Raw genomic sequence first — 225,313 nt, forward strand, 5'->3', positions numbered from 1 at the left:
ATCCAAAAAATAAAGTAGCTAGGGGAAAGCCTTAACAAAGAATAAAAGACCTCTATAGTAGAAAATTTTAAATACTAAAGAAATTGAAGAAGACCCTGAAAAAAGACTTTCCACACTCAAGGCTAGTCAAAATTAATATAGTGGAAATGGCTACATTACCAAAAAGCAACCCACTTATTCTTTTTTTTTATTAGTTACATTTTATTAACTCTATATCCCAGCTGTATCCCGCTCCCTTTTTCCTTCCCAATCCCACCCTCCCTCCCTCAGCTTCTCCCTGCCCCTTTCCAAGTCCACTGATTGGGGAGGACCTCCTCCTCTTTCATCTGACCCTCTTTCATCAGGTATCTTCAAAACTGGCTGCAAAGTCTTCCTCTGTGCCCTAGCAGGACTGCTCCTCCCTTTGGGGGGTGGGGAGGTCAAAGAGCCTGCCATTGAGTTCCTGTCAGAAATAGTCCCTGTTCCCCTTACTATGGGAAACCAATTGGTTACTGAGCTACCACGGGCTAATCCGCGCAGAGGTTCTAGGCAACCCACTTATTCAATGTAACCACCATCAAAACCCTAATGACAATATTTACATATATGAATATGTCCTATATGTGATACATGCACATATATAAATATATCGATACACACATATATCTTAAAACTCAGATAAAAAAAAAACACAAAAATCCCTGGAGAAACAATGCAATCTTGAGAAGAGACCAAAACTAGACCCAGATTATTGTGGTTGTAGTTTCAGAACCACGTTTACAGGGACAGCGCAGTGCTGGGACAGAAGCAGACACATAAGTCAGCAAAACAGAGGATCCAGCACATAAGCCCACCCATTGCAGCCACCAGACTATTTGTGAAGATGCCAAAACATGCATTTAGTCAAAGGCAGTCTATTCAACTGGTTGTTCTGGAACTGATGTCCACGTGTGGAAATAAAAAAGCTAGGTCCCTATCTCCGATCCTGCACAAAATAGATTCCAAACATATCTAGGACCTAGACCTCTCAAGCTGCTAGGAAACATTTCCACTCATAGCTGTAGGGAAGAACTACCTGAAAAGGATCCAGTGGCCAAAGAATTAATGCCGATGCTTGACAAATGGGATTGCATGACATTAAAAACTTTCCAGCAGGCAAAATAATAATAATAATAATGATGATGATGATGATGATGATAATTAAATAAAGAGGCAGACTACAGTATCTGAGAAAAAGCTTTATTAGCAATACAACCATCACAACCTTAACATCTAGCATATAAAGAACTCAAAAGGCTAAATACCAAGAAAAACCAAGAAGCTGATCAATAGATGAGCTAATGAACAGACCTCAAAAGATGTAGGTGTAAGTTAGTCAAACCATAATGGAAAACAACATGGAGATTCTTCAAAAAAACTGTGGACAGATCTACCATTTGGCCCTGCTATGACACTTCTGGGTCATAGCAGGATCTGGACCCAAAGGATGCTTAGTCATCATATCACAGAGCTGCTTGAGCACCCTTGCTCACTGCAGTCCTAACAACCAAGTCATGAGTCAGCTGAGGTGTCCATCAGCAAAGAATGGATAAAAAAACTACCACAGATGTACATGTGAACATACATATAGAACGGAGTTCTTCTCAACCATGAAGATGGGAATTATGCTATTTGTCAGAAAATGGGTTTGACTTGAGATTATCATATTAAGTAAAGTAAGGGAAAACAAATATCACATGCTTTTTCTCATTTGTAGATACTAGATTTTATAAAGACACATAAGCCCGTTTATGGATATATGGCATGAAAGCAGAGGGAGGCTGGGGTGAAGAAAAAGAAAGTAAGGAGAGGGAGAAAAGGGAAGAAGGGAAAGGGAAGACTATGGGGTTAAAATTTGGTCAAAAAGCCTATTGTACTCGAAAGGATTCTTTATGAAGTCCAGTACCATGTGTAATAAGCATTTGCCAATAAAAAAAAATTCTAGAGAATAGCAAGACTTTTTTTCACACTCACTTCCTAAGGAATGTCTCCTCTGGGGTCTATGTTTCAGGCATTATATAGCACAGGCTCCTTACTCCCACTTCCATTGAGTTTGTTAATCTCTGCTTCAGGCTCAAAAGATTGAGTGATAATTCTACCTCGTTCCATTTTGATGTTAACCGAGGTATTTGATGACTCTGTGAACCAGTTTCCCCAGACAGAGGCCGAATGTTAAGTCATTCTGCCAGCCAATTATCATCACTCCTCTTTATAAATGTAAGTTGCCTCTGACAGAATTTACGGAAAAAGAATGACTGTTGTGTGGATAGGAAGAAAAAAGAAAAAAGCACTGTCTGATCAGCCATTCTGACTCCTTTAAGATTTCCACACCTGACTTGCTTGAATCTGAAATTTCCAGGGTGGAAGAATGCTGTGGGCTGAATGTTCGGATCCTTCCAAAAGCCCTATGTGGAAATCTCATTTCCGGTGTGAATGTTTTGAGGCCTTTGGAAGGCAATTATGTCATGAGGGGAGACCCTCTTTCATAGGACCTGCGGCCCAGGGAAGACCAAGGAAAAAAGACAGCTAGAGGGCATAGAAGAGTGGTAAAAAACGATCAAAGCATGGTGTGTATATGTGTGGAAATACCCCAGTGACATTTATTAACCTGTACAAGTTATCTTGTCAACTTGATAAGAGTTAGGATCACTGTAAACACAAACCTTCAGTCTTACCTATATTAATAGTGATTGGGTTAATTGAGACAGGAAATCTGGTGTAAATGAGGGTGGAACCATTCCATGGGCTGACATTCATGTCTCTCCACTTCCTGACTGTGGACGAAATGCGACCAGCTGTCTCTTCCTCCTGTCATGGCTTCCCCACCATGAGGGACTATACTCTTCAGCTGTAAGACAGAAAAAAAAACCTTCCTTCCTTGAGTTGCATGCAGGTATTTTGTCCTATCAACAAGTAAAGTAACTAATACTATTAGTATGTCTGAATAATTATAATAAAGAAGAAAGAAAATGGCAAGACTATTTCACCCTCCTCCCCCCCAAAAAAAGACCTCAGAAAATCGCCTCACCCCTTCTGCCTTATGAATTTACACCCAGAAGACTATCTTGGAACAGGCCCCTGACATGGCTGCTGGGCAACATGGCCCATACAAATTTCTGTTGTGTATAAGCCACCAGTTAATGGGTATATATATATATATATATATATATACAAAATAACTCAGACTAAGATAAGAGAACACCCCAATGTCCTCATCCATCCAGCTCCACAAGCAAGACAGGCAGAAACACTGCCATGCCTACTCTACAAGGAAAACCCTGACCACAGAGTAATTGAGAGGGAACAGGAACAAGGAAGGGTGGCATTCTTATGCTAATAATAAGTGCTTTAAAGACAAGCCAGACTGAGTCTTTCTCCTTGGTATAGGGGATGGGAAGCTGAAAGAGCCAAGAGTTGCAGGAAAGTCGGGGACACGAGGTCCTTCCTCACACATGAAGTGAGTGAAACAGCATCCTTCACACTCTCTCAAAAAAACAAAACAAAACAAACAAAAAAAAACCCACAAAGCTGTATGAGGGTTTAAATTGGGAAGACCCCCATTCTAGTAGCCTTCAACCCTGTTCCCAGGAGGCAACCATCATTTCTTATTAACTGATCCATCCAACATGTTTCTACTGAGCGCCCCTTATACACCAGACTGACGTCATCGCAGCACGAATTCATGAACAGTGTAGCAGGGGAAGGTGTGGGCCATGATGATTGCATGCTAGACACTTTCCAGAAATGGTCCGCGCACATTCAAATCTGCAGCTCTTTTTTAATCGCCGTGTAAAAGCAGAGCTAGCTGGATCTCCTAATCCGTTGCCCTCGGGTGTGTTTTATAGGCCTGCGGCTGAGTGAATGGAGGTGGCTGGTTATCTTAGCTCTTCTGTTTCTGCCTTAACAAACGCACCACAAAGTTAAAGCCAAGTCCAGTCTCCCACCCTTTGAAAAAAATAACCGTTTAATAGCAAGAGTCCTACAAAACAGTTCTGAGAGCTTATTTTAGAGTTTCTAGCATTTCGAAGGGCCATAAACTTGTTTCAGCAGTGTCGCCACTGCCTGAAATATTTCTGGAACTCTTCTGAGATTGCCTTTGGAGTCAATTCATGTATGACGCTGCCCCCTGAAACTCAGTTATTTACTTATGACCAAAGATAATACCAGCCTTGACGACAAAAAGTCCTTTCTCAAATGAAAAGTGTGAGCCCTCTAGGCTGAGGGGAAGCTTATGGGGCCCCTGCTATTGGAGTCTACAAGTGGTCATTGCCAATGCATTGGCCAGATGACTCTGTCATCTTGTTAGCCAGATGCAAGTCACAGAGGTCAAACCACTATAAAAAGCTGTTCTGAATAAATTCACTGGGAAAAATTAGGTCAATGCTTTCTACAGATTTTTCCCTTTTTCCTTCTTAACTTGTGTGTGTGTGTGTGTGTGTGTGTGTGTGTGTGTGTGTGTGTGTAAACCAGAAGTTAGCTTAAAATGTCATTCCTCAAGAGCCATTCCTCCTTGTTTGTTTGTTTGTTTGTTTGTTTTAATACAGTGTCTCTCATTGGCTTAGAACTCTCCAATTACACTAGGCAAATTAGCCAGAGAGCTCCAGGAGTCAGGAAACTCCACCCTCCCCAGCACTGGGATTATAAGTACATGCCACCATGTCTGGCTTCAGTTTTTTGGGGTTTGTTTGCTTGTTTGTTTGTTTGTTTTTTGTTTTTGTTTTTTGTTTTGTTTTGTTCTGTTTGCTTGTTTGTTTGTTTTTTTCACATAAGTCATGGCAGGCCCTTAACTGAGCCAACTCTCCAGGCCCCAGACTTTTCTAATCAGTGCCATCGTTTTACTGGATAAAATCATAATCTGATGCCCACTATGCAAAATAAAGAAAAACGGAGGAGACACTGACTGCTGTGAGAAAGAGAGAAAACCTAGATAGTCAATTACTCACACACATGTCCTATCTCTGCCTCCTTTGTAAGAGCCACTGTACCAGGGCTGAAACTGAGCAGAACTGCACATTCTAGAGTGGAAGCCATCTTGCTTTCCCCTATCTCAATGGCCACAGCTGTAAACCACAGAGAGTTTCCCAAACTAGGGAAGGAGTGCTTGGCTACTTGTGTTGGAGCATGGCCACTAAAGAACTTGGCTTTTTTAGAAGTCTACTACAGATAAAAGGAGAGACAAAGACCATAGTCGGTTACCAAATATGGCCAGTATCTGCAAGAATTCTTCCTTGGAGACTGAAATCAAGAGCAACCTGGGCATTAGGACAACCTGAAGGAAGCAGAGGGACTGCCTACAGCCTCGGGGCATGAGCATTAATAGCTGATGACAAAGAAAGTGACAGGCACTTGGGATTCATCTTGTTCCCTTCTTCTTCAACAAAGAACATATTATATTTTGAAAGCAGTCCAAGGGTTGGAGTGATAGGCTGGAGTGGTTAAGAGCTCTTGCACTGATCAGGGTTTAAAATCCCTAACACCCACGTTGAGTTGCAACTGCAGGCTTTTCCACCCATGCCCCGGTTCCTGAAATTATGACCCTGGGACTTTATTATTTATGAATAAATGCCTAAGCCATAAGCTTTGGCTGATCCCAAACTAGATCATTTTACTCACTTATTCTATTCTATGTGTGTCACACGGCTGGATACCTCTCCTCAGTTTCATGTGTCTGTCTTCCTCAGTGTTCAGGGAGAATCTCCCCTCTGACTCTATCCCAGAACTCCCACCTCCTCTTTCCTGCCTCAGCTGCAGGCCATCAGCTTTTTACCGACAGCTGATGCTTCCACACAGTACACAAGAGATTCTCTCTACATCAGGTGGCTCACAGCCACCTTAACTTTACCTAACACCCTCTTCTGGCTTCCACAAGCAGCTACATGTACATGCACATACAAACACATACATGAATTAACAAAAAAAAATCTCTAAAACTAGCCGAGTAACACATATGTATTGCCAAGTGCTCATGGGAAGCACGCCCAAGGCAGGCACAATAATCCAAGGAGTTCCATGGACAAAGTGACCAGAAGTGAAACAGAGTCCAAGATGGGATGTGGAGGGCCTGGGCTCACCATCCACCTTCCCTGGGCACTGGCTCAATCAATGGGAAGCACAGTTAGTTGGCCTCTATTTGCAGCTTGGGAGCAAGTGTTGCTTGAAATGTTTTCAGTTTTTCATCAAATCCCCTCAATAGAACTGTGAAGCAGGTTCTGTTAGTTCACCCCTTTTAAAGAAGAGAAACTGGGGTTCAACAAGGATTGGAAATTTTTAAAACTGACACAGCAACACATGGACAGTCCAAGATCCGAATCAAGTCATTTTGATTTCAGGGATGGTGTGTGTGTGTGCATGAGTGTGTGTGTGTGTGTGTGTGTCTGTGTGTGTGTGTCTGTGTGTGTCTGTGTGTGTCTGTGTGTGTCTGTGTGTGTGTGTGGTGTCTGTGTCTGTGTGTGTGTGGTGTCTGTGTCTGTGTGTGTGTGGTGTCTGTGTCTGTGTGTGTCTGTGTGTATCTGTGTGTCTGTGTGTGTGTCTGTGTGTCTGTGTGTGTGTGTCTGTGTGTCTGTGTCTGTGTGTGTCTGTGTGTGCTTGCCCATGTGAGCATATATGGAAAGGCAGAAATTAAAGTTCAGATGTCCTCCTCAACCATTTCTATAACTTATTCTTTTTTGAGACAGGGTCTCTCCTTGGACCTAGATCTCTGTTTTGGCTAGACTGGCTGGCCAGCGTGGCCCCAGGATAGACCTGTCTACATCTCCCTGGGATTAGACAAGCACACACTCTCTTGGCTCATTTTTACTCATCATTTACTCACTCATTTTTGCTTGGACTCGGGCCCTTGTGGTTATGCAGCACACGCTCTATCCACCAACCCACCTACTCGACCCCTCAGAAAACCAAAACCTTAACCATAACTTTTGGGAAGTAGCCGTGGTGTTATTTCAGGAAGACTCAAGTTGAAGGATGAGGCTTACATCGGCGGGGCAAATGAGCCTTTTGAGGGCCTTCCCTGTAAACAGTGCAGCTCTAGGGGACATGAAGTAGGAGAGGCTAGGGGTCTCTGCTATCTGCTAAGGGAAAGGCTGCTGCTCCCGAGGAGAGGGGCTGGAGTCTTGGAGCTGAATCTGCCAGGTTATTGTTTTTCCAGGTGCACTGATCAGATCAAACTATTCCTAAATGAGACACAAAAGGAAAAGTAGGGAGGGTTGCACCTTTAACACAGACTCACAGGAGGTGGGGACAAGCCAAAGTAGCAGAAGGGGCCAAGAGAAATCCAGCGCGGTACACAGAACCAATTTATAGCACAACAAAGAGGCTGAAGTGCCACACTCTAAAACCAAGAGACACCTGAGATGGGGGAGATGGCCAAAGAAGAGACGAGGCCCAGCAGAGGCAGCAAGCAGGACACTTGTGAGGTGGCTGTAACCGCTTTTCTGAACCCGGCCCTTAACCCACCCTGTCTGTGTGCACCAGCCATCTGTGACAGGGGCAGAGACCCGAGGCGATCAACAAGAAGGAGGAAGAATTTGTTTGGGCTCGAGGTTGCAGTGCCTGGTCTTTTATCCACGTCACTTTGGGCTTGCCACAGTGAAAACGACACAGTGGAAGCATCTGAAAGGCCACTCACTGTGCGGAGACCAGAAACCAAAGAGAAAGCAGGGACGGAAGTCCTTCTACCCGATTCACAAACATGTCCCCAGTGACATCACTTCCTACAATTAGTCCCATCTCTCCTTTTTCAATTTTACTATGTTCCTATTTATTTACTTTGTGTATATGTGTTGGGGGGGGAGCATGTAAGTCACGGCATGTGGATGGAGGTCAGAGGAAAACTTGTGGGAGTCAGCGCCCTCCTTTTACCATGTGAGTCTCGGGGACCAAACTCGGGTCATCAGATTGGAGGCAGGTGTCTACCAGCTGAGCCATCTCACTCACCCCTCCTCACGTACATGGTTATAGCAGCTTCTGCCTCTTCCACTCAGGATCATGGCCTGAGGCCTGTTGACATATGTGCCTTGGAAGGATATTTCAGACCCCAACTAGCCTCTGTCTAATGTCTCCTCCGCCAGCTTTTCAAGTCTATATTGTGTTCCTTTCACAGGTGAGGAGACCGAGGCACGTTCCCAGAAAGCATTGTCATTTGCCAGAGTTGTGTATCCTCTCCCCATCCCACAGCCTAACTTCTTAGCAGAGAAGAAAAGAAGCTCATTGATACGAGAACGGTGCCCCACAACTTTTCAGATTCTCTGCTCTGTTAAACAAAGCTCTAAATAAAACGTTTGGTGTGCTTGCTCTCTGAAGTCCTGCCATTTTCCGTACCTCATAATATTCAACACTGGGGCTCGTGGTCTTAGGACGTGACAGCATATTTAGAGCTGAGGCATCCCCAGACACATGATTGCCATGGCTATGCTAGTCCCCAGTTCCCAAGTAAGCCCACATCAGCAACATGCTCTCAGATGTTTGATTCCCAGAATACACCCAGCGACATTAAATAGACTCCAAACTATTGCCATGGTTCTAGGAGTGAGCAGACTCCATCTGACTTACTCACTATCCAATGAGAAAGCCAAGGGGACACTCAGCCCGGTGTCCAGGCTTTTGCAGCTACCTCTGGACTTCCAGCCAGAAGACTCTTTGAAGACTCAGTATTGAAACCCATGATAGTAAATATTGCTTCCAGGGGAAAAAAAAATCTCAAGAACTAAGTGCAGTTAACACTCTTTTAATTGCTGCAAAGTGAGCAGCCAGGGTTAATAGCACTGCTTGATGCTACTGAGTGCTGGCTGGAGGGCCCATTTAATCCTCACTTGTTCCTCACACAAAAGATGTGAGGGATCCTGGCATGTTATAATAAATGTTAACTATGAGAAGAGAGGAACTGTCCTCCCCAGCTTGGTATTCTACAGACAGTCAGGAGCATGGGAGGTGTGGGAAAGATGCATGTCTGTGCCCAGAACATAGGTCCTCATGTCTTCACAGTGCACCGACAGCTTTGGGGTCGAAGAGAGGGTACTAGGACAAAGCAAGGCAAACGAGAGCCTCATGTCTCAGGGGCAAGATTCCCGCACACCTCTCTGTGCTGAAACGCTCTGAGAAATACTCAGTTCCTGAGGGAAGAAAATTACCCTGATGGACAAGCCACGCTCCACGGTTGGCTTGGGGTTAAGCTAGCTGAGAAGATAACTCATTCCTCAACACTCATGTAAAGACGCCCCTATGGTGGGGTTATGCTTGTAATCCCAGCACTGGGGGGTGCAGAGATAGGAGGATTCCTGGGGTTCATTAGCTGGCTGGTCTGGCAAAAGCAGTGAGCTCCAGGCCAGGGAGAGACCCTGCCTCAAAGGAGGCGGAAGGCATTTATGAGGACAGCCCCCAAGGTTGTCCTCTGGCCTCTACAACTCCTCCCACACACAGGAGCATGCACTCATACACATTAAAAATAATGATGGTGGTAACAATAATTTTGTATTTTGAAGGAAAAAGTTTTCTGAGCATCACCTTTCATGGTGCTTCGCTTTGGACTGCGGACAGTGCAACCAGCCAACCTCAAGCTCCTGCCACAATGATGGGCTGTATCTTTGGACTGTGACCAAAATAAGCCCCTTCTCCACTAAGTTGCTTTTGTCAAGAAATTTTATCACAGCATCAGGCAAGTAACTGATACAGAAAATACAAGACAAGCAGCCAATACCCAACGTGGGCCGGACATGTGAGCCCGAGAGGAAACGGTCCCTCAGCTCTACCCCTCCTTTCCCTTTAAATCTGGAGTTCAGTTTAGTACATGTTGTAAGGTTAAAGCCTGTTTTTTTGTTTTGTTTTGTTTTGTTTTTTGGTAACCATCTGATTATTCCAGCAAATTCCACCAGCAACTCTCTGGTCCCAGCTTCTATGAATCCACATGGAGTAGATGAGGTAGGTGTTGATCTTCAGACCTCTTACAGATGCCTTTCCCTTTAGCCACAGAGATCCCTAAATTAAACCTTATCATGATGTCACCATAAGTACCAAGTGAAGAAGCTTCGTGTATTTCCTGTTTCTGATTGTACACGGTTGACTCATCCATCTACACTCAACAGATAAATGAATTCAGCGCATTCCAAATATAAAATAGCTCCTTGTCACATAAAATTTCATGGGTTTTTTGGGGGAGGGGTGGCTATCTGTATTGTGTGGAGATATTCCCAGTCCACACACATGTAGAAGCTAGAGGTACCTTCTCTATCATTTTTCACTTTATTTTTCAAGACAGAAACCGTGGGTGGTCCTGGGTGAGCGTCGGCAAGCTAGGCTGGGTGACCGCAAGCCTCCCGGACCTGCCTGTCTCCGCCTCCTAGTTCTGGGGTTGCAGGTGTGTATCACCATGCCATCTTTTACACGGAGGCTGAGGATCCAGACTCGGGTCTTCATGCTTGCACAGCAGGCACCCTATCCTCTCAGTCATGTCTGCTGTGTCCTAGAATCTCCTATCTCACAGTCACCTTCCTAACAATGCAGGGCTCCAGTCACGTAGGGAGAAGGAGCACGGCAAAACTCATCTCCAGACAACCTAGGACAAGTCCTACCATGTGGCGGCTGGAATGAGATGTCGCACACCCCACCCCCAGACACCCTTTCTGTCAGGCATTGGAACACTTGGTCTCCAGCCGGTTGTGCTGTCTGTCTGTCTGTCTGGTGAGACTTAGGAGTTGTAACCTCGATAGAGGAAGTATCTAACTGAGGACAGGCTTTGATGTTTCAAAACCCATGTGCCATTCCCAGGCCTGTCTTGGTCTATCTGGGTCTGTCTCGCTGTCTCTGTCTGTTTGTCTCTCTCTGTCTCTGTCTGTCTGTCTCTCTCTGTCTCTCTCTCCCTCTCCTTGCTGCTTATGGTTTGTGGTGTGAGTTCTCTTCTATTCCTGCTGCCTTACCCATATGCTGTTAGGCTCCCCACAGCTACCATACAAGGATCCATGGGAGGCAAGAAGGTACTTCGGTTCGACACGACTAAGTGGCCAGTGTTGATTCAAACTTTGGGACTTGGACTCTGAGGCAGTTGATTTTATGCATATTTAAGCATGGCACATTTTGGCGAAAACTTTTCTGATAATAAATACAGTCCCGTGTGCACAAAAAAGTGTACACACAAATCTCCTTGAGGAACAATGGACGCTAAATAAAGATCAGACGTGACTACATCAAAACTCTTTGTAAAGTACATGTGACATGCTCCTTAAAATTAGGCTCTATAGTCAAGCTCATGACAAGGGTCTGGGGGGTGGGGGTGGTGGATCTGGTATGGTCTTGGCCACACAGATAGTGCAAAGGTCACCGGGGCTATTAACCAGATCTCCTTCCAGCCTTCTAGGTAGAATACGGGTTATGCGTCCCTTCATTTGAAGGAACAACTGTGTGCCTGACATTCCAGGTTCCCAGAGCTTTCCTTTGAGCACAAGGACCGCTCCTTCTGTAGTAGTGATGGACTCTGATCCCGCCGGAACCATAAGCTTCAAATAAATCTTGCTTCGTATAAGTTGCCTTAAAATGAACTAATACATGCTTCCCAATGCCTCCAAATCCCTTGATATGCCAAGGCTCCTCCCTACAGAGGACGCTCTAGGTGCCTGGGTCTGGAGCCTGCTTTCTCCAGAGCCAGGCAATTACCCTCTAAGACTGTACCTCACTAGCCCCACTCGCTCTATCTGTCCGCGAGTCACACTTTTCCAGATGTCCACGCTCCCTCTGGCCTCAGAGTTTTACAAAGGCAGTTTCAGGAATAAAGAAAGGACAGACACACATACAGAGTAGCTGGGGTACCACTTGGGGTACCTCTTGATGGAGTGGTACCAACAGTGGAACAGCCTGGCACCTTAGAGCATTTGTTTTGGGGGAGTGGGTAGCTCATCCTGCTGGGGGCGCTAGGAGGATCTCTGTAGGAGAGCAGTCTCAGGCGGTCTACATCCTGAGAAAGAAGCGGCAGTTGCTAGATTTTGTGCACGCTGGTCAACTGTTTGTAAACACTCACCCTTGGACCAAAGGAAGGTTTTGCCTTTCTAAGCCTGACCTGAAGAAGATTTCCAATGCATCTGAAGCCTTAGTCTCTGACACACCCAGCTAAGGTCAAACAAGACATACTCGTTTCTAACTTCACTCCCTCCCTACAGGGATCTATCACCTAGGGAGAGTAATGTGTCTCTCATAAAGAGACATTGAAAAAAGTCACAATTACTTATGACTTGTAGTCATGCAAACTGTAGTTTTCCTAGTTTGTGGGCCATGTGTGGGGATGCCTTATTCTGTCTTTTCTAAATAACAAAATATGTTAAAACTCCCACTTCAATCTTTATCCTTCTCTTGACTCCTGGGTCATTGGCTCATGGCTTCAGTCCATGGTCAGCTGGACCTGTTGCTTCCGGCCTGAGGTGAGAGAGAATATCATGGCAGTAGGAGAATGTGGCAGAGGCTGCTTGCTTCACGGCAACCAAGAAGCAGAAAGAAGTGGCGGGAATGAGTTAGGACCAATATTTACCCTTTAAAGATACACACGGGCACACGGGCACACACGCACCCACGCACTCCCGTTCGCACTCTTCCTCCAACCAGATCCTGCGTTTCACATTTTGCCGGCTACCAATAGTCTGTTCAAATGCTTCAGCCATCCACGGCCTGAAACACAAGTTATGTGAGCACCCCCTCCTCCTTGATCTAATCATCTTTAGAGAGCCCTCACAGGCACACCCAGGAGTGTGCTTTACAAATCTCCTAAGGCATCTCTCAATCCAATCAGGTTGACATTCAAGAGAAACCATCATGCCGCTTAAACCTATTCTTCTGGAGCACCATCTGTCAGCTGGGTTAAGGAGTGGGATGAAAAGGGAATAAAAAGACAGTGATAAATGCTGCAGGGCTCTTTATTTGAGCCATGTCTGGTGGGGCTCTTGAATTGGATTTCTCTCCTGCACTTGGAACCCGCTCTGCCTGCTTCTCTGGGGAGAGTGCACACAGACAAGCCATTTGCCTGACTGACACTGATTAGGTCCTCAAATTGATGGCTCATCTCCAGTGGCACCTGATCTTTCTTTGAGAACATCTTCTACTGAAAACACCTCGTCTCTTCTGATGAGAATTTATCAAACACTAAAGGATTCAGTGACCTGCTGGTCAGGCACCCGTCACAGACCCCTGGGTAGGCATTTCCTACATCCAGCAGACGTCAACTGCGCTTCATGAGAAGGGGGGTGGCCAACATCTAGGAACCCCATGCTCTATTTTGTCCACAGATGTTCCTGGAGGGGGGGGGTGTCGCTAAGCCATTTAAACAAAAAGGACAAAACTAAGCAATTACAGTGATGTCATGTTCTCTGAGCACAACTCCATCTTCACTAAGCCCTCGGCTGGACTCCCTCTGCCCTCTCCAACCACTGCCTCTGTTTCTTGAACCACGCCTCCTGCCAGCCGGGAAATTTCCTCCATCTCTCCAGCCTCTTTCTACTCATCCTCAGGTCTCACATGAAACATCGTCTCTCCCTCCCAGACGCCAAGGCTAGGTCAGCTCTTCGGTGGGCCATTCGGATAGCATGCCACACTTCCCAGAAGCACTTACGAGATTGTATGGAAAGAAGCAATTGGCAAACATATCTCTGTGTCTGTGAGGGATTGGCTCTATGACTCTGTCATCCTGGGTATAGCAAAACCCATGGAGGCTCAAGGCCCTTCTCTAAAACAGCATAGCATTTGTGAATTAGTTATGCACATGCTCTCATACACATCAACTCATCTCTGCATCACTTGCAACACCAAGTACAATGCAGTGTGACATAAATTACTGTTATGATCTGCTGCGATGGGTTTTGTCGCAGACTTCCTAACGCTGTGACTGCTCGTGTTGTGGTGGCTCCCCAACCTTAAAATTATTTTGTTGCTGCTTCATGCCTGTAATTCTGCTACTGTTGTGAATCATATCACTCTCTGCCTTATTTGTTTGGCTGAACCTGGAGTTCACCATCTTAGATAGCGAGGCCTGCCACCAAGCCCCTGGGATTTGCCTGCCTCTGTTCTACCAGCGCTGAGGTGACAGACACATACCACCGCATCTGGATTTTACATGGTACTTGGGATCTGAACTCAGGTCCTTAGGATTCTGCAGCAAGTGTCTCACTCACCCAGCCATCTCTCCAGACCTTTCTCCGAATATGTCTTAATCCACAGTTGGTCAGAACCAGAGGTGAAGGACCCATGGATTTTGAGGGCTGGCTGAATTTAGCTAGTATGTCTAGATAGAACATGAGCTCCATTTGGTCCGGTGGGAACCGTATCTGTAAGAATTTATGTTTGTCTTCTCCTCTAATACAATGCCTGATGCACAGAAAAAGCTCAAAAATATCTATTGACTGTGTGATGAGTTCAGTGGGCTCTAATACTAAAGAAAAACTCACAATTCCCTGCCCATCCTGGCTTTGCGTTTTTCTCTTCTTGTAAATGTCAGCCTCATCCTACGTGACTTAACAATGCTCTTCAGCCACGCCTAGCCAGGGCTCACACAAACAAACACTGAGTACATTCAGACAAGCCTCATTACTTTAGATCCTCATTCTCATCCAATTGCCACTTTTTCTATGCCTCTCCCGATAAATCAAGCTCTCCCTCTCTTCCCGGGAGCCATCAGCCTCAACTTTTGAAATGCTATTTTTCCTGGAAAACTCTTTGCTCTTAAAAGAAAAATGAAAGCTATTAAACACTCCTTGTACTGTCCCACCTTTTCCTTTGCAACAACTAATGTGTTAGAGAAAAATCTTTACTGGCGTTCCCTGGATCTGAGTCTCGTTTATGACTGCAGTGTGTATGCTTATGCAATCAAAGCTCACCCTTAGAGGTAGCAGTTCTGACACCAAACTCCACAATTTTGACTACATGGGTTACATGGGGGGGAGGGGGAGGTATCATCAAGATTTCGCTAAGGATTTGGCGTCAGACTTGGATTTCCTATTCGAGAGCTCCCTTTACCAACTGTGAGACCCCACACAGTTTATTAATCTCCCAAAGCTTAGGTGTTTCTCTTTGTACTATAGATACATGCATGGGTGGCAAAACACAGCATCACTGGGAATAAAATAAAGTGATGTTTATAAAGTTTAAAAATCCCTAGACCTCCAAAAATTAGCTGTTGCAGATATAGATTGCCTGTGTTACCTTCAATTGTAGGGTCCAATTCCCTGTCCCACTCCACAAAGTATCCTTCACAGCTCACCGGGAAGGAGGCCAGACAATTCTTCCAAAATGATCACTCAGGCCACACCAAAAATAAGAAGGGAACAAAATACCCAGTGTTTAGGGCACGTCCTTAAGGACTAATCCAAGAAGGAAATAGCCTCGCTAAATTTAATTTTTTTTTAATGTAGAAACTCTTCCAGCTGGGATTTAGAATTCAATATGCCTAAAATTCTGACCTATTTAAAATGTTTTTCTTCAACCAGTAATGTTCATCATAGTCCGTTTTCTGTTGCTATATCCTGATACCAGAGACTGGGCGGTTTATAAAGAAGAAAGGTATAATTGACTCGTGGTTGGACAGGTTGGGAGATCCCCAGCGGTGGCGGGGTTTTTTTGTTTGTTTGTTTGTTTTGTTTTGTTTTTTTTTTTGTGTGTGTGTGTGTGTGTTTTTTTTTTTGCCAATGACATAGCGGATACAGCGGTGAGAGGGGTGAATACAAGTTGCAGAATCACACTTGCTCTTATAACCAACCGTTCTACTATTCAGATAATGTATTAACTCACTCATCCATCAACTCTGTCCTATGACCTCCTCACTCCTGAAGGTCTCACTGCTTTTTCTTAAATAATGTTGTATTTACCGTTTGAGAATCTCACATAGGTACATAGCATAGACAGATATATACTCTACTTGGCCGTATTTACCCCTATTCCCTGTCCCATTCCCTCTGAACCCTTTCTGCGTCTCCCCTTCGCAGGCTCCCCTTTCCTGTTTTCATGGCTTTTTTATGATCCACTGAGTTTAATTAGGGCTTCTGGCAGGAACATGAGTAGCTTGTTCTTTCCTCGTACGGGGGCAACTCATCAGTGGCTACGACCCTGAGAAAAAGGACTTCCTTCCCAAGAAGGTAGAGCCTTCTTCAGCCAAGGGTGGGGCCTCATCAGCTGGCACCCTGATGGGCTAGATCTTGCGCAGGGCACCACAGCTGCTGTGAGTTTGTGAGTGCGACGGCCATGCCATGGCTAGAAGGCAGTGTCTCACAGCACCCCTCCCAGCCCCTCACTCTTCCTTCTGTTCCACCTCCTCTCCTGCGATTTTCCTCGAGCACGGAAGCAAGTGGGACTGATCCATAAAACCCATTGGTGGCTGGGTCTCACAAAGGGAATTAAGCTTCAGCATAAGCCTCAATGGGTGTTGAAACAGGAACAGCCTCCCTATCTTGTCATAGGCGCGCAAGAGAAATCAACGCAGAGAAACGCCGCCCTCCTTGCTTCACAAAGTAGAACTCGGAGAACTAATGGGGTGGGGGGAAGGGAAATGACTTAGATTGCCACAACTTCCCACAATGAACTAGCTGCCCCGTCTCCACATTCCTTGCCCTAAATAATCTATCTACACACCCCAATATGTTAGCTTCCTGAGATTTCTGTGAGAAAAATACCGCACACTTGACAGCTTAAAGCAACAGACGTACACGCTGTCGTGGTTTTGGAGACTCGGTGTCTGAGATCTGTGTGAGCAGAGTGGCGCTTGTGAAGTCCCAGCAGCTGTGGCGGTCTGAATACCACCTGTGGGAGACTGATGGCGGGTGGGAAAGGGAAGGGAAGGGAAGTCCCTTCTGTGCCCCTGCCTTATTCTGACTTGGGCCAGCAACCCTCACATTCCTTGGCTTGTAGCTGAATCGTGCCAATCTTGTTTCTGTCCCTGTTTCTGTTTGTGTCTTGTTTTACTTACAAGGGCACCTAATTTAGGATAGGCTCCACTCAAGATCTTAGCAACCACAAAGGCTCTTCTAAATATGGTCATATTCTAAAACCCTGGATGGACACATTTCTGAGGGGGGAAATACCCATGAGGCCACTCTACTCGCTGCTTGGTTTATCTTTCTCATCTCTGTGATGAAATACCTGAGAAAGGCCACTTGAAGCAGGGGACCTTTACTTCAGCTTCAACCCAGCGCACTGTGGGGAAACTGGGCACCTGTTGGCAGAAACACGGGGCAGACTCTTGACTTCCTGGTGGATCAGGGAATGGAGACAAGGCTGACAGCGGGGTCAGGCTGACCCCTGAAAGCCCCACCTCCAATGATCCTCCTCTGCCTCTGAGGTCCCATAACCTCCCCAAGCCACAAAACCAGCTGAGGATCAGCTGTTCAAATACACGAGCCCATGGGGGACGCTTCACAGGCCAAGCCTAACACACACCTGGTTAATTTGTCCAGTATCTGGAAAGCAAGTCTCCGGTATGGACGCACAGCCTCTAAACATCATCGCTGGCTCCTGAGCCTGTTTGTTGTGGCCCCCGCAATCACCTCAGCCACATTTCAATCTTCAAGCCTTACTTCTTTTCCCCTCCGTTGAATCAATGGCCCTGCTAGAATGTTCTACCACCTACCAATGCAGTATGGATAGCTTCTCTCCCATGTCTTCCTTTAGGATATTTTCTCTCAGGCTTCTTCATCTTTCGTGAGATCATTTAAATCCCAGCTTCTCCAAAAAGGCCTCTTTGATTTGCATGAAGAATAAACACCTTGAACCTTCTACTTGAGAGGCACTTTCCTATTTATTACTCACCCCAAGACCACAGTCTGCGGTATGGTGGTGACACACGAATTTAGGGTGGATCTTTTCACTCAACCCCATCTGAAAAATGTGCACTCAGTCGTGCCCAAGGGTTTGTCTCTACAGCTGACATTAAAGCTCATCAAGATTGCTTCACACCAGGCCCTGACTACAAACTAATGCCGCTATGTTGACGCTCCGGAAGAATGCAGCGGGGGAATTTTCCAGAGTGAGCAAATTAACTCACAAAGTGCACGACTTCATGTTGATCTCACGTAAACAAAGTAACTCATCATTGAAGTGTGTACGAAGTGTCATAGAGCCCTTTGTTTCTGCTCTAACTTCATTTTTGTGCCTGTAAAAGAACAAAACAAACAAACAAAACAACATTGACCAAAAGCATCAGAGAAGAGGAAAGAGTCTGTTCAGCTTAGCATTCCAGGATATAGTCCTCACTGAGGGCCATCAGGACAGGAACTAGAAGCCGGGGTTGAAGGTACCCCCACATTCTGTCCCACACATTATTACATCTAACCAAGGAGCTCGCTTCACAGCTCAGAAGTACAGCAGGAGCCATAGAAGCTGCTGCTCTCTGGCTGGCTTTTAGGCTCTGCGGTCCTCAGCTACCCTTCTCATGTACTGCAGGATCCTCCGTCCAGGGATAGCACTGCCCACGGCAGGCTGGCCTCTCCTATGTCAATCAGCAATCAATATAATCCCTCACAGACACACATGGCCACAGGCCAACTTGACCTGGACAATCCCTCAACAGAGGCCCTCCTCTCAGAGGATTTGAGGCTATGTGGAGTTAACAGCCGTGCTCATCAGGACAGTCTCTCACTTAGGGTTCCTCGCTAAATTCCATGAGGCCACATGCCGTAAAACATCCCAGGCTAGGTTCCGTGAAACGGTAACAGACCAAGTTCTTAGCTTACAGAGGAGGGCATAAATAAAACTCCACACTTGACCTTGGACAGTCCAAATCTCCAAGCCACCCCAGCCCTCCATATCTGATCTTGAGAGAAACAAGCAATGAAAACTCCTAAAGCTAAGGAAGCAGTACCCTCCTGATTCCCCATCACCCAGTTCTCTTAGAGCGAGGAGCCTGCCAGGTAAGCTCGCCCACAGCCTACAGCCCAAAGGGTCCAGACTCTCCAGGAGAGCAACACCGCAAAGGTCTAGAAACCCTGAGTGCATTCATTTGCTTGCTCTTCACTGCTGATAATGGTTGCTGGGTCGTGGTTCAGATCCTTTAGTCTGGCTGCTCCCTCAAGATCACAGTAGTGAGCCGATCATTTACTGTGGCTCCAAGGACAGTCGATATATCTTAATTGAGCTCAGCATGTGCCAGACAGAGCAAGACCCAGCTGACAAGAGCTCTTGCTTGAAGCAGCAGAAGCCACACCTTGCTAACTTGAAATTTATCAAGAGTCCATTGGCAAGCTCGGAGAACTGGCAGGAAAGTGAAGGATGGCGGTAGGGTCTGGCAGATGGGCCCGGGAAGGAACACAGCTGAAACCATAGCACATACATCAGATGAGGACACCATTTCTAGCTCTCGTTCCTCTGCTGCCACCACAGCAATTGAACAACCATCGCCCTGGGCAGTGTGCTGAATCACTCTGCAAATTCAGTGTTCCAGGATGACTAAGCTTAGATTGTGACTGCGTCTTTATCTGCCAGGCTTGAGGACAAGGAGGCTGGTTCCTGAATCTTTCTCTGCCTTCACTGAGGTCTTGCCCTCTGTCCACACTCATGTAATGGAGTTTTCCCCCAAATAAAAAGGGAATTGATCCAGTGACTGGATAGTAAAATACAACAAATAGTCACTGTAAAGAGAAGTTTTTTGTTTTTGTTTTTAAGCATGACATGAATCTTCCTCTAAAGTAATTTAGCTCACATACACATAACAACCAAAAAACTACCCAGCTGGAGAGGTGATTCAGTTCTTAAGGGCATGTGCTGCTCATCCTGAGGACCTGAATCCCATTCATAGCACCTACATTGGGCAGTTCACACTGCCTGGAGCTCCAGCTCCATGCAGGTGGGGATCTGATGCCCTCTCCTGGCCTCTGTAGGCACTATGCACATACAGGAGCATGCCTGTACACACGCATGCACACACACATAACACAAAAAAATGAAATAAATATTTTTTAAAAAAATTATAACCTAGTCCTTATAGAATTAGGTAAAAAAATTAAACAAATTACAAAATAAATTACTTTTCGTCTGAGATGGGTTTACTAACCACTAAGCAAGGGAGGCAATTTCAGGGGCAAATTCATATCCCTGTACCCTCAAAGTTTCTTTTCCTTTATTTTCAACTAAAACTTCATAGTGCTGGCTGAACACGCACAGAGGTACTCCTGTCCATCACTTTAATATTTCAAATATGTGCCTTATGACCCTAAACTGTCAGTGCACCGCATGGGAATGCACTCATTAACTGGGCATGATCAGGTATGAGGACCCGAGTTCAATTCCCAGCACCCACATGGAAAAAAAAAAAACATGGTGGTGCATGTTTGCAATCGAAGCACTGGGGAAGGGCAGAGGGATCCCTGGGGTTCACTGGTCAGCAAACTTACCTGGTCAGTGAGCTTACCTGGCAGGCTCCTCGCTCTAATTAGTGCATGTTTGCAATCGAAGCACTGGGGAAGGGCAGAGGGATCCCTGGGGTTCACTGGTCAGCAAACTTACCTGGTCAGCGAGCTTACCTGGCAGGCTCCTCGCTCTAAGAGAACTGGGTGATGGGGAATCAGGAGGGTACTGCTTCCTATCCTACACTGCTCAGCAAACTTCAGAGGAATAATGCCTGAGGTCGGCCTCCAGGCTTCACACAAATGCACACACGTGGGTGTAAATAGGCCTGCATACAATGAGATAAGAGAGAGAGGCCAGACATCAGAAACTATTCCTTTCCTCTCTGCTTTGGTACTTTCTCAGTCCTAAACCACTGCCATCCCTGGTCATGGAGGGTGGCAGCAGCTCCTGCTTCTTCATAAGCATGGGCTCAGACCTCAGAGAACACGAGCAACACCAGAGGGCTGGCTGCTGAAGTGGGCATGCAACTGACCGGGGACTATACTGAGACGGTCAGAAGCCGAGCCACAGAGAAGACCTCTGGCTCAGGGGGAGCGTGTGCCTGGCCAGCGCAAAACCAATCCAGCTGATTCCGGGTTCTGATTAACAACCCAGCACCCAGTGTTCGTCTGTGATGAAAACTGGAAAGCGAATGGATTAAAAGTCATGGCATCTGAGCCACTGTCCAAATGAAATGTACATAGGAGAGGGAGAGAGAGAGAGAGAGAGAGAGGGAGGGAGGGAGGGAGGGAGGGAGGGAGGGAGGGAGGGAGGGAGGAAAAAAAACGAAAAGAAATTTGGTTTCCTAATGAAGTAACCCACTTTGACACCAAATAAAAAATTTCAGGACAGGGAGTTAGGATCATTCTAGAGTCCTGGAAACCAAAATATTACTCCCAAGTTTTCAATGGGACAATGTCCATTCCCATCCATAAGCTAGCATCCCGGGACATGACGGACACTTCTGCAGCCTCAGGTCTGCAGTTGGGCTATTTTTAAGAGAGCCCAGAACCATAGCATAACTACATTTCTAAATGTATTCAGTAAACTAGAGAGAGACCATTAAACTATAGACTGCAGTTTGACTTTCCCATTTCTGGCCTCCTGGCATTACCTGCGGAGGCACCGGCTTCCATCAGAGCACACTACAGAGCTCATCCACACAATCTGTTCATGGCCAGTGGGCATGGATGCATTCTGGGACCTCCACGCCCACAGCTGCATTCATGGACCGTGGACCCAGATGCATTCTGGGGCCTGCAGCCCAGCTACTCTCCACCAGCTTCCAGCAGTTTCAGTGCTCTTCCTGGTGCAAGGGGCAGGACAGCGAGAAGAAGTCCATTAAGAAGATGAAGAGGGGACAAATGAGAATAGAAGGACAATCCTGCCTTCAAAGGCAGCTCATAAAAGGGGGATAAGGCTGTCCCTTTCCAGGGAAATCTTCCCAAATCCTCTGACACAAGGAATGCTGCAAAGATCCTCAGGGTTTGACCTCCGGGCTTTCTGAGGTTCTCTCTTGGTGGCCTAACTCCTAGCCCCTTCTCAGTACCCCAGCATTGAGATAGTCGGAGTTCAGCAAAGGCCCCGGAACTGTAGAGGCTTCTCCTCTGCCTGCAGCCCTCTTTCTTCCTGGAGACATCTGGCAATAATCATTTCACTCATTTGCACTGAATGAATGGTGTCTTATTTCCTCCCTGTGCACAAAGCCTCAAGTATGGCCATTAGAGGCTCTCGCGTGTCATCAGATGTTATGTTTTGCCAAGAAAGCCCTGTTCCCTGTTTTTAAGCTCTTAGAACAATCCCATTTTAGGATATCTTCTATCTGGACTGGCTGCTCAACGGTTTGCAGCACGTGCTGTTTTAAAAGATGACTTATCCTCTTTCCACATGGGGTGCCTCTCTGGGCCTCCTTTTGGAATGTCCTTGTGTCGCTATCCAACGTCCCTTCTCATTCAGTCAAAAAGGCAACAGTCCTCATACCTACTGAGGCATAAACTGCAGTGGCCAACTCTATGAAAATCTTCAGGGAGTTGGAATTGTTCTGTATATTGTCTGTGATGGGTATCGCAAAAGTATAAAGGTAGGAGGAAACAAGAGAGCAGTGGGGAGAAAGAGAAATCTTGCATGGTTTCTCTTAAGTAGAATCCAGTGTATGTGTGCATGATCAAGCACATACGTGTCTGTGTGTGTGTGTGTGTGTGTGTGTGTGTGTGTGTAACATGGTTAACACAGTATGGTAATGGTATGATGTGGAATAACATGGGATGTCAGGGGATGGGATAAAAGTAGAAGGGGGGGTGCTGGAGAGATGGCTCAGAGGTTAAGAGCACTGCTTGCTCTTCCAAAGGTCCTGAGTTCAATTCCCAGTAACCATCTATAATGAGATCTGGTGCCCTCTTCTGGAGCTCAGGTATATATGCAGGCAGAACACTGTATACATAATAAAATAAATAAATCTTAAATGATAAAAGAAAAAGAAAGCCACACTTAATTTTTCAAAAAAAAATAGGTAGAAGGGAGATTAATTGTGGGAGAGAAAAAGACAAGCAGGAAAAGGGAGCAGAGAGAGTTAGTAACATGGGGATGGCGAACATGACCCAAGTACAGTGACATACATGTCAAAATAGAAGAGGTGCATGGGGTATATTCTACTTTAAATCCCAGGGCCCAAGTCCTATCCAAACTAGTCAATTCACAATTTCTGGGTAGATACAAGATATCTGTATTTTTTTTTCAAGTTCCCCTAAGGTTTCCAGAGTGAAGTCAAGGCCAAGATCATGACTGTGAGTAATGTTTGTTTTACATAAAATGTTGTTTTGTCAGCAGCTCAGTGTCCATTTCCCAGAGGCAGATTCTGTCAGTCAGGACCCATCTGTCCCAGCTAGGGCAAGGGACTGCTTGTCTTCTCCAAATGACTACCTTAAACATTGTGGTTTATATCACTGAGGCCCCACTTGGGAACCCGGAAGTAGTCCCGGGAAACACGGAATAGACAAGGACCATATGTTTCCAAATTCACTGTGGGCCCCTCCACCTGCACAGTCAAGACTGATGATTTAAAAACAAGCAAACGCTCGTTGTTTTAAAGACATGGGAAGCCTTCCTAGTCAGGTGGCTTGTTCTTTTACTCATAGCACTCAGGACCCTGGGGCAGGAAGACTGCCATACCCACCGTGTGTTTTGAAACAGTCTGAATGAACTGTTTAACAAGCCTATCTTAAAAGTGAAAAAGAAAATTCGCAGATGATTAGGAAATGCAGGAGTCAACCTTAATTTCGTCAATTTGGCCTGCCCTCAGGGTGCCCTAGCATCACTTTGGGTAAAGGTGTTTGGGGAGGGAGGTCACATGAGTGGGCCTCACCCCACCAGTTGAAGACCTAAACAGACAAAACAGCCACTGACAGACAGGGAGCTTTTCTTGCCCGTGTGACTAAAGGCTGAAACCTCAGCTTCTTCCTGTCTGCAGCCTATAGCTAGAACTTTTGTGAATGGATCTGCAAGGGCTTGCACACTTACCAGGCAGATCTTGGGGTCCTCAGTTGGTTAAACTAATCCCATGAAGAAAATAAACTCTCTCTCTCTCTCTCTCTCTCTCTCTCTCTCTCTCCCTCCCCCTCCCCCTCCCTCTCCCCCTCCCCACCTCTCTACTTCTCTGGTGAGTTCTGACTAATGCATACATCTTTATTTGCGGGGAAGGGGACATTTTACTGTGTGGAGGGGCAGGGGCATGCATGTATCATTGACATTCACGTAACAGCTCACAGAAACTGGCTCAGGTCATCAGGCTTGGTGGCAAGTGCTGAGCCATCTAGCTCTTCTGTGCTCTTCCAGAAAGTCTTGAGAAACTAATACACTGTTACAGGCAGAATATTAACACTGATCTGGCTAAGATACAGAAAAATGCCAGCATGGTCACTGCCCTCTCTCCTCTGCCTCTTCCCTAACTCCTGGCTGTGTTTCCTCCATTTCTAAAATTTTGTAGTTTCAAAACTTATATAAATGACATCACACAAGAGGCTACTTTTTACCACTAAGATATACCATTTTAAAAAATAACAAAAAGCCACTTCTCTGGACCTCTCTAAAACTAGGAAGACTGTGGTTAGGCTCACAGCCCCTTCTGACATGCTCTGAGACACACTTTTCTTCATAGTAGCCATCTCACACAAACACACAGGAACCCAAACACACAGACACCACTGAGAAAGACACATACACACACACACACACACACACACACTCTCTCTCTCTCTCAAGAGCACTAAAGAGAGAGAGGGAAGCTTTCTGGGCATTTTCCCAGAACTCAGTGATCACATTTCATTCTAGAACAAACTTTGGAGACCTGTTCAATCAGGACTTTCACTGGTTCCAGTGCTGCTTGAGTCCATGTGAAAATGGCAGGCTGTCCTCCCTCTCCTAGGTTGGGCTTCCCCTCCATAGGGGATGGTTCCACCCCAGTGTACTACTGCTTTTCTGTCTACCCATCAGTTCCTGCCTGCGGATCCACAGCATTTCTTTAATTACTTTGTAACTTCAGCACATTAAAAAGTGAGTCTGTTTTGTACCTATGTATCAATGAACTAGAGTCTGTTTTGTACACATGTATCAATGTACTTTGTTTCTTCTCCTTTCTCTTTACATTCCCTCATTCTCCAGCCATCCTCTTGCTGAACCCTTTGTTGCTCCGCCCTCCCCAGTATCCCATTTTTGCTCTCCCTCCCTCTTAGGATCTTGCCATCCCTCCCTCTCATGGTCCCTTTTTTTACATTGAAGCTGCTGCCTCTGTAACTGCTTTGCTATGGTGCCTCCTTAATCTGACTCCCATCCTCTTTCTCCATTGTAGCACATTCTCTCCTTTTAATTTTCTGACCCTCTGTGCCTGAAACAAGGAAATGACCCTTTCAATGTCCTTCTGCCTCCACCTGGGCTGGTGTGTCCTCCAGATGAACCTAAACAATTCACCTGTCACCGTTTCTGGCGTGGGACCACATAAGCCCCAGAGGGAAACGTTTTCTGTTGACTGATTCCATAAAGATACCTATCTAGACTCCTTGTTTACTACAGTTCAAGGTTTGTAGACTGCCCTTGGCCCCGAACGCTCTCCGCTACAGTGCTGGTTGAATTTCTATTCCTAACTTGCAGCTGGAGAGGAGCTGATGGATTCAGCAACAGGATCAATTTCCATGTCTAGTAAAGCTTTTGTCTAATGTGATTCTGTGAAGCTAAAGCGAAATCAATTTTGGTTTCCAGGACCTGGCTCTCTGCTACTTGGACTAGATAAGACACACACAAAATCCAGTCCACAAAATGTGAGGCCACGGGGATTTAGTCTCTGACCTTCTGCAGAGAGAGCATAATTTAGGGGTCAACAGCAGAGATGGGTTAAATGGCTTCCCATGAAAATTTGCCCTATCCAACTCCTTCCTACTTTTTTCCCATGGACAGAGACGGAACCCAGGTACAGGTGGCAAAGGGAGCCAGATCAGCCCTTGCCAACCGAGCCTGGGTGCCTTGGTTGCTCAGTGTTTCATAGTCTTTCATGGGGTATTTCTGAGACATCTTTTCTCTGGGTGTCTTCTCACAGTAAATCTATAGTAAACTCCCCCTTGAGGGCGTCCCATGCCCCCAGGTAGAGAGTTCAGGAGAAGCCATGAAAATGAAGTGTTAAGGTGTAAATGCTAAGAAAAAGCAGAGGAGATGGGAAGCACCCAGGGAGCTGAGTGATCTAGGGGAGGCATCTTACAAACGGATTTTTCATAACTGTTTCCTACACGATAAATATGACACACAAGTTCAATGCGTGCAGCAGAAGGTGTAGCTTCCATGGGGCACTCCGCTCCTCCCCGGGAAACCTCAGATCCTATCACAGAACCTAGGGCTCTGTGGAACACAAGAAATGGCTCACAGGAGCCCGTGGTTCTTACTGCTTTCAACATTATAGTGGTGGTCAATATTTAGCCTTTAAGAGTGGGTTTGGCTTCCGGAAACACGTTGCTATCTCTCAGAATAATTCTGATTCCTAAAGTGAGTGAACGACCTGAGACTTGCGTTTGGAAGCCCGAAAACAAAGTGAGAAAGTTAAATGTGACTATGTTTCGCTATGAGAATGAGATTTGCAAATCGTCATAACTGTGAGGGGCAACTGGAAATTAGCCAAACAAATGACCTCTGCTTCGGAATAAAGAAATATCCAAAATGAACCCTTGCAAAGAGGCCCGGATCTCCATCAGTGATTTCCAGCGTGTTTAGTTTTCGTTAAGGCTCAGATCCCAGGGAGGAAGTAGTATTTTGCGGTCAAGAGAAAGGAAATATTTTATGTTCAAACAGACCTGAGATGGAAGCCCAGGACACCGTGTGATGCCCGCATGACCTCAGACAAGGTAACTGACCTCTCTGAATGTGAGTCCTCTTCTGTAGAGAGATGAGTACACCCAGAACCAACGAACATGGGGAAAGGGTAGCACACTTAACATCATTGTGTTCCGGGAAATGTAAAGCCAGTTCGCCACAGACCATCATTTCGTACCAAGCAAGAAGACGGTCTAGAAAAGTCAGGTGACATTTAGTGCGTGGGAACATTGACTCTCTTGCAGATGGTTTGGGGAAACTAGACTGAAAAGCAATAAGGCCCTTAACATACACCCTGGGAGTCAGGAGAGACATGGGCATCTATTTGTACCCATTTCCCTTTATGCCAGAGTAGCTGAGGACTTTTCTGCCTCTAACTACAGTGGCACAAGTTGCTCATCAGATTCATTAGTACGGGTCAAAGTTCACAGACAGTAAGCCACAAAAGAAACTAAAGATGAGCCATTACAGGGGACTGTGATGGCTTGGGTGCCATTGTGTAAAAAGAGGGTAGCGCGCCTCTCTCACTCTCTCTTTTCTCTTTTCTCCTCCCTTCCCTCTTCACTCTCAGATGTGGAGGTCAGAGGATGTCCTATAGACTGTCTTTCTATGGAGTACCTTAACAAAATCTAGAAGAGCACTGGAGGGCATTTTGGGTCACTAGTCAATTGCTTGTCCTCCGTCTTAGTTGCATGGATATTCACATAAATATATTTAATAATTTAGCTTGTAGTCACTAATCTCTGTGTGTATTTTATTCATTTAAAAAATGCTACTTTCTAACTAGCCCTAAGACATTCACGAATGAAATTCAAATGAGGTGTCTTGAACTGGAATCCTGGCAAGTCTCCACAAAATATCCAAATGTCAAAATGTCCTTCTGTCACGTCTCTTCCCAGTGAGTTATCGAGAGCTCCTCACACTCTCTAGAAGCCTGGCTCCTCGTGAACATCCTCATCAGTCTATTGAGGACTTGGTTTTACTTTCTCATGACCCTCAGTTAGACCCTAAGCCTCCCCCCAAAGGGGGAATTTACCTCTTTCATTTGGTGGATCACAACATAGAACTGTGATAGGGAGGATTTCTTAGTAATTAGCCAGTTAAGTAAGAAAGAATACCTTTCTGAAGACCGATCCTCCCCTTGAGACCTGTACATGGTTCAAGATAAAGAGGACATGGAGGAGATTAGATGGCAGTTATTGAACAATGAGGAGAGAGGAAAGTGAGACATGTCTTGGGCTCTGAAGGAGAGGAGAATTTTGGTAGGAAGACCTATGGACAAGCATTCTCTTTACAGCTTATTAGGACATTTGTATCCAAGGCGTGGAGAGAGAGGGCTCATAGAACCATGGACACAGCTCCAGAGCAGGGAAAAGCTGAGCTGAAAATCAGCCAAACATCTGAATAAAGAAAAAGAAAAGTCCATCCTGTTTGTCTGAGTGAAGATTGACCATCTTACCCAGGGTCCTCCTTCTTGCTTAGCTTCTTTAGGTGTACAGATTTTAGTATGTTTATCCTATATTATATGTCTAATATCCACTTATAAGTGAGTATATGCTGTGTGTGTCTCTCTGCTTCTGGGATACCTCACTCAGAATGATCTTTTCTAGATCCCACCATTTGTCTGCAAATTTCATGATTTCCTTGTTTTTAATTGCCGAGTAGTGTTCCATTGTGTAAATGTACCACAATTTCTGTATCCATTCCTCCATTGAGGGACATCTGGATTGTTTCCAGGTTCTAGTTATTACGAATAAAGCTGCTATGAATATGGTTGAGCAAATGCCTGTGTGTACTTGAGCATACTTTGGATATATGCCTAGGAGTGGTATAGCTGGACCTTGAGGAAGTGCTATTCCTAATTGTCTGAGAAAGTGCCAGATTGATTTCCAAAGTGCTTGTACAAGTTTACATTCCCACCAGCAATGGAGGAGGATTACCCTTTCTCCATATCCTCTCCAGCATGCATTGTCACTTGAGTTTTTTATCTTAGACATTCTGATGGGTGTAAGGTAAAATCTCAGGGTTGTTTTGATTTGCATTTCCCTGATGACTAAGGACATTGAGCATTTCTTACGTGTTTCTCTGCCATTCTGTATCCCTCTACATAGAATTTTCTGCTTAACTCTGTACCTCATTTTTTAATTGGATTACTTGATTTGTTGCTTTTTTTACTTCTTTAGTTATATAATCTGGATATTAGACCTCTGTCAGATATAGGGTTGGTGAAGATCCTTTCCCAATCTGTAGGCTGTCATTTTGTTCTGATGTCAGTGTCCTTTTCTTTGCAGAAGCTTTTCAGTTTCATGAGGTCCCATTTATTGATTGTTGATCTTAGAACCTGTGCTGTTGGTGTTCTGTTCGGGAAGTTGTCTCCTGTGCCAATGAGTTCTAGGCTCTTCCCCACTTTTTCTTCTAACAGGTTTAGTGTGTCTGGTTTTATGTTGAGGTCTTTGATCCACTTGGACTTCAGTTTTGTACATGGTGATAAATATGGATCTATTTGCATTTTTCTACATGTAGACATCCAGTTAGACCAGCACCATTTGTTGAAGATGCTGTCTTTTTTCTGTGGTATGGTTTTGTCAAAAATCAAGTATCAGTAGATATGCGGGTTTATTTCTGGGTCTTTTATTCTATTCCATTGATCTACCATTCTGTTTTTATGTTAGTACCATGCAGTTTCTGGACATTGGAAGGAGAAAACAGGAAACAGGACAGGAGCCTACCACAGAGAGACTCTGAAATACTCTACCCAGCAGTGTATCAAAGCAGATGCTGAGACTCATAACCAAACTTTGGGCAGAGTTCAGGGAATCTTATGAAAGAAGGGGGAGTTAATAAGACATGGAGAGGACAGGAGCTCCACAAAGGACCAAATATATCTGGGCACAGAGGTCTTTTCTGAGACAGATACTCCAACCAAGAACCATGCATGGAGATAACTTAGAACCCCTGCTCAGACGTAGCCCATGGCAGCTCAGTGTCCAAGTGGGTGCCTTAGTAAGGGGAACAGGGACTGTCTCTGACATGAACTCAGTATCTGGCTCTTTGATCACCTGCCCCTGATGGGGGAGCAGCCTTGCCAGACCACAGAGGAGGACAATGCAGCCAGTCCTGATGAGACCTGATAGGCTAAGGTCAGATGGAAAGGGAGGAAGACCTCCCCTATCAATGGACTTGGAGAGGAGCATGGGAAGAGGTGAGGAAGGGAAAGTGGGATTGCGAGGGAATGAAGGAGGGGGCTATAGCTGGGATGCAAAACGAATAAACTGAATTAATATTAAAAAATAAAATTTAAATTTAAAAAATGAAAAAGAAAATGTTAGTGGATCCAGCTTCTGAAACACAGAGGAATCCATGAGGATCTCCTGATCCTCTGTGCAAGACCAGCTTCCAAAAAGGGCTCCAGTTCTTCATGTCTGGAAATCAAGTTTCACACAGGACTGTTCCCAAGATGCTGACTATAGAGTGGGCTCGGACTTCCACCGTCTTTGGTCTTCCAGCCAGAAAGAAGCTCAGTTGTCATCAAGCCCTCTCTATCTGCCATAACATGGGGATGATCCTCTTAGGAAAATGCCTTTGATTCCCATCCAGAAAGCACAGGCACAGCCAAGTTCTGACACAGAGTTCCTTAACACGGGAGGTAAAAGGATGACACCCCTGCAGTGATTAGATTCAGTGTGGTCCACACAGCTGGGTTACATCATCCGGGGATGTACATACATCTTTATCTTTGACCATTAATAAGTTAGACTGTCACTTTCTGTGCTGAGTTCGCGTGCTTTCGTGTCTAGGGAAATTTATAACCTCTATGGCAATGCCAGTCACACCGGCCCATGGAGAATATGTTGACCCCTCGCTCAGCCGTTGCTCTGTACTATTTCTCCTTGAAAATCCCCCAGTTGCTTCTCTTTTTCTTCAGTGCAACTTCCCTACCTCTGTAGAATTTTCTTTTAGCTTTTTTTTTCTTTTAAGATACAATCTTACTAACACCCAGGCTGTATTGGAACACACAGTATCTCTCAAGCATGCCTTAAATTCACAGCATGCCTCAGCCTCTGAAGTGCTAGGATTCTGGATACTTTGTGCCATATCCAGTTACTCTATAGCTTTTATTTCTTTAAGTTTATTACATTTATAAAGGGGGCATAGAGCATCACTCCAGAACTGAATTTAATTTTTTTTAAATGATGGAATTAAGAAGAAGCAGAGAAAAGAGAAACAGAGAGCTTGTTGGAGCAAAGAGTTGATTCATGCCTCTCTTAATTGTTAATTCCCAGTGGCCTCTTCTGCTTGTCCTTTAATGGGAGAGAAGATGATCTATGCTTTGACCTAGAATGAACTTGGGGTGATGGATGGCTTGGCCATTTGATAATTACATTCTGTGTGTGTGAAGGGAGCTTCCCTGCCTGTACTGATGAAAGCTAAGCTTGGTTGATTCCCAATTCCCATAAAGGCCAGAGGCAGCACTCCATGTGGCTTTAAATGCCAGCGCCTTTTCTCCTGCTTTAAAGGATGCTGTGTTTGGGAAACTCTTTGTCCTGGAATTCACAGAGAATGTTTCCTACCTCGATGCAGAACACACATTTGGAAGTAATTACCCGACTTCGTTAGCTGTTTTTGTTTAGTGGCATGTGTTCCTCGGACATCAAAGTAAATTTTCCTTTGAAAACAAAATACAAGAAGGCCAAAGAAAATATACCTTCTTTCCTACCAAAAATAAACAACCATCTGTAATTTGTCTCCCTACACTCTTCCAGCACCTTGTATGTGAAAGAGCTAAGATGAATCAGCTGCCCCTCTTCAGTCGGCGTATGGAAGCCTTTCTCTCAGTACGATGGTGTTGGGAGGTATCAGACCTAGACGAGGCTGAGGCCCTCAACACAGAATGAGTGCCCTCGTGTGAGGACGAGCCCGGAGCTCATGCTCTGAATGTCAAATGCGCACTGCAGGCTTGTGCGCTTGAATACCTGGCCCTCAGCTGGTGACTCTGTTTTGAGAGGTCAGGGAGCTTCCGAGGGATGGGATGTTGCTGGAGGAAGTAGGTTACTAGAAGCAAGGGGGGAACCTTGAGGTGTACAGCCCCGACCCACTTCAGATATTTCTGGGCTAGAAGTGTGGGTAGGGTGAGCAGTTTCGCACTCCTACCTCCAGCCCCTCAAACCATGAGGCCCTCAAATCATGAGCCAAAAAACTGTTGGCCAATGACCTATTTTTGCTTTAAAATGAATAAATAAATCGAGACCTCCAAATCACTAGCTAGGCTTTCATGTTGGTTAAAATAGCTGATCTTAAATGAAAAGATCGACTTCAAATGTAAAAATATCAATGATAGTCATTAATTTTCTTAAAATCTCCAGGCCTCTCTTCATCTCCCTGCTTACTGAAAAGGACATAGCTCCTCTGATACACTCAAGACCACCTAGGAAAATGTTTAATGAAGTTTTTATTATATTAGCACATCCAAAGGGAAAGAATCCACCTTCGAGGAATTAGAAGAACACAGCAGGCTGGGGAGACGGTTCAACAGTTAAAAAAAAAAGAGCCTCTTGCAAAGGCCCTGAGTTGAGATCCCATTTGCCTTACAACTGCTGGTAACTCTATCTCCAGGCATTCTGACACCCTCTTCTAGTCTCTGCGGGTGGTGTGTGTGTGTGTGTGTGTGTGTGTGTGTGTGTGTATGCATGCATGTATGTATGTAAATAAAAATAAGTAATAAAAAAGAAGAAGCCAAGTAAATACCCCAGAGTAAGTAAAGGCAGAAGGGCTCGTGCTGATCTCTTCATTTTACCTGCTCCATGGTGGGGTTCACCAACTTATTTGCTGGAATCCTCCCTATACTTTAAATGTATATCCACAAGTCCATGTACTCTGATGCCATTTGGAGGTGGGGCCCTCGGAACGTGATTAAGGTCAGACGGGGTCTTGAGGACATTTGTGTCTTTATTAGACAGAGGATAAAGTGAGCAAACTCGCCCTGTTTCTGTTTGATTCCCTCCCCCACCCCCACTGTGTCAGGATTCCGAATGAGGCCTTCACTTAGCAGCCCTGCCCAGGGACTTCCCAGTCCCATAACCATCAGCCAGCAAAACCTCTATTCTTTCTAAACTGGGTATGTTAGTTTAAGCAAGAGAGGACAGACTGAGACTGTTGTGGATAGCTGGGATGGAGTCCTTGACATCACAAAACTAACCCCCAAATGCAAGACAATGATGGATCTTGGCTTTACTTAGATATGCTGACAAGCTGATGGCCAAAAATGTGAGGTCTTCTTAAGGAATGGAGGTGACAACTCAGGAGCTGATAGACACCTCAGCACCTCTCTGACAGATGAGAAGGAAATGGTTGTGGGGCAGAGTTCGTGCGCTTTGAACTAAGAATGTCATAGGCTCTAGAGCAGGAAGGGAAAATGGGGCAGGAAACCAGTGTTAACAAAAGGTCTCTGTAGGTCAAACCCCCGTGCACACACCACGCTTACCACAAAGCAGGTAGGACCACTACAACTGCATCCCACAGATGCTATGTGAAAAGGGAAAAGAAACAAACTGAGTGGACTGTGGGGTGCTCTTTTTAAAACTGGAGCTGTGTGCTTTACCTACCCCATGATAAACTTGGTGGGAAACGCTTGTGACAACTCACCCTCTCACCTCCCACGCCTCATATTCGGATACAAACAAGCAATGAAAGTTAAGACGTCTGACGAAAGCCTACACTGTGACACAGAGATGATTAAAAAGCGAAAGTACATTCCAGGGGCTGGAAGAGGGAAAGCAGAAGCTGCACAGGCGTGAGGATAGGAGTTAGGATCCCCAGGACTCCTCCGGGTGCAGCCGTGCACCTAGCAAGGTGGAGGCAGAGATAGGATATCCCAGGCATGCTAATTTGGTTAGACCAGCATTATAAAGGTTTGGCTTCCAGCGAGAGACTCTGCCTCAATGTATATAGTGGAGAGTGATCTAGGAAAACATCTGTCTTCAGTCTCTGGCTTCTACAAGCTCAAGTGCATATGGGCATGCACATTTGTGTGCACATACATGCTCACAGAAGGCACACACACATGTACACACTTACACTTATATTCCAAGGGTTCAGGTTGCAATCTGAGGAGATGGGAGCCCTAATGAGTTTGGCAGAACCAATGCCCCCACCCTCCAAACATTCAGTTGTCAGTATCTCAGCAAGCACAAGTCTGTTTGCAAATCCCCAGTGGCTGCCAGTGCTGTTCCTAAGTCACACAGCTAACAGCTAAGCCTGGCTGGGATTTAAATGAGCTCCACTAGCAGTGGCCCACCACCCTTGGCAGCCCCTACAAAGGTGGGCATCTGAGATGCTTCCTATAATGGGTGCACATCACCCATTATCACCAGAGTGCTACTCTCCAGATGTTTGCAAGAGCCATATTCACGCGAAGAGGTGCCACTCAGGCTTTGAGGAGGAGGGCGGTAAATGTTCTTATTCAGAAGGCCTCAGAAGACAAGAATAGTGTTTGATTGTGCCCATGGTTCCTTGCTGTTACCAATACTAAAGCTGTTACATGAATTATGGTCTCAGTGTTAAGTACCCTCTCACAGGCTCAAGTACTTGAACACTTGTGGTGCTGCCTTCAGAGTTTACAGAATCTTTGTGACATGGGGCCTCATTGGCAGATATGAGCCTAAGGGGACTAGCTAGGGAATTAGAGCATCCCTAGTTTTTTGTTGGTTTTTTTTTTTGTTTGTTTGTTTGTTTGTTTTAAGGGAGGGGGAGTCTACCTGCTTTCATAATGTTGCATGCAGGTCATACCAACCTCCAGTGAGGACCCGGCTGCCATGTCTTACCTGCCATGACACTATGAGGGAAAATATATTCTTCCCCGAAGTTGCTTCCACTGAATATTTTACCCCAAAGATGAGAAAATTAATGAATGCCCAAGGCAAACCTTTCCTTTTCCTCTTCCTCAGCTCTCTGGATGCAACAGATTTAGTCTCCTGAAAGAACGTGGAGAAGATGTGAGTGAAGATTCCTCTAAGGTCTCAGGATAACCAAGACCACATCCGCTCGACTAAATAAGCATAGTGGACTCTGATAGCGAGTGCTGGGCTGGGTTAGCAAAACCCACTGTTTGAGTGAAACCAGAAAATGTCATTCTATTGACCCTTTTGGATTCTTTTCTTCCTACCGCTCTACTGTCTCCTGAAAAACGGAGCTTTGAAGCATGTAGCTGGTTTGATCCCTTGACATCTTACAAGAAACCACTGCAAACAGGCTCTTAAAGTGCAGCACTGGACTCTTCAGAGGTCTCTGCTGGGCTTGCAACAGCTGCCGCTGAATTGCCTGCCACCGAATAGTGACTTCTTCGTTGGGGTGCCTGCAAATCTCACAATCAGGATCCTAATTTGTTTACGGGAAGTAGATTTGAATCAATTCGAATGAGTTCTCAGAAAGAAGAAAGGAAAACCAAGACAGTGTTCAGTGTTCGAATCTTAGAACGCTGTCACCATTGGCACGCTGCTCAACGTCCCAATCAGAGAAAAATGCAGCCGAGAGCCACTGCCGCTCGCTCTCAGAATATGAGACTGTAGCGTGTAGTGAGGGGCCTGATGAAAGAAATACAAAAGTTAACTGAGGGCTGGGGTGGGGGCTCCGTCACTAAAGCGCCTACTGTGCAAACATGACGCCTTGCATTCAGGTGCCCAGCACGCACATGAATTTAAAAAAAAAAAAAAAAAAAAAAAAAAAAAGTCAGGTGTGGTGAGACACATCTGTGACCTCAGCTGCGGTGCTGGGAGTGGGAAGACGGGCAGATCTACAGAGTTCACGGCCCAGCCAGCACAGCTAAGGGGCTGAACTCCGTGGTCAGTGAGAGACACTGCCTCCAAGGAGCAGGTGGGGAATGGGATGTGGCGCTGCACAGCTGGAATCCCAACACTCTTCCAGGGGGGGCTGGAGGTGGAGGCAGCAGGATCAGCCATAAAGGTTTCTCTCTGAGTATATACTGACTTCCAAGCTAGCCTGAGATATATTGACCCCTGAACTCCATAGGGTACATGCAGACACATGCATGCACCTACCTACACATTCATACTCCCGCAGAAAGAGGTACATACTCCATACACAAATACACACACAAAATCATTTCAAAACATAAAAATAAATAAAGCTAAATGTCCCCTGTGTCTGGGCCTCTATGACGGAAAAAGGTCATAGGCATCTCCATCACGGTCTAGAAACACCGTGCCTGTGTCTTTTAGTGTGAATGCCACAGGATTCGCACTAGATCCTCTTTGGACACTGCAGAGAAGCAGTCTGTAATGTAGCCATTTCCTCTGGGTTGGACATGACCATCACCATCTAGAACCAAATAACTGAGGACCCAGGTCAGGCCCTAACAGCATTAGGCCTATTGACTATTTATGCTCCCATACAGGGGATTGGGAGAGTGAGGAGTGTGAACAAGGCCTTCCTAAAAGCTTCTTGGGACCCTCCCCAGGAGTCCGATACCCAACAGCCTATGGTGGGACTTCTCATGGTGAAGCTCCCCAGAAGCCACCCAGGGGACTTTCTGGTGGCATATCTCTCTGTGGGCAGCCCCAGTAGACTCATTGGTTCACCAAGCTGAACTTGAATGGAATCCTTTGCTCTGTTGGTGTCCTTGCTGTCTGGGCTGAATGGCTATCTCTTTACATCTTTGGAAACCCCGCACAACACAGCCCAAGAGCAAATATGGGTCAGTCTATGCACTTGGCTCTAATCAACTCTAATTTTGGTGAGAGGCACTAAGATAAGATTCAGTTTTTTTTCTCTTTCATATTAGCTTTTGTTGGCATATAAAATAATAGATGGGTTCCACCATGACATCATCATACATGGACATTGTTGCACAGTGCTTACATTCAACCTCTGCTTGTCCCTCCTTTCCTACCTGCTTGTTCCCTTCTTGTCTCTAAGTAGTTCTGTGACACACAGGTCTGTATAAATAAATCTAGGTGTCACATATGAAAACAAACATGATCTTCAGGTAATCTTCCTCCATTACCCTCTCTCGTTTTCTGCTCCTCTCAGACCCCTCTCTCCTTCCTAATAGTGCCCTGTCCACTTTCATGTCACGTGTGTTTGTGTCAGTCTAGATTTTGATGCCTGCAAGTGAAAACGTGCAACATTTGTCTTTCTGGATTTGCTTTATTCACTTGACAGGATAGTCTCCGATTTCTTCTGTCTTCCTGCAAATGGCATCATTTCACTCTAATTCAAAGCTCATAAAACCCCACCACGTGCTTGCACCGCATTTCCTTCATCCATTCACCTATTGGCGGGCATCGAGGCTGGTTACAATTCTCCTCAGAAGCATATGAGTCCAAGAATGAGGTGAGGCTACACACACCCCTTTACCCTATGTAACAATGTATCCAAATGTTGATGTCACAAACGCTCCTCCAATTGTGGGGATGAGTGAGGCAGAGGCTTGCAAATGAGAGAGGGGAGCTGGTTGCATATCCAAACTGGAAGAACTCTGACATCCTGGCTTGCTCAAGTCCTTACAAGAGCTTACAGATAAAGCTGTTTCCTAGAACCAAACATTGAGTCCCACCTGAGAGTTCACAAATAGCAAATAGCTCACCTGCAGCTGTTTGGCCTTTCCAGTACCCCAACCTTAGCCACTAGGCAGATGGATCCACTGTGGTCAGAGCTGGGATGCTCAGCCATCACAGAGGCGTCCAGATAAGAAGTCACATCACCCAGGAACAGGACCAAAGCTTCAACCCTTTGCACTCTCCCTTTCTGATGCCAAGAGATTTGCATAACTCTTTGTGCTTCAAAGTAAGCCTTCAAAGTGGCAAGGCTATCTGGCAGAAAATTAAAATCCATCCTACCACATGCAGTATTGGAAATGTCTTCATGACATTGCATCCAACCTAGATGGACATGCTCTGTGTGTTCAGTGAGAAAACCTGGATAATTATATGGTGTATTGAATGCAAGGGGGTAGAGCACATTCTCCAACAAACATTTAGAGACTTCTAAGGAAGAGGAGGGGAACATGAGCTCTAGAGTTATACAATTTGTTTCTCTTGGGATTGGGGGAACTCAGTCCAACTTGTAACTGCAACTCTTCTCATAAACCATCTGGGGTTTGCAAAAGTCGCCCCAAGCCTTCATGCAACAGTGCTGCAAGCAGTGGGCTATCTCCATTCACCTCAACACTGAAGAGGACCTGACCTTTACCCTCAGAGAGTCTATTTCCACAAACAAACAGGAAGCAACACTATGTATGTAGCAAGAAAAATGTCCTTACATCATTAGGATACATGGATACGTGGTTAGATACATAGATACACCGATAGGAGTTTGCAACTGTCACCATCATTGTCTAAAGACTGCACTCAAAGCATTGACATTGGTGACTCTATTTTTACCACAGTCAAAATTTGCTGTAATTTTGCTTCCCATGAGCCAAGGGGCATTTTCTGCTTTTGTTTTGATCCCATGGCAGATGTAAAGAGGCCAGTCACAGTGCTGGACAATCAGCATCCCAAGATGCGGCCACGTGCTGTTGTCTTCCATTCCACAGAGGCAGCTTCAAAGCTCTGAGTTAACATTCAGGCCTTGGAAAGTAGCCTTCCTCTACGTCATTCAAATCTTCTTTAAAGCATCCCATCTTCCAGGACTGAGAAGATGGCTCAGGAGGGAAAGCACTTGCCACAGAAGCATGAAGACTCTAGTTCTGATTCCCAGAACCTCCATAAAGGCAGGCATGGTCACACATACCCATCATCCCAGGGCTACTAGAGCAAGATGGAAGGTAGAGCCAGGAGCATGCCCAGAAACTCACAGACCAATCAGCTTGGCATCAACACCGCTGAACAAGAGACCCTGTGTTTAAAAGGGTAGAAGGCAAGGCTACCATAGAAAGATTGTCTTCTGACCTCTACATGTATGCCATGCGTGCGCATGTGCACACACACAAACACACACCTTCCAGTTTCTGTGGTTTCTCAGATGAAGACATTGGCACCTTTTCTTTACCCACCAGCCTTAGCAAAAGGGCATCCCCAGAGATGCCTCAGATGTGCTGTGGGAAGAGACAGCTCAAGCATAGGAGGTTGCTTGCTAGTCCTCAGAGGTCACCATAGGAAGGAGTCCCTCATCCCAGAAGGCTACTGCTGGAAATCAAAGCAGAAAGGCCACGTGCCTGGTACAGTAGAACAGAAGTACGTGTGTGCCATCTGATTAACCGTCGGCCACTAGGCTGGCAGATTCCAGCCAAGGCACCCAAGCACTGCTGTCTCCACCGCAGGATAGATTTTGTACTCAAATGCTTAACACTCAGGAACCCTCAAATACCCATTAACCCCTGCTGGTTCCCGCTGTGAACAAGCAGAATTACTGGAAGTCTTTGTGGCTCTAGGCTCCATTCCTGGGATGGAGTGGTTGGTGTGGCATGAGAAGGATTACTGGGGACAATGGAGAGAGAGTCAGAGCACAAACACCAAAACTGCAGTTCCGGGGAATCCAGAGCCCTCTTCTGGCCTCTCCGGGCACTCCATGCTTGTGGTATACATACATGCATACCTTTGGAAGAGGAATCTTGGTTGTGGTGTTGGCAAAGAGTGGCAGTGGTGGCAGCCATAACAACAGGACAGGTGAGCCAATAGCACGAAGTGAAACTAAGCAAAGCAGCAAAGCTTTCTTCCTTGAGTTCCTTTATGTCTGGGCTGCTGTCAGAAGGTGCCACCTACTCCAGAGAAAGGGCTTCCCACAGTCAGTCCACTCTGGGAATGACCCCACAGCCCCACCCACCTGGAGGCATGTCTCTTAGTTGATTTCAAATCCCCTCAACTTGAGAATGAGACCAACCATCTCTATGAGGAAAGGAGATTGCCTGGACCTCTCGGGAATTATGTGATACTACCACAGAATTAATCTGATTCCTAAAGGCCCACGTCATCTTGGCGACCTAATAGCCATCACAGGGGAGGGGAGTGCTATGACAACCGACAGACAAACAGAGTTTCCACTCAAGTCCAAATTGCAGCGAGCCATCAGGTGCAAGGGTAAAGACCACCCGTTTCTCCAGTATCCGAACGAACAATGAGCATGTTCCCGCTCGTCAATGACAGAATTCTGCGCTGGCTCTCTGACACCCAGGACAAGAGCTTCTGCTGTGGGGAAGACTGAGCCCAACATCCTTGCTCTGATAGGACAGTGAACCTCAAACTACACCGTGACCCAAAAAGAACAATGCAGAGGTCATCCTCAGTGTCACAGCACATTCAAGGCCAGTTTGAGATGCTTGATATTCTGTCTCAAATAATTTTTAAAAAAAATTGCAGTTCTGACTCATTTACTCGCCTAAGTGGGGATTGGGGATAAGGAAGTGACTGTGGCAAGCTAGGGCCCCAAAGCAAACTGCTCTGTCAGTTGGGCCTTATGACCCAGAATATTCATGATGCATGAAATCACCATGGAAACCAGCAGGGCTGTGTAAAGCCTCTGTTGCGCTTCAGTGGAAGCAGATTCCTGCAGGGCTGGGAGGTTTCAGAGCAGAGTACTGTCCACAGTGTCAGCCAAACATTCTCCACCGCTGAAAAGGCTCCCAGCTCCCAGCTGGGCGTGCTAAAGATGGCGCTCCTGACAGTGGCACCTCCCCTGGTTGGGTGGCCTGAGCTGCCGTTTTGAATGGGGTGTGGCAGGGACAGAGTGGGCCCCAGGGCCAGGAATTACAAGGCCTGAGAGGTACGTTTATGGGTACTAACGGTATACTGAATCCAAGCTGAGCGGCTTCACGAACACAGTAACACACTCATGAATATACCTCAGGCTCCCCAATACCCAGCCCTCCTCTTTGCATTCCCTGCCTCAGGTCAACCTCTGAAACTTGCCTAGCCTATTTTCTATTGTCCTGAGACACGCCATGAGTTTATTTGCTCTTACAGCTTATAGTCCATCGCTGAGGGAAATCAGGCAGGAACTCAGGACAGTAACCTGGAGACAGGAACTAAAGCAAAGGTCATAGAGGAGTGCTGTTTGCTGGCTTGTTCCTTGCAGTTGACTCAGATTTCTTTTTTTTTTTTTTTAAATATGCAACCCAGGACCACCTGCCCAAGAGTAGCACTGACTAGGGTGGCCTGGACCCTTGCACATCAATTATTAATCAATAAAACACCCCCTGACAGACTTGCCTACAGGCCAGTCTGATGGAGGCAACTTCTTAGCTGAAGCTCCTTCTTGCTGGGGGTCTTTAGTTTGTTTCAAGTAGAGAAATACAAACCAGCACAGCCACCTGGTAGGGATCACTCACTGACCGAAAGGAGAAAAAGACGATGGCCTTGCTGATGGATGCTTCCAAGCAATACAGAGACAGGAAGCGGACTGCTAGTAGCCCACTTGGTGATACTCCAAAAGACAGGAGAACTTTAACCAACACACTGTCTTCTGGGGAAAGGTAGAGTCAGGGTCACAGACTTTAGCTGATTCTAGAGGAGATAATGTCACAGCCATTGGTCAGGGACCTGGAGAGACTCGGGAGATTGATGACTGGATCTGAGGGTGGATATGAGAACACAAATAGGTTTGGAGACACACATGTGTATATATGACTGGGTGGTTAGGTGGGCATGAGCAGCCTCTTGCTCAGCTGCCTAGCATGTACAAGAAACGTCAGTAATGGGGGCTTCTTTCTACTGAGGCTGGTCTCTGGTGGTGACAGAGACCACCCCAGCTGCCCAGAAGAATCTCAGATCTACTGGAAGAGACACTCTCCAACAGATGGAGCTGCTTGAGGACTATGCAGTGTGCCCCAGATCCCCAGCATCGTGAGCTGTCACATGCTGGGGGTGGAGTTTTGGCGACGTAGCTGTTCTTGAGCCATTACTGCTCCTATAAGGAACCTGCCGTTCGTATTCCTGTGAGTCCAATAAGCTCACTAGTTCACCCCGAAGTGGGCTTTCCTGGTACCTTTAGTGTGTCCTTGGTTCCCTACCCAGGCTGAGTGTACACATTTGAGCACAGCTTACCAGGAATGGTGTCACAGAGCAGCACAGGGATGCCTCAGTCCCAGCACCCGAGAGGCAAGGACAAGCAGATTTCTGCGTGCTCCAGCTATTTATTTCAGCTTCTTTGTCCCTTATGGCGAGAGTCTGAGGCTCCTTACTCATGTGAAGATGGTAGTGTCTGAACAGAGCAAAGCACGCAGTGACTACTGAGGCCCTTCACAAGTGTGTGTGTACGTTGAGGGAAAGGTATCCTATGGCGTTACGCTCTCATCTCTTATCTCCGAAGCCTGGCTTCTAACCTGGGCTCTACGGTGTAAGGACTGGACTCCCGCACGTGCTTTTTCTGCTTGGTCGGTGGACTCGCTGCTTGCTTCTGGCAGGAGAAGGCAGTAGAGGGGGGATCAGCTGGAGGATTCTGCTCCCTCTTGCTTGCTTGGGTTCCTGCCAGCCCTGTGCAGCAATGACCCTTCACCAAATTAGCAGCCGTTACTTCTGCTGTGAGCCTCTTTCCAAACTTCCAGAGGCAGCATTTCACTACGTCACATGCTATTACGTCACATACCATTACATCACACGCCACATCAGAGACACCAGCTGCCGTGGATGGGGTCAACCCCAGAGAGCCTCCTCCAAGCTGCCAGTTCCTGACCCCCTCACCCTCTTCTCTCCACGGCCTTTTGCTTTTACAGTTTCGTGCGCAGCCTGCTCTCTACGTGAAATCATTGCCCACACACACTGTTTTCTTGCTTGGTCCTCACAGATACAGACGTAAAATACATAAGCATGCAACTAAGAAATGGCAAGCCCTCTCCAACCGAAAGCAGTTGCTCCAGTGGGGCAGGCTCACGGGGGCTTCTTTCTCTGTCCTCCAGTATGTCTGAAGTCCTGCCACGACAGGATTTCATAAGCCTCTGTCCTTTGTGGAGGACAGTATGTACCCAGGGCAAGCTACTTCCCACATGCAATGATAGGTAAGGAGACCAATTTATGTAACTTGTCAGTGGTAATTGCCAGGTGGGTGGAGACAGAGTGTGAATTGCTGGAAGAAAGAGTAAACAGAATGCCGAGAGAGATAGTATCTAGGGAGAAATGTTTTCTGGAAACAGAAAAGGCCATTCGCAGGGTTCAAAGGCAGCAGACAGATTTCACTACATTAAAAGCTCCCGCATGGAGAAAGCGGAGTGGGTGACTCAGTCAAGTACTTGCCAGGCCCACCTGGGTCTGGATCCCAGGCACCCAGGTAAAGGATGGCTATAGCTCTTATCCATAACCTGTAGTGAGAATTTCGGTGTAGTTATGTTACATAAAAATGTTTCTGTTTTAATCCCATGCGTCGGGTACAGGGCTGCTTCAGACTGTCCACAGCGACAGCCTATTTGCCTCATGCAATAGGAGGGGCATGATCTTTGCCAGCTGCAGGTGGTTTAATTCTGGAGACTCTGGAGGGGGAATCAGTGCCAGAGCGCTGAGAGAGAAGGGCCGCTCGACAGAAAAAACGGGTGGCGGCCTTCCCCCTGTTGCTCCTGGTTGCCATTTGCCAAGTGTTCGTAAGCAAAGAACAAAGAGATGAGGAGAAGAAGTTGGCCATATCCTGACTACGAAGACTGGACTTGCCCCAAGGAACCCGTGACCCTAATCAGCAGGAAGAAGGAAGTAGCCTAAAGAGACTTACAGCCCCTTTCCCTGCTAAACTTCTTTCTCTCCTACCTGGTATTGAGGTGCTGGAAGCGACTGGGGTGGGGAAGGGTGGTAGATATACATACATTTATATATTTTGTATATAAATGTATGTATATATATATATCTGTACACACACACATACTCTCACTCTCCATACTAGAGTCGAGGGAGAGGCAGGGGACCCCACCCCACCCCAACCCCACCCCACAATCTCTGGCTAGCCAGCCTAACCTAATCTGCGAGGTGCAGGTTCAGTGAGGGACTAGGTTTCAAACAATCAGGTGGAGAGCCATTAAGGAAGGCGCACAGCCTAAACCTCTGGCCTGTACGCACGTGTGCCCACATGCCTGCTCACACACACAACACACGCACGCAAACATCCTGACTTTTTATTTCTTACCGTTCGTTTTAAAAAAAAAAGGGGGGGCGGGGTACATGGAGAAACTTGGGTATGCATAAGAGAAATGAGCTGGGCTTCCAGAAGCTTTCTCCGAGACAGAAGTGCCGGTCTGACTCAGTCTCAGCAGCTTGAAGGCAGGCATCAGCGCCCTCTGCTGGTAAGGATGAAGAGGACACCACAGACCCCTCAAAATAGCTTTAAGCTGAACCAACCAAAATTTCCCTTGATGACCCAACTCCCATCCAACTGTGGCTACCATACGCTAAAATGAGACTCTGAGATGGGCCTAATCTAATATGACCAGTGTCCTTAGAGAATGGAGCAGTCAGGACACAGGCATAGACAGAAGAAACACCACTAAAGGCACAGGGAGACTCAAAAGGACCAGCCAGGGCCTCAGTGTCAGGCTGGACCCTCCAGAAATGTGATAAAACAATTCCCTGTGAATTTCCATTCTGTGTTTATTTATTGTTGTAGGAAGGGCTGTGTGGAGGCCACGGAGCAAGCTTCTGAAGGTGGTCCTCTCATTCTAACATGCGGATCCCAGGGATCAAACCCAGGTCATTGGACTTGGGGACAAGTGTTTTTACCCCCTGAGCCACTTTTTTTTTTGGCCCAAGTAAAAACTTGGGCCAAAGTTCTTTACCCTAGTCTGTGGTGTTTTAGGATAGAGGCTTCATCAAACTGATAGTCTGAGTACTTTGGCCACAGCCAATCCAGAAGAATATTTTTCTACACAGAACTGGGACCCAGGTCCTTACCAGGTCTTCTGCCCCGAGTGGACTGAGAAAGACAAAGAACCCCCTGGAAGAAACATGTGTCCTTACAGCTTCCTCCTCCATAAAATACGGCCAATACTCACCCACTCCAAAGCCATGCTCCAAAATGCTCTCGTGAGGTACACCTTCACACAGCAGTACAGGCTAGACTGTGACTCGATATATAGCCCAGACTGGCCTGGAATTCACAGCCATCCTCCTGTCTCAGACTCACTTCTTCAAAACTGTTGAGTTGAAATCCTAACTCCCAGGTAGTTGTATTTCGAGATGGTCTATCTGAAGAAGTAGTTAAGATTGTGTGAATCCATCACGGAACTCTCTAACCTGACAGGATTCTTAGGGAAGAAAAAAACAAGGACAGCAAAAAGGCTCCATGGGTAAGATGCCTGATACCAAGCCTGGTGTCCTGAGTTCAGATACCCTGGTCCTCATGATGAAAGGAAACACTGGCTGGGACAAACCATCCTCTGACTTCCATATGTGCATTGTACACACACGGGCGCACGCGCGCACACACACACACACACACACACACACAAACCAATTCATAAATATGATAGGCAAAAATAAGTCAACTTTTTAAAAGTAGAAACACCAAAAATGTGTGCCCAGGAAAAGTCTATAGGAGAACACAGATAGCCACATACACACTAGGAAGAGCGTCCTCACCAGAATCGGATATTGACCTTGAACGTCTAGCCTGCAGACACTGAGAAGATCTAAAGGCAACCCCACCAAGTCATTGGGACTTTGTTATGCTCATCCGAACTGACAGCACACCATAGAGACTTTTACCTTCCTGACTAAGGGAAAAGGGAACAGCGAAACCAGGGGTTCGCAGCCTGTGGGTCACAACCCCTTTAGCAAAACCCTCTCTCCAACAATGTTCGCATTACGATTCATGACAGTAGCAAAACTACAGTTACGAAGTAACAACAGAAATAATTTCATGGTTGGGGGTCACCACAACGTGAGGAACTGTGTTAAAGAGAGGAAGGATGAGAACCACTGAGCTAAACAGCCTCAGTTAGTTCTGCTTGGCCGAACGTATTCCTGGACCCAGCCTCGTGTGAGCCTTTGGAACACCCCGCTTAGTCTGTTATTTTGAGGTTCCCCTCTTACCTATCCCCATCACTCTTCATTCACGTTTCCACCTGGAGTCATCTTCTTCCTGGCTAAGGGCTTCGCTTTGACGCTTCTGCAGTGCAAGAGTATTGTCAATACATCCTCCCAGCATTTCATGTCTGAAGAATTCTGCATATGCATTTTAGTTTTTGTTTTCAAAAATGCCTGTACTTGTAATAATAATAATAATAATAATAATAATAATAATAATACATCTCTACCTAGAATTTTTCCCTTTGGGCCTCCTTCTACTGGCTTTTGACTTATAATGCCCCTGATATGAAGTCTGCCAAAATCTTCACATTTGTTCTTTGCTCACATATATATATTTGCTCACTTATTATATATGATAAGTCTAATATATCTATTAAGTATATATATGTATATATACTTATGTCATTAATATATAAAGTATAATATATATAATATATATATATTAGACTTATTATATATAATAGACTTTGCTTTCAAGCAGTTTTAAGTTGGAGGGAAAAGTAAGCAAGGATTACAAAAGATGTCTTCTCCCTCCTTCCCTGTTTCCCATTATTCACACCATGCATTAGCATGGTGCATTTGTTTTGGTGGATGAATCAATATTAGTGTATCAATGTCACTAACGCCCATCACCTAAGTCAGACTTTGACCCAAGTCTTATAGTTCTATGATTTTTTTCCAAACACGGGTTGTCATTTGTTCCCCATGACAGAGTCATCTTTCCAGTTTAGCGTTCCTTTCCTTGGCTTCTCCTTCCGTCCCTGGCCGTCACTGGTCCTTTCATGGCCTTTGTTGATGTGTTTCCTCAGCTGCTTTTCACTCACTGCAGTGGAATCTATCAGACTAGGAGTTTCCACTGTAACCGTTTCTAAGTGTACAATTCACCAGCATTAAGTGCATTCACAATTTTGTGCAGCCGAATCCACTCTCCCTTCCCCAAAAAGAAAGCTGAGCTGAGGGTTCTGTGAATGGGAACCCCAAGCCAAAGAACAAAGGATGTCCGTGCTTTCTTATAATTGTCAGGGAGCTTTATTATTCTAAGAAGGACATGCCCAACTTTTAACTTGCTTTTTTTTAACTCTTCATATATGAAATAAATCAAATGTTCATTTAATTGGACATATTTATAACTGGTAACAGCTCCAGGCTCTGACAGTTTTATGGGTGAATCCATTTAAACTTTCAAACAGACAGTTTTCTGCTGTGTAAGTAAATCGTTCTGCAGCACAGAGTGTATGGAGAGATGCCCCAACTGATTTAACAGGCTGCTATATAGACACAAAACCAACGTACACGTCGGAAGATGCCTAGAGCTGGGCCAGGTGGAAACACTGATCTAAATGAAAATCTCAAAAAGGTATCAACTTTGTGTCTCCAAAGAATGATATGTTGATGCAGTGCTCTGGTTTGCTTCTCTGTTATTGTACTCAACACTGGCCAAAGCAACAACAACAAAAAAAAATATATATATATATATATATATATATATATATATATATATATATATGGAAGAGGAAAAGGTTTATTTGGCTTACAAGGCAGGAACGTAAGCAGAGATTGTGGAAGACACTGCTAACCAGCTTGCTGCCCATGGCTTGCTCAGCTTGCTTTTCTTATCCAACCCAGGACCACATTCTCAGGGGTGGCGCTGCCCACAGTGGCCTCTGCCTTCTCACATCAAATATTAATTAAGAAAATGCACCCGCAGTCTTACTTATTGGCCAGTCTGCTAGAGACAGTTCCTCAGCTGAGGGTCCCTCTTGCCAGCTGACTGTGTTTGCGTCACGGTCAACAACGACCAAGCAGCTCTTGCAGTGATGGGTTGCCTCGTTCACTAGATAGCTGCTCCAGTCAGATTTATTGAAATTAAGCATCTCTTCTTTCCTAGAAAGCACGTACTGACATTCTCACATTTACTAAAATTGTTCCATTTTCTTTCCCCATGTATTTTAGGGGTGGGCACTCATGCCAGGCAGGTGTGGAGGTCGGAGGACAACTTACGTGAGCTGTGTCTCTCCTTCAGCCATGTGGACTGTCGGGATCAAACTCGGGTTTTCATCAGGCGTGGCAGCAAGTGACGATACTCACTGGACCATCCTGCCAGCTCAAATTATTCTGTCTTAAAATGATAATATCCTTGTGAACCTAAGAGCCAGTATTAGATCTACTTTTCGTTTCTGAAAGCATATTCCAAATAGTTTTATTTCTGAATTTTATTAGTAAGGACTATGTAAGGAACAAGCAATTAAGCAAATTAATTAAGCAAATGAAACAACTGTATGCACTATTGTGCATTGAAACGCCAATGTGTTCCCCGTCCATCTGACATACAGGACAACGTTTCCATAAGATGACCCGCCAGAAAGCACTTTGCTGAAATCTCCTTTGGGGGTGTTGCAGTGATGGACTCCCAGCAACAGAGAGAAGGAGGAAAGATTTCCACCAGCCCCTTTCTGATACTGTCCTAACATTCCAGACAAAATAGCTCTCAGCTAACACAGTAGACTAGCTTGATATAACAGGATTCAGGTGGTCACCGTGGACTTCAGGAGGTTTGAATTACTGACAGCAACATTCCATCCACCAAGACAGACAGACATCTCTTCTCGGGAGCACGGGGAACACAATCCAAGATGGAGGCTTAAGTCAGAGTAAGTATGGTCTCTAACCATACAGAAATCACGCAGGAAAGATCTGTGGACCTTCCCCGCATCGGGAGCTAAGAAGAATACTTGGGACGAAGGCAATAACCAGGGTGAAATTTCTAGAAAAGAAAAATGCCACAGAGTGCATGTTAGGAAAGTAGATCTATGACTCACAGTCATACATACATGCACACATGTATGCATACATACTCATACACATACATACATACATACATACATACATACACACACGTGCATACATACATTTTATTTGTAAAATTTTTCTGCTTTGAAAGACAATTCTTTGTAAAAACCCTTCCCACAAACTGAAGTCCAGGTGTGAATAGCCTCGGTGGCGAATTGACACAGGTAGAGAAGAAAGCACACCAAGTCCGCACATGCCATTTCAAAAGCTGGGAAGGAAAAGCTGATAGTCAGATAGGCCGTGATGTCAACACTACATTGACACACAACTGAGATCTATGCTCCTCATGAACAGGTGCAAAAAAATTCTAAAAATAAGGTTAGCAGCTCAAACCAAATAATGTGAGAGAAGGATAATAAATTATAAAAATTATCTCATAGAGAAATAAAAAGCATTGAATAAATCCAAAATATATTACCAACTTTTTTTTTTTAATTCTCAGAAAACAACAAATGGAAGGAAACTCTCGTCTTTGTTTTTTTGTTGTTGTTATTGTTGTTTTGTTGTTTTGGTTTTTTGTTTGTTTGTTTGTTTGTTTTGGATTTTTGTTGTTGTTGTTGTTTTGGGGGTTTCTTTTTTCTCTGTGTATCCTTGGCTGTCCTGGACTCACTTTGTAGTCCAGGCTAGCCTCGAACTCACAGAGGTACGCCTGCCTCTGCCTCAGGGAGTGCTGGGGTTATAGACATTCATCACTACGCCCAGCTGAAACTCCCATCTTTGTAAAGCATAGTTGTCTACAAAAGATACAGTGACTCCACACTCTAAAGAGTGGTCTACAAAAGATACAATGAATCTACACACAGTGAAGCACAGTCTACAAAAGATGCGATGAATCCACACACTCTGGCTGCTTTGCCCATAAGCTCTCAGTCACTTCTGAGCAAAGCTGTTCTAGAATAGGCAGTCAGTGTAATAAGGCATGAAAATGGCACCTTTGTGGGAAAGAAAGAAGGAAAAGTATCTTCATTTGCAGACAACCTGATGGTCTACATGCAATTCCAGGAGGGTTTGCCAATGCTTCCACTAGAGGGCTATAAGATCAGTATGCAGAGATAATTTACAGGCCTGGAGAGATGGCTCGGCACGGAAAGGTGCTACCGTCAGGCCTGACGACCTGAATTCCACTCCCGGAACCTATGCGGAAGAAGGAGAAAAACAACTTTGAAGGTTATCCTCTGACCTCCACATGTGCACAGCCCATACACACCCAAAACACTCAGCAGATCGCCATGAGTTCAAGGGCAGCCTGGTCTACAGAGCAAGCTCCAGGACAGCCAGGACAACACAGAGACATCCTGTCTCAAAAACAAACAGACAAGCAAGCAAAACAAGAGTGTTTGCTTCTCTCGTAGAGGATCTGGGTTTGGTTCCCAGCACCAAAATGGCAGCTCACAGCTGCCATAACTTCAGTTCAGGGGAACCGACTCCCTCTTCTGGCCTTCACAGGTACTACATGTATGTGCTGCACATAAAAACGCAGGCAAAAGATTCATACACATAGAATAAAAATCTATCTTAACATAAAATGTAAACAAAATTAAAAATTAAATACCACTATGTTCTAAGCACTAGGCCATAAGACTATCTATACAATGTAATTTAGAATACCATTAAAATATAAAATATGGGTAAATGTGAAAAGACATTCAGTATCAGTGCATCGAAATGTATATGGTCTACTCTCAAAGACACTAAAGCCTCCCTACCCTCGTTTCAAGCATATTGTCAAAGAAATAACAAACAGTAATTTTATTAAAAACACCTGAAAACGCCTTCCCCGGCTAGGTGACCAAGAAAAAGGAAGGAAGAGATGGCTCCTTGGCTAATCATTTGCCACGGAAGCATGAGGATCCAATTCAGGGCCACAGAACCGGAAAAATACTGGGAGGGAAGAGGAGGAAGGGAGATGGAGAAGAAGACTGAGAAGGGAGGGAGGGGAAAAGAAGGAGGAAGAGGAAGGGGCGGTGGAGTGGCCCTACAGGCATCTTCAAGGCAGAAGCTAGAGAAAACGACTAAGAAAGGAGGAGAGGGAGGGGAGATTGGGGAGGGAACTTGGAGGAGGAGAGTAAGAGAAATGGAGGCGGGGAGAGGAGAAATGGATGGAAGGAGGGAGGGGAGAGAAAGCATCTGGCTACAGGACATCTCCAGTTCTTAACACTTTTTTGGACATTTAGCAATTTTTACTTAACGTTTTCCCTCCTTCCGAAATCTCCCCAACTGCCTACACTGCGTTCTTAGCAACAATGCAGGCACCCTGTTGCAGGACAGCCCATCACTCTCCGAAGACGATCTGAGGCTCCGGGCCAACAGCTCGACTTACCCAATGACGTCCTAGCTGTACAGCCCACTTCCGGCTCGCACACTGCCCCTGACCTCCGGGATTTTTTGACCCCACACCAGAAAGGCAGCAAGCTGGCGCCTTGAGCTCTCTGGCACGTGCTCTGCCGCCATCTAGGGGCAAACTGCGCTCACTGCACAGCCAAGGGCCGATCATTCTGAATGATGATCTCCCTTCTATCCACCAGGTCCATGTAAAAGTGAAGTTAAGACCACCAGGCAAAGGACTATTGTTTTCATAATGACCCCGAGAGCTAGGATGCTCCTTCTGGAAACGTCAGAAGTGCCAGTGTTTCTGTCTCTTCAATACCACCCTGTCTGCCTGTTTTATAAGGCAGACCCACGGGCACTTAGCACCTGTTTGTGGAAGAAGCAAGTGCTATGGGCAAGGAATAAAGCACACCTCTGCCCTTAAGGATCTGATAACCACATATAAAATGGAGTCCTGTTACTGCTGACACCCATGAGACCTGGAGAGCAAAGGCTAATGGTACCTCTGCAAACTTCCTGTGCCTGGCCTGGGTCCTGGTCCATTTTACATACCAACTCCTCTGGACCCCATACGAGCTCCCACGAATATTCTGCACACACAGCTCAGAGTTAGGCATTCTGTGAGCAGGCACACAGACCTGCTTTCGCTACAAAGCATTGACTCCCCACTAGGTAACCAAATACAGGGTGCAAGCCGGCGTCTCTTTCTTCAGTTTGGGTCTGTCCCCTTAACTTTGGGCCACCTGCTTAGCTCAGATATGTGAATCGCTTAAGGAGTGTCTGTCTAGCCCCATTCCATCCCCCTTTGAGCCTAAAAACACAGAGATAAGTTATCACCCTAAACCTTCAGCCACCTTGACCCTCTCAGGACAGACTGCCCCTTACGACTTCCCAGAAGACAGCCATCCAGGATGGTGAGTCTTCATCCAAGAACAAGGATCTCCTAAGAGCCAGATTGGTTCCCCTAAGTGATGATAAACATCAAGACTTCTTCCAGCTGTTCTGCAGAACCGGAATTGAAACCATGGTGAGCCAGACCACGCCTTGACAGGGACTCTTAAACCATGCATACCTTTTGCCCCACTGCCCTAGTTCAACTTCTAGTTAAGCCTAAACTTCATGTCAGAACCTTGAAGAGAGACTTGGGTCAACACTGACCTCCTGTCTGTGTTCCTCTTCCCACAATGACCATGGGAATAGATCTCCCCCTCCGGATTTCACCATTGTACATCTCTCTAATTGGCATATCGTATAGCAAGTGACTCAGCCCAGCTTCTCGGGGTTGCTGAGGACCAGAATTTGTCCTAAAAGTCCAGTTACAAACACACATCCATGCTTGGCCACAGAGCTCATGCTCCTCTGTCCCAACCTCCTTGTTGTCTCATGACTAGCAAAAACAGCCCAAAACAGGACACACACATTTCAAACTTTGTCATTTACTGGGAATATGAGACTTGAGTTGGGGCGGTGGTTCTGCACTTAATAGACTTCATTGCCCTTGCAGAGGACCTGAGCTCGGCTTCCAGAACCCACACTGGGTGGCTTATAGCCACTTGTAACTTCTGACATCATCTTCCGACCTCTTTGGGCACCGGCACACATGGAGTATTCATACATACATGCAGGCACTCACACATGTACGGAAAAATAATTTTAAAAACATTCTTTGACTTTTTTAATAGCTTGTTTTCAAATCCATAACTGGAGATCACAGTGTCTGCCTTTCTTCACAGTGTTGATATCAGTAGGACAAGTGTCATTATCAGCCCCAGTGTTAACAGTACTGGTACTGGTATAATCATCAGCTACGGCCAGCAGCTGCCTCTAGCAGATGCAGAGAGCCACAGCCAAACACTAGACAGAGCCAGGGGAGCCCTGCAGAAGAAGGCGAGGAAGGATTGTAAGAGGCAGCAGGGTCAAGGACACCAGGAGAACATGGCTCACAGAATCAACTAAGAAGAGCTCAGAGGTCTCGAAGAGACTGAAGCAAAAGTCACAGAGCCTGAATGGGTTTGAGCCAGGCCCTCTGCATACATGTTATGGTCACGTAGCGCTGTGTTTTTGTGGGACTCCTAACAGTAGGAGAGGGTTCTCTGACTCTATTGGCTGCTCCTGGGACCCTTTTCCTCCTATTGGTTTGCCTTACCCAACCCTGATAGAAGGGTTTGTGCTGAGTCTTATTGTAACTTGTTATGGCCTAAACCTTCAGCCACCTTGAACCTCTCAAGACAGACTGCCCCTTACAACTTCCCAGAAGACAGCCATCCAGGATAGCTGATATCATTGGAAGGCCTGCTCTTTTTTTTTTTTTTTTAAGGTATAACTACCATTAATAATTTTATTGCAATTAAGTTTTAAAATGATCTGCATTCATTTTGGAAATTATTGAAAGCCAAAGTATAACTTTCCAGAATAACAACATCTAAGATTTTTTTTGGATTACATCATGTTTGACATGGGTATAGGATTATACTAAATTTCTTAATTTTTATTGTTATTTAGTAGGATAAGCAAAAATCCTCAATTTTATATGGCTATAATCTCCTAACTGGTTTCTTGGATACTGAAAAAAGCAATCAAGCCATTACAAAGCTTTTAAATAAGAAAATCAAAAGATTCACATCAGAAATAAAATACATTTGGTAAATAATCAGTATAACCATTGCCACTGTGAAGTATAAAGTCTGTTGGTATTTTAAAATGAAACTGTATAGCTGTCTGAAAAACAATATTTTTTTAAATATACATTTTCCTTTTCTTTTAAAAAGTGAGTAAGTAATGCTTTGACATAAATACAATTTATCCTATACATTCAGAGAACATGTAGGTTAATTAGTTTTTCTCATATATATAATATATATACATATATATGTATATATACATATATATATACATATACATATAACTGCTCAATATTGTCTTTTCCTTGGCTTATAAAATTTGATTAAGCTGTTCTAACAAAATAAGATATATGACAAGAACTCTTTTGAAATTTCTTCATATTAGCAATTGGACCACAATAAACTCTTGTTAATCCATTCTGAAAGTATACATCTTACAATTACAAAACACGTCTGCATTATTCTTTATTCTTTTTTTTTTTTTCAATGCAGTTTATTCAGGAACATTGAACAATCCTCGGACCCCGGGGAAAGCCAGCCCACAGCTTAAATAGCCTCTGGGTAGCCAACCCAGGCATGCCACGGAGGCAATGCAGATAGGTCCACATACATGGAAGCAAGCCAGATCCTCGGCCTTAGCCAAATGTGGAGTTGTTCCTGACAGAGAGCACTCACCATCGGGAAGGTGGAAGGCGGAAACCAGCTCCATCTTTAAGGCATAGCATTCTGCAGCTCTCTACAGTTCCCCCTTTTTGTTTTAGACGCATCAGGCAAGAGTAGAGGTCTGATCTCTGATATTAGAAACAAATTGGGACTTTGTACAGATGTTCATTTAGGTGTCATCCACCCGAAGAGCATCGGACCCGTCCGATACCTTTTTCTCAGAGGCGGGACCTGGGGCATCAACCCGCATGCAATCAGACATGCTCTTCTCTGGGTCCAAAGCGGCTGACCCTGAGTGCAGTGCTTAGCCTCGCATCCTGAGCATATCATTTTAGCTTTTTATGGTATCCAACCATGCTTGGGGAGAATGTCTTGCTTCAATGGCTGTAAAGGCCTGAATGATCATGGCTGCATCACACTGTTGTGAGACTCTAATCTTGCATATATACCACAGGCAAACCAAGGAGACCAACACCAGAAGGCCTGCTAACACTCCCATGCCCGCCCATTCCTTCAGATGATTCATGGCTGCAGCAATCCATGTTGATAATCCTGTGGCTAGTCCTGCGTCCACTCCGGTAGAATTTACTGTGACAATGGCCACTCTCAGCTGCTCCATCGTAGTATCGAATTCTCCAGTCCAATTACCTAAAATATAGCTCGACAATTGTTTAGACAGATTTGCAGTGCAGGAAAAATTCTCATGTTGTATGCTAGTGACACAAAGTCCAGCATACTTTCATTGACAGCCAGGTTGAGCGATTTGCCATAGGGTATCAATTTGCTCCTGCAAGAGGTCAATCCTCTGATTGAACACCATCAAGCTTCCTTTTAGTTGAGCATTAATTCCTTTATGTACAACTAAGGCATGAGCTACATTGGCTAAATGATTATTCAGGGTCTGAGCAGTCTGCCCAGTATGACTCATGGCTAATGCCCTGGTGGTAGCTCCAACAGCCGTCAATGAGATGGTAGTAACAATGGTGGCTGTAGTTCCAAGATCCCTTTTCTGTCTGAAGAGAGTCATAGCGTGAGGGGCATCAATGGGCATAGGCACCCAGTGAGGCATGCGAGTAACCAGGGCATACCTAACTTTACTAGCATTGGGGTTTAAAAAAAAGCGAGTATCATTACCACAATTACTTGGCTCTATCTGGCTAATAATGAATAAAAATGGGGGATATAGACAAACAGGTGTGGGCTTATAGGAAATATTATGAGAAGCCTTAACCCCTCGTTGGAACATCCTGCGTCAGTTCTAGAACTAGCAGTGGTGGTGTCCGAGGTCTGAGTAGGTTCAGGAGACCATTGTCCCCAGGGGCGAGACGTGCTCCATGCCAATTGACTAACTCCATGTTTTCCTCCAATTTTGAAAGTCATTTAAGGTTCTTAAATTATTTTTTCCCTTTTTTTCTTAAATTTTTCATCAATTACACTTTATTCATTCTGCATCCCCCTATAAGCCCCTCCCTCCTCCCATCCCAATCCCACCCTCCCTCCTCCCTCTGCTTGCATGCCACTCCCCAAGTCCACTAATAGGGGAGGTTCTCCTCTCCTTTCTGATCTTAGTCTGTCAGTTCACATCAAAAGTGGCTGTATTGTCCTCTACTGTGGCCTGGTAAGGCTGCACCCCCCCCCCCAGAGGGAGGTGATCAAAGGGCCTGCTCTTTTTTTTTTATTTTTATTTTTTTAAGGGAAATAGAGGAGGAGTAGATAGGGAGAGAGGAAGTGGGAGTGGGACAGGGAGTAGAAGAGAGAGAAGAAACTGTGGTCGGAATTTGATATATGTGAGAAGGGAAAAAAATCAAACAGAAGAATAGAGGAGAGCGTTTCAAGCAGTCAATCTGGGGTAGAAATACACAGAGATCCCCATAGGTCTCAGAATAGCTCACCTCACTGAGGCAGCAAGTGTTAACACCACTGGCACAAATGTTTCTTGATTTTTCTCTTAGGTGCGTTTCCATCAATGGAGGTATTTCTTTTTTCCTCCTGAAGTCCCTAGCCTGAGGCTCTCCCTGCTCTCTTCTACCTTCTAACTTCAGGGTGTTGGCCTCACTCTGCCAAGCTCCATATGCTTGAGCTAGCTAGCAAATCACGTTGAACATGCTCATTTGCCTGTCATTTGAGGTGTAGCTCTCTATTCAGAGCAAAACACCTACAAAATAAGAGAATACATATATCATCTCCGGGTGGGTCGCTTCTCATGGCATAAACCACAGCGTTAATTTGCCAAAAGATACCTTTAACTGGGCAGAAGATGGTGTCTTAGTTTCTTCATCTGTGATAAAAGGCCCTAACAACAGCAAATTAAGGAAAGTGGATACATTTAGACTAGCAGTTTAATGTGCAATTCATACGGGGGGGGAGGGGGAATCAAGGCAGCAAGGGCTTGAAGCCGTTAGCCGCACTGTATCCATGATTAGAAAGCAAGGAGCTTGAAAGTGTAGTCTCATCTCCGAGAGACGTCTCCTTTCATAGGACTCCAAACCTGGGGATTGGAGCTGCCTGCTTTTAGGCTGGGTCCTCCCGCACCAGTTAACGTGACAAACGTAATCCTTTGTAGGCGTGGCCGGAGACCATAATCTCCAGAATAACTCTAGGTTCTGTGGAGTGGACAATCAACACCAAATACCACAGATGGAGTAGAACAAAGCAAGTGACGGCTTCCCTTAGGTCTCAGGACACAGTGAAGCTAAGTTGGAACTGAGCCGCCTACTTTTCCGAGGTGCCAGGATGTTCCTTCTATGGCGGCCACGGGGGTGGAATTGTCATTAACAGTTTTTCTCAGCTGCGGATTTGGGGCGCTGTCTTGTTGACCTGCCAGGCGAGATGTGCCCACTAGCGCGACCGTGTCGTGGCTGTTTTGAGAGTGACCAACTACTTTAGAGTTGTATTTGTGATCTGTTACACAGGGATTCATATGTGGCACCATAAACCTGGCCCAAAGCCCGTAACTAGGCTTTCATGGAGAAACAACTGCTGTGTTTATTGCTAAACGGACATGGTGTACCCGTCAAATTATCTTCTAAATATCTATCCTTAAGCCCGTAAATTAGCGTTGCTCTGCTTTGGCAGTGGGAGGTGGCTCCTGCAGAGACCCATAACTGGTCAAAGTGCTAAAAGTCAGTAGACTGATGAGTGTTCAACAATAAATGGAACTCTGAGGTGCCCTGCTCCATGGCTAGGCAAAATTGTGGAAGAAAGGGTAGAAACAGTATAAGAGCAAAGAGACAGGGCAGAGTTGTGAGAATCTGTCCTTACTACATAACGCAGCTTTTGTGCTCTTGAACAACCATCAGCTGTGATTACCTACAGAAAACCCACACAAGATTTGGTCAGTTGGGGCTAGAGAGATGGCTCAGAGGTTAAGAGCACTGGCTGCTCTTCCAAAGGTCCTGAGTTCAATTCCCAGGCAACCACATGGTGGCTCACAACCATCTATAAAGAGACCTAGTGCAGGCAGAACACTGTATATGTAATAAGTAAAATAAATCTTGGAAAAAAAAAGACTATTAAAAATTTTTTTAAAAAATGAAAAAAAAAAAGATTGGGTCAGTGACCTTTCTGTTATGGAAGGGGGTGTGGCTCATGAAGCCACACTTCCCTGAGGGTCTATTGGCAATTAGTGGTTGCCTGGTGAAGGAAGGACACTTTTTTTTTCTTCAATTAATGTATTTATTTGGGGGAAAGGGAAAATGGCTACAAGACACAGGCGTGTAGGTCAGAGGACAACTCTGTAGTATCAGTTCTCTGTTTCCACCTTTCTGTTGGTTCAGGGGATGAAACTCAGATTGCCCGGTTTGTACAGCATGTACCTTTTAACTGCGTAGGTATCTCGCCAAACAGGAGATGATTTCTTCCATTGTCTAGACACCCCATGATTCTTTAAGCAACCCTAATGATACTCATCAAGTTTGGAGGAAAAAGAAAATTCAGTATTCCACAATGAGAAAAATTGGTCTCTGGTGTATCTCAGGCTTACATGAAATTGTTGTGAAATGTTTATGCTCAAATCTTTGTCCACTCTTTACCCATCCCTTGGAGACCCTATCTTCTTCTTTACATCCTTCATCTGATAACAAGAGCTGCCTCAAAAGTTTTCTAGAGCCAGTTGAGATAAATGTCATAACCCTTCGCACTAATTGTCAAGATGTAGGTCTATCGACTGAGGAAGAGACGGGGAGTTAGCAAGTAGGGTGAGGAGTCCCATTTTTGTGCAATTTCTTTTGCGTCTTTTTTTTTTCCACACTCCTTTCCCAGAACTTAATTTCTCTTTTGGCTGGTTTTCCCCAAACAGAGAAACTGGCTACTCTCTTCCTATAGAAGAACGTTTGGATGAAAGCAAACTAGTTGCCACAGTCAGACTTGTTGTTGTTTTGTTCTTGTGTTTTAGGTGTGGACACCATCCTGAGGTTGGTTAGTATGAAGGTAGAACCTAAAAGGTACTGTTTGGGTTGAAGTAAAAAAAAAAGGGGGGGGGGAGGCTTGTTTTGGTAACTTTTCTCATTGAATGACAGTAAGTAACTTAAGAGGGGAAGGTTGTATTCTTGCTCACGATGGTGGGAGAGGCACAGCAGCAGGAGTGTGAGAGAGCTGTTCACTTGTGCTCTCAGTCAGATAAACACACACACACACACACACACACACACGGGCACATGTGCACACATCTCTCTTCCATCTTGAGACTACACACGAGCTTCCACACCCTTCCTGTGGAACGTTGCTATCTGCCAGCCTCATCAGAAATTAAACAAACGCAACCACTGGGCTGTGAACCTTCAACCTCCAAGCCTGTCACTCCTGGCGACCTTTCCTCCTTGTGAGTTACCTGCCTCTAGTGTTTGCCTGCAGGGTTGCCACGATGACTGTTACCCCAAACAACCAGCCAGCTGCCATCCTAAAGGATGTGCAGACAAGGTAGGACCTCCCTGGGGAAGGGAGGTACCATGGAGTGAAGGGAGCAAACTGAATGATTAACTGATCATGAACACATCTACACAATTTCGGGGCGAGGGGTCCGCTTGAGAGAAAGCAGAAGGAGCTGTGGGTTCAAGTGAACAGGAAAGGAGGGTAAGTGTGGCCCAGTGGGTTTACAAAGCACTTTTGCCCAGTGGCACTTGGGTGGCAAAGAATTCCACATTGCCTGGAGAGGAGCTGGACAGCTGAGGGGGCCTTGAGTCCCACTCAAGCTTTAAGGTCTGAAACTAGCATGAATTACGAGGGAGCAAGGACATCAAGGACAGGTCAAGTACCCCACCACCTGCCGCAGAGCTGGCCTCTGGACACCAGCTGTGGAGCAGAGCTGCTGGTCGGCAAGGATGCTGTAGCTGGGGCTATTCTTCGGGTCCATGTGGAAGGCATCAGTTGGAAGAAATTATGAGACCTGTACAGAAAGTTAGAGCTCCTTTCATTTGATCCCGCGGGTACAGAGGGAAAATTACGGGGAGGCTAATACAGCCAGAGATCATAGGATAGAAGGTTGTGAGTAGGAGGGAGGGAGAGAAAAAGCAGGTGGGAGGGATGTGGCTGTAGATCCTTCCTCCTTTCCTCCAGTGAGCTGGGTCACCACGCTCTGAGGAGGGCTCGACCTCCTCTTCCCGCTCCCACTTCTGATGAAGCCATCCAGGACTATATTCCCAGCCTCCTCCTACTGCCTAAGTACATAAGAGGAAGGATGCTTCTCCTCCCAGCAGAGGGCGCACGACATCATGGAGTGCTGGAGGAGAGCGGCTCTTTCTTCCCTAGGTGTCTGCAGAGGGGCAATGGAGGCATCTTTGGAGTGACAGGGAAACCCAAGCAAGGTGACCGTTAGAAAGTGAAAGCTTGGGAGATGGTTTGGTCACTAAAGTGTTTGTTGCGTAAGCACCAGAGCTTGTGGGCAGTGCCCAGAACCCACGTAAAGAGCCGTGTGATTTCAGTGCTGAGGAGGTGACAGGAAGCTCCTTGGGGCTTGCTGGTCAACCAGAGACATAGCCTAATCGAAGGGTTCTGAGCCAATGGAAGAGCCTGTCTCAAAATGGGAGAAGAAAGGTAGATGACATCCTGAGGAATGATATCTGAGGCTGGCTACTACACACATACACACAGAGAGAGACAGAGACACCGAGAGACACGGAGAGAACACTGCATCTGGGTCCACACCTAGAAAAAGTGCAAAAGGAAACAAAGATTTTGAGTATGTCCAAAGCACATTATATTATACATACATACACAGACACAGACACACACACACACACACATACATACATAGGCTCTAGGAACAAATATATATATATATATATATATATATATATATATATATAAAATTCTCAGGCCCCAAACAAAGTGATGGCTGGAGGACTGTATGACAGCCGTTTCTGCCCTCCATCTCTTTCTATTAAACAAGCCGATGGCCAAAGGCCCTGCATGGAACAATGTGTTTGTTAGGACAAAGGTGGGTTCTATAATTGTAACAGCAATGAGGCTTAGTCGTCAATCACATGTATCAGTCATATATTAGTTAATCATAAGACTTTATAAGCCCTGGTGCTTGGTCGTCTCCAGTCCTTGGTGTTCCTCTCACCCTAAGACCTCAGGCTAAGTGTAGCCTTGAGCTAAAGCTGGGCTTCCCCCAGCTTCAGGAAAACCCTGCTGCTCGGGGTCTCCTCATCTGTTACCCTGTGGGCACCACCCCTCTCCTGGCACTGAAGCTTAATCAAGTAAGAATGCACTCAGTATCTAGGTCACTTTGCCCTTTTCAAACTATTATTATTGCAAAGGATTCTCACAGACATTATTTTACTTACAGCCTGAGGTCCTTGTAAGAATTAACTGCATGTAACTTGTGTATAGACACACGTTGGTCCTTTTCTACCACTTCAGAATGCTTTTCCCAAAGCTTCTCTATAAAGTCGAGCATCTTCAAAACAGTAGTTTCCCGATAACTCTCATCATCTCCTAGGCCACTCTTCCCCTGGATTCCTGCAGTTCACACTGTCTGCTCTCTGGTCTGGGCTACATATTTCTGAATTCGTGTCTCTGCACACTCCAGTTTGCAAAGCTGGCCTGCCCACATTCCCCCCATGCTTGATGACCTGAACATCTATTTCCCTGGTGTTCATCACCCCCCTCCCCCCCTCCCTCCCAACCAGGCACTTTCTCACAAGAGACTGTGGATAATGGCAATTGGAGATACACCTGTTGCAGTGCAGCCTTCCCCTCGAGTGGTTTTCAGACTGCTAGCCAGAGAGCATTTATTATGGATCTATTCTGGATTCTTAGTTCTGCTTTATGTAGATTGCTATCACTCTCTTAATTATGCAGTTGTAATGGCTTTGTGTCTAAGAAATCCAGTTTTGCCTTTTTCAGACACAAGCACAAAAGTAAATCTATTTGAGCAGAGGAGAGATGGCTCAGTGGTTAACAGCACTGGCTGTCTTGCAGAGGGCCCAGGTTCAGCTCCCAGCACCTCCTGCATGGCGCCTCACAATCATCTATAACTACAGTTTCAGGGTATCTGATACCTTCTTCTGGCCTCCTTGGACATTTTTGCAATGTGTGTGTGTGTGTGTGTGTGTGTGTGTGTGTGTGTGTGTGTGTGTTCCGTGCATACTGGGTCCAGGCTGCAGACTGAAAGCTGCTTCTGGAACGCTGACTTGACTCTCTGAGCACTGGCCCCCTTCTCTATTCACCGGCACAGTGGCACCTCCTTCTCGACTTTTTGTGAAAGATTAGCTCCGTTAGCGGGCACAAAGCTCTCACTTAGCACAGCGGCTGGTGTGTCACAGTGCATGTTAGCTGCCAGCCGTGTGACCCTAACCAACAGATTGCCTGGACACAATGGATGCCATCTCCAACATCTCCAACAGTCTCTGCAGTCCGCCAAAGGCCTTGAGTGATTACCAGTCATTTCTTGATGTTTAGATCTTAGGAGAGACGTGGAGGACACCGTCGCTGGCAGTTTCCTGGCATCCCTTTGCACTTCTCTGCTCCAGCCATACTCCACTCCTGGCTTATCATTCACCAAAGGTTGAGGCGTGAGTGGGGAGGCAACTCCCAGGTCCCATACTGAGAGCTAGGTTTTCTAAATAAGACGCCTGTTCAGCAGCATCATGGAGCTGACCCCCATCACAGCTGATGAGAGGCAGCTCTGGTTTTTTGGTTTTTTGTTTTTTCCTAACAGAATGAATGCCACAGAACCTTGCCTGAGGGTGGCGCCTTCTGTTCAGAGCAGCGTGAGGCTTGAGCGCACCCTCCCGGCTAGGCATGCCCCAGTTTTTTCCTAGCTCTTCCCCTGATACCTTCTTCTGGCTTCCTCGGGCTTTTGTGCTTGTGTCTTGAATAAAACGCATCAAGAGTAACGCAGCTGCCTGGACTTAACCATGCCACTGGCTAGCTGGTCCACCTGTAGACTTTGCCTCTTCCAGCGTACCTCCTCCCGTGCAAGAGGAGTGTAGCCGACAGTCGCTGGAAACGGTTCCAGCCACAGCCTGGGCTCGGGTACCCGGCTCACTCTAAGCCCCTGCTCAAGTATTGATCCACATCTTAGTGCCTGTACGGGCCTCTGTGGGGTCTATCCTGAAAAGAGCAGAGTTCTGAGGGACTGAATGGACTGTGAACTTGTAAGCTACAGGGTCCACAGGACCTTCTTGGTATGGATGGGACCTAGGGGGTGATGGGATGGGCCATGTGCGGTACCATCTTCATCCCCTTTCCCACGTTTGCTTGGCCACAGAGCCAGCCCCACACACTTCACACTGTGGCTCCTGGGAGAATCCAGCCTTCCCCTCTGGCTCCAGCGTCTTTTATTTCTTTCACCCTTAACCACAGTCAGTGTCCTAACTGGCCGCCGTAGGATCTCACCACGTGTGTAAATGATCCAAGCAGGCATGTTGTTCTAAGTCAATCGGGGGCCTTGTTTTTCCTGCTCTTACTTTCCCATCTCTTATAATGATGGCATCATCTTTGTTCTTTTCATCGATTTTATTTTTTTAAAGGGAGGATCTCATCATGTCACCCAGTCTTGCCTCAGGCTCCTGAGTGCTTGGCATTTGCCTATGTCAACCACCAGGCTGGGCTTGTACAATCTGCATGTTACCTCATATACAGTTTAGACAATAATAGTTGTTGTTGGTGGTAGTGGTGGTGGTGACGTGGGGTGGGGATAAACCAGCCCTCCCATATGACAAGCCCATGGTTCCCAGGGCACACTCCGTCATTTGGAGTCAATACCACCAGAAGGAAGCAACTGTGCAAACCCAACATCCAGAAACCCAGCATGACTCTCACCCCCACCAGCATCCTCCATCCTGGGCTGAGGGGGAAAGCCTAGGCCTTGGTCCTGGTCTTGACAGCACCTCCACTGAGGTGTCAGGACACTCCAAGTGGTCTCTTTTCTCTCCTGCACCCGAGTAGTCGGAAGATTCCCCAGGGCAAACACATCATGAGGAAGACCAGCACCGACACTGGAAACCCACCTAGTCTTATGTGGTCCCATCTGGCTTGAATTGGCTTGGCGCTCCTGGAGGCTCCCTGCCTCTCCGGGATGGGGTTTTAGACGCCTGAGGCGCCCTTGGCCCTCATCCCCCAGGTATGGTGTGGCCTGTGGCACTGCATCATCCTGCAGCCAGCATATCCACAGCAACCTGAGGCATGAGGGCAGGCACTCCTGCGATGGTCCACAGCCCAAACCCAAGCCTAGCCAGGGGGTGCCCCGTGAGTAACTGCAGTGGGGAAGCTGGCACGCCGTGAGAGTCTGAACACAGACACGCCCCTGAAACAACCACATTCTGCTTTATTGGGTGTTCCGTGGTAATATAACAACAGACTTTTTAAGGAATAATAAACACGAGACTTGTATTTTACCATAATTACTTTGCCATTAAGACAGTGGTTACAAAAAAAATAAAATAAAACAAAAATTAAAAAAAAAAAAGTACCTTTCTGGCTACACACATGATCAGCTTTAGCACTGAAAGGTCCCCCCCTCTTGGGTCACAATCACAAGTTCAAGGGTTAAAAACCATCTAGCAGTAAATCCTACACTGGTTTAGAGCATCAAGTCACTGCAGTTACTCAGTTCTGAGACACTGTTGACTTATTTTAGCATTTACATATGACATTCATTTAACAGACACAGAAAGCGAGCCAACAGGTAAACATGCTTACACGGACTGCGGAAATCTTCAGGTTTGAAACTGTTTTGTTTTTTTTTGTTTGTTTGTTTTGCTTTTTAAGAAAACGATCTAAAACAACCGAAAGGGCCACAGCCCCATACAAGAAACAGAAGGGAGATACTGAATACTGGAGAGCTGCGAGTGTTCCTCAGAAGCCAAACAAATAAACAAAAGGGCGTTTTCCAACTTGTTCAAATTTTCTCCCAAGTGCAGGTAAAAAACAACAAAAAAAAAAAAGCAAATATATTAAGTCAACCAATTTTTAAAAGTGCAATTTACCTTTAAAATAACAAAAATCAGCAACAAGCCTAAAACCCCAACCGTTAACCCCAAAGGCAAAAATGTGTGGACACTAAAAATATCACTTTTTTTTTTTGATGCCCTGCTTTTTTACCCAAGCAGATTGGATTCGTAAAAGCCTGTGGACCTAACACTGCTCACAAGGACCTGTAAACACACTTGAAAAGAAATAGGACAGAAGTCGGCAAATACAGAAAGAAGCCAGCTAGTGAGAAACTGTCACTGTGACAGGAAGAGGAAGGGTGACAGATATGAGGTGACACGGTCTCTGAGGGGCAGCGTGAACTCTAAGCAGGCCATGCGTTCAACCTGGGCGGTTTTCTTCCCACGAGATACTGTCTCTTAAAACAGGGTTGTTCCTCTTGTAAAAGACTTAATTATCCTGCAGATTTCTACCCTTATAAGGCCCTTCCCCCATCAAGTTAGACCTTTTGAAATAACTGGACAGAAAAAAAAAAAGTTTTCACCTCCGCGCACGCGCGCATGCACACACTGAAAAGTCCCATTTTTCTAGCATTCCTGGGGAAGGCTGGGAAGGGCCCCTCCACAGGCAAATTACGGTCCCAGTTTGTCTGGCTCATGTGAGCTTCCGGGCTGGGTTTACAGGTTTGCCTGGGAACTCCGTCAATTCTACGGCCTAGTTCTCTCTTACTCTCTTGGCTTTGCTCCACACGTGACTCTATTCTGGGCCAACATGTGACAATATTGGTGACATCATCCGGGCCGTCCCTATGTCTGGCAAGCCTCAATCTCAGACACTTCCTGGTGATGAGAATCGGATAGCACCAATCTTAACAGAAACCAGGATAGCACAAAACTACGGTTGTGGGGACAAAACTAGGGTCCTCTAGCTATGCCTGAGGCCAAATTGGGATGCCTGGCTTTACCAGCAGACAAGGTGGCGAGGAGAAAAAGAACACCGCCTCGAAGAAACACAAAGCAAGAGACCAACATCTGAATCTCTCCATGAGTGCAGAAGAAAAAGCCAGGGCAGACAGGAGATGCAGAAAAACAGAGAACCCTCAAAAGGTCTCATCTGCCACAAAATCTAGGCCATTGAAGAAAACCTGCCTCTTCTCAACAGCTGACCCGGAAGAGTAAAGGATGAAGATGCAGACGCATGGAACTTTTCCAGAGGGGCAGTAGCAGCTTGCCAGCCTCAAAATCAGCTTAACGGTTACATAATTGCATCATTAGGATGTCCAGTTCAAGACCCGTGTGGATTAATATTGAATCAGGCTTTTAATTTAGTATTTAAAAAAAAAAAAATTTCCCACCCCCCCTACCCTTCCCCAATCCCACAAAGAAAACCCCTTTTTAAAAATTATTAAAAAGAAAAGAAGGCAGCTCAGGGCGATTCACTATCTTCCCCGTGACAGGAAGGTGCCGACTGCACAACGGAGGGTGTTGGTAGGGGCACCCTCGCTGGCATCTGCTTAGTGGTGCATGTCTGCGTGTTGGGTGCAGCTCCGTGTGGGGTGGGTGGCTAGGCTTGGGTATGGTGGTCATGACTGTGTAGGGACTTGGGTGAGCAAATTCAGAAACTCCAGGGGAGGCCGAGTGCGGGGGCCCAAGAGCAAGCCCCAGGAACTGGCTGCCCACAGCAACTATCACAGGCTCTTTAAAAAGAAAAAAAGAAAGAAAGAAAGAAAAGAATATGGAAGGAAGTCTCAGAATGTCCTCAGGTGTCCCATCCCCCATGCCCACGTGGCCTGCAGGCCTAAGGGCTTTAGCCCAGGCTGGTGATGTTGGCACGGCCACCAGGGGGCGCCACAATGCGCTGGGTGGTGCGGCGGGGAATGTTGTCGTCAATCTGAGCACCTAGAGAGGAGGAAAGAAGCAACGGTCAGACCTGATGTGACTAACTGTAGTCAAGCTTTGCATGATACAAATGCTACGTGAAATCCCCCTCGAGGCTTTCTGTCACGTGTATATAAAACAAAGATGCATTGTGTGTTTGGATTTTAAGGTTTTATTTTTAATCACGTGTATAACGTGTATGGCGGGGGAGGGGGTATGCACAGAGGTGCAGTGCCTGAGGAGGCCACAAGAGGGCACTGGATCCCCTGGATCTGGAGTTGAAGTCTAAGCTACCTGACGTGGGTACAGGGAACAAACTTGGGTCCCCTATAAGGTCAGAGGTCACTCTTAACTGCTGAGCCATCCGGCCTGCCCACATTTGGTATTTGGACTTGGGTCTTAGTCACAACATGGTTCACTATCTACAAGACATTTTCCCAATCTTTAAAAATGCAGACTAGCTACCAGTCGCAAGCATTTCTTTCACATAGACCACTGGCCATCTGTGCCATCTACGTGAATAACGCGGTGAGATGCATCATGACTGATGTCACACTTTAGGGCAAAACTAGGGTTTCGGAGCCTGTCTCCCAAACCGAAACACCTGGAGTGTTCTGAAAGCGGACAATCCCTCATCCACCACAGGCACACATGGGAATTTCCAAAATCCAGCAGAAATGATAAGAAGAAGTTTGTGTGATGACCCATTCTGTTCACAGGACTTTGGATGTCTGTCTAAGCTTAGGAAGCCGGAAGAATGCGAAGTCCCTATCATGGCGAAGGAGGGGAAGGAAGTTCCCAAGATAGAAAGTTTCTCTCACCAGGAGGGGGCCGCAGGTGGATGTCCGGCAGCCCCATGGGGGGGGGGTGCAACAGGACAGAGAACTGAAGCCAAAAGCCTCAGGCTGGCTCCGCAGAGCTTGCTGAACCCACCCAGAACCACCCAGCCCCGACCGTACCAGACAAGCTGAATCCAGACTGGTGCAGGTTCCGAACAGGTGGCGCCTGCTGCTTGGCAGGGGACGTCTTGGCCGATGAGGCTGGGGTGACCGTCTTGGGCGTCACAGACACCTCGCAAACGGGTCCATCATAGAGGCCACGAGGGACCCCTCTCAGCTCAGCCAGCTGAAACACACAATTACCGCACAACCTACGTCACATTCACGGAGGACATCTTCCCTGCTCCTTCCCGGTGTGATGGAACAGCAGCCAAGACAGGCCCATACTGCATGGGGATAAGCCCCACCACCACCACACCAATTAAGACAGATACAAGAGAGACAGATGTGCGATCAGTTCCAGGAGTTCCAGGCCAAAAGTTTTCCCAACGTGGCTCCCCTTGAACTGGTTACTCTCCTGGTTTCATTTTCCTCACTGTGCCACATCACCTTTGACCCCTCTAAGAAGCCCAGTCGGACTGTGAAGAGGGTCTGGTGTCATTTTCAAGATCAAACTGTCCTTCCAATCTCACTCTTCTTTAATTTCCTTAGGCTCTACCCTTGTCCACCTGATCACGCCGTACGACTTCACATATCACATCCCGTCGTCTAGCATCTTTATCGCCATCCCTTGGCTTGCAAAAACTCTTACTTAGCCTTCAAAACCCAAATGCATTCTCCCATCACATCTTCCTCAGTGATTCTGCAGCAGGGGTCCCCTCCTCTGGGTCCTTAGCCCACACTCATCATCATCCTTGACTCCCCCAGCAAGCAGCTTAAGTTTTGGGAGGAAAATGTCAAGTTGTCTTTATCCTTATGTCCCCCATCTCAGTATTCTGACTCCTGGGGCTTCATGGCTGTCTGTGGCACTGAACTCAATACATGACATTTAAAAATTAACAGAACCACTCACCCTGCTCCTGGCCTTGATACGTTTGTACACAAAGTCAGGGAAGGGCTTCCGGGGGATGTAGCGGCCTGAGCCTTCAGTGACATGAAGCGTGCCGTCCTCCAGAACAATCTTGCCCTGGCTGATGACTACCAGGGGGGAGCCGCGACACTCCATGCCTTCAAAGATGTTGTACTCAAGAGCCTGAGGGAAGGAACAGTCACCGTCAGAGCAAGCCCTGCCCCTGGGCTGGACTGAATGGAGCTTACTGGTAAACCCCCAAAGTGGAGCCTGCATCCCCAGGGACACTCACTTCCTCTGTGTATAAATATGGACTCCTCTCACCTACTCCTCCCTATCTGAGTGAAACTAACTCAAGAGAGTAATAATATAGGCAGTATGGGCACATGCATACAGGTGTGTGTGTATGTTCATGAACACTTCACAAACATAAAGAAACTCATTCCAGCTCGGTCTTGTGGGGCAAACCCAGAAACGCAGCTACTCAGGATTCTGGGGCTGTAAGATCAGAAGTCAAGGCCCTGCCTGAGGTACAGAGTGTGTTCAAGGCCAGTGTAGAAGACTGGGTGAAGATGTACCTCAAAGAAGACTGGAGATGTGTACAGATCAGTGGCAGAATGAATTTAGTGGCAGACCTCTTAGAAGGCGCAGGGCCTCAGGTTCAATCCCAAGTATTATAAAAGGAAGGGAAAAGAGAAACAGAAAGGGGCCAAGAAATGGTTCTTGGACTGGTGGCTTGTAAAAGACGGCAAGAGTGTGACAGAACTGAGGTTTAGTCTCCTAAATGACCCACCCGAGTTTGGAGGATCATGGCGTAGAGGGTGAAAACAGGCAATTTGGCACACCCTCCCAGGAAACAGGTGGGATGCCTCACTGTGCGTTTGTCTGACAGTCAAAGCAACAGAAAACAAGAGGCTTTGTCCTCTGACACAGAAAGTGCCGGAAGTCAGAGCAGTGTCCATAATTCTGGCTCAGCTCAGGCTGAAGGCCTAAGGCTCTTTCCCCATGACGACCTACGGGAACAAATGGCCAGAGCTGAAGGTTAACATGTGGTGCAGAGCATGTGCTTCTGGGAAAACTCAGGCCAAGAGGAAAAACAGAAACCAAAACAAAAAACACTAAAGCGGCAGTTCTCAACCTGTGGGTGGAGAGCCCCTGGAGATAGGACAACTCTTTCACGGGGGTAGCATATCAGACATCCTTCATATCAGATAGTTACATTACAACTCGTAACGGTAGCAAAATTACAGTTATGAAACAACAATGAAATGATTTTATGGTTGGGGAGGTCACCACCACATGAGGAACTGTATTAAAGGGTCTCCGAGTTAGGAAGGTTGAGAATCACTGCTCCGGAGGTTCAGTGGGAGGACAGGGCCCGCACCAACACCTGGGTCAATGGTCATCTCTGCTCCGTGCAGAGGCTGCAGAGGATAGAGAAAGGGCACAGTGGCTTAGCGGCTGGTATCCCATGTGGAAAAGCAGTGCCTGTGACTGCTGCCAGCCGAGTCAGAGACTCCACAGAGAAACATGGGGGTTGCCCCACACGAAAGTGAAGGGGCATGGCCGCTGGCAAGGGGGCTCTACGGGGAGCCTGAGACTCTAGGGTACACCACGTCTTCCATCTGCCACTGATCAGTATGCTTGCCCTGAAAACCGGAGTTGGCTGTGCAAAGCCTGGCCTAGCGAGAGCCAGATCCTCCCCAGTAGAAGGCCACTGAAGGTCACACACAGCCTTCTCAGCTCAAGGCTGTCCGACCCACACGGGCACTGGGCATTTAGACCTCAAGCCTGCACGGGCACCAGCTTCCAGTACAGAGCCTCACCGAGCTTCTTCCCCACCCCCATCCTTGAAGCAGAGGCACGGGGAGATCTTTCACACTAGGACAGAGCCACATCTCCTTGAGGCCATGCGAAGGCCTGCATCTTTTCACCCAGTCCCCAGTCAGAGACCTCGTCTCAGATGTTCTTCTCTATCATGTCCCACAATCAGTTTTGTCTCAGAGATGGCCAAAGACGGGCCATCTGAACGACAGCGGTCTGTGTCACAACAATGACACAGAAAGAATCTCTGTGCGCAGACCATGGTGAGAGAATCCTGTCTCCTCTGAAATGGCTTTGGGAAGGGTGTGAGCATCCTCTAAGATCTTCCCTACCACTTCCTAATTAATGATCCATCTCCAGACACAGCCTTGGCCATGGGGCCCTTTCATCCCAGGCCTGCTACTCATCAATGGACTGACCTCACATACTCCCTTGACGTGTCTACAAAAGGATGAGCGACACAAGATCACCCAGTCCCTACCCACTGCTGGCTGATTCCTGCGCTTTGCCTACAAGAGCAAAGGCCCCTGGTACTCAAGGCCTTGAACAGCACAGGCACTGGAGCTAGTGGCCTAGGAAGGAGCTGCTGGTGAGGCTTCTGGAGCCATCTCCCCCTTCTCAATATGGAGGAAAGCAGCCCCATGACTCTAGGCCAGCTGTTCTCAACCTTCCTAACGCTGTGACACTTTAATACAGTTCCTCGTGTTGTGGTGACCCCCAAGCATTAAATAATTTTTGATGCTACTTCATAACTACGATTTTGCTACTGTTAGGAATTTTAACGTAAACACCTCATATGCAGGATATCCAATATGTAACCCCTAGGAAAGGCTCATGTGACTTCCAAACGGGTCTAGACCCCAGGTTGAGAACCCCCACTCTGCATGATTTTTTTTTTAAGTTGGTATGTTCATAAAAGGGATCCCAGACCTCCCATCACTCTTTGAGATGGAGTGGGAGTTTACGCCACCACTAAGATGGACATTTTTAACTTCATCCACACAAATACCCAGAATTTACAGAGCAGGCTAGAATCCTGAAAAATCCTAATGGAGCCTTAGCAATAGGGTTATGGATACGTTAGCTTTTCCACACTGAAGCCAGGCCTAGAGTGTCTTGTTTGGACTTCACCAGATGGGCAATGCCAGCCAATGAAGCAGGAGGAGGCAATGAGGCGTTGGGCAGGGCCACCTAAGATACCGCCCAAGACAGGTTTAGATTAAAAAAATGTCAGATGAGTAGCAACCAATTCCCAAACCTTCACTGCTTCCTGTTCTCTGTCTGTCCAGGCAGACAGGTCGCAATGCCAGGTCCCAGCCCAGTCGCCTGTGTCTTGGATGAGCCCTCAGCTGCCCTTTTTGATGTCTCGGCAGCCCGTTCTATTCCCCCTGGGGAGGGGGCTCCACCAAAGAGAGATGGCACTTTCTCCACCCCACCCTGCGATGACACCGCACCTCCGTAAGCAGTCTGGTCGGGAAGAATGCTGAGAAATGAAGGCTTCTAACTCCGGCTCAACCGCAAGATCACTATGTAACACTAGACCGGTCACTTAAGCTCTCTGCACCTCTCGTTTATTTATCTTCCCCCTCAGGATAATCACACCAGCCCCTTTAGCGAAAAGGTCGGAGGAAAGGGGTGGGGACATGAAAGACATCCAAACGCAGGAGCCGGTTAACCCTGAGGACATCCCTGAGTATCCCAAGATGGATGATACAAGGCAAGGCTGAGTCAGCAGGGCAAGACCAGCCATAAATATGGAGTCAGTCCCAGTCTCTCCGTGAAGCACCCACCATCTTGGCATCCACCGGTGACAAGGAAGCTGGCACTGAGCCCCCAGCATGGCCAACCCCAAGCCTTCTGTCCAAGAGAGAGGCTCTAGCCTGGCAGTGGGCCCATGCTCGTCCTGGAAATGCCGAAATCTTCCCCAGGCAGTTGTGGCAATCCACTCGGGGGACAGCCAGCCTTGTAGTCTCAGGCCCACTGAGCAGAGCAGTAGGAATTGTGCTCCCTGAAGCGCCTGCTGTCCACCCGGCCCTTCACGCAGAGATCCACTCCACCATTAAGAACTCACTTCCAGCCACGCAGCACACGCGTCAAACCCCAGCACTCACGAGGCAGAGGCACTCTGAGACTGAGGTCAGCCTGGTCTACAGAATGAATTAAAGACTGCCAAAGCTACACAGAGGAACCCGTCTTGGAAAAACAAACAAACAAACAAACAAACACAAAAAAAAACTTACTTCCATGGACAGCCCAGCCCCATAACACAACTCCAACACCCAAGGCTCGGGGAATGCACGGAAGAAGAAACAAATGTAAGAACCAGAGGACCAGGAGGACCGCTGTGAGATAGATAGAACTTTCCAACAGAAAGGCTGTACCCATCAGCTCACAATGATACAGTTGTCTACCCAAGATCACACCACTCTACTCGGTAAGTCAACTTGGCTAGAGGAAAGGTTCACAAAGCCCCACAACTAGATTAAGCCCTTTAGGCCTTCAGCGACAGCCAAGGGAGAGAGAGTCACTTTTCTTCAGGGATAAGTCTCCTGACAGACTGCTCAAACCTAAGCAGTTAGCACTAAATGCATGAATATATGGGCACCACTAACTAGACTCCATACAGCCAGTGTGTGTGTATGTGTGTGTTTGTCTGAGTGTTTGTATGTGCATGTGTTTGTGTGTATGTGTGTGAAAGTGTGTGTGAGTTTGTGTGTGTGTTTGTGTGTAATTAAAGAAGAGGAGGGCATGAATTTGAGAGGGGTATGTGGCAGGGCAGAGACAAGAGAAGTTGGAATGGAGAGATAGGGAGGAGCGCAAGTGATATAAATACAGTACTCACGCATGAAACTCTTTTAAAAACCACACCCATAGACAGTTCTTGTAAGGAAAAAAAAAAAAAACAAAAAAAACAAAAACAAAACAAAAACAAAACAAAACAAAAAAAAAAAAAACACCCATACACCCATCAAGATTCAAGCGAGCTGGGTTTTAGAGATTTATAGATTTGTTGTTTGCAGTTTAGGGATGCCATTGTTTATATAAATACATGAAAGCCTGAAAAATTCTGAACTCAAAATACCTCTGGTTCCAAGCATTTTGGGTAAGATCTACCGAACCTATATTATCTTCAGCCTCCTTCTTGTGGAATGAGTTGAATAGAATCCCATCAAAAGATGGGGCTGAACAGCTGGATCAGAGGAGGCGAGCACTTGGTGTTTTCTTAAGAGGACCCAAGTTCAGTTCCCAGCACCCACACTGGGCAGTTTACGAGCACATGTAACTGCAGTTCCAGGGATCTTGTGCCCCCCTTCTGGCCTCTGTAGGCACTGCATGCACAAAGCAAACACATTTTCAAATGCGGCACACACATACACAATTAAATGAGCAAACCACCCCCCACTTAATGGTTCTATACTGTTTAGCTATTTTTTAAGAGTGCATGTTAAAAACTTAAATAAGTAACTGCCGTGCTACTTTGTAGCTCGGTGCTATTAGAGCGGCCTCTTGCTCATATGGCTAGAGCTAAGTAAAATACCAAGATGAGGAAAAAAGAAGATCTGAATAAGGTGGCTGGCGTGGAACACTTCACTTTGCGTGGTGGCATATACCTGTAACCCCAGAAACAGGGAGGCTGGGACAGGAGGATACCAAGTTTAAGGTCAGCCTAGGACATATTGAGACCCTGCTTCCAAACACAGGAAATGAAGCACTTTGCCCAAGGCTCTTTCCTTTCCCACTCTCCCGTGTTATGCATATTTAGTGCTGTCTGAGGAGCTCTGCTTTATGCTTACTGAACCCACAGACTCGCAGGACACCCAAACCTCACTGAACCCCTGGTTTTCATCTCAAACGCCAGGACGCCAACAGATAGCACAGCCCCAAGCTCTGTGACCAACCCCTGGCTCTGCAGTTCCTATACTATGACTCACGGCCTGAATGACTTCTGTGAGAGAAGCCAAAAAATCCTTTAGGAAAAGAAAGATGGCCGTCAATCAGACCTCTGGCCTGAGAGAGGAGTGACACAGAAATGAAAATGCGCAGTGGCCGCCTCAGGAGCGGACAGCTGGCTGCTCTAACTACTCCCTTTCAGCAAACCCCACCACATAAGATCCTGCTCAAACCATGACAATGGAATGGTGCCTGACTTCTAGACACTTCTGAGCTTCTACCATCATCTGGGGCAGTGGTTCTCAACCTTCCTCATGCTGAGACCCTGTGGTGACCCCCCCAACCATAAAATTTTGTTCGTTGCCCCATGGACTCTGACGGTCTAAGGTCAGAAGTCATTGCCTTGGAAACGTTGTCTTGTGGACCTCTATAAAGAAAGTGAAAGGGCTGGTGTGGCCCTTGGGACACTCTGAGGTACAATACATCCTGGGGAGACTTCAGTCCTATCCGGCTGAGGCCGTTCCCGAATCCCTGGACTGGCCCTGTCCCTCGGTGAGTGCAGCACGTGTCTACCCACGATGGGCAAGACTTACGCTGTTGTGCGTCTTGGCAGAGATGGTCTTCACACTGTCAGGGTCCCAGATGACCAAGTCTGCGTCAGATCCCACCGCAATGCGACCTTTCCGGGGGTAAAGGTTGAAGACTTTGGCTGCGTTGGTGCTGGTCACAGCCACAAACTGGTTCTCGTCCATCTTACCAGTGACCTGAGGGGCAGAGCGCACACACACACACACACACACACACACACACACACACGAGGGGGCCGTGTCAGAAAGCGGAAGGTGGAGCAGGTTCAGCAATAAAGGAGCACATGCTGACATGAGATGTACCCTGGGATTTCCCTTTCAACAATGGACAGACACAGGTCTGGGCTTCCCCTCAGTGAACCTCAGCTCATCATCTGGCTTTCTGAGGTATACAGTAAGGGTCAATTATTTCCTGACGTCCCTCCCTTCCAACTCTAAACACAGGAGAACAAGGACATGAGTGTGCACTAAGAGGAAGAAAAGAAAATTTTGATGGCCAAAAGCATATTAAAAAACTCATTCCAATCAACAACGAAAGAAATTGAATATCAAATAACAAAGACAAAGTTCATCAAATTAGTCATATTTTTGGGCTTCTGCTCTTAAAACCCACTGACCATGTCAGGTGTTGAAATCTTTGCAGAAGAGTGTCAACACTGTCTATCAGTGTTTAACAGACTCCCTTTGACCTGGCAAAGTTACTTCTAGAAACTTCTTGTGCAAAAAGATGCACCAAAGGATATGTCTATATGGATACTCATTTCAGTTTAAAACAATAGACACAACACAACAGTTTTAGTCAAAGTCTTGTAGACAAATGACTTTAAACTTGTGTGTGTTTACCCCAGCACTCGGGAGGCAGAGGCGGGTGGATTTCTGTGAGTTTCCAGGACAGCCAGGACAATTACATAGACAGCCTCTGTCCCAAAGGGGAAAAAAAAAAAATCAAGCTTTTCACTGGGTGTGGCGGCCACACCTTTCACCCCAGCACTCAGAAAGCAGAGGAAGGTGGATCTCTGTGAGTTAGAGGGCAGCCTGGTCTACATTGCTAATTTCAGGCCAGTGGAGGCCATAGAGCGAGACCCTGTCTCGGGAAGAAAAAACAAAAAAAAAAAAACAAAAACACAAAACAAAACAAAAGACAAGAAGATAAAAAATAAGTTTCTTGTTTCTCATGCAGATTTAAGAATGGTGAGTTTTATGATATGTGAAGAATGTTTTTAAATGGGCTGAGAGGCAATGTGTATTGTTTGTGTCACCTGCACACTTGACATATACTTTGCATATATAAAAACTGAAGTCATTCTCCAAAATGTTCACTGTGGCTGACTTGTGACACAAGATAGTTTTTACTCACATAATCTAAGGAATTCATTAAGAATAAAAAAAAAAATCTGTTACTATACTTTAGAATATTAAAGGGAAAAAAAAAATATCTTCCAGCTCCTCCCTCCTCCTCCCAGTGTCAGTATCTGTCCAAAACAGGTTGAGCAGAAGCCTGTGGTGGTTGCAAATACAGGAGCCTGGAAGCCCTCAAACGCAGTCCCAAGGGAATGGATGGAGTTGAAGACTGCTGACTGGGAAGGCCACCAGCAGACTGAGAAAGCTATTCCCTCTCTGATGCATGTCTGCGTAACATTTAGAAGGAAGTTAACTATTAGGAGCTGCCTTGGATTTCCATACAGGGAAAATACCATCTCAAAGGGTCTAGTTTCAAGAACGTTCTCTAGTGGCAAACATTAGCGACACCCCCCCCCCAGACAGGGGCCTTCCTGGGCCAGCCATGAGGGAGGCCATCAGTCCTTACCACAGCTTTATCCCAAATGACAGACATCCGCTCCTCTGTGCCGTTGGTGCCCTCAGGAATCAAGGTGAAGTTGTCCTTCCCCACGGCCTTCTGGGCAGTGTTGAAGGTACAATGGGCGCTGCCAGTGACCTGGAGGTCTCCACTGGGAGGAAACAAGTGACATGAGGATTTCTTGCAACATACTCCAATCTGGTGAGACCAGGCTGGCACCCTTCTGATACCTCATTCAGACCCTTTTCGAATGACCCAGGTTTGTATCAGGAATCCCCACCCAAGATGGTAACAGAACAGTAGTTCCTTTTCTCACTTTATCTGCCGCCATCTTTGGTCAACAAGGCTCTATTTTTAAGCCTGTTCCCAGCCATCGTGTTGTCAGCTACTGGCTCATTTCGGTCTGGTGAGATCTACAGTCGAGATGTAAGCAAGTCAGCGGCACTCACCAGGACAGCAGGGAGTTGAGAAAGTCTGGAGTGGTTGGGTCGGGGCTCAGGGGTGGGGAGGTGACAAAGGCAGCCGCCTTGGCCCAGTTCTTGCTCCAGTAATGAGAGCCATCCGTCCCCAAGCTGGCAGTGATGGGCTCACCATACACCACAGTTCCTGAGAAACAGAATGCAGGTGGCTCAGTCAAGATCAAGACAGCCGTCTTAGCGGACGACACTGCGAGCTCGGCAGCGCAGAACGCTCTCAGCACTCCCTCCGGGAGGACACAACCTCAATGCACGGTGACGACGCCAATGACCGGAAGTCCAGTACCCTCGGCAGCCGAGTCCACCCAACTGACATATGCTAAGACATCCTCTCTCCTGAGACAATCCTAAACACCACCCATGTTACATGCCATGATCTTCAACTCAAGTTTCCAACACCCAGAACTATCTAGAATCTTCAGTTTTGGATGATGAGTGGATTTAGCCTTACTGAGCAGAAGTTAGCCTCCCTACTCACTGACAGCAACCTCCCCCTCCCTGCTTTCACCATGTCTAATTCTAGCTAGAGATGAAATTCCAGGGCTGGGGTATCAGAGAGCAGTGTCAGGGTCTTCCAGAGATGCCCGGATGCCTAAGTCACCACGTGAGGGGAGCCATCAATGGCAGCCATCTTCATGCGAATCTGCAGTTAGGCCACTGGGGTTTCAGTCTCTACAAGCCCAGGCCAACTCCACACGATGTCTAAGAGAGAACATAAGCTCCCCTGATGCCCAAATGAGGTCTCTTCCATCCATTCAGAGTAGGCCAGACAGCTGGGGCCACTTACACTAGTGGATTTTGGGTTCTTATGTGCCTTAAATGCCTTCTTTCCTTGTCCAGCCCTCATCCCTTCTCCTAGCTCATTCCACCGGATTTTAGGTTTGTGCTTCCTTCCTCAGCTTGTCCACAGCCATGTTGTGACACAGCTGAGCTTCTTCACAGAACATCTCCACATCTCATTCCCCTCCACACAATCCTCTAAAAACCTCTTATGTCATGGCTTCCATGACTGAAAAAACAAAACAACAACAAACCACAAACCTACCTCTTCCCAAAACATGATTCAAAGCCAAGCTCTTTTTTACCTAGCTGAGGCCGGCCTTGAACCCACTATGTACATAGCAGAGGATGACCTTGAACTTCTTCTCTTCCTGCCCCGACTCCAGAGTTGAGATTACAGAAGTGTGCCACCATGCCTGGCTTTTCGGCACCCCCTCTAACGGCCCAGGCACCACCACTTTCTTGCCCATTGCATCCCACACCCAAATGATCACCCACTTTTGAACTTTTTGACCCTTGATGGTGACATGATGATTGCTTTTCTGCCCCCACACAGGAGACACTTAACAAACGTCTGTCAAGATGACTCAGTGCTCCTAATGTTTAACCAATTAAAGGCCCAGGAGCTGGAACTTTCTCTCAGGTTAGTCAAATCCATCTGCCTCTCCTCGCGGCACCCAGACAAGCTCCTCTGTTCTCCAAACACTCGGCCCTCAAGGCCAAACCCTTCTCAGTCAGGAATGTGTCTCCCTTCCTCTCCACAGTCCTTGCAAAGGCTTATCACTGGATAATATTCCATAACACCCTCTTTGCCCAGACACTCAAAGCTGGCTCCAGGGAGCTAACCCCTCCTGCCTCAGGAATGTCACAAAGAAGTGGCTGTTTCAACTAGAGGGTGCTGGGAGGCTACAGCCACAGCTGCCTCCTATCCATGCTCAGTAACAGTCTCCAGGCAGGAGGGAGGCTTCTACAACTGAGGGCAAGCCTGCCCAGAAGGAAAGCCCTGGAAGAAAGTGCCAGGAGAGGAACCCAGCATTCCTGACCTACTAGAAGCTCTTCCAGGAGAAGCTTGTACAAGCACGCTGGGCACATACCCGCAAATGTTTAAAAAAAAACAAAAACTCATAAAGCTAAAGCCAGCTGTTAGCCATTCCTCAGGCCCCTCCTGACATTCAAGGCAGAGGAAGCAATGGCTCTTGTAGGAGCTTCCAACAGATCTGGTGAAATCTAACCCCTCATCCAGCCATGTCTAAGAGCCCTGCTGTCCACTGTCCACCTGAGCACCAAGGACCCACAGCCCTCATGGTAAACAGGTTACCATTAAAAATAAATTCAGAACAACAATGGTGCTCAGAGGAGAAATTAGCAGCTCAGATGTCTGGGAAATGTACATTCCCAGAATGCCCTGGAATTTGCCATCCTCCACACTGCTCCTGAGTCTGCACCTCATCCTGGCACTGGAACTCTGACTGGGGAGGCTGGTACTAGGAACAGATGGGCTTCCTCTGACACTGGAGGGGGAGTGGCGCTGCTTGGTAAGAGCTGGGTCCCCTGCCTGCCCTCTGCTACTGTAGCATAAGCCTTATAGGACATCGAACTCAGCCTTCAGCCTCTGGAAACCCCAAGATAGGTGAGCACTTCCAAGATCACTGGAGATCCATACCTTCTACCTTAGACTATCACAGAGTAAGGAGCCCTGGCCAGCCCACAACAGAGCCACGCAGAGACCTAGGGAGAGGGATGGTGCCAAAACTGGGGCTTCCTCCTTTTTTTTTTTAACTCTATTCACAGAATTTTTAAAATTTTGATTTGTGTGCATGTGTGTGTCTGTGTATGAATAAGCGGACGAGAGTATGGGCGCCAGCAAAGACTGGAAAGAGAGTGTTAGATCCCCGTGAGGTGGATGAGGTGGAGCTATAAGTGGATGTGAGGAGTTCAAGGTGGGTGCTAGGAACTGAACTATCTGGTGTTCTGTAAAAGCAAGCATTCTCAGCTGCTGAGCAATGCCTTCAGCTCCTGCTCTGCTGCAATTAAACCTCAGAGGCCCTCACCAGCTCTTACTTCTATTTTCAGCTCCACAAACTAGGATAGACCCACCATGTCCAAGGCCTCCACCTTCAGCGGGGTGTGGCTCACACCACACACACACACACACACACACACACACACAGCCTCACCTTCAGTAGTTCAGAGCCTTGCCATGGGCTCCTCTCCCTATAAAGCCTGTGCTGGAGGGAGCCATGGACTGGCTTCCAGAGGTCAGTCAGACCACAGACACCAGCGAGCTGCTGTGTGCCAGCAATCATTACCACTAATAATAATAAACCATGAGCAGCTTAATTGGCCTTTTTTATGCTTCTCTAAATATGCTGCTGATGCTTTCTTGGCGGCCGTTGTAGTTTCATGATTCTCTTCTCCCGGGAAAGTCTGAAATGCAGGATGTGACCCCAAGCCAGACTCTGGCAGGCACCCTAGTCAGGCCTGGAATGCAGGGGACGGGCGGGTGATGTTTATTCACAACCAGCCCCAGGCCGAGCACATTCATAAAGAATAACTGCAAGCTGGGCTTTGGAAATGTTTGACAGCTCCAGGCACCGACACTTTTGTCATTTCCCATAAACGAGAAGCAGGACGAACCCAAAGCAAGAACAATGGAAAATCACGTGTAGGGAGCTCAAAGCACGACCACAGAAGCCCAGGGAAACGAGACTCAGTGGAAAGACAGACAGGCCCGCCTCACTCTGCCTTTCCCTTGCAGTGCTCAGGCTACAGCCCCGACTGCCTGTGATCTATGCAGCGAGGTGTTGATAGCAAGGATGGTTCGGTGCTAAAGCCACAGATTGTGTGCGTCAGCGGGTGCCCATACAGAAGACAGTGTATCTCGTTAGCCTGGGGCTCTCTCAGTAAGCTAGACTGTCTAGCCAGTGAGCCCAGGGATCTGCCTCCCCAACACTCCATACAAGCATGCATCCCCACACGCAGGCTTTCTTTACATGGATTCTGGGAGATGAATTCAGGTGCCTGTGCTTGTCTGCCAACTCTACCTCCTTATCCCAGTTTTTGTTGTTGTTGTTGTTTTGAGTCAGGATTGTGCTAATATATAGCCCGCGCTGGCCTTAAACTCATAATCCTCCTTTCATGCCTCTTTTTAGCTTAGCCTTAAGGACCATGGTCTCATGATCACAGACTTCTCGTGATATGAATCCCTATCCCTGTGCTCGGATCACAGGCACATACTATGCCACGGGACAGGAAAGGAAATATTCAAAATAAGTTTTCTGAAGTTCCTAAAATTTCGTCTCTCATCTGAGGTAGTTCAGGGTTACTAATGATTCTTCTTATAGTAACGAAAACACATGTAGTCTACACCACAATGACGTGATGAAACACACAAAACACCACTGGGGGCCCTGAGTCAAATACTTCTGTGAAGCAACGCTGTTGCTTTTGATGCTATAGATCATTTTTTAAAAATCAAATTAACAGGCAGAATGACACTGGTTGGTTGCCTCTAGTGGTACTGGACAAATGGTCAGAAAGAAAATAATGAATTTAAGGATTCAAATTTCCAAGTCAGGCACCAGTCTTCTGTCTGTCCTGAGAAAGCCTGTGTATGTGTTACAGATGCACAGCACAGGTGGCTGAAAATCAAACCCAGGATCTTATCCCACCTGGTTGAATTATGATGCAAACTTAATTCCCAGCCTTCAGGGCATGTGCTGTTCAAATGGGGGCATTGACTAGGAAGTATTCTATCTTCACGGCCTCTGGATCTCTCTCACATAGGTCTACAGCCTGCTGGCCTTTCCTAAAGAGTTCATACTCCAGCAGCCAATGCCTTGAAACAAATCCACCTCTGTCTGCCTGTCCCCTCCTTCATCCTCCAATGGGCTGTTTCTCTGACTAATGGATATTCACGCAAATCACACACCACCCTCAATGTCAAGATTACTCTATGGTAAATTAGTTTAACCCTGAGGCCTCCTTGAGAAGTAGTCTTTATACATGACATAACTATGGGATTTTCATGTCCAACATCCCCACTGGCCTATAGACCAAGAGAAGTCTTGTCTTGGATTTGAGCTTAGTGTCCCTCAGCAGCCATGACTGTTTGAATATAGCTGTCCTTTGGTTCTAAGAGTGGGTAATAAGGGTAGAGAAGGATGTACACAGGGTGATATCAGCAGGCACTGCTCAAAGGTTATCATTTCCTCAGAAAGGCATCTGTGGCCACACAGGGCTCCTCACATGAACAAAAGGCATCCTGAGGGAGTGTGTTCTGAGGGAGAAGTCCCCACCCTGAACACTCAGGACAAACAGATGGCAGCTGTCTGGAATCATAGCTGTTACTTCCCCCAGGCTGGATGATTAGAAACAACATGTCAGTTTCTGCATTTCAATTTCTCTTCTGCGACAAGAGCTTATTAAATCAGCCACCATCTAAATTCTTAACATTAAAACCCAAGCCAGGACTTGAGGGCACAGGCCTTTAATCCCAGCTACTCAGGAGCCTGAGGCAGGAGAAACACAAGTTCATGGCCAGACTGGGCAGCAAAGTGAGACCTTGTCCCAAAGTACAAAGTAAGAGGAGGTATCAGAATAGAGCTTAGAGAAAGAACACTTGCTTTGCATGTGCAAAATCCCAGGTTCAAATCCCAGTAATGGGTAAAAATAAAATAGAACATAAGAAAAACAAGAAAAAATTAAACTCTAGCTAGTGTATCTGGCTAGTGCATTCCAGTCCTGGCTGTGTTTCATTTCTCTCTCTGTGGCTGATGCATGGTACAGAACAGTGGCAGCCCTGGGTCACTCAGAAAAGACAGGCTGTTATTGTGCTGGGTCTAGCTGGCTTCCAGATATAGTCCTCACTGGCTTTTTGCCCTATAATTTTCAATTCATCTCATTTCTCTATTTGCCCTAACGTCTCCTACCTTGGACATAGGGCCAGAGGGTCTGTGGGTAGGAAGGTTTATGGCACATGGAGAGAAGGGCCTGTTGACATTTGCTCAGACTGTAACTGCTGTTCTGAGTCCTTCTCATAGCCTACACCTCACAGGCTCTCTATTCTGCATTCTAGTCCTGCTTGGCCACAACAGCACTGACCACTCCCCTTGTGACTTTCTGCTCCTACCTCACCCTCCCTCCTTGCTCAAGGTCAAGACCACTCTTTGCTCCTGGCACTGAAGCCTGAAGTATCAACCAGGAGAAAAACACAGACGACTTCAGCTTGGCTTGCCCTGCTGAACACACTCACTACAGGTGAAACCATCCTTTTATCTGTCAATCCTCAATCATTAACAGTGTTATTAATCCCAGGGGGGAAAAAACTCCCGAGTGCTGGGAGCACAAGTGTATACCACCAGGCCCTGTTGAAAAATTTCAGAATTTCTTCAGAATTTGTTCTGCCACTGTTTTCTTCTTGGTTGTTTGAGAATAGTTGTTTCTCATTACCCAGGACTAAGGGTCAGGCCCCAGTTTTGACCTGAACTAAGCCACAACCCATACAGACCCACAAGAATCTCCTCTCCTAAAATAACCTCCAAGAGGAAAGGTGAGTTGGTCAAACATTAACATGAAGTTAGAGGCCCAGTCATCAGCCTAAACTCCATGCTTCCCAAGCTCCGAGCTTCAGAGAAAAACAAACGATGAAGGCTGCTGCCCAGGCTGCCTCCTGGGGATGGTAGGAAATCCAAACACGGTGCAAAAGCTTCGCCAGCCTCCACGAGGGTTAGCCCCTTCTGCTGTCTTGAAGACGGTGGAATTCCCGGTGGCCTGGGTCTGTCTAACTTCAAAGTTCTGAAGGATGGCTGAGCAGCCCTGAGAACCATGGTGTGCACATGCATGGAAGGTCCTGGAATGGAACTAACTGAATTGTTTCCCTTTCTGACCAGACTCCAAAGTTAACAAAAAAATTCTCCAGTCCCTGAGGCACAATACTGGAGTGAAACTGTGCTGCGTGAGCATGGCTTAGCCCTGCGCTTCAGGGATGATCAGAGGTTCGGAAGGGAACAGTGCTGCTGGAGAGCCAGCTGAGGATTCCACCCCAGCTGTGGTCTGCCCAGGGGCTGACCCGGCCCTCTGCCACGGTGAGTCTATGATGTTTCACACTTGGGACAGGAAGGCCACGATCCAAAGTCAGGTGACTGTTTGCCTTAACTGACTTCTTATTATCATATGGGTGTGGAATGACCAGTAAAATGCACAAAATTAGCTGCCCGCCGTGCTCCCCCTTCTCGGACACTGGACCCACTGTGCCCATGCTCCATGGGAGTGGGAGTACCAGGAAGGGTGTTCGGTGCGAAAGCTGAACCCCCAGCCACCTCACAAGTGTGCCTGGATGACAAAGGACCACAGATTCAGTCACCACCTACAGGGTCTCCTCAGAAAATAATCAGAACAAATTCTGAAGAAATTCTGAACGCCTTTTTCAACAGGGCCTGGTGGTATACACTTGTGCTCCCAGCACTCGGGAGGTGGAACAGGAGGCTCAGGAACTTAATGGTCATCTGAAGCTACACAGTGAGTTCCAAGCCAGCCTGAGCTACCTGTTCAAAAAACAATACCACTAAATAAAGGCAATTTCTCCAAGCAGCCAGGAGAGGGCAGGCTCTCAAAAATTAAAAGCAACTGGTCAATTGAGCCCCAGACAGCTCCAAAGAGCAGGGGCCAGAAATCACTGGTTTGGTCTGGAAGCCACTGTCTCTTGAGGCAAGCTGACTGAGTAACCACTGAGCAATTTCTTCTGGAGCGTGGACCAAGTCACCCACCAGTGACAACATCCACAGCCCTCTTGATCCACTCAGATCACGCAGCCAAGTAGAAACAGCTGTACAGGCCAAACCAGACAGAGAGACACAGACACAGAGGGGAGGAGGAGTACCAGGGAGCATGGGAGAAAGGCAGATAAACTGAGACACATGAGGTGGAAAGATAGCACGAGCAGGTTGTGGGCACAGGAAGGAAGATAGGCACCCCTCTGCAGCGTTCACCTCAGAACAGGCTAAGGTTCCCGTCAAGGTCAATGCTAGGCTTCCCAGCTCTGTATCCTGGGCTAACGGCATGAGAACGTTCGGTGGGATTAGCCAAACTCTGTACAGTACAGAGGGACAGTGGAGCTGCTTATTCATAATGTACAAGGCGCTCCATGGAACATCCCTGAGGAAGAGTGCTGGGAATTCAATTTCCAAGACCTGTCTCAGGAGAGCCAGCTTCACTCGGAAGGCAGCCACAGTATACTAGCAGGGAGTAACCTGAGGTGAGTAAATGTGGTTCCACACAAGGCTCTGACTGACAGCCTCCCCACCCCCAACCCCGAAGAAATCCCTGCCCAAGATGGGAGACACGCTTTGCACGATAGCATTCCCCAGAGGGGTTTCTGCAGCCAGTGAAGAGTGATGTAACCTATGTATGTAACCAGTTTGTTTACACAGAATCAAACTGAAGAATCAACATAGAGAGAGGGGGATACCAGCCCACACGGCCTTGGCTTTAAATAGATATGAACAAGGCCACGGCCCTGGAACAAAGGGAGGAAACTTGAGCTCCTCGCTCTGCTGCGCTGCAATTAGGTTAATGCTGGAACATGATGAAAGTGGCCCAGTTGGCATGAGGACCGGAAAAAGAGCCTCCTCAGCGAGCTGCCTCCTTCCTCCCACCTGCCCACGGTATGTCGGAAAGGCCTACACGGCTGGCTCACCCTTCTTCCGTGCCTGGGCGATGACTTCGGCCGCGCTCTTGCTCATCACTTTGGTGATGTAGAGGGGGCAGTTGGTCTGATTGGCAATGGTGATGGACCGGTTCACAGCTTCAGCCTCGACCTATGGAGGGCAGACAAGCATGAAAACTCCAAACACCCTCATGTCCATCTTTGTCTTCATTCACGACCAGAGACAGATGGATCACCAAGCCTCTTTCCCAAGTGGTACCCAGATCCTCAGGCACCACCTAGACCTAGTAACGCTGGACTAGAACCTAGCCAAGTAGGTTGTACCCAACGCTAAGTGAGTATTAGCAGGAAACAAGATGTTCTGAAGACACTTGTCACTCCCTTCTGTTATCAAACTACTGAAACAATGGCCCCTAGGAAATCAGAATTTCCTAAGGAGAAATTTCATGGTGGGAGAAGGAAAAGCCTGAAGCTGAGTGACTGCCAAAAGAGGAGCTTGTCTCCAGGAAAGACAGTTCCAGGACAGCCATGATGGCCAAGACAGCATTGTGTGGGAGGTACCACACCACAGCCTGGACTGCCTGGCTATGCCTTCTTCCTTATCTAAAAGCTGTTGTTATTTTATTTCTTTTAACTACGTCTCTGCCTTCGGTCTGTGCACATGGGTGCTGGTGCCTGTGGAGCTCAGAGACATTGGATCTTCTCAGAGCTGGAGATACAGGCAGTTGTGAGCCACCTGATGTGGATGCTGAGGACCAAATCCAGGTCCTTTGAAAACACAGCGTGAGCTCTTGTGCGCTCTTAACCTCTGAGCCATTAAAAGTTTCAGGCTGGCCAGGAACTCCTGATCCTGCTTCCTCGTCTCTTGCTGCCATGACCAACAGCCTACTGTTTAAACCTAAACTCTATGTCAGGACTCTGAGGGTGCACAGAAGCCAGGGAGCACTCTGTCCCTAGTGTGACTACACTGAACCAATCTCCTTTCTCCACTATTCACCACTGCTTGTTTCTCTAATCAGCCTATGGATGGTCAGGTCAAGCTTGATAGGGCTGCCAGGGCCCAGTCTTTGCCCCTACCTCTGATAACAAGTTCACTTGCTCACATCTGAGAAGCACCATACACACCCAGAGCCTGGCTGATCTCCATGTGGACATTCATTCTGCTCTCGTGATCTTGAGGGAAGACATTCTACGTGTGTGACTCTGGAGCCAAGTCCACCAGGCATCTGCGAGCCAAGCTAGCATCAGCCACAAAACAAAACAGGCTTCACAGCGCTTGGGGATAAAGAAGGTGGCGGCACGTTCCCCCAAGAGTGTGACTGGCCAGTCACAGCCTGGTACGACCTTCAGCAGTGATGAACTAACCAGATACACCATCTGCCTCTTTCTAGCTGACCCTCCGGGAATGGAATTTCAGATTCAATGTCATGTCTGTTGAACACCCAACCAGGAAAGCTGCCTTGTATGGAGGTCCATCTTATATACTATAATGTGTGCTCCTCCTAACAGACTAAACTGGCTCAAAACAGATCCCAAAAGGCCACTGCCAAGTCCTGAAAAGACTCCTGCCAGTAAGAAATGGGGATGGTCTTATTCTTTCTCTACCCATAATCCCAGCATCTCAAGCAGAGCTGGTACACACAGCATGCTCACACTCGCTGGCACACAGATAAACAGCTCCATCTCTTTGATGTAACTTTAAAAGTCAGGCTGTCACTTTTCAAAGGAGATCGCTGTGCTCCAAGCTGAGGTTACTTGGCTAGTCTTGTTTCCACCAGAACATGGCAGGGCCGGAGTCTGTCACTGACCTAAGTGCTCATCCCAGTGAGGGACACCAATGTTCCTTCACACTCAGCTTCTGGGCATCAACTACGTGAAGAGAGTCTACAAATCTGCAGGAAAGCCAACGACTCTCAGAAACACTCACCAAACACTCAGATGTTTTCCATTCCGGGGATAGCTGAAGGGAGCCTCCCTCGCACTCCCTGCCCTCCTTCCCCTCCCTGGAGCGTCCTGCTGAGCTACCAGCTCAGAAGTCTCTACTGTGAAGTGTGAATGAAAAAGACTCTGAGATGCTCAACACCTCACAGGGATGCCAAAAACAGCCCTACTCATGTCCTAGCACAGACCCTCCACAGAAGGACAGACACACTATAAATAATGGCTGGCGCTACAGGCCTGTCCCCAGTAAAGCGGGGTGTCCGGTGACTCTAATTAAGAGGCCACAGGGGACTGTCTTCCACTAAGACTAGTGAGGAAAAATCTTGGTCCCAGGGGTCTGTCTGGATTTGCATACACACTGTGAATGGAATTCAGACTCCATCTGGCCCCACAAAGTGGCCTGAAATTGGAGAGAGGCCAAACGAAAAACGCTAGCTCTCTGGAAGAAGAGAGCATTTTAAACCTCACTCTCCACTCTCCAACCAGAATGCCCCTGCCTCCAATCAACACAGCAGATACTGTTGATTCTGCACTGACCCTGGATGAAAAGCTCTTTAAATCTCGTGGAAAAGGTATAATAGTTTAAAACAAAACCCCTTCTCATTATAGGGAGGGTCTGGGGTGGGGAAGGGAATCTGTGTGATTCTGTATAAACAGAGCAGTGCAAACACTTGGGGGAAATGACCCATAGCAGAGCCCAGACGTGGTATTCTCTGGATAGCCGCGCCTGCTCTGGCAACCTGCACAACTCGGTCATATGTCCCGTGAGACAGAGCTGGGAAGGTCTTCTCTCTGGGATGGCTTCACTGCACACTCTTTATTCCCAGGCCCCACGCTCTGACAGCTGTCTCGTGTTGGTCGCCCGTCACATTCTGTCCTACATATATACTTCCTGCTCGTCTCTGTCACCAGCTCATTGAAAGTAGCTCTCCAAGAGAACCACCCCCTCGCATCTCACTGCCACACAGGGGCCAGAGGCTGCTGCGATCAGAACATGTGCTCTTCGCCCTGTGTCGCCTCAGACAGGTGATCCCTAGAATCCAACAGTCTTCCCAAGTCTCCCCCTTTCCATCTTCTTAGCTAAAAACCTGGGGAAATCCTACTGAAATGCCCACGTGGTAGGCTGCAAAGAGAAGCATACAGAGGAAGGCAGCTGCCCTGCAAAGTTCAAACCCGAACCGGCCATCATGGCGCTAGTGATGGAAAGTTAGGATCATTATTTAATGTTGTCTCCTATGCGCTGGCGGTTTCCTTCTAAGTGGGCCGGACTACCAAGTCCACTCAGACAGGTTCCATGTTTGATTCTCTGTGTCACCCCCTCAGAATTTAACACACAAAAGACTCAGCTTGACAGAATGAACAACCATCAGCAGGAAAAACAGCTGAGCCTCGGGGATGTCCATCACTGGCCACTTAGCATTCTGCGATCCTGTGTGACAGTGACCAAAGAGAAGGCCCCTATACTGGAGCAAACAGTGTAATTTTTCTACTTAAAGAATCAACCTGAACAGTGGCTCCCCAACAGCTACCTTCTGGTAGACACGTGGGCATCCTTGCTGTTTCCCGGCTTTGCTCTGCCAAGCTCTATGACTGGGGGCAGCATCTCCTTCACAGGCCACTTACCAAACATTCCCCTGCCTAGAGACCTGTCTAGAATGTTCCTTACAGAAATCCTCCTTCATCCTCTTCCCTCATGAGCTGTCAGACCGACATTAGTCATACCTTTACCCTTACTGAAGGACCAGCCTCTAAAAAGCACTGAGGTTAAAACTTTAGTGGTGGAAACCCCACCTCCCAAGACACGATACCTGTAGCCTTCTGACTTACAGGCTCCACAGTCCAGTGAGGTAACCTCTTATACTTCTCAGCCTGGGCTAATCCTGCTCAGGGTTTTCAACCGTTCTGTCCAATAGGTCCCACTGAGTGTGCTGCACTTGGTGAGGATTCAGCATGTGTGTTTTAGAAATGTAGAAGGGCTTTGTGATTCCATCCTATATTTTGGGGCCTGGCAGTACTGCGCATGTGCAGGCATGCGCACATGCTTCTTTGAGAGACCGGTGTACATCCAAAAAAAACCCCGATTTCAATAGGCATGGGAGGGGGGGGGTCAATGGGAGTGGGAGGAAGCGAGTGGGGGAGGGGCCAGTGCCCTGCACAGAGTCCAAGAAACACTAAGTCATATAACCCACTCCTGGATGTTCACCTCCTCTGGTCTGCTCAGCACGTGTCCCTCTGGGCCCGTGATGCCCAAATCCAGGATCCTCTGCTGTTCCTGCAAAGTGTAAAGAAAGCCAAGTGGTCAGAGGAGGTGGGTTTCAGGTGCAAAAAGTTCCCCAGCAAGAAGTAGGGCGGGCCCTGCTGGATACCCAGCGTCATCCCGGACTTCAGAAAGAAAAGGGGTTACTGTGCTAATGCCAGCCCTGCTTGAGCAAGACCAACACGCTGGAGCCTCCCAACCTGCTCATCATCCCTGGGGAAGCTGACTGGCCCCACAGCACAGTATGTGATGATATCGAAAGGGCCTTTCTATAACGGGAACCAGTCATGTGCCCTATAGAACACTAACAGAAGATCACTGACAGAGCCCCAGTACCAGAACACCAGGCCCTCTGGATCCCCACACTAGTGAACACCAAAGCTGAAAAGAAGAATCCCATACCTCCGCAATGATGTCACCATTCTCTGCATGGACTTGAGCTATGGCACCAATATCCCGGATCACACTCAACACTTCATAGATCTAAGGAGGAGGAGGACAAACTCAGAGACATGAACCTGCATCTTCCTGGTCAAAGGAAACCCCCTTGGTGGGGGAGAAATGGCATCCAGGCTACCTGGCATGGTAATATGCTCAACGGGACTGCTTCTAGCCACCTTGAGATGCAGAGAGGCAGCCCAGCCAAAAGGACAGAAGTGAGATGTGAGAAACGGGGGGAGGAGGGCTGGGGGAGGTGTGTCAGATAGGACAGGGGCTCTGGGTACTATTAATAGGCCACAGAGTATCCTGACTAGAGCTGACAAGGTTTGATTCCAGAGTCTAGAATCCATCCAGACCCCATCAAAGGCCAATTCCATCAAACACCAAACCTGCCAGCCATGGTCCCATTAAGCTATGAGTGAGCTATACACATATGGAAAAAATGTTTCCCCAGAAAGCAGCAGCGACCAGACCAAACAGAATATCAGGAGCCTCCTCAGAAAGGCTGAGTTTCTTACCTGGGAATCCGTCAGCTGGAATCGATCTTTGAAAGCCATGTACACGAGGAAGGAGTTTACCCCTGGTGACAAAGAAGAGAGGCAGACACGTGACTTCCAACAGACAAACCCAAAGTAAACAACCTAGAAGGAAGAAAGCGATCATGTTGTTCATACATCTGCGTGTCTCTGTGCAGGGGGAGGGCTGTATAGAGGGGGCAAAAGAAGAGAGCAAGAGATGAAGACAGGGATGGAGACATGAGAACAAAGCAACTCTGCGGTCACCAGATGTCATCCCGGCTACCTGGGGAGCTGAAACAGGAGGATCACACTGTCTGAGCTACAGAGGGAGTTCAAGGCAGTGCAGGGAGCCTAGAGAGACCCTGCCTCACAAAAGAAAGACTAGAACATGTTCAGTGTCCAGCTCAGCGGTAGAGTGCTTGGCCTGGCATGGATGAATCTTCAGCATCACGGAGTTAAAGAGGAAAGGCACGACAGAGACAGACAGACAGAATGACAAAGCAAATGGGAAGCTAGGAACAGGGTTTCTGGAAATTGTTTTTAGGGTTCTTAGGGTTTTCCTGTTTGGGAACTTTACAAGTCTGTTAAAATTAAAAGCCGAGGTGTTACGGCACCCCGTCCATATTGACATAGCGTATCGACTCAAAACAATCAGAAAGTGAACCACCTTCCCCACCACTCCTACCTCAGTGAGCATCAACGGATGAACACACACACACACACAAAATGCAGTTCCTGTGGGAGCCGGAACACCATTCAGCCTTACAGAGGAAGTTTGGCTGCATGGGACAAAGGGAATGAACACAGGAGCCATCCTGAAAGACAGCTGCTGCAAAACCCCATGTGAGGGAGGGACACAGGCAGTGGGTGTCACAGTCAGGATTGCCTAGGCTGGAGGAAGGGGAAGGAGGAATTACAGAGACAGATTTCCATCTTAGCAGGATGAGGCATCCTACAGGTGGATAGTGGTGATGCGTGTGTGTGTGTGTCTATGCATGTGTGTGAGAGAGAGAGCGTGTGCACCAGCCACAGTATGCATGGGGAGATCACAGGGCAGCTTGTAGGGAGTCAGCTCTCTCCTTCCACCATATATACATGGGGAATCAAATTCAGATCATGGACTTGGCGGCAAGTGCTTTTATCTGTTGCTGATCCAGCTCAGAGTTCCCATACCCAGGAACAACAAGGTGAAAGTTGAGTGAACCTGCTCGATTGCACGCCTAGAAGTGACTCAGATTGGGTATCTTGGGCTAGAGAGAGAGCTGGGTGGTTAAGAGCACTGGCTGCTCTTCTAGAGGATCCAGGTTTGGTTCCCAGCACCCACAGAGTGGGTGTAACTCTCTGTAACTCCAGTGCCAGGGGCTCACAACTGTCTGTAACTCCAGTCCCAGGGAGGTCTAATGGGCTCTTTTGGCATCTTCAGGCAGCGGGCATCCACAGGTTGCAGAGACACAGACGCAAGCAAAATGCTCACATACATAAAATAAATGAAAAAGATTTTCAAAAAAATAGTCTAATGCTCTATGTATATCATTCATCACACTTTTTACTTCAAAAAAAAAAAAAAACTTTCCCAAAACAACTATTTGTTCTGTCTTTCACAAGAAAATTCATTACAGACTTCTAACTATGGAAATTATCTTTTCTTTGGCAAGCCATGCTTGTTTAAAAAAACAACAAAAAAAACTTTTTTAATTTAAAAAAATGCATTAATTTGGCAAGCGGCTGTCCATCCTAGCATCTTGGAGTCCTTGCCTCCCAAGGCACCAGACCAAATATCCCTCTCCAAGATCCATCACAACTCTAAACAATTGTCTTGACAACCTCAGAGCCTTGGAGCTTAATTCAAGCCACCTGGAGGTGCTGGAAGCTCCCTGTGCTAATAGGCCTCTGGGCATCCCAGTTCTTCACTCCAATGCCAGGCAACAGTTGCCACGGTAACCTGCCTAGCCTGATTTGGGATAGACTGGCCCTAAGAATTGAAAGTTGAAATCCACCGGCATCTGGGTATTCTCAAGAAGTGAGAATGGTTCTAGCTAGAGGCCAGAAGTGTGTTTGGAGGCCCTAGTGCCTGGTCTGGTTCCTAAATGACCTGAAGGTTACCTCTTCAGAGGCAGCGAGGAAAGGCTACAGTAATGCTGAATGGTCACTAAGGAGAAAACTGTTGCCTCCTGGCTGAAAAAATGAAATCTACTTCTGGATGGAAATGAATCACTGGCTCCTCTCTCCTTTCTCTCTCTCTCTCCTTTCCCCCCTCCCCTCTCTCTCTTACCCCTTTCTCTTCCTGTCCCACCCCCCCCAGGGTTTCTCTGTGTAGCTCTGGCTATCCTGGACTCACTTTGTAGACCAGGCTGGCCTCGAACTCACAGAGGCCCGCCTGCCTCTGCCTCCCCGAGTGCTGGGATTCTGGGTGTGTGCTCCACCTCAACTCTCTCTAGAGTGAATCGGCTGGCCAAGGGAACCCCCCTCTGGAAGGCAGGTTCACCCTAAGCCATGCCAAAGAGCTGGGAGGAATAACTGGCCTTTAAATGAGGCAGTGTACTTTCCATCGGAGAATTCTCAGTAGTAGGTTTCAGGCCTACAGCCCTGAGGCTTCAGATGTCTGCCCGATTTTCTGAATTCCTCAGAGAAGCCCAACCTTCTCACTTCTTTCTATCCCTTCTCTAGTGGTGCTTTCTCTAGCACCCTAGGCTCTGCTGCTCCTCCAGTTCCCCTCCCGGCCTCATGGCTGCTTGTCTGCCATGTGGCTGGCCTCACGCCAATTCAACTCAAACTGCACAGTCTTTTTCTCTTTCTCTTGTTGTTTTCCCTCCCTCCTCCAAGCAACTTACCCGCCATTGGGGTTTTTCTTTTAAACCCTATTAAAACAGCCCTTGAACTTCAAAAAGAAAAAGTAATAATTTGTGGGGGTTGGGAGGGGTGACCTCCATGCTAGGGAGAAACTCAAAGCGCATCTTAGGCCAATGTTCACAATGTTCACAGATTTTCAAAAAAAAATTAAAATTCAGAATTTACATGGATTGCCCAAGGTCACACAGCTAGTCGGAGGACAAGCTAACTTCCCAATATAGAGCTGTTTGTAAGGCATCCATGGAAGCTTCCCCTATCTGTTTCCACGCCTGGAGATTGGCCTCCACCTTTTTACTCACAGCACATCCTGTTCCTGACTCTAAGAACAAAAAAGTGGTAAAACTTGCTCACAAATCAAGACCCAGTGATACCAAAGAGTGACACCTGGAACCTAATCCATGGCTAAGCTGAAGGAGGCACAGGAAATGATGTGGTTCCTCTTCAGTACCTAAGCCCCCCAAGATTCCCTCGGACAGGAGTCTGGGGGGCATCTCAATGCAAATGAAGACTCCTGTGAACCCTTCCCCCAAATCCCTGGGATTCTCTGAAGCAGAAAGAAGCCCTTCAGTTTGGGTTTGATTGAAGTCCCATCACCTCCTCCGCTAGCCTTTATTCTTCCGGGTCTACGTGACATGTTTGCCCCAAAACTCCAAAGACCAACCCTACTGCCCCACTGGGGCCTTGGAGGGCCAATCACTCTGAGACCAGGTCCCTCACGCCAGTGATCTGTTGGAAGCTGCTACACAAGAAGGCACCCCAGAGGGAAGCCAGTCTGTCTCATTCATAGAGGCATATGCTCTCGCTGGCCTAGGGCTCCTCCAATCAGCATGAGCTGCAGCCTAAAGCGCCCCGCCCATCGGCCTGCTCTCATAGGGCTTTGAGTTAGAACACCGGCTGCAGCGGAGTTGCGTGACCTACCGTGGTCCTTCACCAGAGCTTCCATCTCCTCCTGGATGCCCTTGTGCCACTCAGTGATGTCCACGTGCAGAGAATAGTCACAGCACGACTTGCTGTCCGCCCACTCCCTCCACTGATCAAAGGCAGCCAGCAGGCTTGTTCCGGGCTCGGGAACCACATGGTCGACTAGGAAGAAAGAGACGTTTGTCACCATCCCAGCGAAGTCACGAGCAGGTGTTTACCCACTTGAGCCCTGCCCTGAGCCCCCTGGGTTCCCACTGGAGACAGCGATCTCTCCAACAACATCTAGGAATGCACTTAAGCCAGCTGAGTACCCAATAGAGAAAAACTTGGCAATGGACAGCAGGCAAGTGAAACCACGCATGAACTACTCAGATCTGATTTATCAAATCCGAGTCCCTGAGACCTGGGGCGCATTCCGAGGACAATGAGTCCTTATGGACAATGGCGGTGCCAGAGGGCCAGCCGGAGGAGCCAAACCCTTCTTTGTGCTGCCAGCTTCTCTGAGATGCCCCAGTAGACAGCCAGGCCTCAGAGAGGCCTGGAGTGGAGCCATGCATCACGGGCCTTTCCAAAACACCCAGCAGACCCACTCGCTCCTGGCCACTCAGGTTTCCCAAGTGTAATTCCACTCCGTAATTTAAGGACAATCTTTCATCTAAAGCGTTCAAAGCATTTTGAGGCTGAGCTCGCTGCAATATTATTACTAAGGTAGGCTGATACTCTGGACAAAAGACCATGAGCTCAGGCTGCTCAGTTTGTTCCCTGGCTCCACTGGTCGCCCACAGGCGCCCTTGGGTACACTGCTCCAAAGCCCTAAGTCTCAGTGCTGCTCTTAAAGGGGATTGTATTTCCTATAGACTTCTGTTATGAGGCTCACACATAGACGGAATGTCTATCAGTGTTCCATTGCTCTTCTATTTAAGTCCACCAGCGCCTTCCTCTTGCACTGCAAATTCAGATTAAAGTCCCCAACAAGCTCTGCAAGATCCTGGCTGACCTTCACGACACGACCCTGTGGAGTGTGTCTGGTCTCTGTCCTACAGTCTATCTCCAGCTACACAGGCCATCTGTCAGCTGCTACATCAGTCTATTTCCTCTCAGCCCAGGGCCTTTGCACACGCTATTATTGCTCAAAGGTTCCCTGGAGAGCTCTTGCCCAGCTTCCCTCAAGTGAGGTTTTCTAAACTATTGCCATCCTTCTGAACACGCATATGCGCGTGCGCGTGCGCACACAGAACAAAGCGCCAGCATTAGCTGTTCAAGGTGCAATCAAATTCATGCAACAACAAGGGCAAAGCTGAGGGCTCTGGACACCTGAAGCCACGAGCCATTCCCCCAAAATGAAGTATTAGATTTCCCAAGCCCAGGATCAAAACTTGCAGATGCAGCTCAATTGTGATTGGCTTAACTTGGCTTCATACATAGCAAAGATACGGCAGTTAACCCTTGCCTGGTTGATATAAATTACATACATGTAATTACTTACATGCACCCTGGAAGCTGATATCGTTACTAGATGGCAATTAAACGTACTTGAAGACATGCTTCTAAGTTCTTTTGCAGCGCTCGCTCATTGGGGACCTCTCGGGCATAAAGAACCTGCCTATATAAAGAATGGGTTCCACCACTGCTTACTCTCTAGGACACGGTGTCAGCTGATGAGGGCTTTGGCAGAATGCATCCCTAGAAACTCTGCAGCAACAATTCCATTTTTTTCTCCCGATTCCACCCCACTCCCCCAACAACAAAAAATATCACTTTGTTAGCAGCAAGCATTCTGGACTGTCTGTGGCTACAGCCTGCCTCCCCCCTCACTCTCCTCCAACCCACGCTCCCAGGTGGCCAGACAGACCTTACAATACCCTTTATCTGCAGCTGCAGTCCCCATGCAAACCTGCCAGGAAGGGCAGACACAAGCATCTCCCCTGAGCCCAGCTAGATCTGAGCCCGGCAGATGTCTCCGGTCTCCATCCTACTCTCTGTCCCCGAATGGTCACCCCCTATGATCTCCCTGTAGCTTCCTTACTCCTTTTGACTCACCCTGTTCCTGCCCATCCCCTGCTGCTCACTCAGGAAGTGCCACCCTCGCTGAAATCCCCTCCCTTTGCTCTTCACCTAGCAGCACCTCCCCATCAAGCTCATGAGACTGTCACCAGCTCGGGTTGCACGATCATCTGCAATAGCTTCTGAGCAACACACACATGCTCACACATATGCTCATACTCAAACATATACTCACACACATATTTACACATAGACATACCCAAAGACACAGACACACACACATTCACACACAATCATTCATAAGATACAGGATGTAAGCTCCTCACACCAGGGACCCCATCCAGACACAGAAAGAGCTCAATGAACGCCCTATGTAATCACCTCTTGGCACTCAAACCTCACCTTTTGTTCAGTTCAAAGGGCAAATGGGGCTCAGCTGTACACCTCAGTATCTGTGAACACCATTCTTGGACAGCCCTAGGATGTCAAAACCCATAGACACCCAAGTTCCTTGCATAAATGTTAGCATACTATGTGCACACAGCCTGCTACATACTTGTGGGGGCCCCTGAGAATTGATCCCAGGATCCCAGAGCAAGCTACAGCTGGGCTCCACTGCAGACCCCTCTTTACACGCTGAACCTTTTCTACATTGCCTGCTTGCAGTACCTGATATAGTACCACAGAACACTCTGCCTGTGTGGACCTGGTATGGGTATGTGCACTGAGACAAACTTCAAGTTTTGCATTTTGAAACTTTCCAGAATTTCTTTCCAAACCTTTTTATTAGTGGTTTGGCTGAAGCCAGAATTAAGTGAATCCCCAGATGTAGAATCTTTGGATGCAGTGGGTCAACTCTGCTCTCCTGGTAACACTGTCTGCTTTCCCTCTCAACCCGGAGGGCTGCTGTGGAACCTGGAGACCCTTCTGTCCCACCCTGTTGGACAAGAAACATGCCTCCCTCCAGATAGCAGGGCTCATGGAGGAAAACTGACTTCTTCAAAGCTGATTTTTCTAAAATAGAGTTATAAAGTCAATATCACATTTACTCAATTACCCCACCCTCCCTCAAATCAGCCAACTCAATCTGATACATTTTCTCTACATCTTTTTTTCTCCACGTTGTATTCTATTCTATTTCCTTATTTATAGTCTATTTCCTTCGAAAAAGCTTAAAAGTGGCTTTAAAAAGATACCCGTGCCAGTCATGGCTGACACACCCAAAATCCCAGCATGCAGGGGTTAGAGGAAGGAGGAGCTTGACAAGTTTGAGGCCTGCACAGTGAGTCAGCCAGAGAAACACTGACTAAAAAATACAAGTGAACAACAGTAAAACCTTAAAATACAAGAAGATTCCATCAAACAGGAACAGGAAAAATAGATGACAACGAGGACGGAAAAAAAAATGGTGAGACACAAAATGAAATCAAGAACAAGGCTGCATGTTACATCTTTATGTACATATGTGAAGACATATACAAACATACCCATATTTGTGTGAACACATGTGAAAACCTCTATGAATGCTTTGTTAGTATCCATGCATGTTTACACCTATGCACAAAAATGTGTGTTTGCTTCTACATGTGTATGTACCTGCAGATAAACGCTTTGAAAACCTCATGCATCTGCTAGGCTTCAAGTTAGGCTCTGGGGCCCACATGCAGGAAGCTTGACCTCAGCACATCTCTTTCCTTAGGGATCAACAAGGCAAATCATTTCTCAAGAGGACCCTGAGAACAGCATGTTCAGCCTGCGAATAATCCTCATTCCACCGGGTATGATTACTTTAAATATCTTCCTATTGGATCGGATAAAATCCATTACATTTACATTTACTGAGTGCCCTGATTTGCCCCACTTCGGAGAACAAAGACTAAGTTCTGTAAGTTCTGTCCCCAGACTGGTTCCCTTTCATTCTGTTTGTCCTGTCAGGAGGAAACTGAGCCTCTTTGAGATGCTCTAAGATTTATTTATCTTCGTTTTATGTGCAAAGTTATTTTGCATTCCATGGAAGTCTGGGCACCATGTGATACCTGTTGCCCACAGAGGTCAGAAGAGGGCACTGGGAACTTGGACACCTGGAACTGGAGCTACAGGTGCTTCTGAGTCATCACGTGGGTGCTGAGAACCAAACCTACCTGGGTTCTCTGGAAGAGCAGCCAGTGCTCTTTAACCACTGAGCCATCTCTCCAGCCCCCATGATACCGTTTAAGATTCCATGGTTTAAGATTTGGTAGTAAAAGTTCCTGACCATTAAACACACACATATCCGTATTCCCCTAGAGCTGGGCATCAACCCTAGTGTCTTATGCATGGTAGGCGAGGCCTCTATGAATGTCTGAGCTACAGCATCGGGCCTCGAATTTTTATGAAAGGAAAAGTTTCTTTCAGCAAGACCTGTCTGTTTCCTTTCTTCACTAAGGACACCCAGATCCTAAATGTGCAGGCTGCTCCGTTTAGGATGCTTGCTCCTCAGGGTAGCTCAAGCAAGGAGCCTGCTATGGCTCAGCCTCCGCTCACCTTTCCACAAAGCAGTAGGGAGCGGTGGCTAAGCACACTTTCAGGCCAGTAACAGGACCCCCAAAGAAACTATGTTAATGCCATGCTTCTCCATCCTCAGCAAACACAAGAAGTGCCGTGGTCATAAAGCCCTGTTCACAGCCTCAACCCTTGCCCCTGATCAGGAATCATGTCTCCAGGCTGCAACCTGAGGAACTGAGTTTCTGAGAGAGCAGCCATTCTGATTCTGGCTGAGTAGAGAGGCTGTTTTTCCATTTGCGTTTCCTTCCATTTCCACCCACTCAGGCCTACGAGCAGCCCATCCACCACACAACGGTGATGCTACTTTCAAAACAGGACCAGGCTCCCTGGCTACAGGGATAGGCCCTCTGGGCCACATCCAAAGCCAGTATCTGATGAGGGAGTCACGTGATGTCCATCACTTCGGAGAAACAAACATGGTTTCTCTAAGCTAACAGCACTTGCAAACGTGTCCCTGAAATGCCTACAAGAGCTTTTCCACTGTTCTCCACCCATGGAAGGTCTCCTGGGAAGAGCTGTTCTGAGGGAACAGGGCAGAAGGTCACAACCATTTCCGGAGGGAGCTAGGGTCCTCGCTCAGGATGCAGTCCGGAAAATCACTCACAGATCATCTCCACAGCGAACTTCCTGGGCTAGCTGGCCCCATGAGAAAGGCACAGCCACCCACCAGCATCCAGCAATGGCAAGGGGGTGAACATGAGGGTCAAAGCACCCCGAGACCTGGATCTGCTTCCTGCGGCAGCCTTCCTTGTGGATTTCCTGGCTTCCTCTACAAAACAGGCACAAAGCTCCCCCGCCACACAGAGCCAGGAAGGTACATACAGGGCACAAGGAAAGGTATCCGTGAAATGCCTTGCACATGCTGGGCTCTACTTCCCTCCTCAGAACACTGACCGAGTCCATGGACGACGCCCATTCACATGCCATATGACAACCTAAGCACCCTGTGGAACCACGGCCTGAATCTGGACATGCTTTTAATGAAAATCCCAGAATGAAAGTTCTAAATCCAAAATGCTCCAAAATCTGAAGGATTGCAACACGTATGGAAAGTTCCACCGTGATCTCATATGACAAGTGTCAGCCAAATGGCACAGCTAACAAATTGTACAGAATTGCTTTCAGAGGCCGGGGAAGTCGCTTGGTTGGTAGAAGGCTTTCCTAACATGCCCACACCTCAATCCCCAGCACTGAAAAACATAGGCCAGTAATCCCAGCATTCAGGAGGTGGAGAAGGCTGGGGGATCGTAGCAAGTTGTAGGCCAGCCTAGGATACATGAGACTGTGTCTCAAAAAAGGGAGGAAAAAAAATGCCCTTGGATATTATATAAGGTCGATAATAAACCTTGCATAGGAATTCCATGTTTAGACCTGGGCCCCATCTTCAAGATAACTCATTATGTATATCCAAATATCTTACTCTGAAATTCAAAACTCTCCTGGTCCCAGGCCTTCCAGATAAAGGGTAATGGACCTGCACTATTGCCTGTATTATTGCTATAAAAACTGTCAAAGGATGCTACTTCTTTTTAAGAGCTTGGCTGAGATATAACACAAAATTCACCCAGTTAAGGGCACAACATTTCTAGAGGAGCATCATCACACCCAATTTTAGAACGCCACACCCAGAAAGAAGCCCCCATTAGCAGCCCCCTCTCCATCCCTTCCTACCCATTAGCCCCAGCCCAAAGGAACCACTAATCTGATCCCTGTCACGTCACATAAAACAGACGTGTACACTGTGTGGTCTTCTATGTGAAGCTTCCAAGGCCAGACACTGCAGCATGAGCGAGCATTTTATCCGTCTTTATGACCTGCATTGGCTCTGCTATTCCATACTTACACTTTTTGGACATTGGCAAAACACTAAGAAGCAAGGAAATTAAGTGTAACTTGGAAAAACCTGAAGACAAATATCCCTTTGGAATTTGCAGTGTTTCAAAGGCTCAAAAATCTTTAACCTTTTCTTCTTCTTTTTTTTTTTTTTAAGATCATTGTAGGCTCCAATGAAGTTTTTATTTGTGTATTGTGGTGCGCGTATGTGTGTGTGTGTGTTCACATGTGTGTATGTGTGAGTGTGCATCCTGTGTACACACACGCAGGGGCCAGAGGCTGCCCTCAGATGTCTTCGTCAGTAGCTCTTCACTGGGGAAGGGTTTTCTACTAGACTCCAGAGCTCACCAGTTTGGCCAGTATAACAAGGCAGCCAGCTCTGGGGATTCCAAGTGCTGGGATTAGGGGGAGGCCACCATGCTCACACAACCTTTACATGGATGCTAGGAACCCATACGCTTACATGACAAGCTCTTTACTGGGCCGTCTCTGCCACGCCCTCACATGCGTCTTTTTAAAAGTGGGGCAGAAAGATGACTCACACCCTTCACCCCACTTCCAAGTTTGCACAATGCTCTGGTTTCTACTCCCCTTTCCCCTGTACCCGGGAGGGGATCTGAAGAGCTGAGCAGCAGCTTTCAGACAGGCTGCCTTCTGCTGCCTGCCTGGGTAGTTCAGAGCTCCTTACCTCATCTCCCCTGACCTTCCTCTGCCTCAGTCTCCCTCAGAGCCAGTCTTGGTCCTAGCACTTGCCAGGAAGATCTGTGGAGCCGCCTGCCTCTTTAGTCCACCAGCCCAGACTCCCTTCTCACGGGTTGTGCCTGGTGGTGGGAGGAAGTTGGCCATTTCTTCCAAACTGCAGGAAGATGGCGACTCTCAGGGAATCAACAGAACTGGAAGTTGGAAGCAAGGCAGAGAAAAACACTCCCAACTCGGTGATGTCTGAAGCTAACACCCTTAGAAAATCACCTCCAGTCTTGGCTTCTATCCCAGATGAGCATGCATGTTCTCAGCACCTGATCTGCCGTCCAGCTACCACCAATGGTGAGGAGGGGCTGGTGAAGCTGTTACACCTCGGCTTGAGTGTACTTCACAGCAAATCCCATCCACTCATAAGGGGTTCCTGTCTGAGCACATCACAAAGTGATGTCAAGTGCCTTCCCTTGATTGATTCTCAGGGTAGGTGGATAGGGGGATGTATGGTCCTCCAGTCACAGCTGGGGGACATGCGGGCCCCAGTGACTTAGGCACTACAGCAGTTCGAATGAGAAATGCCCCTGAAAGTTCAGGTATTTGTACGCTTGGTCCTCATTTGGTGGCACCGCCTAGGAAGGAAGAAACCGTTAGGAGGTCTGGCCTAGCTGACCACTCTGATAGTTCTTAGCCTCGCCCCAATTCTATTTTACCCTCTCTGCTCCCTGCATGTGGTTTGAGATGTGATCTCTCTCTGCCTCCTGCCCCACCAGCTCGCTGCCACACCTTCCCTGGCCATTATGGACTTTGTCCCTGAACTGTAAGCCAAAATAAATCCTCTCTTCCATAAGTGGCTTTGGTCATGGGCTTTATCATATCAACAGACAAGTAACACATCCAAACTGGGTTTGTGAAGCAGCTGGCCTTGCCTCTTGCCTCCCGCCTCAACAGACATCTTCTGGGCAGCTGTGCTGAGGAATGGTTCCCATTGCCACGGCCTTGTCTGCCTTCCAAACACAGGCAGGTCTCCTGAAGCAGGCAGCTCTAAACGGAACCCCAGGGTCAAAAGGCAAACACCCCCTCGTGTGGGTGAACGTTGACTCGGGGCATCAGGGTAAGGGCCTGTCCACATGTCAGCACCTCATAAAACCCCCTCCTCCCTGCAGCTCACACAGGAGCTCCTGGCAACCCAGATCGGCTCCTGGCAACCCAGATCGAAGGCCAGGCTAGTGAAGTCTGTGTGTCATGAAGACAGGTCATTTGTAACATGTAAATCCCTTAAAGAATGATAAGGCAAATGACGAGCAATAATTCCCTGACTCATCAAAAGCAGATGAAGAGGAGTGAGAGAAGACGCCGGGCGGGTGAGAGCCTTCTGCAGATAGCAGGAAGCCAAGGTCTCAGGGGCAGGTCCACCAAACTCAACTCCCGGGCATGGGTCGGGCATGGGCCAGGAATGGGAAGAGAAGGCCCAGAATGACCCTCACCACAAACAGCTGTACTTGCTTCCTAGGGCCTGATGGTTTGAGCTCATTCACTCATGAAGGTTGTACATGGTTCGGGCACTATCTGAAAGTTTTATCAAACCATGAGCCATGTGGTGGTTTGAATGAGAATGACCCCCACAGGTTCATATATATGAATGCTTGATCTGCAGTTGGTGGAACTCTTTGGGAAGGATTCCTGGGCCTGTTGGAGGAAGTGTGTTACCGTGGGGTTGGACTTTTAGTTTTCAAAAGCCTCACCATTCCCTTGTTCCCCTCTGTCTCTGCCTCGTGGTTATGGATCAAACATAAGCGGTCAGGTACTGCTCCAGCGCCATGTTTGTCTGCCTGCTCCCATGCTCCCCACCATGATGATACAGGACTAACCCTCAGAAACTGTAAGCCAGCCCTTAATTAACTGCTTCCCTTTATAAGTTGCCTTGGTCACGGTGTCTCTTTACAGCAACAGAACAGTGACTAAGACAAGCCAAGCGGATGGGCCGACGGTAAAATGGACAAAGTGAGCAAAATGCTTGCTGTACAGTCATGAGGACGGGAGTTCAGATTCCAGCACCTACTGAAATGCAAGCATGCACCAGTAACCCCAGTACTGGGGACAGCAACAGGCATGTCCCTGGGATTTGCTGACCAGATTGTCTAGCTAAAACAGTAAATTCCAGGTTCAGTGAGAGACCAGCTCATAAAACAAGGTGAAGAGCAATAAGGGAGGACATTTGAAATTCACCCCTGGTCTCCATGCACATACCCAGGTGAACACACGCACACACACACAGGCACACACACCAAAAACCTTGAGGCCTGACAACGGATCCGCAGAAGCCCAGGTTAACCACAGAAGCTCTCTGAAGACTTCACACACAAGGCTTACCATATGACCAAGAAGCCAACGAACTTATAAGCGAGCTGAGACGGCTCAGTGGGTGGAAGTGCCTGCCCCAAAGCCTTCTGGCCTGATGCGTGATGTCCAGAACCACACGGCACAAGGAGAGGAGCAGGTTATCCCCCGACTTCCACACTGTGCCACTCCCTCACCATGCACGCACACCACCCCTCATGCTGAATAAACAGATGTGTGGAATTTGACTTTAATAAAAAAAAAAAAAAAAAGATACATAATCAGATGAAACAGCTTTAGAGTTTAACTCAGGTCTGAATCCTAAATCTAGTCTTCTCCTTTTCACTAGAAAAGAAGAAAATGTTACCCATAATCCTATCACCTTATTAATAACTATTCAGACATATGTACAGATACGTATGTTTAACATGGGAGTAACCACAGGCCATGCTCCTTCTTACCTGTGTAGGGATTCGGTTTCTCTTAACAGCAGGCTGCGTTACCATCTTCTAAGGAGAGTCATCCTTTAGGGTGTCCATCAGTTTCCCTGAAGAACAGCCTGTGGCTTTCCTCACCTCTCCCCAACGATGCCCAATCTCCTTATGAACACACCCATGTTCCTAACTGCTCCCCTACTTCAAGGTCCTCCCTGAAGAGGACACTGAAGTCGGCATGAAGGGCCGGACTATAGCTCTTAATCCAGATGATCAGAAGGGCATGACTTCACGCTGCCACCAGCAATTCCTGGGGACGTAACTCCAGATAAATGCCAGTGTTCAGTTGACATGTTTGCTTTTTAAAGGGGCAAACACAACACCCCCTTCCCTCTTCCTGGCTGCCTTTGTTTTAGAAAACTGGCCACTTTCCAAGACCCATCTAGGAGGACCGGGGAGCACTTGAGGACCTAGTAGGCCAGCTCTACAGAGAGACTCAAAATGTCATGAGAGCCTGGTCCAGTGGCCACTGGTGGCATTTTAGTTCTAACTCTCATTCAACCCTTCTTCAGCTCTCAACCTGCATTCAGGACACCTCTTAGCCAACACTAACACTGGGCATGCGCAATGGAGACAGCGTAGCAAGACAGCCCAGGCCCCAGCTCCCAGCACTGAGAAAAGCCGTGTCCCGTCTCTACTGCATGTTCATCTCGAAACACAGACCATTCGTAGAAAACAGCATCTCTAAAGCAGGATGACACAACTGTAGCCTGCAGGAGAAAGCAAGGGGAGCCAAAGGTGGACACCCTAGCCAGACCCGTTCACTTGCAATGCTGCAGGCTCCAGGCTGTGTAGGATTTCTTTAAAAAAAAAAAAAAAATGTTGAAGTCACTGGCCGAGGGAGGGGTGAGGTTCCTGTTTCCTGTCATTAGACCAGCACTCTGGATCAGACTCTGAACAAAAGCCACATTGACAGCGGCTTACGTCCCCTCACCAGAGGGAGAAACACACTCTGACTCCGACGGGTGTGTCAGGCCTGGAATTCCTCTAGCCCTGCCATTCTGAGAAGTGACTTTGCCCGGCTCTGCCAGCATCCCTGCTCTCAGAGGCACTGCAAGCTCAAGCTCACATCCTCAGTGCAGACCACGGGGACTCGCCCATCTGAAAAGATGCAATGAAATACTTGCTCATTCACAGAACTGTCAGAGGACCAGGAAAATTTGGATTCTATGAGAACAGGGCCCACTGCTCTAACTGTCCACCCCAAGCCCACAGGAAATGGGGACATGACAGGCCACAAGTCTGGCCTGAAATCCTGACAGTGTCACTGATGAGGTCCGGGAAGCTGAGGAAGTTAATCAACTCCTCAGTGGCTCTATTTCCCCATAAAGGAAACATTGTCTATCAAATAGTATTGGGAAGCTGAAACCTTGGTGCCTGGGTTTACAACCGCGTGCTGTTTCTTTCACCAATTTTAGAAACTGAGGAGCCTTGACCCGCTCTGGACCTCAGTTTTTTCATCTGTAAACTAGACATTATTCTAACACCTGCACATAGGGCTGCTGTGAAATAGCACATATCAAGGTGTTACAACAGGAGGTCCTGGCAAGCCGGCATCAAATGACTAAAAGCAACATAGGAGGACGGAGAGCTGTTTCATGCGACTCCTGACCAGCACTGTGGTCTCTCTTGGGGAGACCAGCCACACAACCCCAGCAGCAGGAGCAGGGACGGGAACGAGGGTGGCCTGGAGCAGGGAGTCTCGGCAAGGAAGAACAGGGTGTGGGGAGGATCTGGATAAAGGCTCTGCACAGGGAAGGCCAAGGCCACAGCACCACAAGAAAGGCCTGGAACTCTGAGTCATCCCCTCAGAGGAACAGGCTTCTGCAGAAACAGACCAAAGCCCAAGGAACAAGACGAAGCTGTCCTATTTACGGGACAAGTGGGTAAGCCACAGAGATCCTCCGAGGACTGTTAGAAAAGGAGACTTCTCACTTCCTGGGGAAATCCCCTGTGCCACCCCACCCCCACCCTTACCCATGCAAGGACACCAGGATACAAAACAAAGCGAAACAAAACAAAACAAAATAAAACAAAAAAAAATCTTCCTATATGGAAAGTGTTAGGATCGGGTAAACTCACTTCCCGATGATGTTAGGAGGACTCGGGTGTGGGGAAGCTGCCAATGGGGGCAGATAACAAACTGGCCTCATTAGCAGAGCTCTCTGTCGTTCCAATAAAAAGGAAAGCAACCTGATCCCAAAGCTTCCTAGAGATCTCCCCAAACATCAGTCCCACCCACAGCAGGCAGGCTTTGAAAGTGCTAGAGCAATACTTACTCTCCGAACCCCTAGGGACACCTGAAGCTCAGGCAGGCTGGATGCCTGGCTGGGGTGTGTGTGTGTGTGTGTGTGTGTGTGTGTGTTCATGTGTCTATGGGTAGACGTACATGCCTGCATACGGAAGCTCGTGCATGCATGTAGACCTGTGTTTGACCAACAAGGAGGGGGTAAGGCCTTTGGGCTGCTTAAGGGAAATACAAGACACTTCCCAATTTTCACCACAGTCTGCCAGAAATAAACTCCAGACAATGAGCCAACTACAGAAAGAGTAAGATGTGATGAGCCTGGAGACCGTGGAAGACAACCTTGGAGATTGTTCACATGAAGCTAGGTCAACCCTCCCTGGCCACACTGAGCTCTGAGCACCACCATGACAGGGGCTGGCCACTGGCTGGGCTGGCCAGATGAGGTGGCTGGAGAAATATGTCATTCATGACACTTCCTCTGTTTGTCTCAGCTTTCAGTTGCCCTGGGCTACAGGACCACAGATTTGATGCTGGCTTGCCAAAAATAAGGGATTAAGGGGCAGAGTGGAACATCAGATGAGATGAGAAAGAAGGAAAAAGGAAGGAAAGAAAGAAAAGTCATATGCTCTAAGGCTTCTATGTACAAAGAATGGGATCGACTCAGTTTTCATTCCAGAAGGTTCCTAGTCCAGAAGACACTCCAAGGACACGCTTGAGGACCTAGACTTCCCGTTAGCAGGAACTAACAGAAACACACATTTACTTGTGCAGAGCTGTGTCCGAGCGCTCCCAAAAGCCCAGAGGCCACAGACAATGACAGGAAAAAACAATGCGCCAATCGAGAAGGGCCGTGTTTACATTTACATTTATCTCGATGTCCACGTAGAAATACTGCAGCCTGAGGACAGTAAGCCATCTGTGAAGACACGAAGTGAAACAAACACCACCGCGCTCACACCTATGTGAGGACGGCGTTTATGGACAACACGGGATTAGCATAAGGAAAGGAACACTTAGTGCAGACACTAATCGCAGTATATACAGGACCTCATCGGTACACGGGCAGACATCCCGCCCTTATACAAAAGCTGCCGGGACGGCTCCCTGGGCAGTCAGGAATAGATCAGTTTTCTGGGCTTGGAGCTAAACTAAGAAACAAAAACAAAGGAGCTGGCCTCCACTGTTTGTTCCAGCATTGCACAATGCCCCTTACATCCCCTCCAAACGAAGTCCAGCAGGGAAGGAAGACTTGGTGAGGTCATCTGTTGACTGGACTCAATTTAAAGCCAAGGGGGGCGGGGGAGGGGGAGGAATCTGGACTGAATTCAAGAGCACAGCACAAACCATATCGAGGCCTCACTGGAGCCTGACACAGCCACTGCACTGGCCAGTGTCCCCCTTCTCCACTGTCGATGACGGTTCAATAGGCCTGTTTTGTCCCCAGTCCGTTAGAAAGACTGAATAGGAGCCAATCTGGACAGCGCCTGATTAACGCTGGCGAAGCCTGATAAGGGACTGTGCTTAGGCATCCACATAAACACAAACCTGTGCTCACAATAACACCCGCTCACAATATGTCCTCCCGGTTCTCAGGAGTAACAAGCACAGCTGCGAATGCAAAAGTAGCTGAACACTGAAAACCTGGAGAACCATAAGCGCAATTCATCTGCCCAGCCAAGGAAAATACTCACCAGACTTTTACGTTAATGAATATCTATGTCATTCTTCTTACCCATCCATACACATAAATGTAATTTAAATACAGTGTTAAAATAGTATAGTATATAGATTATTCCGCACTAAAGCTCTCCCTTTAAAATAAAAGGGGGAGGGAATCCGTTAGGGATAATGCCTATAGTCCAAGAATTCAGGAGGTGAGGCAGGAAGATCTCTCGAGCCCAGGTGTTTAAGGCCATTCTAGGCAACTGGACGAGACCCTTTAGCAGTAAAATAAAATAAAGCAAAATAAAAATTACCTAATTAGGGCTGGTAGGACAGCTCAGCAGGTAAAGACACTTGTTGCCAAACCTAATGGCCAGCCAACTCCCAGGTCCACATGGCAGAAAGAGAGAACCATTTCTTTCAGCTTTACCTTTGACCTCCATATACATGCACACACAAGCAAGCACACACACACACACACACACACACACACACACACACACGCATGTACAAATAAATGCAATTTAAATATTTAACTGATTAAATTTAAATTAGCAATAGTAAAATAACAGAAAGTTTGGGTTTGCAACTAATTGGTAACTATGCTTAACAAGTACCAGGTCTTGAGTTCAATGCCCAGGACCATAAAGAAAAAGCGGGACCCAACTGGACACACTGCGCAGACTGTCTCTTCCCATAGATACCCTGTGAAGACAGCACGTCAGTAGCAGTTTTCCACAGCAGTTTCTAATAACTACATAGTACCTTATCTGAGGGAGGAAGATACAAGCTTTATTTAACCAGTCACTTACTTTGGTCAGCATGGTCAACTTAATATGCTCTATTTTAACTATTGCCATTTTGTGGTTTGTTTTAATATCTGCATAGTTGTGGTCTCCTGTCTCTATTATAATCTTTTAGAATATTCTCTTGTCTCTTACCATCCATTTAATCTTCCACCTGACCTTCAGAGACACACCAAAAAAAAAAAAAATACACCTTCTGAGATTTCTTTCAAGATTTTTATTCTTAACTGTGGGTTTGTGTGTGTGTGTGTGTGTGTGTTTCCCTATCTCTCTGGATGGGGTGGGGTATGTGCATATGAGTGCAGGTGAACAAAGAGGGTGCTGGATGCCCTGGAGCTGGACTTACACACAGCTGAAGGCCACCAAACACAGGAGCCGTGAACTAAACCTGAGTCCTCTGCAAGTGCAATTCTTATCTCTGCTGAGCCATCTCTCCAGGGCCACCTTCTGAGATTTTGAGTTTACAGAAAGAAATTGCTGAAGCATCTTTCTTTAGAGCATGCAGTTTTTCAATGAACAAAGCATTACTTTGAATTTACTAAACTTTCCTCTTAGGTAGCATACACAGGATTATCTTCTTAAAATCCTTAATTGTGTGTTGCTACCATCAAAAGGATATTTAAATTATATTTTCTCATTGGTCATTTATGGCTTATTATAGACGGACGCTTTGAACTTTAGTACATATTTTCAAACTAATCACGTCAATAAACTTCTCTTTAGAGCAAACATTTTCTTCCATCAGTCCCTTTGATTATTTAAGGAATACACTGAAAAACCTATTGCAGTAATTTTATTTTCTTTGTCCATGCAGGCAGCATAGTGCTGGCCCCACCTTCCCGTGGTGACCCTGACTTCCTGTTTTCTAGGTTTCACCTTGAACTTGTCACATTGGGGTTAGCAAAACAGGCTTAAAACCCAAGTTCTCAACTAGGCATGTACATGCCCCTAATCCTAGCACTGGGGCTGAGGGTGGGGAGCACACAGCACAACCCAGGTGAACCCTGGGAACAATACACTGAAGGAAGGAAGCCAAGTACAAAATTGTACAGATTATGATTTGACTTACGTGAAAGGCACGAAATAAGCAAATCCATACAGACAGAAAATGGATTCGTGGTCTTCATGTGTGGGATGGGGAGATGGCACAGGTGACCTCAGCCCTGCCAAGGCCAAACCTCCTTTCTTCCGTGCACCACCCAAGAAATGACTACAGCAAAGAGCAACTAAATTCAGGGTCTAGCTCTACTACACCCTTAAGGGACAGAACGACATGGGTGTTGCAGCCTGAACTTATAAGTGCTTTTTCCTATGATCTGGAATAGCTGACTCTCTCCTGCGCTAGAGGTTGAGCCTGGCAGCAGAGATGTCCCACTACTGCGGTGATGGAGGTGGCATTTGGGTTGCCTCCCATGTCAGCAAAGCAAATCCTGTCTTCAGAGAAAGACAGGAAAGATGTTTCTGTAGATGTTGGGAGAGAGGGGACAGCTATGATTTGAATGTATCCCCCAAAGATCACAGAACTCCCCTAGGTTAATGCGTGTTTAAAATTTCATCTCAAAATTCCTACGTCAATGGTGTGTCAGAGGCAGGGACTTTAGGAAGTGGTTAGGACTAGAGAAGGGTGGGGCGGCCGTGGTGGCATTAACGATCTTATAAGAAGAGGAAGAGAGGCCAAGCCTGGCCACGTCTTACGATGTAACATCTCCCTCCTGTTGCTTTGCCACAGTCCCGCTGCCCTCTTCAAATGCCAGGACCATGTCCTCGGACTTCCTAGACTCTCGCCAATGCGCCCCAAACCCTCTGTTCTGTATAAATGACCCAATCTGTGGTATTTAGGTAGAGCCATAGAAAGTGGCCGAAGAAGGCTGAACGTTCTTAACAAGAGAGAAGAATCAGGTGACAATAAAAATGTGGCCCTAGAACAGAACAAAAAACACTTTAGGGTAATGAGGAGCACTGTTACACAGAGCGTAGAAGCATAAGAGATGGATGATAAAACAGTCTCGCTAATGCAGAAGTCAGTTCACAAAACAACTTTATCCTCTCAAACCTCCCAGGAGTTGAACATTCTTAGAAACCAGTTGGGCTGTCAGAAGGAAAGCGACCTCCCTCCGCCTCTGTAACTCACCCTAGTTCCATCTAATGTACAACACCCTGAACCCTCAACGAGAGGCCAGGAGGCAAGAAAGCCTTCCCACAAGCAAGGAAAGCTAGGCAGACATGGAGCTACTTGCTGGAGCTAACAGGCAGCAGTTTATCCCAGAACTAAGGTCCCCTGATTCCCTCCAAGAAGGAGGTCGTCCTTGAGAGAGTGAGGCCTCAAATTCTTTCCACTACACCTCATGTTTCCTTAGTGAATCCCTGGGATATCTACACAAAGGAAAAATAACAATACGGAGAGCAGCAGCCCCAAGCCCAGACATTGCTGATGCTCCTCCCTGTCTCCAGACTCCCCCCTCCCCACCCCACCCAACATCGAGAAAGCACCGCATTCCTGGAGTATTTCGCAGTCAGGTATAGGGAGGGCTGAGCTGATGAACCTCACAGAAACTTGGGGGAAAAAAGAGCCCCAGACAAGGTCAGAGAGCCACCAAGGGCAGCCTGCCTGAGGGCAATTGACTCAACCCAACATTGAACAGGGGCTGGGGCTCCTCACAAGTGAGATTAACTTAGGCTGGTGAATTCATGGCATCAGTCACTATTGTGTACAAATAGCTGTACAAATAGCCCTCTGGGACACAGGGGAAATCTAGGTCATGGTGGCAGTGCTTCTGTGGAAAGAAAGAGCAGAGGCCCTCACTCGGAAGACCACCATGGTGGCAAGCCTCTCCTCCAGGGTGTGGCCACCCTCTTAGTGGGAGATGTACAATAACTGATCACTTTCTCCCTCTACTTTACAGAAAAAGGAAAGGCACTTCGAAGTGATGGTTGGTTGGAAATGTAAGATAAAGCCTCCACACCAGAATCTTCCTGCTGCTGGGGAGTTGGGGGACTAGACAGGAGCCTGATCCTCCAGGCAAACTCAAGGTAGACAGGGGCTCTGCCCCGGGTTTCTGTGGCATTCACACACATTCTAGTCATCAAAAAATAAACAAACAAAGCAAATACTTTGGGCTGAGGAAACAGCTTAGTAGGTTAAATGTTTGCCTGACAAATATGAAGACCTGAGCTCCATCCCCAGAGCCCACATAAAAAAATGGATATGGTGGTGTTCATTTATAATCTCAGCCTGCAGATGTGGAGATGGTTGAATCTCTAGGGCCACCTGGCCCTAGCTTTCTGGGCACACAAGCACGCACGCATGCACACACTCCCTGACTCTGATCTGCACTCCGTCAGAGCTGGGATCAGAACCGCTGTCCTTATCTAAACTCAGAGTAACAAAGCAAGTCCCGAGGCTTTTCTGGGCTTCTTCCCATTCCTTCAGTTCTAACCAGATAATCAGCTCTTGACCTTCAAGATCAAAGGGAAGACAGGACCAAAAAAAATGAGGGCCCAGGGTTTACCGATTCCCAGGGCACAGGATCGATTAGCTGCACCCACAAATGAACTTTCTTCTCAGATCCTGTGACACGGTCAGAATCCTGTCCGTGACTCCTGACGGGGGTCTGTGGAGGAATCCAGAGAGCACCTGCGAGGTCACTTGGCAGAGCTTATCAGAGACTAAGGGACCAAAACAGGAGAAGACCTTAATGGTCCAGCAACACAAGCCGTCCTCTGATTGGATGGGTCTGGCTGGCACTACTGTACCAGTGTCACACTAACAGGATGTAAGTTGAAGTGCATCCATTGGACAGGACCTTAAATGTCTGTCCTCAGAGCAGTTCCACAAAAATGACCCAACAACACAACCAAGACTACCTAAGCTGTGACTTCCTGTCAGGTTCCCATTCCAAACCCTGAGGCAAAAGTTTCTTTCCTGCCAAAATATTAAATGGCCACACACAATAGACTTCAGAGTAACCCTGAATACTTGTCAGGTCTTTGGGGACATAGTCCCCTACTGGCACTCTCTCCCGGGTTTAACAGAGGCTGTATTCAGCCTAGTTTTTAATCTGTTGTGATTTGTGTTGATAATGAATTAAGGCACAAAATAAATGAGAGTTACAACTACCTGCTAAAGGGAAGGAAGAAAGGTACCTGCTATATGCCTCTTCCTGCACCATGGTACAGAGTCCAGTACTTTGATATTGGAAGCCATGATGTGGTCTGCTGGTTTGATGCTATGAAACAGGAAGACTTGGCCCACAGTGCCCACACAGAGGGGAAGGAGCTCTGATTTCTGGCAGTCCCCTTTCCAAGGCCACTTCCTGAGTTGTAGGCGCTATATGACTAAATGGTTCCTTAGCCAAAATACCCACTGGAAAGGATCTGTCACCAAGACTGGCAGAGGAAAGACCCAGGGCTGTGTCCTGGGATCCCCAGCAAACTAGAGGACCAGACAGTGGATCAGGGCATGTGACTGCCAGCTCAGGAAGGCATGAACACCAGAAGACAGACTGGGTAACAGGCCCACCAGAAAACCACAGGGCTCAGTGCAGCTCAGGCGCAGCACTGGCCTCGTTTGAATTCTAAAGACAGCTGAGAAGTGAGATCCAGTAAGAAACTGTCCTAAAGGCACAACTTTACATCCACAGGGCCAAATGTGTTGCGAAGAAAAATATAGTGGAAAAAAGAAAAAGTTAGAGTTTTTTTTACTTCAGTTTGTAATTGTTTTTCTTGCTGTGTTCAAAAGAGGAACTCCTTTACATAGGCTTGAACATAAGTCAGACTTTGAACTCTCTTCCTGGTCTTATCAAGTACTGTAACGTAACACACAGGTAGGTGGGAGGTGACTGCATCCTCTTGTGTCTTCTGTTCAGAAGAGACAGACAGATGACTGATGGGACAGACAGATTAGATGAACGGCAGACAAGACAACACATAGATGGCCAATTCAATAGACTACACATAGGCATAGATACATTTCGTACTGCAATAGATTAGAGAGACAGATGCCAGCATCAATACATTAGATTGATGCATATGTGACAGATTAATTAAAGGAGAAGAATGGATGACAAACAGAAACAGACAGAGGTAGATGGATGGATCATATGGTGAGCAAATATTCTTATGTTGAAATCCCAACCCCTAGTAGGATAGCATTAGGACAGGGGCTTTGGGAAGTGATGAGATCATCAAAGTGGTGACTCCATGAATTAACTTAGTGCTCTCATTAGAAAGGTCCATGAAGTCCCCAATAATTTTCACCAAGTGAAGACATAGTGAGGAGACAAGTTTCTGTAACTTGTAGGCCCTCACCAGACACCAAATCTGCTAGTGCCTTAACGATGGACTCCCCAGCATTCATAATGGTGAGAAATAAATTTCTGTGGTTTGTAAACTGCCTCATATGGCATTTTGTCAAACTAGCCCAATGTTAGTAGATAGATAGATAGGCAGGCAGATAGGCAGATAGACAGATTGATTGATTAAGATAGATGGCAGATACAGATATATGGTAGACAACTTATAGATGATAGAGAAAAAGATAATTGATAAATATAGACAGGTGACTGGCAGACAGATACATACATGGACACATAGATGAGAGATACCAGGTGGACTGGCAGATGAAGATGGAGAGGCGACAAGGGATCGACACACACACCAGAAATATCACAGTAACCATTTGTAAGGATCATGGTATACAAAGAGGAGGTTCACAAATCTCACTTATTCTGTACATAACTGTCCTCACAGATGTCACATTGCTACCTAGAAACACATCAGGATGACGGCTTCCGAAGAGCAAGTACTACAGGGGAAAACGAGCTCAGATCTGATCTCGGTGCTCTCCTGGTGCCACCTGTCGTGTGAAGCTCAACCTCCAAAGTGGTCCATGAGCTTCACCTAGCCACAAGAGAGGAGCTGCGATAGAAGGTCTGAATAGTTGCCCTGAGTAACCTGATGTGTCATTACCAAGATCTTTTGATTCCTTGTACGAAGGCTCCCCACAAGGAAGTACTCCAGTCCTGACCTATCATTAGAGGGAGACTAGGTCATAAACACTACTGAGTCAACCTAAGACAGTAGGCCTTTGGCAGAAACACAGCACAGCGGGTGGCCCACGGGGCTAGGGAAGGCAGTTGCCCGGCCTGCCTTGTACGCCTCTCATTCCAGCTCCTGCCCCTTTTTCCTGCTCACCGCCTGTCCCTCTCACTCCAAATCTTAACCAGTGTTGGGGAAGAAGCTAAGTGAAACCTTCTAGACACCAAGGACAGCAACTGATCAGGAGGCTCAGTCCCATTGCTTTCCTAAGATCCTTGAAAACAACCAGTTTTGCAAGCCAGGTCCCCAACCAGGTCAAAGCAGTGATGTCCCTCCCCTTGCAAAGAGGAAAGAGCAGAGTAGAGACAGAGCCCAGAGGGCACCTTTGGATTCCAGAAATCTCCGTGAACATTCATTCATCCCATTTCACCAGACGTCTGACTGTTGAGACAAGATCTTAGAAGCCGGAAGCTTCCAAACTAACAATGTTAAACCCACCTAGAAATAGGTCAGAAGATTCTGTGTCTGTAGTTTGTTAAAAACTCCCCAGGGGGTCCGAGTGTAAAGTTATGCTTTTTAATGTTGGCCAGCAATCACTACAAAATTCCCTTTACTGGAGAGGCCTGGGCCACCATGACCCAACTCCAGGCAGCATCTGCTCTATCATTAGGGGAACATTCAGTCACATTCTAAAAGGGCTGCCTCCCAATTGGGTTAGCCAGAAAGAACTCTAATTTCTACTCACTGTAATCCCTCCCTTATCATTAAGCACAGTACTGAGGCTGACCAACGGCAAGGAATTTGAATGAACGGCTTCCCCAACAATGGCAGCAAGTCGGAGGCAGAGCCCTCAAAACCCAAAGAAGTAAGGGATCAGCTTGTTGCTCGGGAAGAAATGGAAACACAAAACAAAACAAAACAAAACAAAAAAAAAAAAAAAAAAAAAAAAGGCCACTCAAAGGGGAAAATAACAGCAGAAAAAGAACCTTAAGGGAGTGACTTAGGGCCAGAGCTATCAACTATGAGGAAAAACAACATGTCTCTTGGCATGTCAATCCCTAAGGCAATCAGTTTTGCTTTTGAACTACTGTGCACCATTTATAGTCTATAGTGTGTGCGTATTCTGCATGAGCAGGTGTGTGTGTGTATGTGTGTGTGTTCTACATGAGCAGATGTGTGTGCAATCTGCAGTGCTCTAAATGAGAAATGTCCCACATAGTCCCAGGTATTTGAACATTTGATCCCCTGGTGGTCGTGCAGTTTGTTTGGGTAGGGTTAGGTGGTAGAACCTGGCTGGAAGAAGTATGTCGTATGTCCTTGGGTGTTGTTTCTGCCACCATGCCTGTTTGCTGCTATGCCTCACTGCCATCATGCACACTATCTCTCCAGACCAATAAAACAAGGTAAGCCTTTCCTCCTTTAAGTTACCTTGGTCATGGTATTTTATTAGAGCAACAGAAAAGTAACCAATACAGAAGCCAGAGGAAACCTCTGATGTTGTTCCTCAGGTGCTCTTTTTGTTTTGTTTTTTGAGAGAGGGTCTCTCAGTGGCCCGGGACAGGCCAAGCAGGTTAGGCTGACTGGCCAGCACACCCCAGGAATTGTCCAGTGTCCTCAGTGCTGATGTTACGAGTATGAACCTTCCCACCATGCTCAGCTTTTTTTTTCCTCACACTTGCATGGTAAGCACTTCAAGTGATTAAACAGGTGCTCTACCTCGGCTCCTGTGTTGAGCAGAAGGAAAGGAATCTGTTGACTAGGCAGAATGAAGCTTCTGAAGTGACTGAGCATTCTGCCTCTATTTACTAAGACTTTTATACCCTGTGACTCAATATGGAAGCTAGCCAGGGCCCTCGCTGTAGAAGGAAGGTAAGCAAGGAAGGCAGGCGACCAGAAAAAGGGGTGGTTTCCACACTACCCTTCCCCAAATTCTAGAATGCTCCAGAACAGGGACATGCTGGGTGACAGCTATTCTCGTAGTGGATAGCTAACAAAAGACAAGAGAAAATGGAGGCAAGGACCCAGGTCTTTCATAGCCCACCGGCACCCACCATCACCATAAGCTGGTCAGTACTCTGTCAGGTGGGGTACATCGGGCTGTCCAGGACCACAGTAAAGCAACCTGCCAGGCAGCCAGCGTAGCCACCTTCCAGAAAGGCAGGGGCATACAGAAACAGCCAGAGCTCAGCCCCGCCCTCCAGAACTCTATGCTCCATTTTCTCAGCTGGGTTACAGAACAGGGAATCTTTGGGTCACGGAGGCTCTTGGCTACCATGAGGAAGCCTATGGAAGCCTGTCGCTTGTTCACATTTGAAGGCCGGGGAGACCTGGCTGTAGCCCCAACATGTTCCCTGCGGCCCCACCAGTATTCCTGGCTCCAGTCATCATTCTCACTAATGGAACTGATGGAGAGTTCCCAACCGTCTGAACACTCCGGGGAAAACCGGAGCGTTTTGGAAGCATCTAAGAACTGAGACTCTCCCACATCTGTGTACAGCCCCCACAAACAGAATAGAGACTGAGATCCAGGAGGAGGGAGATGTCTCGGGAGATGGAAACCATCCCTTCCTAAACTGGCTTGCTCTCTAAGGCTATGGTTGCCAGCTCTCCAAACCAGGAAGCAAGAAAGACACCCTGGTGGATTGTGGCAACTCCCACAATACCTTGAAGTGGATCTAGCAAGCCACACAGGACTATCCTAATGCAGAGCTTAACTGAATAAACTCCAATATTCTACCCAGGAGGCTGGTCAAGCCCAACATTTTTGGACTCCTTCAAAAGAAAATCCCTGTGAGACGTGGGTGCTGGACCATTGGGAAGAGCTCTGCAGTATTCCAGGAAGCTCCACCCTAGTCTCCTCAGCAACAGGTATCAAGCGATTGGCCCAGCCACGGACAAAACCTTCCCATCCAGCCATCCAGTGACACCTGAGCAGGTCTAGAAAAGGCCCTCATGTCCTTAGGCGAATCACGTGACCTCATCCATGGAAGGCGTGGGGGAGATAAAAAGCTGAGAGCGGGTGGGGTGTACCCACCCAGACGGTACATTGGATAACGTGGCTTTCTAATCACCAGACCACAGGCAGATTTTGTGGTGACAGCGTCGATCCTGGACTTGGAAACTTCAGTGTGATGTGGTTGGGTGTTTTATAAACACTCTCTAACCAGAGTCAAATGAGCACTGCAAAGGGAATAATCAAAGTATCTGTTACAGACACATCCAGCTCACACTGTGCGTTCACACGTAGGCCCGCCACAGGCAGGGAGCAGACCCAAACGCCACACGGACGAACAAATGACAAACGATGGATGTACCACAGTAGCTCTCCTGGGCCACGTCCTCTCAAGCTTCCTCCACCCACAGACAGGGTCCTGGGAAGGGCTTCTGAGTCCATCAGTGTCTCTAGTGATATGTGATTCCTACAGCCACTGTCCTCAGAGAGCAAGAGCTCCTCGCTTTGCGGACCACTGTGAGAGGCTCCAGCTCCAGCATTTACACAAGGACAGCTCGGGGAGAGCGCCTGTCTGGTCCACAAACACAGGCTGACACACCCTGGGCTCTCCCCAGCTGCTGGCAGAGCTGACCCCAGCGCTGGTGTTGCTGGGGATGGCTGGAGCTCTAGGGGAGCAGCCACTGCCAGACACACAGGCTTCTTTCAAAGCCACCTAGCTCAGCCACAGCGCCTCACTCAAATCAAGTCTCCCTGGAGTTTTATTTATTCACCCTTCCATCCATCCATCCACCCACCCATCCATCCATCCATCCATCCACCCACCAATCCATCCATCTGTCTTAGCACCAACGCTAGTTGAGTGGGAAGCTTAAAAACAAAACAGAGAGCCTCAATGGACACACTACATGAAACCCAGTGTCACAACATCTGAGATAAAAGCCCGTCTTCTGCCAAGGTAGGGAAAAGTTACAGACTGTAGGGAGGGAGGCCCCTATGCTGAACCTCAAAGGGAGTGCGGTTTCTCTCAGGGCAAAGGAAGGGAAGTCAGTGGGTGGGTAACGGGTTAGCACCACATTGCAGACAGCCTGGGTTGCGTTCTCTGAGCAGGAGGGGACCATTGAAGGATCCAGAAGAGGGAGACAGCATGAGCAAAGCTTGAGGAGAAGGATTCCAGCCACAGAGGTCTGGGGCCAAACTACAGACACCGGACAAGCGACGGTGGAAATCACCCCCTATGGAAGCAAAAAGCACAAGAGCCAGCGAAGATCCAGTGGGACGTGAGGCAATGCTCACGAACTGGGCACTGGAAAAAAACAGCAGAGGAGCCACTGGAGTGGTAGTGTGCCCTGGTTCCACACCTCTAGGAAAAACCTTGAACACAGGTCAGCAACAGCAACTTCTACCCTTGGAGATCCGGCCTGTGGAGCCAGCACAGGCTTCAGGAAGCTGCGCAGTGCTCTGTAGTCACATGGCCGCATCTGATAATTCAGCTAACCCAAATCCATTTTTTTTTCTTTTATTTCATCTAACAAAACATGTGTGGACTCCTCTTGTCGTCAAGTCCTGCGACGGTTAGTCTTTGTCGTAAACTTGACAACACGGGAGTCACCTGGGGAGAAGGAACCTCAACTGGAGAACTGCCTCCACCGGATTGGCCTGTGGCCAATGATTGATGTGAGAGGGCCCAGCCCACTAGTCCTAGGCTGGCAGGCCTGGGCTGTGGGAGAAAACTAGCTAAGCGAGGAGCCAGAGTGAAGAGTAAGCAGCATTCCTCCGAAGTTTCTGCCTGAGTTCCTGTCCTGACTTCTCTCAATGATGAACTGTGACCCGGAAGTTTAAGTTGACATAAACCCTCTCCTCCACAAGCTGCTTCTGGCCAGACAGGAAAGCAAACTAGAACACACCCTGAAATAATCCAGCGTGACAACAATTCCCCACCCCCCAGCATTTGCTTTGCATTAGGTGTCAGGAATAAACTAGAGGTTATTCAAAGCCTCCAGGAAGACGTGTGTAGGAAATATGTAAATACTTCGACAGCCTTACATAAGAGACTTGTGCAGCCTCAAATTTGAGTTTCCTTGGGGGGGCAGGGTGGGGGCTAGAACCAATCCCCATTTCCCTAAAGCAGCATTCCAGTCACCCCCACAACCAGCCACCACCACATTGTGGGGCCAGTCTGGATGCCGCCAGCTGGTGGCTCTGTCTGGTCACCTCTGCCCACCCATCCCTGGATGGAAAGGGCAAAGGGCATCCCACCACCCTGCACTGGATCCCTCACAAAGATCCCATTGTGTGATGCCCAACAGCAGCTGGGCTTGACGGTAACAGCACGTTCTGCTGGTGATACAGTGGTATGTCACCTTCTTCCCACTGGAACATCCAGCTGGCTTTTCTTCAGCAGGGGGAGCCTTGCCAATCAGAAATGGAACCTTGAGGGTCAGGGGAAACCAGAGCCAGCAAGGAGAAAGTTGAAAGTGAAGATCCACCCACCAATGCAGCTAACAGGGATTGGAGGAGGGGACAGGGACAAGAGGGAGAAGGGCTGGGCAGTCTTTGTACCAATTTAGCAAACTGCTTGTTTCCACAACAGCCAGAAGCCCATTGAGTTTGCACTTGAAACACCCACAGCCTTTCTTACTGGCTCCAGTATATACATTCAAGAAGCTAGGGACATCTTCAAAAAGGCTGGCACTGAGTTACATGAAGCTAAGCTCCCGCCCTGCAGAGCAAGCTTACACCAAGAAGAATGTATGTGCGCCCCACAGCAGATAAACGGGGTGGGAGGGACTCCCGATTTCTCACCTGCACCATTAGAGCCCCTCTCCAGGGGGAAGGCAGAGGGATGCTGGGAATCCTGCCAGCATTAGCAACCATGGTGAGCCTTTGCAAGAGTCGCTGGTGTTTTTCACAGACTACCAAGTGGACAAGAGGTTGGGTGTGACAACTCTGAGCACACAGTGCCACCTGATGACCCTCAGTCTTTCTCTTTCCACCTTTTACAATGTGTGGTTTTACACAGGCTTTACAACCTGTGGTTCGAACTCAGGACCTCCCATATGAAAGACCATATGCTCGGCCCTTCTGTTCTGTGAGATTGTTCATCGAGCCCCCTTACTATTGGGCCAAACTGAACCGGTATTGACGCTGTCACATTCCATCCCAAAAGAGAGAGCCCTTGGGGCCCTCTCCCCTTCCCTAGACATCTCCTCGGGGCCATAGTGGACAAAGATGCCTCCAGCTAGGGAAGGAAGGGAGTTCACAAGCGCTGAGGGAGGGAGGGAGGGAGGGAAGAAGGGAGGGAGGAAGAAGGCCAAAGGGACATCAGGGTAGCAAGAAGGGATATGGGCTGCAGCAGGGGAGTGTTGGGAAGGGGCATGAAGCAGACTGGAGCTGAGGCACAGGTCAAGTGCAAGGAGTGAAGGGGCCATTGCAGAGACAGGACGAAATGATAGATGGTGCCTGTCAGGTGCTCCTCTGTCTTCCAGATGAATCTGAGAGGAAGCAAGCCCTTCTGTACTTGCAGACCACAGTAGCTAGGGGGAAATTTAGATAGATAGATAAATGGATAGATAGATAGATGGATGGATGGATAGATAGATAGATAGATAGATAGATAGATAGATAGACAGACAGATTAGAGGGATATAGACAGACAGGTATATCTGAGCTCAGTACATTGACAGTGTGGGACTGGGAAGAACTTTCTATTGGCAATGTAAATCCCTCTGGTACAGATGAGCTGATGATTCCCAGGGAGGTGAGGAGACCTGCCCAAGGTCACACAGTAAGTTCATGCTGAGAAGAGACCAGATGCCTGGGCTTCTGCTTCCTACTGATGGATATTTTCCTGTAACAGAGGGTTGGCGGTGCTCAGTGTAACCAACTACTCCCTGGGGAAGTGTTCGTGAAATGCTAATCCTCAGAGGCCAAAGCGCAGGCTTCCACAATATCCACCTGAACTCAAGGCAGAGGCAAGTTACCACCCTGACTTGGCCTTTCTAGCTGCTGCTTGAGTGGCCTGGGTTTATTTTGGTTCATGCTACTCAGAGGGGGAAAAAATCAGGAAGTGACCATTCACCCAAGCCAAGTCCCAAGCAGCCAACAGACCAGCAAGCCAAGGCTGGGGTGTCCATGAAGGTCTCTCCCAAGAATGGCACCCACAAGGCTGGAGCAAGGCAGATCAGCTAGACAGACCTCCTAGAGGGTCTTTCTCAGGTATGACAACAGGACCAAGTGCTGTCCCCCATGCTTCAAATTGAAAACCAGGATGGTGGGAACACCAAGGAGTCGGGTGTAACTTCAAATGCAGGAGACACAGGACATTGCTCCTCTAGCTTCAGGAAACCAGATGAGAACCCTCTAGACAGACCCCAAAGCCACAGTCATCACCCAAAAACACCCAGGAAGACAGGCTTCCAACAGCACAACCTTCAAGATTCTTTCAGTGTTGATCCCAAGCCTCTTCCCAACCCCACTGTCAACTTTTCGTCCATGACATGGTACACTGGCTTTTGCTCTAGGATGAAATCCCTTTTCTAACACAGGACTGTGATAAGCCACTGTGCAGCTTACACACACACGCGCGCACACACACACACACACACACACACACAACACTTGTCAAAAGACACGCTGGAGTCAACTCATTCACAAGCAAACTGAATTCAGCTGCTGTGTCCGGTGAATACACTTTAGATTTGGTTGAGCCAAGAACGTAAACCAAGAACCCCCGAGAGTGATATGTGAAAAGGCACCACTGTGGGTGCCTACAGCTTTCCTATTTAACAGACAACTAATAACAGGGGGTCTTGTTCCAAGCATAGTAGCCTAACTCATTTAGTACCCAGCCCAGGCTAGAAAAATACTCCCTTGACTGAGCTTCATTCATATCGTTGGAACGGAGATTCCAGGCTAATGCTGCACTGTGCCGGAGTGCCTTGGCATATGCCTATCATCCCAACATTTGGGAGGGAGGGACATGAAGATTAGGAACTAACCTCAACTACACAGAGGGATTGAGGCCAGCCTTGGCTACATAAAAGACCCTGACCACTTCTTCATACTGAGAAGTATCCTTGGGCTTTTTATACTCTAATATTTATGACTTCAAATGTCCTATTTTCACAACCCAGACACATTTGGAAGTCAAGGAGGACCAAAGTGTCAAAGCAGAAAGGACAACAAGACCTCCTCTTACCCTGTGGCACAATTCCCCCAGAGGCTCAGCCTCATGTTCAACTGTAGGAGCAAAGTTTAGCAGAAAATAAGGCAAAGGAAAGAAGACGCTTCTCTCTCTCTCTCTCTCTCTCTCTCAATCTCTCTCTCTCTCTCATAGATCAAACCTCTGCTCAGTTCACCAACAGAAGACTCTAGCAACACAGACTCCTTGTCACACTGCCCATGTTACGGTGATGGTGCCCAAGCCTTACTGATCATGGTGGATCCCCCAGCCAGGGCGGCCTTGGTTCCCTGGAAGAAGTCATCAGCTGATGTCATTCCCTGGTCCGGCATCTGGAACCGAGTGTGCACGTCGATTCCTCCGGGGATCACCATCCTGGAGTGGGCTTCAATGGTCTTCACCCCTCCCGGCACAATCAGGTTTTCTCCTATTTGCCTAAGAAAGCAGAGTGGATGAGAGGGGTGCTAATGGAACTCAGAATCGAATTGGATCTGACATCTGTTTTCATTAAGCTATAAACAGACCTTCACTACATGGTGAGCACTTTCGGGTTGCTGCTGTAATCTCTCATGGGAGCACCGCCCACTCCTCACCCCAAAGCACGAGCAGATGCAGAATGAACTAGGAAGCCAGGCACAGGGGAGGCCCACATAATCCCAGCACTTGAGAGGCTGACACAGGTGACCTCTGGTTCAAGGGCAGCCTTGGCTGCAGAGTGAATTTCTGGCCCACCTGGACTAAAGAACGAGGCCCCTGTCTCAAAACAACGTAGGGAAAACAGGTGGAAGAGTGGAGAGAGAGAGCAAAACGGGGGAAAAAGTAAACACGACAATTCCAACAATTGCAGAATGTGGAATCAGGTGTGCATGGATCCAGATAAAGGAAGAAAAACAAATGTCCATGCTGGTGAGAACATGCATCATATTCATTTGGGGGCAATTTTGTGGGCGGGTGTTTTGTTTGTCAGGGTTTTTTTGTTTTGTTTTGTTTTGTTTTTCTGTGAGACAGTGCCTCTCTGCAGAGAGCCCTGGCTGTCCGAAACTCACTTTGTAGGCCAAGCTGGCCTCAAACTCACAGAGGTCCACCTGCCCCTGCCTTTCACGTGCTGGGACTGAAGGTGCCCCACTACGTTCGGCTGTAGGGTTTTAGCTTTGAGACAAGATCTCGTCATCCCATTATTTTTTTTTAACTTTACTACATCTTTCCACCATTTTTTTTTTAAACTAATCAAGGAGTAGCTAAATTTCTAAGACAAAGGAACTATGACTAAAAATAGCAGTGGGCTGCTCCATTCCGGGCCAGTGTCCTTCAGCCAGACCCATCAATGCTCTCCTAGGACCGGAGATGCAAAAGGAATAAGACAGTCATAGCCTGGGATTGCCCAGAGCTGAAGCTGCTACAGACAAACACACATGGAGAAAGCATTAACGATGGAAACGTTAAGCCCCATTTTGGCTTCATAAATCAGGGCGTGAGCTTCCAAGCAATCAGAGCCAGCCCAGCTCATCCCCTCTCCAGCCTCTCTTGCTGCTGGAGTCTGATGAGCACTGCTTATTTAAAAGATGTCACTCGCTGGGCTGTTTGTCTGTGAACAGATGTGCTCTCTCTCCAGAGCCTGCAAGCTGTCCCCAGAGGAAAGGCATGAAGAGAGTGCTGTACCCTGTGCGCAATGAACCCTGCAGAGTCCCAGAACACCCAAAACCCAGAACCTCAATACACAAGCAAAACAGGGTGGCCTTATCTGCGCTAGGAACCACCTCAAGAATGAAACTTAGGGCTGGAGAGATGGCTCAAGGGTTACGAGCACTTGCTGCTCTTCCAGAGGACCCAGGTTCAATTCCCAGCACCCACAAGGTGGATGACAACCATCCAGTTTCACAGGATCCAGTACCCTCTTCCGACATTCAGGGGCACAATGGAAACACATGTAGTACACATAGATATATGGAAGCAAAACACTCACATCCATAAAATAAATCCAAAAGAAAAAAAAACATTTTAAAGGAATGAAATCTAAAACCCTTCCAAGGTTAAGCAATCATTAGTCTTAGTTGCTAGTAATTAATTCAATGTCCTGTTGCCCTTCCTGATTGGACAGGCAGATATACATCTGAATAGGACAGGCTGCATTCCACATTTCCGTCCTGCGACTGAGTCCTCTATCCCAAGCAGCTACAGCGAAGCCTATCACAAACCAAGCATGCCAGCCGGCAGCAGGAGGATGTGGTGTCACCTCTGTTAAAAATAGTAAATTACGTAACACATGGGTGTTTGTGTCTGTCCCGACTTCGAATTCCCCGAACCTGAATTCCCAACTTTATTAATTACCACCAATAAAAACAAGCTTTAAATATGCCAAATTGGTCACTTTTGAGTTTTTAGCCGTGCCTGACTGATGCCAGATGCACATTCTACTAACGTTCCAACATTTCCAGCCCAAGCTTAGTAACTTCTGGAGGCATTAAAGCATAAGACTATTTACATGAAAAAATCTAAAGCTCAGGAACACGGCACGGGGGCAGGGAGGCTGTGTGTGTGTGTTTCTGTATGTGTGCATGCATGACTGTGTGTGTGTGCGCGTATGTACACCCCCACATAGCAATGAATCGTACTCACTTGATCAACCCATCTTCCATGTATATGTCTGCATAGAAGGACTGGTCATCATTCACAATCTTGCCACCTTTGATCAGAAGACGATCACTCTACAACAAAGAGGGAAACAAAGTCATAACACATAACTGACCTAGGAAAAGCGCCAGTCCCAAGGAAAGGGAGCTGAAGGGCACGTTTTTCACCACTCAAGGGTAATGCTCAAAGCCAGGGAATTTTAGAAGGTACCTTAACTAAGAGGGACCTATGCTAGGCAAGCTGTTCCTCGAGTGATGAGTCAGAACACACTGGCAGAGCTCACCCTAGATAAACAACCGTCCTTTTTAAGAATACCTTAGGCCTGAAAACCAAAAGGGGCATTACAAAACATTCCAGCTAAAGATGACAATGCTTTTGAAGTGATTTTTGGCTAAACCTCATCTTTTAAAAAAAAAAAAAAAAGAAAGAAAGAAAGAAAATTCCACCCACATGTAGGAAAGTCATGTCTTGGCAAAGCGTTTATCGGGGAAAACTGACCCAAAGTCTGCTGTCATAGCATATGCCGCACAAACATGGGGAATTCGGCCATAACAAGCTTGCAGCTCAGTGTGTCCACACTATGCTCATTTATGTTTGGGCTAAGTCACAGCTAGTGCAGTGGGCAAGGGAGGAACCACAGAAACACACACCGATGTAGCAGGTAAGAAACAGAGCTTTAGCAACGTAGAGATATGGAGGATCTTTAATTTTAATACCACTACAGATGGTTGGTCCAGGTTATGTATAAAAAAAGCAATAATAAATAAAGGATAATCCAACTGAGAGAGCCAAAAGCACGTAAAAAATAATTTAAAAAGACAACGATCCAAAATACCGTGACTGGGTTGTATATAATGCCACCATCCTGGGTTGGGGCCATGTACAAGTGTATTATTTCAGAGTAGATACAAACCTCTCAAGCGGAGCCTTGCCCTTTCATTATGCTACACCTTTCCAAGAACAGAATTCATCTTGGTAACAGTTAACCCAGAACCCTGTTACAAAACAGAATCTCAGCAAGTGCACTTGCATTTTGCGATTACAAAAAGGAGAGAGAGATTATAAAATTTCCTAAAATATGCATACAGTGCTACAGAACAAAGAAAACAAGATAGTTAGTTGCACATAAGTGTAAACGCTATTGGGCTTAGAAAATATTTATTGTTTCTGTTACACTGAAAAATAAGATCAGTTTAGTTTTACACTGTAGGGTCTTCTATCCAGATGTAGGCACTGGGAAAGCCCTTGAATACATACGGTCAACATGGCGAAGGTAAAAGAAAAAAAAATCTCCACTAATCCTGCCCTCCATATCATGCCATCAGAGCCTCGGAACCTCTCTGAAGTTACCGTGACACATGAGGAAACTGAGTCTGAGTGAGCTTAAGCCTCCAAGGACCCTCCTTTTCTCCGCTGAGCGGAACGACTGTAGTCTGGGAGGCAAGAAGTCCTGCGCTTTGCCACCTCCCCTTCCTCACAGCAGTACCTGTCAGAAACATCACTGCGAATCCTCCAGGCAACGGGCGGGGAGGGGGTTTGGGGTGGGGAGCGGGAATCAGACATAGTCTGTTCAATCTAGAGCCTTCTAGAAGGCTTCTTACGTAAGAGTCTGGCCACGGTGACGGAGGGAGAGAACCAATAGGTCCTAGGGCATATGACTAGATATTTTTAAAGGATGAAGGGGAGCGTTCTTTAAAAAAAAAAAAAAAAAAAAAAAAAAAAAAAAAAAAAAAGTGGTCTTGTTTGTCTATTTCTTCCCCTCCCCATACTGTCAAAATGAAACTATCCTGATTGTGGACGAAGACAGCAAATCACGAGAGGTTTGCAGGGCCTCTCCCCACCCCCACTGCCCAGCTCCCCAGATGCCATCCTTCAGCGAGGCGAACCTTTAACATTTCGTCTGGTGTGTCAGCCTCTGGGGGACCGAGGATGGCGGGTGGGTGCCTTGAGAAAAGGCGAGCACCCATCCTCGCCTAAGAACAACCCAGCCCAAGCGAGAAACCTCGGGCACACGCCCCCTCCTCTGGGCAATGGTTCCTACACCACTCCTGCAGATGGGTGTGTCCTTGTGCACCAAGGAAAGGAGGCCGGGGTCCCAGGGCCCCGGAGACCAGCAAAGCAAAACCTCACCCTCAAATCCTGCCTTAAAGCCCATCTTCCTCATTTGAGATGCCTTCGAATCTGCGTGCCCTTGGGTCCTAGCTGGCCAGTGCAATCGCTCAGCATTATATAACAATGACTTTCCTTAGCGATTCTCCCTGCCCGGGATTTCCTTTGAGGATGCAGAAAATTGGACCAGTGGGATTCTTTTTTTCTTTTTTCACAGTAAAAGATGCAAAGAAAGGGGGAGGGCGGGGGCCACACCAGCTGCATCCACGAAGCATCGCGAATGCTTGGCAGGGCTGGAGGCCCCTGGACGAGGCCGCCACCTCGGCCGCGGTGAGCATTGTCTGGGACCGGCCGGGCCATCTGCGCGAGTCGCAGCCAGCGCCATTACCTCCACCAGCCTGCTCGCTGCTGTCCCCAGCGCCCACCCGCCCTGCCCGCTTTGTATGCGCCACCGCGGCCGCCTCCCTGGTGGCGGAAGGGGCAGAAAAGACGGAGAAGGCGAGCCGGAAGCCCCGCCAAGACCCTAGCCCCAAACCAGAGGGCTCCTTAGGTCCTCCGCGTCCACAAAAAGCTCCTGCCCCTTGTCTGCTCTTCGTCGAGCCCCGATCCTCCCTTTCCTCCGTATCATCCCGCTACACCCTGCCCTCTCCAGCATCCCTCCGCTGTCATGACGCCTCCGGGCTGGAACTCGCTCCTTCTCGCCTGGAGGAAGGCTCCAGAAGGCTTTCTGGAGGGGGCGGAAGACACAGGAGAATCTGTTTTCCCAGCTCCCCACCACCGAGCTCCGGGAGCCCCAGCCTCGCCGCACGCAGCCGGAGAACAATATCCGAGCGTCGACCATGCATATTCAATCTGGCATCCATTCGCTCGCACTCCGAGGGCAGCGTTGCAGCATCTCGCGCTGACAATGAAGGATACGGCGGATCTGGCGCGCTACCCACCGCTACCTCCTGCCCTCCCGCGCCCATCTCAATGCCTCGCCAACTGCGTGCCTTGCAACTGTTATTAACATCTTCAGCCCCCACACCCCCCACATTCACCTCCATCGCCTCGGTGGGCGACAAGAAGGAAGAGAAAAGTTGAGTCTCTTTCCCTCCTCCGCCTTTAAAATACATTTCTTAGATATTCTAAGGTCGCTCGCCTTTCCCGGGTACCTAACTTACCGTGATGCGTGGAATATTTTTCTTCCCCTGATAAGACATCTCTCCGGGGGAGGTTGGGGGAAAGGTAATTTCAAGAGGACAGCTTTAAAGCAAAGATAGCCAGGAAAAAAGACCTGGTTTAAAATATATGTATGTATATATATATATATATATATATATATATATTTTTTTTTTTTTTTTTTTTTTTTTTTTTTTTTTTTTGTAGGAAAAAGGTACAATCCCTTAGCTGGTCTTGCTGTTAGGAGATTTCAAAACTATAAGAGACAAATTCAGTCCTCTGTCTCTTTTCCTCTTCTCCAACACAGATCCAGCTAGGGCGGAAAAAAAGAAAGAGAGGGAGAGAGAACAGGAGGGAAGGGGGTGGAAATAAACTACAGCAATAAAAGCCTTGGTTCCAGTCGGCCGCCACCGCGCATGCGCCGCCAGCCACTCCCTTTCCTCCCAGGCAAAAGCCATCCGCTTCGCGAGAGGCGCTCACTGATTGGCCAGGATCGTGGGATGTGCAAATGAGAGGGGCGGGGCGGGGCGCAGAGCCCGGGCAGCAACTGCTGCAGTGCGCGCAGGGCGCGGTGCGTGCGCCCGAGCGGGGAGCGCGCCTTTCGCGCCCTTTCTCTGAGCTCGGGCGGGCGCCCGAGCGGGGACCACGGCTGGCAGCGGCCCCAGATGCTACATCTGCAATGCAGGGCACAATGGAGGGTGCTCGTCCCGGGAGAGTGAGGAGGGGTCGCAAGCCCGAGATGGAGGGGCTTCGGTACGGCCCGGGCGGCACTCACACACCCGCCCGCGCGCCAATCCGCGGAGGCCGCCGCTGCAGCCCCGCGTGGGGTGACTGCGCAGAACCAATGGCCTCGCTGGCGGCGAGCGCGCGACTGCACCGCGGCCTCCCCCGCCCTGCTCGCCAGGCGAGGCCTCCGCCCTGCCGCGGCTGCTGCGACAGGGGACTGCCTGCTAGAGGAACGTGGACCGCATCCCGGAAGGTCCGTAGGCTGCGGGATACCGGACGCCCCGCCCCAGAACGGTTTTTTGTGATTGCAGGCTACCGAGAACAAGAGATGGAGGCCAGCGCCCGTGGGGCAAAAAGGGCCCAGTCTAGCGCCCTGGTCGCCCTCTTGGCTGACACGCCAAGGCTGACTCCTTTGTGTGGTTGCGGTGCCTGCAGATCTGGGTAGGAAAAGCTGCAGGGAGTCCTAAAGCCCCCACAGACATCCCGAGGCTAGAGGCGACGTAATGGGTGATGAGAGCAAGAACAAGAGATAGAAGTTATATCCCACCGAGAGGGGAAACTGAGTCGTGGAGTAACCTCTACTCACTAAGGGTATTCCTGGCCTCCCTTAATGATCCCAGTGGTGATAAAGGCCTGGGAGCCTTTGACTGTGTCAAACCAGGCTGTGATTCTAACAATACCAGGGGAAGGGAAGAGCTGATGTGGTGAACCCAAGGAAGGGACTCCAGACAAGTGACAGCTTCTGCTGAGACATGGCTTTGACCTTCTCACCTTGAAATCAAAGAATGCATGTTGTCACTGCTTAATCTAGGTCATTGGGCAGCCTTTGGGGAAGGCGTTATCTGTGCAACTGATTCACACCTGCTCAGCAACGACTAGCCAGACAGAGACAGAGTTTTCCTGGAGCTCTGTTTGCCTAGTTTTTGTTTATTGTTTTTTTGTTTTTGTTTGTTTGTTTGTTTGTTTGTTTTTGTGTGTGTGTACCTGGCCCACGGTAGGGTCTTCTGTCTTTCTCATCCCAAAAGAGGTGTGAAAGTTAACCCTTTCAGTTCCTGCCTTGAAAAATCTACAGACCCTGAGGGAGGACTGTGAGGCACAAAGCAGGCCTCACCCGTTGGCCTGTTCATTCAAGTTCGATTTAAGCTGTGCATCTTAACAAAAGCCAGCCCCTGCTTCCTGTTTCAACTGTATGATAAGCACTAGCCGGAGCAAGCTCACACCCCAAGTACTGAGGCAGGAGGATCAAGATATCCACCTAGGCAATATCATAGGCTGATTGATAAATAAATAAATGAATAAAGCAAAAACAAAAAACCTTTCTTTCTGGGAAAGCCAACTGTAAGGTTCAGCTAGAAGTCAGTAGGGGAAGGAGGGTCCTATTAAATCACAGGAAAAATAACTACTTGTCAGGCAAAGTTAATGAGATTCAAATTAATTTAAGCAAAATAGCCCCTAGTTACGTTGTTTGTTTTTGTTGCACTTTTCCTGCTCTTGATCTTAATGGGTTTAAATACATCTTGTAATTTACCAATTTGCCATGGAATATTCTGTTTTGTCGAACCCATCCATCTTATTAGTGTCGCGCTCCTTCCTCCAGCCATACGTACAAAGTTTTTAACCCATGATAATTGCCATTTCTACCCATAAATGTCCAGAGACAGAAGGTTAAAATTGATTTATCTGCTCTGACTGGAGCGTAAGAGAATAGTTGGCACATAGAAGGCCCCAGGGGGGGAAAAAAAAAACTTTAATCAACAAGAGAAAATAATTGTAGTTTTCGTATCTTAGCAAACATACTGCCCAAGTCAATGCAGGGAGATAAAGGGGGCTGGGGTGGGAAAGAAACGTCCGTCCATGCTGACAGATCAGCTGATAGGAACTTAAAGACGCTTGATGGAAAATTCCCAGGAAATCATCATCTGGGACTAGGATATTAGAAGCTGCTCTCCAGCCTGACTTCTGGGTGTTTAAAAACTAAATGAGTGGCAACAACGATGGCTCTCCTGCATTTACTATCTCTTCCAGGGCCTACCTCCCTGCACTACCGCACCCAGCACCAGAAGAGGGCAGGCAGTGGTGTCTGTGTAAGACAGTCCTCATGATGGTAACAGCCCAGACATCTGGGGTGTCCTCTGAGGGAATGAGCTGAGGGGTGAGTTGGCGGCGCCCTGTCAGGGACCGCCTTGAGCCTTCCTTGTAGTTGTAGGCCCCCCTCCCCCTGGCCTCCCATCTTGTCTCCCCTGTGCTCAGCAGGTTCACAGAGCTTCAAAGCAGACCTCTCCTTACAGAGAAGAGTAAGATACAACCCAGTAGTAGGATCCTTGCCCAGCCTGCTTGGAGCTCAGTTGTGTTTTGCTGCAGCTACTCAGGAAGCTGAGTCAGGAGAAGCACAGATTCAGTGCCAGCCTGGCCAACTCACCAAGACCGTATCTCAAAAAAAAAAAAGTGGTAAGAAAACAAGATGTGCTTTCTTTTCTTTCACCTCTGGTTTCTTTTTTGTTTTTCCAGACAACACTGACGCCGTCCAGGGCACTGCCTGACCCATAGCATGTATTAATGATTGGTACATAAATACTTCCTTGTTACGGTAAAACCCCTCTTCCACATTGCCACCACCACACTGGAAACATTCCAGACTCGGTCTTTATTTGGGTACTATCACTGTACTGGGTTCCAGCCACACAGCTCCCCTTCACCAGGTCCCTGGAACCACCCTGGAATTCTGCTCAAAAAGCTTATCCTTGTAGGGAGAGGCAAGGGGGGAGATGCCTATGTATTCATGCTGTGCTTCTCCTAACAAAACTGCCGTGTTTAACTAAGCCAGGTAACAGGGAGAGTCATGGGGCTGGAGAGAGGGCTCAGCGACTAAGAGCACTGACTGCTCTTCCAGCAGACCCTGATCCAATTCCCAGCACCCACATGGCAGCTCACAACTGTCTGTAACTTCTGTTCCAGGGGTTCCAACTCCCTCAGATTATACACACAGGCAAAACACCAATGCACATAAAAATGAAAATTAAAAAAAAAAAAAAACAAACAGGGAGAGTCATTAATCTTTAAATGAACCTCAGAAGCATGCAAGCCGTCCTAGGGAAACATCCCCGTTACTATATCCTCTGTGTTTTGGAGAAGAGTGGAGGAAGAAGGGCTTTAACCCAGAGCCCTATGCTTGCCAGGCAAGTACCCGATTGTGGAGCCACACCCTGGTCCTCTGAAGCTTTCCTTTCTCCAAAGCATCATTCCTCCTCGTGCTGACGCAGTATCTACTGTGTGGTGCACCCCAGCAGCGAGCCTGAGGGGAGGGTAATTCTCCATTCTTCTTTGAACTCACAGAGCTAAGAACCTGTTACAAAGTCTTGCCGATTGCTCACCCTTATAGAGAATGCAGCAGGAGAATGCCAGGCTTTGAAAGGATGGCTGTGCAGATTGATGGAGGCCAGGTAGCACCCACTGGGGCTTTAGGAGATGTTTATACCAGGAAATGGGGTGGTGGGCTGCAGGCTGTCGTTCTGATGCTCCAGGGTGACTGTGGCTCTCAGTTCCTCAGGAACATGATTCCCGCCCAGGCCCAGCCCTCCAACGTTGTTAGTTTCATTTTCCCCCCAATGTGGAAAACTGAAGTAACCGTTTCTGCTTATGCAGCACTGTGGAGGCCCAATGTTGAGGATGTCACAAGAAAAGGACATTCAGAAACAAAGTGCTGACGGGAAGATCGGAATCTAGATGTGGCCTGAGAAGAAAAAGCCACAACCGCCTGCGCCACTGCAGCCAGTTGCCCAGGGCTGCAGCCGCCAGTGTGGTCTGTGGCGGTTATCCTGCATTGCCAAAATCAAAGGGCTTTGGCTAGGATGCTCTGCTTCATCCACGATGGGCACAGGCAATGATAATTGCTTTCTTGGCTGTGGAGCCCCAAAGGGCACAGATTGCCAAAGGACAGCTAAGTGGCCATACATGAGGCCCTCCACACCACCACCTTCAAAGGGTACGACTTCTGGGCAGTGACAAGTGAGGGCCATGAGGGAAGTCATACACTGCTTTTCCCAGAACTGAGCAGATAGGAACTGCCCTCTTTGGGCTCTGAAAGGGCCCTGAAGATCCCCAGGCTGTGTGAAGCCAAGAGGGCACAGAAAAAAGCATGCACTCCACAGACGCGAACAGAAGCGAGCTTTCTCTTCCCGGTCTCCAGTTAGCACAGATACTTTCCAAAGAACCCCCTCCCTTGCACACCTTGAACCCCAATGTGTGTGAAGACAGATTGTCCTTGGGGTCTCTGTCCCTGCTGGAGACACACAGCACCTAGCTACGGCCTTCCTGTCTCAGGTCTTCCCTCTGGTGGCCAATGAGGAGTATGCAGAGAGTTCACTCCTTTATCGTGGAGTAGTGGGTTCCACACACTGGGAGAGAGCCTTTAAGTCTCTTGCCCACTAGAATCACCTGAGCCTGCCTTCACCCTCAGGGCCGGAGTCTCCCCCAGGCAAGTTCAGGAATATTATTCTCCTCTGGGCACTGGGCACTGGGCCCCAGACCCAAACCTTCTCATTCCGAAGGAGGAAACCAAGAAAGCATGAGCTAGCAGGAAGATTTCACCCTTGCTCCGAACTTCCTCTGCTTCCCAAAGTGCAGTGTGGCCTGCTCTTTCATCCTACAAAAGAGTGATAAACATGACCTCTAGCGCTAGCTTTCAACGTCTGGTTTCCGCTCACAGTCCAATCTGCTACAGTGTTGCTGTGTAGCTGATGAGGCCGGAAATGGCGTCTATGATCCATCCAGTTATGATGCTGAGAGCCTAAACACATAATCCATGTGCCCGTGTGGCTGAGCGGTAGCATTTCCCTAGAATATGAATGGCCCTGAGTTTGATCCCAGCATTGGCAAAGTTCAAATTAAATACATTAAAGAAAAAAATACAAATCATTTACTTTCCCCCAATCCCTACAAGGTGTGTCTTTGCAAAGTATCATTATAGCTGGAAAGAGTAAGGGCACAAAAAGGCCTCCAGTAGGGCACAGCTTCCTGCTGGAGTGAGAGAAATATTCAAATCTAAGAACCCCAAGGTTCAGGAGGCCTGCTCTCTCCATGACAAAGAACTTGCCTGTAGAACCCAGGCCCCACCTGGTATGAGAGAAAGCCATGGCTGATCCACCATCGTGTCTTCACTCATTTCTATCCCTGACCCCCATTCCTAAAGCACTTCCCATTTATCCCTCAAATCCATCTCTTTCTTGCCTCATCCTGGCCCCTCCCCAGTAGAAACCAGCTTCTTTGGGCAGCCCTGGACTTCCTGTCATGAGAACCAAAGTTTAAATGAAAAAAAATAAATAAATAAAATACTTAGTAGTTCTTCCCACAGAAAGAATAATGTTTACCTCAAAGGCATGTGGAAATCTAGATGCACCATAGCATGGTCTATTTGTGCATTGAGAGCACAATGGACATAATCAGAGTGGCATGGAGAAATGCCCCACTGGCCTGGCACTTAAATCTTCACTACTCACCAGAATTACAGCCCAGAAGACTGGCCCACACATGCCTGCAAGACAGCAGAGCCTCTGCAAGAGTCTTCTCCTCTGACGCCCAGTTTGACCACACCGTCCCCCACAGCAACACTCCGTAAAGCAACACTAACGGCATGCTGCAGTGCATCCCTGTCTGAGAGAAAACCTCTCCCGGAGTGAGACAGGCTGTGTCTCCCCTTCTGTGAGGGGAGCGACACTTTGCCCAGGGACATCTCGAAGCGGAGGAGACATGCTGTGCATGCTGTGGCCAACCAAGGCGCCTCTCGCCCCATGTGACTGCGGAGCCCTGTGATACAGCTAAAGTGATTAAGGGATATGTGTTTAGGTTTATTTCAGCCAAATTAAACTGATTTTCATGAAAATACCTTACAAATCACTCCTGTCCTCAAGTCCTAAAACCTGAGGTCTGTTTGTTACAGCAGCGGTATTCTTTCCACACTGACAGCTGTCACGAGGTCTAGATTTTAAATCTGTGTGGAATCGTATGTACACGTTCTCTGTCCTCCCCCTTCTACCTCACCCCTTCCTCCTCTCCCCCTCCCTCGTTCCCTCCCATGACCTCAGTGACTTTGACTTGGCCGTTCTCAGAGCTACCTGGACCCTCATTCCCTCTCTATGTCAGCAAGAGTGACAGAATCCCTTCTTCATCCCCGAGGTCCCATATCTGCACAGCATCCTTCCGTTACTCACCCTGGTAGATGTCCTTGATTCTGTCCCCATCTCTCAGCAGCTAAGGGAACCTGACCTTTTTTGTTTGTTTGTTGTTTGTTTTGGTTTTGGTTTTTTGCAGCTCATCTCAATCTTGGCCTTGGGGAGTTCACTGTCTACACCTAGCAAGATCAGTGCTCACTAAAAAAGTGAAGCTGAACTGAAAGGAACTAAGTTCCTGGGACGGAATCACACACACCTGTCCTTCCCCCTTGCCCAACTTTGTCCTTTTGAGACAGGATTTCACCAGTGTAGCCCAGGATTCCTTTGAACTCTTGATCCTTCTGCCTCAGCCACACAAGTGCAGGAATCCAGAACACAGCTCTCTTCTTCCCTACAGCCAGATAGGAAGAGGTTGCCCAACTGAGGATTATTCCAGGAGCTGTGTTGGTTCCTATCCCTTCTCTCTCCTGGAACTTGTCCTCTTCCTTTCTACTTTTTACTCCCTTGAACTTGGGGAAAGGTTGCGGCTTTTTCATCAGCCTAGGCTGTGTCCTCAACAGCTATTGCCCTGTCACTGCCCTTCTTACATGGTTCTGCTTTGGCAAAGTGTAGTCTATTATCATGGTCTTTCCTTCCTCAGCTTCTATTCTTATTATATTCTCAATTCAAGATAACCAGCTTCTTCCCCTGCTCTACTGAAAGAGATCTAACATAGAGTTGGCAACTGGTCAACCTCGGGACTACTTTGGAGACTTTAGGCTAACGGGTCTGGGTGTGACACTTAACTGTTGTCTCTATTTTTTTCAACAACTATTAGCTTTTTAATGTCCACAACATATTACTAAATAAATAAAAATAAGTTACAGTGTATTACTGTATATTATGATCCCATTTTTAAAAAGCAACACGCTTGATTTTAGAGTATTTAAGTTCACAGGGAAAAAAATGAGCAGAAAGTTTAGAGTTCCATATCTCCTCCCCCATAAAGTTTCTCTTATAATTAACACATTAGCATCTTGTGTCCTGTAATAAATTTGTTACCACTAGTGAGTCATGTGTGTGTGTGTGTGTGTAGAGGGGGGGGAGAAAGAGAGAGTGGGTCAAGTTCTCATTCTAGCCCAGGCTGACCTAGAATTTATTCTGTAGCTCAAGCTGCCCTCAAACCCATGGTTTTCTTCCTATGTCTACCATCCCAAGTGCTGGAATTACAGGCAGGAGCCACCATAGCCAACTTTGACACATAAATTAAAGAACATAAGGAGATGATGGATGGAGGGAGGGAGGGAGGGTAGGATTGGGAGGGGATGAAGGTAGGACTGCAGCTGGGATGCAAGGTGAGTGGATTGTGATAAATGAAAATTTATATTGAAAAAAATTATTATTTACAGTCCATATAATCTGATAAAAATGACAGATTACATGTAATAAAAAAATCAAAATAGTTTGGAGTTTAAAAAAATTAAAGAACATAGCTTACATTAGAGGTCGCTCTTCATAGCTCCTATGAAAGTTCACTCTCCATTGCTGTGGTTTGGGTGTTGGGGACAGAATGACATCTGGCATAGGCTGGCCTCTAACTCACTGTGTAGCTGAGAATGGATATAAACTCTTGATCTTTTGCCTTTACCTCTCAAGTGCTGGGATTATAGGCATGCATTACCATGCCCAGCAGGTTTATTCTTGAATATATGGTCTATGGCTTATGACAGTCGGTGACATGTGTCCACCATTACAGAATCCTGCAGAATTGTTTCATTGCCCTAAAAAGTCCCCTGCACTCTACAGACTATCACACACACACACACACACACACACACACACACACACACACCCCTTGGCAAACACCAATCTTTTTGCTGACTCTATTGCTTTGTTTCTTCAAGAACATCACATTGTTAGAGTTATAGACCAAGTGAGTGGCCTTTCAAAATCGGCTTCTTGCATTCAGCGATACACAGTTAGGGTTCACCATGTCTTTTCACAGCTTGATAGATCACTTACTTTTGTCAGTAATTATTCTATCAGGAGGATAATCTGTTTATCTGCTTCTCTATTGAAAGACGTCTATGTTGGGGGCTGTAGACACACTGGAGTTAAGAGCACTTATTCCTCTTGCAGAGGCCCCGGTTCAGTTCCCAGCATCCACACGGAGGCTCGCTGCCACCTGTAGCTCCTGTTCCAGCGGATCTGATGGCCTCTTTAGTACTTATGTACACATGAGGCACATAAACTCACACAGGCAAACACACAAATACATTAAGGTAATAAAAAGAAAGCAAATAAATCTTAAAAAAAAAAAAAGACATCTTGGTGGCCTCCAAGGTTTTGCAATTATGCCCAAGCTGCTGTCAACATTTCCACACAGAGTTTTGTCTGAACACACATTTCACCACATCAAGGCATACAGTCACTGGCTTACCCAGCAAGAGCATATTCAGCACTGGAAGGAATTGCTCAGGGCCGGAGAGATGTCTCAGAGGTTAAGAGAACTGGCTGCTCTTCCAGAGGTCCTGAGTTCAGTTCCCAGCAACCACATGGTGGCTCCCAACTATCTAAAATGAGATCTGGTGCCCTCTTCTGGCGTGTAGGTGTACATGCAGGCAGAACATGATAAGTAACATGTTAAGTAAATCTTAAAAGACAAAGAAATTGCTCAATTCTCTTCCAACTTGGTTGTTCTGCTTTTCACTCCTACCATAGAATAGATGAGAGATGTTGCTGCTTTGCATCATTTTGGCATCTGGCTTCCCTTCAATCTGAGTTTTCTCAGCACCTTCATCAAGGATTAGCTGACCACATTGGGGTGGGGGGAGGTTTTGTGTTTGTTTTCTACTTTTTTGTTGTTGCTTTGTTGTTGCTGCTGTTGCTTATTATGTTTTGTTTTTGCTTTTGAGACAGAGTTTCTCTGTGTAGTCCTGGCTGTCTGTCCTGGAACTCATTCTGTAGACCACCAGGCTGGCCTTGAATTCAGAGATCCACCTACCTCTGCCTCCCAAGTGCTGGGACTAAAGATGGGCTACACCACTGCCTGGCTTTTTTCTTTTTTTCAGTAAAGGCTGTTACTGGTGTTGGTGGTTGGTTTGGGAGATTTTATTTGTTTACAGTGCTGGGGTTGAACCTGGCCCTTCATGCTTCTAGGCAAATGTTCTGCTACTGGTTTTCATCTCTATAAGATGTGATTTGACTTCTTGGCAGCATACACAGTTGTATCAGACTGTGCTCTGTATTTATGACGTTGCTACTCTGTATTTATCACCATAGCCTGTAATATATTTTGAAATCAGGAACTTTGATCTCTCCAGAATTATTCTTCTTGCTCAAAAATGCCTAGATTAGTCATGCTCCTTGGTGGTTCTGTATTAGTTAAGACTGGTTTCTATTTCTGTGAAAAGCACCAACAAGATCTGAAAGAAACCACCGTCTACCACTAGTGATATGGATAGCTTGTTTTTTTTTTCCAGTTTTCATGTGTGTACACAAACTTTTGCATGTGTGTGAGGGCACATGTGTGTACAAACATGTGAAGGCCCAAGGATGTTGGAATCACCTTCTATTGCTTCTCTACCTTATCTACTGAGGCAGGGTCTCTCAATCAAACCCAGAGCTCACTGATATGGCCAGTCTCCCAGCTTGCTCTGCGATCACATTTTCACCTTCAGAGGCTGGAATTACAGGCTGGCCACCACACCCACCCAGCATTTATCTGGATTTCTGGGGATCTGAACTCCAGTTATTATTCTTCTGGGGGTTAAGCATTTTAACCTCTAAGTCATTTCCCCAGCCAATGCAGACATTTAAAAATATATTAATTCTAAAAATGAACATGAGATTCCTTTCCATTTATCTTTGTCTTCTTTAATTCCTTTATGAATAGTTTGTAATTTCCAGCACAACACAATACGCAAGTCTTTCACTTATTTGGTCACATTTATGCCCACAAATTTTATTCTTCTGTTGCTCTTATGAATGGAATTATTTTCTAATTTTTTCTTTTAAAGACAGTTTATGGTGTACCAAAACAAAATGGAAGTTAAGCATGTGATCCATGCTTGTAATTCCAGTACTGGGGAGATTTAGGCAGGAGGAACACAATTTTGAGACTAGCTTAAACTACATAGCAAGAGTTTGTCTCAAAACAGTAAACTTTTTTTTTTAAATAAAGATGTGAGCGGAGAGGGGTCATAAGATGGATAAACTCATACAGTAGTAGATGATATACATATAGGGATAGATAGATAGATAGATAGATAGATAGATAGATAGATAGATAATAGGTAAGTAGGTAGATCACTGGTTGATAGATGATAGATAGATCATTGATAGATAAGAGATAAAAAGATCATTGATTGATAGATTAAATAGATCGTTAATAAACAATAGATCGTTGATAGATGATATATTAGATAGGTCATAGATAGATAGATAGATAGATAGATAGATAGATAGATAGATAGATAGATAGATAGATAGATAGACAGAGAAACAATTTATCCATTGGCTCTGTTGTTCTAGAGAATCTGAGTAATACCAGCAGCTTTTCCTTCTCTTCCTTGTCTAATTGCCTTCAAAAGACATGGGGTGTCCTTGCTTTGCTCCAAACTTAGAGGGAAATTTTTGGACTTCCCCATTGGTTATGGGGCCAGCTTTGAGGTTCCCACACACACACACTCTCTGTGATGCATACATACGTGTGAGTAGGTAGGAAGCCCGAGGAGAAAGTCAGGCAGCCTGCTCCGTCCTTTTCCATCCTATTCCCTTGATACTGAGTCTCCCACCGAACTTAGAGCTACACTGGCAGCCAGCGCACTGCAGCAATCCTTCTCGTCTCCATTCCCCACAAGGCTGGGGTTAGACACACAGCCGTGCATGAACGGTTTTTTGTCGTATGGGTGCTAGTGGTTCACACGAAGGCCCTCGTGCTTTCATAGCAAGTGTTGTGTACCCACTCAGCCATCTTCCTGCCCCAGATGTGAGTGGGCCTGGATGGTCTTCACTGTGGTAAGACAAAATCCCTCTGTGGTGGTTGGAATGAGAATGGCCCCCACAGGCTGTATGTTTTGAGTGCTTAGTCACCATTTAGTTGAACTGTCTGGGAAGGATTAGGAGGAGCGGCCTTGTTGGAGGAGGTGTGTCAGTGGGAGTGAGCTTTGAGGTTTGACAAGCCCATGCCAGGTCCAGTTTCTCTTTCTCTTCATGAGGCCTGTGGGCCAGGATGTAAGGCTGTCCGCTACTGTTCCAGCACCATGGCAGCCTGCCTGCCTCCATGATGATAACAGACCAACCCCCTGAAATTGTATGCAAGCCCCCAATTAAATGATTTTGTTTATAAGAATTGCCCTGGTTGTGGTGTTGCTTCGCAGCAGACGGTAACTAAGACACCTTTGCATCTTGTTTTGTTTTGTTTTTCCAGACAGAGTTTCTCGGTGTAATAGCACTGGCTGTCCTGGAACTTGCTCTGTAGACCAGGCTGGCCTCAAACTCAGAGACTCACCTGTCTGTAACCTCTGGAGTGCTGGGAATAAAGGCATGTGCCACCACCATTGGGCTCTAAGACACCTTCTAAACCTGCTTGACTGAGGCTTTTATTAATGAATAACTGCTGGACTCTATGAAAAGCTGTTTTACATTTCTGTAGGTGGCTCTGCAGGGTTTTTCTTTCACCTTGTCTGCAAGTTGGAGGTTGGTTTGCCTGAGTTAAAACATCCTTGTATTCCCCAAGCAAACCCCACCTTGTGCTGTGCAACCATGTGAGGCTAAATTTGGTTGAGCGTGTTTATAAGTATCTGTGTTCATCAGGAATGCTGACCTGGGGCTTCTTTTTTTTTTATTTTCCTAGTTCTGTCTTTGCCTGGTTTTGAAATCAAGGCAAAATGTCACAATTCATGAAATGAAGTGGAAAGCATCCCCTGCTTTTTGGTTTGGGGAAGCTGAAGAAGGCCCCCGCCCTTTGAATTGAGATGTCCACCGTGGCATGGAGGCCTTAGAGTCCGCCTCGTCTCCTTCTGCTGTGTGACAAAGTCACGGTTGACAAGAGCCCTCTGGGTTTAGTTAAGAGCCACACGCACTGCCATGGGAATGCTGATCTCTAAGGCACAAGGACACTCAGAGCAGCCACAAAGCGTGTATGTCAGGAGGGGGTGGCACAGATCCTGACGCTCTCTACACTTTTCTCTCCAATCTTCTGCAGCTTGTGTGCGCCATTCAATTTCTTGTCCCTCCGTTGTGCCCAGAACTCTTTCAGATCTACACGGTTGTCTGCTCACTGATTCTGTGCTGGGGCGCTGATTGCTGGGACAGCCTAGCATGCCATCTTGCTGGTGACATACTTCCCCAAGAAGCGTAATATGTTTCCTAACTGATTTTACAGCTGTATCTGGCAGCCCCACCATAGCCAGTGATCATGGGGTACACTGACATCTTGTACCCCATGCCATGGGAAGGTCTTGGAGAAGACCTGGAATCACTTTAAAGAAGCTTGCCGAAAGCACATAGATTACAAAGGGACACCAGACACATTTCAGTCAAGTGGCAAGCTACACATTAAAAGTGACCTGTAATCTCCATGAGGTGCTGAAGTCAAAAAGTCAGGCAAAGACTGATTATCCCTACTGAAATACCAGGGAGGCATGAGAACTAAACACAAATGCCTTGGTCAGTGGGTCCACGAAAGGGCATCAAGAAACAGCACTGTAATGTTCACAGAGGAGCAGGAGGTGCTACTGCGTTAATGGTGTTTTTCTGACTGTGGTCACAAGGAGAACGTTCCTGTGTTTTTAGGAAAGTGCGGTAGAGTATTAAACGATGATGGAGCAACAGTTGACAGCTTATTCTCAAGTGATGTGGAAAAAATATAATTGAGGAAGGCAGGGGTGACAGAGAGACGGAGCATAGTAAAATGTCTGCAATGAGGGAAGCTAAGCGAGAAATACAGCATACCCAAAGTCTGTCTCACTTTTTTTTTTTCTGTGTTCCCTAGGATGACTTGGAACTCAGTCTGTAGATCCTGATGGCCTTGAACTTACATCATCCCCTGCTTCTGCTCCCCAGCGCCCTTACGCACTACAGCTGTGTGTTACTATGCACGGTCTCCAAAGGTCTCTAAACATTAAATGATTCCAAAATAAAAACTTATTTAAAACACTTTTACAGCCCAAAGTCATTTTTACAAAAATACTAAAAGTTAAAAAGCAAATATGACAAAAGAAAAAAAAAAAACCCTCACAAATGCTGACACTTGTTTCCTCATCCTGAAGCTCAGAATTTGCCTTGATCTTGAAGCCTCTGGGAAAGCTGGCTCAGACCTGGATCTACCACAATACAAAGTAAAGATCCAAGGCCATGCCTTACAAAAGTGGTGTGTGTGTCCTTCACACTGAGATGAATCTTCAAATCCCACATTCCCTTTTGTATAAACAGACTAAAAGCATAGTAGATGGGCCATAAAGATGGGTCAGTGATTAGGTAAAGGTGCTTCCTCCAGACCTTAAGACTTTGCCCCAATTATCTAAATATTTACCCAACACTATGAGATAAACAGGAATTACCTGGGATTCCTATAGCCCTTCATTTAGCTATGAACACGTTTAGTGAAGTCAGTCATTAGAAAATCATTTTTTTTAAAGCTTTCCATGGGTCTCATGGAATCCATCCCCAAACGACCCAGGCTGTTGCCAAGCCCACAGAGTGTTCTTCACAAACTGACACTGCCCCACTGCTGAAAACAACACCTACACAACTCATTGAACGTGGAGATGTTGAGCTAGTGTCTACACAGAACCTTCACCCCTGTGTGCCAGAGTCTTTGGTACAGGAAGGTACTCTGCATGCTATCAAAGGAGAAACATAAGCACCAAACCAGCCACAAACTGTCTGTCTACAATGGTGCGTGCTACCTGCAAGACATGCTAGGGCAATAGTGGCACAAAGCTTGCAGGAGTAACCAACCAATAGTTGATCTGACTGAGGGCCCACTCCATGAGATGAAAGCTATACCCAACACTGCCTGGATCAATCTGAGACTAGATAGACCAGGAACCTAAGACAAAAACCAAATAATATTGGTCTAAAAAAAAAAAAAAGAAAAGAAAAAGAAGTTAGTGATAAAATGACTCCTTAATGGCACATTCTGCTATACTCATAGATCAGTGCCTCGTTCAACCATCATCAGAGAAGCTTCCTCCTACAGCATATACTGGACCTTAGAACCCTCAGCCCAGAACAGGATGTCTCCATCAAATCCCTTGCATCAGAGCTCAGGGGAAAGAGTGTAAGAGCCAAATGGGATGAAGGACACCAGGAAAATAAGGCCCCTAAATGAACAGGAGTAAAGCTCATGTGAACTCACAGAGACTGAAGCAGCAGGCATAACAGTCTGCCCCAGGTCCTCTGTGCTTAAACTATGGCTCCCAGCTAGTGTTTTTATGGGGTTCCTGACTGGGCAAACAAAGGAGTCTCTGATTCTTGCGCCTTCTCCTGTGCTCTTGTCCTGCTGTTTTGTCCAACTCTAATGTGTTAGTTCTTGTTTTATCTTTTATTTTATTCTGTTACATTAAAAAAAAAAATGATTGAGAGGCTGGAGAGATGGCTCAGAGGTTAAGAGCACTTGCTGCTCTCCCAGAGGTCCTGAATTCAATTCCCAGCAACCACATGGTGGCTCACAAACATCTATAATGAGATCTGGTGCCCTCTTCTGGGGTGCAGATGTACATGCAGGCAGAACATTGTATACATCATAAATAAATTTTTTTAAAAATTGAATGAATGGGGCCAGAGGGATGGCTCAGTGGTTAAGAGTACCGTCTTCTCTTCAAAAGGACCCGGGTTCAATTCCCAGCATCCACATGTCGGCTCACAACTGTCTGTTCCACCAATTCCGAGGGATCTGACACCTTCAAACATAAAATAAAATTAAATAAATTATTTTTAAAAACTGACTGAATGAGTGAATGAATGGAAATGAAGAAACTAGAGTAAAGGTTAACAACTGAACTATCATTTATACCTGTCGGAGAGGGAAAAATCAGTTTCCTCCAGTGGACTGACACTGGGTATTTCAACCACTCGGGGACAGTCCTCATGTTGAGGTTGAGTTGGCCAACACATAATGGACTCCATTGGTTTGGTTTTTGGTGGTGGTGGTGGGGAGGGGGGATTGTGTGTGTGTGTGTGTGTGTGTGTGTGTCTGTGTCTGTGTGTACGCATGCTTTTATTTGGTTACTGTTTGGTGGAGATTACAGTTTGTGTGTGTGTCTGTACGTAGTTGTGTGTGCAGTATGTGTGCGCACAGGTGCATATGTGTGCACATGTGTGTAGAGGCGAGAAGACAACATTAGCTATCGTTTTTCAGGAGCCACCCATCTTGATTTTTGAGGTAAGATCTCTCACTGGCCTGTTTGTTGTTTTTTTCTTTTTGGGTGATGTTTTCTGTTTTCTAGACTTGGGGTGTTTTATTGTTGTATTGGATTTTTGGTTTGATTTTTTTTTGATAAAGGAATTAAAGTGGATAGGGAGAAGAGTATCTGGACAAAGTTAGGAGAGGGGAAGAATACGACCAAAGTATGTTTAAATTTTAAAATGTTTTTAATTTTATATGTATATATATATTAATAATCCAGTTTCCCGCTGCTAACAACATTCCATGCATCCTCCACCACTTCAGCCTCTAGCCTTCTGGACATGGAAGCCACAGAAAACTCTTTGTTCAAAAAAGAAAAAGCTTTCCACACACAACACACACACACACACACACACACACACACACACGCGCGCGCACACACATCTTATTTATTTATTTATTTATAGGTGTGTTCATGTATGTTCAGGTACATGCATGTGCACATACGTGTGTGTAGAGGCCAGAAGACAACTCTGACTGTCATTTTTTTCAGGTCCTATCCATCTTGATCGTTGAGGTAAGATCTCTCACTGACCCAAAGCTCACGAAACAGACTAGACAACCCAGGCAGGGAGCCCCGGCTCCTAGGATTACGAGCATGCCTGGCTTAAAAATCAAAAAAACACAGACTCCGCACATCAAACTCGGGTCCTAGTGCCTGCGAGGCAAGCACTTGGCCTGCACAGGTATCACCGCTGCTCCAGCCCGCATAACATCCCTGTGAGCAGGCAACAAGATACGTGTCGTCTCAACACTAAGGTTGACGATGGCAGTGATGGAAAGACTATGAGTTCAAACCCAGCCTCAGCTAATGAAAGAGAACTGACAGCGTGGTGTTGAGCGCCTTTCATCCCAGCCCTCGAGGCAGAAGCAGAGACAGAGGCAGGCGGATCTCTGAGTTCGAGGTCAGCCTGATCTATAAGTCCTGGGTTACAGGACAGCCAGGACAATGCAGAGAAACCCTGTCTCAAACAAACAAAAGAGAAGAAAAAGAAAAGAAGGAAGAGGACCAATAAAAACAACCTTCCTTACCGATCCTAGCCTTCGTACATCCAGCTGTGAAGATAACTGAATTTACCAGACTTGTTTTCACCACCCCAGAGTCCCTTCGGTGGCCCAGGTCAGGTGGCAGCCATATCTTCCTCGCTCTCACCCTATCTCCCACATTGTTCATCTACATCGTTCACTCAGAACCGCAGCCATCGCTTTCCTCTACGTATTTTGCTTCTCTGCTGCTTCTAATAGGCCTAATCCCAAATTCCCCTCTGTTCAAACATAATTTACTCCCTTTCGTAAATCCAATTTTCAAGCCCAATCCGTCTAAAAATTTACTTTTGAAAACATTCAAGCCACACAGCATGTATAATTCAGATAGGGAGACATCACTAACAGCATGTGTCAATGCTGCCAGGATGGGCAGCGCCAGGCACCAACTGCAGTGCTCTTGTCGACAAAGAGCGCGCTGGCACCAGATGCCGACACGCTCACTTCAAAGCAGCATCAAGAAGTTAATGATCTCATCTGACTAGCTCATGTAAATAAATAACTGATTTATACCCGCGTCCATGAAAGTGATCTGTGTGTCTCGTCTCTACACTGAAACCAAAATCCAAGTCCTCACCTTCTGCTTCGCATAAACAGACCAAAACTGTAGGACTGGGGCTGACGAGATGGGTCAGCGGGTAAAAGCACTTACCACCAGGCTCGATGACCTGAGTTGGATTTCCAGTATGCTCATGATAAAAGGAGAGAACTGACTCCTACAAGTTGCCCTCTGACCTCCACAACAGTGGCAGGCCTAGGCCTGTACCCATACATAAACACACACACACACACACACACACACACAATCAATCAATCAGTCAATCAAATGAACAAAGCACACAAACCTTAAAGGGTAAAAGCTAACTTTCCTATTGTTGCTGTTTTCGTTTTTGACACAGAGTCTCACAGTGTCAGTCAGGCCGGTCTCAAACTTAACATTCCCCTGCCTCAGGCCTAAGTTCTGGGACTAGATGAGTTTTTACTGTTTCAGCTACTCACCTGAAAACTTGAAGTATTATAGGATTAATCCCTGAAACAATCATAACATAATGGACTTAATATTTGTCCCTCGGATTCCTGTTTTGTTGAAATTCGACCCTAGTGATGGTATTTCGCAAGGATAGAGCCCTCATCAATGAAGCCAGCACCCTCGTTTTAAAAAGAGAATACAGAGCCAGCATGCACTCTAGTCGCCTTGTCAGGATACTAGAAGCTGGCTGCCTGCAACCAGGAGGAATGCCCTTGCCAGAACCCAGTCGTGATGGCATCTGGCCTCAGACATCCAGGCTGCACAACCATGAGAAATAAATGTTCTGTGTTTAAGCCATGACTCTGTGGTAACTGGTTCTCCCACCCCAAATCGGGACATCTTACCCACTGTCTTTATACTAAGTAATGAGGGAGAGCTGCTCATAGAAATTACTGCTCAATGGTATTCCTACCACAGCGAAGTCACACAGTGTCTTAGACACTGTTCTATGGATGTGAGGACACACTACAACCATGCCAACTTTCATCATCATGGTGGGGAGGATGGGAGCAGGCAGGCAAGCATGGCACTAGAGCAGTAGCTGAGAGCTTACATCCAATCCACAAGCATGAGGCGGGGGCGGGGGAGGAGCGGTGAGGGGGTGGAGAAAGAAGCAGTGAGGGAGCTCAAGCACTAACTGGAGATGGTGTGTCCTTTTGAAACCTCAAAGCCCAATCCCAGTGACATACTTCCTCCAACCAAACCACACCTACTCCAACAAGGCCACACCCTCCTAACCCTTCTAATCCTTTCAAACACTCCCTGCAACTCCCTGGTGACTAAGCATTCTAATTTGTGAGTCTGTGGGGGTCATTCTTATTCAAACCACCATATAGTCGGCAACGTATTTCTGGGACTGAACTCTCACATGTAGTGATACGGCCATGTATACCTACACGATGTAGCATCATTCAGCCCTGAAGGTAGGAGTGGACTACTGACACACGCTGCCCGAGTGGCCTTTGAAACGTTATGCTCAGGGAGAGAAGCTCATCACCAAAGGCTTCATCAAGCATTGGTTTTCATATAAACAAAACCTCCAGAATGAGCAAATCCACAGCGCAAAAGAGAAAATTAGTAACCGGCAGAGGCACCAATGGAGGAAAGGGGGACTTGGTTGGGGGAGGGAAGTGATGGAAATGCTTAGTAGATATCTGATGGTGGGGCACAGCTTAGACTTATAGTAAAAGCTGGTCAGGTGGTGGTGGCGCACGCCTTTAATCTCAGCACTGGGGAGGCAGAGGCAGGCGGAGCTCGGGAGTTAGTTTTATAGTCAAAGAACTCCGTGTCTTATCATGGTGATACTTGTACATCTCAGTGTTCATTGCCGCTCTGTTTGTTGTTTGTTTGCGACGGGGTTTCCCTGTGTAGCCTTGGCTGTCCTGGACTCACTTTGTAGAGAGAGCAGTGTGACCTCAAAGTCACAGAGATCCGCCTGCCTCTGCTGGGATTCCAGGCAGGCAGCACCACGCCCGGCTGCTGCTCTGTGACAGCAAGGAAACAGAAACTGCCTAGATGCCCCTCAACTGATGAATGGATACTGAAAATGTACTCATTAGCACAATGAAATTGTAGTCAGATATAAATAATATGAAATCATGTTTATTTCTGTAATGAGAATAAAATTCTGAAATTTGAAGGAAAATGGATAGCTCCGAAAAGTATAATGTTAAGTGACATGACCAAACCCTAAAAAGAAAAAGGCAGATGTTCTCCCTCACATAGCGGTTCCCAACCCATAATACACAAAAGGCTGTAAGTACAGGTAAAGCCTAAGAAAACCAGGAAGAGTGAGGCAATAAAGAAGAGTCAGGGGTAGGAAAAGAAGCATACAGGACATTAAAGAGACAGGGCAGGGAAGACATGAGGGAGATTAGGGGATAAAGGGGTCACAGACGTGAAAGGAAACTCTCCAAGCCTGCATACTGTTCCCTGTGTCCTTCTCTTCCTCACACAGACTAGGACTGCTGGCTCCAACCTTGCCAGCACCAAACTCAAACCTTTACACATCCAGTCACCAGACATCACGCCAGTAGAAGGAGAGAGCAAACTCCAGCAAGCTGGCTTCCGACCTCCATCCTCACCTGCCCTGGTACAGGTGACCAGAGATGTGAGAGCACAGAGAGAATACATAAAGAAAAATCTAATTTTAAAAAGTTTTAAATGGACAGTCACCTGACAGTATCTATGATAAGGTTAAATGTCCTTATCCTGGGACCCAGGGCACGGCTCTCTGACTCTGCAGCTTTCACCCCATGGAGTCAACCTGCTTCAGATGAAGAACAATGTTAGATTATTGCTAAAGTATGCCACGTAGGCGGGGCTAAGGTGGCAACGCCAGCCCAGAACACCTATGGACTTTCCTTCCTCTCACGGTCCCCTAAATTACATTGCAACAGGTTACACCACAGCAGGCATTGTGGGACGTTTACAGCTGATGCGAGGTAGACAGTATGCTGTGTGCTGCTTCTAGGCAAATTCACCGTTTATGGAAGAGACTTGCATATTGGTGGGGTTTACCGTTGATTTTACATCTTAGTTACCCTAAAAAAAAAAATCCAGAAACCTGAAAGAGGGAGGGAATAGAAATATGAGCAAGGTACAATGGTACATGCAGGTGACAATGTCATTATGACACCCATTAGTTTACAGACTGAGTTCAAAAGTTGGGGTGGGCGCAGAAACTCATTTGTCCTGTGTGTTGGCTGGATTTATCTCAACTTGACACAAGCTATAATCATCAGAGGGGAGGAAATCTCAACTGAGAAAATACCTCCATGAGATCTGGTTGTAGACCAGCCTATAGAGCATTTTCTTTTTTTTTTTTTTAAAGATTTATTTATTTATTATTTATACATTATTCTGCCTGCACACCAGAAGAAGGCACTAGATCTCAGTATAGATGGTTGTGAGCCACCATGTGGTTGCTGGGAACTGAACTCAGGACCTTGGGAAGACCAGCCAGTGTTCTTAACCTCTGAGCCATCTCTCCAGCCCTAGAGCATTTTCTTAACTAGTGCTTGATGGAGGAGGAGTCAGCCCATCATGGGTGGTGCCATCCCTGGGCTGGTGGTCCTGGGTTCTATAGGAAAGCAGGCTGAGCAAGCCACGAGGAACGAGCCGGTAAGCAGCATCCCTCCATGGCCTCTGTCTGCATCGGCTCCTGCCTCCAGGTTCCTGCCTTGGCTTCCTTCAGGGATGTACTACAGTGTGGACATGTAAGCCCAATAAACCCTTTCCTCTCCGACTTGCTTTTTGGTCACGGTGTTTTGTTGCAGCAATAAAAACCCAAACTAAGACAACCTGAAAAGCCTTGAACTGTTTCCATGTTGCCCTCGGAGGTTCTAAACCTGCATAATTTCATTCAGGGATTAATTAATTAATAACTTCAGACTATACCTGACTAGGATGTAACTAAAAATGCCACAGACAAATTAGAAGGTATGGTAAGAAATGCCATTGTGAAGACATATTTGCTAGTATTATGCTGCAATCGCTCCTCAGTGGGAGGGACTGTGCAGTGAGGGTGGAGTTCTCTGCAGAAGGACAAGCTCAAGGTCAGGGGGTAAAGCATTTCCTGCCTGGAAATCTCATGTGCGCCTTAAAGGGAGATGGGCATGAAGGGGAAGGGGACAGGGATGGACAATGACTCACAGTGAAAGGCACAAAAGATTGTTCTAAGACAGAAACAGATAAAACACTAAAGAACAGAATGTACCATGCCGATCCTGGTTTTAACTCTATACTGAGATGAAAACTACAAGTTAGGCGTGGCGATGCCCTGGGGAATCAGAAGAAGTGAGATCAGAAGTTCGGGCTCACCTTCAACTAAACAGCTAGTTCAAAGCCAGCCTAAGCTACTTGAGACCTTGGAGGGAGAGGGAGAGCAAGAGAGGAAGGGAACCCCTCTGAAAAGGGCATGGTTCCACCTATAATGGGGCAGTTCTTCTGACATCAATTGACAATCATGACACTCCCCCAAAGACATGCTCACAGGCCAACCTCATCTAGAGAATTCTTCGCTAAGACTCTCTTCCAGGAGATTCTAGGCTACGGTAAGTTGGCATTCAACACCAACCATCACACTTATCAGGGTCATCTAAGGTCCTCTTGTCATGTAGCTTCCCAAGACCAAACTTGACTTTAAAACTTCCTTTCACCAAAGTACTCAATCCACACAGTGACATGGAAAGCTATAGAAAAGGCGAAAATGTTTGCAAACCATGTGTTTGTTCAGTGGTTGCTAAAAGCACACGGGCACACTTCTACGGCACAGTAGCTCGTTCAATCCAACTCAAAAAACAGTCAAGGGAGTGAAGATGCATTTCTCTAGAAAACATGGATAAACATGGATAAAACATGCCAGGGAGCAGCTGAAGACACGACGACGACACCGCCAGCCATGTCATTAGGGAGATGCAGATCAGAACCACAAGGAGGTACCACCTCATACCCATGGGGATGGCTACCATCAAAACGAAAACCAAATCAGCCCGGTATAGTTGAACACCTCTGTACTCTCACCCACCGGGAAGGCTGAGGTAGGAGGATCACCTGGGCCCAAGAGTTTGGGGCCAGAATTAACAACATGGTGAGACTTCACTTCAAATGAGGAGAAAGAAGAACAGGGGAGAGAGGAAGAAGAAAAGGGAGGGAAAGATAGAGGGATGGAGGGACAGAGGAGATTTTAAAAAGTCATAAGTGGAGAAATAGGAGCCCTTTACCCTGCTGCTAAGATAGTACAGCATACCTACTGTGGAAACTACTTGGTAGTCTCTCAAAAAGCTAAAAACAGGGGCTATATAGATGACTCAACATCTACTGCTCTTGCAGAGGACGTAAATTTGGTTCCTAGCACCTATATTGAGGGGCTCCACCTTAAACTAGAGTTCTAGGAAGATCCGTTGTCACTGGTTTCTTTGGGTGATGCCCTCACTCGCACATACCCACATACAGAAACACGCAGATGTACAACTAAAAAATAATAAAGGCCTGGAGAGATGGTTTGACCTTTAAGAGCACTGATTGCTCTTCCAAGGGACCTGGATTCAATTCCCAGTACCCAAGTGGTAGCTTACAACCATCTATAAGTCTAATACCAAGGGATCAGACACCCTCTTCTGGCCTCCAAAGGTGACAGGCATATGCATAGTGCACAGACATACAGGCAAGCAAAACACCCATACAGATCAAATGGGTTTATTCTAATAATAATAATAACAATAATAATAATAAATCTTTTAAAAGTTAAAAACAGGGCTGGGGACATGGCACAGTTGTTTGCCTAACACGCACAAAGTCTTGGGTTCAGTTCCCAGCTATGCATAATACTGGATGTGGTCGCACATCCCTGTAATTGCAGCACTCAGGATGTAGGGTCCTGAGGAGGGTCCCAAGGTTCAAGGCCATCTTCAGCTACATGGGGAGTTCAACACTCATTATGGACTCTATGAGACCATGTCTTACAAACAGGTAATACAAATTTTAAGTAAAGCAGGGTTATCAAATGTCCCAGCAGTTCGGCCTCTGTGTAGATATTCAGAACAAAGATCAAAGAGACATGTTTGATACTCCATTCATCAAAAATTATTACTCATCCTGTCTACAGGTGGATGAATGGAAAAACAAGACATGGGTGGTGGCTGGGGGCGATGCTTACCTAGCACGTGCAAGGCTCTGGCTTTGATCCCAGCCCCACAACATAGTCTTAGCAATGAGACAGTAGTTGGTCAATAAGAAGGCGGTTCTGTCCGTGCTGTCACACAGGTGTGCCTTGAGACCATCATAGTGACTGAAGGCCGCCAGTGACAGGGATAGAACACTGCAGCTTCCTGTTAGGACACACCCGAGGTGCTGAGATTCGTGGAAACCAAGAAAGATGCTAGGGCTGCCAAATTCTGGGGTGGGGCTGTGCCCAAGAACTGCTTCGTGGGGACAGCTGCAGATCTGTAACCTACAAGAATTATGGTGAATGAACAAATGTATGCTTATACTTATCACTGCACGCTTACATCATTAAGGCACTGACTTTCGTGTATTGTCTGTTTTACTCCAATTTAAAAAAAAAAAATCATTGAACGCAGTTTTCCAAATTGAATAGTTTTAAATTCCTCTTGTTAATCACTGCCTTCTTCAGTGCATTCCAAAGTTGTTTGGGAAGCAATTTTTCCATATTATTAAGTATACAGTTTATGAACACTCATTAAAGTTTCGATTTTATTGACTCTATTGGTGTGTATTAAATATTTTCTAAGTGTTATGTAATTAGATATGCATACGTGAAGGGATAATGAAGGAGTCTTCTTTATATGAACAGGGCTAGAAGGTGGAAGGCTCATTCATTATTTAGAGCAAAAAACACAACACTGGGGACACCCAGCTATTATAAATGAATTTCAAAGCTCCCTAAGGACTTAGTGATTTGACTGTGATTGCAGGAGGGACTCCCCGGAGCTCCAGGATAAATTTTCAGGCAGTTCTGTAGTCCTAAAGACAGCAAGGGATAGTGCAGCAAAACCAGAAGCAACGAAAGAGAGATAAATTGGACTTCATTAAAATTAAAAACTTCTGTGTCTCCAAGAGCACTGTTTAAAAAGGTTAAAAATTGGGTCTGGAGAGATGGCTCAGAAGTTAAGATGGCGCTGATGCTCTTCCGGAGGACCAAAGTTTGGTTCCCAGCATGTTGGGCAACTCATAACCACCAGCTGTAATTCCAGTCCCAGGAGATCTGATATCCCTCCCGGCCTTCTAAGGTCACCTGAACACGTCGTACATACACCCAGAGAGATGTAGACACACGTATGCACATGAATAAAAATAAATCTTTGGAAAGGTTCACAACAACCCAGAAAAGGAAGCAAATGTTGCCAGAAACCATATCCCAGGGTTGAAGGGACAGCTGAGGGATGGAGAGCTTGTCTGTCGTACACAAAATCCTCAATTTAATGCCCAGAACTAACGCTAAACAACAACCTTTTCTACCCAATAAAGAGACAGGATCCAGAATATATAGAGTTCTTATCACTCAACAGCAAGACAAGGAATCAAACTTGAAAACAGTCAGAGATCTTTAGACAGATACATGAACACCCAGCAAGCACAACAGTATGTTATTGGGAACGGGGTTAAAAAAAAAAAAACCACCAAGAGATTCCACAGAAAGAGAGTGATAACCAGTGTTGGAGAGACTATGCAGAAATGGGGACTCTCACACTTGGGCAGACGTAAGATGCAAAGGAGCATGACTGTTCCCAAAGTAACTGAACTGAGAATTAGCACAGAGCCCAGGAATCCCACTCCTCGGTAGAATCCAAGAAAATGGAGAATGTGAAAGAAGAATGTGAATCACCAGTTTATTCAGAATTGCCAAGAGGTAAAATGAACCCAATGCCCATTAAGGGACAAATGGAAAAAGCATGCAAAATAAGGCATATTATAGAGCCAGCAAAAGGAATAAAGCCCCCCCCACACACACACACACTAAAATGTGAACTCATTATGAGAAGGGAGAAACAAACAGCCACTCACTGTTTGACTCTGGACACGAAACATTCAGAACAGGCTAATCCACAGAGACATAAAAACAGACACACGGCTGGCAGAGGATCCAATGGCAGTACCTACTCACTGGGCACAGGGTTTAGTTTGAGGGTGATGAGAGTGTTTGGAGTTAGGCAGTTATGGTGGCATGCACTGAATAGTAAAAATGCAACTTTTCTGCTATAAAGGACGGCAGGGATAGCAGGACTTTCTTTCCAATCCCTTAGTGCGGATAGATAAGAAGCCTTAGAGATACAGGCCCACTCGAGGGCAGTTCAAGGTCATAACTGTGGGCCCCAGAGCCCTGAGGTGGCAGAGCCAGGATGGCAGAAGGTTTCCTGTCCCCTCACATAGCCTTCTCACTACTCCCAGTTCTCTGGGAATTCTAGCCCATATGTGCCGTGTGTACTCTAAAACAAACAAACAAACAAACAATCCAGAAGCACCTTCAAGGCACAGTTCTGTCCCCTCAAGGTCAGGCTTTGGCTCTTCATGGCCAGGATCTTTCCCCCTCAAGGCCACACTCTGACCCTTCAAGGTCAGGTTCTCTCCCTGTGTTCAGCTGCTGGCCTGTGTCACCAAGCCTCTCACTGCTGCAAACAACTCAAGGGTCTGTTAACTAACCCACCCATCACTCCTTTTACAACAACTCCCTCTCTGCTCACAGATCAGCCATGACTGCTGTGGGCTACAACGCTTGTGTCCCTCAACAATGCATACGTTAAACCCTAAGCCCCAACAGGATTGCATCACAAGGTGAGACTTCTGGAGAACGTCGGGTCATAATGGTAGAACTGCCCAGTGAGATTGGTGTCTCTCTAACAAACAGAGAGGCTGCTCGCCCACGTGAGGAATATGAAGCAGCTCTCCCCAGGGTCTGCAAGCATCTTGGTCAAGGACTCCAAAAGTTGGTGTTCTAGAAGCCTCGTCTATGCTAATCTCTTACAGCAGTCCCAGCCACCTGCGACAATGATTGACAGCAACTAGAGAAAGTACACTGTCAGCACAGTCTTAGAGAGAGGTGTCATTCGTGCTGTTCAGGCTTGGCCTGTGTCCCAGTGGCAGTTGAAGACATTTCTTGTGTTTAAAAATAAGTGGACAGAAAGTCATCCGTTATGGGCACATTCACAAAGACAAATCAATAGTCCATTTGATAAATGACATTGAAGAGTGAATAGTAAAAAAGAAAAAATATAGTCACTCACAATATGTTTGCAATAATTGTTTTGGAGATGGCTAAGAAATGAAGAAGATGGGGGCTAGAGAGATGGCTCGGAGTTTAAGAGCACTGGCTGCTTTTCCAAAGGTCCTGAGTTCAGTTCCCAGCAACCACATGGTGGCTCACAACCATCTATAATGAAATCTGATGCCCTCTTCTGGTGTGCAGGTATACATGCAGGAAGAACACTATACATAATAAATAAGTAAATCTTTTAAAAGAAGGAGGAGGAGGAGACGACCATGACATAAAGAAGACAAAAAGTGGCTCAGAGCCAGGTGTAATAGTATACACTTTTACGCCAGCATTTAGGTCACTGAGGCAGGAGGATCACCAGGAACTCAAGGGTAGCCTAGTCTACAGAGTGAATTCCAGGCCAGCTAGGGCCACATCGTGAGACCCTGTCTCAAAGAGCTGGGGACTGGGAGCAACTCAGTCCACCTTAGTGATTAAGAAGTTCCCGTTTTCCTATTTCTGGGCTCGGATCCCACCCTTTTCACTCTGTTAGGAAGTTGCTTTTTAACTTCAGATACTTCTGCCGCAAAATAAGGGCCACAGGAGCACGTGTTTCATAAAGGCAGTGTGGGATTAATAAAATGAAACGTGAGGCCCTGCCCCTAGGCCTGCGCCACAGAGCCATGATGCTCAGTGGGATACAAGGGACTCTGCCAAGAGAACTAAACCACGCCCTGAAGTTCTCGAAGCACCGACGCACCACTGCAGAAGGTGTTGGAAGAAGCACAGGGCAGGTTAGAACAGCCGCATCCTAAGCTCTGTCCGTGCGCTTCCCAGATTAACGGCTTCAGCCGACAGGTGAGTAGGCAGCGGTGAACCTGCCCTTTCTCGTTTTAAGCAGGGTGACCACACATCGATCAAAGGGAAGGTTCCAAAGTGATGCCGCTGCGCACGCTGCAAGGGAGACTCCAGAGTGGAAAGCCACAGTCGAGAGAGCCGGGCCGTGGTTTGTAATAATGGGCTGGGCTGGGGGGGGGGAGGAAGGGTTGTTTGTTTCTTTCTTTCTTTCTTTCTTTCTTTCTTTCTTTCTTTCAGAATTTATGTATTTCCCTATTTGGAGCACATTCCTGGTTTTGGAATATATTGATGTCATGAGTCATTGAGGCAGGGTTTGTTTAAGATAGGGTCTCTTTTTAAAACCTTTTAATTACATTTATTTATCTATCTTGTTTATTTATTTATTTATTTATTTATTCTGTGTATGAGCAGGTGTGTAAACCATAGCGACATGGAAGTCAGAGGACAAGTTGCAGGAGCTGGTTTTCTTCTTCCACCGTGTGCTTCTAAGGATTGAACTTGGTTTGTCAGGCTCAAACAGCAAGTGCCTTTGCCCAGTGAGACATCTCGCTGGCTTGAAACAGGGTCTCATAATTTCAGGTTAGACCCATACTGACTACATGGCCAAGGCTGACCTTGAACTCCTCATTCTCCTGCCTCCACTTCCCAAGTGCTAGGGATGCAGGCATGTGCCAGCTAGGGCTAGAATGGGACCAAGAGAAGAGGTCTCCACCTTCCTCACAGGACTGCCACCTGAGGTCCGGGGTGGAGTCCTTTCTTCACTGCTTAAATGACTGAGTCTCATCTGAGCTCTAACCTTCAAGGTAAAGACAGCACAGGCAATGTTCAAACAAAGGTCAGCTCTGACTCTCCCTCCCTTAAAAAAAGGTACTGTTGTACCAATGGACACCTAAGAACAGCTGCCCTGATGTTGTCAGGGATACAACGGCTCAGGCCAGCCTTGATTTCTATGGCATGGAGTCGGAACAGTGCAACTTTCAAATGGCTAAGGGGCAGGTCTCGCCGGTGGTAGATCAATGGCGATCACCTTCCTCTTGACCTGCTGGGGAGAGATAGCCAGAGCTGTCAGGTTCTCCTTCAACTTAGGCCATGGACAACAGGCTGGGGAAATCTTATTTCATCTAAGCATGATCTTTCACCTCTTCCTCCTGCAATTAAGTGGCTAATTGCACATCTACTAGCTGAGCAAGATTTTTAAGTTATTAATGATTTGTTGTAATTTAAAGACTTATAAAACTACTATTCAGCCTTAATAATGATGAAAAAAAGATATCTCAGTTGGTTAACTGCTTACTTTGCAAGCTGACTCACAGAACCCACACACACACACACACACACACACAAAAAAAAAAAAAAAAAAAAAAACTCAAAGTGGTGACACGTTCTCAATCCCAGCACTGGGGAGGCTGAGGCAGGAGGGCCACTAAGAGTTTCAGGTTACTGTCCTGGCTCTAGGCTCCCAGCCAAACCTCTACCACACATCTGCTATCACACAAGACTTTCAAGGGATAGCTCGGGTATCAGCCATTTACACAGGGGTAGACAACTTAACCACTAGGATTTCTCTGTAGCTAAGATCTGGGGATGTTGAATGGAAATGGGGGGAACAAAGAGGGGAAGAAGGAACTGAGAAAATGGTGTTCTTTATGGGAAAGGGAGGTGGAGAGGATGGGGTAGGGATGCTCTTGTGGAACACTAGGACCCAGGGCTGAGAGACAGTCAGCTTGGGGAGAGGGGATGCAGAACAAATGGGGATATTAAAAAGCATCATATAGGTATGGCGTTTGTCTCGATCCATCCTATGCTACTGTAACAGAACATCTGAGTTGGGGGTCCTCATGACAAGGACATTTTTCCTTGTTCTTTTATTCGATTATGGATTTATTTACGCGCATGTGTAAAGACAGGCGAACATGATCATGTATGTGTGGCTGTACATGTATGCACATGTCTGTGGAAGCCAGAGGTTGACCCCAAGTATCCCTCCAGGAAGCATTCATATTGTTCTTTTGAGACAAAGAATCTTACTGGTCCCTAGGGCTTCCTGTTTAGATGAGGGTGGCTGGCCAGGAGTCACAGGGATTTTCCAAACTGTCTCCCCCAGCTCCGAGATTATACACGCACACCAACACTGTATAGCCATGGTTGATCTGAAACGTATTGCCTAGATGAGGCTGGCCTCGAAACCACAGAGATCTGCTTGCCTCTGTCTCCCAAGTACTGGGATTCTGGGTATGTGCCACCATGCCCAGCCCACACCCAGTTTTTTATGTGGGTGCTAAGGATCAACTCAGGTCCTCATTCTTCTGCAGTAAGAACTCTACTGACCGAGCTCTGTCCCCAGTCCTGAGTGAGAATTACATTTGGTGTTTGGACCTAGAGGCTGGCTGTCTAAGATGGAGCTCACACACCCTGAGCCTTGGTCATTCATGTGACATGGCAGAAAGCACCACATGAGCAAAGAGGAAGAGGTACATAACTCAAGCGTCTCGGGCCCTTGTATTATCAGGGTTGACAACATAAAAGCAGGGTGCTCCCACTGGCCTTGCTTCCCAACATGGTGCTACACTGAGAATTAAATCTCCAGCAAATATCTGAGAGGACACTTTTAAGCCACAGCATGATGGCTCCAAGCTCAGCAGAGCTCTACAGAGCCCACTCACCGGCACCTGTCCTTGGACCAGGGGACAGTCACCTCTCCAGCTTGGTAGTTTGCACGGAGTGTTCATAGCTAACTGGGCCTAAAGGTTCCTTGAAAAGGGTTTGGGATACAGTATCCCGAGATGACAGGATGTTTCTGACCTAACCATATCTCCAATGGAAGCGAGGGATTCCAGGAGAAAGGAGCTCAGAGGCCCATGTTCACTGACAAGCAGGTCAACTACCATAGTTAAATACTGGACGTCCTCCAAAGGTTTGTATGTGAAGTCTGGCTCCCCAGAGAGGAACTACAGACCTTGAAGAGGTGTGTGTTTGATGGGAACTCCCAATGTCATTGTGGGTGTGCTCAAAAAAGGGGGATAATTCCTTCCACCCTCTCTCCCCTGCCCATGTCTCATTCTTTCTTTATTGCCAAACCCATAAAGCAACCTGATCTTGGACCTGAACTTCCAGAACCATGAAACTAAACAGTTCTAACTTTATTTATTTCATAAGTATGTTAGTGATGTGAGGCTGACAAATATACCAAAACAGCCATCTTTCTATTCTGTATCCCAAAAGGTTCAGGTCCTTCACAGGTGAATCAGTATCACTTCATTGCAGCCCAGAAGTGGCCTCTGGCCAGAACAAAGGGGAACGACAGAAGCTTTCCTCATTCCTAACCGCTCTGCTGGCTCTTTCTCTTCACCCAATCCTGAAAGCCTGAGATCCTGAAAGCCTGGGGCAAACCTCTCCTTATGCTTTCTGGCTGTGACTTGCTCAGTCTGTCCAGCCCACCGCATAGTCCCTGGGAGTGTATCCACAAGCCCCTCTCGTCTCCCATAGGCAACATGGCTGAGGAATCTGTTCTGATCCTTTCTTGGCTTTCCTAAAACAGTGGGACTTACGGTATAGTAGGTGAGACACACACTTTTTTTTTTTTTCAGACACTGGATCTCATCATGCAGTCCTGGCTGGCTTAAAACTCACCACCAGCCTCTGCCTCCACAGGACTGGATGAAAGGTGGTGTCACCATGCCCAGCAACTCTGACCATTCTCAAGCTTTCCTACAAACACAGATTCAAGGGAGGAGAAGGGAGCTTGACCCACTCCATCCACACTTCTCTGGGCCAGGGCTTTTTAAAAAATGCCTCAAAAGTCTGAAGACACCCTGCTCATGGGTCAAAATAAGCAAATGATTACTAATTCTATCAAACTGGCGAGCTGAGTGCGCTTTCAGAAGCCACCATCATTATACATATATGCACACCCTCTTGTGAAACATGAAATATTCATATCCTATAAGCATCAAGCCGAGTAAATGTCCCTAGTTATGGATGACAAAATCCCACAGGAACGCCTCTTTGTGATAAGTGAACCAGGGAGGGCTGCAGAAAGGCTGAGCCAGAATTGACCTCTAGAACCAGGAAGTGGAGGCAGAGATGGGTTTGCAGGGGTTAAAACTACCTATGGATTTAGCCTAGTGCTTTTGTCTTCAAATTCTCCTCCCCCCACCCTGTGTGCCCTAGATGTACAATTTAGAGTTCCTGTTAAATTTGAGGTATGTTCCAACAATCACTCCTGATCAGCCAGCCAGGGAAGCGGCCTTTCAGACTCAAATATTAATATGCTGCCATTGTTATGCAGAGGTCACCTCATCTGCCACTTTTACATGCTCTCTCGTGGATCCTCCGTGTGTAGTTCTGTCCCCTTCAGTCTGTTGGGATGAAGCATACATCATGCCTGACTTGAGAGCGTTCACTCAAGTTCAGGGTTAGGTCATGTTTCACCAACGTACAGCCACAAAGACTCATTTTATACTTACCCAGAACAATACTGAGACATTTGGGTTAGGGGTGTGGCTCAGTGTGCTTGGCACACATGGTCCCTGGGTTTGGGCCCCAGCATCACAAAAGAAAAGAAAAGATACATAGATGGTAGGTAGGTAGATAATAGATAGATAGATAGACAGACAGAGTGAGTAAGATGGTGGTCATGGTGGCTCACATCTGTAATCTGAGCACCCAGGAGGCACTGGGATTGTCATGAGTTCAAGTCCAACCTAGACTACAGAGTGAGATTATATCTCAAAAAAAAAAGAAAGAAAGAAAAAAAGATAGAAGAAATTTTCACTTCAACTGACCACCTAGAATAAAACAAGCTTTTTTTGGATTTAGATCCCAGTTGCCCCTTACTAAAATATAACGTAAAAATCAGAGGATGGGTAGGTGTGATCTCTTTCTATAACCCTAGCATACAGAAAGTGGACACAGGGGTCCCTGACGGAAGCTGGATGAGCTCTGGTTCACATGGGAAACCCCACCTCAACCTGTAAGGTGGAGAGAACAGGGTGGAAATTAAGTGATTACTCCCTTCACCTTTCAAAAAAGAAAGGAAACATCACCACCACCCCTATGGCTGGAAATGATCCTAGGAAAGTCAAATGCTAGAACACTCTGCTGTGCCAGGCAAAGGGGAGGCTGTGCCCCAATCACTGCCCCAGAGCTGTTCTCAGAGGTTTCTCTGTAGCGCACAGCTGAATGCTGGGAAAGCCCCCAGTGAGCATGTGCAAACCACCCCCAACTTCTCCAGTGGCTGTCTGAAAGGAAGCACCTTCAGGGCTACTAACCTTCCTCCTGCCCTAGAAGGGAAGGCACACACACGGGATTCAAGATACAGTCATTCACAGATTGGTTTCTTATCTTCATCACGAGCACGGGAGAGGAGCAGCAATCGAGTATTAAGAAGTGTACACTGTAAGTGATCAGCTGAGACATTAAAGCTGTGAAAAAAAATATTACAGGAGCATAAACGTCACCCTGAAACGGAGGAGGGAAATGTGTGTGAAAAGACCACGGAATTTGAAATGTGCACTGCTGGGAATTACTGGTCCATGTCAAACAGTTTCCATGGCTGAGGATAACCAAGCCAGCCTTCTTTGTTTCGACATCGACACAGCCAGGGAGTCTTGTCTTCAAATGCGAGTCTTCCCCTCCCACCTTTTTTTTTTTTTTTTCCTTTTCTTTTCGGCTCTTTAAATATAAATCCACGCAGTCTCGCCCCATTCCCAAAGTACCTTCCAAACAGTCCTGGGGGGGAAACGCTCTAGGAAGCCCTTGCAGACACTTAGCAGAACTTTGTTCTCCACTTGGGCTATCTAGCTTTCCTCGGTGACATCACAGCCTCCCCGACTCTTCACTGGCTGCGGACAGAGTCCCAAGCAACCGTCAGAGGCTCCGGGCGCTGGCCGTGGTCCTGACCTCCGAGCTCGGGACCCTGGTGCGGAGCGCGCCCAGGAGACCTCGCCACCCCGAGGAGCCGGGTGGGCCCCTTCCCGTCCAGACCCTGCCAGGGAAGCCCTCTGGCCTCCACTGCAGCCCTCCACTGCGCTCTTTGAGCCGCATTAGAGGAAAAAAAAAAAAAAAAGGGTGGGGCCCCGAGCCACAGCTGCAATCGGATGCCGCCCGGGAGGATTTAAGAACGACCCAGCGGTCCACCCCAATCGCCACTCGCCGCCTCCAGCCCGGGGACCAGCTGCTGCCTGACGCGCGAGTCCCCCCACCTCCCAGGCGCAAAGAGGCGAGGGCAGCCTTTGTGGGCGATCCGACGCCCACCGGCGAACCCGCGCCTCGCCGCACCCTGCTCTCGGAAAGGGGCGGGCAGGGCGCGGCGGCGCGCGTGCAGATGCTGGGGGCAGAGCTCCCAGCTCCTCGTGCCGGCCGCCACGCGGGGATGCTCGCTCCCCGCGACACACACACACACACCCGCGAGATTCCAGGGGTCAGCCCCTCGCTCCGTCCCCACCCGCCCCCCACCCCCACCCCCTACCAACCTGATCGTAGATGTTCTGCAGGGCTTCCTTGCCCGAGGCCCTCCGGATCTCCACCTTCCGGCCCGATTCAACAGATGGCTCCCCGCTGGCACGCCGGCTCTGCCCGTGCGGGTTGGGGCCCAAGTGGGCGACATCCCGCTGCTGGGCCACCACCTGCCCCGAGCCCCGGCCCACCGAGAGCGAGTCGAAATCGATGGTCTTGTTCTCCGAGGACCCCTCCACCGGGCAGAACATGCCACAGAATTTCTGCCGGGGCTTGGGACTGCCCGAGCCCAGGTTCTTAAAAAAGGCAGGGACCTCTTCGTCCTCTGCCGCCTTCCCCGATTGCTTTCTCTCGGCCATGGCTTGCTGGGGTAGGGTTGGGAGGGCGCTGGGGAAGGTCCTCTCCGTCCGTCCGTCCGTCTGTCCGGGGCTTCCCTAAGTCTCCCTGGCTAGGGTGTGCGCTAGCCCCTCACGGTCGCCGCCGCGGCTGCCGCTCCCTGCCGACTGCAAGGTGCACAGAAAGGATGGAGGGCTTGGCGAGCCGGCGACCCACCCCTCGCGGTCCCTCCTCCTGACCCTGCTTCTCTCCCTCCCTGCCCACGCCCCCCGACGCCGCCACGCCACCTCCGAGCTAGCGGCAAAGTTGGATCTGGGCGGGCGGTCGCTGCTGCGGCAGAGGATGCCTAGTTCCCGGCAGAGCGGGTGGGGTGGGGGGAGGCGGGGCGGGGCGGGCGGAACGCGCGATCGGAAGGGAGGGGACTGGGAGGGGTGGGGACCCAGAAAGACCAGACGGGGAAAGGGAGGACAGGAGGGGGGGTGGTGAGGGGCGCCGGGAGCCCGCGCTCCGGAAGTGAAGCGGCCACTCCACCCGTTTAATGGACGCGCGGCGGCCGCCCAGCGGAGCGCTCTCCGCGCCGGGGTGAGTGTCGGACGGCTACGGCTGGGCGAGGACCCGTGGGCTCAGAGCCGAGCCCCGAGCCCCTCCCTCTCCCTGCCTCGCTGCATTGCTAAGGTGGCCCCGGAGCTCCCCTGTCCCTGGATGAGGGCCGTGGGTTGGGGGAGCCAAAGGTCATAAGCCTGGGGGCGCTCGGATGCTAGGACGCTGGGGGAGGGACGACCCTGGAAAAGACGAGGGCTGGTCGGGGACACCCAAGTAACGGACACCAATCGACCTGAGGGCCGGGGGCGCGGACTGCTCTCCCTGCTTGCAGCCGCTATGGAGGGGCGAAAAGGCAGAGGGGCGTAGCAAACGGAAGGCATGACCCGGAGAAAGCTGACAGCCTGGGGGCGCAGCAAAGGATGCAGGCTGCGGATCGCGGCTCGGCCAAGAGATAGGGGACCCCCACCGTTATCTGAAGGTGCCATGCCCTGCAGGAGAGGCCGGGAGGGTCTTGATTTGGTCTCTCCCCTCCCCGCTCCCTCCCCCCACACTGATGACCGTCCCCCACCACCACCCAGAATGGTTGGGGGCTAAGCAGACTGAAGCACACTCCAGACTCCTCTGGCTCTCAAGGCGCCCCGCCTAGCTCCCCCCCCACCCCCGCGCCCGCCCCTGTCACACACTGCGCCAGAGGCCCGCGGTCGCCAGATGCTCCTTCTCCAGGGCGGCAGAGGTTTGCGTGAGATAGATCGCGGTTTAGGGGAGGATTACATGCTGGGTATTGTGCGCAGCCAAAGGCGGTGGGGATTGGGAGTGTGTGTGTCTGTGTGTGCGCATACCGGGTCCAGCCACGACTACCAGGTTGGAGGCTTCTCCAGCCAGCGCTCCAATCTTGGGTCCTTCCTTGTTTGTTCACACCCCTTGGCCTTGCCTTGGGTAGACTGAAGTCCGTCCTGGTTTTCCAGGGTGGCTGAATACTGCAGAAGTGTTGCCCACCCTTTCGGGGCTCTGGAGGGAGATCTGAGCATGCTCACGAGGAGGATGGGCTTGGTCTACTGGAGGCAGTTTACTGCAGCGTGTTCTCACAGGGCGGTGTGACCAAGAAATCAGTCCCATTGTAAGCCTTTGCTTAGGGAAGGATCGCATGCTGATACCAAACCCGCAGCTGCCGGAGAGAGCTTGATGGACAGGGTCTCACACACACAAACACACACACACACACACACACACACCACCGTGAGAGGAGGGCCTGTGGACACCAGCACCAGCTGTGCTTGGCATTTTAATATAAGGCTTCCGCTGGAATCGTCAGTGAGCCCTGAGGGAAAGGTCTCAAAGGCTAGCAGGTTTTAGCATGACATTTTTTCTGCAGACCCGGGCATCCAGTGCCTTTTTGTTTGCTCTCATGCTTTTGGAGACAAGGTCTTGAATGTAACCCCAGGCTGACCTCAAACTCCCTATGTAGCCAGGGGAGTTGAACTTCTGATCCTCTCAAGTGCTGGGATCATGGGCATGTGCCACTCGGGTTGGCATATGTGGTGCTGGGGATCTAAGTCAAAGGTCCATGCATGATGACAAGCAGTCTACCAACGAGGTAAATTCCTAGCCCTTCCAGGGATTCCTCTAAACAGCCTTCAGCACCTTCTAGGAAGACTGGAGCTGCTCCCTCGGCAGCTGCTGTCATCCTTGTGGCCAGCCTGGTGGGACAGGTTCAGGCCAAAGTGAAAATGGTTGTGACACCCTAACAACCCCCCCCCCGAAAGGCACAGCCAAGCACCAAATGGTAACATTTAAGTTGGCATACCACAGTGGCCCCAAAAGAACGGATGGTCTGGGGGTGTCGTGGCTATCTTAGTTTGCACACGCAGCACGCCGTGATGTTCAGCCAATTTAGGAGCTGCCTAAGGTGCTTCTCTGAAGGCAGCCACCTGTCTAAGTGACCACACTGTCACCGGGACCACGCCCTTTTACATTCTGAGGTCTTTCCAGCTCTGCAGATCAAGCTGTTGGGAGGACATAGTGCTTTTCACCTTTTTCTCCATGGCCCAGTCAAATTTAAACGACAGTGTCAAATTTAAATGTCTTAGTTACATTTCTATTTCTGTGACAAAGCACTGTGACCAAGGCAACTTATAAAAGAGAGTGTTTCGTAGGGGCTGACACTTTCAAAGAGTGAGTCTATGACCATCATGGCTGGCAGCATAGCAGCAGACAGACAGACAGACAGTGCTGGAGCAGTTATCGGAGAGCTTACATCTGATCCGCCAGCACAGTGATTGGCAGTGGGAATGGTGTGGGGCTTTTGAAACGTCAAAGCCCACCCCCAGTGACACACCTCCTTCAAAATCCTTCCCAAAAGTTCCACCGACTACCGAGGACCAAGCATTTGAATACATGTACTTCTGGGGCCCCATTTTAGTCAAAGCACCACAGGAAGAGTTGGTTTGGTAGCTTACCATGTGAGAACCTTGAAAAGCCTGGCTAGACACAAGAGAGGACTGATTTTTAACTCCAAAGGGCACTCGTTTTTCCGAGGCTTGATTTTTCTCTGTTACACCCGATCTTTAAGTTATTTTTAAATGTTTGGATAATTCTGTTTAGTCTTGTTTACACCATCTTCTTCTTTTGAGACAAGATTTCTCGACATGGCCCAGGTTGACTTCAAACTTGCTCTCCTCCCGCCTCGCCTTCACAAACCCCGGAAGAGCCACCGCACACAGCCCAGTCGGGATCTGTTTTTAAAGATGGTTCTTGTGTAAACTCCCTGTGTGGCCAAGAATGATGCTAGATCCCTGATCCTCCTGCCCACATCTCCCTGCTGGGATGACCCCATTCCCAGTTTATGTGGTGCTAGAAACTGAACTCCAGGCTTCCTACACGTATGCTGGGCAAGCACCCTGCAAACTGGAGGGTACCCTGCGAACTAGGTGGGGGTTTTCTTCAATGGAGTATAACAACTCTATCTTGTTTAGGATGCTCCGGCAGGAGCGTCATTTGTTCTTCATCCTTTACTCAGCTGTTAATGTTTTTAATAAGCGCATTAGGCTTTACCCCTCGATGTTAAAACATGTTTCCCACGTTTGTGTGCAGCGGGACAGCTCGACTTGGCTGAGGTTAACACACACACACACACTATCGTCTAGAGGTGGTGAACTCCTCCTGAGCGGGAAGCTGAATGCGTGGCTCCTTGATTCTGGAGGAACGTTCTGGAACACATAAACAGGTATTTCACTCCATCTCCTGATTCATCCTTTGAATGGTGAAGGTCTGATGGGGCTTTGGGGTGGAAAGACTGGATTCTAGCCAGTACAGTGAAGCAAAGAAGAGGGTTCGCCGGAGTTGGGTAGAAACAGGTACAGGGGGAGTCAGAGCCCTCGGTCCACCCCTCCTCGTTCCCTCCCAAACTGGAGTGTGGGTGCATCCTGGGAAGTAGAGGGTTGTGTAGCAAAAACGAGCCTCTGTTTCCCTAGGAGTCCTCATCGTCTTTCTATGCGACTCCGCAGAGTTTTGGATGCTAGAGTGGAAGCCTCCTCCTCACTGACGAGAGAGAGGTGAAGCGACAGAAACCAGGAGATGGTGGGGAAAGCAGTTGTTCCCAGGGTCTCACGGTGATTAAGGGTCAGTGCCACCCAGCGACCGACTGCCCTCAGAAACAGCAGCAAGCACTCCGCAGAGCCGCAAGGCTGGTAACTGCAGCCCGCCCCACCCATCCTGCCCTACCCCATCAGCCTTGCTGCGGGTCTGAAGACAGACCGGAAGTTGCCTGGCTCTTGCTACTGGGTAAAGGGACAAGGCATTTGGTCCACAAGGTTTTGAGCTGCTTGGGGAGCGAGCCGGGCTGGGACTACGTGCAAAAAGCAAATCCTGGGAAGATGGCGGTGGCACTGCTGGAAGAGTGGTGCAAGATCGTGAGTGTGGATGACCGGAAGTCCTTGATGGTGATTGGCATACCAGCGGACTGTGGCGAGCCTGAGATCCAGGCAGTCCTCCAGGAGGCGCTCAAGTGTGTGGGCCGCTACCGGCTACTAGGCAAGATCTTCCAGAAGCAAGACAACACCAGTGCTGTCTTACTAGAACTCCTGGAGGGCACGGATATGTCTGTGGTCCCCAGTGAGGTGCGGGCGAAAGGGGGGGTCTGGAAAGTGATCTTTAAGACCCCCAATCAGGACACCGAGTTTCTCCAAAGACTGAACCTCTTTCTAGAAAAAGAAGGACAGACAGTCGCAGGGATGTTCCGAGTCCTTAAGCGTGAGGGCGTGTCTCCAGCTGCCGCGCCCTCCACGTCCCCTGAGCTACTGGCCCACTTGGTGGGGCAGGCAATGGTTCATGCCCCAAGGCCTCTGCTGCCTGTGAGGTACTCCAAGCTGAGAGTATTCTCTGGGAGTACAGCAGCTACCCCAGACGAGGAGCCCTTTGAGGTCTGGTTGGAACAGGCCACTGAGATAGCCAAGGAGTGGCCCATTCCCGAGGCAGAGAAGAAAAAGTGGGTGATGGAGAGCCTCCGTGGCCCTGCCCTGGATCTCATGCACATTGTGCAGGCAGACAACCCTTCCATCAGCGTGGAGGAGTGTCTGGAGGCCTTCAAGCAGGTGTTTGGGAGCCTGGAGAGCCGTAGGACCTCCCAGGTAAGGTACCTAAAGACCTATCAGCAGGAAGGGGAGAAGATCTCAGCCTATGTGCTTCGTCTGGAAACTCTGCTCCGGAGAGCTGTGGACAAACGGGCCATCCCCCAGAACATCGCTGACCAGGTCCGCCTGGAGCAGGTCATGGCTGGGGCCAACCTTACCAATGTCCTGTGGTGCCGGCTCCGGGAGCTGAAGGATCAGGGCTCGCTCCCCACCTTTCTGGAGCTGATGAAGGTGATACGTGAGGAAGAGGAAGAAGAGGCCTACTTTGAACATGAGAGCAGGGAGGAGCCAGGGGAAAGGCAGGGCTATGGCCGCTAAGAAAATGTAGGGAACATCAGAGGGACACCTCCACTCCTTACGTGCCCTGGTGGGCATCCTTGACCCATTGGACAATGCTTGACCAGGCTAAGCCCATTACAGTGGACTCTTCTTTAATACGCAGGACTGAAGTCAAGCATTTGATGGGGTCTCAACTTATATCCCAGGATGGCCTTGAGCTTGAACTCTTCCTGATTCAGTCTCCCAGTTTCAGAGTCCTGGGATTAAAGGAATGTGCCACCAGCAGAGCTCCATCTTGATATTTGTTTCTGTTTTTTTGTTTTGTTTTGTTTTTTGAGACAGGGTTTCTCTGTCCTGGCTGTCCTGGACTCGCTCCATAGAGCAGGCTGGCCTTGAATTCACAGAGATCCTTTCCTTCCCAAGCTCTGGGATTAAAGGTATATGCCACCATGCCTGGCTTGATTTTTCTTTCTGAGAAAGAAAGAAAGAAAGAAAGAAAGAAAGAAAGAAAGAAAGAAAGAAAGAAAGAAAGAAAGAAGCCTGAAGTTTGGTGGACTCTAGGTATATTGTTAACAAATACAAGACTAAGCTCCTAAAACTCCTTACTTTAGTTTCCTTTAAGCACACCAGGGTCAGCCAGGCAGCTCGGTTAGTCAGCTTGCCAGCCCCTTCAGAGAGGGTAGTAATGTGAACAGGAGATTGGAAATGGCTAGGCAGGTGCTGGAGTGACGCTCAGCCGTTAAATGCACTTGCTATTCTTGCAGAGGAGCTCAGATCCCAGCACCCACATGGTAGTTCACAGCCATCTATAACTCCAGTTTCAGGGGATCCAAAGACTTCTTCTGGCCTCTTTGAACAGTGCACACATGTTTGTGGTGCACACATGCAGACCACACACATAAAATTAAAAATAAATAAATAAACATTTAGAAAGAAAATGGTTAGGCAGTCTAGGGGCATTGCAAGAGTGTCCCTAGTTCTCTTGGTTACCCTTGAGGGTGGGACTGGAACGTCAGCCGGACACTAATCCCTTTGTGGATAGCCTTAGAATTAGATCTATAGATTTTCATGGTGAAATGGCTTGTCTTCTGTCCCCCAATTTTAGCCCATCCCCATAATGATTTTTAGAGTTACCTCATCAGAGAAGGGACTTGATAGTAGCCTTGATCAGGGCTTTTCTGAGGCTCTTTAGGAGGAAACAGAAGAATGAAATCTACCTCTTGCCTAGGTGGATACCTAACATTCCAAGCTAACCAAAACACAAGCGTTAATCCAGTTGGGCAGGTCCATCGCTTGGCTAATGTACTGCCCATCAGGAAGGCAGACTCACCTAACTCCATGCTAAGGAAATGGGAGGAATAATTATCCCCTTAACGAGATCACGTACTTTTCCATCTCAGAATCCCTGTTATCTATATAGTCACTACAGAGTCACCATAAGTTGTAATTTTCGCTTTTTCTTTTGGCTGCTAGCCCAAGCCTGAGTACACATTCTCTAGTACTTTGGGCTTTTTCACTCTTTCCCTGGGGCTCCTTGCTAAAGCTCTACCTAACAACAACAACAACAAAATTGTCTTTTTTTTTTTTTCTTCCTCTTCTCTCTCTCCCTCTTCCAGGTAGATTTGATTTCTGGAACCCACATGGTTGAAAGAGAGAACCAGCTCCTGCAAGATGTCATCACACACACACACACACACACACACACACACACAAATAAATATATTCTTTTTTAAAACCACACAAAGCAGTCCAACATCTACTCACACCATAAAAGAGTGAACTGACCTCATTAGAAAACAAAACAAAACATGTGAAACGCATATATCCCACTTAATGCATTCAGCAATCTACTCTTTGTAGGCTTGCATGCATGTGTGGGGGCGGTGCTTACCATTTGCTTCACAAAGAGAACGAACAAGGTTGACTGAGTTAAATGGTCTCAATGCCAAAAGGCCCCCAGACAGAAGCCCAGAACAAGACTTTAGGGACCCACCCTCCACTCTACATACGTCATTCAAATGTGTTTTCTTAGTTCTCTAGAGACCTGATTTTTAAGCATTTTAAACTTCTTAAACACGCACAGGTAGTCTCAAGTGTTCTGGTGACCAAGTCTCAGCCTAGCAGTGCTCAGCTCCTGTTTCCAGACTGACCCATTTGCTATGGAACAAAACTCCTCGCTGGCATTGGTGTACATATTCCAAACACCCTGTAATTGTGTGTAGACTTGAAAAGCAGTAGTGTCTTGTGAGTGTGTGTGCCAGGTCAAGTGCACTAGGACTTCAGAAACAAGCAGCACTTGGTAACATGCCAGGCAAAGCTCAGGCACAGTTAATGTACAGCCTTGTGGTAGATCCCTGTGTACCCTAAGTGAGTGGCTTAGTTTCTCTGAACGTCAGCTTCTTCATAAAAAAAGGGGGTGCTGCCATTATGGTCAGATGACACAGTACCTCTTTAGCGATTCAAGTGACGTTTGGAGCTTTGAAACCTCTCAAAGTCCCTGGTGTTTTTGTGCTAGTTGTTGTCAGTTCGATGCATGCTCTCCTGACTGTTCTAGTTGTGTGGAAACAGGTAAAGATGTAACAGAGTTCCATTGTAGTCATGATGCTCCTGAAGTCAGGAAGCGTTTAGCTCTTTGTGGAAATCACTGTACACTAGCTGTCTTCCGAGTCTGTGAAAAGTATTCCAGAAGGTGTTGGTGACTGTTACTAGACTTTGGAATGGTAACCTATCCTTCCAGGTCGTGGGTTAGTTTAACTGAAGACTAAGAAGTTGTAAAAAAAAAAAAAAAAAAAAAAAAAAAGGATTTTTTTAAAGGTCTTCATCTGTGATGATTTCTCTTTCTGAAATATATTTCGTAACACCATCCAACCACAGTGATGTGATTATCATTGTTGTATCCTGACTTCATGTGGCTTTGTGTTCCTGGGAACGGCCTCACCATTGTCACTTAACAACAGGCTAAAAGTTGAATGTTATCACTGTGAAGTTATGAAATAAATCTGAGTTAATGAAATCCTGAGTTGTTTTCTGCTTCTCACATGTCTGAATGATTGTTTGAAGGAGCTCTGTTACTAAAAAAACAAAAACAAATCAAACTCCAGGGGCTGGAGAGATGGCTCGGAGGTTAAGAACATTTGCTGATCTTCCAGAGGACCAGAGTTCCGTTTCCAGCACCTACGTCTGGTGGCTCATAAGTATCCGTGACTCCAACTTCAAGGGATCTAGCATGTCCTTCTGGCTTCTTAGGGTACCAGCAGACACATGATATTCACACACACTTAAAAATAAACCTTCAAGCCTGGGAGGGAAATGTGGAGGATGGCGCACACCTCTAATCCCAGCAGATTAGAAGGCAGAGGCAGACAGATCTCTGAGTTCGAGGCCAGCCTGGTCTACACAGTGAGTTCCAGGACAGCCAAAGCTACACAGAGAAACTCTTGTCTTAAAAAAAAAAAACAAAATAAATAAATAATAAATTAATAAATAAATAGACCAAAAAATAAAACAAACAAACAAACAAACCTAAAGCCAAAGGCCTTGAACTTCTGTAAGCAAGAAAACCTGAGAGCACAGGACTAGAGTAAGTACTTGGGAGGTGTCTCCAGGGACAAGACAGAGCCTGGTCCACCCATCATTGATTTTCCTATTAAATGCACAGGACCAGATGCAAACGCCCAACTCACTTGCTCGGGAAAGCACGAGCCCAGATCAGTTCTCCAGCCTGTGTTCTGCCAAGGGTGAAATGACCTAAAGATGAACTCCTGCATTTGGAGCTGGAGTCAGCTTTTCTGTGTAGATCTATACACAGAAATTGCCTCTTGGGAGGCCTTTAGAGTTGCTTCGCCTCTCTGGAGTGCACTGGGAGAGCATTTCATACAGTGCTAGACACACTGTGACCAGTCCAGGGGTGAGGGCCCCAGGGCTCTGCTCCCATCATTTGAGCAAAATCCTCCCAGGAGGGGCTCTCGCCTCACGCCTCACCTCCACTCTTAAGGATGGAACAATCCAGGATTCCTGAACCATTGCTGGAGATCACGTTCCTTTACAGTCCCACGTGCAAACTGCAGGCCAGGCCATCAGCCCCCTGCATGCTTCAGATCATCGGTGTCATCTGACGTCCACAACCGTATCAGCTACTCCGGCTTATGCATCCGCTGGCTTCTGCTTCCCAAACTAAAGGCAAGTCTGTTATCAGTTTTATCAATTGTCTGTGGTGTTCAGCCGAGCTTCTGGACATCCCATGGTTTGCTAGACAAGTGGCCGAGACCAGCAGCTGAGTACCTGTCTTGCTGAGTACCTAGTCTTGCTCCCAGGGTTCTGCAGTCCTTGTTACCCTAGTTTTAAAAGCTGCTCTGTCCCCTCCACCCTAAGAAAGACTGGAAGGTGTTAGCAGCGTCCCTGTGGGCTCCATATCATTTAAGTTCTACTCAGAAAAGCCATTCATTTCTTTCTGGCGTGTGCTCATCCCTCTGCCCCACCACCCACGATCTTCTTAGACCTAATCATCTGGATGGATGTTGTCCAAAGGGAGGAAAGGCAAGGAGTCTAAGCTGTGTCCAAGTCAGCCCTGTGAGCCTGGGCAAGGCAGGAGGGCCAGAAGCTGGTGCTGGGAAGGGATAGAGCCTGAAACAGAAGTGAAGAAAGGGGATCCGACAGGAACGAGTACTGTCAACCGGGCTCTGCCGGCAGAGTCGCTGGTTGCTCTGAATACCTACCCCGGGCCTAGAGAGATGGCAGAAGACATTTGCCAATGAGCCTGACCATCTGGGTTCAATGCCAGGAATGCACATGGTGGAAGGAAAGAGCCAACTCCTGCAAGTTGTGTGTGACATGGTAGGCTTGTGTGTACACGCAGATGCACGCGCACACTCGCACACGAGCATGCGCGCTCACACACAAGACAGAAAGAGAGAGAAGAAGAAGTTGTCCTGGTCCAGACCTCTGTGACACTTCTCCTCTCTGTGCCCAAGTGCTCCTTGACATCCCAGATGGACATCGTCATAAAGATGAGTGGGACTCCAGGAGCACAAACTGGCATCGATGTCCCTGGAAGGAAAGGTGTAGGGTTTCCGTCCTGCTTTCAGTACACCAGCTGGGGCTGCCCATTAGTTGCATGGGCTTTTCCCAACAGCAGCTGAGGCTTTCCCCAGTCAGCCCACCTCCCTTAAAAAGAACACTACCAAGGGGGAGGGGGGACAGTGGCTAAGAACTGTACACCGGATGTGCTGGGCTAGGCTGTGACAGGCACCACAGGAAGGGAAGACGCTCCCCTACCCAGCCCTGCCCAGACCTGCTCCTCCTCCATACAGTCCGCCCAGGGCAGGTCTCTCCCAGTCTCCATAGGTCTTTCCCAGCAAACTTAACTACCAAAAGAAGAGCTTCCTTGAACAAACAGTTGTCACAGGAATCCATTTTATATTGTTATTGAGCAAAAGAAGGTCAGTGGAACCAGACCGGTGAATCCTGGAGTTTGGGCTTCTCCACAAGTTCTTTTATGCTTCAGAGTTATTGATGGCACAATCTAAAATGTACTCCAGGGACTGAAGAGATGGCTCAACAGTTGAGAGGGCTGGCTAGTCTTATAGAGGACCCAGGTTTGGTTTTCAGCACCCATATGGTGGCTCCCAACCTCTTGTGAACTTCGGTTCCAGGGGGTCTGATGCTCTCTTCTGGCCTTGGAGGTCCCTGTACACACATCGGTGTACACACAAAAATGCAGGCCAAGTACCCATACACATAAAATAAAAACAAATTTCTCAAAATAAAATGAAATGTATTCTTTTTTTTTTTTTAAGACAGGGTTTCTCTGTGTAGCTCTGGCTCCCCTGGAACTCACTCCATAGACCAGGCTGACCTCCAACTCACAGTGGTCTGCCTGCCTCTGCCTCCCCAGTGCTGGGATTAAAGGTGTACACCACCACCACCAGGCTAATAAAACATATTCCAATGGACATATTTTAGAAATTTAGCTCAATTTAGAAATTTCTGTTCAATAAGGAAAGTTGGCCCAGCCACTTTCTCTGCATCAGGAGGGCTGGGCTGTTTCTCTAGAGTGGGCAGGTTGGATGTTCCTAAGCTGGGCGTCTTGAGGTAGGAAAAGCACCCATACCCAGCCATGGGCATGGACATGCATTAAAGAGTCAGAGGTGAGGCAGGAGCCACTGAGATGTCTCCATGGGGTAAAGTGAGTCCCACACAAGCCTGACAACCTGACAGTCCCTGGAACGCATGATGGAAACAGACAAGCGACTGCACAGAGCTGTCCTCTGGACCCCACAGGTGCGCTGTGGCATGAGTGCCCCGACACATATGGCGCGCACACGATGATAACAAGTCAAGGTAAACTTTTTAGAAAGGAAGAGAGGCAGAGACCACACCTACCACCTACCCCAACACATAGAGTACCAGTGGCATTTGCTATTGGCATCAGGAACAAAAGATAGATTTAGAAACAGAGGAGGACAAACTATAAGGGCAGGGTTGGTGAGATGGCCCTGCGGGGAAGTGTGCTTGACAGCAAGCCAGAGGACCCGAGTTCAATCCTCGGAGCCAACAGGAGGAAGGAGAGAGCCTGCTGCTCCTGCAAGCTGTCCTCTGATACACACAAGCATGCGTGGCACCCACCCATCCACCCACATATGCAAATGAAGGACCCTGGAAGCAGCCATAAGGACATGATATCAGCACACAGAGGAACAGTGGTAGAAATAATGGCGTGATATCACATGCAGGGCAAAAGACAGGCAATAATGCTATTAACCAACCAGATTAGCTCAGTCAGGATTCAGTACAAACATTCCTTCAGAGTCACCTGAAGCTGGAGGCGACATGGAGAGGCTTGCCAGGGGAAGGGACCTGGGTACTGAAAGGAAGCCTGCCCACAGAATGTATTTCTTTAATGGCTGGTGGACCCCTCAGAATTTCTAATTTCCTCTGGGATCAGTTTTAATCATTCAGAGTTTGTTTCTCCATTTACACAGGTTTCCAAATGGAAAGGAATAAATTCATCAGTTTCCTTTTCCTGTTTTAAAATATTAATACTTTATGGTTATGGTTTCATTTCTGTTCTGAATCATTATGTCTCTTCATATTTTCCTTAAGTTTAGCTATTTTGTTGATTTTTGTGGAAAAAAAATGGCTCTTTCTGTCTTCTTCATCTTCACTGTGCTAACTCCCGTTCTCAGTTTTCGTCTGTCTTTCCTTTCATCTGGCTTATAATGAACACTCTAGTTCATTTCTAGCTTCTTCAGGATTGTTCCTTGTTTTTTTATTTTTTTAATGCTGGGTATAAGACCTAGGATTTCACCACACCGAGCTACATCTCAACCCTGGTCTTCGTTATCTGTCTCTCATGTATATATTTAAGTATAGAACTATACAAAGTAACAGGGGGTTTTGTTTGTTTTGGGTTTTTTTGGTTTTTGCTGGGATTTTTTTGTTTGGTTGGTTGGTTGGTTGGTTTGTTTTTGAGATAGAGTCCTTGGCTGTCCTGGACTTGCTTTGTACACCAGGCTGGCCTCCAAAGTCATAACTCCCTGCCTCCCCAAGAGCTGGGATTACAGGATTACCGCGCCTGGCTAAAATATCAGGTGTTTTGTTTTTTTTTTTTTTTTTAAATCTCACTTTTAATTTTAGCAATACTAGGGACGGAACCTAGGGCATCACACATGCTAGGTAAGTACTCTATTACTGAGCAACAGCCCCCAGATTCTCTATTATATGTGTGTATATAATCGAATATATGTGGGTACATTTTATACATATGTATATATTTTTAAATTCTTGTTGGTTTTGTTTATTTGTGTATATCTATGTGGACAGGCAAATGCACATGAGTACAGTGCCTGCAGAGGCCAGAAGAGAGTTCCAGATACCCTGAACTGGAGATAGAGATGGGTTGAAAGCTGTTCAATGTGGGTACTAGGAACGGAACATGAGTCCTTTGCAAGAGCTACAAACCCTCTTGACTTCTGAGCCATCTCTCTAGTCTGTTATATATATGTGTGTGTGTGTATATATATATATATATATATATATATATATATATATATAGAGAGAGAGAGAGAGAGAGAGAGAGAGAGAGAGTCTGTCTAGCCTTGGCTGTCCTCAACTCCTTGTGTAAACTAGCCTGGCCTCAGACTCACAGAGATCCACCTGCTTCTGCTCCTAAGTGCTGGGATTAAAGGTGTGCACCACCACTGCCTGGCTAGCACCTGTTAAATATTTTATGGTCTTTTTATAGAATTTGTTCAATGGGGGGACAGAGCGGTATCACCATCTTTTCATTTTGAGATATTTCTAAGTAACTGCAATGTAATTAATGGATACGTTTATTCGTTTGAGACAGAAGCTCACTATGTAGGCCTGGATGGCCTCGAACTAAGACAGTCTTGTACACAACCCCATCTGGCGAGAGGACATACTTTGTTAATATTTCGGTTCTTCATTTTTGCAAATACCTTCTGCGCTTTGTAAAATGTCTCTGTCCTCCACGCACTTTCTCTGTATCCTGCCTCAGCCTCCCAAGTGCCGGGATTACTGGCATAAGCCGGTACCCCTGAGCTGTGGTTGACATTCCACAGGAATTGTGGAGGGCACTCGGTTTGATTGCCCAATCTTGGGGATCACAGGCTTTCCCCCTATTGTTTAATATCTCCAAACTGTTACTTAATACACTCATACACTCACCCATATGTGTGTGTGTGTAAGTCCATCGTATTCCATCTTAGCTGAAAATGAAAGTCTTCTGGCTTCACTTTCTCTGAAAAGACTAGAAGATGAGAGCAAGTGTGCTTCCTATTTATTTACTATTTCTAGTTCTCTCCACCAAGAAACTCTTTCAATAACTTCTTACAGACTGTGGCAAGGAATTAACACAGCATATTTGTATGGCACATGCTCTGACTTTCTCTCCATTGTTTAAGGCTATCTTGACCACAGAGGTCTAGGTTGGCATTTTGAAAGTGCTGCGCATGGGCTGGTGAAACGCCTCAGCAGGTAAGGGGGCTTGCTGCTCTGCCTGATGAACAGAGTTTGATCCCTAACATGCGTAGGATTTAAGGACAGACAGATCCCTGCAAGTTGTTTTCCCGACCTCTACAGGTACGCTAAGGCAAACACATGCCTCTTCCAGCCAAATAAATAAGTAAATACAACTAAAAGTTTTGTGCTGTTGTGTTTTATTATTATCACTTAGAAGCCTGTTTGTTTTCTAAGTAGAGACAGATAGGGAGTGGAACCAGATGGGAGGGGAACATGGAAGAGGGAGGGGAGACCATAATCAGGGTATATAATGTAAGAAGAAAGATCTATTCTCAGTTAAAGTAGAAGAAAAGAAAAAGCATTGTAAGCCAAATCTCTTTTCTTTATATACTACACAGCCTAAAGCACATTATTAGAGTAACACAAAATAGGCTTTTGACACTTGCTCATGAACTACATAGCAGATACATTATGAATTCAAGCTCAGCTCAAACTCCATATCCCAAGCTTTATACAATAGAATAAGTAATTAATTTGTTTTCTCTAAGGTTTCTCTTCCCTGCAATGCATCATGAAATCATTTTTTTCTTCCTTTCAAGGTGTGTCCTAAACACATGTCAACCCTACATGGTTAAACGGTAAACTGAGGAACGAATCTAGGGGACTCATGCCCAGAACTTGGAGCAAGTTTCAGGACAGCCAGGACTACACGGAGAACCTGTCTCAAAAAGCCAAAACTAACAAACAAGAACAAACACACAAAAGACCCAAATTAAACCCTGCTTAGTGTTCACTAGCTTCTTGAATATCAAGATTATAGTTTTGCCCTTGTTGGGGAGACTCCAATCGTGCATGTTTCCTGTAGCTTGAAGCTGTTCTAATATCCCCTTGGGGCCATGTTTTCTTCCTTTCCTTTTCCCCGTGTGAGCCTCGGGCAGGTGCTCTTGCTAGGTCTTCAGCCTCGCTGCCTTTGCTACTGCTGTGGTTATTGCTGCAGAACATAACCTGAAGTTAAGCCTCTCACGGAATTTTTTGGTCCAGATATTCTGTTTCTGCTCTGACATCCCTTTGGGTTCTTCTTTGTACTCCTCTTTATCATCTCACAGTCTTCACGGTTTCCTCTGAATTCTAGAAGATATTCTAATAACCTTTTACAGGCCTTCCCGTTAATCCAGTTGTCTCTCTATAAAGTCTGGGTCTATCTTGCACTCCTGAGTCTGGTCCTATTTTCCAGCTCTATGGCATGTCTAACCACGTTCTTATATGAGATACGGGATGGGTGGCCTTGGTGATATGTCACATGTACTAAGGTCCTAGAGTTCCTTTTCTATTTCATCCCCACAATCCTAGGGTCAAACCCAGGGTCTCAGGCATGCTCAGGCCATTGCTCTACCACTGAGCTCCACCACAGCTCAGAACTCCCTTTCTTGTATGTTTCTGGTTTAGGTGAGGTACAAAAGATACTCTGTCTTTGAGTTAGACACAGAAGCGAAGTAGAAGCCATTCTGTAGCACAGGTACCTTCCCAATATTGAACAAACACAAGCTGTTGTGCCGATTCGGAGACTTTTTAATGTGTAATTCAAGTCCATTATTCATTGTTCTCTGTTTGTGAGTTCATTTTAGTTTGATTGTTTTTGCAGTGCTGGGATCAAATCCAAAACTTCACACATGTCAATTTTCAAGTTACTGAAATGAAGTTTATTTAAAGTATGCCTGACTTAATCAGCTGGCAGTCGTTTACAAAGATTTTAATTTTTTATTTCTAATTATGTGTATATGTGTGTCTGGATATGGGTATATGAAAGAGTGTAATGCCCTCGGGAGCCAGAAGAGGGCCTTAGATCCCTGGAGCTAGAGTGACAGGCTGTTGTGAGATGCCCAATATGGGTGCTAGGAACTGAACTGAGGTCCTTTGGAACAGTAATACATAACCTTAACCATTTGGCTTACTATCCAGCCCCAGTTAAGAGTCTTTTAAAAAAGAATCGGGGTACTTGGGCAGCAGAGACAGGAAGATCTCTGTGAGTTTAAGGCCAGCCAGGGATACACAGTGAGACCCTGTCTCAAAAAAAAAAAAAAAAAAAAAAGGAAAACAAGAGGAAGAATGGAAGGAAGAGAGGGAGGAAAGAAAAGATGTTTCAGAGCATTCCTGAGCTCAGACTCCAAAAGGCAGCTCATCTAAAATTTCTCCTCCTATGCATGACTGTTTGCCCTGGCCTCAAGTCTGCTTAAGGAGCCTCTCAAATGTACATAAGCCAATTCTCATTTTATATGTATGTTTGAAGCCTGAGCGGTCTGGGAGTGACACCGGTTGTCATAAGTGTTAGGTTACTGGGTGTCTGGATTTTGCTTTCTTCCCCTAAAGAGTGTTGATGTTAGTTCCAGCAGGCAGTTAAATAACTTGTGAAATAGCTTCAACTGTTTGTGGTTTGTTTTCAAATTGGAAAAGAATGAGCCAAATAGAATTAATTACTATTAACTGTAGTAGTGGTGGTCTTCCTGCTAATCGTAGGAGTATTACTAACATGGCCCTCGTGTGGTCTCAACTGAGCATCGGAAGTGTTCAAAGAGGTCTCAGTCCTCAGGCCAGTCGTACCTCACACATCAGCAGCCCGTGTGAGCTGCGGCCCCACACTCAGCTTTCAGAGGGAAACCCTTCACAGTTTCCTTTGCCTGGTGGAGGGAGCTGTATCCTATGCAGGAATGATCATTTGCAGACTCTTGAGTCTTCTCTCAGAAGCACACAGCTCTTGAGTGGACACTTGGAGCTCTGTTTCCTACCTAACTTCCTGTTCCTCTACACTTTTCTGGGAAATTCAGTGCCCTGGGTGCCCCGTAGGTCAGTGATAGATACTACTGGCTCTGTCTCTACCTGGATACCTCCAGCTTTTGCCATGGTCAGGATGGGGTATTTAGGCAACAGTGAGTGCACAGATGAGGTTTGCATTCCTATCAGGAGTCACAACCCAGCACTGCCTGTTGTCTTGGACCAGGAAACACCTTCCCCTTGTCTTTTGCTCAGTCTGTTCATGTTTACAGAAGTAAGACAAGTCTGGTTCTAGATTCATTACAGGCAAAGCGGAGGTCCATCTTTCTGGTCTGAAAGTATGAAAGCAGCACAGGGCTGGCGATGCTGCTCAGTGGATAGAGTGCTTGCCTAACAGGCCGGAGCCCCGGGCTTGCTCCCCAGCAGCTCAGAAACTGATTGTAGTGGCCCAAGCCTGTGATCCCAACATTCTGAAGACAGAAGCAGGAAGATCAGAATCTCCGGGTCAACCTTTCCTACACAGTGAATTCGAGGTCAGCCTGGAATACACATAACCCTGTCTGTCTCTAAATAAATACCCAGCACATGAAAAGCTGGTGGAGAAGAAATACTGCAGGGGAGAAGCAGAAGATATGAAGGGGAGCTGTGGTTCTGAGCACACACGGTCTTCAGTAGGAAGATGCTCTTCCCTGCACCAGAAGGAAAGAAGGGCGATTGGGTATTCTATACAGACTGACAGCAGACCTTGGGCTGATGTATGTTTAGTGTTAGGGTCAGGGAAGCAACTTACCATCTGCTCTAAACCCCCAGCACAAAACTGAGGGGATTTTAGCTGTGGGGTTTGTCTGAAGTCGTGGCCACTCTGCTCGGCAAAGGCAGAATCTCTGTTCCTGTCTCTACAGGTTTTCTTCCTAACTCAAAGCCCACTCCAAGAGGCTCTTTCAACTCTTTTCTGTTGCTTACTCCTTTCAGCATCCAAAAGGAGGGAGGGCTTGGTTAGGCTCAAAGATGATGGACAACATGGGAGAAAATGGACTGGAGTGGAGCTAGGGCAGAGCATGCACTCAGTGTGCTGGAGGCTCTGGTCTCACCCTCAATACGTTAAACAATGGGGACGGCAGAGCACATTCCAGGCCTGAGCTGAGCTCCAAGCTATGCACGTCTTTGCGAGCACATTAGAGATGAACCAGCAAGGGTTACATCTCAGAGTGCTAGAGACGGAGGGACCAGATTGCGGAAGGCTTTGAGTGCCAGAAGTAGGAATTAAGAATGGCTTCTGCTTTCATTTATTCATTAATTCATTTCTAAAAATGTGCAGAATGCTGATGATCTGTAGACTCTGGGCTCAAAACTGCAGACATTGGGACCCGAAAGAATTCCTAGTCAAGAGATTGAAGGGAAGAAAGGAGGTAAATACTCGCAAATGGCTGGGTGATGTGACATTCTCTGAAACACATAAATTCACCTTTGGTTTCTGTCCACAAGAGGATATACCCAAAAGACGGGTGTGGGCTCACACACACAACAGCTTGTATGTTCATTTGCTGTCAAGTGAACTAAAAATTTCCCATTCAGCATTGCAGACAGCCTGGCTGGCTCCAAATACAGCTTTACCTCTCTGGGGCTTGAGCAACTCACCCAACCTCCATAAGCCTTTGACTCCTTCTCCTTAAGCTTCAAGTCCCCCAAACCTTGTTTAAAATATGTTGATTTATTAGGAATATTTATTCAGCATCGGGCCAGTGGCTGAGATACGAAGAAAACCAAGCTAGCGCCCAGCCTCAGGGGCCGCATCACAGAACAATGTTAGCAATATGGAGCAGGTAGGTGGGTTGGACGAAGCTCAAGCACAGGGTCCCATCTCACTAAGAGGCATCGTGCAGTTGGCTGGGTGTCTGCCAGTGACTTCGCTGAATACAATGAGCAACTCATGAAACGAGACCTTTGGGTACAACAAGCCACAAAGTATCACACATCAGGAGGCAAAGTCCATGGGTTTCCCCAGTGTCTGGTGGAGACGGCCCATTCCCGAGAGGGACTCAAAAGTAGAACGACCACAGACATGGTCCTGGGCGCTGGCCTGACAAGTGGAGACTGTAGCTCCCGGCAAAGTTGTGTTAATTACTTTGGACAGATGTAACAAAATGCTGCAGAGCGGCCTCCACAATCCTGGAGGCTGGAAGGCCAAGGTCGGGTGTCAGCAGAGCTGGTTTGTGCTGAGACAGCTATCTTCGGCTTGTGCCGCTGCAGACTGTATGTTTGAGTCTCTCTCCAGGCTCCTGTGTTGATGTTCTACAGATCAGTGTGGTGGCACAGGTCTGGGAGTTGGAGGGAGAAAGATCAGGAATTCAAGACGACCCTAGGGTATGAAGCAAGTTAGAGGCTAGCCTAGGCTGTTTGCGACCATCTCCCAAAAGGAGAGGAAGGGAGAGAAGGGGGAAGGAAGGAAAATTCATTCATTCGTGCCTCCATTCATTCAAACCTGCAGTGTGACGGCATTGATGTGAATTGGGAGAGGACAGAGTCACGAAGGTGGGGCCGTCACGCATTGGATTGATGGCCTTTATAAAAGAAACCCTGGAGAGGGCCCTTCTGCCATCTGGGAACACGGCGGGGAGCTGCCACCCATGAACAAGAAAGTGTGTCTTCAGTGAGCACCGAATCAGCCAGTACCTTGATCTTAGTTTGAGAACTGAATGTCTGTGGTTTACGGCTGTCTAGTTTATGACCATCTACCTTTAAAAAAAATTAAATGGCATCTTATGCAGCCCATGTTCGCCTCAAATTTGCTATATAGCCCAGGCATGACCTTGAACCCCTGGCCCTCCTGCCTCCATCTTCCAAGTGGTGGGATGACCTGCTTTCGTGTAGCGCTGGAGATCAAACCCAGGGCTTTGAACATGATTGGCGAGCCCTCCGCCAACTGAGCTGGACCCCTGCCTGACCTGAAATGCCTTGTTAAAGGATCTCTGCTGAGATCAGCTGTCTTCCTCTGTGTGCTTGCCTGGTCACTCTGTGTGCACACACGCCCCCAGTATCTCTGTGTGTTCTGATCTTCTCTCCTGAGGTCCCTCGTCATACTGGGTTAGGGTCCACTCTGACCGTCTCTGTGTATCTTAATCACCTTTTCAAAGCCCCTATCTCCACACACTGTCATATGCAGTTGTACTGGGTGGCCAGGGTTTGAACACAGGAATTTGGGGTTAATGCAGTTCAGTCCAGAGCAGAACGTGTTTGGTCTTCTATTGCTGCTTGGCACCATGGGGGAGAACCATGAAAGACAAGGTCAGCTCCCCTATGAAGGAAAGAACCTTGCCTGTGCGCCAAAGCTGACAAGCGACGGGAAGAGGGAGCCATCAGCTTCCAGGACAGGCACGGTTGCTCAGAATGTGCGAGAAATGGCTCTTTTCCAAAATTAGAGTGCGCCACACTTCCGTCTTGCTCTAAATAGTGCCTGTTAATGCTGTTGTCAGCTTTCTGAGGACTTCACTTTTGGTATACTTTAACCCATTGCTGAGCATCAGCATAGCTCTGAGGACAGTATTCTGTCTGAGCTCTTTCTCTAGGCCAGCCAGAGTCCTCACCCTGACCCCAACCCCTGCCTATGCCGGTGAAATATTCTTTCCCTGTCTCATTTTCAACGCTGGCCATTTACTCTCAAGAAGAGCAAAGTGGGGTGCTGGCACAGTGAACAAGAAATTATTTCAAAGAAAGCCCGTTACCATAGGAACCAGTTGTCAAATGCTTTTCTGTGCGGGAGGTGTCAAGAGTGGGACTGCAGGATTTGCTAAACGTGGCTTTGTCTTCAGTTTGAGACATGAACGGTGATTGGTGATGGGGGAGGGGAGGAAAGCTCTCATCTGCTGGAAGTTCACCCTGAGAGTGAGCGACTGCAGCGCTCTGGGGCTTGTGGAGGACGCAGAGCGCACACAGGATGAAAGGGCAGAGACAAGCCTCCCAGCTAAATCGGAAAGTGTTTCCAAGGCCCGCCTCTGTCCTCAGCCCCATGCTAGGCTCCCATTGCTATGCTAAAGTCAGGCAGCTTTGCGGGGCCAGCAAGCTGACTGAGGAAACAAGCCGGACCAATACGCAGGAAATGAAAGACCCAAGAAACCAGCTTGCTTGCGGTGTTGGCTTAGCTCCATGCAGAGGCACTCGCGCATGCGCGCTAAGTGGACTGCTTCTGAGACCCCAGATGTCATCACTGAGGGCCTAGGACTTTAAACCTGGGACCAGATTAGAATGGCAGATTCTTGAGGACCCATTGTTCACATATCCCTTCGAGAAAGGACTGCTCCAGGATTAGTAATATATATATATATATGAAACATCAAGCAATAAAAAAGAAAGAAAAAATTTCCCTGATTTTAAAATGGGAGCAGACATTCATGAAAAGACAGACAAATGGTGAGCCAATAGATGAAGAGTGATCGTTGTCATTCACCATCAGAGAAATGAAAGGGTGGGAAAGATGGCTCAGCAGTTAAGAACATGCCCTGCATTTCCAGAGGAGCCTTGTTGGGCAGATCACAGCCACCTGTAACTCCAGGCCCACGGGTTCCAGGGCCTTCTTCAGACTCCGAAGGCAGCTGTATCCACATGTGCACATCATTAAAAATAAAAAATAAATAAATCTAAAAGAAACCGCAGTGAGACCCAGGCCTAGAGCTGTTAGGGTGGCCTGTTATCCGAAAGATAACTGTAGGTGAGAATGTGGAGAAAGTGGGTGGCCTGTTCTAACGGAATGTTGTGGGTGAGAGTAGAAACTTCTATAGCTATTGTGGTGAACAGACCAGAGGGTCCTGCATGCTGGGGACATGGCTCACTTGCCCAGCATGCCTAAGGCCTGGGTTCTACCCCTAATACCAAAATACATAGGCACACAATCCATCCGTCAGCCCCACTGAGTAATACCCAGAGGAAAGTAAGGCTGTATGCCAAAGAGATAACTGCATTCCGTGCCCGTTGTGGTATTATCCACAACAGCCATGCTATGGAAAACCATCTAAGTTCGGTTAACTGAGGTGGGGAGAGCCACTCTAAATACAGGCTACACTGTCGCATGGACTGGGGTCCCTGATAAATAGAGAGGAGAAAGCGGGCTGTCTGCTTCCTCTAGGGATACATTGTGCCAAGCTGCCTCAGCCCCCACTGCCATGATGGCCCCTCCAGGATGGACTATGTCCCCTCAAACTGTGAGCCAAAATAAACTCTTTTGTCAGATACTTTGTCCTGGTTAAAAAAAAAAAAAAAAAAAAAGTAGTGTGCTGACAGCATGGCCTTGGTGAACTGCTTCCACATAGCACAGGCCACCCTCCGTGGCCTTAGGCCCATAAGGGTCAGACATCAACATGGTCTCTAAATAGTTTCCCAGCATTAGAAACGATTCCATCCCCTACTCACAGTCCCACCCTCTACTGTTTCACCCTCCAGACCCTCATGCCCATGCTTTCAGCTGGTTGTCTTAGGTTGACTGCATAGGACAACAAAGGCAGACATAACTTGTCCATGTGTGTTCTCTGTGCTCTCAGTTGAGGGTTCATTGGGGGGGGAATAGGTGTGCCTCAAGAATAGAGGACTGTGTGAGTGACAGTGAGTGAGTTAGTGAGTGACCGACTGACTGACCAACGAGAGAACTGAGGACCAAACTATTCAAGCTCTGGCACAAACAGTGCTGTAGCACCTATAGATATGACACAAAAGAGAGGAATAAGAGATCCCCAAGTGTCTAGAGAAACCTCAGCAGCCCCTCACCAGAATGCTCTCCTCAGCTCCTTTGTACTTGTAACACACACACACACACACACACACACGAGAGAGAGAGAGAGAGAGAGAGAGAGAGAGAGAGAGAACATTAAATAAACATGAAGTTTTTTCATACATAGCAAATGCTTGATGGATCTAATTTTCCATTCCAGCTGATTTTTATATGGGTGAGGGGGTGCTTAGAGATAGCATTAGAAGAGGCAGAAGGAAGGTTCTGGACTTCTCAGCAACATCCAATACTATTGTTTAGCCAAAGGCACCAGGAGCTGGAAACGTAGCATCCTCCTTCTGAGATGTTCCCATGGAAACCATGCATGTGCTGTGCATACAGAAGGGCAGCTTCTCGTACCATCCGCCAGACGTGGCTCCTGAGACAATGTGGTACCCAGAGTAGGAGCCTGAAAACAGGGAAAGGGCAGGGGCACAAAACATCTGCTGCTTCACAGCCAGAAGATTCATCTTCCGTCTCCCTGTACTCCATTAGCCTGCCGCATCCCTTCCTGGGAAATGTGCCAGCCCCCTGTGACCCTGAGCTTAGCCTTTCCGGCCTCAGTGATGGGTGAGACAGACATCTACCTAGGAAGGTTACAATGTTAATTTCAACCTGTCATGTCACAGGAGGGAATAAGACAGGGCTGAAGGCACGGAAGAGATTTTCCACAAGGGTGACATCTTTGATGCATTTTGCAGTGTGGACACATGGTGAACAGGCTTAGTTCAAGCAGAACACATGCTGCTGCTTTCTTGGTTAGGGAGACAATAGGCATCGCTGCCATTGCCCAATTCTCGTCTGCAGGTAGGTCTTGAGGGCAGGAGGCAGTGTAGCGTCCGTCCATCTTTGCTTCCACTGGTAGCCCCGTGCCCACTTCTGTAGCATCTACCTGTCAATGACACGGTACCTTTCTGAGCCTGTTTCCTTACCTAGTGGATGAAGATAACAAAAATCTGCTCCATAAGTCCTTTTCTTTCAAAGAACAAATGATACATAAACAGTCTCTAGCAAGGAACTAGAATAAGTACCCAGCTAATCAGCAGCTTTCTTCCTTTCCATTCATATACTGACTTCTAGCCATTGGAGAGATATGATGTTTTTACTTTAAACTATCTCTCACTATACTCCTCCCCCACCCCTAGCCCATCTCTGCCTTTGTAGAAGGACCATGCTTCTACAGATTAGAATCAACTTGCCTTCTGTGCCTTGGCCTGTCTCCTGTGGCATGCCAGCTTGCTATGCCTCTCTGTGCATCCAGAAGTCAAGATCAGGCCAGACCTCACTCTTCTTGGCCTCCAAACTAACATGTTCGATATGTTCTAGAATAGTCTCTGTGGCAGCTCCCAGTTAAAAGGAGACCATCTTAGTCATAGGTAGGGAGGTGTCCCTGGTCTACTGAGCTTTGATGGAGATGGCACTAATGCTAGACCACTCTTCAAAAAGAGGGATCCTCAGAGAAGAGGCCACAGACCAGAAGCATCTAAGCCCACCTTGATGGACTTGTTGCCCACTTGATGGGGAACGTGGATAGTTTCCTGTCCCACCTTGATGGACTTGTTCCAAAGTCTTTGGGAACACTGAGCAGGAGGCTCACTAGTCCAGAGCTCTAGACCTTCCTCTGTCCTGGAGGAGACAGCTGCCAGTTTCTAGAAGCCCCAGATTCCCACCTGAGTTGTCAAAGGCCCACATCATCCATATGTGAATGAAAGATGGCAGAGCTAAATTCAGGGACTTCCTGCCAGTTATGTGGTCTGATGTAGAAATTCAAACTTCCCAGATTGTGGCATATGGAAGGCTCCGGGCTTTTTGAGGATACTGTAAGATACACACCTTGCTACAGATATTGATGTGTGCTGGAGAGACAGGCATGGTTTCATTAGCATCCTTTCCTAGACAGCCAAAAGCCATGCTCTCCGGCAGAGCCGAGTATGAGTCATCCGATTCAGGGTTACTCATGATTTCACACTGCTCGTCGCCTGCATCTTTCTGCCAGTCAAAGAAGAAGGTAGCCGAGAGGATCCATCTTGCGTGAAGTGATCTTCCAGGAAGTGATCCAGTACCTGGGCTAAGTCTGACAGGGGATGAAGTATTGGGCAAATAGATGCAGATAAATGGGTTAATGCTGATATGGGCACTGAACAAATCGCTGCAGACACATGAAACTGTGACTATGACATGTGCCCCATAGGGGAAAGAAGCTATGCTAGGGAGCGTTCTCCAAGCCAGAGTCACTCTCCTCGCTAAGCGATGCTGGGGTCCAGGTATGAATACTGAGCTTCCTGAGAGTGGAGACAAGGATGGAGGATGTAGCAGGAGGATCCAGTCTGTGCAGATCTGTGGTATCGGGGAAAGGAAAAGCAGAGGGGACAAGTCAAGAAGGAAAGGGGGCCGGAGGGATGGTGGCGTGGAAACCGCAATGGGGTATTTTCTGCTCTGCAAGGAGGAGGTGACAGATCTGCATGGTGAGGCCCCACTTTTCATGAGTAGTTCAGCTCAGAGGAAGGTAGCCTTGTCTAAAGGATTGCCGTTGGGGTGCACAGTGGCCGTAGGGAAATGCAAACGAACTGGGGAAAACGCTTGGGAGGTACCACAGACAGGACATACGGGTAAGGTGGTTATGGAGCTGAGGGATGGGAGAGTGAAGAGCAGCCTCAAAGGACCTCATTTGTCCTCCTGGGTGGTTAATGAGGACCAGGGCTGGCGGTAAAGGCACGGCATTGGTTCGGGGCATTGTCATAGTATTTTCTTACTGAGGGGGGAAAAATCCTTAGAGGAATCAATTTCAAGGAGAAATTATTTTGACTCATGTGACTTCTTTATTTCTGGGCTTTGGGGAGGCAGAGCATCAGCAGGAAGGAGTGGTAGAGCAGAGCCGCTCACATCAGAGATGCAGGAGGCAGGGAGAATGTCAGGGGAAGGCTCTAGGAACCAGACAGAGCCTTAAAGGTGTGGCCTCATTGAGTCACACCCTCCAAACAGCCCTTACTTTCTAAGAGCCCATTTTGCTCTGAGCTTAACTCCAACCATCATTTGATAGCGCCATCACCTGGAGCTAAGCCTTCAGAGTGAGCTGTTCAGGGGAATGCTTATATAGACGCTATAACAGACATGTCAACAATTAGGAAAGGTCTCACCATCCAAAGGGTGTACCCCGTGGGGGAGGAAGGACTCCTGCAATACAGAGAACCGGAAGAGCCAGTGGTAGAGGTCAATCCCCAGAAGTCAGAGGGCAAGAGAAAATGGATATTTCAGCGCCAACAGAGGGTAAACTTACCCTCCTCCTGCCTTTGTGGTCTGGGTCCAGCAGCTTAGTGGATGATGCTCCTCCATAGATGACATGAATCTTTAGTGTCTACTGATCTAAATGCTAGCCTTTTCCAGAGGTACCTTCACAAATGCTCCCAGAAATAATACCTGGGTGTCTCATAGCCCAGTCTTACCTATACATAATATGAGCCATGAACACACGCCATTTGCTATTACATTTTCTAGCTGTCGCCCGTGAGTCCTCCTCTCTTTCTTCCCCTTCCATATGGAATCTTCCAGGAGCCCCTGCCTTTTCTGTATGCACAGCATCTGGGCATCTCCCATCTCCTTTAGTGCTGTGCATTAACCTCAGTCACATTTCAGATACACTGTCCATCTCAGCAGCTTCTACCTCTGCTCCATATTCATTCCCATTAGCGCAGTCAAGAAGGCCTTTCATACCACCATCTAGTTTCATGTTCCTCTGGCCTGGGCCCCGCATCACCCAGAGACCAAAGTTCTTAGAAACTGCTGACAGAGCCTCCGGGATCCTCTCTTTCTCCCCATCCCCACTGTTGTCCCTGACGTCCCTTGGGGACTGTGATAGTTGGTCATGGACATCGACGTGACTGGATTACTTAATCTCTACAACTATGGACGTTTACCTCTGTAAGTCTACAGGGCTGTTTCCAGGGAGAACTGACACATTGGACAGTGACTGGGAGAAGAGATCTCCCTCCCAGCTGTGAGCGGCGTCCTTCGACAGGCTGGCATCGTGGAGAAGTGGGAGGAAGGCGGCGTTCACAGACAGCCTGTACAGCCCCATCTTCCGCGTGTGACCAGAGCTGTGGTAGTCAACTAACACCGGCCTCCAGCTTCTTCAGCCTTTCAACGTGGACTCATAGCACAACCTTCAAGGGAACTTCTGGGCCTTCAGCATCAGACTGGGACCACTGATGGCATGAGCCAATCTAATAAATCACCTTTTACGACATATGCATATCCTCAGTTGTTTCTGAAGAACCCTGACTAGTCCAGCGCCTGGGCTTCCCCCTCTGTCTTTCCCCAAAAGGTCCATGGCTCATTCCTGAATGCAGTGCCTGAGACTATGCAACCATTCTAACTTGTAAGTCCTAGCATTTCACCCCATCAGGATCCTGGGATGTTTCATATGTCCGGGGGGCATCAAAGCTGCTACACGCTATCAGATCTGTTTGCTGGATTTCCCCACAGGGATCTATATTAGTCCCTTTTCTTGTGGCTGTGGCAAAAACTTTAAAGATATTTTGACCTACCATTTCAAGACTTATTTTAGTTATTTTTATAGATTTATTTTTATCACGTATGTGTGCACATAACTGCAGGTGTCCACCAAGGCCTGCATTTATGTTGGATCCCCATTGAGCTGGAGCTACAGGCAGTTGTGAGCAGCCAAGTGTGGGTGCTGGGAACTGAACTTGGGTCCTTTGCAAGAGCAGTGCATGCTCGTGACCACTGAGTCATTGCTCCAGCACCTTGACTCAAAAATTAAAAAGGGACACACTGGTCCATTCTGGAGGGGAGGCATGGCAGCAAGAGCATGAGGCAACTGGTCACATCCTGTCACCATCAGAAAACAGAAAAAAAGGAGGTGAGCCCCAGCTGTGAAACCTGCAGGCTCCCACGGGTGCCCCACTTCCTGCAGCGAGGTGTCACAACCTTCCACAAGCAGCCAAGGACCAAGTATCCACGCACACAAGTCTATAAGGGATATTGCACGTTCAAACCATAACGGAAACCAGGAAGTGAAGGGTTTCTTAAGTGGTTTATTATGAAGTGCTTCCGGGGAAACTAGTCAGGAAGTAAAGGCCTGGTCCTGGGAAGGAACGCAGAGCAAGCGGTGGCTCATAGGCTTTTCTAGGGCAGCCATGTGAACACCTAGGACAGCAGCCTTGGCTGCAGATGTGGGACTGTCCCTTCCCAGCCTGCACTTGAGGTCTTGCTCCACTGGACTTCCCAGAAGCTACAGCTCCCAGCACATGGTAGCTCAGGCTTATTGATTTGCTCATCTCTCTCTCCTCAGCTAGATCAGCTCTCTAAGGGCAGGGCCGGGGAGAGAAGAGAGGAAGGAAGGAGGGGGAAGAAACCAGAGAGGTGGCAGAAAGTTCAGAGGTCGGTGTCCATCAGCCTGCTGCCCATCTTGTTCACCCCATGAGCTAGGGGTGTTTTCTACATTTTCCTTTGTTTCTTCCTTTCTTTCTCTTTTGGTTTTGTTGTTGTTGTTGTTGGTTTGGTTTGGTTTTTGCTTTTTGGAGACAGGGTTTCTGTGTGCAGCCCTGGCTGTCCTGAAACTTGTTCTGTAGACCAGGCTGGCCTCGAACTCACAGATACCTACGCCCGCCCCTGCCTCCCGAGTTCTGGGACTCAAGGCATGGGCCACCACTTCCCAGCATGTTTTCCACATTTCTGAATTGCTAAAACTCCATCAAAAGAACATTCTGTGCTCTGTGAAAAGATTACGAAGTTTGTCTTTCAATGCCCATAAATAGAGCTTTGTTTGCTTATTTTGTGGTGCTAAGGACCGGGCTGGAGGTCTTAGCATATACCAGCTGGTACCTTACCGCTGAGCTACTTCAGTTCCTTATAAGGTTTTACTGGAGTGGGTCTGCTCGGATGTGTTGTCCACTGCAGCATTGGCTGGAGGGGCAGAGCTAGATTGTTGCTATAGAGACTGGAACCCACACGGGCTGCAGTGTTTAGCACCGTCACAGGCTTGGCATGGAAGCATCTGCAGCGTTAAGCTGGCCAGATGTGTGAGGGGCCTGAGTATGGGTAAGAGGTGCAAACGGGTAATGAAGGACCACAGGCTTATCAAAGATACACACCTACACAGCTGCACATTTTGTCCTTGGAGGATCTGGGTAGAAAGCAAGCTTCGAGGGAGAGAACTATATGGCTAACAATAAATTTCACTGCGGAGTCCAAGCGTGAACATGGCTGTTCTCTAGCCATGCCCCATGGCCAGCCCATGTCCATGGGAGGATGGCTCCATGGCTTTCCCTGCAGGCCCACAGGGACTAAGCACCGTCCTCACCTCATCCCAGTGCAGGCGATGGGGTCTTTACCTCTTGCTTGGTACTTGCTTGTGAGGGGCTAAGCTGGGAGAATGGTGGAAGCGGTGGGCGTAGCTGGCACATGTGAAGGGCATTCTCCTGAGGGAGTTCTTTGTCATCTGATGGCAGCTGGCTGGCACGTGGAGGGCATCATGGGCCCAAGCAGGTTGTCAAAGCCCGAGAAGTCTTAGAATCTGCTCTCTGCACTGGCTCCGTGAATGACAGGCACCCTCCGCCTGCGACGGATGCTGGGCCTTCTTCCTGAAGGGCTGGGAAGCTGTTTCCAGAGCCCCACCAGCAGAGGCTGGGGAGACCCCAGACTCCAGCTCCGACATTCAGGGAGACATGGCTTCCACTTCCCGATTGTGTGGACTCAGACGCGTGAAAGGGCTTCATGACACAAGCTAGGCGTGGCAGCCTAAGCCTGTAATGCCAGCGTGCAGGAGGCTGAGGCAGGAGGATGGAGAGTTTGAGGAGAACCTGGGCCACACAGCAATATCTTATCTCAAAAGAAAGTAAAATGAGGAGCCGGTAAAATGGCCAGCAGGTGGGGGCAGCTGCCACCAAGGCTGCTATCCGAAGTTTGGTTCCCCAGAACCCACATGGTAGAAGGAGAACTGGCTTCCAAAAGCTGTCCGATGACCTCCAGAAGCACTCACAGCTCCAGTTCCCATACAAAATAAACAAACAAAGGCAAAAAAGAAAAAAAAGAAAAAAAGTAGTTTCAATCCTTACCAGCTTCACTGGTTTTCAACGATCTGGTGGATTCTGCCACCAGAAGATCTTAGGGCTGAGTTACAAGTGGCCAGAGCTCACGCCTTACTCTGCTCCCTCAGTGTTCGTAAGCTGGAAAACAATTTATCTCAGCGTGTTCCTTGTTCGAGTAATAATTATAAGTAGCACCTGCCCCACCTACTATGGATTGGCCCTTGCTGAGATCACACGTGGGGGACCAGAAGGCACTCATGCGTTCCTTGTGGAGACGGTAAGCGTGGCTAAATGCTGCCACTTCTAGAAGCTTCTCCTAGCCTAACCCTGCCTCCATTTATCTCAAGGAGGCATTAGCACTTTCACAGGCTTGGAGTAGGGGACATGATCAATCTTGGGTGACTTTTGAGGGGCCAGGAGCCCCCAGCTGTCACCTGGGCTACACATTTTATGAAGCGTGGCAGATGGCAGACGTGCTCGGGAGCAGATGTCAGACATCGAGTGTCACTGGGGAGTCACAGACGGAAGCCAGCGCAGGGGCCAGGGCACACCTCCTAGGGTGGCTGACATCCAAGAATCTGGCGGTCACAGACGAGGGTGGGGCAGCAGGAGCTGCCTGGACGGACGGCCTGAAGACAGCTCAGCAGTCCTGTGCAAAACTGAACAGTCTGACCGCAGGGCTCGGAGTTGCACTTGATTACATTTGCTGGAAACTTATGTCCACATGAAAAGCTGCACACAATGTTTACACGGGTCTGTTTGCAAACAATAAAGGAGGAGAGTGAGTGGATAAACCCTGAGATGGGTGAGGCCCATCATGGGACATTCCAGAGAGGACAGTTAAGGAGCAGTGAAGGATCAGGGCTTGGCGGGGCCTTGAGCTGGGAAGGTTGACATGCCAGGTGCACTGCAGGGGATCTTTAGGGCAGTGAGACAACCGTGTATGACACTCACGTGGTGAACTCCTGTCGTCACACATTTGTGGAGACCCAGAGAACCTGCAAAAACACAGCGTGAGCCTAACGTAAACAATGGACATCAAACGGTAGCGCATTGATACTGACCCGTAAATGGAAAACAATGTACAATGTTAAGGCAAGATGTTAACGACAGGCCAGGCATAGGGACGTTCATTCAGAGTCCCAACCTCTGAGGAGTCAGGAAGATCAGTGGTGTGCAGGAGTCCAAGTCCAGTCTTGGCAACTTGGCAACAGTGAGACCCTGTTCTGTTAATTAAAAAAACAAAATAACAAAAATAACTGGCTCAGTGGGTAAAGATGCTTATCGCCATGCCTGACGACCCGAGTTTGATCTTCAGAACCCACAACATAAGAGATTCATTCTCTCTCATTCTCACTGTGTATGTGAGTGTGAGTGTGAGTGTGTGTGTGTGTGTGTGATATGCCATGGCACACATGGGGATGTGTCAGATCTTTCCTACCATGGGTGCTAGGAAGACTTGGGTCCGGCAATTGCTTTACTGGCTGAGGGTCTCACTGGCCCACCTTTGAGGCATTCACACGGTGAGTTGGCAATTTCCTTTGTAACTCTTCACATTGTGTCTTTGCTTTGCACTCTGGCATCTGGACTCTGCTGTGCCGTGGGGAAGCTCTGTGGTCTGGGTTCTAAATGCCTCAGTCTGGGCATCCACTTTCTGTCCAGTTGGAAAAGATACCTGCTCTAATGTACTGAACAGATTCTGATTCCTGGTTTTAGCACAGTTCCCTGTCAGCTGGTTTCTTTCTTTGGTCTCTCCATCACATCTCAACTTCTTTTCGGTATTGACACTTGAACTCTGTATTTTCTCAGCTCTGTCCTCCATTCTTGATATTCTTTCTTCTGCTTGGTTCAGGGTGTTGGATGTTTCCCACTATGGGTGGGTTTGTTGGTTGGTTGGTTGGTTTGGATTCTTTTTTTTTTTAAGTTTTTTATTTCCAATATTTCCATCTTATCTTCAAAATCTTAAGTTCCTTGTTGAATTTTCCTGCTGTGCTGTTGACTTGTGCACCCATACTGATAACTTTCTCATCCAATTTCCTGACATTTTCCTCTATGTGGCTGACCGTCTTCTCTGGGTCCTGGATTAAGCTCATCCTGTTGTTTGTACCCTTTGGAATCAATGGTCAGTCTTACAGATACTTCTGAACCGTTCTGTATCTTGCCTACCTACCTTGGTGTCTTTGAACCCAGTGGCTGAGGAGTTAGGCTATTTTGAAGGGTCAGGCTGCCCAGATTTCCCATATGTTTCTGTGCTGCGGTTTATGCATTTGTTAGTGGGACCTCTCTTTTAGCCTTGCTTGAGAATTCTCCTGTGAACAGTCTAGTCTAGAATGCTCAATTCTCAACACCACTCGGACAGAAGAAAGCAAACTATTGTAGCAGCAACAACCTCAAACCTATAGCACACAGAAATGACTAAAAATCAGTTAAAACCACTCCTGTACTAACAGTGGCCTAAGCCAGGAAATGTCTACACTAACACAGAATGTGCTATCAAGTTAGAATTTTAGAATAAATGCGGAGACAGAAAATGAGATGAAGCAAAGATGTGGGGAGAAGGAAGGGGGGGACAACAGGAGAAGCAAGGAAAAGGAAAAAAGAGGAGAAATGGGGTAGAGAAGAATGCTGTGAAGAGGAAGAAAAAAAGATGAGGAGTTTAGGAAAATATAGAAAAAGAAAACAGCAACAAAAGATTTCCCAGTGATTACAAAGTTTTAAAACAAAATTGCACTAATGTAAGAAGGGGAATAAAAATTTAAATGCCATAACTTTTTTAAAAATTAAAACTAATGAGATAAGTCAAAATAGCAGTAAAATTAGAGTAGAAAGCAAAAAGGGAGGGCCATCAGGTGGCTCAGCAGGCCACCAAGCCTGATGGTCTATGTTCAATCCCTGGGACCCACAGGGCTGAAGGATAGCTTTGACTCCTGAAAGTTGTCCTCTGATATCCACACTTGCGCAGCGACACACACAACAAATGTAAACAAAATTCTAAAGAATGGAGACACGTATGGAGCAAAATGATTTGAAGGAAGCACTTTCCCAGGAATAGTGGGTGCAGTGTGCCAGCTGGTGGCAGGGGGAAGAGGCTCTGTCTGCCCTGTGAACATCAGGTACTCCCTGAACCCCGTCTGTGGGACCACCCCTCTTAGCTGTTGGCTGGCCTGAGACATTCAGGAGCCCTGAATATACTCAAGAGGAGGTAGAAGAGAAAACTGGGGCTGCTCATAGTGAGAGCCTTGTGCTGAATGGCCAGCCACAGCCCAAGTGTGAGGCAGACGCCAGAAGAACAAGGCCCGGCTCATGCTCCGTGACTCATACTGGTCTTGACCGTGGCAGAGACAATCCTGGGCCACAAGTCCCACAGGCATGGCCACTGCTACCTGACTGTGGGTCTACAGAACCATTTGCACAGGAGGCCAGGTTCTGGGCTGCAGTAAGCTTCTCATCCTAGCAGCCCGGGATCTAAGTGTGAGCCACATTTGGACTGGCTCGGGTTTGAGTATTCTGTCCAGGAGGAGTATGGTGAGGCCATGATGACCTACAGAATGTCTATTAGGTACCAAGTGACTGGAGGGCCCTCAACATGTACATCTGCCCAACTGCACAGTCTTACAAGTGATAACCATGTAAGAGAGAGAAACTGGCTGTAAATACGGCAGTGAGGGACCCAAGTAAACCTGTTTATATGAGAAATCACGGGGAGAAGGTAGGAGAAAAATAATTGCCCCATTAACAAGAAAAAAATCGCATGAGGGTTGGATAGATGGCTCAGTGGTTAAGACCACTTGCTGCTCTTCCAGAGGACCTGGGTTTGATTCCCAGCACTAACATGGCAGCTCACAACCGTCTATAACTCTAGTTCCAGGGAATCTGATGTCCTCTTCAGGCTGGATGTGGCACACAGACATACATGCAAGCAAAACACCCATACACATAAAATAAAAAATAAAAAGAATATTTTTTTAATTTGAAGAAGAGAAATGCATTAACAAAATTAAGCTACAAAAGAACATAAAGAATGAAAACATAAACGCTTTTAATTGTTTAACATCATAATGTAAAAATACTACTAAAAGTGGCAAAAATAAAATGGAAGAAGAGAAGACATGAGCGAGGAGCATCAAGCTGACTGTGGACTCTGTCCTTCCTACAGTCCAGGCTTCTACTGAGCTCTACCCAGCAGGGGTCCTGTGGCTCGCGGAGCTGCCTCCTCAACGCGGCTTCCCTTCTTTGTACACTGGGGACCTCTGCTGGCCAAGCTTAGCTTTGCAGTGTCTGAGCTGTGCAGGCTGCCTGAGCTCCCAGACTGCCAGGACTGCAGCCCCTGGCGGCTACTGTCCGAGCTTGGGGGGTGTCTGCAGTGGGAGAGCAACCACAGCACTGAGACACGCTCAGGCAGAGATCCTGTCGTTTATGATTCTCCAAGCACGGACCTCACTGGGGGGATTGGACCTTACTGGGGGGGGGGGGGGAATCAGCTGTAGGTGTACATACATATGCATACATACATGACATATTCATCATATTCATATACGTTTGTGTGTTTGTGTGTAGCTATACATATATAGTATGGGCTCCAGACGCTGATCCACCTGCTAACAACTGGCTTAGGGTTGTCAAATCTCTCAGTTGATGGCCACTGTTTGCTAAGCTCGTCTCTGTGCCTCCTGCCCCTGTGCTTTTCCACCTAGCTTCTTTTCAGTGTGGTCTCACTCCTCACTCCTGTCACTACTCATGACAATTTTTTCCAAAGCGCTTTGTTGTTCTCCCATTGGAATACACGTTCCTGTGTGAGTTCGGGCATGTACGTGCCACAGTGCCCGTGTGGAGGGCAGAGATCAGCCTCAGGGGTTGGTTGACACCTTACACAGAGTGCCTCCTTGCTGGTCACTGGCTAGCCCACACAGTTCCAGGGGTTCTCCTGCCGCCCCCTCCCATCTTGCCTTGGGAGTTCTGGAATTACAGAGGCGCTACCGTGTCCTGCTTTTTATGTGGGTGCTGGGATCCAAACTCAAGTCTTCACCCTTGCACGGGAAGTGCTTTACCCACTGAGCCTCCTCCCCAACTAGAACACAGTTTGTTCTTTCTCATGCTGCCTCTTCCCCTCAAGCAGCTCCCACGGAGACGGCTCCAGCGCTCGGTGATTCAGAACAGCGCCTATGAACGTCTTGCTCGAGAGGAGCTACAGGTGCATCTACTTGTCCGTGGACAACGGTCTAACCCGACAGAGCCTGACTGCTCTCTGTGATGAGGCGGTTTACTGCCCCCCTCAACAAGGGTCCTTCCCCAGACATCTCCGTGAGCAGGAGGAGTTGGCTTCTGTCTAAATAAGGAGCAAGCACATCGTACTGTTTTATTCTTACTTCCTGGGCTACTGGTGGCTCAGTAGGTTCTCCTGCATGTTTACTGCCATAGCAAGTAAGTTTTGCCCCATTTCAATGTTACTTGTACCTTTTCTCAGGATCGTCCTTTCCTTCTTTCTTTTTTAAAAAACTTGTATTTATTTATTTAATGTACACAGTGCTCTATCTGCATGTACACCAGCACGCCAGAAGAGGGCAGTAGATCATATTAAAGAATGGTTGGGAGCTGGCGTGTGGTTGCTGGGAACTGAACTCGGGACCTCTGGAAAAGCAGCCAGTGTTCGTAACCACTGAGCCACCTCTCCAGCCCAGAATCATCCTTTCCTTAACTTTTAGGTAGCTTTGCCCTTTCCTAATCTGTGCATATCAGGCTACAGTGCACTGCCTACTGTTTTATATACTTGTCACTTTAAACAAGTCAAAATAATAAAGCAAATATCTCATTCGTGTGGCTAAATATATAAAAATTTCATGTTTACCCCCAACTGTTTTTTTTTTTCAAGAGGTAATCACTACGAACACTTATAGGCCTACTCATAAATGACTCTGGACATTTTCATTATTTTTTTTTACATTCTTGCCGTCATTTTGTTGTGATCATCCTACATTTTTAGAATTTAGATTTTCTTTGATACTTGGTGGTCAATTTCTTTTTTAAAAAGATTTCATTTTATTTTTATTTATGAGTATGTATGTATGTGCAGGTGGAGGGGTGCATGAGACCAGAAGAGGGCATCAGCTCCCCTGGAACTGGAGATACAGATGACAGCCACAGTGTGGTGCTGGGAACATAATACCCTGGTCCTCCGGAAGAACCATCTGTGCTCCTAACCACTGAGATATCTCTATAGCCCCAAAATGTGCAACTTTTAAAAAAATCTTATAACTCCTTGAATTCTATTTTTGTGTAGTATAAATATCTACATGTTTATTAAGATTTCCTTAAAATATCTTTTTTTATGAATTTTTAAATATTTATTTTGGTTTTTTTGAGACAGGGTTTCTGGGTGTAGCCCTGGCTATCCTGGACTTGCTTTGTAGGCCAGGCTGGCCTTGAACCTACAGAGATCTGCCTGCCTCTGCCTCACAGAGTGCTGGGATTAAGGCGTGCACTACTGCGCCCAGCTTGTTTTCATTTTTGCCGTGCTAGGGATTCAACCCAAAGCTGCGCATGTGTAGGCGAGTCCTCCTGAGCTACACACATAGCTCCCACCGAGTGACAAATATAACGATATGGTACATACTTACAGGGTACCATATGACATTTTCGGTGCATGATCATGTGAGGTACACTGTCATGTGTTGTGTAGAATCTTTCTACTGCATTATGCAGTGGAAATGCCTTCTTTAGCTGCATATCCTCGGATTTCAGAGAAAAGTTTAAGCAAATGTTTAAACTCATTTCCATTTATTGAGATTACTGGTGTGGTAGGCATTTTCCTAATTTTCTTTTATGCTTTATATTTACAGTCCTTTTTTTTTTTTTTTTTTTTTTTTTTTTGCTCTTTTCTGACTTTTGCCACATTACAATTTTTCTCCTAACGGCTTGGACATTCTGTGTTGCGGTTCCAGTTTTGTGCCGGTACCTTCTCATTTTAAACTCAGGGGTGTTTTGTTTTGTTTTAAATCGAGATCTAGAGCTGGCCAAACTGCATCCATCTTCCTTGGTGCTCTGCCCGTGGACAACAGGACAATGAGCATCCTGAGCAGAGATATGTTCTCAGTTGTCTCTGGGAGGAGAAATAGATGCTGTGCCTGGTGCCATTCTGAGCCATTCTCCTACTACAAGGGAAAGTAGCTGAGAAAGCTCATTTCGAAACAAAAATACAGGAGGAAGGTGTCACTCTCAGAGAAGGGAATGGCTTGGTGATGCCACATGTTTTGGTGCAGCTGCTGGAGGCTTGGACCTTCCTAAAGACTCAAATTATGCTGTAAAGGTAACTAACCCCTCATAGCAGGCGAAAGACCCTGCTTGTGTCAGGGTTGACAGTAGAGAATAGAAAGCCAGGACTGGAGAGATGGCTCAGAGGTTAAGAGAATAGAAAGCCCAGGGGTGAGATGGCAGGGTTACCTTCTGGTGAACAAGTGGGGTCATGGTGGCCAGGAGCCAAGAACCACCAGGAGGCTTACAGGAATTACTGAGATCTGAAGACAGGCCGTAAGTTGTTGCCAGCTGTACACAAGACTTGCTTTATCTGGCATGGAAAGCATTCATGAGAGGAAAATGACTGTCAGGAAGAAGGTTTCTGCATCCAAAGCAGGCACGTAGTTACCCGAGGCCATCTGGTGAAACACCAGGGTGGGTCCGGAGACAGATGGAAATGAAAGCAAGGGGCTTTACTATGGTGATGTGAGAAAAGTCAGTGCAAGATGAGGACTGGCAAGCCTGAGCAGCTTCCTGGGCTTGGGGCCCAGGGTTGTCCACTAGGGCCTGGCCTAGGGATGATGAGGACAGAGCTGGATAATGGACAGTGAGCACTGGGTGATGGAATACAGACTTTGGATCAATTGGTTTGAATGTGAAAACAACAGTCATGACTGTCTCTAGGGAGCAGCTGGTCCTGAGAATAGCCTTTCGGGATCATCAAGACCCCTGTAGCACCATCCAGAAATAAAAAGGCATGGTTAATATAAAAGTCTCATCGAAGTGGGAAGGGCGACTAGGAAACAAGAGCAGGCAGGCAAAAGTGAGGCTACAGAAGTAAAAACTGGCTGTAGTGGGAACCTACTTATTCTCTAAAAAGGATCTTTGGGCAATGTTAAAAGGTAGCCCATAGGGGCTGGGAAGATGGCCCAGTCGGTAAAGAATTTGCCTCACAAGCATGAAAACTTGAGTTTCACCCCCAGAACCCACATTATAACAACACAGAAGGTGCGCTTGTGACCCCAGCTCCAGAGGAGCAAACACAAGTGGGTCCCTGGGGCTCGCTGCCTAGCCAACCTGGGCTGAGTGGTGAGCCTCAGACCAGTGAGACAGCCTGCCAAAATGCAAACTGGCCAAGTCTGGAGGAATGACCCCTGAGCTTGAACTCTGACCTTCAAATGTAGACAGGCAAACACAGACACACCAAACACAGACACAACAGCCCACAAATGACTAAACTCAGCCCTCTGCCATCTTTTGTCCAGGGACGGAACTGCATCTCCAGCAGGAAAGGTCTCCCTCTCTGTTTCCTTCAAGTTACATTCATAGTAACATAAGGACAACTATCTGCAATAGATTTTTTTTGTTGGTGGTGGTAGTGGGGTGTGTGTGCGCGTGTGTGCGTGTGTTTGCTTGGGTTTTGAGAGACAGTGGTCTCACTGTCTATCCTGGACCAGAGAAACAGCCCTGGCTGTCCTGGAACTCTGTCTGTAGACCAGGCTGGCCTCGAACTCAGAGATTCATCTGTCTCTGAGTGCTGGGAGTAAACCTTATTACCGCCCAGCTACAAAAGGTATTTTTTAAAATAATTTATGTAATTTTATTTTACTTGCACTGGTTTGAGTGCGTCAGACCACCTTGAACTGGAGTTACAGACAGTTATGCACTGCCATGTGAGTGCTGGGAGTTGAACCTATGTCCTTTGGAAGAGCAGACAGTGCTCTTAACCATTGAGCCATCTCTCCAGTGCCCCCAAAGGAATTTTTTAATTAGTGAATTTACATGGAAATCTCACAAATATGAGCAACTTGTATCACACCAAACAGTTACACTTAGAAACTCCTCTCCATTTGGGTAAATAAAACAACAGAAAGATCTGAGCTAAACCGGGAAAGTCCAGCCCCATTGGCCTGCTCCTCCATATGCTCTGGTCCCTCCTGCAGGTCTGATAAGCTGCCAGAATTGTGTGAACTCTTCTTCCAGGAGAGGAGTTCCCCTCTGGCCAACACTCTTCTCCCCACAGGAGATTTCTGGGGAAATTCTAATTTTTTTTTTTTTTTTTTTTTTTGTGGTTCATTGTTCAGTGGAGATGAAGATGCTTTCCATTCTGCAGCTGATGGAGCCAGCTCCCCTGCTGATGAGCAGGAGAGAGGCTGCCAGGCCTGCAGGAGGAGCTCATACAGGACAACAGGAGCATGCCCTTATGGCCTCGCACTCAGCCAAGTCCAGCTGAGACTTTAAACAGAGTTCACAGTGACCGGAAGCCGGGGCTGCTGAGAGCCAGCATCACTGAGGACAGCAAGTGGCATCTTCCGAGATGCCACAGGCACCACTGTCCCTCCTTCTTGGCAACAGTAAAGTACTGCAGTGTTAAGACACTCTGAATCCTAGGGTGGCTGGGACTCACAGAGGGCAGGAGCAAGGAGGGTGGTGTCCACGCCCTCTGCGCTTCCCACTGTGGTACCAGAGTTGTGATGGCAGAGGCTGGGCCTGGTGGCTCTAACGAGCTAGGTTCTGCCAACTGTCATCAACAGGTCAATTAAAGATACAGTTAAAAGTGAGAAGCAGAGCTGGAGAGATGGCTCAGAGATTAAGAGCAATGGCTGCTCTTCCAGAGGTCTTGAGTTCAATTCCCAGCAACCATGTGGTGGCTCGCAACCATCTATAATGAGATCTGGTGCCCTCTTCTGGCACTCAGGTGTACATGCAGACAGAATCCTGTATACATAATAAATAAATCTTTTTCTTTCTTTCTTTTTTTTTTTTTTTTAAGTGAGAAGCAGAGAAAGGAGATGAATTCAAATAAATTAGCAAGAGGCAGCTGGAGAGATTGCTTGGTGGTCAAGAGTGCTCGCTGCTCTTCCAGAGGACGTGAGTTCAGTTTCCCAGCACCTACATCAGGTGGCTTACAACTACCTTAATGCCAGCTCCAGCAGATCCAAATTCTTGTGGTTTCCTCAAGTGAGTGTACACACACATACACACAGAGCATATACTCATATACACACACATACACATGCATGGATAAAAATACAGCTTTTTTTTTTTTTTAATTAACAAAACGAACAAGGGTTCAGTGATACCCTATACAAAAGCCCATCTTTGGGACCCTAACATGATTTAGGTTTAAACAGAAGGCAAGAGGTATGCATAATTACGCAATCCTGGTCAAGGTTTGGCCCCCCTATCATCACATCACGAGGCTCTGGTCCCTCCTGCAGATCTGATAAGCTGCTGAACTGTGTAAACTCTCCTTCCAAGAGATGAGCTCCCGTCTCCCTAACACCCCTCTCCCCAAAGAAGATTTCTGAGGAAATTCCAATTTCTTGTGGTCCACTGTTCAATAATAGCCAAAGGGGAGGAGCACAGGAGTCTCCTTAGAATATCTTCATTTCTGCAAGATGGTTACACTCAGAAGAGGCAATGACGAGGCCATTGTGCGTTCTAAGCCGTCAAACACTGTGTGCTACCACCACCACCATACTCAGCACGGGCCGAGGTGCCCTGTGCCATGCAAACAACAAACCGGGGCTTTGTCCTTCAAGCAGACCAGCTCACAGGTCCTAAGAAAGAGGACACAAGAAGGGAGAGCAGATCCCACCCCCATGACCCACTCCAAAGTGGCCATGGCTTACAGACGCTTGGACTGGACTGGAGAAGCAATGGGAGTAGAAACCCGATACTGTCTCCACCCTCGGGGCTGGTGGGGATCCTAGGAAGGAATGCAAACAAACGCTTCCCCTCCAGCAGGGCAAGCTGTGAGCGGAGTCCTGTTGAGGACAGACTTAAACAGTGTGGCATCCGAGGTGGGCCAGGAAGTAGAGGAGGCCTACAGAGATACAAGGGTGTGGGTGTGGGATCACGCTGTGGCTCTGGGCAGCAGCTAGCCACGGCTGAGAGGAAAGGGTGTGGGCACAGATTCAGGTTAGACAAACAGCTGGAGAGTGCAGAGACTGGAGGACGATATCAAGTCACAGAGACCAGATGTGGAGTGACCTGGAAACCCGCTGAGGGGACGAGAAAGTTCACCTCAGGGTGGCCTGACACGACTTCTCCTGAAACGAGAACTGTCACACGAGAACTGTCTGGGGCCACATGATGTTCTACTTAGCGGACAGCGTCCTTCATCCTCTGACAGGCTTTTTTTTGCCTGAGCAGTACTGACTACTTAGTAACAGAGATGGACCTACCATCATGTCATGGAGCCTGGTTCCTGTAAGTGGCCAGCAGAGCAGGTGTCCTTTGGGCAGTGGTTCCAGAAGCTTCCAAAGCAGCACCCCAGGGGAGATCTGTGCCTCACTGTGTGCGCCCCCCACCCCAGTTATGGAACCTTTAGGACTTGGGTCACTGGGGTGGGGCAAGCCTTGTGGTCTTCTATCTCCCTCCCACCTCCTGTCCTCTCGGCTTCCTGACTACAGACACACTATGACCAGGAGTCTCCCCCTTCTGCGGCCACACCTTCCCTGCCCTGACGGGACGGTGTCTCGCCTTAGACTGTGAGCCAAAATACACCTTCCTCCCTTAGGTTGCTTCCTCTCTGGTATCTGGTTCACAGCAATAAGAAAACCAAGTGATAAATGAGCTCGACCATGTATATGCTCTGCATTCTGGGTCGGCCCAGCCTTGCTGGACGCACAGGCTGTCTTAGCAGCCTCGTGGGAACAGAGGAGAGGATTCCCACACTGCGGGGGGTGGGGAGGGGAGAGAACTGACTCTGGGCAGCTCTCCTCTGACCTCCACATGCAGATTCACACAGGTGTGTGTACATACATGCAAATAAATAACAACTTAGAGGTTACCGACGAATGTCTTCACTCTTCCCTGAGGCATGGGGGGTGGGGTGGAGATCATTTCCAGCACATGAGTTCACAGCAACACCACTCGCAGCAGGCAAGAGATGGCAGCAACACCGTCAGTGAGTGGATAAGCAAAATGTGGTCCCCGTATGTTATTCAACCTTAGCCAGGAATGAAAGCGATACCTGCCACTGCGTGAGTGAACCCTGAAGACTATGTTAAATGAAAGGAGCCAACCCCAAACATACAGATGCTGAAAAACTCTGCTTCCCTTAGGCTCCCGAGGAGTCAGATTCCTAATCAGAAAATCGTGGGGGAGGGGAGAGGTGCCTTTTTAAAATATATTTTATTTTGGTTTCTTATGCCTCTACCTTCCTTCTCCACCCCAATCCTGTCCACCAACCCAATTCCTTCCAATCCCCAAAACCCTTGGTAGGAAAGAAAGAAGGTTAGTGGGGAGAGGGGGCGTGGTTCTCTTAGGCTACTTTCTGCTGTTTAGGGTCACTGGGTTCCTTGGGGGCAAGTACAAGCTTCATTTCAGGATATCTCCAACTTCTCCTCAAACTTCGTCAACAACAACCAGGAGCAGCAGTTTTCTTCTTCCTCAGAGGCCCCTTTTCTCTCTCTGGGCTCTGGCATTTATTCCCTCTCCGGAGTCCTCAGAATCAAACTATCTGCAGCTGGCAAAGAGGCCCTCTCAGAGCCCGGATGAGGCATAGTTTGCTGCTGTGGTCCATCTGAACCAGCCCCATATCCCACACTTGGGATCAAAACACAAACATGTTCATATAACATAACTGAGTTTTTAAAGACACCAAAACTTTCCACTACGTGGGGGCGTGCTGGGCCAGTACAGAAACTAATTAATGCTGTCAGGCATCAGCTCTGAATGACGGGAAGGGACGGCGGGGATGCTCACACAGCAATGTTAGGGGGCTGCGTGAATAAGCTACACTGAAAAATGGTTAAAGCAGCTGAGTGTCATCATGTCTATGCTCTTGAATTCAGGAGAAAAGAGGCTGAAGCCTAGCCTGGGCTACATAATAAAATCCTACCTTTAAATTTTTATTACATTTATTTGTTTTGTGCCTATGTGAACAACAACAACAAAAAAAAAAAAACTAAAGAAAAAAAAACATGTTTAAAATGTGAACTATTATATATGTTATGTTCCACTGCGATATTCCAAAAGGAAGATTTCCAGGCTGCCTCAGCAAAGACAGAAATCCCTGGCCTTTAGTTTCGTCATCTTAAATAAGAGGGGTTGGACCTGGGGCTTCTGGGTCTGCAGTCTGTTTCCATGGTAACCACAACAAGCAGATGCCTGGGCAGGCAGGATCTTCTCAAACCAACAAAGTCATGGCAATGGTTTCCCATCCACCCATTCTCCTCTCTACGCCGCCACCCTGAGGAAGCCTTGGTGCCCATCACTGGCCTGCCACTCTGAGAAGGCCCTGGTTGCCCATCTCTGTAGCTCAGGTCAGCAACTCTGAAGCTCACTGGCTTCCTGCAGTCTCTCATGCCCTTCTCTCTACTCTGCAGCAGCTTCCCCTCCTCCCGTTTCCTCCCTCCATCCTTGCTAGCTCGACCTCTTCCTTCACATCAGGGCTCCTGGGGTGCAGACCCTGCCTTACCTGACTGGTTCCTTGAAAGTCTAACGGGTTATAGGAGAGCTGAGTGAGTGGTGTACTGTAATCACACGGGAGGTTGGGGCAGGAGGATCAGGGCTCAAGGGCATCCTCAGCTACAAACTGAGTTCAAGGCTGGCCTAGACTACATGCAAAGCTTCCTTTGAATCCTGGTTCCTCTGTGCTCCATTTCTCCCTCTCCTAGCCCAAGAAGGGCTCATCTGCGGTTGCCCTTTTCTCCCAGGCGAGATTTGCCAAAGAGAGGCAGCAAGGCCTTCGGTTCTCATTCGGGTCTCAATCAGAGAGGGCTGACTCTTAGTCACGGGAGGACTGATGTCCTTCACACACCGACTCTCATCTCCTCCCTCCCACTGTCCTGTGTTTTGGCCCCATAGAGAACCACGTACGGTCTGAATTCTCCAGATACTATGTCCCAGGCCATAGCACGTTCCTCCAGGCCAGAGTCCCCCTAAAACCCTCTTTCCCTGACCTGTGCTCTTCCCTCTTCTATAGAACAGGCTGAGCGAGCGTCAGCTTCTTGAGCTTGCTGGGTTAGGGGCCACCATACATGTCTGTGATTTCCATCTGCTGCTGACTCATGCCTGTTTTGCTTTCCTCTGTGCTGCTCTGGACCTAGCCTGTTCTAACCTTCATAAATGTGTTCACCTTTTACCCTGCTCAACTTCTTCCCTATTAATTCCTGCACACCCTCAGAGGATATCGAGATTTCCATGTACGATAACAGGTCTCGGCCTACATGCCCCTTCCTCTGGGAAGCCTTTCCTGACTGCCCAGAGCAGTCATTGGACTGCTCCCAAGGGAAGGCAGTCATTGGACAAACATGATTGAGGATGAGGCATTTCAGGGTTGGGTGGTGTGCCCAGGTGACCTTGTTTAGATTAGAGGAAGCGTGTGGGCAAGGACCTTAGACTCAGAACCTGTAGGTCAGGTCACTCAGCTGGCTTCAGCAGCTGTGTGCCCATAAGCAAGTCACTTCGCAGCTCTGAATGGCTCTTTTTTCCCTGTGGGCTGAAGGCACATTTCCTAACCCATCAGGATGTTGAAATGGGGAGAGGAAGTGTGCAGGAAGGGCCTTGTCCCAGGAGCCTACAGCCATACCCTCCATCACATCCCCACCCTGTCCTTTCCTAGACAGCCACACTCTGGTGGATCCTACTTCTTCCCCAGTTCCTTTCCCAGCTTTCAATCCAAGTATCTTTCTAGACTGAGTGCACAAGGAACAGACCCCATTGGTTAATAATGATTATGGGGAGCCACGTTAGTTCCTTTTCTCACTGCTGTGGCAAGACCCCTGGTACAAACTGACTTAAGAAATGATTTGTTTTGGCTCACGATTGGCACATACAGTTCCTCATGAAGAAATCATAGCAGCAGGGCTGTGGGGCATCTGAGCATGCTGTGTCCGAATGCTGGTGCTCGGTTGTTTCTCCTTTCCATTCAGCCCGAGGCCGCTGTCCATGGAATGGTGTCACCCTCAGGTAGGGTGGGTCTACCTGCCTCAGTTAACCCAATCTAGAAAGCCCCTCACAGACACAGCCAGAGATCTGTCACCTAGGTGACTCTAAATCCCAGCAAGCTGACAACCAAGATTAGCTGGTTAGCTGTTAATAATTTGACTGGTAGAGTTTGAGTGTAAAACTTGTCCCCAAAGTCTCATGTGTTAAGAGACCGCTTTGCCAACTGATGTCTTCTGAGAGGCTATTAGGTTATGAGAGCTGTAACTTCACCAGTGAGTCAATCTTGTTGAAGAATTCTGAGCCTCAGTAAGTCACAGCTGTCTGCCTCCACTGCTTTCAGGCCTGTAGTGAGGTCTGCCTCACTACATAATGGCGGACTAAAATGGCTCACCTCAGGGAAGACGGGTAGCAGAGGGGCAGGAAGGGCCAAGGAGAATACTCCTCCAAAATTCACCCAGGGAAGTACCCCCAGGCTGCTCTGTTCCAGCTCCAGGAGTCCCCACCCCAGGATTTCGCTATCCTATTAAGCTGCGCATGCTCCTTTCCTCCATAAAAGCCATCCACACCAGCCTTCCCCGGCTCGAAACCTGGTCTGACCATTCCAGCTATACCCACATAACCCAAGCCTTCGTTTCCTTATTCAAGGCAGCTTTATGTGCACATCTATTCAAATCTTCTTTTTAATTTGAGCTTTCCCAGTGTATAATAGGTATGTAATAAGCTGCACTCAAGTGTGCACCAGCTCCCAAATCCCCTCTTTTACCTGTGTTCTGTTACCTCCCTAAGCCCCCAGCTCCGGCGGACACCCCAAAGACAACACCAGGTCTCTAGAACCTGTCTCCCAGGGCAGCCTCCCCGACAATAACCGCTTTCCTCCTCCTTAGCCACCACTTTCTTCCCCACTTGGTCTTCTGAGGCAGGTGACCAGCCCTCATCTTGTGGAGACATCCAGACCCCCGGCCGGGACTTTGGCCAGGATTCTAGTAACATGGGCACTGCCAAAGTCTGTCTCCCCCGTCCCTGGCTGGTGGGCGCCAGTGCTGCCTCTCTGTGTGAGCGTATGTCTTCACTTCTCATGGCCACATGGCTGTGTCATACAGCAGAAGGTGTTCAGATTTTCACTGTCAAGCCGCTTCCTAAGGTGGGTGCACCCTGTGGCTACTGTGGCACAGTGCCACAGGAAGGCTTTATCTGCTCTGCATTCGTGTTCACACTCGACACTGTCCTCAGTGTTCATTTCGGCCACTGTACCAAGTATACAATGAAGTCACACAGTGCAGAGCTAGGCTAAATTTCCCTAACGACCAATGGCGCTGGGGATCGTCCCAGCTCGAGCATCTCATTTGGTTAAGTATCTATTTAAAGAAAGTTTACAAAAGCAACAAATCCAAGAGCTAAACCTGTGATGAAATTGCTTCCAGAAATTTAATTTCTGTGGTTTACTCCACAGTGCAGAACTAGTATCATTTAGAAACACATTATAATGTGTGCATTTGGGCCTGTTTGTATGAATGTGTGTGTTCGTATATGGCACATGAGTCCCTGGAGCTGGAGTTACAGGCAGTTTTGGCTGAGACTGAACTCGGGTCCTCTAGAAGAGCAGTACTTACTCTCAACCACTGAGCCATCTCTCAAGCTCTTTATTAGGATTTAATTAAATATGTTAAAACCGTTATGTATATGAGTGTTTTGTCTGCATGTACGTCTATGCTGACTGTGAGCCGCTGTGGGGGTGCTGGGAACCCAACCTGGATCCTCTGCGATGCAGCCAGTGCCCTGGACCATTGAGCCTTTGAGCCTACTCCCTATTACCAATTTTTAGTGTTAAAAAAGGTAAAGGAACAGGTAACTTAATCAACAAATGGAAACCGACCTGAGCACTTTTCTAAAGACATACAAGATGACGAGTAAAGATATGGGAGAGGATGCTCAGAATTTTTAGCTAACTGAAAAATGAAGGAGATTTGCTGACCTTATGTCAGGCCAGGCCAATGCGCTTGCCAGACGTCCCTTGAAAACAAGTGGGTGTTTGCAGAGCTATGGCAGAATGCTGCCTTTACACTCCAGCAAGTATTTCCTTGGCCAGATGTCATGTTCTTCGAATTTATCTTCTGGAAAAAAGGTTCAATTAGTAACATATAAAAAGCTGCTCTTTGTCCAGTAAGAAAAAAAGCAAACATTACAGATGGGCATCTTACTCACTATGGTTTGTTTGTTTTTAAGACAGGGCTTCTCTGGATAGCTCTGGCTGTCTTGGAACTCACTCTTTAGGCCAGACTGGCCTGGACCTCAGAGAGATCCACCTGCCTCTGCCTCCCAGAGTGCTGGGATCAAAGGCGTGTACCACCACTGCCCAGCATCACTATGTATTTTGTAGCTGAAGCTGCAACAGTATAATATGTGGCTAAGAATAAAAATGATGCTCTGTTTCCCAAATAAGCTCAGTCCTTTGTTGTTCCTTGTTTTCGTGAATGTGGTTTCTTTAACACTGATCTTTCACAGAAAGAAGCTAACTAAAACTACAGCAAGAGTCCTGCTCAACCCAGTCAGAATAACTATCGAAAAAGGAAACAAGCCCCTGTATTCAAAAATAACTGTGGGCTGCCCATGCACTGTCACTGACTCTGAGGATGTTGAAAGCTTCCCCTATGTTTGGAAGGTCTGCTCCTGTCCTTGCCAAACTCTGGTGCTTTGACCGGGCCTCCCATCTCACCACCTTCTTCGTATCCTGGCTGCTGACACCAGCTCACTGGGGACCTTCTACCAGTGTCCTCAGAGGCTGGTGGCAGATATCTGTGAATACCAGAGGGCCAGGGAATGGACAGCAAGACCATCACACACAGTGAAACTGGAGCTGCTGCCCACTCAGAGTACCGTGGAACAGCATTTTACTCTGCTTGGTAAGTGGCCTGGGGAGGAGATACTCCAGCATAGGAAGTCTGGTCCCCGGTACCTCAGAAGCTATGTCCCGACCCCATCAGCTACTGCCTGGAATGACTACAGTTGACAAATGCTTTTCCACTGAATTTGCTGCTAACTTTTCTGCCTCTTTCCCAATGGTGCAGTAAACCTTATAGATAAAAACAACAACAAAAACAAAACAGATGATACATTCTGGTAGACAGACGGAACCCACATACGATGTTGGTGGAAAGTAAGTTAGTCTGGCCAGTATGGAAGGCATAAAGTTCTTTGAAGAACTAGAAACAGAACCAGCACATGACCCACCTACACCACTCCTGGGCAGACACCCAAGGGACTCCAAGCTGTTGCCTATAGTGACACACACCCATGCTGATCTCCGCAGCAGTATAACAGCCACGATGAACAGACTCGGCCAAACAGTCTATTGAACGGATTAGGAAAATGTCTCACACACACACACACACACACACACACAAACACACACACACACACAGGAGTATTATTCATACATAAAGAATGAAATCAAGACATCTGACTTCAGGAGAATGGCAAGAAAAAAAAATGGATGGAGCTAGAAAACCATCAAGTTGAACAAGATTAGCCATATTCAGACATACAAGTGCTACCAGGAGCATCGATGCACACCTTTAACCCGGTGCTCAGAAGGCAGAGGCCAGCCTAGTCAACACAGTGTGTTCCAGACCAGCCAGGATTATGTAGCGAGAACCTGCCTGGAAAGAAAGCAGAAGTAAACTGCCACGCTTTCGTTCACATGGAATCTGGGAGGAAAGGAATAAAAGCAGGAGAGAGAAGGATGGGAAGGATATTATCAAAGCCTGTTACATACGTGCAAGCATGATGTGTCACAATGGAATTCATGATTTTGTACATTTAATGTGTATTAATAAAAACAAAAACTGGTAGTGCGATAAGCATTGTTGGACCCTGCTGGTAAGGCTGAAGTCTGCCATTACCAGATAGCTTCTGAACTATGTGCAAAAATGACAGACTCCCTTCCTCAGCTGGGTTCCCTCCACTCCCCGAGATCTGGGGAAACCCCAGAACCTCTAAGAAACATTATCATAGCCCTCAGGGAAAATTACAGGCCCAACCTTTTCCTGATAAGAAACCCTTTCAGTGTGCACCTGGGGATTCCTGGCCAACACCTACCCTATGCTAAAGAGATGTCTTAGTGCCTTGGTTTTCAAACGTTGACCTCTGAGCCAAACCAGGAGTTCTTGCCCAACCCATAGGATAATCAAGTACTGTGTTTCCCCTTTTACGATAGGACCTCGAGATTGCAACTATCTCTGGTGCCCCTAGCCTCAGCAATTCAAACACATTTGCTCTGAAATCCCCTCCCACTGCCCAAGGTGTATAAGTAAGTCCCTGTTTCCACAAGAAATAAAACGGGCTGTCATCATCTTTTTACAAGGACCCTCTGAGACTCATTATTTATTCTGGGGAAACAAGGCTCCCCTCCTCCATAAAGAACTGGACCCCCGGTGTGACACTGGTCAGGCAGTGACAGCAGCACTGCCCACTCCGCTGACCAACAAATCAGCCACCGGATCTGCATTCCAGCCGATTCTGAGTGTCCACCTGCATCCTCTCCATTCGCACAGCAACTTAGGGCTATAACACTATGGTATCATCACCGGCTTTGGAATGCCTGAGTTTGCTGTCCGCAACCTCATTAAAAGGAGTTAACTGTAACACAGAGAAACTCTTTTCCACACCGCCAGCGAGATCCAGGAGCCTTGCGCCTGGGCCTCTCTCTGAGCACTCTAGCTGCACCTGAGAGAAGCAGAACCTTTGATCCCAAGGTTCCTCTGCTCCTGCCAGAAGCTGACGGTGCCTGCACTGCTGAGAGAGGAACTTTGGGTGGGGCGCTCAGCAGCAGCAGCAGCAGCAGCAAATGCAGAACGACAATATATGACATTAGATTTACTCTTTTACACATGTTTAAGTGTGCAACTTAGGGGCATTAAGAACTGTAGAGGAGGACTGGAGAGATGGCTCAGTGGTTAAATGCACTATCTGCTCTTCCAAAGGTCCTGAGTTCAATTCCTAGCAACCACATGGTGGCTCACAACCATCTATATATAATGAGATCTGGGGCCCTCTTCTGGTGTGTAGGCATACAGGCAGGAAGAGTACTGTATAAATAATAAATAAATCTTGAAAAAAAACAAAAAAAGAACTGTAGAGGAAAAATAGCTCTACCTTTCACAGTTCTTAGATGGGCAGAGCTTTGTAACTCTAACAGACTGCGAGGACAGCAAACAGAAGCTTAGTAAGGTGCATACCCCATGCACACAGGGAGGGGCTCAGAGAAGGAACAAAGCATGAAGAGGCAGTTTAGAGAATCGGCGGGCTCAGAGGACCCATCACACAGCTCACAACTGTCGGTAACTCCAGCTCTGGGGGATATGATACCCTCTCCTGGCCTCCACGGGCACTGTATTCACGTGCCCATAATCCCCCCACACACACTCCTAATTAAAGATTAAAAATAGTCTTATAAAAGAAACTCAGGCGTGTATGCCAGTCGGGCAAGGATGGAGAACGGTTCGGCAGCGTGGGACACTCACGCACACACCCAACTCAGACCAAGCAACCTGCCAGCAATGCTACCTGCCTTGAGCTTCGTGGACACCTACCTAGAACAACCGTGCTCTCTCCCCACCTCACGACCACCAAACTTAGATTCCATGACATCATACTCTTCCTGTGTCTGCTAAGAAGATACAGGAACGGGACACCACGCCCTGCTGCATCAGCGTTTTTTACTAATTGTCTTTTAGTGCTTACAGCCCAGGACACATTAGGCACTTAACTAACAAATAGTAGTAATAAATGAAAGCGCATAAAATGAATGGTCTAAACTGAATGCATGAGGAAGTGAACCCACACCCGGCTGCATCCTCGACAGCACTTTACCTGTCGCCCAGAGGCCGGGCTCCTCCACCAGGCTGGTGAGTCAGGGAAGAGACTCATCTGTCTGGACCTGAGGAAACCAGACACTCCCCTGCTTGGGTATGCCACCTTTGCCTCTCAGCCTGCTGTACCACGAGAGGCCAGGCCGTGCCATCCCTGGGTGAGTAAACAGCAACCCAAGGAGGTGTGGCTAGGAATTCCTTTCTCAGGGGCACGTGAGGCCCGCTCCCTCATGCCAGGCTACCTTGCGGCATGCCGCCATCAGCTGCTGCTCTGCTGACTCTGTCAGGTGATTCTCGGATCATGGTTGCTGCTTGTCTTTAGGGGAGGTCTCACTGTGTAGCCCAGACAGAGCCGAATCTGGATCCTCCTTCTTCAGCTTCCTCAGTGCTGACAGTGGGTGACCGTGGCCCCCTGGCATCAGCTTACCACATCACACAATCCCAGCAGAAGGGCTGACCTGCCAGTCACACAACGGAACACTTCCATCTGCTGATGCTCCATCCTTAGGTGTCTAACTTGGTGTGGTGACAGATGGCTGTTTTCTTTGTTAGTTTTTGTTTTTTTCTAAACAGGGTTTTTCTCTGTGTAGCTGTGGCCATCTTGGAACTTGCTCTGTGGACCAGGCTGTCCTTGAGCCAGAGAGTCACCTGCCTCTACCTCCTGAGTGCTGGGACTAAAGGCATGTGCCACCACCGCCCAGGCAGATGGATGTATTCTTAAGAAAGAGTACATCATGGGCATGCTGGAGAAAACCTGTGACCCTACCACTCAAGAAGCTGAGGCAGGAGAAGAGGAGAGGCAGGAGAGGAGAGAAAGGTGGTACACACCTGTAATTCTAGCACTTGAGAGGCTGAGGGAAGAGGGCACAAGTTCCTGGCCTGCCTGGTCTACATGATACCTTGTCTCAAGGGAAAAAAAGAAGAGACACTGATTCACCACCACTGCCTCTGACCTGTCTGCAGCCCGGACCTTATCTTGCTGCTTTCCTCCACATTCCTGTCAAATGATCCCAGGAATGTGAATGTCACTCATGGTGTCAGTGAGCGCACTGAGAAAGCACTTCCTCCATTGCTCTTGTGGTTCTCCAGCCACTGTACTCCAGGGTGCCATCGTTGATGGCAGGCTTTTTTCATCCGACCTAAGTGTCTCTATCTTAGCCACTCGCCAAGTCCTAGAGAAGTAGGAATCCAGAGGGCTCTAGTGGATGCCAAAGGCCCCTCCATACAAAAAGAATGTTTGTATGGAGGCAGAAGCCATGGCTACCTGTAAGATGTCAGACCTGGGCAGCGTGAGGCTCCCCAGGATCAGACCCCAAACAGAGCAAGGACTGGATCTTTAGCAGTGAGAGCCCAGATGTAAGCATCACGACATCGTGACAGCTATTATTGTCCTTCCTTCCTGAACAACCTTGAGTAACCACTTTGTGATGCTGTGATTTATAATGACACATACATCACCCCATTCCCAGCGCAGAGCTTATAAGATGCTTGTAATTCCATATATTATTCATAATAAGCCCTTTCGGCCCCAGTGCATGCTAATGAGGTGACTCCTGGGAGTATGGAGCTGGGTCCTGGAACCAATTCGCTACTGGAAGACTGGACGGTCCAGTCCCACCCATGACTGGGAGGTGGAGGCAGGCAGTTTGAGTCAACTTCCAGGGGCCAAGACGCTCATGACTCATGCCCAGGGGATAACTCTTCCCAAAGGAGGGGTTCAGCTTCCAGAGATGAACACATGGGGTGCTGGCAGGGTGGGACTCCAGAGGAAGAGGCAGTGCCATGCCCCTCAATCGCCCTAAGTAATCACCGTATTGCTAAACTAGTAATTCCCAGACCTTTTTGAAAAATAATTTCCCATCGTGTGTGAACAAACACACTAGCGGCAGTCAGAAGATACTTTGTGGGGACGGTTTCTCTCTGAACTTATGAGTCCCAAGATCAAACACAGGTCGGCCAGCAGGTACCTTTCCTACTAAAGCAGTGGTTGTCAACCTGCTTAATGTTGCCAACCCTTTAATATGGTTCCTCATTTTATGGTGACCCTCAACCATAAAACTATTTCACTGCTACTTTCCTAACTGTAATTTTGCTACTGTTATGAATTATCAAGTAAATATCTGAGATGCAGGATATCTGATATGCGACCCTCAAAGGGGTCATGATCCACAGGTTGAGAACCACTGTTAAGCTCTCTCACCACTACCCCACCCTTTCTCTATGAGATAGATGTAAGCTTTCCAGGCTGGCCTTTAACTCATTCTGTAGCTCAGGGTGGCCTTGAACTTGTGATCTTCCTGCCTCAGCCTCCAAAGTATCTGGGATGACAGACAGGTCTTTGCCATTAGACCTTTATAATAAAAGGGCATCTAAGGCTGGGGCTATCGCTCAATAGTGTGTGCTTTGTATGTTCAGAACCTTAGGTCCAAGGCCAAGAACTGTCAGAAAGAGAGACAGAGACAGAGAGACAGGGAGAGAAAGACAGAGACAGACAGCAGGAGTGGGGGAGCTTCTCTGGGAACCCCTGGTTTGTAGGCAGTCAGTCAGAAGGTGCCACTGAGCTTTGAAGCTGGGGAGGACTGCTGAGATCCGTGTCAACTTGGTGTAGTACTGACTGAGCTGACTTCAGTTACAAGCCGCCCAGCTGGCACTGGAGAATGGGTCACTGTGGAGAAACGCACCCCGAGTAGTTTCAGAAATGAACTACAGACAGTAGTTAAGAAAGGACAGGAGCAGGGTGTTTTCATTCCAATTTTAAGTATGGCTCTTCCTCAAACAGAAAAAAATCACTCTCACTGTCCCCATCCCCATCCCACCCCCAGTGCCGAGGACGGTGCCCCCGGTCTCCTCCAGGACCTTGTGTGACTCTGAAATCTTGGCAACAAGAGGCTTCTTGGTGTCTGGCTTTTAGGCAGGCATGCTATTGGGAAGCAGATGGCATGAGGAGGACTGGGAGGCTCTGTGGGTCTGTGCTAGGGACTTCAGCTGAGGATGGTACCTATTTCCAGGCCAGCTCTCACTTGGACAGAGTACCCATCTGGACAGAGTATCAGCAAAAGGGCCCAGACACCAGATAGCTGACCAAAAAGGGGTTGAGTCACCATGACTTGGAGTGGGGACTTGGTAGACTGAAAGATAACAAGAATATTTGTTAAAACTGACCCTTCTGTCTAACCAGTTCTAATGAGTTATTAATACCCTCCACCTAGAATCTCGATCCTTTTCTGCCTCTTACGAAGACTTGTGAACCTTGCAGGGCAGGGGCTGAACCCTAAGAATAGGTGGACACCCCCAGACAAACTGGAAGGGGTGACAGGAAAAGAAAATTAAGCTCACCTACCATCATGCCCTAAGTCCAGGTGGAAGCAGATATACGAAGCATCATTTGGGGTATTTCAGGAGTATAAATAGTGCATGTTATCTCTGCGCCAGGAAACACTCTCCAGATGAAGGTTCAGACACTTGGAACAATGACCAGATATAAATGTATGGGTTGACTGGACAGCTCACAGACATGCCTAGGTATTTGGGAAGGACTGAGATGGGAATGAGGCTGGAGCAGGACCCTGAAAATGGGAAGGCTTCACTGGGGTGGGCCTGGGGGACCCTAGTGTGGTCATGGAGAGGACAGAGAAGTATAGATGTATCAGCCGGGGCACAAGTGGTGTGTGTTGGTGGTAGGCACCCCGCTGTCATTTAATTCACCCAGCACTGCCTCATTCCTTGGGATGAGTCAATGGCATAGGAGCTAAGTGACACTGGGAAGACCTGCATGGCACTGCACTGGGTAAAGCTCTAGTTCGGAAACACAGGACCTCTAGGGTCAACAAAGCAGGGGCCGAGAGAGGCAGGAATCAAGGTGGGGCCCAGCCCAGAAGGGGTTTGCTGACACTTCCACGCTGTGGCTCCATCGCACAACTCTCATCCGACATCACCAGGCCATGTTTCTGCCAGTCCACAAAGACACACGGCTCCTGGGGAGGATCCAGGTCAGGAAGCCTCTCTGAGAAGCCCTATTTCCCCAGCTCTCCTCCTCCACTCCCTTTGCGGGTGCTACGTCCTCTGTCAGCCGGCTTCCTGGTTCTTCCCTGTCATTTCCACAGTGCCCAGGGGTGGGGTGGGGATGTGTACCCATTACACTTCACAGAAGCAATTACACTCACCCACCAACTCCTTCAAATTGGGAGGGGCTATTTTAGGCTGCCCCTGCCCTACGGAAAGATAAACCATCTTACCCTTCATTTACATGTGGAAGGCTGAGTCAAGGCACTGACTTACCAAGGCATCCTCAGCACTCTAGTGACGCAGTGGGGTCAACATGGCACCAAAACCAACAGACAACTTTGTGCCTCTAGGCCCTGCTGTGTGCATAGATATGAGGCCTTGTCAGAGCCACTGTGGTCCTACCTGAATGCAGCTCAGTGTCACGGGGCCAGTAATGCTGGAATCCTAGCTAAGTGTGGTGGCTCAGACCTATAACTACAGTATTGAGGTTTAGGCAAGAGGATCTGGAGTTCAGGCCAACATGGGCTACGTATCAAGTTCAAGACCAGCCTATGTTTAGTGGAGAGACTACTTGTTGTTGTTCTCAAGACAGGATTTCTCTGTGTAGCCTTGGCTGGCCTTGAACTCACAGAGATCTGCCTGCTTCTGTCTCCCAGAGTGCTGGGATTACAGGTGTGCACCACCACACCAGGCCTAGACTGTATCTTAAGACAAAACAAAACAAAACACCCCAGCTGTGATGCTGCTTATTTCCTACATAGGATGCAAGACCCTGGGCTAAACCTAAGAACACAGAGATCAATGCATGCACAGAGATAGAGGGAGGCAGGCAGGCAGGCAGGCAGGCAGGCAGACAACAGAAAGGAGAAAAGATAGGATAGATGACAGGTAGATAGGTAGGTAGGAAGATAGATAGACAGAGAACCTCCCATATGCACTAGATTTGCTAATACAAATGGATTTATGGTTGTGAATTTTATGGTTTAACTTCCCTGAGAGACAATGCACGGAGTGTGGACATTTTGTTGCAACTCTTAAGTACAACCTCTTTTATGGTGAAGAAGAGCTGAGGAGTGTTTGCCAAGCCAGTAGGAAGCTTTAAATTCAATCCAGAATAATCTTAAAAAAAAAAAAAGGTAATTCTGAGGTACCAACAGGTTGAAACTTCTAGTCTCACTGCAGATCCAGCCCAGAAGGGCCAGATACCAGGGCAAGGCCCTACTCAGACTCAGACATCTGTGCACATTACTTTCTCATCCCATCACCCAGGATACCACTCCACCCATCAGTCTCCAGCAGCTCAGCTCCAGCAGAAGCAGCAACTCAGGCAGCGGCTGTGAACAGCAGTTTAGAACCCAAGTGCCCAGAAGTACGTAATGTCTGCTCCCTGGCTCTGCCAAGAAGCCGACTGTGGTTGCTGAGTCTTTATAAGCCTCGTATTAAGCAATCAGTACTTGCACTTATTTCTCATTTTTCCTATGCTTCTTTTCCTTCCAATAAATATCTTTTAATATTTTTCCACTCTTTCTTTTCCAGCCTAATCTCCTCTTCTTCCTCAACCCCAGTGGGGATTGGAGATAAAATCTGGCCTCATATAAGCTGGGTGGGTAGGCTTGTATGACTCTCTTCTGAGCCTATTATACTCACTTTTGATATAATACAACAGGTTACTCTGGAAAGGGGATGAAAAAGAAACAGGATGAGGAAGGAAGAAGGGAGAAAAAAAAACACTATGGAAACTAAAACATACCTAGCAATCAAATTATTTATATTACAAAAATACATTTAGCTTCGCTGTGGAGTTCCTGCTGTGTAGTTACCAGAAACACTTGTTTTTTCACTTGCTTTATTAAAATCCCCTCTTGGCTGGTGAGATAGATCAGCAGGTAAAAGAACCTGCTGCTAGCCTGCTGTCCCAAGTTCACTTCCCAGAACCTACAGGGGAGAAGGAACTGACTCCCTCAAGTTATGTACATACACATGCAGAGAGAGAGACAGAGACAGAGAGAAAAAGAGAGAGAGAGAACACAGATAAAGGTGATATTAAAAAACGTGGACTATCTGGGTAAAACAGCTGCCTATGGAGGAAGCTGCCTCCATAGGACCTAGTAAAGAGTTATAATGAGTGAAAACAGACTATGTGAAAAGAAGGGAAAACTGGGAAAATCACAAAAGTAGCACCAGAACAGCTGAGCAGTGAAAAAGCTGGATGAGCCAAAAGGAAGCCAAGCCCAACTCCAGAATGGCTTCCTGGCAAAGGAGTAGAAGCTTCATCCAAAAGGAAAGCCAGGCAGCCCTGGTGAAGAGCCTAGCAGCCCACTGGCAGGTTCTGTTATAAGTTTTGGCAAGATAGTGATTCCTCTGGCCAATGGGTCGGCAAGAGAAAAGGAACCCCATTCTACAACGAGGAACCACCTGGAGAGGGAGCCTGCTATTTAAAACTGATTTAGCCTGGGGGCCTGGAACAAGGAACAACCACAGGTCAGGGAGATGGAATCTAGCCTGTCATAGCTATTGGGTGAAACAGCCTGGGCAGCAGGTGTGTGGAGAATGCAGGGCAGGACATGACAAGTCACCAAATGCAAGCAGCAAGAGGTTCAGCTCAGAGGAGGAGGCGGCCTTGATCTCAGCGCTGCTGGGGAACAGACTCCATCAGCTCAGAATAACCTGGGGTCTGACCACCTGAGCCCAAGGCCAGCAGGACCAACCTGTGGAGTCTGACACCTCGGAAACTCCAGCTGACCCCTCCAGCAGGAAGGCCAATATCACAAGATTCTCACTACTTTTCCCGCTCTAAAAAATTTGAAAGAACCCTTTTGCTGTGACATCAGGAACCCCAGTGGTAAGATCTGGAGAGTTTCAGGACAGAGTCTGATAGAAGAAGGGAGGCTACTAAAGTGAAAGACAGCTCTGGCAACCAAGGGACGCAGCCAGTCCAGTGAAGGCTCAGCACTGCCAAAAACCACGGGAAAGGTGAAAGCCTGTGAGATCAACTTCCTTCTCTTCTCCCTGCATATCTAACTGGCAGTCTCCAATTTTCAAGGACCCAGAAACCTGCTCCAACAATATTAAAAGCTGCCAGAGAAAAACATCAATTCAGACAAGAGAAAATATAACACCAATTTTTTTTTCCTTCTCTCTTTTTGGTTTTTTCAAGACAGGATTTCTCTGTGTAGTCCAGGCTGTCCTGAACTCACTTTGTAGATCAAGCTGGCCTCGAACTCACAGGAACCCACCTGCCTCTACCTCTCTGAGTCCTGGGATCAAAGGTGTGCACCGTCACGCCTGGCTTAAAACTAGATTTCTAATCAGAAACTATAAAAATCAGAAAGCATGGAACAATGGTTCAAGCCTCAAAAGTCGTTAACTATCAGCCAACGCTGTAATATCCAACCAGCAAAGCTATTAATTACAACTACATGAGACTATCTTTTTAACTGACATAAAAATACACATGTGTCAAGGCAAGCATGAGTTCTTGAGATGGACAAATAGCAAAGGAGAACTTGTCATTACGTCTAACCCAGTAAACCATCAAACTCCTGAAATTATCAGGGAGAAAGAAAAACAAAATACTAAACCCAATCAACTGGAAAAACAAACAAGAAAATCAAAGCAATCAGGAAACCTTTCTCAACAATAACCTTCAGTGTAAATGGTGGCTCAACTTGTCAAGAGATGAAGACACTGCCTGGACTGAAAAGCAAGGTCCAACTATTGGCTGTCTCTAAGAAACACACCTTACTAGCAAAGACACAGACTGACCATCACAGGATGGAAATCAACTTATCAAATAAAACCCCAAAGTGAGTGGATATATCTTTTCTGACACCTTGTTATGCGGATTTCAAACCAAAATTAGTCAGAAGAAAATTTCACCAAGATATAACAATTATAAACAGATACACACCAGGTGCTGGGGCTCCCAATTTCATAAAATATGTACAAGTGGGTATAAAAGGTCACGTCAGTCCTGAAATCACAGTGGTACTTCAAAATTCCAGGCTCATCAATGGATAGGTCATCCAAGGTAAGTATCAACCAACATCTGAGTTAAATTGCACCAAAGATCACATGGACCTAACATATTCACAAGTTGTCACATTCAACAATTATGAAAAACATTCTCTAAGCAGCCTACGGAACATCCTAAAACAGATGACAATGTAAGTCTCAACAAACACACAAACCTACCTAGCTTCAGCCACTTAACCTTTAGCAAGACGTCAGAAACAAATGTGGGAAAAGAGAGATCTTCAAAAAAATGGTGCTAGGAAAGCTGGATATTCATTCACATGTGAAATAATGAAACTGAATCTGTCTCTCACAGGGCACAAATATTACTTTAATACAGATCAAAGACCTTACTGTGAGATGTGAAAGGAAGCATACACAGAGCACAGGCACAGTCAAGAACTTGCCAGAAAGGACTCTTAATAACACAGGAAGAAACCTCAAGAACTGAAAGAACTTCTGCACAGCCAACGAGATGATTACTAGAGCGAAGATGGCCTACAGAATGGGAGAAAACCTATGCTAGGGGGTTGTTATCTAGAATATATTAAGGACTCCAAAAAATTAACACTACTACCTAACCAACAAATAAGCTGAGTAGACAATTTTTAAGGGAAGAAACACAGATGACCAGTAACTGTCTGAACAAGTGTCCAACATCCTTAACCACTGGAGTAATGCAATTTAGACTTTAGCTGGAGCATCCATCTCAATCGAGTCAGACCGGCTAAAACCAATGACCATAGATGCTGGTGAGGATGCATGCAGACAGGAAGTGGACATATAAACGTTTGAGTTGTTAAAAATGTGGTAAGAACTCACAGATTTCTGAATTCACCACAGATTAATTCGAAATCCAGCCCACAATGAATCTAAGATGTTTCCAGCAGTGCTCCTGTATTGCTTTGCTCAACTTCACCTAAGCCTTGGTTCTGAATACCCAATGCATACAGTATGCACTGAGCACACCATTGGGCCGCCTGTGAAGAGCTGCTGCCTGAAGCACTTTAGCTCAGGCTCAAGACTAATGCATGTTACAAACTGCAGTGAATTTACTGTACAAGCAAAGTTTTCTGCTTTATGGAAAATAAAGACTTTCAATCATCTCCTACCATCATTCCTTATCCTTTTAGTGTTAAATTCGTGTTCTTTGTTGTTGCTTTAGAATATGATTTTCAAAATTGCTATTTTTCATTTAAAAAAAGATATTGAATGATTTTGGGGTATTATGGTGACTAAAGGATAGAAAGAGGCTGAAGAAATGGCTCAATGGTAGTGAGCTTGCTGTGTAACTGTGAAGACTAGAGTTTCAGACCCTATAACTTAGCCAGGGATCTCTCACACAGCTCTAAAGGCAGAGAACAGATCTCCAAGAACTCACTGGCTTCTGGCCTAGGCAAGCAAATAAATCTAATTCCTAGGTACAGGGAGAGACCTTGTCCCAAAAGGTTATGTGGAGGCATAAAGGCCACCATGCCCTTTCCCAGCCTCCAGGCTCAGACCTCACACACACCCTTAAATACATAAATCTTCATGAGCAAAAACCTGTGTCTTCATGGTGGATGCTCCATCTTAGTTTCTGCACTCCCTCTGCTCCTCTTACTTGTAATGGAGTCAGTTCATTAACCTGTTAACTGCTAGTGGCCATGTGTAAGAAGCCAGTAGCCATTTCTTCCAACTTTTTAACCCTGAATTCCGTCCCCCAAAGGTTGTTTCCTTTGGCAGAACAGAATGTCAATTACCAAAGAAGATGACGATCAAGCTGGAGAAACAGCCGAAACATTTGGGTTTTTCGCCCCAAATTTCTTCATAGCGCCGAACCTAGTGATGCCCCAATGAACACCTTGAAGCTCCAGACCTCTTTGCACCAGCCGTGGCCAGTACAGTCTCCTGGCAGACAGGGGAATGAAGTGGATGCAGGCACCGCCTGTGACCGCAAAGCCACCAGGGCTGCTGGCTGTGTGTTGTAGAATCTACATTACTACAGTCACATTTTGTTGAGTGTGATTCTCCTAAATATGAATGCTACTTCAGGGCTGCTCTAGGAAAACTTGAGTCAGATGCTTGCTCTTAAGAGGCTGGTGCCTGAAAAGAGCTTCTGCTTTGAGTTGGCATTCCAACTCTGTGACCGATGTGATATGAGCTTAACAGTTTGAATACAAAGTGGCCCTATAGGCTCAGGGAATGAATGGTTGGTTGGTCCCCAGCTGGCAGCTCTGCTCTGTAAGTGAAGCCTGAGCTGCCAAAGTGGATCACTGAAGACTGCCTTTGAGTCGTGACCCCTAGTCCTTTCCTGTATGCCATCCTGCCACTAGTGACCGGGAGTTAATTAACCTTGGCTGGGCCCCAGTTCCATCAGCCATGAAGCCACTTATCACTGTTAATAATTAACACCTGCTACAATACTCAGGAATGGGAGTCCCCAGCAGGCAGATGTCTTTGAAGGCAGTGCAGGTAACTTGAAGAGATACTGACCAACACATAATCTGATTCTCTACACTGCACTGTACACAAAGCTTTGTGCAACTCCACCACATCATTTCAGGTTGAAATTTTAATCAGAGTCCCATACTCATGTGGGGATGAGGAAGTGCTGTGGGCTGAATCCAGGACTCTAGAGGACAGGCAAACACTCTCCCAGTGAGTTACATCTCCGGTTCTACATTCCCAAAGTTTAATGTCAGGCTAGGCAACCCTTGGATTTTG

General features: G+C 47.4%; 2 protein-coding genes and 1 long non-coding RNA gene across 6 annotated transcripts; 1 reads left to right on the forward strand and 2 right to left on the reverse strand.

The window, feature by feature from the left end:
* Positions 1–47,882: 47,882 nt before the first annotated feature.
* LOC132656497 (uncharacterized) lies at positions 47,883–50,939 on the reverse strand. Its single transcript, XR_009594244.1, has 3 exons — positions 50,824–50,939; positions 49,436–49,637; positions 47,883–48,417 (listed from the first exon to the last, which is right to left on the reverse strand). It is a non-coding gene; the product is annotated as an uncharacterized LOC132656497 (long non-coding RNA).
* A 12,928-nt stretch (positions 50,940–63,867) lies between these two features.
* On the reverse strand, positions 63,868–163,752 carry Dpysl2 (dihydropyrimidinase like 2). Of its 2 annotated transcripts, none has more exons than XM_021654679.2 (14): positions 163,266–163,752; positions 125,576–125,664; positions 123,210–123,394; positions 94,165–94,329; positions 90,397–90,458; positions 89,840–89,920; positions 89,384–89,452; positions 85,270–85,390; positions 76,767–76,923; positions 76,327–76,468; positions 74,526–74,696; positions 68,221–68,400; positions 67,329–67,494; positions 63,868–66,390 (listed from the first exon to the last, which is right to left on the reverse strand). In XM_021654679.2, the coding sequence occupies exons 1-14, from the start codon at positions 163,605–163,607 to the stop codon at positions 66,299–66,301; spliced, it is 2,022 nt and encodes a 673-aa protein (XP_021510354.1). In that variant the 5' UTR covers positions 163,608–163,752; the 3' UTR covers positions 63,868–66,298. The 2 variants fall into 2 exon arrangements, with proteins under 2 accessions (XP_021510354.1, XP_021510359.1); XM_021654684.2 differs by lacking the exon at positions 163,266–163,752 and adding an exon at positions 128,863–129,276.
* Positions 163,753–163,834: 82 nt separating this feature from the next.
* Pnma2 (PNMA family member 2) lies at positions 163,835–172,047 on the forward strand. Of its 3 annotated transcripts, none has more exons than XM_021654797.2 (3): positions 163,835–164,166; positions 167,218–167,350; positions 167,598–172,047. In XM_021654797.2, the coding sequence occupies exon 3, from the start codon at positions 168,000–168,002 to the stop codon at positions 169,071–169,073; it is 1,074 nt and encodes a 357-aa protein (XP_021510472.1). In that variant the 5' UTR covers positions 163,835–164,166; positions 167,218–167,350; positions 167,598–167,999; the 3' UTR covers positions 169,074–172,047. The 3 variants fall into 3 exon arrangements, with proteins under 3 accessions (XP_021510472.1, XP_021510479.1, XP_060247349.1); XM_021654804.2 differs by having other exon boundaries at positions 167,631–172,047; XM_060391366.1 differs by lacking the exon at positions 163,835–164,166 and adding an exon at positions 164,840–164,860.
* Positions 172,048–225,313: the final 53,266 nt, after the last annotated feature.

Source organism: Meriones unguiculatus, chromosome 9 (genome assembly GCF_030254825.1).
Source record: "Meriones unguiculatus strain TT.TT164.6M chromosome 9, Bangor_MerUng_6.1, whole genome shotgun sequence".
In the NCBI taxonomy this organism is placed as follows: domain Eukaryota; kingdom Metazoa; phylum Chordata; class Mammalia; order Rodentia; family Muridae; genus Meriones; species Meriones unguiculatus.

Excerpts from the sequence above, each read along its gene's own strand:
- Dpysl2 (XM_021654679.2), bottom strand. The coding sequence starts at position 163,607 with ATGGCCGAGAGAAAGCAATCGGGGAAGGCGGCAGAGGACGAAGAGGTC. Across the intron at positions 123,395-125,575 it reads ATGGAAGATGGGTTGATCAA|GCAAATAGGAGAAAACCTGA; the intron begins GTGAGTACGATT and ends CTGCTTTCTTAG. Across the intron at positions 67,495-68,220 it reads GTATCAAGGCCAGGAGCAGG|CTGGCTGAGCTGAGAGGGGT; the intron begins GTGAGTGGTTCT and ends TGTGTGTTTCAG.
- Pnma2 (XM_021654797.2), top strand. The coding sequence starts at position 168,000 with ATGGCGGTGGCACTGCTGGAAGAGTGGTGCAAGATCGTGAGTGTGGAT.